This window comes from Acinonyx jubatus, chromosome B3 (assembly GCF_027475565.1).
Source record: "Acinonyx jubatus isolate Ajub_Pintada_27869175 chromosome B3, VMU_Ajub_asm_v1.0, whole genome shotgun sequence".
Classification (NCBI taxonomy): Eukaryota; Metazoa; Chordata; class Mammalia; order Carnivora; family Felidae; genus Acinonyx; species Acinonyx jubatus.
The window spans coordinates 50,803,101-51,005,342 of record NC_069386.1 but is presented as its reverse complement, the minus strand read 5'-3'; the positions used below and the strand labels follow the sequence as shown (position 1 = coordinate 51,005,342).

General features: G+C 38.3%; 1 protein-coding gene across 4 annotated transcripts; it reads right to left on the bottom strand.

Annotated features, from left to right (window-relative positions):
- Positions 1-4,864: 4,864 nt before the first annotated feature.
- Positions 4,865-197,348, bottom strand: MYO5A (myosin VA). Of its 4 annotated transcripts, XM_027067263.2 has the most exons (41): positions 197,136-197,348; positions 135,733-135,843; positions 132,310-132,481; positions 130,269-130,413; positions 110,937-111,093; positions 106,184-106,327; positions 98,012-98,093; positions 97,553-97,660; positions 95,710-95,816; positions 88,283-88,548; positions 87,573-87,654; positions 82,854-82,994; positions 80,852-80,977; positions 79,521-79,604; positions 76,106-76,267; positions 74,525-74,622; positions 72,499-72,585; positions 72,303-72,411; positions 69,792-70,003; positions 68,749-68,905; positions 64,989-65,228; positions 63,479-63,727; positions 60,387-60,480; positions 57,921-58,069; positions 53,417-53,530; positions 46,563-46,706; positions 46,253-46,306; positions 41,846-42,073; positions 37,246-37,346; positions 34,305-34,385; positions 32,280-32,478; positions 29,774-29,848; positions 28,435-28,528; positions 23,195-23,341; positions 20,991-21,145; positions 18,935-19,024; positions 17,219-17,369; positions 15,024-15,306; positions 13,390-13,564; positions 11,947-12,027; positions 4,865-11,667 (listed from the first exon to the last, which is right to left on the bottom strand). In XM_027067263.2, the coding sequence occupies exons 1-41, from the start codon at positions 197,160-197,162 to the stop codon at positions 11,515-11,517; spliced, it is 5,634 nt and encodes a 1,877-aa protein (XP_026923064.1). In that variant the 5' UTR covers positions 197,163-197,348; the 3' UTR covers positions 4,865-11,514. The 4 variants fall into 4 exon arrangements, with proteins under 4 accessions (XP_026923064.1, XP_053079979.1, XP_026923067.1 ...); XM_053224004.1 differs by lacking the exon at positions 34,305-34,385 and having other exon boundaries at positions 197,136-197,303; XM_027067266.2 differs by lacking the exon at positions 29,774-29,848 and having other exon boundaries at positions 197,136-197,294.
- Between the last annotated feature and the right edge of the window lie 4,894 nt (positions 197,349-202,242).

The following is a 202,242-nucleotide window of genomic DNA, read 5'->3' as shown; positions in this document are numbered from 1 at the left end:
GGACATAAAAGAAGGCCTGAATAAATTAAGGGTGGGGGCCGGGGACAGGGTAAGATGCCATTTTCATGGATGGCACTATTTAATACTGTACTGGTGTCAATTCTACCCAAATTAATAATATAATGTGTAAGTCTAATGTAGTTGGAATAAAAATCCTAGCAGAACTTTTGAAAAATTGTACAATTATTCTATATTTTATATGAAGTAAAATTCATGTATAACAAGACACTCTTCAAAACAAGGACCAAAGAAGTGAGATTTGCCCCACACATATTAAGGGATATCACAAAGCCATCATCATTAAAACAGTGTGATACTGGCATGGGAATGGATAAATGAATAATGGAACAGAATGGAGTCCCCCAAGAGGGCCCCACATTATATGGTGGCTTTAAGGATCAGAGTGGGAAAGAAAAGAATATTTAATAGATGGGCCCATTGTGTGTGTGTGTGTAGGAGGGGAGAAGAAGCAAATCCTTGGCAAATGCTGTATCCAAAAATAAACTCCAGATGGATTCATGATGAAAACTTAAAAGTAAAACCATAATATTCTTAAGAAAAAACTGAAGGGTAACACCTTTTAAATGTTGGGTTAGGAAAGAATGTCTTAACATACAATCATAGAAAGAAAAAATGATGAATTTGCGGTCATCAAAAGGAAAGATTTCTTTTCAGTGGAAAACCACCATTCATAAAGAAAGGCAACAGACTGGGAAATACACTTGCAACTTAACAACCAACAAATGATTATTATGTATAATATTCATCTAAAATAGACAAGAAACTACTGTAAATTGGTTTTAAAAAGATAGTCCAATTTTTAAAAATTTACAAAAGAAATTAATAGGTAGTTTGTCCATGGGAACACTCAAATGGCTGGTTAGCACATAAAGAGATTTCAACTTTATTAGTAACCAGAGAAATACAAGGAGATATAACTTTATACTCATTGGATTGGCAAAAATATTCGGCTTGAAAAACATCAACTAGGATGTGAGAAAATAACTTTTTGCTCCCACAACTGGTGGGAGCTATACTAATACACTATTCAAGAGAGCAATTTGAGAATGTTAATTAAAAATGGGTTTAGGCATGGGGCGCCTGGGTGGCTCAGTCAGTTGGGCATCTGACTTCAGCTCAGGTCATGATCTCACAGTTGTGGGTTTGAGCCCCGTGTCAGGCTCTGTGCTGACAGCTCTGAGCCTGGAACCTGCTTCGAATTCTGTGTCTCCCCCTCTCTCTGCCCCTCTCCCACTCTCTCTCTCTCTCTCAAAAATAAATAAACATTAAAAAACTATAAAAATAAAAAAATAGGTTTAGGCAGATAAATTATCACATAGACCTGAAAAAAGTTAAGTAGATCTTCATCACAACACAGTTACATATCAAAGGAGATATTCATCAATATCCATCAACAGGAGAATGAATAAATAGTGTGTGTGTATGTGTGTGTGTATATATATATATATATATATATATATATATATATATATATATAGTATAATACTCTATAGCTGCCAGCAAGAATGGATGTGATCTACTTATATTGACTCAGAGAGATGTAAAAAGCCATGTTGAATGGACGTATAGCACAAGTCTTTATATATATTTCAAAACTAGCAAAGACTGCAATAATATGTTGTTCATGGAAAAAAGTATATGTAAATGAAAGTGTGGATGATAAATTACAAGGTCATCCAATTAAATATGTGAGAGTGAATATCTCTGAGGTTGAGGGAAACGAGGTTGGTGAATAAAGAAAAAAGAGGAACTTGGGGCTCCTGGGTGGCTCAGTCAGTTAAGCAACCAATTTTGGCCTAGTTTGTGATCTCATGGTTCATGAATTTGAGCCCCGAATTGGGTTCCACATTGGCAGCAGAGCCTGCTTGGGATTCTCTCTCTGCCCCTCCCCCACTTGCATGTGCACAGACTCTCTCTCTCTCAAAATAAATAAACTTAAAAAGAAAAAAAGAGGAACCAAAAATATTTCAAAGAACCTGGCACAGACCAACAGTGATAGGTGCCACAAAAAGAGGATTATGATGAACTTAATGTTGTGTACCTCTGGTCCAAAATAACAACATAAAGAAAAAAGGCATAAAATGGGTAGGAAGAGTTACCTGGTTGCTCAGAGTTAAGAAGGGTCTAGAGGTCTAGCCACTTTTATCATTTAAATAAAAAATTATAGGGGCGCCTGGGTGGCTCAGTCGGTTGGGCGGCCGACTTCGGCTCAGGTCATGATCTCGCGGTCCGTGAGTTCGAGCCCCGCGTCGGGCTCTGTGCTGACAGCTCGGAGCCTGGAGCCTGTTTCCCATTCTGTGTCTCCCTCTCTCTGACCCTCCCCTGTTCATGCTCTGTCTCTCTCTGTCTCAAAAATAAATGAGCGTTAAAAAAAAAATTAAATAAAAATTATATTTAAGATTTTTATTTATTTTTTATTAAGTAATCTCTATTTCCAACATGGGGCCTGAACCCTTAACCCAAGACCAAGAGTCACATGCTCTACCAACTGAGCCAGCCAGGAGCCCCTTTAAATACAATTTTTATTGAAGAATAACATACAGAAAAGTAGACAAATAATAAGTGTACAGCTTAATGTATTCTTACACATGGACATATCAACACATCCAAGTAACCACTGCCCAGATCCAAATATAGAACATTTCTAACATCCCCAAACCTTTGATGTCCCTTTAAGTCATTACCCCTCAAAGGTAACCACTGTTATAACTTCTTTCACCGTAAGTTAGTCTTACCTATTTTGGATGTTTTTATAAATGAAATTATTTGTGTATCATCTTTGCATCCGGCTTGTTACGTGACATGTAACAATGCTGTTGTTCATAGCTAAAGTGTGCTATTTTTTGTTCCTAGATAGTATTCTATTATATAAATATTCTATTGTTTATTCATTCTCCTATTGATAAATATTTGGGTTATTTCAGTTTGTGGCTATTATGGATAACACTGCTATAAACATTTTTACATAGGTCTTTCAATGCACAAACACATGCATTCCTGTTTGATATATAAAAGGAGTAGAACTGCTGAATCATTAGGTATGCAATGCTCAATATTGTTAGTAGATATTGTTGTGTATACACACACACACACACACACACACACACACACATACACACATATGTAAGGATTTTTTAAAGTTCTTTTTAAAGTAATCTCTACACTCAATGTGGAGCTTGAACTTACAACCCCAAGATCAAGGGTCACATGCTTTACTGAGCTGACTAGATACCCCTAGATATTGTTGCCTTTAAAATATTGCATCAACTTACTTTTTTTTTTTTTTTTAATGTTTATTTTTAAGGAGAGAGAGTGAGCATGGGCACACACAAGGGAGGGGCAGAGAGAGAGAGAGAGGGAGAGAGAGGATCTTAGCAGGCTCTGGGCTAAGAGCAGACAGCCCGATGTGGGGCTTGAACTCAGGAACCACTAGATTATGACCTGAGCCAAACTTGGATGCTTAACCAACTGAGCCATCCAGGTGCCCTGCATCAATTTACTTCTATAAACAGTGTATGAGTTTCAGTTGTTTTATATCCTCATCAACGATTGATACTGTCAGTTTTTTAACTTTCAGCCTCTCAGAGGAGTATGTTATAATATCCCTCACAATCTCTGCCTTGTGATAGAAGTGTTTAATCCATTCACATTTAATGTAATTGTTGATATGGTCATTTTGTTTTCTATATGGCTCATGTCTTTTTTGTTACTGTTTCTCCTTATGTTTTTGGTGATGGTGGGTTTTTTGTTGTTTTTGTTTTGCTTTTTTGTGTGTGCACGATTTTAATTCCCATTAAAAAAAAAACTTAAAAAAACAAAAACAGTATTTCTTGAGTTAATTTTTTTAATGGTTTCTCTAGGGATGAAGATATACATCTAAATTCATCACAGATACTCTAGGTTAATACTGTGTTACTTTCCTATGGTTGCTGTAACAAAATACCACAGACTGGGTGGCTTAAAACAACAGAAATGTATTCCCTCACAGTTGTGAAATCACTAGCATTATTGCTATTGCTGGGTAAGGGGTTTAACTGCACTTCATTCCAAATCAAGTGAGCCCCTCCAAAGGCAAAGCTGCTGGCTTTTATAGCTTGCCTGACTCTGTTAGAATTACCAGGCTATCTGACCTGGGTGAGGGGAGAAGATAGGAGCAGCCCCAGGCAAGACTGTTAAACAAATGCTGTTCTTACTCAGAGGTCAGGAGCTTGTCATAAATAAACACTACTAATTTGTTGTATGCTGTTGGAGAATTTACAGAGCCCTAAAATTGTTGTTTTTGACACTTTTGTCCAGTGTTGTCCTTACTTTTTTGAGAAGAGAATTTGCTGAGCCTCTCAGTCTGCCATACCAGAAGTGAAAAGTCTACTTAAAAAAAATTTTTTTTATTAAGAGATAAGTTTTATACCATACACTTCATGCATTTAAAGTATACAACTCAGTGGTTTTTAGTAGAGTCACAGATTAAACTGTCACCACAGTTTATTTTAAGTTTCATCATTGGGGTACCTGGGTGGCTCAGTTGGTTCAGCATCCGACTTTGGTTTGGGTCATGATCTCAGTTTGTGGGGTTGAGCCCCATGTCAGGCTTTGGTTGACAGCATGGAGCCTGCTTTGGATTCTCTTTCCCTCTCTTCCCCCTGCCCTGCTTGCTCTCTCTCTCTGTCTCTCTCTCTCTCTCTCAAAAATAAACATTAAAATAAATTAATTAAAAAAATTTCATCATCTCAAAATGAAATTCCATGTCCCTCAGTTACTGCTCCGTCCCCTTGATTCCCCCTGACCCAACTCCTCCCAGCTCTAAGTAACCACTAATCTGCTGTATGTCGTCTCTCTTTTTTAATTAGTTAGCCTGGCTAGAGGCTTATCAATTTTATTGATCTTTTTTAAAGAACCAGCTTTTGGTTTCATTGATTTTCTGTCCTCAATGTCTTTGATTTTTGCTGATTTATATTATTTCTTTTCTTCTGCTTACTTTGCATTTAATGCTTTCTTCCTTTTTTAAGCTTCCTAAACTAGAAGCTTTAATGATTGATTATGTATGGGTCTTTCTTCCTTTCTAATGCATGTATTCAATGCTATAAATTTCCCACTGAGCACTGCTTTCACTGCACTGGACAAATTTTGATGTTATATTTTCATTTTCATTTAGTTCAAATATTTTAAAAATTCTCTGGAGATTTCTCCTTTGTTCCATGTGTTAGAAGCATGTTGTTTAATCTTCAAGTATTTAGGGATTTTCCAGCTATTTTTCCATCATTGATACCTAGTTTAATCCTAATATCATCTGAGTGCAGACATTATATGATTTCTATCCTCTTAAATATTAAAGGTGTGTTTAACAGCCCAGAATGTGCTCTCCATTGGTGTGTATCTCATGTTCCATGTGCTGTGAGTTTATTTATAAGACACTAACAAAAATCCTTTATTTCCATATCTTTATTTGAACAATTTTCTATAATAGCTAGGAGAATACAGCGTTAGTGACGCACATTTACTAAGGACAACATTAGACAACTACAAATTTAGAGCGTAAATGTCAATCTGATATTGTTTTGGTTTTCATCTTATCACTAGGTGATATCTAGTGAAAACCCAGGTTTCAAAGGCTTTTGCTGATATGAGGTGAATTGTTAACTTATTTTTAAAAATTCCATGTGGGATATGCTTGGATGGTTTCAGTTTAAAACCAGAGGTGGTTGATAGTGCCTTTCACTTCTCAGTATTTCTGCTTCCTTTCTAATGGATGAGTATTTTACCTAAGAACTTTTCAAAGATTAACCATATCATGTTTTTCTATGTAGATCAAAATAGAATTCCTTTTACAGACCCAACAAGGAAAAATACTTGAAAAACTTCAATGTTCGTTTTCATTGTAGTTAAAAGGCATATCCATTTCACAGCAAATTAATAATTAAAGTTAATAATTAAAATACAATATGTTAAATGTCATGAGCTCATTCTGGTGTAACACTGTTAGAGCAATTTAAATTTTCCAAGGACACAAAAAAGTGAACATTACTCCAAGAGTCCACAAAAATACATAACTAGGAATCATAAATTACAACATACATATCCACATTTAAAGGAAAATTCACCATTTGTTGAAAAATATTAAATGGCTCAAGTGATTTAGAGAGCCTGAAATATAGGCGACAGTTTTATAACATGTGGTACCAATAAGATATCTGAAACTATTGACTGAAAAATGCATGAAAATGTACTGACCTACCAAGCATTAAATTATACGTACCAGTTTCCACGCAAGAAACATTTTTCTTTCAAATATTTCAAGCTATATCACAATACTAAGGAAATGTTAATCGTTTTCAGTCATTTTAGGAAGCTAATGACACTCATTAAGTTAAGCTAATGAACATTTTCACTAGACCAAATTATAAAATTAAAAAATGTATAAAATGCATTTTGGCAGGTATTTTACAGATTACTTTTCAGTTCCTGATCTGTTGAGAAGTCTACTGTAACTCCAGGTTGATTTAATTTAGGGTAATACAATGGAATAGAACTTACAGCACTCTTCCCTATTTTCATTCAAACTTTTACATATAGTACAGGGTTCTTTAAAAAAATTTTTAAAGCATGTCCATGGAAGGTGTTACAACTGTACCCTTTACCTGTATCAAGAAAAGATCTGGGGAAAACAAGCCATTTAAGCATTACCAAGAAGCGAACTGATCTATTTCTTCCATATGTTCATTTGCTTACTTGTGACACCAAGCCCCCCAAACTCAGGAACACTATCTCAGCCCACATTCACTGGCTCTGAGACTGGTGCTGCCTGAGTTCCAACACCTGTTTGGAAATAACAGAAAAGAAAAGGAAGGAGAAGTAACAGGAGGGGAGAGTCATGCAGGAAGAAAAGGAATTAGCGGTTGGAGGCCACACCCAACCAAAACCCTCACAAAACCTTGAGAAACACGGCAAGATATCCTCTCCAGGTAAGTCGGTCCCTTACAGAGGAAAAGTTCCAGAGAACTTAAGGCAGCTCTCGGAGGGAAGGGAGCAGGGGTTAAGGCGGTCCTCACAGCACGCCCTGAGAAGAAATTACAACGCACTTAACCATGAACGGAGGCCACAGCAATACACACAGCCTCTCTGACACGCATGCACATAGCGTACCTCCTAGCTCCAAAGTAAACACCGGCAGCATGCACACACCAAAATGTCCAAACACACGGACGTGGATACGGCTTGCCCACAGACAGGCCTCAGAAGGTACCCAGGGGCTTGACGGCCGGCTGCATAGCTCGTCTGGTGGCTCTTGTGCTGGCTCTGAGGAGTGTGTGTGTGGAGACTGACTTTCCTCTGAACTTTTGGGAGGCTTTCACTGCTTCCAGTCAGTTTGAGACAGCCTGCCACTAATTAAAGACCTAAGCACAGAGTGTTGCACCTTTCAAGGGAGCTCTGACTCATTACAAAAATCACACCTAGTTATAGAAGGTAACTGACAAAAAGAAAGCCACCAGGCTCTGGGCACTTCATCTCATTAGCACAGACAACCTGGTCCTTGGCGCTTGCTCAGTTCCCGTATGCCCGTTGCCAATTTTGATAAGAAAAAAAAAAAAAGCACCTCTTGTTGACCCAGGGTACCCCATGGGTACCAGGAGAAACCAAATGTCACCTCAAGATCTTTTACTTTCCTGCTCCCACCTGCCACACTGACACTGCTACATTCAGGAAAGCGGCATGGCAGGAGGGCTGTGTGACCTCAGGAAGTCACTGACCTCTTTCTGTGTAGCATCAGCAAGTGACTATAGTAGCTACCCTTTCTGCCTTTCAGTGCTGTTGTGAGGACACAATGAGGTAACAGAGGAAGTGCGCTGAAGAAAAGCATAGCCAGATACAATGTCCTGTTCTGCACTACTTTCAGCAGGAGAATCTAAGGGTCACAGGCTAAGTTTTGCTTTCTATTTTATTCTAAACAATTGCAGTTACCCAGAGGATCCTTGATTATGCCTCCTGGGGAACTCTACATTCTGGTAACTGTGTGTGGGGGGGGGGGGGAGGGGAGAGAGAGAAAGAGAGAGAGAGAGAGAGAGAGAGAGAGGGACAGACAGACAAGGTGGGGTGGGGTGGGGAGGGCAGGTTGGTGCATGAATATTATGTGAGGATTTCTCAGGATAGGACAGGTACCCCTTGACCTAGGGTTACCAGGATAGTAATTTCTTAAAACAATCACTACACTGAAATTCCCAATATTTTCATAGCCTCCCTCACATGGTATTAAAAGATCTGATCTGTGTTATGCATAATTACTCACCCAGAAAGAGCCAAAGGGGATAAAGCAAATCATACAAACTGACCAGGATCCTCAAATTTCCTTTTGGTGGGCTTTGGAATGTATCTTTTTGTACTTTTGCACTTGACAAAAGAAGTGTCAGGTACATGGATATTTTTCAAAACTTCCAAAGGAATCACTTTATGGATCTTATTTTCCCTCTTCTTTATAGTAACGCTCAGGTCAGGCAGACCAAAGCCTTAAGCCAAGGAAAGCTACAAGGAAAACTGCTCCTAATTTTTCAGCCTTGCATTCCAAGGTATGAGCTAGGTCTATAGGTAAGGTGAGTGAGGAGACTATTGAGAAGGGGCTACGAAGATAGGACTGTGTTCTTTCAAGATTTTTCTGTGAATCCCTACTGTGTGTCACAAGGGAATTATGAAAAAGCAAATTAGTGACAATGTTAAAGAATGTACTGCTGAGAAGCGAGAACAAGAAGTTGTGCAAAGATCGGCCTGAAGTCAGGCCAGGGGGGCAATTGAGGACTGACTCTACTGCCTTCAGCACAGTCAGAGCAGGTGAGCAGACAGGCAAGTGGTGTATGGTCCAGCTGAGGGAGGGGAAAGAGTGAACAATGGAATGCGCGGCTGGAAGGCTGGGGAAGGGATGTTTGAAGTTGGGGGAGGAAATGTGGTTGGAGAGAGGGTGGGCTGTCCTAAGAGGGGCTCAAGGAAACCCCTAGTAAACAAATAACTGTTGCATCCTCAAGAAGGTAGCACACGGAGTCATTTATCAGGTCTTGGGGTTCCCTGGTTGTAAGGTTGTAGTCTTGTAATGACTAAAGATCTTTATGTCGCTAAGAGAAGTTGATTCAGATCCCCATCTCGGGTTCTGGGTAGGCCTTGGAGGAAGCTGGAGCCTGGAATAGTAGAGTCTTTGCGTGGCCATCACTGAACAGGAGAGATTCTGGCCCAGGTGTGGACCGGAGGCTTCAGCACTTTCCAGCACAAAGGCAGGAGACAAGAGAGAGATGTTTGAGGATATGAGCCGTCTGGGCTCAGATAAAGGGCTGCAACGGCAGTAGGAGCTACAGCATGCTCTTGAAGACCTGACAAGATTCAGGGCATGCACATTACACAGGGACTAAGCTGGGAAAGGGCCCAGGAGGATTTCCAGGTCTGAGGTGGACAGCCTGCATCATCATGACATTTTTTTGGCGTTTCCCCTGTGCAATGAGTCAGTACTCTGGCACATTCAGTACTAACCAAGAGGTAAGAGTTCATTGTTCACTGAAAACCACATTGACAGTTGGGGAAAACTAAGAGAACCTGATTGGATCAGTAGTGTTTTTGGCTGGTTTTGCAAATAAATAAATGTATCCAAACTGAATATGGCAGTACATGATTCAATAAAAATTACTAAAACTAATTCACTTTCTAAAAGCATGTATGTAAATCATGTACATTTAGGAAAGGTTATAGCTACACCAACTTGTGGCTTTACATTTTATTAATCCCCTAGAATTAACAGGCACCAAACAGTGATATTTCAATTAGAGGGTGAACTCACTGAGTAACTGTATCTAGTTTTTCTAGGACCTAAGAGCCAAAAGGAGAGAATTTTAGATGTGGAAGGGTCCAACTCTCTTACTGTATAAATGAGGAATGTGAGGCCCAAATAAGTTAACAGACAGTATTTATCTTTTAATAACAATCTTTATCATTGATTTGAAACTGTTTGACTTCCATTAATATTGCACATGTATTAATAAGATGTCATTTTTCATAGACCATCTAACAGTTAAGTTATATAAATCTATGATTGTAATTCAGAACCAGAGTTTCTAATGAAAACTAAGAATTTGCTTTTGCACAACCTGAAAGATTTACTGTATAGGATGTCCAGGAAAAACTGAGAATATGTTTAATTAGAATTTCAGAATGAAACTTATAGGATCTGGCTCTTACTGAAACAAATCCTCTAAAATTCAGCAGTCTTCTTATATAAGTCTTAAAGTATTTCTAGTATGATGCTCTTTAAAGTATCTAGTGGTACTGAGAACATTTATAGAAGTTGCAAAGCCTAAAAAAATGGAATCATAGTATTTATTATATACTTTGTTTTGCATAATTTATAGGATAATCAAGGTTTCAAGACCCGAACCATGACTATGCTGACACTCTTCTCTAGATAGTGACTGAGATTAATTCTTAATAAATTAAGAAGAAAGAAAACCTGGCTGGGTTGAAAATATGCAGTGCAGGAATCTGATCTGGGAACTAAAAATAAGTCACTTCACAGAACACTGTACCCTGATGTGATATCCACCCAGGGAAAATTAATGAGCACATCAATGTAATACATTCTGAATAAATAACGGCATCAACAATAGCCACTTTGTCTAATCCTATCCCTAAATGTCAAACATTTTGTCATATTACTACATGACTTCCCAGTGTCTGCTACTCGTGCAGGGGAATCTGTATATATTTGCACATAATCCAGTTAAAATGGTCTGACTGAATTGTAAACAGAGTTGATAAAAGAGAAGCTTACTGTTGTAGTGCCTAATAAGAATATCGCTTACATGTTAAAGTATACAGTATGTAGCAGCAATTTAAAATGCTCAGTAAACTACAGTACAAATGGACTTCTATGCTATATGGCAAACCAACATTCTCTTAATATCTCTATATCAGAGTGACACATATAAGGAAGTTACTTGACCAATTACTTTACATATTGCCAGTTTATTTCTTTGATCCAGTTTGACAATATCAACATAATTGATTCCTGAACTGATATGATATGTACTCAATGGCAATTTTTCTTTCAATTCTTCTGGTTCACACAGAGGAGGTTCTTTGTTGGTGCCTTCCTAACAACAGCTCATAGCTGGAATTTACATTTTTACCATACCATTAGGATGCAGTGTTAAGGATTGAAAATAAATGCTGGCAGCTGAAGACACTTTTCCCCCTTCTGTCTGCCATTTACCTGCATGTAACTCAGGATACCTAACTGATCAAGGGTGAGTGTTGCTATGAATTAAAGGTAACACAGTACAAAGAAGCCTATCTGTCTTTCCAAGGTGATGAAAGTATTTAGGGAGATTTCCAGTTAATAACCTCTTGTTTGAAAGATACTCAGTACTTTCTCTTTAGAGCATATTTTCAGTAGCTCACTGGAAATAATGGGTTCTTATTTCAGGCAAGAAATTTACTGTCACTGTTTGCCTTGACATCACATCACTTTCAGACCCGTGATATGAATCCCAGGCCCAGGCTGGCTGGAATTTGGATGGTTTCTAGTGCGAGGGAGGATGGGTTAAAAGGAAAGGTGACAGGAAAGATGTGTTTAGCATCCATGAGCAGCTGAGGAGAGTCTTTCCTGTCTCGTAAACGCATCTGAGATTTAAAAACAAAAAACAGAACATCAGTTCTTTGAATCTACAAATATTTCTTTTCCCACCAAAAATCTACCAAAAAGTCTTCAACTGCTAAAGAATGTTTATATTTGTTTTAAAATCACTGCATTTTTTCTAATAATCTGTTACCAAAAGTTAATGCACTGTCAGAATGAGAAAATACAATAACAAAACCACACTTTCCTTCAATAAACTGTAAATTTCCATTCAAAAGACTGTATTGGTGAATCAAAGGAAAAGAAAGCCTGGGAGATCTTACCTGTATAGTACGAATAAATGATACAGAGACTCTTTCTTCAAACTCATTAACTGGAGTATACAAATTCAACACTTTGACAATCTGCGAGAAATGAAATGATCAAAGTTTTCAGCATATAACCAAATATACACTGGGTGCTGATAATCTGGGAAACTAAAAGGATCTGTGCATACAGTTTATAATTCTACTCAGGGCTGGGTTGGGATGAGGGAAGAGGGAGCTAGTCTAAAGGGCACATTTACCTTTACTATGTGAATTTTTAAAATAAGAATGTATTAATGTATTATCTGTACTTTTAAGAAGAAATATAAATCTGGAAAAACAATCAAACTATACAAAAGAACACAACATGAAAAGGAAAAGTGTCTCACTCAATCTTCCCAGTCTACCCAAATGGCAACTTTTAACAGTGTCCCTAGTTTCCATCTAGCTGCTTTCTATACATATTCTATGTATAGTTTGTGAAGATGTCTACGTTATGAGATGCGTAAAGAACATTAAGAAAGCCCAAGAGTCTGCATAGAAATAATTGGCAAAAGAAAAATGGGTAAGGTTTATGCCTATTTCTTGCCTCGTGCTGTTGCCACTGTCCTCAAATGTCCTTCTCACTTCCTTAAATTCAATACCCAGCTTAATGGAGCCTTCCTCGAACACAGTGACTGCCCCTCGGCACTTCCTTTAGACATCTTACTGTAGAACTTGCTAGAACCTCTTATAGTAGAATCAGTTAGGTACATCTGCCTTGTCTACTAAACTGGAAATTCTTTTTAGCCAAGGATTGTTTCTTATTTTTTGAAGCATCTCCCCCAGCAACAGGTATGGTACCTCAAGATAGGAGCTCAATTAGTCATTTATTGAAATAAAGGAATAAGAATAATCTGTCTTAAAATAGAGAAGTCTAAAATATCATTCAATTATCAAATAGTATGGAAAATTACTTTTTGGAATACAGGTTCCATAGAATGCAGACAATGTACATCCCATGAGAGCAGGGACATTGTTTTGTTCTTGGTTGTATCTCAGTGCCTGGGACATTATGCAGAACACTATACACACTGAATAAATATTTACTGAGAGGCGTCTGCGTGGCTCAGTCAGTTAAGCATCAACTCTTGATTTTTGACTTAGGTCATGATCTCACGGTTCATGAGCCCTGTCTCGGGCTCTGTGCTGACAGTGTGAAGCCTGCTTGGGATTCTCTCTCTCTCTCCCTCAGAATAAATAAATAAACATTAAAAAATAAATAAATATTTATTAAATGTTGACTGTGGATGACTGAGTTGCTAGTAAAGTCTCCTTTAAGACCTGTATAGGTATATGTCTTCTCTGACACATATGAAGTCAGCTCAGAGACCAGAGCAATGACTAGGAGACCTCCTCACTTCCCTGAGCAGCACCCGTGAGGAGTGCTACCTTACCGCACAGCAGGGCAAAGTGTTTTACCTGGGCAGTAGTTAAAGCACTGCACATGGAACAGATAGCTTCTGCGTCATCATCTGTCTTCTTTTTCACTTGCAAAAGCTGCGCAGCCTGAATGAGAGGTTCCAGGGTTTCTTTAGCCCCACTGTTCATCAGATTCTTGTCACGCAGCCACTCTTCCAGTTGACTGACATTGTACCTGTGCCAAAAAAACAGAGAGGGAGAGAATGCAAATTCACCGAATGTTATCATAAATGTCTTAATTTTTTATGTATGGCTTTGTCAGGAATTTCAGTTAAAATGACAGCCAGTATTTTTGTTCAATTTTCTTAAATCTTACCAGTGCTTAAAATTTTATTATAGCCATAAGGTTTATAATCATAATTATATAAGAGTAAGTGACTAGAGGATATAATTAACTTCAATGGAAGGTAGAAATATAGCCATTACAGCAAAAGTTATGAAATATGACTTGCTGAAAGACAAAATAGAACACACAATATGGCTGTGTCCTTATTAAACAGCTGACCGGAAAACACTTTCTAGCTTCTCTTACAATTTCAGAGGGTAGAATCAATAACCTCTGAGTATCCATTCCTCTTTATTACAGGTTAAATTCCAAGTTAGTCAAGAAAAACAAGATCCTTCCACACAGACCTTGTGCTCCAGCTCTGTTTAGGGAAGAGCCTGGGTGATAGGGTAGTGGCCTGAGGAAGCTCAGGGATGGAAGGACAGCAGGGTAAGTGGGGGCCGCTGGAAGAGACGAAGACTCCAAATATGGAGAGAGACATGGAAACTGCACAGACGCCAAGGTTACAAGAGGTGGTCAACCAAGTGACAGTGGTTTTCATACTAAAATGCTAAAGGGACGCATGAGCAGCACTGCACAATCAGGCAAATAGGAGACCGCATGTTATTACGATGGTGCTTCACGTGTATAAACAAAGCTTACAGAGAAATAAATCCTACTACTTGAGTGGGAGGCATTATCTTTCTAACATTAACTACAATGGCTGTGCGTCAGAATAGAAAATTTGAAAAGAATGCCAAGGTTTCCTGAGATTAACTTTTGTAAGAGAAATCCTTTTTTCCTCTCTTGGCAAATATTCTATTTTAAAATAAATGATTTGCAAAAAAAAAATCAATTCTATTATGAGTATGAGGTTATGTGGTGGAGTAGTTGGGCATAAAACTGAGTGCACATTTTCTTAAGAGATGAGGGGCATATTTGAAGTTAGTAACAGATCTATTAGACACGTTCTTGTTACCATGGTACAAAAAGGTGTTTTGTCAAAATAACTTTCTAAGAGAAGTCAAGCATCAGAAATCTTCATTATAAAGAATTAGCTATTTTGTTATGTACAATTAAAACACATGCAAATGGCGAGGAAGCAGCTATCTCAACTGTAAGAATTTTGCATCATCTTCTCTCCATTCCCTCAAACAAATTAGCATCACAGTGGAGCAGGGTTCCCAACTAGTGGTGGGTAGAGCCTGCTGAAAGGCACAGTCAGGAGCGGTAATGAATGAAAGTGGAGAAGCCCAGCCAGCCAAGAGAAAGCAGCTCCATGTCCGGTCCTCCCGTGCTGCCCGGCTGGTGGTAGCAGACATTGGGTGCACTGACCTCAAACAAGCCATCAGCTTTGGTGTTCGCTCACCTGATCTGCATGCCTTTACTCCAGGAGCACATGTCCTTCCGCAGAAGGAGGTTGTTCAGGGTGATGGCCCCAACAATGTAGAACATCTGTTTGACCACCTGCTTGATCAGTTCAGGGTCCATGCCGTGCTGACACATGACTGAATGGAAGGAGTTGAGCTGCCGGAGGATGGAGTCCAGTGTATAGGTGCCCTCGTCAGCGATGCTGGACGTTCGCTTTCTTAGCCCTGTGGGCTTCACCCCAGACACGCCCTGAATGGTTTCATGCTCCAGCATGCCAGAGACTGCGGGAGTAGTTCAAGTGTTAGAAGAGAAGATGCGTGTTCCACGTGCATACACGCATGCTCACACATGCTCTCACACATTCAATTGAGGAAGATCATCTGAGTATCAAAACAGACGGAGAAGGAACTTCCCAAAAAGAGGGCTTCCAGATTTTAAACTTTAATGAAGGAATAATTCTTAAATGCGAAAATTTACCATGACACTAAGAAATCGTAATGGTGTATTTTCAAAAATAGGAAGTAGCAACCTTATAACAACACAAGTGTGTGATATCTTGGGAGGGTTTTTGAGAAAGATGTAGCAGTTAGGGAGAAGATAAGATATTCTCCAGGGATATCTGAACCCCACAGGCAAACAAATTAAGTAGCAAGTACAAGAGGAGATTGGGCAGTGGTTGTGGAGAAGCCTTGAGAGGGGATGGTCGTGTGGGGCTGGAGAACTGGGCCATTCCTTGCCCTGAACTTTCCACAGTGGCAGAGAGGCCCCGGGGTTAGCCTCAGCCTCCCAGAACTCAGTTTTCTCGAATCTGGGGCACTGCTGCTCCCTCCACTGTGCCCTCACAGTGTTTGGCTTATGCCCCCTCGAGGATGGTTGTGGGATGACCACCGCTTGGACTGACAGCGCCTTGACAGCAGGGGCCATTCCCAATTCAGTTTTTACATCTCCTATTCATTTACATCTCACAGTGCTAAACGTGGCTTCCATAGCACCTGACAATGACACAAAACACTGGTGGTTATTATCACATCACTGGGAGATGGGGAAAGCAGTTTAAAGGGGGGCATCTTGGAGGTAAACTTCTTATTTAGCCAATAAAAATAAGCAAAAATAGAAGAAATATTGGCTGAAGTTGACCTCTGTGTCTGTGTCACCTCTTACATTGTAGTTGACCTAGGTCGCTTTGAACACAACCTTTAGGGGACAACTGAAGAACTGATGACTGAAGTTGTCCCGTGAAGAAATCACTGCTATCTCCCATGGCCTCCTCAGCCTTTTTGGTTTCTAGTTGGTTAATTGTGGGCCTATGATGGAAGACAGAATACTAAAGGCAATGAAGAAGTTGTGGAAATGTGGGAAACACACAGGTAGGAAAAGAAAGTGTAGCTGGGAGTAGCCTTAAGAAGGTGTTGCTGATTTGCCTGAAGATAACAGAGTTTGATAACTTAATACAAATTTAATTCAATGCATTCAAAACTAGCATCCTGCAATTTATATATGCCTCCTAATTCCTATTTCATGAATGCTACCCATTCCGAAGGAATAGAGGTAGTATAGTACATAAATACACACTCAGAGTGAGCATACGCATATAAAAGAGAGGTATGTGGACTCACACACCTAGCTGAATACACATATATAGAAACACACACACGTGCACATCCCACTCATCCACTGAGAAAATGCTACTTTAAACCAAATTGCCTTTAACAATTCCGTAGGGGCCACAAGATGAACAACCCACCGTGGAGTGTCTGACACCTATTCTTGTTGCTGTGGTACCCCGCAGCCCTTTTACTGTAGCCTAATAGGCAAAGTGCAAACTCTCCCCAGCCTCCTTAGTCTTAGATGGGCCCTGAGGAGGCTCAGTGTAGCAGTGTCCTGGACCAGAGTTTAAAGTTTTAATTTTTGAAAACTGGACAAGGTATGAGGTATATTGATGGGTATATAGCATAACCCGGTCTTAAGGGAGAGGACTCACACAGTGGGGAGATTAACTAGATACTGCCATTTCGATCATATGGAAGCAGTGATTCTGATGTATCCCAGTTAGTCACGGCTGGGGTTCTGGGATTCCTCAGCTAATTTCAGGACTGGGTCTTACTACTTTATGTTCTTTGTATGAAGAAACAAATGCCACTGGTGGGCACATGAGGTAGACAGACCTCGATGTCAGCAATGCTCTCGCCTTACCGATCATTGGCTGAAGAATGTTCTCTAACACCCGCACGAGCTGCTGGTAGATCTGAATGGCTAAGTCACTTAGCACCTGCCGGTACTCAGCCAGGTCAAAGTTGGTGAGGCAGTGTTCATTCTGGCGAGACGTGTTGTGTTTCATAAAGCCCTAGAGCCATAAAGCAGAGTTACTGACACCCGTGAAATAAAAGCTCTCTTCTAACTCCCTCGTTTGATCAGACATCTCCTGCTGTCTTTCCTCTGAAGAGTTTCCTGTCTGCTCTGCTCTTGAATGCCAGACAGTCATTCTCAAATGCTGGTGTTTGTTTCCATCATATTCCCCTTCCACTTCTCACTAGCTTTTGAATTGTATCTAAAGTTGGCAAGCTAGCATTCAGTGAAACAAGATGGGGGAACTTAGTTTAAAAAAAAAAATTAATGAGTGTTTTCACTTATGAAGCAGCAGGTTTACTGCCAAACAGTAAATTATCTAAAGCACTAATCTCTTAACTTCCTATTTATAAATATTGTACCTGAAGGGCATACATCATCTTAAACTAGACTGGCTTCTACAGAGATTGGTGAATAAAAAAAAAATTTCCCTTCATTATATTTCATTGTAACCATACATGATTTTCAATCCAAGCTTAGAATGGAATCTTTTGGTGGTATGAGCTAAAATGGGAAGCCAACTGTACAGGCAGGTACTTTTGTCAGACGTTGCCTGACAAAAGGCAATTGCCTGTTTGATGGATTCTGCACATAATCAAGCATGTGCCTCCCTAAAACTACCTAACAACATGGTCAGAAGTGGAGACTGACAGGACAGTTAATGGCCCCTCGGGGGGATTCTAGTCTATCTGTCCTACCTACTCAGGGAGCACGTCTTACTCATATTGATATTTTCCGTCATTTGCCGGGATAGTCCCCTGCTGCTAGCCTCTTGGTGCCCAGAAAATGCTACCGCTCAGCTTCTTTGGCTGCTCTCCCAGCACAAGGTGGAGGTATGGAGGGCAGTGGTTAGGGGCACAGGCTCTTGGAGGTGAGCAGACCTAGAATTCTAGCATTGCTCCTTATGGCTAAGAGAACCTGGGCAAAATGATGAACTTCATCGAACTTCAGTTTCCTCATCTGTAAAACTGGGTTATAATCCCTACCTCACAGAGATGTTGCAAGAATTAAATAACATAGAGTAAGTACTATCTGATATATACTGAGCAGACCTTAATAAAGAGTAATTATTAATAGATTACAGTATTGAAATATTAGTTTTGAAGTCTAGTAAACCCCTGATGAACATATCACTACAAATAAAAGCAAAACAGGTTTTGGGACCAGTCTAGAGAGACATGCCTTAGCTTGATCACCTTTCATGCATTTGGAAAGCCCAAATCGATGAATTTCTTTAAATAGTTCTATATTTCTCATATCAGTCCTTGAAAAGCCCACTTCCACATGCTGACAAGAGGTTTCACTGCTGGTAACAATTCATCGACAAATGCTCATTTTATTTCTGCTATGCTTCATCAAAATACAAACTCTCAGAGGGAAGAAACTATGTCACTGTCTAAATCACTGTTTCATAAACAATGAACATCAAACAAAGCTACAGCATCCAAGCCACCTCTGAACTCAGGCTTCTAAATTAATGGCTAAACGTTTTGTGCTTTTCAATTTTTCCCTAAAAAGTTCACAAAGTATATCACACTGGTGTTTTAATGAAGGTTTTCTCACCTCTTCTCCACTGTACTGCTTCAAACAGTGCAAAAATCGGCATGTGTTAGAGAGCCAGAAGGAGACGGTTTCAAAATCATCACCTCTTTTCTGAAAGAGAGAAAAAGGCTAAATTCACTTTTCCTTAGGGAAATAACAACCTGAAGGAAACTGAACAGATACCAGAAGGCCTCAGTTAAATTATAAAGAATTACAAAAATAAATCACATTGCAAAGTCTTACATCATTGCTAGAAAATTTCAACCGAGTTTGTTGGTTGTTACTTTGCTTGGCATCTAGTTTCTTGCCATTAGAAAAGGATGCCCAGTCACTCAGTTGATGTCAGTTTAATGGTCCCTTTCAGCAGAAAAAAATTCATCAAGCCACAGCTTACCCCAACTCACTTCCTTCAGGATTACTAAGGGGATCAGAGAGGACTAAAAGCATAAAAGGGAATCACAGACTATGAAACGCTGAAAGCCGGATTAGGTTACAAATCAGGTCAACAGTAAGATACAATTCCTGAGCAGAGAATCAGAAACGGGATGAAGGAAGTCCTGTGCAGAAAAGGAGACAGGGGAAGCTGAATAGCTCTTCATCAGGACTGGGGCACATGTCAAACAACCAGTTGCTAAATCAAAACAGGGACTCAAGGCAAATACACTTCAATTCAAAACTGGGATGTGAGACAAGCTCACATCAATTTTAAACGGTATTGAAAGGGTGTTATATTCTAGTACCCATCCCTTTTTAATTTTCAAACAATTTGATATAATAATTAGTTAAATTAGAAAAATGTCTTCTTGCAATTAAGATGAGAGGGAGAAAACGCTTTGGTTTTGTGGTCTTTGCAGGAGCTGACTTACAAATTAGTAAAACTTGCAGGCTAAGTGCAATATAGCATCAATACACCAAAAATGAAATGAGTTATATCAGAAGACATTCATCAATTTTTAAACGTTAAATCTTCAGAAACCCCATGTTTTAGTAACCACCATAAAACTAACTGCATAGCATATCTGCACAGCAGGGATGGAGAATCAGCATTTGTCAAAGGTTCACTAGCAGGGACTGCAGGGAGGGTGTGTTCAATGGGGACAGAACTTCAGTTGTAGGGGTATGAAAAAGTTCTGGAGGTGGACAGTGATAGGGTTGGCACAACAATGTGAATATGCTAACGGCACAGAACTAAGCACTGAAAAATGGTTATGCGGTAAATTTTATGTTATATATATTTTACCATAATTTAAAAAATAGTGCATTAAAGACATCTTAGATTTGAAAGCATCCACTAGGCATGTTAACTACCTACTTATCTCCATCCTAAAAGTTCTCATCTAACTTCAGTTAGATAATCAGAAAGCAAAGTGCTTGGAGAACATTTTCTTAGCTCCTCATAGAAACACGTGAGGTAAAGCTAAGTATAATGTTCATTGTTTTTCTAGAGAGGCAAGAGGAGTATTATGCAAGGTGACTCAGTGACTACTGAGTTATGTAGGGCTTTCTACTCTATTACATAATTCTGCTGCCGTTTCCAAATCTTTCCTCTCTGTTAGTATCTATGTGTTGCTTCTCACATGGAACCAGGCATTTCAGGTAACAAAGAAAATTATGGGGTGAGTTGGAGAATAAGAGGAAGAAAAGTTGGAAGAAAAATTATAATGTTTTATCAGACATCTTTTTATATGAATGAAACATATGGTATTGAACTTATTTAATACCTTTCTAACTAGAGCAACATACTTCCTAGATATATGGATCACACTAAGTATTTTTAATTTACTTTTAAGACCTCAAAGCAGACTATTTCCATTTATGGAGAAACTTAATTTACTCTGCACTTAGGTACATTTATATCAAATTAATTTTGATTACTGTTCAACCTGAGCCCCAGTGTAAAAGAAGGCATACAGACGTGTTGCAAGAAAGAATGCTTCCTATAGTGGAAGTTATCAGTGAAGACTGCAAAGTGTCATATCTGGCAACTTAGCTCCAGCTTAAGGAAGGAAAAGTAACTTGGGGCAGATTCTGTCATCATTAAGATTAATTATGAGAATTTTGTTGAACATGAACTGACCTTTAATACTTTTTTGATGCTGTTAATTGTTGATGTTAGCAATGACCTTACTTTCTGATCATCATTCAGGTAGTCAGCATGTCGAACACACATAAACAGGATATACGCTGGTAACCCTGGAATCAAATTGACTGCCACACCACGTGGCTTCAGTTCTGAAAGGAAATGAGGAAAAATAATCTTATATAACACTGAAAGTCTTCATGAGGAATGTTTTGTAAGATACAAAAGCACAGTTCTTGTGAAAGAATTCAATCATTCAGGGCTAAGAGGTCACACTAAAAAAAGAAGCATTTTAATAGCTCATTAAGTAGAGAAATTTGGAGTCTTAGTTGGGACGTATGAATCTTAGTTGTCTATATAATGACAACTCCCAAGTTTATATCTCTTGCCCTGACTTTTCCCTTGAATTCCAATTTAATGTATCAACTGCCTTCTTAACACCTCTGCTCAGGCACATCGAACTGAGTCCATTCCAAACCAAGCCCTTTGGAACCTGCTCTCCCAGGAGCTGTCCCCTTCTCAGTTAAATGGCAGTTCCAGACTTCTGGTTTCTCAAATCATGAGCTTAGTCAGCATCTTTGACTCATTGTTTTCTCACACCACACATCTAATCCAGTAATAAGTCCTATTGGCTCTACCTAGAAAACCCATTCAGAATCCAATTACTTACTCTACTGGCCATCCTAGAATGGACTATGCTCTTCTCCTGGACTGTAGTGATGGCTTCCAGACTAGTTTCCCTGATTCATCCGCTGCTCCGTAATAGTACATTTTTCACACAACAACCAGAGTGACTCTATACAAAGATGTAGGTCAGATCCTGTCACTCTTGTCCTGAAAATCTTCCAAGTTACTTCTCATCCATTTATAAAATAAAAAATCTTCACTATGGTCAGTGTGATCTGGCCCTGTTCCCTTCCCCAGCTCACAATGAATCTCCTTGTTGTTGGTTGAATATGCCAGGCATGCTACCACTCCAGGGACTATGTACTTACTATTATCTGCCTGGAATGTTCTTTCCTCAGATATCAGGATGATTTGCCTCCTTATCTCCTTTGATCTCTGTTCAAAGATCACCTTATTGAAGACAACTTTCTGGACAGTCTTATATAAACTAATACATTTGCCTTTACTCTTTATCCTTTTCCCCATTATATGTCTATTTTTTCTCTGTTCCCCACCATCCCCCAATGTAAGATCTATGAGAATAGGGACTTTATTTTCGTTCAGTATCCAGTACCTAGAAAATACTTAGCATGTGGTAGGAGCTCACTAAATGTTATTGAACTGATGAATCTTTGTTAACTCTATGCTTAAAAACCAGTGGCTTCTAAACATTTTTGCTAAATAAAGATCATGCTGAAACTTAAGTGCCTCTGCACCTATATATAGCACTCATGCCATGAACCCTGGGAACATTAAATCAAGTATAATTGCCAATCACATTACTGTCACCCCACACCTGCGGGGAGGAATGCTATGCAAAAGCTGAGAAGAGAGGTTTTTTCCCTTTTTCAGTTCACAACTTTCAGGCTGTGTGCACTCCCTACTCACTTCCCACTGTCCCCTAAAGAGTCTTCTTGCAGAGCCAGGGGGCTTACACACAATCTTAACCCTATGCTGCTCTGAAATGCTTCCTTCATGTCCATTTCATTTGTTCAGTCCTCTCCTTCCATTGCTGGGATCTTTTCCCTAATTCTTTTGTTTCTTCTCTTTTACCAAACTGTTGTTCTTGACATATTTAGTTGTCAAAGGAAGCAAGGAAAAAATGAGATTCAGGAAGTTCAGTGGCTGAGACCAGTGGGTGTTCAACTGTGGCTTACACTTCAGAATCCTTTGAAAGATTGAAAAACATATACCAGACATGGTCAGGCTCTTCCCTCTAGAGATTTTGATGTAATTAGTCTGTGGTGGGGACTGTACGTTAATACTTCTCAAAAGCTTCCCCAGATAATCTAATCTTCAGCCAGAGCTGAGGAGCCCGGGCCTCAAAGGATCCTGATAGGTCGATTCCAGACCAGTCTCCCTGCAGGTTGACTGCAGCATGACGTGGTCAGGATGCTGCTGCAGCAGGATCACGCACAGTATGCAGTGATGACTAAAGAAACCAGCGTTGAATATTTCAAACATTAGTGACTAGTCTTTCCCACTGCCGACGCATGTACCAGAAAGACCTTTTATCCCATGCAGAAAATACTTGCCCAGAATCAGGTTCTTAACAAGCTTTTGCTCATCCTCTTTCTTGTATTCCAGCATTCCTTGGAAATCCTTTTCTTTCCTAGGAATATTGACCGGACGGATGGGTTCATCAATGATCTGTCCTGGGGATATGTTCTCCATTTGGCCCACTTCATGAGAAACAAAAAGGAGAAGAAAATATTTTCCAGGTAGAAAAGATAAGAGGGTTCCATAGCCCAATAATTTTAAACGAACTCTATAACAACAGAAGCTTGTCATATTTGCCACTTACTTGTTCCCTCTTTAAATACCTTTTTCTGCTAAAATTGAGTGGACACTTGGCAAAATTATATGGTGATGTCACTCTAACATCCACTAATGCTTGGCTACTATCAATATCAAAGAACCTTACTTGATTTAAAAACATTTTTTTTTTTTTTTGGTAATAAAATTTACTTTGTAGTAAGATTAAATGTCCCTGAAGTAAGTGGTTTAACTTCTTGGTTAATTAATCAGTACCATCATAATGGTTAAATATACTTAAGCTTTAATCACAGAAGAAAAAATATAATATTCTAGGAAGAAGCAGCAAGAGTATTAAAGATTCCCTGTCACATTTAGCTCTATGAATCCAGTCATCAAAGAAAAAGAACACTTACTTTCACTATATAATTGCAATCAGTTCAAACCACATCAAGATAAATGGCAGAATAGTGTTTGTTCACACTAGTTGATGTGAAATGTATCATTTTTCACAAAGGCCTTATAAGGCAAAGCACTAACTTTTTCCTACTACCCCTCATCCCCAAAGAAATCATGAGCAGATAAAACACTTCTATTTAATATGATTTCCTAAATATTATTCTGGTTTTTGCTTGTTTGTAATCAAGTGCTAAACGTCTTAAGTTGTAACCATTTAAAGTATAACCACTGGTTAACAACCCTTTTAGATGTTAAAAATGGTCACTATTGTTAATGTCAGGTGCTAGAGAAGGATTATGCTAAGGATTAAAAAAAAAAGTCTTCAATTTCATCTCAAAATTGAGAATTAAATGAGAAATGCAAGGGAAGAAAAGGAAACACAGAGTCATGGTGGTGTTTGTGGAAGTATGTGCTAATAAGCAGGTTTTTCTTCTTTTATCTATAGGGAGGGGGCAGTTAAGAAATCTCTTTAGGCATAGATTGAGTTGAACCTGGTGTCAAAAATGCAGCTCAGAAGCATTAGAAAATTTAATGTTGCTGATTCTACAAGGTATCAGTAGAGCTTCCCCTGTCACCCTGGGCAACTTCCTATGTTAGTTCTGGCAAGCCAGCTCCACAGGACAAGGTTATCACAGAGAACACCAGTACCTGCCAGTGTTCTGGCTTAAGTGGCAGGGAGCCAGCCTAGTGACACTCCGTCCACCTCATGCTGCAGCATCACACACCGGGATTACCAGCGCTGACAATCACCACCGTCCATCACCACTATGATATCTAAAGAGTGATCATATCGTGATTGGACAAGTCAGGACTGGGATATCTAGTGTTTCATATGCATGGTAAACTGTATGTCTCTATGCAGGAGACAGGAGATTCAAGCTATTTAGTTTTACACAAATTACTTCTGGAGTCAGTTTAAACACAACACCATGAAGAACTCAGGATCAGCATACAGCGGGCTTCACAGCTTATACATATGCTGCATGTAAGGTACAAAAGAGTAAAACCCCTGCCATCTGTGTTACTAGATGCTTTGAGGCATAGAAACAATTCTGAGAGAGGAAACAGAGGAAACAGATTCAATATATTATATGTTTATCAGTAAAGGTACATATTTGGACCCTATGTAATCCAAAAAGAATGTTTTAAACCTACTGATTTCATCCATTGATGATGAGATATACCATTATTTTATATAACACTGAAGAAGGAAAAACACTGCCAATTAAACTACAACCCATCAACAATTTTTGAAAGATGCAACCAAATTTGAGATATTAAAATGTAAAAATTTGTATATCTCAGAATTTATGAAATACAGTAAATATTTTTATTAGATTTCATGTTTTAAAAGAAAGCTTCACTTTCCTTTTGCAAAACCTCTAACCAAGATATTTTTGGTTCTGTACAAAAATGTCAGAGACAAAATTTGCCATATTTTCATTAAAAGTTTCTCTCTGCCTTTGAATTCTCCTCAGAGATTTGAGTCTTTATAAAAATGCATAGATAAAATATAGATGTAAGCTCAACACAAACTTGATTTATTTAGCAAGCTATCTTCTAATTAAAATAAAATGTCAAGCTTTATCTAGCATCAGGAAAATATAAGGCCACAAAGAATAAAGCCAGGACGACATCCCAGTTTTCAAAGACTCAAAAGATCTTGGGGTTGTTTGGTCCAATGTTTCATCTAATACAGACTTTCTTCTAGAAAGACCTGAAGCGATCTCTATTTTCTATTTTCTAAATTCGTTATACTTGAGGGATAAAATATTCTGAACCTTTTTGTCCTGGAAAAGGAAAGGAAATTGCATAATTTTTTAAAAGTTAAATTTTCCCCACTTTGGTACCAGAAATATCTTGATTTCAGGCTTAATAGAGACAGTCAAATAAATTCCTACAAGAAGAGAGGTTGTGTTGGAAAATATGACACAAAGGGAGAGTTAAGTGTTCCTGGAAAGCTTGGGTTCTAGTTTCAGTTTGGCTACTAACTGCCGAGACCTTGGCAGTCACTTACAGTTTCTGGACCTCCGTTTTTTACTCCCATGAAATAATTAACTGATTTCCAGAATTCTTTTAGGTATAAATTCCCTGACTCCATGAAAATTGAGATGGAACACCCACTACTGGATTAAAATACAGCACAAAGCACATCAAATTTTGAAACACTCTCAATTTAGCTATATCAAATTATATACGTTGGCGTTTTAAAAAAAAGCCACACTGGGTTCTAAAAAAGTCTCCTTAATTAAGGGTAGCCCATAGGAGGAGACAAGAGTCTTGCTATTTTAAACCAGAAGAATTTAAGTATATTATATTTAGAGAAAAATATAAGAAAACTTTTAGTTTTTAAAAGATGCTTTGTTGTAGAAAGTTGCCTGTATTTTCTGTATAATGGGAGATTAGGAGATATGAAAAGTATTAGAAGAGCTTGCTACCTTTATTCTCTAATTTCGGGGGGGGGGAGGGACACTGCACTCAGCACGTGTCCAAGTCACACACATCTATTTTGTTTTATTCTTTAGATACATATCATTTAACTCGAAATATAACTTTTCTGAAGAAATGATGTCTTTGTTTAATCTATGAAGTGTTTCTCAAATGCTACTTATAGGTTTGAGAACATAGCTGGCAAGATAGTTTCATTGATGAGATTGATTTCTGATTGATAATGGCTTAAAATTTCTGACTTCTTGAGGTATTCTAACCTATCTCAATTTAAAGTATACATAACAAAAAAAGCTGAGTAAAAACTTAAAATAATAAGTGGCTTTGTTATTTATGAAATTTTACTAATGTATTGCAAAGAAATCATTAGAAGTTGAAAAAACTAATCAGCTAGTTAATATCCTTAAGATCAGTTCTTTCAGGCACTCTGCTAATTATCATCTCATGATATAATTAAAGCAGAATTAAGTGCAGAAAGGTTTTCCAAATAAAGATTTTTTAAAGTTCTGTCGACAGACATTACAGTCCACATGTGTGTGTGATTTGGAGGCTCAAAGTTTTAATGTAACATATGAATCATGTAATGCTACATGATTATAAATAAATTTTGACTCCAAAGTAATCTATATGGTTTCTAAATAAATATTTCAACATTCGTATACCCAAAGAGTATTATCCTCTTCAAAGTGAACACCTATGTTGCCATTCTAAATATTTCTGGAACTTATTTATTTGTTCAACAAACACTGAAGGAATGATTATTGTGGGTCAGACACTATGCTCAATGCTGTGAAAACAAGGAGAAATAAGAAGTGGTCCCTATGCTCAGGAAGCTCATGGCCATTGAGGAAGCCAGTGATTCAAACAGAAAAACTGCTAGAAGTATGACTGTGAAAACCACAAAAAATGTGAGCCATCGTGGTACACAGAGGGCAGAGCCATAAAGCCTGCCTGCATGATCAGGAGAGGCTGCGCTTGGGGATGTGACTCTGGTCTCAAAGGATGAGCAGGACTTGAGCAAGAGAAGATGGAAGACCAAACAGAAAGGACAGTCAGGACAGACCTGGAATGCTGAAAGAAGGAAAACCACACAGAGTTAACATGGTAGACTCTTCTGAGCATTCCCAGTGTTGGGGACTCTTCATCCTTTGAGCCAAGCAAACACTATGCAGAGTGACACCGAGAGAACAGATGGGTAGTCAGACTGCACAGTATCATTTCTGGTCAAAATCACATAGGTTTGAAGGCAATTCCAAAGAGGGTCTCTAAATCTCTTGAACAACGAGAACATTGTTAGAATATGCTTAGAACCTGGCTTTACCTCCATTTACTGCTATATCCCTGGCACCTAGATACATACCTAGGGAAGGAACAAGCATACTGATCCAAAAGACAAGATTCATTTATATATAATAACAACTGATATTTGATCATTTTTTCAAGGTGTTTTCCCATCGTCATATACAAACCATGAAACGCTTAAAGAAATTTTCTTTATAATCATAATTCATTTTTCCTTATTTACTTCTCTTATTTTCTCTATTAGATTCTTTGAAGATGCAGACTTAATTTTACTCATCTTAGTTTCCCTAATACTAGAAGTTAACAGTAAAAATAATAATGAAGTTGTATATAGCATTTACTATGTGTCAGGAAATACACTAAATACATTATACACATTAATTATTTCATCTTCACAAACTGTCAGATAGATGCCATGATAATTCCCATGTAACAAGTGGGGAAACTGAGGCATAGAGAGGTTCAATAACTTGCCCGACATCAGAGGACTAATAAAAGAGCTGGGAGTTGAAGCCAAGAAGCTTGGCTATAGAATCCATGCGCTTAACCTCTGTTATACTGCCAAGCACAGTGTCTGGCACAAAGAATACAGTCATTAGATGCTTGTTGAATGAATTCTCTCTCTTCACAAATTACTACTACCATGAAAAGAACATTTTTCCCTACCTAGCAATGGAAATTTCCACTCTACAGAGGCCAAGTTTGCTGGTCTAATACCATCCTTAATAACTGCATGCAAACCTGTTAGACCACTAGTATAACAAACATAAAATCAAGATTTGGCAACTGTTATAAAATCATGTTTAAATACCTTCTAGTTCACCAATTTTTTTGGCAAATACTTTCAGTTGTTTTTTCAGTTTTCGAACAGTCTTGTCTTGTTTTTCAAGTTGTTCCATCAAATCCTAAAGATTAAAATGAGAAATATAACAGAAAAATCAAAATGGGCCTTCGAAAAGGCAGAGAAGGAAAGCAGACACAAAATCACAGGAATAGCACTGTTAGTTTTACATAAAAGCTCCAGAAAAGCTCGCTGGTGGAGCCACCACCTGGCTAAAACTGGCAGGCATGGGAAATACAGCTACCAGAAAAGCCAAATGTTAAAATACACACTGCCATAAGATCCTTTACAGCATGATGGAGAGCAGGCTCCCTGGGGAATCTTTTCCAGTAGACTCCATGTAGGTAAAACAATTAAATGCTCAAAAAATGTACTGCTTTTCCAGTGGAATGCTTTCCTTCAAGGGGGAAGAGGCAAAATAAATTTTGATGAATGCTCAAAAAGTTCTGTGGGAAGTTTTAAGGATGGTTGAACTTAGGCTGGGGCTTTTGACACCTGTGTGTGAGAAGCACTGTCTCTATGAGACCCACCCTTTGGAGATGCTAAAATTAGTCCTATAACTTAGAAGTCTGGGGAATTAAAAGGTAAGATGAAAAAATAACCACAGAGAAAGAATAAAGAGTGGCATGTGGCATAACATACATGTAAAATTTCACAGGTGATATAATTTTTCTTATAGAGAAAAACAGGAGCAATTCCTAATGCTTCATGCCCCCCAAAAAAAAGAAAAGAAAAGAAACACAGTGCATTCAAGGGGAAGGGGTAAAAAAGTCTGTGATGACTGGCTAATTAATCCAGAATTCTCAGATCACAGGCATAGTTAAGAGATCAATAAGTAAGAAGAAAATGGGTAACAGCAGACTTGAAGTTTAGGGGAGAAGTCAATCAGTGATATCCGTGGTTATTATTCAGGTTATGGTGAAAAAAAGTATTTACAAACACAAATACTCATTCCCTTTGCAGTTTAAGACAGCACAGATTTAGATAGTAGACCACTGAGTCAAAGGGAACAGGTGCTAACATTTCAAAGTGTTCATTTGTGTTTCCTGGATTGTACTTTATCTTTCAAATCACATTTTGCTTCCATCACACTGTAAGCCTAGTGTTAATAACAAATCCAACGTGACAATGGACGCAAGACACTGATAGAGGTGACACCACTGGCTACGAGACAGCTGTGGGAAGAAACAGGTTTCGTGAAGGTTTTTGAAGAGATTCCTGAGGAGGGGGGGGGCAGCAGTGTGCTGTTCAATAATAGAGGCTACAAGTAGCAAAGGAGACAACAGAAATGCACTCCGAATTTACATACAATCATCCGCTTGTAAAGTGAAATCCGATATGATTGATACTTCTTAGGGTCATCTGCATATAATTCCTCAAAATACTGAAAAAACAGGTACAATGGATATTTGTTTTTCTGTGTGTCTTTGAGGGGAATTCAACTTCTCAGCAAAATCAATTTAAAAATATTTTTAAAACCCAAATAATTAAAGTATATATTCTTGAAAGGCTCTGCCATTGCCTTCTGATCTTTCCAGTATAGACGATTCTAATTATATATATATATGCATATATATATATATATATATATATATATATATATATATATATACACATACACATATATTTTCACATGCTCAGAGGACACAGGCAACATCATTTCACGTGCTCAGAGGACACAGCTCAGGCATCATCATTTAGCAGGTAAATAGAGCAGTGGCGATTATTCCTCAGATAAAGCTGTTATTTCACTCCTCAGACCTGCTCACGAGTTGCTCTATTTTTTTTTTCCGCTGTCAGCAGTAGTGACAAGGGCAAGAAGGCAAATGAAGTGAAAGCGAGAATCACGGCAAGGTGGCACTCTTGTCTGAAGTTGTAAAGGCTGGTGAGAAGCTGCGTGCCCTCCTTCCCTGAAAGGCAGCATGGGGAAGGCCTGTGGAGTATGCTTCCAAGAGGAGGGAGAAAGGCCATCTTTGTGTTCGTGTTGGGAGGCAGGTGGGTAAGAGAGTTACACAGGGTAGGGTTTCTAAGAACACTAAGCCTAGATCTCACTGCTGCTTTACTATTCTGCTCAAGTGTTTCCTAAAGAAATGCACAATTACAAATGAGAAACTGTATAATGGTTTTGAATAGTGCATTATTCCCTACACTTAAGTTTGAAACCATTCTCCAGAGTGAGGTATGAGAAGCAGCTGACTTGAGGAGGTTTTTCTAAAACTCAGAGAAACTCATTAACTAGTCTCTTCCCCTTAGAATTTGAAAGCTTGATTTACTTTTCTATTAGCTATGAAAAACTGCCAAGAAAATTCATCCTGCAGACAAGCTTGCAAAAAAAATGGTGAATCAACTTAGTAAAAAAAAAAAAAAGAAAAAGACTCTGGGAACGTGCCATCCAGAAGCATCTTGATTTCACTGTTTCACCTTGTATTTTAAGATAATCATTCACAAACACAGCATTTATACACTGATGAATCATTATAATTTAGCATATTTATCAATACTTAAGCATTCAAGCAGTTAGTTCAATTTAAGCAACAATACACTTGAGAGTAATAAAATGACATTTTAAAAATATTCCATGATTCAGAATACTTTCTCCCACGAATTAGTAATATTTCAGTCACTCTGGAAAGAGTCCAACACCTGCTGTCACTTGCCTCTCCCATTCCCACAACAGAGCCTCATGCAGCAAGCTATCCTCAGAGGGACAGACAGTGAGAAGAATACTTTTAGGTTTTGTGTCTAATTTAATAAAAGGTAGGTGAATAGATGACACTAGAAAACTATTTGTAACATTAATGATCACTAATGGAGTTTCGGAGTGGTAATTCAGACTGTTAAATCTGCAGAGAAAATCCAAACTATTTTTATTAAAGGTCATTAAACCCTGAACAACAACAAAAAAGACTGGTCACTACCAAGTCTTAATAGCTTTTCTCAAAACTAGGCTGACACGACAATATAGATTTTATGTAGAAATGTGGAGCTATAACTTTTCAATGACTTTTAATTTAATAAATATATTTATTAAACTTAAGTAGGTTTAAAAAATCTGTAATAAGTTATTTTGTGACAGAAATATTTTAGAAAATATTTCCTGTAAAAGAAAGAAAGAGGAAAGAAAAGGAATAAGAAATAACTTGGACTCTGTGCCAGCACTCAGAATCTGGCAAGAGAAAAAAAAAATATTCATTGCACTTCTGTTAGAATAAAAAATGTACAAACTTGAATCCTGATGTCCCTGCACCCTGACCTGGGGTCAGGTATGCTGACGCTATCCAATGTCCACCAAAAGCCCCTGCTTCGTTCTGCCAACCACCTTTCCTGACCGTCACTCCAACCCCACCTGTCTGCTAGAGATGGAGGCAGGAATGGCCTTCGTGGCTGCCTAGGGACCAAAGGTCAAAAGAGCTTGTTCCTGGTCTCTACTGTGACAACCACATAACAACCTCCTTATAATGGCAGGGTCTGAAGCTGAAGTGGAGAAAGGAGGTCACCTGAGTTCTCAAGGATAGCAAAAGCCCAGCACACAGTCAGGGGATATCTCCCAGACCCTCCAAGCTAGGTCTAAGAATGCTCAGACACGCCAGAGCCTTCTGTCAGAAACACAACCTGTGCACGTGCCTTTTTCATTTCTACCAACACAATCACATTTTCCTTACTCCATCTCTGCTAGAGAAAGAGGGTATCATGTGTGAGGCAGTGAGTCTCTCCCAGTCAAAAAGGATGTGTTTGATCAAAAAGAAACTAGGACCGTGCTGGAGGGCCAGGCACTGCCTACTAAGGAATGCACGGACCTGGGCGCCTCTCCTTACCAAATTTTCGTTGGTCAACCTGGTGATCTCGTGTTGCAGGCTGGCCTCGATGCGGGCCTCCGGGGGCAGCTGCAGGTTCTGGGCCAGCAGCTGCTGCTGCCGGTTGTTCTCCTCCTTCAGGCTCTGGATCTCTCCACGCAGGGCTTCAGCCTCATTCTCGTGGCTCCTCTTCTGTGACTGGAGCTGGGATTCCAGGAGCCTGAGGAGAAGCCACACAGGTTGAAAAGGGAGAGGACACCTGAGTCTCTGCTCGGTGGGTGTGACACTTTGTGCTCACTTGCAAGGGCCGGAAGAGTTTGTGTAACTTCTGATTTCATTAAAGTCAAGAAGCTCAAACAAGGGCCAGCAACGGAAACAAGGGCCAGCAACGGAAACAAGGGCCAGCAACGGAAACAAGCGCTCTCATATTTGTGTCTTTCTGAATTGTGGACCCTGCTACAAATATATCATCTTCAAAGGCTCTAACAAATAGAAAAGTTTAAGCTCTTTTGAAAAGTTTATAAGAAATGATGACTAAAATAATCAATTTAAAAGACACAGCTTTAATCTGGTTTACAACATTTACAAACTAGCATTTGAGTTGGCAAAGACAATATCTTTGTCACAGAGTAACTCTACACTGCAGAGGGCAAGATTACAAACTTCCAATGTAATTAAATATGCCTTTAAGAATTTCAGTGTTACTAATTTCAGGCAGAGAGTGTGCCCAGGGTCCCATTTCTACTTTCTACTCTTATCTCTGAAGGACAGAAAGGCTTGAGTGTGACTCTGAAATATATACAGATTTTCCCAAATGCAGATCGTTCTAAAACTTCATATACATGCATTTTAAATTTGTCATCTTCTCTCTTCCCCATAAACTTCCATATCAATAACAGAATCCTAACAAGACATGGTTTTAGAACAGATGTTAATAGGATGAACAAAGTGGTTACTGCTTCTCTGAGCAAGCATGCAAGTCAGCTGTGCCTGTAAGTAGACCGGGGTGTTGGTGGTGAGAATATCAGCACCCCCCATTTACCATGCACCCCCACTCCTACATCCACCCCTTTTCCAAACACAGAACCAAGTTATGGTTACAAATTAACTAACACAAAGAAAGAAATGACGTCCTTTTATCCTAATCCCCTTTGTTATCAACTGCTGGGCAAAAGTTAGTGATGCCATTGCAAGCAAATTGTTAACAACAGACTGAAAATATCTAGCAATTATAAAATTTCAAAGGAATCTGAATAACACCACAAAGTTAATAATGATGGCTTGTGGTTAGAACAAACAAAGCAGAATAAGCAGGAACTCCTTGAAAAAGAAGTTAAGTATTTTAAAAATGTAATTACTAACGTAGTATTTTTATGAGATTTTAAAAATACAAATATCCCTAGAGCAGATGAATGTCTATGTTAGAAAGCTGCTGTTGTTTCAATTTTATTTTGCTTTCCCCTAAACACATGTAATGTGTTGAGTTTAGGTAATTATTTTGAACTGCAACAATGCAGGAGACCCCCCCTGATTTGTGGTCTCACATATCAGAATTTCACAAGAATCACATAGAAGGCCAAATTATGCACTCAACACTGCTGTTAGGCAGCATGGTACTAATATAGAAGACCGCACAGTCTCAATGCCACAGGTGCTTATGTCCTTTCGATTAGTCATTATTCCAAACAAGAAACCACTAAGTAATAGGTATTAATCTCTCCCACGGTAATTTGGGCTCTAGTTGAAAGGTTTTGTCTTTTTTCCCAACTCCTACTGGGAGATTCACAAATTTTAGCGTGTGAAAGAAAGATCCTTCACTTATGGCCCGCAACTCCTATATTCACTATCAATCCATTTCAGCTTTAATTGCATCCTTTAGTGGAGAAGATTTTTAAGAAGGTGTTGGCTGAATGTTCTAAGTTTTGCTGAAATTTACGCAGGAAGAAAATTAATGTATAAGAAACATAGAAGTTAAAGTCAGGAAGACACTGTTAGTAAGAGAAACAACAAATTAATAACATTCCATTTTGAAGAGACAAATATAACCTGTTGGCTTGTTTTAACCCTTCATAAACCAGCCACAGCTCTCCATCCTCATTCAACTCATGGCAGTCCATAGCAGGTGATCTTCCATGCAAAAGGAACAACAATGCAAAACACAAAGGGATACAGGACGGTCATGAGATGATGATGGACAAGAGCAGCACATGGTATTCCAATACTTAATTAAGTCAATGAGACTTTTTTTATTAATTACAAATGACTTTAAGACATTATCACAAAAATTATTTTTGGTTAATTTTTTTAAAAATGGGTAACATATAACATCACATGTCAATGGGTAGAAAGTAAAACAAAATACAATCAAGGAGTGAGAAGCACTTTTTCTGCAAAATCTGAAATGAATGAAAAGGTGAGAAAGAGGTTCTGTTTTTAACATTTTATTCAGCTAGCAAAGTGATCTTATATGTCACATATTATATTAGAGACCAAGCATGACAATCACACACACATAGAACAAAAACTTCAGCTACTGTCTTCATGGGGCAATCTTCACAATCCATTTCAAAATGAATGAAGCTTTAAGTCTTCTAAGTAGAAACTGGTTTTCACTTAATAAAATCTGCTTTCCTATTTTTAAAACTGTCTTAAGAAATTCTTATAAGGGTAACTTATAAATAAGTATATGTCCAAAGTTCTCAGCTTTTATGACATAATTTTTAAAAAGATTTTTTGTGTCAAAAATTAACGTTAAGATCTGGAGAAACTGCTTTTCTTTTAGAGATGTGACACATTTTAATAAAAGTATGTATAAATAATAAATAATAATGACAAAGTCAAGTACAGGTTTTTTTCTACCTGGAGTATAAAAATAATATTTTGGGGTATTTGCCATCAGACACTGTCCTACATCCTTCCATGTGTATGATTTCATTTAGTTCTCCTAGTAACCCATCATGTATCATTTGCGACACTGCAAAGGGAGACAATGAGTCTTAGAAATAAGATACCTGTGGAGGTTACACAGCTGGCAAGTAGCAGAGCCCAGGGCTATCTGACTCCAGAGTCCAGGTTTTTACTCTTCCTACTAGACTTCTCTTTATATGATGTGTACATAAAGCACAGGCCAGAGAATGCTCTTCTGTTTACCATCTCCCCTTGGAGAGTTTATCCACTTTCATGGTCGCAATTATATTATTATATGTTGATGACTTCAAAATTTGTATCTCAGTCTATATACCTCTCCTATTCCAGATCTATATTTTCAACTGCCTATGGATTTCTCTCCTTAGATGTCTTCCTAGCTCCTTAAATTCATTACTTATAAATCTGCTGGTCATCTCCACCCTGAACTTCCCCACACTACAGACCCAGGATCATGAAATGGCATCACCACATCCAACCAAGTATCCAAGCAGACACTTGACAGCCACCCTCCATAATTCCCTATCCCTCACCCGCACATCCAAGCCACAAGATTTACTGACTTCATCTTATGTATCTTATGTATCTTTCAAAGTGTCCCCTTTCAATCTCAACTGCCACCAATCACATCAAAGTCACTGTAATCAGTCATTTAATTACAGTAATAGCTTCCTAACTAGTCTTTATGCCTTCAATCTCTTTCTACTATAATCTGTTCTCTAACATAAAAGCCAGGGCTAGCTTTCTAAAATTCCAATATCATATCATTCTCCTACTTAAAACATTTCAACAACTTTGACTGTCATTGGAATGATGTCCATATTGTCTTGGCTGTCTCCCCAACAGCCTACAAACTCTGTGAAAGCAAGAACTACATTTATCTTCCTTACTCTTCCCAGTGTGTGACACAAGGCCTAACATGAAAGTGGCACGCAATACATATCTGGTGATTGAATAGCAGAGTGGATGGGTGGACAGTGTAATATAGCTCTTTCTATACTAACACATTCTTACATAGAAGTTATGCTTATACTTTATTCATAAATTAAAATTTAAGTTTAATCCAATACTTCTTAAGCATTCTTCATTCTTACCCATAAAACAAGAATAGTACCTTAAATTTTGTATGGCAATATTCTTTAGTCTGTAAAGTATTTCTGTATACTAGCCCTGATATGACACAGCAGAAGACTTAGACTGCACACTTGTAACACAAATCCCCAGAATCATCTTTCTCCGTGATCATCGCATGTTCTCTTAAGCACGTAGCCTGTAAGTTCAGAGTTCAAAAGCAAAGAGGCTCTGTTGGGAAGTGGGGGTGGTAGGAAGGCTGAAGGAATTGCAGAGATGAGACTTCACTCTGTGATAATCTCAGCTACAGGGGAAGTCTTTAGTAAAGTTTCATCATTTAGGGCTGTGCAAATCCTGTACCTTCAGTCAGACTACCCAAAGCTCTTGGGTGCTAAGTGCTATCTATAACTTCACTTGTGTTTGTGGTAAATAAGATAAAATCAGAGTTAGGATTTTCTCAAAACACCTTAGGAAATGTGACAAATACTTGGTCTTAAATATCAGGGTCCCATCCAAGTACTCTTGTAGAATGATATGGCCAACACTGATATGATTCCAGATACTTCCTCACTTCTCTCCACTCTGAATTTCAATTACTGAAAGCTAAAGTTGCCCCTATAAGCCTTTACAAATAACCAACCATCCTGAACAAAATATGAAAGTGAATACCCAAGACAGTCCAACAGTGAGCAATTGGTTTTCCTCTCCAGGCTAAGACCCTAAATATTACAGAAATATCATCCCTTGATGTAAAGAACATTCATTCCCCTTGACCCCTCTCATCAATAATGCTACCTCAATATTATAACTGAGATTTTAATGAGGAATTTATTAGAAACCTTGAATTCCCTCTGAAGGTCAGATGGTGTCTAGTAAAGGTCAGATGATGTCTATATAAACACTTTGACTTACTGTCCAAAAGACTGGCTTAAAGACAAAGATACACATGACTATGATTAAACCAAAATGAATAAAAAGAAAATGGGCTTACCTGTTTGTTTCTTTCAAACCAATGTATGCTTGTGCTATTTCACCTTTATCTTTCATTTTTTGCACATCTTCCAAAAGTATTGTGGAATCTGTCATTGTATTCTGAAGGGGGAAATGACACATTTCCACATTAACAGTCAACTCGAAAGCTTTAGACCACACACAACATTGCTCTTTCCTCCAGAAGAGAGGATTTATGTGTTCCCCCAGAGCTCCTGGTCCCACCAGAGTGCCAGGCCTGGCCCCGTGCAACTACAGAGGAGGGTCTGGCACAGGCAGCTAAGAGCAAGAGACACCTTCAGTCCCTCTCTTGAAAATCCCTATTGCTCTACTACAAAGGTGGTGAGATTCTAGAGCACCAGTGTCCTGTAAATAAAATCACTGATGGGCTGTGTGTATTTTACATGATGTGTAAATATATATATATGTGTGTGTGTGTGTGTGTGTGTATATATATATATACATATATATGTATACAAATATATATATATATATTTCATTAAATAGCTCTTTAGTGTCCTTGCCTGATAATTGTTCTAATGCTATATAATTACACAAATATATATATTTCAAAGTATGTATATATATATTAAGTATAAGTATACTTAATATATAAAGATATAGATATATTTCCAAGTATACATAAAGTATTACAACAATAACTAGGTAAAAACACCAAGCAACACTGAATGAACAAAGACCAAAACTATTCTTTCTATTACTTGCCATCTAGTTATAATAAAATAAATGCCCCAGTAAAACACCGTAAAGTTTGACATAAACCTCATCTTTCCATTTTAAAAGCTCAGTACAAAAAAGTGGATGATATGCTTTAGTAAAATTAGAAGTTTTTTCTCACATATTTAAATATATATAAATGGGAATGATTTAGCTCCCTGTAAATATCTACCATCTGCTGTTATTCAACTAACTCTTTTTCCATCTGTTACATTATAGTATGGTACATAAGTTTTTGAAATACATATCTAGTAGGTCAGCATTACTAATGATTTTGTATAAAAAGCACTTTTCTGCCAACATTTTTAATTCCTTTTTTATTTTTCCTTTTTAGTCTAATCTGTCTGACAACCAATGTAATTTCCACATCTTGCTTCTACTTGGCTACTCTCTCTCTCTCCTAAATCAGGGCAAGAATAGACTAAGAACTATTGTTCTTTGGCTTCTAGAGAATAATACACTTTAGAACACAGGGGACCATCCTATTTGTCTAAATAGTATATGTCCGATCTGTTAGTCAATGTTTGCTCTAAAGCAAGGTCTCACAATGAAGTGGACTTAATAGAATACATTTCGAATACCATGATCTTAGAGACCAGTTCTAAGTTCAAGACCAGATCTTGCTAAGAAACATACTTCAAAAAATCCTACTTTTCTCCTAATGCTGTCTTTTTTGTAAGTTTATAAATGCATCCTCAGAGAAGACCAAACATAATCTGATAAGAGCTTTAACAAGAGCTTATGTTTTACTGAATTTTAAAAATCTTTCCCATAAATACCACATAGAGCATTTCTTTAGCTATTATTTCTAAATATTTTAGTACATATTTCATAGAAAACTTTTTTTCTCTTTCCCTGAAAGAAAATTTTTCTATTCTACAAAGGGCTGTACTCAGATTTTTGACATTTAAGTAGCAACTCTGAAAGACCCAATCCCTATATTAAATGATGTCACATGTATTCTCTGATATCTGAACACCTATATGATGTAGTTTTGAACTTTCAGTAAATTAGGTAACTTGATCCTATTAACTAATGTAAAGGAAAGATAAACTTCTTGATAGGCTGCTTTCCTGGTAGTAAGCAGCCAGTCCTTCCCTCAGCTGGTCCATCTTAGCTAAGAAGTGGTGGTTGGGGCATGGGATCAGACTTGGACCACAAGTGTTAGGAAATCCCTGACTCACTACTCAAAGTTTGTCTCCCCTCAAGCCAGTGACCAGAAGTTCAGAAATGGTTGCACCATGTAGGAAAATCCTACCCTTCCCAGGAAGGCTGTACTCCATTCCTGAGGCTCTTTCTCACCCTTGGCCAACAAACCCAGAGCTTCGAGACAAGAGTGCAGGACACACTGAGCTTTTAGGTGTGCTCCAAGTTACGGGACTCCCATCCCAAGCCCCCATGCTTGTGGATGGCCTACCATAACTACTATAGTGAGTCAGAGAGCCAACTCTGAATTAGAAGCCACGGAGACCTCTCTGTTGTCCAGACTGGAGCCTACTACATCATGTTTCCACTGACTTCTCACACACGTAAGGGTCAAATAGAAAATTAATTTGTAAATATCAAAACAGACTTGGTGGCCAGAAGCATCAATTGCATATATTGGGGAAATAAAACTTAGGGTTAAATAAGGTATTTATTAATTTTTTTTTTAATTTTGTAATTACCTTGTCATCCTGAAAATCACAAGCCAGCAAGCACAAAGAACAAATGGAGAAAACAATAAGCCCTTAGTTCCATAAATAAACCCCATCAATGAGCACCATCATAACAGAGCAAAGCTAACTGTAAAATAAACCCATGAGTTGTCTCTCCTAAAACCAACTCTGTAAATAAATTAGTATTCATGGAACTGGCATGACGTGGACATTAGCATATACATATGTGATAGTTCTCACTTCTCAGGAAAAACTGCTTGAAATCCTATTTGAGTTGTTTTGGTTTTTCTAATTGTAGGGCATTTGTGAGTATGTGAGAAAATGACCCTCCTGTTAATGTGTAGGGGTGAAATTCTTATCCTAGGTCTGTGAGAGTTATGGTAATGCTCTAATAGGAGGTCATTTGTCCAAGTGAAGCCTCCCAGAATACTTGGGGGTGAAGCAGATAAACTAGACATGGCTGGTGAGTCACTCACTACTGCCCTGCAAAGGAGTTGTGAAATGAGTCTCTGCAACTGGAAACTGAGTGCGACAGCCAGGGGTTTGAAAAGTCTTTATCTGTGTCACAGGCATTTTTCTAAACAAAGAAGAAGCTGCTGCCATGTGTAGGCTGGGAATTGGAGAGCAGGGGCCTGAGCGTTGGAGACAGGGCCATCCCATTAGGGGCTAGAGAGTAGTTTTGAGCTGGGTAAGTGAGGATGTGTGATACCAGAACTATGTGCTCTGTTAGCTAGGTTGTTTTCATGTCCCTTGGTTCATTTTTCTTTTCCTTTCCCTTAACTTTAGCTAAAGTTTCTTGTTAGAATACCACTTTGTCACCAAAGAACTAGAGAGAGGAGTTGTGATTTTGGACTCTGCTCCAGCTAATGTGCAGAGACAGGCTTGTATCTCAAGGCCCAACCACAGTGGTAGTCATGGGAACCAAACTGACACAGAGAAGGTGAGACGTATAGGGCCAGGTCAAAGGAAAGATTCCCCTGCCAGGATCGTCTCATTTCAGACTGAATGGTTTGTGATTTGTTGTAAAATAAGAAAGCCCATTTCTTTATATAACTCTATTTATGGCTGGGATGTTTTTTCCCTCCCAAATTATTTAGTCACAAATATCTTGTTTTCAGAATTTGATATTTTCTGGATCAGTGTTGATCTCTCAGGTACAATCTGCCTTTCTTAAACCCAACTGTTATGTGCCAGAGTCAGTATTTTAACCACCATGCAGAACTACCATTACTCTGAGATCTCCCGATTAATTTATCATATGGTATGTCATGCAGCTGGATTACTTGATTGTCTAATTCTTGGTAACATTTTGTTTGCTGCATGAACATGGGCAGAGACACAGGCTAGGTTTTAAGATGATTACCCAGAGTCCCTCTGATGGCAAATGACAAAAAGGCCCATCTTTCACCAACACATGACAGCACTGGGTCTCAAATTACCTGAGGCTTCACAGCAATGACTTTGAAGGGCCATGTATACCCTCTGGCATGGGTCCTTTCTGTGGAATCACTACACGCAGCCCCTCTCACCCGCCACCCATCCCCCCCCCGCCCAGCCCCCGGTTTGGGACAGCTCACCCTATTAGACAGAATTCCCTGAAGTGAGCAGAAATCATCTCCATGGAACTTCTACTCAATGATCTCATTTCTAAGCCTTTTATATGTTATCTTTCCAGTTAAAAGGGCTATTTTCAACAAGTAATTTTAAAGTCATATTTAATACCTTCCCACAGCAAGACAATTTATGGATTTATGTACTTAAAAAAAAGAGTAAAATCTTATTTCTTATTTATTCATTTAAGTAATCTGTACACCTAGCATGGGGCTTAAACTCACGAACCTGAAACCAAGAGTCACATGCTCTTCTGACTGAGCCAGCCAGGCACTCCAAATTTTACTTCTGATCAACATTTATCATGGCCAGATTACTACTTCAAGATTAATTTTAAAAGCCCTTTGCTTATGAGAAATGAAACTTGGAAGATCATTTGGGATTTCATTTATTTTTTGCTCACTTTAATTGGCATTTTCAACAGTTTTAAAGCAACATTTAGATTTTTAAAAAAAATGACAATATCCTTTAGACTAAATGCTAATTAGACTAAAAATGCTCCTAAGTGTTTGCTTCATTATAAACTGGAGGAAAAGGATAGAAAGAAAGAGGCTTGTTCCCAGACATCCACTTTGGTCACTTGCTCATGCTTACCTTGGGTTGGATAGCCTCCTTCTGGCTCACCAGCTGAGATCTCAAGATGAGGACTTCCTCCTTGCGGACATCGAGCTCCTCACTCACAGAGGTCAGCTGCTCCATGAGGACACGGTAGGCTGGTGCACCTGGAGCGGTCACCTCTGGGGCACTTTTCTCACTAAGTGCCTTGCGTAACTCATTTAGCTCATTTTTCAGTTTTTTGTTTTCTGATTCAAGCTCTTGGCGCTGTATGAAGAGACAAAGAATAGTTCATTGCTGTTATCTTCAACTTTACACTGGAATTCTCTCTTCGCCCAAGATGGTAGAATTGTGCTGGAAAAGACTGTAAGAGTTACCCTAGTGAATGGCTTCCCAGGCTCTACTGGGAACTCTGTTCTTCAAATTAAGAAAGCTGACATCAAAAGGGATTTAGCAAGGTGAATGGTAGTTTGCTTCATCAAACCAAATTCCAGAGTCACATTTATTCCAGGCCTGCCTAGGGAGTGTTCACAGGCCTGGAGGGATTGCTGAGCCCCAAGGGGTGAGTTTAGTCCAGTCCTCTTAGAGCCCAGGTTTTGTTCGCAGGTAAATATAAAGGCAGGTATGAGGGTGCAGCTGGTCAGGTTATTTCCAATGAATTGGGGCCTGGTGGGGTTAGCTAAGGACTGGGGACACGGGACACGGGCTGGTGGGAGCCCAGGGCTGCAGTTGGAGTGTGCCTGCAGGAAGTGGGTAGGCTCTGTTCCAGAGACAGGGCTGGGCTCCTGCCGCTGGGCTTTGACCTGGGAGTGCCACAGAGCCTTCAGAGGCCTGGGCTGGTCCTGTTCCCAGCAGTGCTCCTGCTCACAGAAGGTTCAGATGAATAGAACCCTGAAATCCTAAGTAGCATCCTCTTATTTCCTTTGTAAAGCAGAATGGAAAGAGCGTTGAAATCTTAGACTTTCAACTTCTAATAAAAGAAATTACCATATCATTTAAACTAACAAAATTCCATTCAGTGTTTTGATGACAACAAATAGTATATTTTTCAAACTTCACTGACATGTGTGTGACAGGCTTGTGAAGTTGCTGGCAGAAGTCCTGGGAGGTTGGGAGGAAGGGATGGGTCACCTCTTCCTTCCGCCATCCAGATGGCCACACTCATCCTTTACCCCCTCCATACTTTCACATACTACCAGCCATCCCCATGCTACCAGTTAGCATTGCCCTCTGCACACGCCACTCAAACAATGGCAATGGCAGCCCAGAGTAGCGTTCTGACACTGAAATACAAATGTCTCAGGATACTGGCTGGGAAAGAGTAAAGCAGACAGGTATTTGAAAGCACCATGCTGCCTTGTTTAGCACATCACATAAGGCCTTACGACAGTGGAAATGAGACAGTTCTGGGTGTCAAAGACAAAATATTTTATTGTTTCTTCCAGAGCAACTACCTTGGGTTTGTAGCACCATACCAAACCTGTCAACATGTTACAGTAAAACAATTTATAGTCTTTTTTTTCTACTATAGAATATATAATGCTTTCTTTCATGATGTAATCTATTCTTAAGTGAAAATGAATGAGCCTTCCTATCCCCAGTCTCCCATCACCTGGTAATCAGATTCATATTGCTCCTTTCTACAAGAGAAAATATGAATGTCTTTACTTGGACACTAAGGTCTGATGCTGTGCTTCCCAAACCTTAAAGTGCATCAGAATCACCTAAAGAACAGATTGTGTGGCCTCACCCTTGGGGTTTCTGATTCACACCCCTGGGGTGTGAGATCCACAAATATGCACCTCCAACAAGTCACCAGGTGATGTTGATGCTGCTGGCCCAGGGAGCACATTTTGAGAAATACCAAGCTAATCCCTGGGAACTTTATGATCTGGGCCCCATTTTTAACATACCACAGAGAATGTCTTTATTTGTCCATTTTTGTGTGATCTGGAAATGACAATCCTACGTTCCATGGGCCTGTGCCATCCCATCCCATATGATCCTTGTCTTATATGACCCATATTGTGAGTTAGTCCTTTAGACAAAGTGTACAAAAGGCAAAAGAGTCAGGATAATAGAGATGACTCTTTGCTGCCACCCTTTTTTCTCTTCAAAAACATAAGTACTGTCACAAGTAGTGCTATTACTGAAGGAACAGTAGATTTATTCATTTTATAATTTAGAAAGGGCAAAAGGGTTCTTCAGGGTATTTTATTTTATTTTATTTTTTTAACGTTTGCTTATTTATTATTTATTTTTTATATATGAAATTTATTGTCAAATTGGTTTCCATACAATACCCAGTGCTCATCCCAAAAGATGCTCTCTTCAATGCCCATCACCTACTCTTCAGGGTATTTTAAAATACTACATTTTTTTGGTAAGAATTAATTTTCAAACAAATGATGCTACGAACCTAGGGTATTTAGAAAGTTTCCTACTGTCTGGTATTTAAGATCAGGTTCTACCCACCTGATAGCAAATCTCTTAAATGTTCTAAGCATCCTTTCAAAAGGAAATACCTTATCTGAGAAGTTGTGACAATGACTAAGATAAAGTGTAGGAAAAACTTTTCAAACTGTAAAGCAAATACGAGGTATTATCAGTAAAGTGTTTATTAAAGGTCAGTGGAAGAATTCTAACTGCCTTCAAGGGGAGGGCTGCTAAAGAAACTGTGGGCTGGGCAGGGATTCTCTACACCTAGATGTGCAGCCTCAAAAGGAAGCAGTAGCCACCAGTTCTGGGCTGTAGGAAGTTGCAAATCCACAGAGGACAGGTCCTACTAATGTAAATTATGTTCCACATCACAGTATTAGGAAATAACGTATCAGGACCAGATTGAAGTAATATTACTGAAAAAACAATAATGCAAAAACCCTCATGACAGTTTAGGGAGACCCTAGGAATTCTCAAATACACATAAAGGCTTTAAAATAATGTGTTTCCTTATGCTATTTTGTGGCTTTTCTAATTCTTAGCTTTGGTTATAATCATAAACCTTGCTATAGTTTTCTAGCTATTCTAGAATATAGTTCACAAGAGGAGAAAACAGTAAAAAATAAACATAGGCAGAAAATGTCTGAGAAAAAGAAATTTAAGACTAATAACCTGATTAATAACCTAGAAAAAATCTTAAAGCTGGGGATGTTTTGATAGCTGATACCCTGATAGCCCAAACTTCACAGGGCTGACAAGGTTCTGATTCTGGAAAGCAAAGGAAGGAGCTGAGTGAAGCACAACCTACCCTGATTTTAATTTAATTTAATTTAACTAATTTTAATTAATTAAAGTAAACTCTATGCCCACCGTGGGGCTCAAACTTATGACCCTAACTAAGATCAAGAGTCGCAGGCTTCACCGACGAAGTCAGCCAGGCTCTCCAAGTACATCTATCCTTTATCAAGAAATACGCTCTTGTTTGTTTTAAGTCTCAACTCTTGGGTTACCCAAGATGCTTTGTATTTTAAGAACTCCTGTTCCTTCTTAATCAGAGCCTTTTCTTGTGTTTAACTGCTCTGGGACACACAGTGCCTGCTAGATAGACATTGCCTTTAACCATTAAGAAGACAATTCTTTACCTTCATTTTCCTCCTCGCAACAGTTTCTAAAAAATAAAACAGAATATGTTTCTACTGTAATACCTAGCAAACTAATACCTAGTTATCTTCCTCTACAAATACATAGTTTCAGTGGGGTTTGGTGGTTAGAGTACGGAATTTGGAGCCAAAGATAACTATGTTCAAATCCTGTTCCTGTTGGTTTCTAGTGGGGTGATCTCAGGGAAGTTATTTATATCTCTTAGGCTCAATTTTCTCATCTGTAAAATGGGAACTAAAATACTCACTTGCAGTATTATTCTAAGAATTAGAGCTAATATGTACTTTACATAATATATACTTTGCATACTAAAGTACATATTAGCTCTAAGATTACTGTAAGAATTAGAGCTAATACATAAAGTACAGGCATTTAAAAATGATGACAATAATGATAGCAACCAACATTCGCTGGGTACTTACTATGTGCTGGGCATTATCCTAAGCAGTTTACTGGATTACTTCACATAATCTTCAGACAGTCTTATAATATAAACATTACCATTATCTCCATTTTATAGATGAGAAAAGTGAGGCACAGAAAAGATACATCACTTATACACAGCCATATAGTGGCAGATCTGGCATTTGAACCCACGCAGTCTGACGCTAGAATCCATAGCCTCAAATGGCAGCTACTGCTCTTGATCTGTTTGGACTCAATTCTAGCTTATGTGAAATAGAATCTACAAAAAGGAACAACACAAGGCTAGAAGTAAGGCCTGAATAAGGTTGAAGCTAGGACTTCTGGTGCCCTTAAGGACATTCTGTAAGAAAAACAGAAGCTCTGAGCAGATTACTTGCCAAAACAAGATATTCAAAGCCTTGAGCAGTAACTTCCCATTACCTTGAGTGACTCATATTCCAGTTCTGCGCCTCTAATTTGTGGTCTTTCTTCTTCCTAGGGAAAATGTAAAGTTAAAAACTTTATAAATAAGTAGTTGTATTTTAATTGTCACATTTTTACCCAGAATATTTCCTTGCTCCACAGAAAATAGTGAGGACAGTTGAGCCCTCACTAAATGAACCAAATTCTGCTTAGATAAAGTACTTCTGGGCAGGGTTTCCATTAAAGAAGAGATTGCAGACTTGCCCATAAAGTCCCAGACTCAGAGCTCAATTTGCCCTTAGCCCTGGGCTGGAGGAGCACTGCACACCTTTGCCTTGCTGCGGAGCACCTGCTCCTCCTTGCGGTCCAGCTCATCCTGCATCACCTGCTTCTCCTGCTCCAGCTCTGTGACCCGCTTCTGGAGCTTGAGGAACAATGACATGTCCAGAGGTACCTTCTTCTCACTTGGCTCCTAAACCCCAGAAATCATAAGATGGTCAAGATGATCCAGAAGATGTACAAGCCAATGGGAAAATAATGAACAGTCCAATAAAAAAAAAAGAGCAAACTTACAGAAGAAAAATAAATGGCCAAAAAGTATATAAATAACACATCCAACCTAGCTAATGAATAGAGAAATGCAAACTAAGCAACAATTAGCACTACTTTCCCCTGTCAGATTGGCAAAGACTGGAAAGATTGAGAATGCCATGTGTTAGTAACAGCGTCTTATATAATACTGATGGAAGTATAAGTAGGCCTTGTAAAAGGGCAAGGTAACTGCACTTATTAAAATTTAAATGTGTATACCCTTTAACCTAGCAATATGTGTTTAAGAATTAATCCTGCAGAGATTCTTATACAGGTACACAAAAATATATAGAAAAAAATGTTCATTGCAGCATGTTTTGCAATTGTAAAAAATGGGCAAAAAACCCCTGAATGTCAATACAAGAGTTGCTTAAATCATAGTATAACCACACTATAAAATATTTTATAGCTGTTAAAAAAAAAAAAGAAATAGATATACATGAGTGGATAAATATGTCCTAGATAAAAGCATTAAGTGAAATATACAAGTTGTAGGGGTATTTATATTATTATCTTATTTTCATTACAAAAACAAACAAACAAATAAATGCATGTGACTCTTAAATATATCTAGCACATGGCATACAAAATTCGAAAAGGTCATCAATGGTTATCTCGGAGAATGGGAGGTGCTACGGGAGAGTTTCATTTTCTACTTTACACATTTCTTTTCTTTTTTTAATATTTATTCATTTTTGAGACAGAGAGAGAGAGTGAGCAGGGGAGGAGTAGAGAGAGAAGGAGACACAAAATCCAAAGCAGGCTCTAGGCCCTGAGCTGTCAGCAGAGAGCCCAACACGGGGCTCGAACTCACAAACCATGAGATCATGACCTGAGCTGAAGTCGGGGGCTTAACTGACTGAGCCACCCAGGCATCCTGACTACTTTACACATTTCTATATTAGAATTGTTTATAATGAGCACGACATGTTTTTCTATTTAGGAAAAATGATTTGTGAAAAGGTGATACCATAAATATATTGAGATCAGACAGAGAAAAGCGAAAAACTAAAACATGTCTAGCTCTTAGTAAAGTGAAATATAACCGAGTAGCATTTGAAAAGTACATCAATTGGTTCTAAAACAGACTCATAGTGAGAACTACTATGTGTAAATAAAGATACACTAACTAAAGGTGAGCAAAGGGAAAGAATTACCAACCACTACCACGGAAGTTCTGATCATGACATAGGTGCTTTACCTGGTTTACTTCAGGTTTGAATTTTTAGTGAGGTAAGAAGAGAAAGAATTGTGTCATTGGATTTAATGGAGAGGATAAAGAGTCTCTTTGTGTTAGAAAGAGAGAACACAATAACAATAACTTAATTAAATGGTCGAAGTGTAATTCTTAACTGATTAGTAAATCTTATATTTCAAATTGTCAATTAAAACAATTTTTTTCTGATGTAAAAGCAAAATAAGCTTATGAAGAAAGCTTAGGAAATAAGTACAAAGAAGAAAAACAAAGCCATAATCACATACCCAGAAAAAACCTACAATTTCTGTCCAGTCTTTTTTCTGTAGATTTAAGTAAATGGAATATTTTCATTCTAATTTTGTATTGTCTTTTAAATTTAGCATTGTATCACAAATGTTTTCCAAATATAGAATATGATACTTGAAACCATAATTTTTAAAAGCTATATTGACATGTGTACCATCATTTGATTATCTATTACCTTACTGATGGGCATTGAAGTTGTTTCTAATCGTTTGCTATTGAAATATACTAAAATAAATATCCTAGTACATAAATATCCAAATATTAATGTTTTAAAGTCTGCTAACTTGGTTGGACCAGCTTACACTTCCATCAAGCAACCAACACCTTGCCTGATACAATGATGGTTAGGATTTAAAAAAAAAAAAAAAAAGGCTCAATTGATAGACCAAAAGTGGTATTTAAGTATAGTTTTAATTTATATTTCTTCATCTTTTGATGAGGTTGAATCATTTTTATATTCATTAGTTATCTTCGGTCTTTTGTGAATTGTCAGTAGTGTCGAATTCAGTGTTATTCCAGTTGTAAAAAAACATCTAAGAAGAATTAATTAAACTAAGAAGTGGGGCATTTATATGTAGACTATCAAGGTCATTTACCCACAAACTAGTTAGACCTGGATTTTTGCTTACTGTCCACTCTTGCAATGTTAATGTTCAACAGTAAGAAAAAGTTTAGGTATATGGTATTCATCATAAAGTTTGTCCTGACTTAGCAGAACAGACATAACATCCTGCCTGAACACGAAATTATTACACACTTTCATATAAAAACTCATTTCTATACATCCCATAAACACTTGTATATTAGCTTATTTACAATGTAAACATTCCATTCATGTGTTTTTAATGTTTGTTCATCTATTAATGATGTATGTGTACCTGAAAATTTTAATTATTTAATCTTTTTTTACACTGTAATAAAAGACTTTACCTCACAATGAGTATAATATTTCACTCATTGTACTCAAAATGTCATCATTTGGGAATCATTCCTTTCAGCCTTGAATGGGCACTTTCATTTAAAAGGAATCTTCTTGGGGCGCCTGGGTGGCTCAGTTGGTTGGGCATTCGACTTCAGCTCAGGTCATGATCTCATAGTTCATGGGTTCAAGCTCCACATCAGGCTCTGTGCTGATGGCTCAGAGCCTGGAGCCTGTTTCAGATTCTGTGTCTTCCTCTCTCTCTGCCCCTCCCCTACTCATGTGTGCTCTCTCTCTCTCTTTTTCTCTCTCCAAAATAAACATTAAAAAAATAAATAAGAAAGTAAAAGGATCTTTTTATTAAAATGGGACGGGGTAACTCTTCAGATATTACCAAATACTACATAAAGGATTAGTTGATTGCTAGATAAAAGCAAAATTCTATAGATAGGAATATTAAAATAGGAAATGAAAGAACACAAAACTGCTTGAGGCATAATGACTGGTAATTATTTAGGAGTGCTCTGCATGGTGTCCATTCTTAGCCCTCATGACATATCTAGTCAAAGAGATACCATTTGTCTTCTCTACCCACATGAGCAAAAAGGAAGAATGGGCCATCTGGCTCAGAGGTTTCTGGGGGTTTGCTTTGCTTTCCTTCCTCAGAAAGGACTTTGTCATCCAGAGCTTTTCTGAGAGAGTGAAGCTTTGAAACTGACCTAAAAAATAACAGTCTCTCATCTGAGGAAAATGAGGAAGACAAGAGAACTTATTCATTAAATTACCACCGTAGGTCTGCAGTCATTCTGGAATTATTGCTAACAACAGCTGAGAAAGTTATGGTGACCTTTTCCCTGGGTTTGACATGTGTGAGGAAGCTCAAGGGCAGAAGCAGAACTGGGGTTATTTGTCAATGGCTACCAAGAAAGGGGAAGCCAAGTTTCCAAGAGAATGCAACACCTGACAATGAAGATGCACATGTGGGAGGGCTGCACAGAAGTGGAGCTGAGGTGGGCTCTCCAGAGGGAAACAGCAGTGGAGGTGACAGCCTGACTCGTGAACAACAAATCACAGGTTTGGCAAAGATAGAAAGACATTAATTCTTTTTTTTTTTAATTAAAAAAAATTTTTTTAATGTTTATTTATTTTTGACAGAGAGAGAGAGAGACAGAGCATGAGTGGGGGAGGAGCAGAGAGAGAGGGAGACACAGAATCTGAAACAGGTTCCAGGCTCTGAGTTGTCAGCACAGAGTCCGACGCAGGGCTCAAACTCACGGACAGTGAGATCATGACCTGAGCTGAAGTCGGACGCTCAACCAACTGAGCCACCCAGGCACCCCTAGATTTCTATCCTTCTGATCCTGACCATACCTCATCAAAATTGTAGGATATTCACTGGAAGCCTGTTTATAAGAACAAAAACATGGACTTATCGAACACTTACTAGGTACCAAACACCATTGCAAGTGCTTTCTAAGAATTACCTCAATTATCAACTTACTATAAAGTAACATAATAATAATAGCATATCAATTCACAGATGAGGAAACTGAGGCACAGAGAGACTGAGGCTAAAGTTATGGACTCAGTTCCAGGAAGGAAAGTTATAGTAGTCGGTCCAATGTTCAAGATAGCCTTTCTAACCAGAGCAGGCTACATTTCAAATGCACGTAGTTAGTCACAAGGAACAAGATGACTAGTTCAGTGAAAAGTCTTTCCTATTAGTGAGAAAGATTTCCAGGTGCACGACCTACTGCTAATGGTCAGTGCATGTGAAGGACAATATACAATGCTCCAGATCTGTCTGTGATTTCTGGAGCACAATTCATACTTCATTATTCAAAAGAGATGAGCAAAGTACTAAATCCCACTCTAAAATAACTGTTTTTTACATTTATTTTTACTTTTTGAGAGAGACAGAGAGAGAAAGAGAGACAGAGAGAGAGAGAGACAGCGCACATGCACTCAAGTAGGGAAAGAGAAGAAGGAAAGGGTGGGTTCTGTGCTCAGCTCACTATCGTGAGGTCATGACATGAGCAGTAATCAAGAATCAGATGCTTAACTGAGACATCCAGGTGCCCCTAAAATAACTCTTATTTGGGAAAAGATTCAGCAGAATATAGATGAGAATTAGAAACAAAAAGGTTACCCCTCCCCTCAAATCTGGAAGAATTTGGACAAAACTTGAAAAGAGTAGAAAAATTAGGTAAAGCACAGAGGAGTTTTTGAGATTAAAAACATAATGTCCTCAAGAAAAACTATCAATAAGGTGCCTCTTGGCCCTGAGTTTAATACAAAATAATCTGCAGCAAAAACACCCTTTTCTGTCATGGCTTTCCCCTCCCCTGCAGGAGCTGCTCAAGTGGTATTGCACTGAAGCCAACAGTTTGTAAACATACTTCCCTCAGACTGCTGGGAATGAGTACTCCCATTAAGACCAACTGCATGCAATCCTAAAACCTTCATATCCACTAGAGGCTCAGAGGCTGTAATTTTGAAATCTTCGAAGTCTAACTTTGTGGTAGTCTCCAAAGATAGCTACCAATGATTCCTCCCAACACAAATGTCTTTTCTCCTACCAAGAGATGAAGTCTAGGGCATCTGGGTGGCTCAATCGGTTAAGCGTCCAACTCTTGATTTCAGCTCAGGTCATGATCCCAGGGTCACAGGGATCCGTACTGAGCATGGAGGCTGCTTAAGATTCTCTCTCCCCCTGTGCCACACCCCCACCTCCCACCGTCAAGCTCTATTAAAAAAAAAAAAAGTTTAAAAAAATAAAAAGAGATGAAGTCTATTCTCCTTCTCCTGAGTCTGGGCTGGTCTTGCAATTTGCTATGACCATACAGTGTGGCAGAATTGACGCAATGTTGGTTCTGGGCCTGGCCCTAAGAGCCCAGGCATCTTTTGCTCTTACATCCTTAGAACCTATTTGCCATGCTGCTGAATAGAGAAACCACATGGAAAAGCCCAAGGAAGAAAACCTCGGCATCCGAGCTAAGGCTGGGAGGTGCTCTAACCGACACCATGTGGAGCAGAAGAACCACCCAATCAATATTCAAAGAGTTTTGAACAATAATAAATTGCTGTTGTTTGAAGCCACCAAAGTTTGGGATGGCTTGTTACATGGCAACGAATAACTGGAACCACCTCTATTCTGCTACACAGTGGCCAGACTGCTGTTATCAATGGTCCCCAGACTAATGTTGGCTATAGACAGAAATGGCACTGGGGAACTGCAGTGTAAAGTCCCCGGATGGGAGGAAGTAAAGAATGGAGCTCCTAACAGACCAGCCTCAGTTTGAATGCCGGGTCTGCCACTTATAAGCTGTGACCTTTGATCAGTTAACTTAGGCTTCTTGTATGTATAGATTCCAACTATATGACATATTTCCTTAAAATGAACACAATTAGATGGCAGAAAATTTCATTCCTGAGTAAAACCAAGACAAAAAAGGAAAGAATCATTCAATTTTCTTTGGCTGTTCTGCCAGAAGCAGTCTATTTCTGACTTGGCCATTTTCTCAGAATATGACATAAAAATAGAAGAGCTGTGCCTGAATTATCCATTAGCGAAACTAACATCACATTTGAAAAGAAGATCTGAGAATTAGTTTGGCAAAAATCTAACTTAAAGTCACCATACTCTTGGAGTTACGGTAATGTGCCATTTTGGTTTCATACCCCATAACACAAAACAGTAAGGCAGATTTATAAGCTATTTTTCTTGCATTTTTGTGGAAAAAAATTATTTTGGTAAAAACTGTCATCAAACAGAGGCAGCAGATTTGCTAAACTCTTGGACATTGGTTATTTATAATATTCAAGGACAAAACAATTGACCTCAGTCTGAAATAAATTCATGACAGGCTATGTTTTTTTGTAATAGGGTATGTTAAGATGTAGAAGGGAACTGTAAAAGAAAAAAATCTGGTCATCAAAATTACATGAAAAGTTAAGATGTCTATTGACAAAAAAATATATGTAGTAAGTAAGCAAGTACATATAGGAAAATATAAGTAATAATTTATAAGCTAATTAAGGACCCATTAGTCACTTATGAGTATAGTTTGAAACGATTGTTACATTTAAGGGCAAATGGGGTCTGCCCCACAATGGAAATGTTCTCTGTTAATAACAGCATGGTCACATCCTGGTGTCTAAAATGTACCTCTGTCCTCAATGGCATATCTTCAGTTTCTGCAATTTCAGAGCTGAAGGTGTATTCAGACTCATTGCTACTATGAGTGGAGTCTGTTCTCTTGTGTCCAGGCTTAGGCACATTCTGCAAGGCAAATAAACCAAGAATAATTAACACAACATAATGAAAATGTTAAGTCATACTTAAGACAGCATCCACCTTAACTTGGTTCTAATACCTACTCACTGACTTGCTGTTCTCATGCCCAAATACGATGTTCCATGTTGTCCTTACCAAACCTTTACAAAAAGGTCATTTTCTGGACTCTCCAAAGAAAGAGAAAGATGCACCATCAGGGCATGACAAGAACACAAAACCAAATACTCAAATGAAAATCATCTGTGATTATTAGCAGAGTCCCCTTTGGGTTTTTAAAGTTGTGAGTAGCCAGTCACACTGCGTGAAGTGTAGGTATAACACTTCAGTACCCAAACACTGACTTCAGTGTTGCAATTACATAAAACTTGGTAAAAAGCTCATGAAATATGTTTAATGAAAGCATAATCATTTTCCTGCACTGTATTTGAGCATAAGTGGAAAAAAAGAGAGGGGTTCTACATAGGTGACTATAAATTCTGCCATTTTTGTGCATGGAGTTGATTTTCTGGAGTCAGCAGTGGGAAGTGTGAGCAGTACAGGAGAGGTAAGAAATCTGTTCCAAGAATCCTCTGAAGTCCTGAAGTTACTGATTCAGGGAGTCCAAGTGACATTTCTATGACATGTGGTACCTATGAGATTAGCATTCAGAAAGCTGATGGAAAACAAAAGTTAAGCAATTACAGTCTGTTCCTTCGTGTAGGAGAAAGGGTTAGAGAATGACTTGAAGAAAGAAGGAATAAAAAGGCTGGGTTTTGTACCCCTCACTCCTGGGGTGTTCCCCACCCCCCCAACCTCAGAAGAGGTGAAAATGTCCAGAAAGACCTCTGGAAACTTTTCATCTGTCCAATTTCCTTTACTCCTTCCCCCAGCTGCAGGAAGAGCCAGAAGCCACAAAGAGCTTCTTTGCCTCTCTCTCTCTCCCATAACCAAGCTTATAGAGAACAGACCCAACTGCGTGACTAAAGGGAAGCCAGCATCCAGGGGCAGTTGAAAGTCTCCAGGCCACCGCAACCGGTACTCTGGTGCATAAGGAAGATCCAAGAACACCAGAACTTCTGAAACTAGCTAGCAGCTAGGGTCCACCCTAAATGGGACAATCACTCCACATAAAGTCAAAGGCACTCAGATTTACTTTCTGTTTACATACACCGGCAACCTTAAAGTTCCTAGCCCCAGCCAACAGGTGTATGGGACGCTGTTTATTAATTGGTTGTGTCATTAAGAAAAACAGGTCCAGGGGCGCCTGGGTGGCTCAGTCGGTTGAGCGTCCGACTTCGGCTCAGGTCATGATCTCATGGTCCGTGAGTTCGAGCCCCGCGTCGGGCTCTGTGCTGACAGCTCAGAGCCTGGAGCCTGCTTCAGATTCTGTGTCTCCCTCTCTCTCTGCCCCTCCCCCACTCATACTCTGTCTCTCTGTCAAAAATAAATAAACATTTTAAAAAAAAAAACCAACAAAAACCCAGGTCCATATAAATACGGAGACAAAGGGTTTTAATAAGCTTATTTAAAGATGAGTTAGACCCCTATTTTTCCTCATGTATGTATTACCAAACAACAAATAGCTTAAGGTATGAATAGAAGCAATGCTATGTCTGTGATTTAACGTAACTTTTGTATACAGGACAGTGGTTAAATGCTCTGAGTCTATAGGAGAGAGCTGGGTAGGAATTCCAGGTCTGCCGTTTTCTTGTCCCTTACTTCTCCAGGCCTCACCTTCATTATCAGAAAAAGGTAGATAATAATATTATCTACCTAAGAGGGTTTATGTGAGGATTAAATAAGATAGCGCAAGTAAAGAGCATGGTTTTTGGCACGTAACAAGGATTCAATTAATGTTAACTGATGTTGCCATAATTGTTAGGACTCTGAAGTAATGCAACAACTCTCTCATGCATTGCCTTTTGTTCCCCAAGTTTTTAGTCCATATGCTATTCAATTACAAGGACAAACATACTACTTGATCATCAAGTGCTCCTTCAAGATCTGCATCTCATGCCTCCTCTTATCTGTCATTTCTCCAATAATTCCTTCTTTTCTTGGACCTGTCTTACTCCCTTCGTCAAGATTAACGACCCCACTGTTGACATGCAGGACTCCCTCCTTACTTGGAATGAATTTATCTTTAAACACTTCACAAGCCTGTATTCCATTGCCTCATTATCCTTTCACTGTCTGCTTGAATTTCCTTGGCCCTGGATTTAGTATTTTCTTCCTTCTGCTCTACAACTGAATGTTCCTGGAGAAAAATCCGACAACGCTTCTTGGTACTAGGGCCAACAAATCTAGTAATCACTGGTAATCAGTGCCATTAACTTTGGCCCATGTATCACAGGTTACCAGAAGCGCTGAAGCAGTCTTTCAATTCCCCCTCCCTAAAGTTTCCTGCCATCCATTTGAGGAGTCTATTTACCATAAATGCTTCCTAAGCATTATGGCAGTGAGAGCTGCATCTGCAGAACAGTGTCAATGATAGATTAGCCGAGTACCCATCTGTTAGTTGCGAAGTCCCTACCTAAACATTAAAATAAGATATTGCTATTATTTATTTATTCCTAAATTATAAAGTCCATTTTTTAATTCTCTGCAATTCTTGGCAAATATTTTCTACCAAGACTGCAATCTTCACTATGTCTGGAACTAGGAAAGGGGACCTAATGAAGAGCTGAGTAGGAAGCAAGTAGATTCTCATCTTCCTTCCTCTGCTATTTTTCTTTTCCCTCCTTCTGACCATTTTGTTACCCAAAAGGAAGGACAATGAGTCATCGGCATACAAAAGAGAGGGTTATAAGCTGAGAAATAAGAAATTAAGCAGCTAAACTGTCCCTGGAACTTGATTACATCTTCCTTTTTCCATAGCACTTCTGGGAACAGAATGGGTAGCAGGCAGAGACTTGCTCAGCAGGAAGGAATAGCCCTGCTAAGTTGCTGGAGGATGGCCATTACTGGAGGGTCTTTTTTTAGACATTTCCAGAAATGTGCTCAGAAAGTGATGTACACATGGCACATGCTTGTCTCATTTTATTTTCTGAGGTTCACAAGACATGCAGTATTAAAGAATCCCAGAAATTCTGAGGGAGAAAAAAATTTGTTTATCTCTCTTTCAACAGAGATAAATGTGGCTCTCACACTTATTTGACCTCAATCATTTCTTTTCCCAATGCCACTTCTTAACATCTCAAGTAACTAGTGTCTTCAGAAGCACCTCATGGGACACAAAGCTTAGTGCTAACCAAAGCATAAATTAACCATAAACGCTGGCACAGTTATCTAGAAAATAGGATAAAAATACACCCAAGAATGGAATTCTGGGGAACATGATATTCAAAGACAGAGGAAAAGGACTCTAGGGAAAGCTAAAGATGGGAGAATGTAAAGGAGGAAGATTGCAGCAGGGAGAGCACGGAAGACAAGATTTAATGAGGCTCCTTTTGATTTGTCAATGATAAGGATAATGGTGACCTACTCTTATAGTTTCTCTTTGCCACGTTCAAATCAGGATAGAGTAGCAAGGTTTGAAATAACTGTCCAACTGGCATTCAAATTAGCTTTTTTAACCTCTTTGAGACTAGATTTTCTCATCTTCTAGGTGATACATTTATTTCATTTTTTTTTGTATGTTACATAATCTCCTTTATTTTCCCTTGTTAAATGTCATATTTAAAAAACATTGTCAAAGGGTACAGATAAAGGCAAAATTTGAAGCAAACATTCTCTGCCACAGATATCTGATTACCTTGTTTTTTATAAGACATATTTCAGAGCATTTCTAGCCACGGGTACCATCAGGTTACCTTCAAGGCTGGCACCTACAGGGAACAAGAGAGCTAGGGAACTCTTTGTTTCCTGACAGCAAGATAAGGAGAAGTAAGACGCTGTAAGAAACTATTAAAAGTATAAAAGATACATTGGTAGATGCAGAAGAGTTCTTGAAATAGATGAAATAATTTGTTACAAATAGAGGCTGAACTTTCCTTTTGTAGGAATATATCTTTGAAACTGTAACAAAAACTAGTGAAGGAAATACTCAGTTATATAAATATTTGCTTTACATGCAAATTTTACATGAAGTCATCCAATACATAAAATGAAGTCCAGCTATATGACTTTATACTAACCTACAGTCCAGTCTTTAAAATGTTTGACTTTGCAAAGTATTTATGAATAAAGTTATATGATTTGTGGGATCTTCTCTACAACAACTCAATCCACTGGATAGGGTGGGAAGGAGGGATAGAGTCGGGGTAGAAGTGTGTCGGCCATTTTGGAATTGGGTAATAAGTACATGAAGTACACGGGGATTCATTCCACTATTCTATCTGCCTTTATAAGTGCTTAAATTTTTTCATTAAAAAAAAAAATCAAGTGTTTGACTCACTACCATCAGAGTCATCTCTTCCTTGAGGTCATCATATCGTTCTTCTAAGCGACTGAACTCATTCAGAAGGTTCTGATATCTCAGCCTTTCATCATTAAGATCGAGTTCCAGTTGTTTTGTTTCTTCTACTAACTTCTTCTCCATAGTCTCTGAAAGAAAGAAGAGAGAAAAGCATAATAAAGATGGCTCTACAAAAGTCAAGAGTACAAACATTTACACTGACTCCCAGCTTCTCTGCAAAGAATTTTTTTTTACCACCATGATGTATGAAGAGTATCTTACTGAATGTAGGGAAAGAGAAAATACCATGACAAAAAAATGAAATTGTTTGTTAATAACAACAATCATCTACTGAGTTCTTCCATATACTATGGATTCAATGCCACTACTTCATTCACTGGTTATGGCACATCCTTGATAAACTTCTACTAGTCATTGTCTAGAAACTAAAGTACTGTATTTATTTTTTATTCCAATGTTCTGTTTCAGGCTATCACAAAATTCTTTTGTCCAAATTAGTGTACTCTGTCAAAAAGTCAGAGATAGTTCTCAGATCTCTGAGGGAGTGGCAAACTCTCAAGGAACACAGCTATCCTTTGCTACAGTCAACTCTCTGCTCACCTCAGTCCCCAGGCTGAGATCTTATGTTTTCCAGCATGCTGAACCGCCCCCAGTCCTATTACTCTCCCAATTCTAACCAGATAAGATCCCCATGTCTGGTCATGTGTGTGGTTACTTCTCCTGTGTGCTGCGGGGGGCACCCTGAACTTTCCGTTTACCACCCCATTCTGCTCACTTTGTTGCCAGCAGCTTGCATTTGCCTGGGATGTCATCTGGAGACTGGAGACGAGCCCCTGACTATAAATAAAGCAAAGTAAAAAAGCCACAGATCTCAGCTGTATGTTTTAACTCACTGAGTCAACCAGTCACATTTATAAATGTATTAAGCTTCCTAATATTTATATGGCCCACTTTATCCTCATGCTTTGTGACTAGACCTTAATCTGCCCTGCTTGCTTTGATGGCTTCACCATTTCTTTCCCCATCAGCTCTATCATAAGGGCAAGGGCCGCAAGTGCCTTGTTTCTACTGCTTCCCTGGTGCCCACTACAGTGCTTCCCTAAGGTAGGGCTCTACTAATGTGTAAATGAATGAGTGAAAGAATCTCTTCTCCCTATGACATCCTATAAATTGTCTTGTTCTTACCAGTTTGCAGAAGCTGCCTGAGGCTACCAAGAAATTTTCCCTAGGCAAATCCAATGTTATTTCTTTGTTCTTCTCATCCAATTGCAAGTAACATTTTACAATTTCCCAGAAGTATTCTCATCATTCTGGATCTTTCCATTACATTCTGCATCCTAGTAGCCTTCTTTCCATGTCTTCAGTGACTGTTTCAATCTCTCCTATCAATTTTCCTTTCTGGTTTCTTTTCTTCACCTTATCCTTTACCTGGGAACATCCTATAAAGCTTAATTTCAGATTTCTTCTCTTTTCTTTACATCAGTCCCTTTTAGGGAGGAGGTGGTAGGGGAAAAGGCACAGAGGGCTCTCTTACCATCATAGCTTTAATGGTACCTTAAGGCCTATTTCTTTCTGTCTCTAATCTTTAATCTCAATTTGTTTTTAGGACATCTCTATATAGAGGCCCCAGCTGACATCCAAAATTTAACATTCTAACAACTGATCTCATTAATTTTATTCATAAACAAGTATTTTCCCCCTTATTTTACTCATTAGTAATAACACATCATTATTGTTGAAATAGCTCATGTCAAACTTTAGAAAATTTTTATCCCTTTTTTGAATACCACATCAAAAAGGATAATGTTCTGGTGATTCTTTCATATACTGTATCTTTGCTCCAATCCATTTATTTCTCCCTGTCTCCACCACCAATTACTATAGCTTAGATCTACATCTTCTTAGCCCATGTTTACTTACATGTGGACTACTTGTAAATTATCATAATTCTTATCTATCTTACAAATGGAAAATGGAGTAAATGTCCACATCTAGTTAGTTTTCTATTCAAAAAATTAGAGTTGCTTTTTTTTTTTTCTTTTTTGGTGGAAAAAAGGTAATTTATCTTGGGAGAATAATATCTATTGGTTTAGCAAAAAATAAGTAAATAGACATGCATATGTATTAGCTCACAATTTCTTCCTAATTCAATAGAATCCTATGAGTCATAAGTAACATCATAAATGGAGAACAATTCATTTTTTTTAATTGCAGATGATAGTGACTGTACATGAATTCACATTCGTACATAGAAAGATGAGATTTACGACTTCACCAACTAAATCAAACAAAATACTTACTGTGCTTGCCTCTTGGAACTTCCTGAGTTGAAGGATGACAATCTCAACTTTTTAAAACATTTAAGCTCTAAGCAAAGTTGTAACTTAGAAAACGTTGGTCTGAGGTTGGCTGAAGCACTGTAGGTTATGGCCACGCGAGCCTTACCTGTCATCTCCTTAGCCTGCTCCACGATAAGATGATTGAGGGCCTCTTTTTCCTGCTTCAGCAAAGTATTTTCTTCCTTCAGATTTGATACCAGCTATAAAATGAAACAATAAACTCAGGTGGCTGCAGTAGACAGAGGACACCCAGTACCAAATATAAAGACCACACAGCAGTCCCTCCTTACTTCCACATCTCTGTGCCCCATTTCTGTGCCTAGTTCTATCTAGTCTTCTTTCAAACTTGGCTCAAGAATTACTCCAGACAGCCTTCCTGGAAACTCCCTCCAATTGGGTGTCTCTCCTACAGGACCCTGTATGTCCCTCGTTACAGCCCTTATAAATGATTTACTTTTCCTTCCCCAATAGACTAGAAATTCCTGGAGGATGGAGATAACTGCTGTTATTTTACTTTGTACCTTGAGCATTTAGCAACTGCCTGACACCTAGTAAGTATTTGCTCTTGAAGGAATGATAATGCCTTCTCACCTCAACAGCCTAACACAAAACTTATGTGTACTCGTGATTCAGGTATTAAGAGAGATTAAGAAGGTTCAGAAAGATATGAAGGGCATTTTGGTTCTGGAATTCACTGAATTCCTTCTGAAGCTCCCTGCTGTCTGTCTTGAGAAAGAGAATTTCCCTTTCATCTCCTTTTAAGAGTTTTACAAGGTTGCAAACTGGTCCTTTTATTCCATGTTTAAGCATTGGCCTTACAACAGTGTGAAAGTATTTAATGCCACAAAACTGCACACTTAAAAATGGTTAAAGTGGTAAATTTTATGTTACGTATATGTATATTTTGAAACACACACACACACACACACACACACAGACACACACATAATAAACAAAACACATTGACCTTTCACTTTCTAGTTCCCAGTTGGATAAGGATTCCCAGGAAGCAAAAATCAAAGCCAAAGGTTAACTGTGCAAAGTCTATAATTTACTCAGTTCATCGTTGAAATAAATATGTGTTTGTGATGAGTGAAATTTGAATTTTTCTCTAAGCATAAATTTAAGGAACTCTTAAAGTGATAGCTTCATTCATTCATTCATTCTTAAAGTAAGCTCTATGCCCAATGTGGGGCTCAAACCCATGACCCTGAAATCAAGAGTCACATGTTAAAGCAATAGCTTTAATAATAAAGAGAAAACTATCAGGAGTTCAGAGACAGAGAAAGAGGGCTCTGTGACTGATAATCCCTAAAGACCAGGGAGGTTAGACAGGAATACTGTGCCAGAGCAGAAGTCAGTCCAGAAGGTATTCCTTCTGATGGCTCAGTCTCTTCCCTCCATACTGATATGGCCTTAATAGCTGCTCTCAGTAGAAAGGCCAGAGTTCCCTATGTGCTTGTGAAAGAAGTTGCTCTGTCAGCGGTGTGCAACCAGTAAACTGTGCTGCTTCTTTGAAATACACGTGCCTAGCCCACACCCCTAGAGCTTGGCCAGGCATCTTTCTAAAAACTCTCCAGGACATTCTGATACACACTCCTGGGTACAAACCACAGGTCTAGTGTACCTTCTAAGCTCCTTGATCAGCCTGGCTGGGAATGTAGCTTTTCTGACCACAAAGCTGGCTGTCACAGTGGAATTTTTTCATTCTTCTCAATCGCTACACTCTACTCAAAAGAATTAATGGTAGTGCCTACTGGGACACGTGGGTGGCCCAGTCGGTTAAGCATTGGACTTCGGCTCAGGTCATGATCTCAAAGCTTGTGAGTTCAAGCCCTGTGTCAGGCTCTGTGCTGACACCTCAGAGCCTGGAGCCTGCTTCGGATGTGTGTATCTCTCTGCCCCTTCCTTGCTCACATTCTGTCTGTCTGTCTCTCTCTCTCTCAAAAAAAATAAAATAAATAAAATGAACATTAAAAAAAATTTTTTAAGAATTTATGTTAGTGCCTATAGCTCTCTCTGGGGAAAGCAGAAGATAATGAAATAAAAAGAAAGGAAAAATCTCAATCTGTTCATGTGTGCTATTCTTTCAGACTAGAAAGGTATGAACTTAACTTTGAAGAGGAAAAGAGAATACTCCTACCAAGCCTAAATACCCTATGGACTCAGAGGAATCTGAAAAGCTTCTGTGGGCTCAGGAAATGAAAAGGAGCTCTTAAGCTTCAAGAATATCCCTTTCAATGCATATTTGAATTCTGATAGAGTAAGTTTATCATGTCAAAATAACGTGTTTTAAAGGCATTGTTGTTTCTGTACACAGAACTCAGATCTGCTAGAGACAGAGGAGGAAGTATTTTATTAAGACCCTGAACACCATGGAAAGATTGTACACTATCCTATCTGAATTGCATCGTAGCTCTTTCCAAGGTTTTTACTGCATAGGCTGTATTAATATTCAGAAGTCAATACAGAAAAAGCATAGGAAACTGGGAGTTTTGCCAGTAGTTACAGCCAACAGTCAAATCTGTTTTCACTTAAAAATGGTAATACTAGTGGAACTTATGAAAATCTATCACTTTTTTCAAGTAAGCTTTATGTTGAGGTACTTTTGTTTAAACAATACATTGTATCGCTGTTTGAGAACCTTAATGTTTTCCATATTTAATAAAATTCTGATAGAAGTTAATATAAATGTGTGTAATGTAGAAGCACCAATATGCAGGCATTCTTGTTATTGTTCTATCTGCACAGCAGCTCCTGGCTACCCTCAGGGTGCAGACATTTGGATTTCTCTCTTTCGGACTTCTAACACAGCCTTGATGTGGGTTTCCATAAAGATCTCTACTATCAGCTAGTGACATTTCACGGTTTGATTGGTTTCTTAATCATGTTAACTCTTTTGAAGAAAAAGGAGTCTACACTTCATCCAGACCTATGTATTTAAAGTAAGAGTGAGAGTAGGTACGTGGCCTTTAATTCTCTTCTTTGCCTCTGATCTTACTAGAGTCAAAAGATTCTACTAAAAGACGCATCATGTGGGAGAAATGCTTGGAAAATACTAATAAGGAACAGGAAGCAAACTGACATTTGTATTTCACCTTCAGGTGAAACCAACACTGAGCCACATGGGCCAGGTCATGATGACAGCACATTTCCTTGGTGAAAGGAGTAGATGGGGATACGATAACTAGATCCTACCTGCTCAGTTTCCTGTTTGTACCTATCTGCACGCTCCTCAATGGATTTTTTCTCCGACTGAGTTTGTTCCAGGTCTTTCCGGAGCTTGGCAATTTCTTCCTGCAGACTGAGGACCCGTCCAGTAGCAATCTTAGCTTCCTCCTCACTTAGGTGAAGACGCTCCAAGTCACTTCGTAGTTTCTCAGTCTCAGAGGTGTATATTCCTTCCAGATTGGTCAGTTTCTCCATGAGGCATTTGTAGTCTTTGTTCTTTTAAACATATACATAAGTAACAATAAGTAAACATATGTATCATCAAATGTATTTTGAGATAACCTTATTTATTGATCATATTCATGCTGTATCATCACAGCAACAATAGAGTATCTAACCACAACCTTTACAATTAAGGCCTATTCTTAGGGATACAAAAAGAAGATTAGGCACAGTTAATTCTGTAGCATGGATGTGATTTTCTCACAGTCACAAGGTAAGTACCACAGTAAATTCTTAATTTCCTATTCTTAAGCCAGAAATAGAAACATCTATACTTGCTTTGGAAAACAAATCCATATTCTATAAAAGCCATATGCTCCCAAGTGATTCTTAAAAATGATAAAATGGCCACAAAATTGCAAGTTACTTACAAATCGTTTTGTTACCTTAAAACTCCTCCCACTCAGAAAACCTTCCTGATGGATCCTGCTTTATTCTGTTTTTTGGGTTTTTGTGTGTTTTTTTGTTTGGTTTTTTTTTTTTTTTTGCTGTCCTCAGTATTTATATATTACCAATTACCATTGTATCATTTGCATGTGCTAAAATATTACTTAGTAACTATCTCTAGGAAATCAAATTTTATCTCTGCAAATAGACTGTAAGCTCCCCCAAAGCACAGACGCCTTCCTGCTTCTTTTGCTATCTCAATGCTAAATGACTCATCTGTAAAAGGAACATTATACTTTATGCAAATGAATGATAATGACAAAAGAGATTTAGAAAGTATAAAGTATAATATGACTCTTGGGCACTAAGGTCTGGCTGTAAATTTCCTCCCTTAGTCCTTGCAATCATAATCTTACCTATAAGCTTGTTACTATTTCCGTACTCCTTACTGTCATTATTATTTTACCTTTTTGCTGCAACTGAAAAGTAAAATAAGGGGAGATACTGCTGAAAATAATCCCAGTGGAGTTCTTCAAGCATGCCCCACTCTCAGGGCTCCTGTTTAAAACACACCTGGTTGGGTACCTGGGTGGCTTAATCAGTTGAGCATCCAACTTCGGCTCGGGTCATGATCTCATGGTTCGTGAGTTCAAGCCCTGCAGTGGGATCTGTGCTCGGGTCATGATCTCATGGTTCGTGAGTTCAAGCCCTGCAGTGGGATCTGTGCTGACAGCTCAGAGACTGGATCCTGGTTTGGATTCTGTGTCTCCCTCTCTCTCTGCCCCTCCCCGCTCAGGGTCTGTCTTTCTCGCTCAGAAAAAAAATAAACATTAAGAAAAATAATTTTTTTTTAAATAATAAAACACACCTGCTCATCAACTTTGCGCTGTAGCTGCATGATCTTGTTTTCCATGCCGATGTGGAGCTTCTTATAGCGCTCCACAGAGCGGGCCTCGATCTTGAGCTTCTTTAGCTCACGCTTGGCCATCATCCGCCGGAAGCAGCACTGAAGATAGATGATGGCATGCATACTCCTCCTGTAGTAGGTACGAGCCAGCCAGCCCCGGACCCACTTCTGAATGATAACTGCTTTGTGCTCACGGAGCATCTGCACAGAAGAGGTAAGAACAGGTAATGTCAGACCCTGGACTGGACTCAAGGTTCAACATTATATGGAATCCATAAACTATCTAAAGGGAAAGATACAAAATTTGAACCAACAATGTGCTATATGGATTGTACATAGCACAAATATACGGAGGCACAAAATTATTTTAAAAGGAGATTTAAAAAGTAGACTCAGGGGCGCCAGGTGCTAAAGTGTCAGATTTTTTCAGCTCAGGTAATCATCTCACAGTTGATGGGATCAAGGCCTGCATTGGGCTTCACCCTGACAGTGCACAGGCTGCCTGGGATTCTTTCTTTCCCTCTCTCTTTGCCCCTTCCTTGCTCGTGTGCACATGTGCTCTCCCGCTCTCTCTTTCCCTCAAAATAAATAAAATGAAAGGTGATTTGAGAATCATATAAAAGTCTGTGTTATGTTCATATGTTATATGTATACATATGATGATAATGATGATAAGCAGAGGATACACATAGATGCTGTGTATGTGTATACTAAAAGGAAAACAATTCTAAAAACAAAGAAAAAACCGTATTAGGTTTCTTATTGGTATATGACTTCTGTTAGCAATAGGTGATCCCTATAAAAAGAATAGAACCCTGCAGTATTAAAATAAAACACTGGACCCCCCCCCCCCAACACACACACACACACACCCTTACTGCTGATACCATATGACCATTCATTAGGTCGATGCTTAAAAACATGAGGCATGACCTGCAAGCTGACTATATAGAAGCCAACGCTAGGGGCACTGCAAAGTTTGTTACTGATTTATTGACTTTATCCACAGAAACAAAAAAATAACACTCTTGTTTGCCATATTTGAGGAATACCATTTTAATGAGGATCTCCCATTGCTATTTCAAATGCAGCTGGAATCCACTTAGGAAATGCAAAGGTAGTAGGGAGAAGCTTCAAAAGAAAAGTAAAAGTTGAAGTGAAGTAAACTAATCTTAATTTTGATTTTATACCATATTGTCTAAAAAAAATTATATTACCCTAAATTTACAAACAACTTATAACAAAAAGTTGCCTTATGAAATGAATTTGTCAATAACAACCATCAAGTAGGGAGTTTATAAACAATTTCCAGAAATGATAGGGAAAAAATTCTTGAATTTTAAGACAGGTTAAACTAGCAAAACCTTGAGGTCCTTCCAAGGACCTTGAGGTTTAATGAGATAACTCTTATGTGATATATAGATGATGTTTAAATGTACACACCTAATTAAGTATTTATTAGCAATTATTACAAATGGACATAATGTATCTCTTGTGAAACTTTTTATATGTAAAAATCTCTGAAACTATTCAAAAAGAGAGAGTACCTTAATAAAATCATTAAAAGAATAGCTTCTCTTTTTAGGTTATTTAACAATGAAAAAAAGGTAACATTCTAAAGAATACATTTAAGAAATAAGTTGTTAAGTTTTAAATGACCAAATACAAAAAAAATCATAGGTGTTTAGGAGATCTTACTAGTCCCTCTGGCAATTGAAGGCCGCCCTTTCTGGCTGCTATCCTAATGCTAAGGCAGCCTGCAGGTTCCACTAAGTACAGTCGCCGTGATTCACATTGCAGTGAAGCCAGCATACTGAGCTCTCACAGAACATCAAAATCCTGAGGGAGCCCCTAATCTCATCCGGATGACTAGTGACCAACTGGGTTAGACTCAGTGATGGAAACTGAAGGCTTTCAGATTTAAAACTCAGAAGCACACAGTGGCAAAGCTATTAATGCCATTTTCCTATTCAATTTCCTTCTTTCCACGTTACTTCAGACATTGGTCCATTTCTGAAATTTAGTCAAATGGAAACAGTAAATAGAGAGCTTCCACTCTCAATCTCATGTCCATCAGTGAGTCAGAAAAATTAAATAACACCTGCTCTCCCTTTAAGATCCCCAAATCCCATCAAGGGGAAGCTTGGACTTGAACACAGCTAGAGGAAGCACTAATGGGGTGCTACTGGCCTAAATGTGAGTTAGCCTCTAACTTGCAACCCCTGCCACATCTAGTCACAGTGGGAGCTGAATTGGCCAGAGCCTGCCTCTGCTAAACCAATGGCCCCACAACCCAGTTCAGATGTTCCTGAGGCAAATGGTGGGGGAGTGCGAGGCAGGGAGTAGGGTAACCAGTTTGTTGTATCAAAAAGGTCAAGATTAACAAGGCTATTCCCTCCCTGAAAGCTCATGCTTGTAGAGAAAGAGCACCAGAAGGTGTGGGTAGAGAGAGAGACCTAGAGTAGCTGTCTTCAAATTTTCTTTAAAACAGAGCTATAGAATATGCTCATTCAAGTCTCATCAACTTTCATTTTTCCTTATTCTTTAAAATTATTTCAAAATAAGAAATATAAGCACATAAATAGGACCTAGGTCATGCTCACGCATTGTCTGTGACCAGAGACATGTCTCTCAAATTACCCTACTGATGCTCCTTCTAACGATGATGACCACAGAGCTCTAAAATCCAGACTGTATTTGTCTTATGTAGAGTATATCCTAAAGGACAGACTAAAGCCTTGCCAAAATAAGAGATAAAAATCATATACTGTCAGATGTGATGATTAAGATTAATCTGGTGATCCATTATGTATAGTCATGTTGATTATTGCCAGCTATAAAGATTATTTGTCAAAAATGTCTCAAGCATCATATTCTAATCAATACAACTGTAACCACATTAATGTAATTTATTTTCTTTTCACCATGTTAAATTCTTCTAAGGTTGTTTCATTCTTGGAACTATCTTATGCCCATCTATCATATATTCTACCTATTCACAGCTCATCATAATTGGCTGAAAAAAGGCCCCTAAGGACCTCAGATCCTCATCCCTGGAATCTGAAAATGTTATCTTATTTGGGAAAAGGGTCTTTGCAGAGGTGGTTAAATTAAGGATCTTGAGGTAGGGGGATTATTGTAGATTATCTGGGTGGGCCTCAAATCCATCATAAGCATTCTCATAAGAGACAGACAAAAGAAGCAAAGTTAGACACACAGAGGAGAAGATGATGTGCGGATGGAGGCAGAGGCTTTAGTGACATAGTCACAAACACAAGGGACACCAGCAGCCACTTGGCAAAAGCTGGAAAAGGCAAGAGACAGATTCTCTCCTAGAGCTTCTGGAGAGAGTACAGCCCTGCTGACATCTTGGTTTTTGGTCCATTGATACCAATTTTAGACTTTTGGCCTCAGAACTCTGAGAGAATAAATTCCTGTTTTTGTAAGACACCAAGTTGTTGGTGATTTATTACAGCAGCCATAGGAAACTAATACACTTTTTTTTTAAAATTACAAAGATAAAAGGGGGAAAAGGAGGTAATTTATCCACTATCCTGTTAATAAATATATGTACTTATTTAATATTTAAAAATATATTTCAATTGTTGGTTGTCTCCCTTCAGTTTCTATGCCCACAGGAACCCCCGTGGTATTCTATACAGACGTAGAATTTGATTAATGTTCATGGAATGAATAAACAAAGTTGGAAATAATGCCTCACCTTGCGGTACCTATTTCTGGCCAAGTAGCCTCGCAAATAAGACTGAAGAACAATAGTGGCCATTCGTTTTATCTTGTATCTCCTGTGGACTATGTACATGCGCCAGTATTTCTGAATGATGGTTGCTGCCTTGGTTCTGCGCAGGAACTTAGCATAACTGGCCAAAGAAAAGAGCAGTATGTTGTCAGTAATCAGACAAAGCCAGGAATAAGTTTTGTAGAGACTTAAAGCACCAGTATCTTCAGCATAATAAGTAGTACCTCCACTGTCATTATTCTAATAATGTACATGTTAAATCACTTATATTTGTATAGCAACTTATAGCTCCCCCAAATATTTTTGCACTCATTATCTGATTTGAGCCTTCCCTAACCCAGAAAAGTAGGATGTCCCACATTACCTGATATTACAATAAAGAAAGTGAAGCTGAGAAAGGTTTGCTCTTTCTAGAACAGTGCATATTGTCCCTTTTACATAGCCAACTGGCTGTCCACAGTCATCCCATGCTTACTTACCACCAGCTTTCTTAGAAGTGCCATTGCTAATGTGTCTATTTATCCCTAATCTATCTGTTTGGGCATAAATTCTTCATCATTAATTCATTCTTACTGACAGTCCTAAATTAAAATTATCCTCATATATAATCACACTGAAGTGTCACTCTCTTCCAGATCTCCTCAGTTAACTGCTCCTAAAAACTCCTCAATGGAATCATTATTAACAAGCACATATTCATGATTATTTTAATTTAAAGATGATTTCTTCAAGCTCACATAAAAGTACAAAGTATAAAAAATACTGGGGACATGAGTAGGCAGTAATTTGTAATTTTTTTGAAGATGAATCTACACCATTCATAAGGGTGAGTGAAATTTTACTCTATTTACTGTCTTGTGAGTAAACCTGTTACTCTTTGAAACTAAGAAGAGGTGAGGCACTGCCTTCTCAAATGGGAAGACCACTCAAAACTGTCCTCAGTTGGACAATGAGCTCTCCAATGCCAGGGGCCCTGAGTCAGGGTAGACAGGCGCCGAGAGACCTACCATCGGGCCTGGTAGCCCCGCACGTATCTCTGCACAATGATGGCCGCCTTCCGCATGCGCAGGTACTTCTTCCGCAGCAGCCACCCTCGGATGGTCTTCTGGATCCGGATGCAGGCAGCCCTCAGCTTGTCCGCCCTCAATTTTTCTAGATAGGCTACTTGACCAGCACGGAAAAAGATCTTTGTCTTACCAAACTGGTATTTGTCCTTGTCCTATTTTTTGGAAGAAATTGTATACTGAGAAGTAGAAATGATGACCATGTAAGTGAACTTTTAAAAGAGAAAAAATATATCTAAAAGCAGAATCAGTAAAGGGATGAAGCTAGTAGCTAAAACTTGGGCTACATCATAATTAACTAATGGAGCCAGATTTTTTATCCTATGTAAGTTGAGCAAATAGAAGGGACTGTAAGGAAAACTGCAGTTTAAGAGTTATTTTCCAGAATAATTCTACCTGGAATTATTATCAGAGGCCAAAAACTTGGTTGTGAGTTATAGGCAGCTATTATTTGCATGTTTGCATTTTAAATATCTCAAGGAAATGGAGATGCTGACACTCCCTCTGACTGACTCAGGCTGTAAGTATTACATCAGGCTGTATGTTCCATGAGAAAGCTGAAGGGACAAAAACACCAGCATGAAGAAAAAGGCCGGAAGCCGTGCACACAAAATTAGAATCGAACAACAAAAAATTTTGCATATTCATATCAAGAGTTAAGTTTTCAATAGTTATCTGTTGCTTTTATCAACAGAATCGAAAAATAAACAAACACAATCCTATACATGTATCTAAAATCCTTCTACAAATTTCAAAACTCCTTTTACAAAACCATAATCACTTATATTGCTCATTGACTTTGGATTACAAGATATGCATGCTATTTTTGGCCTATTGCATTCTGATCCACTTTATCTAGAAGGAAGCAGGTTATTAACCATGCTCATGTCAAAGGAAGAGTGGGATTTATTTATAATAATCACTACCATGATCTGCAATTCTAAGTGAAAACAAAGAAAACTACTTTTCAGGGTAAATAAGTATCTCCTATCCATCTTGCACATGAACCCGCAAAATCAGAAATCTCCACATATACGTAAAACATGTAAAATTATTTCAATTTAAATCACAAAGGTTTACATAGGAAGCCCAGCTGGAGACCTAAACAGCTTAAACAGAGCTAGAAGGTGGTTCCTCTCCCCACCCCCCACCCTGCCCCGTCTCATCTCAGCTTCCCCCACCACACCCCTGCTCTCTTCTACCATATAGCCTCCTCTGTCAAACCACCCTGTAGAGCCCTGAACCAGGCCTGGCATGGTCTGGGTGATGAGGTGGAGAACTATCCCTACTTTCTGCTCTCTGTTCCCTTCTGAACCCAGGATAGAAAGGAGTTGGTCCAAACTCAAAAAACATGATTATTATACATTACAAAGATAGTGGCCTTAGCTCCTCAAAAAAAAAAAAAAAAAAAAAGGTTTTATTACCAAAGAAGAGATATTACATTTAGCTAATAGTTAATAATTAGGACTAATTACCTCAAAGTTAGGTAATCCATTCAAATTAGTGTCAAACAAGTGAAAATATTTTCTAAGAAAACCTCTCATGAATCTTAAATTCTTCATGAATTAGATCACTGGTTCTCAAAATGGAGTCCTCAGACCAGCATCAGCATCACCTGGGAACTTGTTAGAAATGCGTATTATTGCGCTCATTCCACACCCACTGAATAAAAAATTCTGTGAGATGGGGCCCAGAAATCTGTATTTTGACAAGCTTTCCAGATGACTCTGATGTATTCTGAAATTTGAGAACTCCCTAGCTTGGCATACAAGACTTTTCAAACACCAACCTACATTTCTTAACCATTTCCCTACTGTGCCATACACCAATCTTATATAGCAAAATGAACACATTTTGCCATTTTCTGAGCAATTTCTATGCTTTCCTACTTCTTCACACTTGCCCCTAGTAGAATATCCTTCTACTTTTATACAATCTTACCAATTCTTCTGGGCCTGACCAAAACACGCATCTTCCATGAAATTGTTCCTCCTTCCCATAGCACACGTGGGATGTGCTTTGCCTTCCTCTGATTTCTTTAGTATTTGATAGACACCAGGCATATTATACTTACCTTAAAATGAATGAATTTCCAAGACAGACTATGTTGCCTTAGGACAAGACTTAGTTTTTTTTTTAATCACACAGTACCTGGTCTTTTATCTTCCATAAGTAAGTATGAGGTAAACTTTTACTGATAATGATCAAACTCTAAAACGAATGTGTCTCAAGTCTGGGTCCAGGCCTCATTCTGTTTCCTGATAGTAGACCATCACCCTCACTAGGGCTAGCATCCTAAACACAGTGAGCCTCGACCTCTAAGACAGTGTGCCCCCACCTTCTCACCCCCAAATAATCTGGATTAGTGGTATTTCCCAGGGCATTCAAATGTTACAATCACAAGGCCTTTGGCCAATACCTATTCAGATAAAGTTAAGTGAAAACCTTTCTTACCGCTATCAGTTTCTCTAATACATTCTTGCATGTTTGCTTTCTGTCACTCAGCACATCCTTTTGCTTCATTAGGACACGGTAGCGACTGAAAAATTCTTGGTAAGTCCACCTACGTAAAGAAACTCACATCAGCTTATTTAAAGAGGTAAGAATGTCTCCCACAGGATTCCTTATATTTGAAAACTGCCACACTCACCGTGAGGGGAAGCCTGCTGCACTGATGCGGATGGTTTCCAGGACACCACACGCTCTCAGTTGCTGCACCGCCCTCTTCTCATCAAACCTATGTGTAAAAGTGAGCATCAGTAATACACAAAGAAGCCTGGTTATAGCCACAAAGTACTCCCCTCAGTCCAGAGAATATATTCTTTTGTAAAGAATTAAATGGATAAATTAGAAAAGAAAACATTCCAAAGTTGGAGCAGTGATCAACAGGGAAAACTCTGTGTGACAGTGGGGAGGAGACAATCAGCAGGAAAGATTAAGAGCTGTAAACATTATCTGTAGCTCATACAACAGACCCATAAGAATACCACTGAGCATATTTTTAAAAACCCAAGCCCCTCTCTATTTTGCCTATACTTATTAAATGGCTTGGCCTGATGAGCTGTTTTCTTAATTCTTTAGCTCACTCTATACACCTACCTGGAATAAAGACTGGCCAGCTCTGGAGATTTCTCTAAGAGGAACAAATTAAATATGCCCCATTCAATTATTTAAAAAAATATATTGGTGTTCTAAAAGCTATTCAACTTTGTGTGTGCATTTATAGTGTCCGCATCAAGGAGAAATATTTTTATTTTGTATTGTATCTTATATATGTTATGTTTATTTTACTCATATTTACTCATGCCATTAACTGGCGTGTAACATTAAACTGACACTAGAAGAGGAAGTAGCGAGGCCTGCTTCCTGCTGGATGATCACTCTTTGTAGACCCCCAGTTAAACCTGGAGTGCCCTATCCGAGCCTCCTGCTGTGCTGTCTTGTCAAGCATTCTGTTGGTGGTGGGAGATGGGGTTGGCTGATAGAAAGTAACACCCCTAGTTTGTCCAGGAGAGTGGCCCTGGATGTGGCAACTTTTCCTGCCTCCCATTTCCTCCAGAAAGGGCTTCTCGGCACCATTCAGAACTGCCCTGCATCTAAGGCAGAATCTCAGAGGATAGGATCGGCAGGATGTAGGAAAATGAGCACTCATACATTATAGGGTGGGAGTGGGAATTATTACAACCTTTGGTAAGTGTGCCTAATCTATGACCCAGAAACTCCACTTCTGGAAATATATTATCCTAAGAAGATAATCAGGCAAATATACAAGAATGTTTGGCAAAATATATTTATTGTAGCATCGCTGGAATAACTTAAATGGTCATCAACAGGGAATAATTTAAATAAATGATGGTATGTTTATACAATGAGATATTATGTAGTCATTAAAATGATAATACGGATTTTTACTTTCTAACATGTAAAATATCCATATTAAGTTAAAAGCAGATATAAAACAGCAATTACAGCACAAGTTGCTTCCTTTTATTACTGTCTCTCTTTCTCATTCTCCCTCAGTCTCTGTCTCTGTCTGTCACACACACACTCAGAGCAGAGAAGGAAGGGATGTTGGTTGGTCAAGAAGGATCTATGTGAGTTAATACCAGTTATCTCTCAGGGTATAATGAATGTTTTTTCGATTGTTTTTATCCTATTTTATATTTCTTAAAAACTGTTTTTGCAATGCACATGCATTACTTTCAAAATTAGAGAAATAAATATTTACATTTTTGGAAAAAGAAAAAAAAACTTCTCCCTTATACATGGTATTTGTGTAGGATGAAACATTTGGTAATAGTAGACATTCTCTGATGGCGTCAACAGTTGAAAAGTAGCAGAGAGAACTGTGAACATTCACCAACGCAGCCTTATCCAATCCAGCTCTGGAGTTAACTAATGCCCAAATTAACAAAAGCCCAGAAAGATCTTGAACTAAAATAAATTCAAAACAGAAGGTAGAACTAGGAATGCTTGGTTGACCTCAACTTCTAAAATCTTTAAAAGACCACCGGCTGATTTACCGCTAATTTGTTATCGTATTCTCAAAGGGAAACAAAAACTAAAAAACAAAAACAAACAAACAAAATTTACCCAAATATTTTTTTCCTTCTGTTGGAATGGAAATCCTTATGGGAGGTGAACCCTTTTTAATTTAGTAGTTGGGAAATACTTACGTGAATGGGAACTTGAAGTCATTGGGCTTAATACAGCGCACATAGTGAGGGGTAGTGGCATTGAGGGTCTCCATAAGCAGGTGAAGGGAGTTTCGGAACTGCATGGAAAACAGAACAGAAAGGGACATCAAGGTTTTTTCAAAATCAATGATGATACAAAACAATTAAAAAAATTTTAATGACACTATGGGAGATGATTTTGCCACCTATGAATTTGATCCAGCCTCAAAGGGGGGGCTGCTACTATTTAAGAATACAGGGCTTTAGGTTAAGATTTGCTTAAACTCTGCCATTTATACAGGCTTATTCTACTAACATACATTTGTTCTTCTCCCACCACTTTTCCCTGCCACTCCTTTTTTACAGACTTATTTTCTTAGAGCAGTTTTAGGTTCATAGCAAAATTAAATAGAAGATACAAGGATGTGGGTGCCTGGGTGGCTCAGCTGGATAAGCATCTGACTTTGGCTCAGGTCATAATATTACAGTTTGTGAGTTCGAGTCCTGTAACGGGTGAGCTCATGCACCACTTCAGGTGAGCCCCGCTTTGAGTAAAAACACGAGCCCCACTTCAGGTAAGCCCCAAATCTCTCTCTCTCTCTGCCCCTCGTGGGATTTTCTCTCTCTCCCTCTCTGCCCTTCACTCACTTGCACATACACACACTCTCTCTCTCTCTTAAAAAAAAAAAAAGTTATATGCATTTTCCATATATCTCCTGCCCCCACACAGGTACAGCCTCCCCCATTATCAGTGTTCTCATCAGAGTGGTATATTTGTTACAACTGATGAACCTGCTTTGACAAATCAGTCACCCAAAGTCCATCATTTCCATTAGAGTTCACCCCCACCCCCACCCTTTGAACACACGCTTCTGTAGCTTTTTGTTGTGAACTTGGAGTTTTGACTAAAAATATAACTTTTCTTTAAGAATATTAAATCCATTTAATTATGTATAGTGGAAATTCTGCTGCAAGATACTAATAAAGAAGCAGGGGACTTACAAGAGCACAGGAAGTGAGCAGGAGGATGGGGGTGTACAGCCAGTTTGGAGTTACCATAAGGGACACAGGGTCAAGCCTGGAGGCTGTGGTCCTGTCTCAGTCCCTGTTTCTTATTTTACCTGGGCATAGGGTCCCCCACACAGGAAAGCAAGCTGACTGGCTTCCCATCCAGAGCACCCAGCTTTGTCCAGACACTACATATGTGAGTAATATCTCCTATTCCCCCACAGAGCCGAGGACATCAAAAAAAAGGAGAGGCCTCTGCTCCTGCGCTGAGGGAGCCGGTGCTCTGTACAAATCCAGACAGGAAAGAACCAGAGGACAAACAAAAGGCAGCAGTGGTCTGTGAGGGAGGATATGCACTACCAGAATGAAGACCTAGACAAAATTATTTGGGGAAAGGCTTAAACAGTCATGGGTCTAAGCCTGGGTGGAGAGGAGCAGGAGGGGTTTTACATGGTCTCACAGTAAAAGCTCTAGTCTCTCTTCACCTCCTCTGGGGTGCTAACAGAAGAAGATCTGAGACTTCAGCTGAGCTTGAGGGGAAGGAGCCCTGCAGTGGCAGCTCCCTGAACTCACCTGGTGCCCCACTGTTTTCTTGTGCTCTTTGGCTGTCTGGCCTGGTCTACCTTTGGTCAGCTTTGCAGGAGTGCGGGTGAGGGGTGTGCGCCCTGACGAGGTGGCTGAGGTTGGACTGATGGCCTTCTCATCATCTTGAAATAGTTCTGGTAGCATCTTAAACTGAGTCAGAAACAATAAAAGAAAATTACACTCTAAATAAACACAAATGTAAACCTTCACAGAAACAATGTTGAAGACTTGGAATCCACAGTGATTCCCTTCCTTAAGTAACTCCTTTGAGAGTCCCATTTCAAATATAATCAATATCTGTGTTAGGAGCTAAAGACAGAAGAAGGTGACACAAATGCTACAAAAATATAGGGGAAAAAAGCAACGATTCTATGACCATGTTTGGGGGAAACAAAATCAAAACTACTCCAGTAACACTTGAAATCCTAATCTACAGGAAATGACCACTATAAACATATTACTCGTCTTTAATTATTTTATGAGCAAAATACTAATTGAAAGTCCTATCTTACTACCTTAGCTCCACAAATGTTTTATCATCATGTTTCAACTGTCTATTAATTCAAATGGTAAGCACCAGCTTAAAAAAAAAATCATGGAGATCTCAGCAAGAAGGGTGTCATGAACTAGTTTTTTAATATCATAAAATTCAAAAATAATCATGAATTAATAATAAATTTTAGAAAATAGCATAGATTATAAGGAAAAAAGTTAAAAGCCCTGAACTTGTCCTGTAACCTTTTATATTTGTTTTCAAGGGATTGATAACTTGATTGCATAATTCCTGCAATCAATCTTGTGTTGTACCAGGTTAGCACTATGAAAGACTATTAAAAGATCGAGCATGGGGCATCTGGATGGCTCAGTTGGTTGAGCATCCAACTTCAGCTCAGGTCATGATCTCAGGTCATGAGTTCAAGCCCCACATCAGGCTCGCTGATGTTAGCCTATCAGATCTTCTGTTCCCCCTCATCCCCCATCCCTTCTCCACTTGTACTCTCCCAAAAATAAACAAATATTTAAAAAAAAAAGATCTGGCACTTAACAAGTGGATGGATGGTATTAGTCAATATGGTTGGGAGAAATTTTATGGAATAAAAGAGACTTCAAACTAATCCACAAGAAAATCTTGATCTATGTAGGTATCTTTTAAAGAGTGCCATATTCCACATAAAGTAAATCCTTCAAATTATAATTGCAACTACCAATTATTTGTCTAAAATTTTGGCATATCTGCCGAAAAAATAATTTTCTTAGGAGAGCCGTTTCATTAAAAAACAAAATCATGGGGCGCCTGGGTGGCTCAGTCGGTTGAGCGTCCGACTTCGGCTCAGGTCATGATCTCACGGTTCTGTACTGACAGCTCAGAGCCTGGAGCCTGCTTCAGATTCTGTGTCTCCCTCTCTCTCTGTTCCTCCCCCACTCATGCTCTGTCTCACTCTCTCCTTCAAAAATAAATACAAACATTAAAAAAAAATCATAAAATTTCATTTGCTCCTGATGTGCATATTAATCATAAGGGTAATTTAGGAAATAACTCATGATGTATAAAACAAATTGTTTATAAAACATATCAATAATGACTGTTTGCTACACAAATGAATGTATTCTTTGCTTTACAAAATAAATAATATATTCTAGTTTGGTTGTCTATAAACAGGAAAACATGTTGTACCACTATCTTGTATTAGAGTGCCAAAGTTGTGTTCCAAAGGGGTAAAATAAGAGTTCCTAACAGTTTTGATTTGCAAACCCAAGCTATGTGTATCATACACCATCTCCCAACTCCAAGTGCAACAATGCTACATAGACTGGAGTCCCTCCAAACAACCCCTCAGAATGCATGGCTACCTTCTGATAATTAAGGATCCACTAGCCAATCAGAAAAGTTAGTCAGAATAAAGCTACAACTGATTACAGGTGCCTGTGAATGTTCCATTTAAGCTAAATTACCTAGGCAGAGTAGTTAATACAAGAATTTCATGGTTTTTATCACTATTCATAAATAGAAATGATTTATAATCTAACTGAATAATATTCAGGGAAAGGCACTGTGAAAGATTTTTCTCTTATACATCAGTCCTATAAGTTATAAAGCATTAATGCCCAGTGCTTATAAGTGAAAAACTGACTTTTACTTAAAGTCATTACTTTTCTGGGGATTAAAACTGGAATTTAGTCTTTATATGATCTTTCTATTATCAAAATAATTGAAAGTAGAAGTTTTAATTCTAAAAACAAGAGTAAAAATGTTTACAGAATATTCCACTGAACTTAAAAAGACTCTCTTAGAATAAACTAGGAAAACAAAAGTGCCAGTCAATAGTCTAGAATGATTCACATGAATAATATTAGTTTTTGTTTGTTTGTTTACTGAACAATTGAATATTCATTTTGCTGAACTAAGTAACTGGCTTCCTGGTTTGCTCCCCAGGATGAAAGTGAGCAGTGTTCTCCTCCCCAACTTTTCCTGAAGAGAGTCAAAGAGTGGAGGTTGAGACCAACCTAATAACCAATCAACTGCAGTCATCACATTCTCTGCAATCAGGAATATTCATTTCTAACCAGAAAGCACTCTTTCTAGTATATATGCCTATGGAAAATAATTTGAAAGTACTCTGGGCCACACTTGCAACTGGATTCCGAGATCTAAAGATCAATCTCCATCTGGATGGAGTGCTTAAGGCCATGTTTCCAGAGCAGCCTTTTAAAATGATACAGCAAAAAAAACCCTGTTTTCTCTCATAGTCTCTCACAATGGCATAAGAGAATCTAGAACCAGTGTGGAGAAAGCAATTTCACATACAACTGAAAGACAACATTGCATAATGGTCAAGAGCACAGACTCAGCCAGACAGCTTGTGTTTTAATTTGACTTGAAAACTTACTAGCTATGAAATCTCTGTGCCTCCGTTCCCTCATCTGTAAAATGGGAGTGATGATAATATCACCTCATTATAAAAATTACATGAGTTAACATTTCTAAGGCATTTAAAACAAGACCTGACACATACTAAGTGTTATGTATTTGATAAATTAAAAACTCACAGTAAAGCTGAATCTGTTAGAAAAATCATCATTATTGTTAAAAGGCTAATGTTTCAGGGCGCCTAGGTGGCTCAGTCAGTTAAATATCCGACTCTCAATTTTGGCTCAGGTCATGATCTCATGGTTTGTGAGTCTGAGGCCCACATCGAGCTCTGCACTGCAAGCGGGAAGCCTGCTTGAGATTCTGTCTCCCTTGCTCTCTGCCCCTCCCCTGTTTGCTCTCTACCTCTCTCCCAAAATAAATTAAAAAAATAAACTTAAAAAAATAAAAACCTAATGTTTTATTACTTAACACTTTAAGATTATTAGCGATTAGAGACAGTATATACATAGTTACATGTATATACATAATTACCTTGCTTGATTTCAGAACTTTAATTTGTTCTTCAAAAACAGTGTCTTTATTCTTTTCCAGAAAGCCTTCACACTGATATTCCACCTGAAAACACATGCAAAATCTCCTTAACAGAACTTTTGAACAGATATTATTGTCATCGACAACAAAAATGTTTTTTAGCTCAGGCTATATGACTGGCTTTCAGCAAACTGGAATCGGTTTTATTCTAAGAAATCAGTACCATTCTTGGGAAGAAGTACGTGAACTCTAGAGTAAAACTCCTCAAATACTGTTTTTCCTAGGGAACAGTGGTAGTACTGATTAATTGTGGTCTAATAGATCTTCCCAATTCATGGGTAATGAGACTCATAAGAAGTTGACTCTCATCTCCCATGCTGGCTGAAAAGAGCTCTTCCAAGGCTAACCCAATGTATTTTCTTATGACTGAGATCACCATCCAGGAAGGGTAGTCCTCTTGGGAGAGAAGAGATTAAATTGGGAGAGAGATCAGAAGGAACAAATGGCTGCCTGACTGAGAGCTGAGGGGGAGACTGGGTAAATACGATGTGACTGGTAAGTGGAACTACTCGAGAAGGGACTGTTCCTGCTTCCAAAACGCCAACGACTTCAGGCATCTACCACTCAGGGTGCTCCCCAGCCAATACCGCAAAGCCCTTAGGTGACCTAAAGTCACATGCTTAGGCTTCCAGAGAGGATTAAGGAGATTCAGAAGGTCTTCAATTCCTGAAGGAGACCCCAGAGAGCTTACCCCCAATGCCTATTTACACTTCCTTGAAATATAAATTAGTCTCATGGCTCTTGACTTTCTAGGTACACTACTGAACTTGTGAAGCAGTGAGTCTGCGTGCACTGTCAGCAAGGACCAACTGACTCAAACACAGAGGGGGACACAAGTCCACAGGCTCTATTCTGACCCCTCCAAATTTTTCAGCAATCTGAGGCAGCAATCTGTAATCAAACACATTAACATTTCTACATTGAAGTACATAAATATCCAGCCTTACTGGGATAAACAAATACTATATATAACCTCATGTTAGTTCAGGTCACAGATCAGGTTTAGCCAAGAAATAAATGATGAAAAGATTTTTTAACTTTCAGAGTTCCTTGGTTTGCAGAAATATACAGGATTGTAGACTCATATTTATTTCATGATATAATTCCATCTAGGTTGAAGGAAGGGAAAACTGACAAAGCAACACATTTCCTATAAGGTCCTAAAGAACGCAAACTTCAGCAAAGAAAAAATTGGTATCGCTTGACTATTGATTTTTTTCCTCTTTGAACTTAAGTATTCAGAAAGAAAAAAGATAATAAAGCTTCCTTACTTTGTCAGCAAAATGTTGGATGATGAAAGCTTTGTTTGACAGACGGGGCTTTTCAAAGAGTGCACATTTGTTCAAATGTGTGTTGTACAATTTTTGGGCCCAAGTGTCATCTGTACCTTTAGGCATCTACATTTAGAGGAGTTAAGAAGAAAGAAAACCAACAACAGCCAAGGTGAATATTGTTATGAGATTCTTCTCATGCATTAACCAAGAGACCATTTTTTTGCTTTTCCAACAACTTTTATATTCAATTAGGAACTCATTCCTTCCACATTTTTCATTTAGATGCCAAAATCAATTACTAATGAAAAGCATTGATTGAGACCTTCCCACGGGTGAGTCAGCCCAATCTTTGGACAACTCCATCTGCCTATACCAGGAATAATCAAATAAATATTCTATCTGTTTTTAACACAACAAAAGCCTGACAAATAAAAGATGAACTACTATGATTTCACGTATTTTTTTAAGTAAGCTATACGCCCAACGTGGGGCTTGAACTCATGACCCTAAGATCAAGAGTCACATGCTCTACTGACTGAGCCTGCCAGGTGCCCCATATCATGTATTTTTTTTAAGTTCTTAACAGCTGCACAGCTGTTTTTCACACAGCTGTGAAATATTTATATAATTCAGAAAGGTATAAAATGAAGAGTGATCTCTCATCATTTGCACCAACTTTTTTCTTTCTGACCAAAGGCATGCACACAAATAGGATCATTCTATAAGCTCCTTGCATTTTTTTCTTAATGATAGCATTCTTGTATTTATGGCCACCAGGTTGTTATTCTTTTTTTTTTTATTATTATAAAATGGTCACCATTACTTCTTTCACACGTATACCTTCGATACTTTTGCAAGCATACTCATAGTGTGAACTCCCAACAGTTCCACTGTTGAGTCAAAAGGTACATGTGCTTATAGTTTTGATAAATATTGTCAACTTTCCTCAAAACTATGTTGTATTAACTCGTGCCCTTCCTCAAGAGTATAGATGCAATAAACATTCATTTGGTATTATCAAGTGAAAGGTATTATCAAATTTAAACTCGCCTATCTTGGGGCGCCTGGGTGGCTCAGTTGGTTAAGTGTCTGACTTCGGCTCAGGTCATGAGCTCGCAGTCCGTGAGTTCGAGCCCAGCGTCGGGCTCTATGCTGACTGCTCAGAGCCTGGAGCCTGTTTCAGATTCTGTGTCTCCCTCTCTCTCTGACCCTCCCTCATTCATGCTCTGTCTCTCTCTGTCTCAAAAATAAATAAACGTTAAAAAAAGAAGTAAATAAAAAATAAACTCGCCTATCTTATAGGTAAAAAGCAGTATCCCATTTTTGTTTTCATTTGCATTTTTTAAATTTCAAGTGAAACTGAGCATCATATTCATTCTTAATGTTGTAGGAAATCTGGATGCTTAGGAGAACCAATCTATGGTAAGTTGTAACTTATGCATACAAACTACAGAGGAGTTAAGAGAAAGAATAGGTTATTTGTCTAAGATCACTCAGTTAGTAGTAAAGCTGGAGATCCATTATTTTCCCAGTATATTGTGTCTATAAATATTAAAGCTAAAACTCCCTTTCTACCATATCTATCAGTAATAAAGAATAAGCAGTCAATTTTTAAATCACAGATATTTAGGACTATTATTCAGAATATCTCTTGTACAATTTCTTGCATTTCTTTAAATGTCATACCGCTGAACAAAAATACCAAATATAAGCATACTGAAAACAGAAGTGGATAACACTGGGTAGTAGTTATGTCTAATGTTAATTTTTCACACAACTTAGAAGCAGCTGAAAAGAGAAAGGAAATTCTCCAAGTTTCAATTGTAGTTAGAACCATTTGGGCCTAGTGACTCTTCAAATGCAAACTAGGGTGACACCCCCCTCCCCCACTTGCCACGGTGGCACCTCATGGTATACTAATGAATCTCTGCTTAAACTCATTTAACTTCAAAGACATACCTCTTCTGATAGACTGGGTACATCAGAAAACCATATTTACCTTGCATTCCTCATCCAGCAAATCTAGAATACCTAGTTTAGATTCTATAAGATTAATGCAAGGTTGATTATCATAAAAATCTATGAGTGTCCATGGAATTTGTTCCTTCATATATTCTTCTTGTTCTAATTTGAAGACATGCTGAAATGAAAAAGAAAAACTGGTATTACCGAATCATTATAAATGTTAGTCAAGAATAAACATTTATAGAAAACACTCTAAGAGGAAATCTGACAATTTGAGATAGTCCATGGCTTCCAACAATAATAATTTCATGGGAGAAACATGATTTACATACAGAGAACAATAATAAGAAGCAAATAAAAATGAGAGACGGTAAAATTTCAGCTGTAAACGATTCTTGGTGAACAAGTAAATCTAGATATGTGGATGTATTAAATAGCTGACAGATGTAGCAGTCTTTTTAATTTATTTTTTATATGTATACATCCAACACTGCACAATACACTTTTTGGCCTCAAATTATTGCACAGTGCTTCTAACAATGCCGTAGCTGGCTTGAACAACCATGCAGAGCAGATGCCCCTTAGACTACTAAACCACACTGGGCGATGCTTACAGCATGGGGAAGTAATGCTCTTAAGGGACGGTGATATTGACGTTCATGTGCCTCAGAATTAGCTAACAGTCTTTTGTGTCTGCCTCCATTATTTTCCACATCAGGGAATCTACAGCTCACTTTTCCAGATTCTACATCCACTGCTGCAAGCAGCTGCAACAAGTAGCAAGGTACCACTGTTTCTGCTAAAGGCATTGGCCACCAACCTCACCACTGCTTATCTTCATTCACTCGTTTAGACAAAAATAAGTATCCACCTTCTCTATGTGCAATTACCACATACCATTAACAAAGTAGACACGGGTTCTGCCCTCACAGAGTTTGCAGACTAGTGGAAAATCAGACAGAAATCAAATAATCACATGGGATCAGAAACTGTAGTGTTACAAAGGAAAATAATTCAAAATAAGGGAGCAAGAGTCCTCATCTAGTTTGGACACGGGGTGGGGGTGGGGGGAACACAGGAGAGGGGAGGGAATGCTTTCCTGAGGAAAAGCTGCTGTGTGACATGAGCTCTGCAGATGAATGGTAGTTAAGTTAGTCTAGGCAGAAGGGCAAGCCAACCACTGGTACAGTTCTTGCTTCAGGCTGCCCAATGCAGCAACCCACAATTTCTAGTCTTTCTAAGATGTTAATGGCCTTGACTCATTCGTTGTTGGGGGTTTCTGCTTTCCTTTGTCTCTTTTGTGTCCCTTGTTCTCTCGTACATCTTGATGTTTTTTTTCTGGAAAGAATAGCCCTCTGTGGCTATGTCCATACAACATATTTTCTAGGACTTCAAACCCCATGAAACTTAGGTGTCACTCTGATTTCTCAAACATATTCTCCTTATGCACCTGGAATTTTTTCACTTTATTCTGTACTTGTTATAATGCCCTTCCTGGCTCACTTGCAGCATTTACCAGCTGCAATAAGCTTTAGTAATTAAAAAAACAAACACCCATAGGAATATTTATGTCATGTTAATCAGAAAGTAAATTTCTTCTGTTCTTTTGATGAATGAGAAGGCAAATGGGGCACCAGGTGTCAGCAGGATACCCTGACTGATGGTACCAATATTTCCCAAAACAATGAGCCATGTCTTTTTTTAATTCAATAATGTATATGCAGTCTCCACAATGACAACAGAAACAGTGCTCCAGATTTTAAATGGAGCTTGTTTCTCTTCCATATCTCTCTGCCTAATTTGGAAAAGTCCATGAGGCCTCAAAAATTTTAGATACTTAGTTGTCAAAAAGATAATGTTGGAATGAGGTTCAACATGGCGAGAGATCCTTGGTCAAAAAGTAATGCCTCCATGCACTAAACATGCCAAACACCGTCTTTCTCACACCCAGTGCCCCACCCATAATCCCTGCCAAGGGAGTGGCCCGAAGCAGACAAGTTCTTCACTGTGAGACCCCAAGTTCCTAGTCACAGCTGGTTAATTGCTAGAGATCTCTGAAGAAGAAATGAACAAAGTTAATCAGAATCTCTTCCTCAGCTGTTAAGAACTGGGAAGCAGGCAATTAACAGTGTAAGCTGAGGCTGAAAGAAGTCAAGATGAACGGGAACTAAGCGAGTTAAGAGGATGAGAGGAACAATACAACCACTGGTAGATTCACAGGAAGCTTGAAGTAAGTGGGGAGGAAATATATACAGAACAGAAGGGAAGAATATGCCATCTGATAGTAAGAGGGAGTGGAGCAGCTGTGCAGAGAGAAGCTAAGATGCAGTATGGGGTGTGTGTGTGTGTATGAGAGAGAGAGACAGAGAGAGAGGGAGAGAGGGAGGGAGGGAGAGAGAGAGAGAAGAAGGAGAAAGAGATCAATAGAGACAGAGGGAAAGAGAAAGAGAAACAAGAGAATCAGAAACACACATGCAGAGAGAGACAGGGCATCCTTGAGAAATAGACAAACTAGCCAGTCCCTAATGAAGGCCGGTGTTGGTTCTTTGTATTTCTAGTCACGTTGTGCCAAAACATACTAGGAAAGAGCAGAGGCTGTGGCTCTGATTAAAGTATTAAGAAACTAACAAAACAAAACAAAACAAAGTATGAAGAAACTCAGAATAATTAGTCTCTGGTAGGTTTTTATTAATGATCCTTATGCAGAGATGAAAAACACACCAATTATATTCTTATGGAAATAGTCATAGCCTGAGGTTTGAAGATCACTTCTGCATTATTTCCTTGTGCCAAGTAGCTTAATTTGCTAAATAAAGATGGTCCAAATTTTTATCAGAGCATATGCACTATTTTTTTAAAAAATCAAACATTCTAAAGGTTTGGTGATAACAAGCAACAATCCCTTGTCCCATCCCTCCCCAACTCAGTCTCACTCTCTGGAGAAAACCATTTTTAACTCCTTTCGTTAAGCAGTTAGGCAGGCATGAGTGAGAAGAAATATAGCAGATGCTAGCCACAGGCTCAGAGCCACGTCAGAGGGTTAAGAGCTACCTTCAGAGCCACCTCTAAGGGGTAACAGAACAGGAAAGTCCTAGCCACAGAGCGGGCTCAAAAGCCACAAGGGGACTTTCAAGAACGGAGCATGCACACAAAAGATGCAACTTGCCCTTAGGTTACACAAAGTCACAACAAAGCCCATTGGAAACTAATAAATATATAATACAGAAAAAATTAGAAGGTATCATGGGTAGACACATGCGCAGATGCCAGAATGTTATATAAACCACTGGTTGTCCATCAAAAACGTCAAAGTCAAATTTACATGTACACAAGGCAGACTTAAAAGGATGCAGCTGGAGCTTGTCAGGGCCATTGCTACTGTTGCTCTGGCAGTGGCCCACTTTCTCTCTTCAAAGTGTACTGTAGTTATCTACTCAATAAACTCTACCTCCCCATTCTGGTCTCAGGTCTCTAATTCTTTGGTGCATCTGGCACAAGAATCGAGTGACTCGACAACACCTTAGCTGTTTCTTCTGGTACTTAACCTCTAAAGAATATGTTTATCTGCTATTTTTTTATTTATTCATTGGAAAAATCATCTACTGATCTCTTGATGAGACAGATGAGGCTAAATTCATATATATCACCTCTCCACTGCTCCTCTCCTGTCCTCCAAATATTACTACCTTTAGATCTTCTTTTGATTTTTATTAATTTTGTAATTTAAAATAATACTTTAAACTTCTATTTTTTGTCCTCATCAACTATAGACCATACCACTTGACCTCTCTCTTTATAAGATAAGGATACTAAAGGCTCTTTTCCTGTCATTCAGCTCTCTTCTTTCCCATCTTCAATGTCTATAGGTGGCTCATTTTTAATATCCTCTTTCATCAGTACTAATAACCATCCCTAACCTTGCTCTTAGAACTGTGCCTTGCATCTGCTTAGCACTTTACATATTCTAACTCATTTAATCTATACAACCATGATAGTAAGTATGATCATCATCCCCATTATATATATGAGAAGACTAAGGCCCAGGAAGGTCAATTAACCTGCCCAAGGTCCCTTGAGTAATCAACAGAGAAGGGGATTCCAATGCAAGCAGTTTACTTTTGGGGGTCTACTTTTTGCTCTTCACTATTATAATCTACCGTCCCTCATTTTTAAATACCTTGAAATCCCCCAATACCATGATAATGCTTGAAGATATTTGACATTACTACTCCACAAGAGCCTCTCTCAAAATATTCCCATTGCCATTGTCCTGGTGAATGTCTCAGACTGCTGAAGAGAATATGTAAAACAGCATATGTAAAAAAATATGTACAAAAGAGAATGTATTCTGATTTTTTATTCTGGCATTTTGCTGATACAGCAGGTTAAGAGTTAAGATAGTCCTAACTCCATAGGAACAACACACTGAAGGATATCCTGGGCTCAGAACTTCATACTGCCTATATTACTACCTAACATACTTCCTGCATACCTCACTCAATTTATTTTGACCAAATTTTCACTATACTCAGACTATAATATAAAGATCACCTTGAATCCTATCTGGGCCATAAACATATTTCTGGTGTTGCACTTACTTATTAATCATAAGTTCCTCATCACCTCAGCTGTTCTAAACCCCAGATAATAATTGTAATTTACAACTTCACTTCAGAAACCAGACTTTAAAGACAGAGTAAAATTCAAAAGAATAATTTATAGTAGAATATTAGTTAAAAAAGAAAATTCTTACCATATTGAATTGTTGCTGTAGTTTTTCATTTGCATAATTTATGCAAAACTGTTCAAAACTATTTATTTCAAATGTTTCAAATCTGTAAAACCAAAAATATTATGTGAAGAGAGAAAAAGAAACAAATAGTTTTTTAAACTATTTAAAATATACACATTAGCAAGAAAGAAATGGGAAATTTTCTAACATTTAAAACTTTCTTTCCACATCAGTGAAGATAAAGATCTATAAGTCAGTAATATGGACTCTGTACCCAGCAGACAAGCATCAGCCATGTAGCAGAGAGATTTTTTTAAAGGGTCCAGCATGCAGAGGTGTTCAACAGTTTGAGTTTTTGAGGGCTAATTCATCCCCAAGTGGGGGAACAATCAGAATTACGACAAAACAATTGCTCCTGTCACTTTACAGATTCACACTCACATAAGAAAGGGGAAATGGGAATAGAGATCTCATAGGTTCTTTTGCAAAACTACACAAGATAATAAAAATATTAGGCATCAAAAAGCACAAGTATACAGGAAAAGTTTTAACAGTTAAAAGATGGTACCCAGAGAAGGCAAATTACCAAATGAAATAAGATTTTTAGAAATGCTCTTCTAATGTTCTTTTCTCCTTACCAGTAGGAGACAGAATCTAATAGCCACTTAGAGTTACTAGGTAATCTCTAGAAAGAAATGTCTGTGGCAGACCGCTAAGCCAAATATACTTACCCATATATGTCCAGCACTCCAATAAAAGAGTGCTGTTTGACAGCAGAATGGAGGGCTTGATTGACATGATCTACGATCCAGTTAAAGAGCTTGGCATAAATGTGCTTGGCCAAAGCATCACGGGCATTTGTGGCCTGCAGCTTGGATATGGGTTTGATGTATGTCTCCGTGGTGGTAGCCAGTTTCCGATGGCAGAGCCAGTGACACATCTCTTCATAGTCCACACCCATAAGGTCACAGAAGATGCTGAGAGGTTCATGCTTGGGCTGACAAAAGAGAGTGGGTTATTTCCAATAGAATTTACTAGAAAACACTAAAATGAGGTAAAACAAAACAAAACAAAAAACAAACAAAAAAGAACCACAAAAACAAAAAAAAAACCCCAGCAACTTCTTTGTTATAATGAATGTCCAGATCACTTGAAGCTGATCAGTGATAATCACAATCATCAATCAAACCAGCATCTAGGCAGCATTTTAGTCTATTTCAGGACTCATTTCACAAACTATCTCTTCCTTTGTCTCTTCACAGCATTTGTTTGTAACTGTCTTCAGGCACCTTCATTCAGTCAGTTGATCAGAAGATCTGTCAGCCTGTCAACAAATATTTACTGAGTGCCGACGATATGCCAGTAAATAAAACCAGACATGGCCCCTATTGTCAGTCACTAAGGGATATGGATATTAATCAAATGATTGCTCCCTAAAACATAAAATCACTGCAAAGAACAAGGGCACTATACTATGATTCCATGTAAAAAAAAGCATGCCCTATTCAAGAGGCAGGGGCCTGTTGCCTTGAGAAACAGAGTTGAGATCTGAAGGATGGGAAGGAAGGCAGTGACTCAGTGAAAGGGTGAAGAAAGGGTCCTCAAGCTGAGGGAACAGCTGGTATACAAATCCTGTGGTTGGAGAGAAACTAGCAGTATGAGAGAATGAAGCTGAATGAGGGAGAAAATGTCTGAGTTGAAACCAGAGAGATAAGCAAAGGCTACACCATGGCTGGTCTTTATCCTGAGAGCAAAGGGAAACTATTGAAGGGTTTGAAACAGGTAACTTGCATGACTTCTCAGACTGGAATCTCTTTAATGACTTACATGTCCCTATCCCCTACAATGTCTTCTGTAGGCCTTGCATTGAGTAGACATTCAATAAATACTTGTTTAATTTAATCCTTATGAGTGCATTATATTTTTTAACATCTTCACTAGAATGTTTCAACTGAATCCGATGACATTCTCGGAGAATAGGCAGGATGAACTTTGCTATCTTTTAACTGAAATCCAAGAGGACAGCTTGTCAAACATCGCATGGCCAATTTATAACAGGGTTGTTATTAGAACCTGGGTGTCCTGAACCCTCTTGCACTGTTGGTGGGAATGCAAATTGGTGCAGCCTCTCTGGAAAACAGTGTGGAGATTCCTCAAAAAATTAAAAATAGACCTACCCTATGACCCAGCAATAGCACTGCTAGGAATTTACCCAAGGGATACAGGAGTACTGATGCATAGGGCCACTTGTACCCCAATGTTTATAGCAGCACTCTCAACAATAGCCAAATTATGGAAAGAGCCTAAATGTCCATCAACTGATGAATGGATAAAGAAATTGTGGTTTACATACATAATGGAGTACTACGTGGCAATGAGAAAGAAGGAAATATGGCCCTTTGTAGCAACATGGATGGAACTGGAGAGTGTGATGCTAAGTGAAATAAGCCAAACAGAGAACGACAGATACCATATGGTTTCACTCTTATGTGGATCCTGAGAAACTTAACAGAAACCCATGGGGGAGTGGAAGGAAAAAAAAAAAAAAAAAAAAAGAGGTTAGAGTGGAAGAGAGACAAAGCATAAGAGACTCTTAAAAACTGAGAACAAACTGAGGGTTGATGGGGGGTGGGAGGGAGGGGTGCGTGGGTGATGGGTACTGAGGAGGGCACCTTTTGGGATGAGCACTGGGTGCCGTATGGAAACCAATTTGACAATAAACTTCATATATTGAAAAAAAAAAAAAAAAAAAAGAACCTGGGTATCCTGACACCCTCACCTCCTGACCCTTCCCACTGAAGCAGTCCTTTCCATCTTTCATCTCCCTCCTCCCAAGCCATCAATTCATATACAAATTAGCACCATTACCAACAGCATGCTACAACTCCCTTAACTAAGCAGCTAATTTCATTCATATAAATATGAATGATTTGACAACATTTAGAATTGGATCAGTACTATCTGAACATATTCTATACCATAATATTAGATCAAGGCTATAAACTGCTTTGTTCAAATTTTCTGTTTTACTAATTTTTGGCCTTCTACATCTGTCTCTTCTCTTTGTCTTCTCTAATAATTGAGAGAAGTCAAAAATCTATCACTATGATAGATATGTCTATTTCTTCTTGTGGTTTCTGTTGATTTTTGCTTTACATATTTTAAGGCTGTGCCTTTAAGTACATGTAAGTTTGGAACCATTACATCTTCCTGTTGAATAAAATCTCTATCATTACATAGTACTCTATCTCTAGTGCTTTTGGACAAAGTCTATTTTGTCCAATATTGATACAGGCTCTGCCATTTTTCCCTAGTTATTATGGCGTGTCTTTTCTAAACTTTTAATTTTCAAACTTTCTGTACCTTTATGTTTTAGGAATGCTTATTTCAAAAGTATATAGCTGAATTCTTAAACCAGTTATTGTTATCTAGCACTCTAGTTGTAGGTTTTTGAGGGGAGCAGGGGCTGGTGATTCATTTTATTTTTTTAACTTTTTGTTCTGAACTGGTTTTATTTATTTTAATTTATTTATTTTATTCCTGGATTCCTGGTTTTATTTTTTATTTTTCTAATATAATTTATTGTCAAATTGGTTTCCATACAACACCCAGTGCTCATCCCAACAAGTGCCCTCCTCAGTGCCCATCCCCCTGTTCTGAACTAATTTTAGACTAACAGAAAAGTTACCAGTGGTAGGAAGAATTACCTTCACCCAGATTCCCTAAACAGTAACATTTTACCACATTTGTATCATCCTCTCTTATATACATGTACATACACATTAATTTTTCAGAACCTTTGAGAGCAAGTTGCAACCATGATGCTATTTTAGTACTAAATATTTCAGTATGCATTTCCTAAAAACCAAAGATATTATCTTATATAACTATGGTATCATGAAAAAAATTTGAAAATTAGCAATGATGGAGCCCTATTATCTAACCTATAGATCTAATTCATTTCTCCCTGATTGATCTAATCAATCTCTATGCAGGGGTAGGGGAGATATTTTTACAGTCTAAGATCCAGTCTAAGTTCATACACTGAATTTGGTTGCCACGTTTCATTAGCCTCCTTTAATCTGAACAGGACTTTGTTCTTTTTTTTGTCTTTCATTTGTGACCTTGACATTTTTGAATAGTATATCCCTCAATGTGGGTCTGTATGACGCTGCCTCATGATTAGATTTGGGTCATGCCTTCTTGGCAGGAATACCAGAGAAGTGATGCTACCCTCTCAGTGCACCATATCAGAAGTTATATGATACTGAACAGACATTTTTCCAAAGAAGACATCCAGATGGCCAATAGGCACATGAAAAGATGCTCATTATCACTCATCACTAGGGAAATGCAAATCAAAACTATAATGAGATATCACCTCATACCTGTCAGAATGGCTATAAATCAAAAATAGAAGAAACAACAAGTGTTGGCAAGGATGTGGAGAAAAATGAACCCTTATGCATTGCTGGTAGGAATGAAAACTGGTGCAGCCACTGTGGAAGACAGTATTGAGGTTCCTCAATAGTTAAAAATAGAACTACCCTATGATCAAGCAATTGCACTACTATTTACCAAAAAAATACAAAAACACGAATTTGAAGGGATACATGCACCTCTATGTTTACTGCAGGATTATTTACAATACCAAAACTATGCAAACAGCCCAAGTGTCCATCAACTAATGAACGGATAAGGAACATGTGCCCCCCGCCACACACAATATTATTCAGCCATGAAAAAGAATGAAATCTTGCAATTTGCAACAACATGGATGGAGCTACAGAGTATAACACTAAGCAAAATAAGTCAGTCAGAAAAAGACAAATACCACATGATTTTACTCCTATGTGGAATTTAAGAAACAACAAATAAAGGAAAAAAAGAGAGACAGAAACAAGCCAGAACAAACTGATTATCAGAGGGGAGGTGGATGGGGGGATGGGTGAAATACGTGATGGGAGTTAAGGAGTGCACTTGTGATGAGCACTAGGTGTCATATGGAGGTGTTGAATCACTATATTGTATACCTGAAACTAATATAAAACTGTATGTTAACTATACTGGAATTAAGATAAAAAACTTAAAAACATGTTCACTATAAACTACAAACCAGAGAAATAAAGAAATACCTTTAGAGGATTTTTAAAAGCAAATGACAACAACAACAAAAAGAATAAAAAAAAATAAGTTAAATGATGTTGTTTGGTCTCATTACTGGTCTTGTCAACTGTGGTCAGGAGATTAAGGAAATGTCTGCCAAGTTTCTCCACTGTAAAGAGAGCTATCATTCCCTTTGTAACTATAAAGTATTTTGTGGGGAGTTCTGTCTTTTCCAGCCCAATACACTATTCATTATTATTACTGTTTAATTAATGAAATTTTACCTACATTTGCACATGCTTTTCTAGTTTATTGATCCATTATTTATTCTCTGACTTTAGATCTTCTACTTGGGATCACTTTCCTTCTGCTTAAACCACATCCTTCAATATTTCCTTTAGTGAATACGCTGTTGGTGACAAAATCTCCCAATTTCTATTTGTCTGAAAATACTTCTTTTTTTCCATCATCCTGGAAACATATTTTTACTGGATACACAAATTAAGTTAATAGCTACTCTAGAACACTGAAGACAGTAACACTGTTTTGGCTCTTATTGCTCTAGTTAAGAAGTGAGCTATGGGTTTAACTGCTATTTCTTCAAAAGTAGTATGTCTTATCTCTTCCTATTTTAAGATTTTTCTTGGGGCACCTGGGTGGGTCAGTCAGTTAAGGATCCGACTTTGGCTCAGGTCATGATCTCACAGTTCATGGGTTCGAGCCCCACATGGGGCTCTGTGCTGACAGCTCTGACCCTGGAGTCTGCTTCGGATTCTTACTCCCTCTCTCTCTCTGCCCCTCCTCCACTTGTGTGTGCGCGCTCTCTCTCTCTCTCTCTCTCTCTCTCTCTCTCTCAAAAAGAAATAAACACTGAAAAATTTAAAAAGAAAAAATTTTTCTCTCTACCTTTGGTGTCATTATGGAGAGCCTAGGGGTGACTTTTTTTTTATTTCTTCTAATTGGGATTTTTTTAGACTTTCCAAATCTGAGGTTTAGTGTCATTTTCACAATTTCTGAAACTTATTAGTAATTATCTCTTCAAGTATTATATCTGCCTCATTCTTTTTTTTTCCTCTAGGAACTCTCATTAGATTAAAATTAGATTTTAATACTCTATCCTTCATCTCTCCTGTTGTAAGTGCTCCATCTCTGAGTCCTGTCATGCATTCTGGAAAATTTCTTTACATGTCTCTTCTAGCTCATCAGTTCTCTCCTCGGTTGTGTCAAATTTGCTATTAATTACTTTCAGCATTCCAAATAGGTCTGACTCTTATCTCTTGTTTCACCTAGCTCCTTCTATTTTGTTTCCTTGTGGAATTTGTGATTTTTGACTGTGAGCCAATATTTCTTGTAACTTTTCTCAGGGGACTCCACTGAGGCCTGGTTTGAAGGTATGGATCATCCAAAGTAGACTTGCATGTGCTTCTGTCAGCCATCTAAGGCACCATCAGTCCAGGACCAATTTAAGCTAAGTTTTCTGTGTTTAGCTTTCTGGAACCATCTAGGAATTACAAAATCAGTCTGGAAGGAAGTGTGAAGGTCAGTTCATTGTTGCAAATCTTTAGGGAACTATTTCTCCTCCTTCACTTAGCACCAAGGCTTGCTCAAACCAGTTACCTTTTCTTTGTACTCTTGGAATAGGTGGTGGGCAAGCTTATCACTAGTTTCTCATTTAGGATCTCAGCTTTAGTCAGGAGTTCCCCTGTTTATATGAGTCCTAGTCTTTGTGTTTTGTCTTCTGAACTCAACTTGGCTACGAAAACAAAAGCTCAAGGTCCCTGGGTTCAGCAAATACCTTATGGCGAGTCCTAACTTCAGGGTTCTCCTTTCTCATAGTTCCTATTTTCACTTAATTTCTGACATCTGAGTAGTTTTTATATATTTACTAAATTTTTAAAAAATATATAATTTATCCTGGCTGGGTTAGTCAATGGAGCATGAAATCCCTGATCTGGCTAGGGGTTGTGAGTTCAAGCCCCACACTGGGTGTAGAGACCACTTAAAAATGAAATCTTTAAAAAATATGCACATAATTTATCCAGTATGAAGATCAATCAGAGTACCTAGTCAAAAATCGCTGGAAAAGAATGTCTCATTTTACAGATGAGGCAATGACGGCTCAGAGAAGCTAAGTAACTCACCAAAAAACCTAGTGTGAGTAAACAGTAAAGCTGGGATCGGATCCAGGCAGAGACACTGAAACATATATTTCAAAACTAAAGTCTAAATCACATGAATTAATTTACACATAGTTTTGCTAATATCAACTTGGGTATCTAAACAGTGAAACATAAATCTTAACATTGTTTCCTATCACAATCTTGAGAAAGCAGGATGAAATAACAATTAATTATATCAAAACTCCCTCCATTTTAATAAAATTAAAAAACACCTACAAATATAGTGTGTGTTTGTGTGAGAGAGAGAGAGAGAGAAAGATTTGATGGTGGTGATCAACAAATCATAAATGCCCAATGAGGATAATCAGACTGTCAGATTTTGTTACAATTTAAACAATTGTTTTCACATATGGAATTGGGTTTTAATTCTCAGATGCAGTTATCACTATGTGGGGAAGAATATGCAAATCCTCGTGAAGACATCCTATCCCCCAGCCATCTAGTTCATTTTCCCAGGAGTAACTACTACTAATAGTTTCCTCAATAACTTTTAAACCATATTACAATTCCACAGCTGAAGACACAAAATTTTCAATTATTGGTACTTGTGCCATAGGCCAAATAAACCCTTCTCTCTAGATGGCCCCAATCCAACTTTCACATCTAATACTTCCCACCTCTGTTCATATGGACCAGAAATGTATCCAAGTTCTCTCTTCTATCCCTAACACACACAATCACTGTGCACCAGGGATTAGCAACCATATTTCTTTATTTTCAGTTCCAGATTCTACTTGGAGTAATTTATCCTTCTAACAATTATCTCTCTGATAATATTAATAGAGATACTTCAAATATACTGCTTCCATAAAGAATCAACAAAACTGAAACACAAATAAACCGCTACCACACTAAGCATATTCTGAACTTACAGGTATTGTGCAGCTGTCTGAATCCCGAGATGTAAATGCAACATTGCCTAAGTGAAGGATGCCAGCAAGTATTCGGAAAATTCCCATCTGATAAGACTCACTAATTCCTGAAACAGCAGAGTAAATGAACAAGTGATTACAAACCATTACAACAGACAATTTTAAGCCTATTTTTAACTCTTGAATATTGCCAGATGTGCAGATAGTAACATGTCATCATTAACAACACTTTCACCTTTACTGACATTAACACGTATCACAGTTCAGCAGCATGGTTGAGAGCACAGGCTGTGGAGCAACGAGTGGGCTCAAGGCCTGGCTTTGCTCCTGACCTGCCATCTCACATGGGCAGGTACTATCACCCTTCTATGTTTCTGTTTTCTCATTTGAGATATGGGAATAGTAGTGAGTATCTCAAAGGGTGTCTATGAACATTAAATGAGAAAATTCAAGTAGTCATGTAGTATACTTAACACACTAGGGGACATGTGGTAAATGCTAAACAAATTATCACCATCATACACTGGAATTAAGTATTTTATTAACATTATTATCTTTTCTACTCCAAATGCAATTTGCAGCCCAATAAGGCTGTTTTGATTCATATTATTTAATTACTTCTAACTACAGACCAAGTATAAGTCAAAGAAATCCCAAGATTAGAAGTGTTCAGGTTGGTGCTGTCTCCCAGCCTGATGAGAGAATATCTAAATGCAGCATTAGAGCAGGAACTGAAGGAGGAGGCAGGATGAGACAGCTGTTACAGCCCTTGGCTTTTTATCTGATCTGGCTTCATTCTTCAATAAGGTAAGAATTTCCTGAACATTAGATATAATTATATGGAATTAAAAGTAGTAAAATTATTTCCAAGTATATAATCATATACGAGGTAATTGAGAGTTGATCTCATAATGAATGCTTTCATTAACACCTACATTATGGCTTTTATTAATTTGCCATTTTCTATTTACAAATATATTCAGCCCTAGAAGTAAAGCGGTATTTTTCAAACTTAAATATGCATATGAATCACCAATGGATTTTGTTAACATACAGATTCTGATTCAGTAGGTCTGAGATAAGGTTTGAGTTTCTGAATTTTTGAAAGCTTCACTATGGTTCTGTACCATACTCTGATTAACAATGCTTTTAAATCAATTAGTTCACCTCATGGTATTCCTCAAAATACCAATACATGATTTAGTTATTAATATTCTGAGGTCTTTAAAATAAATAATCCACCACTTAAAGCTGTATATTAGAGTTCTAAAGATTAATTTACTCACATGTAGACCTCATTTTTTAAATCTCAGAAACAAGACAGTAATCTCATTTTTAAAATGTTAGAATAATCTACATATAATACAAAGTTTTGCCACTACACCAGCTCACCACATTTCCCAGCCACAAAAGACCCCAGAAAATCAAAAACAAAAACCCTACAAAATGTGAGCTTGTTCGGGAAACCATAACATTTACCTTAGGTTTCAGATTCTGTGAAAATTTAAAGAATTACAGTTCGTCCTACTTACTTTAATGCCCCCAAATTGTTCTTTAAACAGCTTTATTGAGGGATAATTTACATACCATAAAATTCACGGTTTGAAGTATGCAGTTCAGTGATTACTTGTGCAACCACTACTACAATCTGATTTTAGAATAATTCCCACCACCCCAAAAAGAAACTCTGTGTCCATTTGATGTCCAAAGGTGTTTTATAAGGAATGTTAAATCTCCCAACAACACTCACAGCCTAATACAAAGCAAAGCCAATATTCCAAGCAAAGGTTGTTTAAATCAGAGAGATACTGCTCACAAGAGCTCAAAAATAAAATTACATTACCTAGCAAAGTGCAGGCCTGCCTGGTATGTGCCATCTCCTTGGTATCATCAACTCCTTCAATCACAGGACTGCCACCTTGCTTTGTGTAATGAAAGTTATTTGCATTTCCTGTAATTAAGGAAAAAACAGATTTGCAGTCTATGAAAAAGCTTTGACTTCTACCTTTATGTCCACTCTAAAGTAGAGGCACTGATAGCACAGATAAGTGTACAGAGTCTGGAGTTCAATTCCAACTCAATACTCAAACAGGTATCAACACATGGCCAATCTTGCTTCATTTACACAGTCATTCACCCCTTCTCCATCCCTACGTTATCGTGAAGCCAATTACAGACTTGTTATCATTTTATTCATAAATATTTCAGTATGAGATAATCTCCCTTTTACCAAATAAGTTTATGAACTTGGGAATTAATAGAAAACAATACCAGGACAATAAATTTAACCCCATATTCATACCTAATCGCAGCATTTTAAATTCAGGTAAATTTGCTGAAGCACAAAGCTGATAGAAGATATGATAGTTTCTCTCCTCTTCTGCCTTTGAAATAAGAAGAGTTTTCAATTATAGCATTTTAACCTAAAACTCATAAAATTCAATCACAAAAAAATTTTAATATTTAATTCAGTGCAATAAGTTGTCCCTTCCCAAATTTCCTAATATAGGATTATGATTATTAAATTTTATGATTAGCTATGTGCATATATGAGTATGTATCTATTAGTTACATTCAACAAAAATTATCTGATAATGATGTTTTTGGAAGTAAAGAACAGCTTGATATATGCCACTGTCTTAAGAGATCATTATCTTTGGGGAAAACTAAAACCATGTTTTTGGGAAACAGGTATCCTCTGCTGTTCTTTTTTTCTTTTTTGTTTGTTTTTGTTTTTGTTTTTCATTATGTTCCTTAAGTCTTTATTTATTTTTTTTAATATTAAATTTATTGTCAAATTGGTTTCCATACAACACCCGGTGCTCATCCCAACAGGTGCCCTCCTCAGTACCCATCCCCACCCACCCCTCCCTCCCACCAACCATGAACCCTCAGATTGTTCTCAGTTTTTAAGAATCCCTTATGGTTTGGCTCCCTCCTTCTTGAACCCCCTTTTTTTCCCCCTCCCCCATGGTCTTCTGTTAAGTTTTTCAGCATCCACATAAGAGTGAAAACATATGGTATCTGTCTTTCTCTGTATGACTTATTTCACTTAGCATCACACTCTCCAGTTCCATCCACGTTGCTACAAAAGGCCATATTTCATTCTTTCTCATTGCCACGTAGTACTCCATTGTGTATATAAACCACAATTTCTTTATCCATTCATCAGTTGATGGACATTTAGGCTCTTTCCATAATTTGGCTATTGTTGAGAGCGCTGCTATAAACACTGGGGTACAAGTGCCCCTATGCATCAGTACTCCTGTATCCCCTTGGGTAAATTCCTAGCAGTGCTATTGCTGGGTCATAGGGTAGGTCTATTTTTAATTTTCTGAGGAACCTCCACACTGCTTTCCAGAGCGGTTGCACCAGTTTGCATTCCCACCAACAGTGCAAGAGGGTTCCCGTTTCTCCACATCCTCTCCAGCATCTATAGTCTCCTGATTTGTTCATTTTAGCCACTCTGACTGGCGTAAGGTAGTATCTGAGTGTGGTTTTGATGTGTATTTCCCTGATGAGGAGCGACGTTGAGCATCTTTTCATGTGCCTCTTGGCCATCCGGATGTCTTCTTTAGAGAAGTTCTATTCGTGTTTTCTGCCCATTTCTTCACTGGATTATTTGTTTTTCGGGTGTGGAGTTTGGTGAGCTCTTTATAGATTTTGGATACTAGCCCTTTGTCCAATATGTCATTTGCAAATATCTTTTCCCATTCCGTTGGTTGCCTTTTAGTTTTGTTGTTTCCTTTGCAGTGCAGATGCTTTTTATCTTGAGGAAGTCCCAATAGTTCATTTTTGCTTTTAATTCCCTTGACTTTGGAGATGTGTCAAGTAAGAAATTGCTGCGGCTGAGGTCAGAGAGGTCTTTTCCTGCTTTCTCCTCTAGGGTTTGGATGGTTTCCTGTCTCACATTAGGTCCTTCATCCATTTTGAGTTTATTTTTGTGAATGGTGTGAGAAAGTGGTCTAGTTTCAACCTTCTGCATGTTGCTGTCCAGTTCTCCCAGCACCATTTGTTAAAGAGACTCTTTTTTCCATTGGATATTCTTTCCTGTTTTGTCAAAGATTAGTTGGCCATACGTTTGTGGGTCCAATTCTGGAGTCTCTATTCTATCCCATTGGTCTATGTGTCTGTTTTTGTGCCAATACCATGCTGTCTTGATGATTACAGATTTGTACTAGAGGCTAACGTCTGGGATTGTGATGCCTCCTGCTTTGGTCTTCTTCTTCAATATTACTTTGGCTATTTGGGGTCTTTTGTGGTTCCATACAAATTTTAGGATTGCTTGTTCTAGCTTCGAGAAGAATGCTGGTGCAATTTTGATTGGGATTGCATTGAATGCGTAGATAGCTTTGGGTAGTATTGACATTTTGACAATATTTATTCTTCTAATCCATGAGCACGGAATGTTTTTCCATTTCTTTATATCTTCTTTAATTTCCTTCATAAGCTTTCTATAGTTTTCAGAATACAGATCTTTTACATCTTTGGTTAGAGTTATTCCTAGGTATTTTATGCTTCTTGGTGCAATTGTGAATTGGATCAGTTTCTTTATTTGTCTTTGGGTTGCTTCATTTTTAGCGTATAAGAATGCAACTGATTTCTGTACATTGATTTTGTATCCTGCGACTTTGCTGAATTCATGTGTTCTAGTAGACTTTTTGTGGAGTCTATTGGGTTTTCCATGTATAATATCATGTCATCTGCAAAAAAATGAAAGCTTGACTTCATCTTTGCCAACTTTGATGCCTTTGATTTCCTCTTGTTGTCTGATTGCTGATGCTAGAACTTCCAACACTATGTTAAACAACAGCGGTGTGAGTGGACACCCCTATCATGTTCCTGATCTCAGGGGGAAGGCTCTCAGTTTCTCCCCATTGAGGAGGATAGTAGCTGTGGGCTTTTCATAAATGGCTTTTATGATGATTAAGTATGTTCCTTCTATCCCAACTTTCTCCAGGGTTTTTATTAAGAAAGGACGGTGAATTTTGTCAAATGCCTTTTCTGCATCGATTGACAGGATCATATGGTTCTTATCTTTTCTTTCATTAATGTGATATATCACACTGATTGATTTGCGAATGTTGAACCAGCCCTGCAGCCCAGGAATGAATCCCACTTGATCATGGTGAATAATTCTTTTTATATGCTGTTGAATTCGATTTGCTAGTATCTTATTGAGAATTTTTGCATCCATATTCATCAGCGATATTGGCCTGTAGTTCTCTTTTTTTTGCTGGGACTCTGGTTTAGGAATCAAAGTAATGCTGGCTTCATAGAATGAGTCTGGAAGTTTTCCTTCCCTTTCTATTTTTTGGAACAGCTTGAGAAGGATAGGTATTATCTCTGCTTTAAATGTCTGGTAGAATTCCCCAGGGAAGCCATCTGGTCCTGGACTCTTATTTGTTGGGAGATTTTTGATGACTGATTCAATTTCTTCACTGGTTATGGGTCTGTTCAAGCTTTCTATTTCTTCCTGTTTGAGTTTTGGAAGTATGTGGGTGTTTAGGAATTTGTCCATTTCTTCCAGGTTGAACAGTTTGTTGGCATATAATTTTTCCCTGATAATTGCTTGTATTTCTGAGGGATTGGTTGTAATTATTCCATTTTCATTCATGATTTTATCTATTTGGGTCATCTCCCTTTTCTTTTTGAGAAGCCTGGCTAGAGGTTTATCAATTTTGTTTATTTCTTCAAAAAACCAACTCTTGGTTTCATTGATCTGCTCTACAATTTTTTTAGATTCTGTATTATTTCCGCTCTGATCTTTATTATTTCTCTTCTTCTGCTGGGTTTGGGGTATCTTTGTTGTTCTGCTTCTATTTCCTTCAGGTGTGCTGTTAGATTTTGTATTTGGGATTTTTCTTGTTTCTTGAGATAGGCCTGGATTGTAATGTATTTTCCTCTCAGGACTGCCTTCACTGCATCCCAAAGCATTTGGACTGTTGTATTTTCATTTTCATTTGTTCCCATATATTTTTAAATTTCTTCTCTAATTGCCTGGTTGACCCACTCACTCTTTAGTAGGGTGTTCTTTAACCTCCATGCTTTTGGAGGTTTTCCAGACTTTTTCCTGTGGTTGTTTACAAGCTTCACAGCATTGTGGTCTGAAAGTGTGCATGGTATGATCTCAATTCTTGTATACTTATGAAGGGCTGTTTTGTGACCCAGTATGTGATCTATCTTGGAGAATGTTCTATGTGCACTTGAGAAGAAAGTATATTCTGTTGCTTTGGGATGTGGAGTTCTAAATATATCTGTCAAGTCCATCTGATCCAATGTATCATTCAGGGCCCTTGTTTCTTTACTGATCCTGTGTCTAGATGATCTGTCCATTGTTGTAAGTGGAGTATTAAAGTCACCTGCAATTACCACATTCTTATCAATACGGTTGCTTACATTTGATTGTTTTATATATTTGGGGGTGCGTGTATTCGGTACATAGACATTTATAATTGTTAGCTCTTCGTGATGGATAGACCCTGTAATTATTATATAATGCCCTTCTTCATCGCTTCTTACAGCCTTTAATTTAAAGTCTAGTTTGTCTGATGTAAGTATGGCTACTCCAGCTTTCTTTTGACTTCCAGTAGCATGATAGATAGTTCTCCATCTCCTCACTTTCAATCTGAAGGTGTCCTCAGGTCTAAAATGAGTCTCTTGTAGACAGCAAATAGATAGGTCTTGGTTTTTTATCCATTCTGATACCCTATGTCTTTTGGTTGGAGCATTTAGTCCATTTACATTCAGTGTTCTTATTGAAAGATGTGGGTTTAGAGTCATTGTGATGTCTGTAGGTTTCATGCTTGTAGTGATGTCTCTGGTACTTTGTCTCACAGGGTCCCCCTTAGGATCTCTTGTAGGGCTGGTTTAGTGGTGATGAATTCCTTCAGTTTTAGTTTGTTTGGGAAGACCTTTATCTCTCCTTCCATTCTGAATGACAGACTTGCTGGATAAAGGATTCTCAGCTGCATATTTTTTCTGTTCATCACATTGAAGATTTCCTACCATTCTTTTCTGGCCTGCCAAGTTTCAGTAGATAGGTCTGCTACTACTCTTATGTGTCTACCTTTGTAAGTTAAGGCTTTTTATTCCTAGCTGCTTTCAGAATTTTCTCTTAATCCTTGTATTTTGCCAGCTTCACTATGATATGTCATGCAGGAGAGCAATTCAAGTTACGTCTAAAGGGAGTTCTCTGTGCTTCTTGGATTTCAATGCCATTTCCCTTCCCCAGATCAGTGAAGTTCTCAGCTATGATTTGTTCAAGTACACCTTCAGCCCCTTTCTCTCTCTCTTCCTCTTCTGGAATTCGTATTATTTGGATATTGTTCTGTTTGATTGCATCACTTAGTTCTCTAATTCTCCCCTCATACTCATGGATTTTTTTATCTCTCTTTTTCTCAGCTTTCTCTTTTTCCATAATTTTATCTTCTAATTCACCTATTCTTTCCTCTGCCTCTTCAATCCATGCTGTGGTTGCTTCCATTTTATTCTGCACCTCATTTATAGCAGTTTTTAGCTCCTCATGACTATTTCCTAGTCCCTTGATCTCTGTAGCAATAGATTCTCTACTGTCCTCTATACTTTTTTCAAGCCCAGCGATTAATTTTATGACTATTATTCTAAATTCTTGTTCTATTATATTGCTTAAATTGTTTTTGATCAATTCGTTAGCTGTCGCTACTTCCTGGAGTTTCTTTTGAGGAGAATTCTTTGTTTTGTCATTTTGGGTAGTCCCTGGGGTGTCTCCAAACTGCAGGGCACTTCCCCTGTACTGTCCAGAGTAACTTGTGTTGGTGGGCGGGGCCGCAGTCAGACCCAATGTCTGCCCCGAGCCCACCGCTGGGGCCACAATCAGACTGGTGTGTACCTTATCTTCCCCTCTCCCAGGGGCAGGACTCACTGTGGAGTGGTGTGGCCCCTGTCTGGGCTACTTGCACACTGCCAGGCTTGTGGTGCTGCTTCGATGGGATCTGGCGTATTAGCTGGGGTGAATCCGCAAGGTGCACAGGGGCGGGAGGGGCAGGCTTAGCTCGCTTTGCTGTTGGTGGTCTCCTGTGGGAGCGGTCCCTCTTCCGTGGGACTCCTGTCTACACTTGGCTCCAGAGAGTCTGTTCTCCTAGTCTTCTGGCAGTTTTCTGGGTTATTTAGGCAGATGTGGGTGGAATCTAAGCGATCAGCAGGACGTGGTGAGCCCAGCATCCTCCTACACCACCATCTTCCCTAGGTCTCCCTTAAGTCTTTTCTCCTCTGCTTTTCTAACATTCACATTATACCACTTCACTTTTGCAAAAGGCCTACATTAGTACCTGTTTCGCTAACCAAAAGAAATCCACAGAGGATTTTTTACAGAAAAGCTAAACAGTGTTTAGTGTTTGTTTTCAGTGAGCCATTAGAGGCAGCACACACCCAGAGCAGTGAGGGTGGCCCCGCCCAGCTCCTTGGCAGGGAACTACGCTGAGCATCTCAGCATCACCCTGCCATACCTCTGAACTGTGTTTGTGAACATCTGTGCTTCATCTTGACTTATTTTGTGCATCCATTAGCAAGATGTGTCCCAAGGCATCAGAAAAGCCTAAGAGCGGTTACTTTTGGGGTCTAGCAATGCTCAAAAACTTTTCCATGTAAGTTAATGGTATTTTTTCTTTGCTTTATACCATTTCAGCTTACAAAAGTTTTCATATGAACAATCTGCTTTTGGATAGCGGGGGAAACCTGTACTCAGTATTTTCTCACAGTACCTTTCAAAGTCATAGTCTTCCTAACATTTTTTTTTAATGTGTATTTATTTTGAAAGACAGTGAGCACAGGGAAGGGCAGAGAGAGGGGGAGAGAGAGAATCCCAAGCAGGCTTCATGCTGTCAGTGTAGAGCTTGACATGGGCTCAACTGTGAGATCATGACCTGAGTGCAAGTCAAGAGTAGGGGCTCTACCAACTGAGTCACCCAGGCGCCCCTTCCTGACACTTTATTTATTTATTTAAAAAAAATTTTTTTTTCCCTTAATGTTTATTTTTGAGAGAAAGAGAGACAGAGTGTGAGTAGGAGAGGGGAAGAGAGAGAGGGAGACACAGAATCCAAAGCAGGCTCCAGGCTCCAGGCCGTCAGCACAGAGCCCAATACGGGTTTCAAACTCACAAACCATGAGATCATGACCTGAGCTGAAGTAGGAGGCTTAATCACCTGAGCCACCCAGGTGCTCCCACTACTTAACACTTTAAATGAAAAAGAATATTCCATCTTTGCCATATGTCAGAATAGATCACCTACTGTGGTTGTTTGTAAGAAATCCACAAATGTACTACACCATCCATATCATTTTAGTTTATATATTTTAACATCAGTATTTTACAAAATAGAAAATAAATCATGTACAATTCTAATATCATTTCTTAGTATTTCCTGACAGTCCTTTTTCTACATACATACTTTAAAAAAAATACAACTGTAGTAAAACTGAATCCTTATACTCTACCACCACCAAATCCTTGAATTCTGTAGTGTATTCAGTTGACTAAAGAATAGTGTGTCCTCAAGGTCAGGTTTGATGCCCAAAGGGGGCTTATGTCTGGTAAAGAAGATTTTTTAAATTAATTTATTTATTTTGAGAGAGAGAGAAAGGCAGAGAGAGAGAGAGAGAGAGGAAAAGAGAGAGAGAATTCCAAGCAGGCTCTGCGCTGTTGGCATGGTCTGACGTGGGGCTCGAACTCACAAACTATGAGATCATGACCTGAGCCGAAACCAAGAACTAGATGCTCAACCAACTGAGCCACTCAGGCACCCCTGGTAAAGAAGATTTTTTAACTTTCATTATTCTATCTAAACAATATATTCTAAGAGAGGAGAAGGAAGGTAAGAGGACAAGGAACTGAGTTCAAACTGTAAGTCACTGAAAGCATATCCCAATGTCTTCCCTATCAACTGGGAAATATGAGAGTTAAGACTAAACTAAAAGCACCTTTTTTTAAATAAGCTTACCCTACCAGCATCTGTAGGAAAAGTCAAAACCATTAAACCTAGACCAGTGCCGAGTCCCAAAGATTATTAGTCTAATAGGTACTGTCCTGCCTCTGACAGGTACCATTTTACATACTGTGGTCCAAATGTGGTCTGTAGTAATATTGTCATAAGTTATCAAGACTTATAAGTTCAAGAGTTATCTGCAAATTAAATGCACACCAGCAGGGCACCTGGGTGGCTCAGTTGGTTAAGCGACCGACTTCGGCTCAGGTCATGATCTCACAGTTTGTGAGTTCAAGCCCCGCGTCGGGCTCTGTGCTGACAGCTCAGGGCCCGGAGCCTACTTCAGATTCTGTGTCTCCCCCTCTCTCTACCCCTCCCCTGCTCATGCTCTGTATCTCTCCTTCAATAATAAATAAACGCTAAAAAAATAGTTAAAAAAATGCACACCAGCAAGCGTGAGCTCTGAAATTGGCAATCTAATACAAGTACTTATGGGTATCTGCCCAGCTTACCTGGAATACCACTCTGGATTTCTCTAAAAGGTAAGTTCTCATATTGGCACCAATGATTCGATATCTCTTATCAAAACCAATTTCAATATACTTCCCAAAACGGCTGCTGTTATCATTCCTGGTTGTCTTAGCATTTCCAATGGACTAAGAAGCAAAGGGAAAAATAATATTTTAGAAGTATAGTTCATGACATGACATTTACAGAGTTTGTTCAGGGAGAGAAAGGACAGAATAGAACACAACCCTTTATAACTGATTCTTTTAAGAACAGAACCAATTTTGCCCCTGCAGGCACCAGGGTATGCTTTGCCCACTGTGCAACCACACAGATACCCACTAATAGTTCATATCTGTCTTGTTATTCTCACACAAATTATTTTCAGAAACAGCAAACCTGAGCACAGTGGCTAGGGGATTTTCACACCATTTGTGGTATCAGAACACGCTCATTGAAGTCAACAAGGAAAGAAACGGATGGGAATGGGGGCTGCCAAGGCAAGACCTCTTAGTTATACACTTGGGTTTGGATTTCCTGAAAAACTTGGGCTGTGTAATATAAATAAGCTGGTTAAGACAAATTAATATTTTCATGGAGATGCTATTCCGGTGTTCAGAGCCTCATTAGCTAGAAGTTTCTATCATTTTACCCTGTGACAACAAAGGCCTAGTTGGACTGTTTATTAACAGAGTATTAATAATTACCCACTCAATTCAAAGCCATTTTCTGAAACCAGACATACTAAAATCTGCCCTTGGAATTTGATAGTTTTCTCTATCTTGCAAAACATCTGCTATAGAATTCATAGAATGTAACTTTCTGCTAATTTTTTATATGACTTTAAAAATTAAGGTAACATACATACTACTGTTTTCAATGTTTATTTATTTTGAGAACGGGGAAGAGGGGCAGAGGAAAAGACAGAGAATCTCAGGTAGGCTCCATGCTCAGCATGGAGCCTGACATGGAGCTCAGTCTCACAGCTATGAGGTAATGACCTGAGCCAAGATCATGACCTAAGCCAAAATCAAGAGTCAGATGCCTAACTGACTGAGACACCCAGATGCCCCTCATACGTACTACTTTCTGACTTAGGTAACATGCTTCCATAAAGTTTTGTTTCAAGGCAAAGCAAAAAACAAGTGTAGTAAGAAAAGCAAGTGTTCACATAATGCATATATTAAATGTTTAATAAACAATTTCACATACGATTAATACCATTTACTGTACAAAGCCTAAGACTATCAGAATTAATATATTAAAGTCGTAGCAGAGAGAAAGGCGTGAAAATGCTCTGGTGTATTAAAAAAGCAATACAAATATAAGTGATGAAAACAGTAATAACAGCCACAAAAAATCAACACATTAGATTCTCTGATCAAAGAAAGCACATTTTCACTCTGTGAAATACAAGGCAGATATTGTTCTATTTTGCTTTGGCAGTGAGAACACTGCTATATTTCAGATTAACATTTTAAATGGAAAGAGTGATGGAAAGCTATCTTTCAAGCAAAATAAGAGTGAACTAATATAGCCTAAGATAATTTAACAATACATTTACTTAGATATTCCCTTTCTTGATGGCATGAAAAGTACAACAAAAAAATCTCCATATATTCCAGTTATTTTTATTTTATTTAGAAAAGGAAATTAATGATAAATGCAGGATTTTCTCTCACCACTCTGTCACAGAGCAGAGGAAGACGATGTAGTAATTATGGCAATGGCAGTAATAGCCACCGAGTGTTTACCAGGCACTGTCCCAAGCACCTTTCTGCCAGCAACTAAGGAAGCTGGGGAAGGGGGCGCCACAGCCACTCCTTCCTCCCTGACTCTATTCCACCTTCCAGATGCCAGCTCTCTCCTATCTACTCACAGTGGGAGTCAGAGCGGCCAAGCTGTCAAAACAGCACTACACTCTATTAGAATCTGCAGTGAGTAGGCCAGGGTTGAAACAAATTCCTCCCCTCTGTCTTTGAGTGAAATGTATTTAAACATTGGGCAAAGAATGGTAGAAGAAGCAAATGAAATAGAAGTCTGAAGATCTGGGTATTAGACCAGGCCCTATTACCAACTTGCCAACATTTAATCCTCTGAGAAATGCTAGTGACTCCAAATGTAAACTGCCTAGGTGACATGAGCTCCAGGGTCCTTTTCAAAACTAAAACTATATGATGCTAAGCCTTGAACCTGGTAAGGAAAGGTTCTATATACAAACAATACCTTTTGTTCATTCCCTCTAATTGCTCCCTCTGCCTTTTAAGTACTATATTTACAACAGACCCCGTTAATGCTATTTTCATTTCAGTTAGCAAGAAACTTCTAAGGAAAAGTTTTGTGGTCTTGATTGTACTACTGATTTCAGTGAAGTGTTGAGTGAGTTCCTCCTCTTTACTAAAAGCACATAAAAGTCTTCAACTATGGTTATTAAAGATGTAAAAGAACTATTAAGATCCAGTATGCCCCAAGAATATTTCCCTGTCCCCATCTTAGGATGAAAATTTCCTAGAGAAAAGGAGGAAAAGAAAACGTGAAAAAATGAGCAAAAAAGATTCATTTCTCTGCGCCTCATTTGTATTTTGCCAAAGGAGCCTATGCTGAGGATGAGCTTGCTTTCTAGAGGATAATGTGGAAATCCCCTTAGCCACTGGGCTGTGATGTTAATGTAGGACGCTCATTATCCCAGAAGTTTCAGATCACTGGAGACCCAGACATGCCATCCTTGACATCACAGTAAAGGACTCTGATATAGAGATGCAGTCTTGAGAAGCAGGTTTAAAGTTACAAACTTTCTAGGTCACATACTCAATATTTCATCTGTCTTCCTCCTATGACTGCAAACCCTTTGATACCATTCTTAAGCCCCAGATTCCACTTTAATCTTTTAAATTGGTATGCCCTCATTTGTAGTTATTGAAAATTAGTTCTCTCTGTGCCAAACTTTCTTAATCCAAATTCCTTTTGAAAAACTACACAATGTAGAAGGGAATAGCTAAGCATAATTTTTTTGTTCAGTCTAGCAAACAAAGTAAATTCTTTCTAAGTACATATTAAAAAGTAGTATTTGTGGCCATTCTACTATCTCTCCTGCTAACACAAGTGAACTATGTATTGTGGAAAAACCGATGTACTACTTTTTGAATGAGAATATAGCAAAGTCATAAAATATGTCAATCAACTTGACATATTCTAGAAGGTTCATTTTGGACTTACATTATTATACGGTCCAGGCCTAGAAAAGGTGGGGTTCCTGGATGCCATCACAACTTAGACTGGGATATTCTGACATTAGGGACTAAGAATGAGCTAAATTATTGCCAAATACAGAGAATTTGTTGTTGTGACCAAAAATAGTCAAACTGATGGTAAGAAGCAAAGCAAAGGCCTGTTGTTTTCTGCCCCAAACCCAAAACATGGCTCTACAGATTATATTTCCCCAATATTAACTGTGGCATCCAGCACTACAGTTGGCATCTGTAGCTTAAATTCTTTCGAAATCTTAATATTTGCTTAAATTCTCTACTACTCTTTTTGGCATAAACCTCTGTTTCCCCCAGTCTGTGCCACTTCAGAAAGCTTCTCCAGTTCTCTTTCCACAGTGCACTTAGCCCAGGCAGCCCCATAACTTCCCCAGCATATCCTGTCCTCTCAATCCCAAGAACAGAAGTTCCGCTGCTCTGGAGGACAGCCCTGTGGGCAATGGGTCACAGCACTCTGTTCTGAAGTGTCACACATGGCACTGCAAACCAGGCACAATTACCTCTGGACTGATTATTGCAAAAACCACTTGTACCACAGGTGCACCAGGCCAGTTCTAAACTCCGTCTGTGTTTGGGTGACAAATAAGGCTTGACAAAGGAAAAAAACAGGAATAAACAATGCTGACTTGAATTCTCAATGAGAAAGGTTTGTTCCTCCCTGTCTAAAATAATTTCTCTCCATTATTAATGAGAAATACTTTTCTCCATTTAATGGGACTACTTGCAAAAATGTTTGACTTTCTTAAAATCGTATTAATAGACACATAATTATCTAACTACAAATCCTGGAATATTCAAATTCTCACACAAACAGGTCCACTTTCTTTGGAATGAGCATTTCCACTCTGTATACATATTTCACCTTTGAAAGCACATCCTTTTGTAGTTGTCTTTTCTCAGGAATTTATTAAATTGTACTGAATTTCTTTTTCTAGCCTACAGCTTTGTGATATGCTAGACAAAAACAAGAAGAAAAATGTTCATAAGATCATAACTTAAGCTTATAGTTAAAATCTGGGGGAAAAATATAGAAAAGGCTAACAGGTTGTACTAAGTATAGAAAATGAAATGTGGGCAAAGGGATGATAAAATTCTTCATGCTTGAGCGTGGAGAATCCTATGAACTCAGAATTAGAGGGAAATGAGGAACACACTTCTACTACAAGGAACAATAGATAGGAGTCAAATAACTAGGAGAATAGAAATTTAGAAAATGAAATACCACTACCAGCTATTTAGAGGCAACAATTCAAAGGTAGGTTAAAAGTGCAGGATTATGGAATAAAGTAAATGCCTCCATAGCTGGGCTTTACTCAAATGTCTACCTTACTGACTTTTTACTTTTCTGAGGTTTCTTCTTACTAATATGTGGAAAAGTATTTTCCTACTTTTAGTGGCCAGGACATCCTCAACTTTCTTACATGTGCTGTTTCAATTTTTTGGGCATGTTTCTCAAGAAAATATAGTAACAAGGTCAAGGCTGCTGCTGTCTTACCTCCATAATGGGGTTGGAGGCCAAGACCTTTTCCTCAACATTGGCTTCACTGGCAGAACCACTTACAGTTGCAAAGTATCGCATGGCATACTTAGCTGAAACTGTTTTCCCTGCCCCAGACTCTCCACTTACGATGATGGACTGATTTCGTTCATCTCTGTAAAACAAAGAAGAGTAACTGTCAGTGCTGCCCACTTCTGAATGTTATTAACATTATTTCCTCTGTGCTCTCATCAAAGAGCCATGGTGAATTTCTCCTGGTTCATATGTCCAGCAATGTGGGAAGGAACATAAGAATGATATTTCCTAATAAAAGTAACTACTTACAGGGGCATCTGGGTGGCTCAGTCAGTTAAGCATGTGACTCTTGATTTTGGCTCAAGTCACTATCTCACAGGTTTGTGAGTTTGAGCCCCACAGTGGGCTCTGTGCTAACAGTGCAGAGCCTGCTTGGGATTCTCTCTCTCTCTCTCTCTCTCTCTCTCTCTCTCTCTCTCTCTCTTTCTCTGACCTTCCCCTACACACATGTGCATTCTATCTCTAAATAAATAAATAAATAAATAAATAAATAAACTTAAAAAAAATAACTACTCATAAACTAGTAATGAACAGAGAGGGCGAAGAAGATATAAAGCATCGAATCAGAGAACATCACATCTGAGGTGAACCTGTAATAGAGGGTCTCTGAATTTTTTGTGTGTACATGTCTCAAACACATTATTTAATTTCTGGATAATAATTCTAGTATACTACAGTACAGTCCTTAAAGTAACATCTCCCACGAACTCCAGCTTCTGCTGAAAGTGTCCTCATTAGTAGAGAAGAAACGCTTCATTTATTTGTTGGTGATTTGTTCAAATATGTCACAACTCAAAAACTACTATTACCTCTTTAATTCACCCACACAATGACTCAAAAACTCTGATATACTTGCTCATAAGACTATCATTTCTTTGAGGATAAAGACCTAGATCATCTTTACCTTTAATATCCAGCACCTAATCCAGAGCCCGACACATCACAGAAACTCAATAAATGTGTATTGATTATAAGTAAATAAAACTTCAATGAGCAACCTAGCCTAAGAATAAATCTTTCTGTTTAGACTACAATTTCTACTAGGACAGAAGTAGGAAATTGTACTTCCTAAGATGGAACCTGCAATCAGCTTTTTATCAAAATAACAGAACAAGTACATAAAGGTGATATCATTTGTGCCCTTAATTTGCAAAGGGACAGGATCAGGATGATATCAAAGATTTTTAGTGGGACTATCCTACAAGGCCACAAGATGGGGAGGTTATTCTACTATAGAAGATGATCTTTTTATCTTTAAAAGGAGACTTATTTATCCAACAAATATACCTACTACACCTATCAAACACCTACTACATGCCAAACATTGTGCTAAATACTAGGGATACAAATTAAATAAGCTGGGATCCGTGTCCTCAGTGGTGAATGGTCTAACAGGAATGAGAGACCTAGTAATTCAAGATTATAATACTTGTGATGGGGCACTGAAAGGAGGAAGAGGTGATCAGGGAAGGCTCCCTAGAGAAGATACCAGAACAAGGTCTAGAATGATAACTAGGAAAAAGCAAGGGACGAGGAAGTCAGAAAGGAAACATACCAGGGAAAAGAGACAACAAAATAAAAGCTCAGAAGCATGAGAAGTTATATTATAATTATAATGAGAAGTTATAATTCAATTTGGCTGGAACATGGAGTTATGACAGATAAGGTTGCAGAAATGACCAAGAACATGATCACAAAGTTCTTACATGAGAGGTTAAGGAATCTGAAGTTTACCTAAAAATGATGGAGTGCCATTATAGGGTTTTACACAGAAAATAACACAATCTAATTAGTAAAAATCACTCTGGCAGCAATATGGACTATGGGCCGCAGGGTGTCCAGATGTAAAATTATCAAAGTGTGAGTAAAGGTTGTGGTGGGACTGACTGAGAGAGGTAGATGGGTTTCAGAGACACCAAAGTGATAGAATCCACAGTACTTGGCAGTAAATTTTCAAAGCAGAAATTTAGGACTTTTCTGAGGAAAAGTTTCTTTTTCTTTTGAGAAATGAGGCTAACTGTCTTATTTATAGACCTTGAAAAATACAGTAGGAGTACGCAGTTCAGGCCTGAGTATGCACACTTACATCACATTACCAGGACAGATAGCAGCCTATTCCTAACACCCAGACTCCCATATTGTGGGGAAAATCAGGAGGATCAAGGTGACACACTAAGGAATGTTTAATTTGTATAGTACAAGCTTGCATGTAATCCCCATTTTTATGACACATCATGGAACCTCAAAGTCATCATCTCATCATCTTTCTTTTTATTTGAATTTACAGATGGAACTGAATACTCCCATTGCCTCTGTTGATTCATGGCTGATTTCAAAATAAATCATCTAATAAAACAGTTCTCATTTTGGTGCCAGTGCACTTTCTTTTAGTCATTTAAAATGTCCCCAGAATTCACCTTTTTTCAATACATTAATCAAGGCATAGTATCAATAGTTTTTGGATTCCCTTCTACAGTATGAGTGGAAAAATTATCTCTTTGTAATTTCTGCATGATCAGTTCTGTCACTGTGCCTGTGTGACAGCACTCCTTCCAAGAGCAAACAAGGTGAGGAGGCTTCCACAAGTCTGACGAAATTATTAATGGGAACTGCTATTCTAAACTGTACTGCGTTTAAAAGGCTACTTCCAAGTCTTAATATCAAAATGTTATATCAAAAATCTAAAAGTTCATGTGAAATAGCCCTTTCCTATAGTCTGGGGAAGAAGAAAAATATTAAAGATGATAAGATCAAAAACTATTCAAATGAACAGAGATTTGGACAAATACATACATATATGCACTGATATAAAGCACATGCCATATACATTTTCTTTTCCAGGATATAGGATCCTGGATCCATATGATCAATAGTTTTTAAAATTTTTAAGGGATTTTATTATTTCTTTTATATTTCCCTGACTTTTTGGCAGGCTTCCCTTTTTTACCAAGGTTAGTAGAGCATTCCAATATATAAATAAGCACCACTCTTTCATTATATAAGCTCCTTTGCATCCAGGTTCTAATTTTAGATCATAGCTTAGAACAATTGCATGACCTCTATGGGTCACAGTTTTCTCATCTTTAAGATTAAATAGTACCCAAAGTCCTTCTCAAATTCTAAAGTACTATAATCTAAAAGTCTAACTCTGGAGTGGATTTTTCAAACCTTGGGTGGTCTACAGCCTGCACTCTAGCCAAGGTAAACTCTTAGGACCCAGAATCGTTGGGAAAGGACAGGCCTATAGACACTCAGATGGTCTTGAGTGGCCATATTTGAAATGAGCAACATTTCTTCTCTGGAGGATCCCTGGATTTAAGATGGCCAAAATCAAAAAAGGGCTACAATGAGGAAAAATGTAAAATAATCAATTCACCTGCTTTTATTATTTACAAATGTTTATTTATTTATTTTGAGAGAGAAAGAGTGCAAGTGCAGGAGAGGCAGAGAGAAAGGGAGAGAGAGAATCCCAAGCAGTTTCCATGCTGCCATTGCAGAGCCCAACGTGGAGCTCAATCTCACAAAACCATGAGATCATGACCTGAGCCGAAATCAAGAGTTAGACATTCGACCAACTGACCTACCCGGGCAATGCACTTAAATGCTTTTAAATTAAACACAGGAAGTAGAAATTTGTAGGTACAATAAAGTTTTTAAAATGTTTTTCAGTTCTACGTGGCCATACAAAGAAATGCCCAAAAGATAGAACAAGAGCGAGATAGGTAGAAGTGGGGAGCCAAGCAGAGACACAGATGAGAGAAGGTTAACACATAATAAAGACACACAAAAGGATAAACAGGAAAAGTATGACAGAGATGAGGAGAAAACAGACAAAACCATCAGGGACAAATATTTTATGGTTCACGCTTGCTTAGACCATGCACAAAAATAAATGCAAAATGGATTAAAGACCTAAAACCTTAATCCCTAGAAGAAAACATAGGCAGTAAGGTCTTTGACAGCAGCTGTAGAAAACATTTTTCTAGATATGTCTGTCTCCTTTGGTAAGGGAAACAAAAGCAAAATGAAACTACTTTTTTAATGTGTATTTATTTATTTTGAGAAAAAGAGAGAGTGTGTGTGCAAGTGGGACAGGGGCAGAGAGAAAAACCCAAGCAGGCTCTGCACTAACAGCGTATAGCCCAATGTGGGGCTCATGAACTGTGAGATCATGATCTGAGCTGAAATCAAGAGTCAGAGGCTTAACCGACTGTGCCATCAATGTGCCCTAAACTATTTTTATTTATCAAAATAAAAAGCTTTTGCACAATAAAACAAAAAAGGCAACCTACTGAATAAGAGAAGAGATTTGCAAATGACATATCCAATAAGGGGGTTAACATCCAAACTATTTAAAGAACTTATACAACTCAATACCAAAAACCCCCAAATAATCCAATTTAAAAATAGGCAGAAGCCATGAATAGACATTTTTCTAAAAAAGACATAGAGATGGCAAACAGACACATGAAAAGATGCTCGTCATCAATCATCATCAGGGAAATGCAAATCAAAACTAAAACGAGATATCACTTCACACCTGTCAGATGGCTAAAAGCAAAAAGAGAAGAAACAACAAATGTTGGCAAAGATGTGGAGAAAAAGGAACCCTCATGCACTGTTGGTGGGAATGCAAGCTGGTGAAGTCACTGTGAAAGACACTATGAGGTTCCTCAAAAATTTTTAAATAGAATCACCCTATCTATGATCCAGTAATTTCACTACTAGATATTTAGCCAAAAAAAAAAAAACAAAAAACCTATGAAAACACTAATTTGAAAATATAGATAGATAGAGATAGAGATACTCCTATGTTTACTACAGCATTATTTACAATAGCCAATATATGGAAGCAACCCAAGTACCCATCCATAGATAAATGGATAAAGATGTGGTATATTTACACAATGGAATGTTATTCAGCCATAAAAAAGACAGAGGTCTTACCCTGTGCAACAATATGGATGGACCTAGAAGATATTATGCTAAGTGAAATAAGTCAGTCAGAGAAAGACAAATACCATAATGTCATTCACATGTGGAATTTAAGAAACAAAATAAATGAACAAAGGAAAAAAGCCAAAAGAAAACAGATTTTTAAATACAGAGAACAAATTGGTGGTTGCCAAAAGGGAGGTGGGTGGGAGGATGAGTGAAATAGGTGAAGGGGATTAAGAGTCCACTTATCATGATGAAAAGTGAATAACGTATAGAATTACTGAATCATTATATTGTAAATGTGAAACTAGTATAACACTGTGTTATTTATACTTGAATAAAATAAATAAAAAATTTAAAAAAATTTATGGTTCAAGGTGAATATCATAGGTTACCCTTTTCTATTCATTTGAGCTGTGAGCTTTAAATGGTTATATATGTGTAAATAATAATTTATAGTTCTTTGAAATTTTGACTATCTGATCTGTCAGTATTTATAATGCTTCAAGTACTCTTGTCCTTATATTACAAGAACCTTCTTTCTACTTGTAGGATATAGATATCACTTCAAAAGCCAGACAAAACCAAGTTAAAGAACAGAGATTCTCCACTCTTCATCAAGGACAGATCAATCTGGACCATCTTAAGGCTGCATGAACCAAAGATTTATGATTTCCGGCTTGGCCAGTTCTCTCAAGGGCCTCTACAGTAATACCAAATACCTGGGTACTGGGTGTCTTGGAGGTAAGCTCTTCTGACCTGTTTTATCAATGGTGGTTGCAGGGGCTCTAATGTGAACTAAAAGCCCCCACCTAAAAATACTGTTTCATTCATTTATCCAAAAAACATGTAATGAACAGCCACAATGTGCCAATCATTTTATGACGATAAAAGACTCTGGGGCCATTGTTTATTGAGAGAGAATTGTACTTATTGAAAGTATAGTTAAAATATAGAGAAGTAATTGCTAGAAAAGAGGTCTATCCAGGAGAATATGAAACAAGGGAGGAAGGATATGAAATTGGTGGCAGATGTAAGAAGATGATGTCAGGAAATACTTTCTTGAAAAGGTGATGCCTTAATTGACTTTTACATGATTAGGAAAAACTAGGTTGTATAGGAAGAAGGCAATGGGAATTAAATTACATAGAAACACCTGAAATCTCAGGGGAAAAATTATTCAAGAATAGAATAGCCACTCTGGGTTAATGAAAGAGAAGAGTTACATCGTAGTCCATTTTCCTCCTTTGGTTTTCAGTATCTATATCTATCTAGTCTTTATACCTGTATCTATTTGGTCACCCCAACCTTTTCTTGTATCTATTAAGTTTTAATTTTATATCAGGTGTATTCTTTTATAGATTTTCCTTCTGAACTTTACCCTTTAAAAAATGTAATCTCTCTAGTTCATCATGGTCATATCGAATACTATTCATATCTTCTAAGACCATCAACCTCTTCTCTGCAAATTTAATGAGCATACTTCTCATTCACATCCTGGTCATTCATGACTCAGCTAAGTAATGCCAACCTCAGACCTGACTCATGCGGAACACAACTTAATATATCCACCCATGTTGATGTTGACTCTCTGATAGCCATCCACTGGGTGTTGCCATTTACTTTAGTTAAGTGTACAAGCACTGCATCTAATTTTTAGCTTATAAGTGAACATGTTTGCATTAAACAAAATCTAGAGGTTTACTTTTTTGCAGGCAATCAATCTAATTGTTTCTTATTTAATCACTTGTTAAAAAGAGAAAATAATATGTTCACGTGATATAAGGCTTTCTTCCAAAGCCATGTTTTTTACTGTAATGACTTAAAGATGTGGCTTCAGCCAGCATTATATTGACTCTAAAACCAGACAAAGACCCCAGTAAAAAGGAGAACTACAGACCAATTTCCCTGATGAACATGGATGTAAAAATTTTCAACAAGATACTAGCAAACCAAATCCAACAATACATTAAAAGAATTATTCACCACAATCAAGTGGGGTTTATTCCTGGGATGCAGGCTTGGTTCAATATCCACAAATCAATCAATGTGACAGATCACATTAATAAAAGAAAGGATAAGAACCACAAGATCCTCTCAATAGATGCAGAGAAAGCATTTGACAAAATACAGCACCCTTTCTTGATAAAAACCTCCAAGTAAGTAGGGATAGAGGGAACATACCTCAAGATCATAAAGGACATATACAAAAGACTCACAGCTAATATCATCCTCAATGGGGAAAAACTGAGAGCTTTCCCCCTAAGCTCAAAAACACAACAGGGAAAGGGTGCCTGGGTGGCGCAGTCAGTTAAGTATCCGACTTTGGCTCAGGTCATGATCTCACGGCTCATGAGTTCGAGCCCCACATTGGGCTCTGTGCTGACAGCTCAGAGCCTGGAGCCTGGTTTGAATCCTGTGCCTCCCTCTCTTTCTGCCCCTCCTCTGCTGGTGCGTGCTCTCTCTCTCTCTGTCTCTCTCTCTCTCTCGCTCTCTCTCTCTCTCTCTCTCAAAGATAAATAAGCAATAAAAAATTAAACAAACAAACAAAAAGAATGCAACCAAAATGTCCATTCTCACCACTGGTGTTCAACATAGTGTTGGAAGTCCTAGCCTCAGCAATCAGACAACACAAAGAAATAAAAGACATCCAAACTGGCAAGGAAGAAGTCAAATTTTCACTCTTCACAGATGATATGATACTCTATGTGGAAAACCCAAGACTCCACCAAAAAACTCCTAGAACTGATAATATGAATTCAGCAAAATCACAGGATATAAAATCAACATACAGCTATCAGTTGCATTTCTATACACCAATAATGAAGCACTAGAAAGAGAAATCAAGGAATCGATCCCATTTACAACTGCACCAAAACCCATAAAATACCTAGGAATAAAACTAACCAAAGAGGTCAAAGATCTGTATGCTAAAAACTATAGAAAGCTTATGAAAGAAACTGAAGAAGACACAAAGAAATGAAAAAAACATTCCATGTTCATTGATTGGGAGAATAAGTATTGTTAAAATGTTGATACTATTCAAGCAATCTACACATTCAATGTAATCCCTGTCAAAATAACACCAGCATTCTTCACAGAGCTAGAACAAACAATTCTAAAATTTGTATGGACCAGAAAAGACTCTAAGTAGCCAAAATAATGTTGAAAAAGAAAACTGGAGGCAGAAAACTGCCTCCAAAGCTGGAGGCATCACAATTCTGGACTTCAAGCTGTATTACAAAGTCGTAATCATCAAGACAGTATAGTAGTGGCACAAAAACAGATCAGTGGAACTGAACAGATAACCCAGAAATGGACCCACAAATGTATGGCCAACTAATCTTCGACAAAGCAGGAAAGAATATCCAATGGAAAAAAGACAGTCTCTTTAGCAAATGGTGCTGGGAAAACTGGACAGTGACATGCAGAAGAATGAACCAGGACCCCTTTCTTACATCATACACAAAAATAAACTCAAAATGGATGAAAGACCTAAGTGTAAGACAGGAAACCATCAAAATCCTATAGAAGAAAATAGGCAGCAACCAGTTTGACCTTGGCCACAGCAACTTCTTACTAGACAAGTGCCCCAAGGCAAAGGAAACAAAAGCAAAAATAAACTATTGGGCACCTTGGGTGGCTTGGTTGAGCATCTGACTCTTGGTTTTGGCTCAGGTCATGATCTCACGGTTTGTGAGTTTCAGCCCTGAATCAGGCTCCAAGCTGGCAGCACGGGGCCTGCTTGGGATTCTCTCTCTCTCTCTCTCTCTCTCTCTCTCTCTCTCTCTGCCCTTCCCCTGCTTGCACAATCAATCAATCTATCAATAGAATGTGCCGGCACACTGGTGAAAGCTGTGCTTTAGAGAGTCAGAGAAACAATTAAGGTCATTCAATTCCTGAGAAACCGGTCACACTGCTATCAGATCCTCTCATGTCAAATTGAATTCTCTGTTCCATCACTACAGAGCCTTAATATAAAGGTGCCTTAACAGAAATAGCCAGTTACATATATTTATAACTTTTATAGACTCATACTTACTGTATTTTAATGCTTCTACAACTTTACGGGGCAGCTAGTACCCACTAAGTGACAAATTTTTCAAGAATCCTGAAGAACAGTCATATACAAGGAGCTGAGGTAGTCTCAAAGTAAAACTTGAGTGGGATCATGAAGAATACATAAAAATCGGGCAGAAACAGGAGCTTGGAGAAGGAAATTCTAAGCTAAATAAAACATGCAAAATTTATGTATGCAATGTTAATTTGAGGGAGTAAATGTATTAGAATAGGGGAGTGTAATTGAAAATAAGAAAATGACCAAGAAGAAAGGTTTTGGAGTCTCAAAGCTAGAACCAAATACCAGCTCCTAGATTCTATTTATTAGGCTGACAGCCTGAACAAGTTATTTTCCTCAGTTTCCTCACCTGTAAGGCAGGGGTGATGATGTCTGCTCCCATGCTTGCACAGCAGACATCTAAACCTGGTAGCTCTTAATACAAGTTAATCTACCTTTATATATCATACCTAAAGTTTCTTATCAGGTAGCATATATTACTTCAAGTCTATTTGCATAAATAGGATACTTGGTACCACAGGGCAGCAGAGTCACAGTTGGTAACAGGAGAGATTTTATAATCTATAATAGCAGGCCAATGAAACTCAGGACAGAGAAGCCTTCAGAAAAACTGCCTAGGGGCCCCTGGGTGGCTTAATCAGTTAAGTGTCCAACTTCAGCTCAGGTCATGATCTCACAGTTCGTGGGTTTGAGCCCCATGTCGGGCTCTGTACTGACAGCTCACAGTCTGGAGCCTACTTCAGATTCTGTGTCTCCCTCTCTCTCTGCCCCTTCCCAATCTTACTCTGTCTCTCTCCATCTCTCAAAAATAAATAAACGTTGAAAAAAAATATTAAAAAGAAAAAGTGCCTAGCCAAATGAAAGAAGGAGCCACCCTAAGAAAAGGCCTAGCAATAAATAATCAAGAGTAATAGGGGTGCCTGGGTTGGTTGAGCTCAGTTGGTTGAGTGTCTGACTCCTGATTTCAGTTCAGGTCATGATCCCAGGGTCATGGGATCAAGTCCCATGACAGGCTATGAGCTGAACATAAAGCCTGCTTAAGATTTTCTCTTTCTCCCTCTACCATTCTCCCCTGCTTGCACACACTTTCTCTAAAAAATAAAAATAAAAATAAATAATTAAAAAAAACAATTAACAAAAAAAGGGGGGCGGTGCCTGGGTGGCTCAGTTGGTTAAGCATCTGACTCTTGATTTCGGCTCAGGTTGCATTTCATGGTCATGAGATCAAGCCCCAAGTTGGGGTCCACAATGGGCATGGAGCCTGCTTGGGATTCCCTCCCCCCAACCCCTCTCTCTTCCCCTTCCTTGCTTGTACACACATGCACACACATGCTCTCTCTTGCTCTCTCTCTCTCTCTCAAAAACTAAAAATACATTAAAAAAAAATTTTTTTTAAAGAATATAACCAGATGAGAGGCTAAAGTAAATGAAAAGAGAATATAGACCTAAGACTTCATAATGATGAGGACTGATGATAGTAACAGCCTATACTTAAATACTTATTAAAATTTTTAACTGAAGTATAGTTGACATAGAATGTTACATTCGTTTCAGGTGTACAACATAGTGATTCATTAAGTCTTTATGTTATGCTATTCAAAGTGCTTTTATGTTTATCATCTAATATACTTTTTATCTTTGAAGTAAGCACAACAGGTATTTTTTTTCCTTATTGGGGAAAATAACACAGAGAGGTTAGATGGCTTATCCAAGTTTAGAACAGAGCTCTATGAATGTCACATACCACACCTCCTGGTTTCCAAGAAGAAAGTCTATACCATGCTCCTTCTGCTTTACTACACAACTCCTTACCATAGTCTGCTCTCTACTAGGAAGAGCAAAATGCTTATGTATTAGTCTCCATGAAACAACAAGGTAACAAACGCATACCACAGAATACTATATAAGTGTCAAAGTAAACCATCCAGTGAAATTGCTCCATTTTATAGGTAATAAAACTGAGACTAAGGCAGATGAGGAGATTGAACCTTACATGGTTATTTATTGATGAATGTGTGATTAGTACAGAGCTCTTTTTCATTATACCAAGGTTATGCATATAAACTAATTTATGTCAAGAAAACCCAGGGTTGCCTGGGTGGCTCAGTCAGTTAAATTTCTGACCTCAGTCCAGGACTTTATGAACTCGGTTTGTGAGCCTGAGCCCTGAATTTGGCTTTGTGCTCACAAGTGCAAAACCTGCTTTGGATCCTCTGTTTCTTGCTTTTTCTGCCTCTGACCAGGTCCCCCCTCCCCACCCCTGCCTTGCATGCACACTCTTTCTCTCTCAAAATATTTTTTAAAAAAAGAAAACCTATAAATGAAACTTAGTCAAAAAAGTTTATTTACCTTTTACAATGGAAAGAAAAAAAACCAAATTGATCAATATTGCCTGGTTTTAAAGAAATAAAAGAAAAAAAATTATGTGTTAAGGAAAATTTACTGTCATTTAGTTACCAAAGAGCAATCAGTGCCAGCATGAGAAAAGACTGGCAAGAATGGGAAACAAGAACATGAGAAGAAAAACAGACACGGCAGCCCACTGACACTTGCACATCTCCTCTGTAAGTCAAAGGGACTATTAAAAGTAAGAGGCTAGACTATGAAGGTATTCTGTGAGGGCACTGCTCTCTATAAAAGCTTAGAAAGGAGTCCTGAGGCAAGGATCCTGGTTATTGCTATTGTCATTGGACATATGCCTACTGGGGAAGAATCATTTGTATCAGTTTTGTTTTGAGAATAGATACCTAAAATGAAACTCCAACCCTTCCTCCTCCCTCCCTTCCACCCCACATACAAAACCTGCTCTTCCTTCAATCTCTTCCATCTCAGTAAATGGCAACTTCCACTTTCTGGTGCTCAGACCAAATACCTTGCCTCCATCCCTGACTCCTCTTTTTCTTTCATACCCTCACATAAGCAAGCCTTTGTCCATTCTATCTTAAAAAATATCCAGAATCCATCCATCCACTCTTACCATCTTCATTAATATACTCTTCAACTGGATTATTATTTCTTAATTGGATCAATATAAAAACCTCCTAACTAGTCTCTTGGATTCTACCCTTGTCCTACTACCAACTGTTTTTTTAATTTTTGCTTTTGTTTTCTAACTAGTCTTGATATGATTTCAAACTGTTTTTTTTCCCACTGATTTCAAACTCACAGAAAATTACAAAACTAGTAAAATGAACTCCCATATATGCTTTAGTCAGATTCACCAACTGTTTAGGTTTTGCCTGTTTGTTTTATTAACCTCTCTATTTCTCTTATATTTTCTGAAATATTCAAGAGTAGGTTACAGACATGATGGCTCCTACATAATTTAGAGTACTATATCTCTTAAGAACAGTGACATGCTTTTATACATCTATAGTAATCAAAATCAGGAAATGTAACAGTGACATAGTAATATTATTTATTCCACAGATATCTATATTCCAATTTTATCAACCATCCAGCAATGTTCTCTACAGTTTACCTTACCTCTCCCATCATCACAGATTCAATTCAGAATATTCACTGCATTTAACTGTGTGTATTGTTCATCACTTTTAATCTAAATGCTTCCTCAGCCTTTCCTGGACTTCTCTGACCTTCATAATTTTGAAGGGTATCTATAGTTATTTTGTACAATGCTCCTCATTTTTAGTTTTTCTGGTGTTTCTTCCTGATTAGATTTAGGATATATATTTTTGGCAGCAATTTATGGTCAATTTTTATCATAGCTGCAAGATGAGGCCATTCCTCTGTTCAAAACCCACACTCAGATAAGTCAAATTTGCTATGACAGCCCACACCTCTTGGTAGGATCCTTGCAGTTGATGATTTTTCTGCTTGGAATATTCTTCCCCAGATATGTGAATGACTTGCTTTATCCTTTCCTTCATGTTATTTTTTTTTAAGTTTTATTTATTTGTTTTGAGAGAGACAGAGAACATGAATGGGGGAGGGGCAGAGAGAGAAGGCGAGAAAGAACCCAAGCAGGCTCCAGGCTCTGAGCTGTCAGCACAGAGCCCGACACAGGGCTCGAACTCACAAATCATGAGATCATGATCTGAGCCAAAATCAACAGTCAGATGCTTAACCACCTGAGCCATCCAGGCACCCCCTTTCTTTCATTTTATTACTCAAAAGACAGCTTAAGTTTTTATGGAGTTAGGTAAGTTGATATCAAAGTCTCTATGGAAAAACAAACACCTAAAGATAGCTAGGAAAATAATGAAAAAGACAAACTATGAGAGGGTTTAATGGTACCAAACATTAAAAAAATACTACAAAGCCACTATAATTAAAACAATGTGAGGGGAAAGTGGGTGATAGGCACTGAGGAGGGCACCTGTTGGGATGAGCACTGGGTGTTGCATGGAAACCAATCTAACAATAAATTTCATATTTTAAATAAATAAATAAATAAATAAATAAATAAATAAATGAATGAATGAATAACAGAGTGAGGGGGCGCCTGGGTGGCTCACTCAGTTAAAGTGTCATGATCTTAAGGTTCATGAGTTTGAGCTCCACTTCAGGGTCTCTGCTGTCAGCACAGAGCCTGCTTCACATCCTCTATCTCTCTCTCTCTCTCTCTCTGCCCCTCCCCCACTGGCTCGCTTGCTCTCTCTCTCTCTCTCTATCGCTCTCTCAAAAATAAATATTAAAAAAAACAAAAAAACCAGTGTGGTACTAGGACATGAAGACATAAAAGGAGGTGAAAAGAACCGAGCCAAGATATTGACCCCAAAACATGAGAAAACCTAGGATATGACAAGTGACATCTGAAATAACTGGGGCAAAATAGGTTTCTTAATAAGTGCTGCTGGGGTAACTAGGTAAGCATTTGGAAAAAAGATAAATTTAGATCCATATCTCATATAATACAAAAGAATAAACTTCAATGGGATCAGGGACCTAAAGGTACATTATAAAACAATACAAAGAAGAAAACATGGATAAATTCCTCTTTTACCCTGGTATAGGAAAAGGCATTGGGTGTTGTTGTTTTTTTTTTTTTAAGTTTATTTATTTATTTTGAGAGAGAGAGAGCAGAGAGAGGAGGAGAGAGAATCCCAAGCAGGTTCCTCCATGTCAGCACAGAACCTGATCAGGGCTCAAACCCATGAGCCATGAGATCATGACCTAAGCTGAAATCAAGAGTTAGACACTTAACTGATTGAGCCACCCAGGCACCCCTAGAGAAAGGTTTTTAATACTGACTCAAAATCTCTAGTAATAAAATAAAAGATTGATAATTTTGCATGGAAAAAAAAACAGCACAAATAAAATCAAAAGAAAACTTATAAATGGAGGGGGGATATTTACAATATATACCACAAAGAGCTAATATCCCTAATGTATTTTTTAACTCTTAAAATTGAGGACCAAAGGACTAAACGCACAACCAAAAAACTGAAAAGACATAAATGGACAGTTCACTGCATAAACAAAGACACAAACACATTGATAAAATGGCTTTTAAACATACAAAAAGATGTTCAAATTCACTCATATTTAAAGAAATACAAATATAAACAACCTTGAGATACCATTGGATAGTGAAGAACTGCAAAGAAAAACTACATATTTTTTGTTGATGAGGCTATGGGGAAGCAGGCATTCTTGAACATTTTTGGCAGAAATAAAAACCCGTATAACCCTTCTAGAGGGAATCTGGAAATACCTACTAAACTACATTTAAACCTACCTTTTGACCTAGCAATGTCACTTTTAGCAACCTACCTTAAGCTACATTTCCAAAAATACATAAATACATATGCACCAGGTTATTACAGCATTGTTTAAATGTTGAATTTAAAATGTTGAAAACAATCTAAATGACCACATATGGGAAAGTGGTTGAATAAACTAATAAAGTGAGTAAGATAAAGAACTAACCTAAGTAACTTTGGAAATCAGTACTTTATATACCATAAGGCTAAAGACAAAATGAATTGGACACAAATATTGTACTTGAATGGTAAATTTGCTTCTGACGGGAGTATGGGATAATATTTTTAGAACTACTTTACTACTTTATGAACATTCTAGGATTGAGCAAAGAAATATACATATATGTGTGTGTGTGTGTGTGTGTGTGTGTGTGTGTATACACATACATACAGGATAAGGAGACCAGGTTTCTAAAGACCAAAGAAAGGAGATAAATGAAGGAAAAAGAGAAAGCAAAAATAAAAACTGTGGTGTTGAACTGGAATTGGATGTATCAATATGAACTCAAGTTTTTTTAATATATATACAAATAGACATAATAATATATACAGGCATGTATCGGGGTGTGTGTGTGTGTGTGTGTGTGTGTGTGTGTGTGTGTGTAAAAATGTGTAACTTTTATATTTAGAGAAAGGCAAATTAATACAACACTGGGATACCATTTATCACCTGTCAGTGTGGCAAAATTTTAAAAGTATGACAACACATCCTGTTGTTAAGGCTATGGGAAAACCTTTATTTCCTAGCTCTGTGAACTGGGCTTAAAGATGATGCCCCAATAGTAATGAGCATTCCTAGCAGAAAGATCTTTGTTTCTAAGTACCATTCCTCCAAAAAAGAAACCAGAGCTCCCTGAAGAAATTAAATAGCTGATTCTAGGGTTGGGGTAAGGAAATCAGAAAATGAGCCACATGTTGCTAAAATGTAAGAAAATGATCAAAACATAATAAAGGGCTGTTGAAAGTACACTTGAAAAGAGCTCCAAGGTTTCAACAAAATAAATCTGATAGAGTTTGAACAAAATCTGATAGAGTTTGAACAAAATAAATAGTGATAATCCATAGACTAAAATAAATATCCATGAGTCCATACTGATAGAAATAAAAAATAAATACTAAATAAATGTGGGAAAGTAACAGCTCTTCCTTATAGTAGAAAATAGCATATGACCACTTGACCAACACCACAGTAAAAATTGTTGCAGTCAAGAATCATCAATGGATGTTAAAATTAGTAAGTGAAAGTATGATGAAAAACAGGATATTTACATGGTCTCAAAGTATTTTCCCATAACACACTTATTAATTTCAAAGTTTAAAATAGTAATTAAAATAGAGAAATCTGGTAGATACTGCCTTAACTAAGTGATCAATGTTAGTATCCCCAGGAATCAGTATCTTATATCTCCTCTATATGATGAAGGGCACATCACTTCTGTGATATGACTGTCCAAAATGTGTGGCTAGCCTCAATTACTCAATCAGGAAAAAAATTCAAACTTTCAGGAGGGTAAGAATTTTTGGAGTCTATTTTGCCTAATTTTTCTACTGCTGTGTCCTCAGAGCCTACAAGATAGTTGGCCAGTATGTATTCTTCAAAAGTGTCAAAATCATGAAAGAAAAGAGGATTAATGGATAGTTCTAGATTGGAGGAACCTAAGGAGAAACACAAGGTACTATGTATGATTCTAGATTGAATCCTAGACCAGAAAAAGGGCATTGGAGGGGAAATGATAAACAGTGAACAAGGTTTTTAGATTACCTAACAGTATTATACAATGTACATTTCCTGGTTTCAATTATTTACAATGGTTACATAACATGTTAACATGGGAGGAAATGTGAGGGTAAGGAAATCAGTACGTCTGTGTACTATTTTTCCAACCTCTTTGTAAGTTTAAGGTTTTTTTAAGTTTGCAAAAAAACAGAGAGGGCAGCTTTACAATGAGGCTTTCCCTGAAACTACTACATATGCCCTCTTGCCTACCTGGCATTCCTTACCTACTTTCCTAACTTTATTTTCCAGGATAGTACTTATTAATATGTGAAAAACTGTGTATCTTCTGCCTCACGTCATGAGGGTAAAAACTTTTGTCTATTTTGTCTCATTTGTTTGCTGTTGTGTCCCCTATGCCCAGGACAGTGTCTGGATGGTGTTCAGTAAAGGTCTACTGAACAAGTGTCTCTAACTTCCCTGAAGATATAAGGGGCCTCTAAGAGTACTGGAAATGTGAAACTCCAGGATTCACATCTGGTAAACATGGCACCTCATCACTTGGTAAGGAAAAAATGCCAAGAAACGATCCTGCAATATCTATCTCCAACTGTAAGCATAAGAGATGTGGTCTATTTAGCTGCTGTAGCACATTTTCTGTGTACAGACTTATAAATATATTTATAAATGGTGAACATAAAATCATAACTGAAGCGTATTTTAAAACTGCCTAAAAAACAAAACTAAGCAAAAGGAAAAGAAACCAGCAAACCTATAGTAAAGAAATCACATTGACTGAGTCACAGGGGAATCATCAGGGAAGAAATGTTAGGAAACCAAAGTAAATCTAGGGTTGAAAAGCCAGAAATATTCAGACAAATCTAACACTATTTTTGAATTTCCTGTGACAAAGATGCGGAGAACCAGACTTTCATATCAGTATTTTTCAGATTAGTATTTTCAAAGAAGTCATATAATTTTCTATGAGCAGCATAACATTTTTCAGAGATAATTTTTAGGGCCTAGCACTCCATGCAACTCCCTCTCTGCCTGATAGTTCTCTGGCTGTACCTGTGCTGTGCTCACTTGTATTGCAATGCTCCAGGATTATACACATCGAATATTGGTGGGTTTTTCTAATTTTAGGGGGAAATTACGCTGATAGATGGAATTTAAAAGCCTCAAAAAGTAACATTTCTTACACTTTTGATACTAGTTCCTATTTTATAACAGAATCTGGTATAATACACCATGTTATATAGTACAAAACTATATTTAGTCATTTTGTATTTAATATGATAATATTTCACAGTGTTAGACTAATCGGATTTGAAAGCTAGTGTTCCTAGTTATGTGGCCTTAAGAAAGTTAAGTAACTTCTTATTGCTTATATTTTCTCATTTGTAAAATGAAGATTAATAATAATACTAACTTCAGAAGGTTGCTGTGAGGATAAAATTACTTAAAAAATTGAAGGCAATTAAACAGTATGTTGCAAAGACAGAGTACTTAATAGCTATTATTAGAAATAATAATAATTTATTAATAAAAGGGCATAATGACTTCTATGGACTCTGTCAATGAAATAATTCTAAAATTCTGTCACGTGCTAGTCCAATTATGTACAAACACTCTCCCCGTTTGGAAAGGAGAAAATAAAACCTCTGCAGTATTTGTTTTTTCTCCACTTCATAAATTGCTTGAGGATATATGCTGGTTCTTACCTGAAGACAGGAGATATGAATTGAATATATACTCTTCTATACCTCCATAGTTTTGTATTACATCACATTATTAAGAGTCTAATCTAGTCCTGAAAGTAGCTTTTTCCTCTGGTTTTCTACTGTCATAGTGTTAGGGTTCCATGATTAACATCAAAGACATTTTACTGAATGTGTTCAGGATCACTGGACACTAGAACATAATACTAACGTTAAATTCAGTTTCCTTGAGATTTAATTCTCTAAGATACAGACAGATTTCTTCTTGTCCTTAGCCCTTTTATTTCTTTTTTTTTTTTTTTTAATGTTTATTTATTTTTGAGACAGAGAGAGACAGAGCATGAACAGGGGAGGGTCAGAGAGAGAGGGAGACACAGAATCTGAAACAGGCTCCGGGCTCCGAGCTGTCAGCACAGAGCCCGATGCGGAGCTCGAACCCACAGACCGCGAGATCATGACCTGGGCTGAAGTCGGACGCTCAACCGACTGAGCCACCCAGGAGCCCCAGCCCTTTTATTTCTGTTCTGCCACTCATTAGTTGAATGATAGTGAACCCATCACTTATTACCACCAACCCTTGATCCGCTCTTCTGTAAATATAATATCTGTCTTTGCACATAGTCACAGGATCATGAGGAAATTCCAAAGGCAGGGTTTTTTTAAGTTTATTTATTTATTTTGAGAGAGAGAGAAAGAGAGAGCACATGCACAGGAACAGGGGAAGGGCAGAGAGAGAGAGAGAGGGAGAGAAAGAATCCCAAACAGACTCTGCACTGTCAGTGTGGAGCCTGATGCAGGGCTCGAATTCATGACCTGAGTCGAAACCAAGAGTTGGACCCTTCACTGACTGAGCCACCCAGGCACTCCCCAAAGTCAGTTTTTAAAAATTGGATGTTCTTTTATAAATAAGAAGTTATTTTAATAATAATGCAGGCCATCTGAAATAGTCAAGTCTGTTTATTTAATAATAATTTACCAGTTGCTCTTAACTGTGTTTTAAAATATCTGTGACTCAGCAAAGAAGAAATTATCACATCTAGTAAGAGTCATGAAAAAAGAAATAGAGCTCCCACCAACCTGGCCATTTGCTTGTAAGCTTCTTCAGCTACTGCAAAGATATGTGGATCCATATCACCCATATTCTGACCACTATATGCATTAATAATATCTTCTCCATAAATAGGCAGCTGTTCATAAGGATTTATAGCTACAAGGACTATACCTAGGGGAGGGGTAAAAAAAGCAAAAGAAGAAGTCAGTGATACACTAATGGACATATCAAACTTGGTAAAGCGAGAATCACAGTTAACACAAATTTCAACTTGAGTTAATCTTGAACTAACAAATTGTTAAAGATAGAAATATATCACAGCCTTTGCCTCTGAACACAATATACCCAGACCTAACTAAAACACCATTTAAAAACTGGCCTAGGTTATTAAAGATAAAAACCATGGCAATGTTAAAAGAAACAAATATTTTCATAGTATTTAAATTGAAAATTACACTTTTAGAAATTTATCCAAATGAAATAACCAGAGATTTAAGCAAAGAGGTTTTTTTTTCATAAAGATGTTTATCATATTATTCACAGTAGTGAAAAGCAGAAACAAACTATATAATAAAGGAAGAGTAGCTAAATATTTTCTTACATCCCTATAACAGAATAGTAGACATTTATGCTACCACTACAAATCATGTTTATAAAGAATATTAAAAGTAATAGGAAAACATGACACAAAACTATCAACAGACTAATTCTAATTTCATATCTATTTATACTTTCTCACATATACACACATATAGGATATGTAAACATAATACTGGTTTTTTTCAGTAGTGAATTACATGTATATATTTTTCGTTTTTAAACACCTTTTTTTGTTTTCTTAAATTTTATAGTAAGTATATTTTAAATTAATGAAGCCCTTCATTCTACAAATATTTATTCAGTTCCAAGTATGTCTCAAGTCTTTTCTGAGTGCTAGGTTTATAACAGTAAACAAAAAAAGACAAATCTTTACCCTCACAGACCTTATATTCTAGTAGGAAACTCAAACAATTAACAAGTTAAGAAAAAATAAATATCACAGGTTAGATAGTAAAAAGGAAAAAAGAGAAAAATTAAACAGAGAAAGAACACGGAAACTTAGAAGGGGAAAAGGGTTTATGATTTAGATAAGGTGGGCTGCGAAGGCTTTATTGAGAAGGTAACATATATGCAAGAAAAAAGTAAACGGAGAAATGAAAATTGACAATCAGAAATAGTTAATAGAGAAGAAAAAGAGTTAGCATCAAGGATACAAGAGATATACATTCCTTTAAGAAGAAAAGATAGTTGTCCCTGTCCAAAGCAGGAGAGTAAGGAAGAAATGATAGGTGCTGAGTTGGTTACACCAAGCAAATAGACTTAGAAGAAAATGAATGAAATCCCAGACCTGAGGCTGGGGGAGAATAATTACTGAAAGAAAGATAAGAAGTCAGTAGAGAAAAGAGCCAGGGACAAGGGAGAAAATAAAAGTTAAGAAAAAAATAGAAACACAAAAGAAGGAAAGGGGGTAAGAACCCAAATGTACATGTGCTTAGTTTCCAAGAGAAAGAAAGAGACTACTGAGCTGGGTCACTGGCAGCTAACAATGCAGCGAGCATGGGTCCAGACAAACACATCAAGCAAGAATAGTTACTATGAGTTGTCAGTCCTGCACTGAGAACAAGAGAACACTAAACTTGAACTTGCTCCAAAGATAAGTCTGGACATCTACTCTTCATATAGCAGTTCTTGTAAGAGATGAAAATAACTACCAAACTGTCACTGAATTTGGCAAATAATTTCTTTGGAAGGAAGAAAATCTGGAAGATGGGCCTAGCCCAGCTCAGGGTTTTTTGTTTGTTTGTTTTGTTTTTTTTTTGAGCAAAATTATGTAATTTACAAAAGAGCTTATTCAGCACAAAATGCAATGAGCTAATGAACACTGGTAAATCTTTTTTGATAACTCAAGTGATCCTCTCTCTAGGAGGAAATCCAACGACAGCCTTTTTTCCCCATGCACAATATTTCCACGGTATGTCCATTAGAGGGAAGAGTTCATGGTCCACTCAGACAGCAAGGCACACTTACCACAATATGTATAGATAAGTTTGGAGTCAATAAAGCGGACTCTGAGATTGTGGAGCACAGCAGGCTCATGAAGATAGCTGAGGGCTGTGAGGTCATTTTCACCCACAAGTATGTCAGGGTTTCTTAAGTGAGGCAGTTCCTTAGTCTTTGGATCTAGACGATATTCCAAATCCTGAAAATGCATAAGGTACAGTCTGGATAAATCATGGCAATAAAAGTGAAACAAGTCCATGCATTTTGCTTATTTCCTATTCCTCATTTGCTTCTCAACTATTAAATGCATTCTTTTGCTGGCACATTTCCCAAAGCCACAGAAAATGGTGGAAATGAAGAGTCTTCTTTTTCACTAGATGTATTAACTTGTATTAATAATTTTTGCTAATATAGTTTGAGAAGCCTAGATGTTTTTTTACCCGTTATGGAACCAGAAGTCTTTAATCTTTAAATAACCTTTCTTTTTCTCTCTTTCTCTTCACCTGTGATAAGTGAATAGACAATAAAGAGTGGTCAAGAGCTTATCTTTAGAGTTAGATCAACCCAGGTTCAAACCCTGAAACTGGTACTTTCTTCTTTTGTGGCCTTGGGTATGTTATTTAATCTTAATCCTTCATTGTAGAAAGGGCATAAGAGAAATAGCTCACAGGGGTGTGATAAAAATTAAATGAGGCAATGCATGGCATGTTGTAAGTACCTGGGAACCCCTGAACCCTGAGAGGTCCAAGAATCTCCTGAAATTAACTGTAACTGTGCATATGTGCACATGTGTAAATATATATACATATGTGTATTGCTTTTGGAATTACAGTTCATAGTTTTCATTTGATTTTTAATGAGGTGATTGGCTCCAAAAGTTCAGAAGAACTACTCACTTTAAAGCCAAGGAAAATATGGCTTTATGACAAAGCCAAGCATGGAAATTATCACTCAACTATGTATTAAGGGCAAATAACATATGACAAATAAAAAAGGAAAAAAAATGTAATTTAATTATAGAGAAGGACTAGTTGGTTTTGTAAAAAGCCACTTTTCTTAACATTGCAGAGATATAGAGGTCAAATATTCAAAATAGGTTGGAATGAATCATGCTAAATGGAAAGGAATTTATAATCTGCTCCTCAATCTCTCCCTGCCTGTTTATTAGGATATAATGTCCTTCCCCAAATTGAATGGTCCTTGCACTGGTCTCTGCAATACACAAAAGCCACTCTGGCTATGTAATCTCAGGCAGAACTACTTAATATCTCTGAGCCATGGCTTCCCTTATTTGCAAAATAGTTATAATACTACCTGCCAACCTACAGGGTTGTTGTGAGAATTAACATAAGAAAATATATCTCACAGTGCTTAATTTGTGCCTAACACAGAGCAGTTGAATAAATTATTTTCTTAATTTGACATTCAAGGTCCTCCTAATCGGGCCTAATTCTTCCCTGCCTTTTTCCCAACTAACCTTGCCTCTGTTTTGCTCTCCTGAAATTCATCCTCTGTGCTTCCACCAATGAGTCCTTTCTAAAACACAAATCAGACATCCTTCCTCTGTTTAAAAATACTACAATCATTCCGCATCGCATATCTCTTGAAGTCCAAGAGTTTTAACATGATCACCAGGCCCTCTGTGATCTGGTTCCCACCCCCCGTTCTCTTGCCAGTTCTGTACTCTTACTTCACATTCTAACAACATAGAACTTATGTACCTCCCCACATGCACATTACTGTGCATGCTTCCCTGCCTTTGCACGTGCTTTTCTGGATCCCTTAATTGCACTTCTGCTGGTCTACTCATTCTTCAGACAATGCCTCTCTGAACCCTGACCTTCACCAGCCGGTCTGATCACTCCCTACTCTGTTCTACTTTTGTTCCTTATTTTCATTATATCACATGCCATACTATTCACAAATATATCTATTTCTCTTACCTGACATTGATGTCAGAGAGCACCTTTTGCCAACATGGTATCTAGCAGATACTTTAATATGCAAGCCCGGAACTTGAACACAAACCTAAATGTCTGCTCCAGGCAACTTGCTATATTCACTATCTCCAAAATACATTCCAATCCTCATAAGATCTATCCCCTTCTCCTTGTAAGTCCACATTCTATCTACCTTTTAAGATTCAGTCAAAATCATTCTTCCTCCTTGAAGCCTTCCCTGACAAAGCAGCCTGTAATGAAATTTTCCTCTTAAAGATCCTAAAGTCATTACTGTCTTTCTTTACAACATAGCAGAGTGGGTGTGAGCACAAATCATGAAGACAAATTTTCTGGCTTAAAATCCCAGCTTCATTCCTTAATAGCCATATAATCTTGAGCATCTCTCTGAGTACTGGTTTCTTCATCCATAAAGTGTAATAACAACCGCCCCACTTCATAGGATCGTTGTGAGGATTATATGAGTTAGAGCAAATAAAGCACTTACAACTATGTGTGACAGATAGTAAGTGCTCAGTACAGCTAACTGTTGGGATAGTAATACTCATCTGGTAATACCTCATCATAATCTTTTGACATCTTTGGTATTGTGGTGTTGAACTACTCTTTAGATCCTACATTTTACGTAACTTTTCATGTATTTGTATCTAGTTTCCTTGGCTAGACTATACGTTGTTTAAAGAAAATTAATGTCATAAAGGTTTTTAAGAAAAAAGTGGGACATGCCTTGTCAAATGCAGTGGAGAGATTAAAAAGGTACAACTGGGGCATGTGGGTGGCTCAGTCGGTTAAGCACTGGACTCTTGGTTTTGGCTCCAGTCATGATTTCATGATTCGTGAGTTCAAGACCCATGTGGGCTTCACACTGGTAGTGCAAGAGCCTCCTTGGGATTCTCTCTCTGCCCCTCCCCCACTCATGCTCACACACACCCTCTCTTTCAAATAAACTTAAAAAAATAATTTAAAAATAAAAAATAAATAAAAAGGTGCAACTCAGATGAGTCTACCCATGCAGTGAATGCAGACAGGAAAGCATAGAGATACAATTGGTTTTAAGTTTTTTTGGTTGCTGGTGAACAGCTTTGTACATAATAGCTTCTCAATAAATATTTTTCAAATGATTAGGTGCAACAAATATCAAATATCAGACTGGCTCCTTAAGCAATGTTTTCTTAGTTACTATGAAATAATTGATGCTAGCCTAAACAAAATAAACAGGCATATCTTTGGGAGGATTAGACGTGAATTTAAACCTAATCATAATAAATTTATAGACCAAATAACAGATTTTTACAGTTCTGCCATTTTGACTAACCAAATGTGATAGAAAATTGTTTGCTATTTTGCTTTTTTCTTCAATTTAATAAGTAAAAAATATTAGATTAATTCAAAATTAAACTTCCATCTGAAGTCAGGTATGTCACAGCAAACTCCCACTTTTGAATTCCCTTCACTTTATGCCAATGACAACAGATAAAAGCGAAATTCTTACCTTTCCTTCTTCAAGGTGAAGCAGGAGGACTTTATCTCCTGGTTTATAATCTTTCAGCAGCTCTGCTGACTTCCAAACTTCCTCAGGATCAGGTATCCAAACTCTAGCAAACTAGAAGGCAAGAAAAAAAAAATTAAACTAGCAAAAAAAGTATTTTAGCCCCATTTTAGTACCATCCTGCCCACAGTATATAAAAGGTATGCTCTATATTGTGCTAATAATTTCATAATACATCTAAGTCAATTCACTATGTTGTACACCTTAAAGTAATATAGTGTGTATATAATTATATCAGTAAAATTGGAGGAAAAAGTATGCTCTGAATAAAGAGCTACAATTAAAGTTTGAACTCTCTTTACATAGGAAATGCTACCTGAAAATAAAATTTTAGGTAAAAATGTACATATAAATCCATTTTTCCATTGAATGTGGACTTTTAAAAATCCCAGAACGTGACTATGAAGCTCTGGTATGGTGGCTCTGCCAGTGGATTTACAATTTGAATTTTTGATTACGGTTTTCATCCTGTGTTCTGCAAACACTTGGTGACTTCTCAAGTATTCCTCAGGGGCCAGTAAGGTGTGGCAAAGAGAGTAAGCTTGTGGCCTGGAGTCACAGCTGTTTTATAGACTGGGCATCTAGAACTTTCTTGGAAGAAAGTTCTGTTGCTAATCTAAAAAAAAAATAAGAAAGCGTTGTCGTCTAGTATTTTGCCTTTATTATTTTATAAAGATGAGTGAAATGGTAGATTTGGCTAGCAATAAGTTTGGCTCTCATAGCCTCAATAGCATGAAAAAGGTATGGTAATCAATCATCAGGGGTTCCTGAGCAGCAAATCTTTAGCCTCCACTAGTTACTCTCTGGGCTTAAGCCTATTTTGGACTTGAGATCCATTTTGAAGAAAAAGAAAAAAAATATATTAAAATGAATGAATCCTCCAGACACCACACTGAAGAAATGTTTTATGACCGCTTGGATTCCTCAGGGAGGAATCTTCCTTAAAAACATTATGTACATTAAACGTTGATGGACATTTTCAGGAATATATCACATATAAAAAATATCACCACCAGCAGCCTGTCTCTATTTTCTTCAGAGTTCCAAAACTACCTGAACTTACTTATTGTTATATTATTGTTTACTTATTTATTATTTCTCCTTCATTAGAACATAAGCTCTATGTCTGCCTTGTTCAACACTATAACCACTGCCTGTGTATATAGCTGGGTTCATAGCTGGGTACATAGTATTTAGTGAGAGAATCTCAGAATAAAGGGCATCTTCTTAAAGTGAATAAAAGCAGTATGGTAAAAAACTTACCCATTGCTTTACTTTTTTCTTATTATCACAGACTCATGCAAACTTTTTGTCTGAACAGTTTGCAAAGGAAAGGGTACTGAACTAGGTTATGAGTTCTAATCCCAGGACTACCATACTGGCATCTTAGCCTTTATTTCAGGCATTTGTAAAATGGGGATGACAGCAGTACTCATTTAGATCATCTCAAGGGCTTTCATACATAGAAACCTTGTGAAAAGCATAACCCAATATATAAGTACAGGTTGAGATTGTTACCAAGTGTGTATTCTATAAGAAATGATTGTTAATGTTCTATGTCAAATATGTTACTGAAAGTTGTTTTATGGCTTTCTTCCCAGTTATACAGTCCATAAACTGAGTAACAGCTGTCCAATTTACTAAAATTTTACTCATTCAATAAACATTTCTGTGTACCAACTACTCCGACTCTGAAACTCACTTTAGAAAGCCAGTATTTCTATAACTTTCTCTGGAGGGATTTACTGGTTCCAGAAGAGATATACCATATAGGAGATTCAGAGTCATGAAATGATGTACTATCCTAATGAAAGCAGAAAAAAGCAAAATGAGTCCAAGTGAGTTTGCAGAAGTTTGACCAACCTGCTCCAAACATGAGATTTTCAACTAAATCTAGAAAGAAGCACCTTCCTATTATTTGTCAATAGCAAGTTCCAGCTCAGATTTCCGCAAGTGTTTTGGAAACACTGGGTGCATGCTTTGCCAAAGGCTAGATTTCCAAGAGCTAGGTGTTAACAACACTCGCAGATAGGTGAGGGAGGCTAAGGCCCTTACACTCACCATAGGTGAGATATTTAAATAACAAACAACACCCTGATAACCAAATTTCCCATTATCCTATCTCTATCTCTTGGTAAAGTAACCAAGGAGAAATAGGTCAGAACTCAGTCTGTTATTACCATTGTCTTCTTATGGTTCTTTTCAGTCTTAACCGAGGAGATTGGTGACTCTGCAAAAACAACTATACCAGAACTGGGTCAGTCTGGGAGGTATGTATATATATACCTTAGCTGCTGAAACCGAGAGAAATTCCAACCTGACAATGCCCCTTCCTATTTCCTGTGTCACCTCCAACCCTATTTTCTATTTTTGTCTTAGGCCCCCAAGGAGAGTACACAGAGCAACCCTGAGAAACTGGACGAAACTTGTCCAGCCACATCCAGTGGGAAGACTGCAGGAAAACTGCAGTGGGAAGATGGGGCCCCGAAGCCATACGAGAAACCTGGAAGTGAAACACAGCAAGAGCCGGGCAGGAATCACATATAGGGGTGGACACACATACCTAGTAAGTCTGCTCAGGATTTCTTGGTGAAACAGAGGCAGTTAGCAAAAGATAACCCTAGCCAAAGTGAATCAGACTGGACACAGCTCCCAGCAAGACAAGGGAGTGTCCAATGTCATGTAACTCTGCTCTGTCATAATTAGCTAGTAGAGGGTGAGGCTTTCCTGCCATGCTCCTCATTCCCTTTTCCTACTCATGCTTTTCTAATTTTATCCCTCATTATCTTGTGAGTCCCTCAAAAATCTCACTTATGATACTTCAGACCTTATCTTAGTTATTTACGGATCTATCTACCTCCCACACCATACCATATACTCCTTAAAGCCATCCTGGAATCCTCTCTAATTTTGGCCAAGTTGCTGGCTCATGTTTGGTAAGCACCACATTTATGCTGGTTTTATTTAAGGCAGAGGTAGGACAAGATAAGGAAAAGAGATGGGAGAACTGGGATGAGAGGTGGCAAAGGCAAACTTCACAGGCATACCTCGGGATTTTTCCTGAAGCCACTAAGCACAATTGAGATGGGTAGGAGTCAGAGACTAAGAGAAGAGAGATCCATGAATTAGTAAGCAAAGGAAACACTGCTGTAGGAACAGGTAGGAGAAGGGAAAGCAAGGATTTAGGATCTGAGGTACTGTGACTAAAGCCAAAAAAAACCCCAAAAAACAAAAAAACCCACTGTAGGACAGGAAGAAAAGATACAGAGGCTTAAAATAGATCATGTTAAAATGTAAACACACATCAAAGAAGATTAATGACAATCCAAAGGAACTCCTGATTAGAAAGGAGAGTAAGGACAAAATGGAGATGGGCTAAATGTTATGGTAACAGGCAAAATTTGAGTAAATAATGCTAGCACAGATTTAACTTGCATAATAGCTCACAAGGAAAATAAAAACCATCTGTCTTCTACAGTACAGTTTAATCAGGCCTGCCTGACAATGATGAGGTAATCCTGACAGAGACTAATGGAAGAACACTGGAAAGATGGGTTCCGGGGACATGCTTGCACTGGTACTCGCCAGAGCGGGGCACAAACAGTGCTGGCTCAGCCTAGCACAGCCCTCCTACCTTCTCGGAGATCACACCCATCCATGCACACGTAAAGAGGCACCAGTCATCTTTCTTTTCTTTTCGTATCCTCCCACAATGACAACACTCAAGAGATTCTTGAATAATGCAGATGACTCAGGGGAAATTTTGCTAACTTGCACTCTGTCAGTCAAGGAACTCCGAGGTGTGGGCACCGAGAGCAGTTTTTCTGATGGGAACTTTGGGAACAAGACCGAAAGCACTAACCAAGTAAAGGACCAGTCCCCGAATCCCCCAAAATCTGACCCATGTGATTCTCTCTCCTCCCCACACACATTATTCATTTTTCATACAGCACATTTACACATCTTTCCTAGCTCCCCTATTAAATCATATGCAGCTTGGCAACATAGAACAACCTCTAGAACACAGTCCCTCCCCCTTTTCAGCCAGCATGCTCCTATTTATCATTCATATCTGTGGTAAAGTACCACCACCTCAAAGAAAGCTTTCCTCGTCATTTGATGGCATTCTATTCTCACTGTCCCCATTACCTCACACCATACTCCACTAGAATTCTTATCCTAAATAAATGATAACTTTGTATGCCTAATCTCCCTTCAGTAAGTGTGAGCTCCTTCAGGGTAAGAGTGTCTCTCATTCATCTTTGTCTCTTCAGCACTTAACACAGGGCCTGCCTATAATAATTTCTGAATGACCCTTTGTTATGTGAATGTTCTTGCCTTCAGTCATTATACTCTAAAAGGGCAGACTAAAAGAAGTATTGGCAAAAGGCTCTCAGAATCTTCTAGAAGGGTCTATAATTTCCAGAAATAGAGAAAGATGCAAGCAACATTAGATAGGTGAGTTACATAGGAAATCATGGTATTATAAGAAGGAAAAAGAACCAGACATGTAGGGAGATTAGTAATAAAATATTCTTTCCATCCCCACTCCCCAAAAACCCATGTCTCTATCCCTTCATAATTCATATGTTTAAAAGTGGAAGCTACTACTCACTTCTAGAACATACAGCCCCACTCCCAACCCGACCACAAATTCCTCACTCCCTGCTTAGAAGAGCAGGATAAGGGGTCACACCAAAATGAGAGGAAAGAGAAGATGGGCTGGGGGTGAACACACGGTGCACGGTGGATAGGGTTGGAAGTTAAGAGCGGTAGTGTTTTGTGCTCCTACGGCAGCTCTAGAATAATGCTGCTGATGAGCGAAAAGACAAACACCAAGTCCACTTTGTGGAACTTGACGAAGACTGTGAGGAATGACAGCTAACATTTATTGAGCATTTTCTCTATGTCAGTAAAGGCCTAGATATTTTACATATATAATTTCATCTAATCTTCACCATAACCCCATTATTAACCCATTTTAATAGATATTGAGGCTCAGACCTGAAAAGTGGTAGAGTCTTTGTCTATTCTAAAAGCAAATATTCTTTCCACTTTACCATGCTTCTCCCTTGTTCTAACAGCACATCTTATAAAGAAGAAACCCACTCCCCCAATCCAAAATTGTTCCTCTTGGTATCATAACTGAAACATTTATTAAACTGGTCCATGTCATCAGGTGAGACTTAAGAATGTTTCTTAACATTAAGATTCTTAACATCCAAGACTTAAGATAATGTGTCAAATCCACAGTAATCAGCCTGGCATCCATTCTGCAGTATTCCAATTGGCTCTGACAGGAGAATGAGGCTCTGCCAAAAATGAGTTGAGGAAATAATAGCAAAAAATCATCTGATGATGAGAAAGACTAAAACTTTTAACAAATGAATGATTCCAGCTTAACTTACTTCCATAAATGAACAAAATGATAGAGTTGATTTAAGATTTTTAATTTTTTTCCAACCCTTGATGTCACCACGTGTGTACTGTGAAATGTGCATGACTTAAAAGTAAATTGAATTTGTCAGTTTCCAGCAGGCATTGAAATGATTTTAAACTCATGAAGAAAACAACTCTTCAAATTAATGGATATGTTTTGTTACCAACAAGAAGCAAAAGTTAAATAATCTTATTTCTCTAGAAATTTACATGAGATGGCAGAGCTTTGGAATGAATATTTTTAGACACTGCAGTTCTTTAACATTTCTGTAAAGATTATTTTTGGACCTAGATCTCACTTTACAAGCACAGTCTTCATATGCACATCAAGAAAAATCACTATTTCTATCCACAATTAGCTAGTGGTATTTGAGGATAAATTACAAAATTTTAAATAAGAAAAACAAAGTTAAAACAATCACCAACAAAGAAAAGAATCATACTGATCATCTTCATTAGAAGGACTTTCATTAGGATGAAGAAAACACCTAACTTTCCTGTCTTTTACTTAATTCTTGCAATATTCTTTTTTTTTTTCAATGTTTATTTATTTTTGGGACAGAGAGAGACAGAGCATGAACGGGGGAGGGGCAGAGAGAGAGGGAGACACAGAATCGGAAACAGGCTCCAGGCTCTGAGCCATCAGCCCAGAGCCTGACGCGGGGCTCGAACTCACGGACCGCGAGATCGTGACCTGGCTGAAGTCGGACGCTTAACCGACTGCGCCACCCAGGCGCCCCAACAATATTCTTTATAATTGTTATTAATAAAGAGGTTCCTCAATCAACAGCCTGAGCAAAGTTAAACAACTGGCCTGAAAGTCACTCAGCTAATAAATGACAGCGACAGGATTCAAACCCAGAGTGAACTCGAACTTCAAGATGTTTATATTGTATAAGGAAGAATACAACCAACATAATTCAAATAAACCACTTTCTCCTGATTGTGACCAAAGTTGCCCAATTAAGCAAAACTCACACCTTCCTACTATTTTCAACACTTGCTCCCAATGTGGAGAACAGTATAAAAAGGGTCATATTAAATATCTACAGGCCTGTGTGTATAGATAGATGTCTTCCTCCCCCACAGAATATCTATCATTCTGATAAATGATCTGGTGCTGAAAGAAGTCATGGGTAATTTTTAGATCTCAAATAAAATGTCTCAACATGGTAAGTTTTGAAAGAACTGGACAACATATACGTTATATGAGACAACATAGGTAAGCAGGCACCAGTAAGTAGTTCCATCCCATTTATAACAGGTGGCTACCTTTGCTTTGCTCCCAGCTTTAGGGACAGACACTTCTGGCTACAATCACGGTCTGGTGCTAACAACACATTACAGGTCTTTCATGATCTGGCCTCTGCAAAAAGGCAGAACTTTAATAATACAACAACCCAACAAACCCAACTCAGTTTAAGTGTTATGACCTCCAGGAAGCCTTCCTTGACCAGCACATTGAGGCAGGGCTCATGCTTGGACTGTCTATAATATCTGGTTTCTATCTCTATCTATGCACTTGCCACATTCTTTTTTTTTTTCCACATGCCCACCTCTTTAACTCTTTAACTAGATTGTGACCTCCTTGAGGAAAAGATCTATGACTTATCCACTGGCATCATCTCCATACCTGGCCCAGTGCTTAGCAGATAGATGCTCAAGAGATGTCTGTTGAGCGAATAATAAATAAATAGACGAGTCTTTAGGAGCCACAGAGCTTTCACAGATTTGAAATGTGAAGGAATGTTACGCAGTGAGCCAGTCAAGGCAGAAGTCATAGAAGAGATTTGAAAATAATTTAATTAGAGGTATGTGGGTGGCTCAGTTGGTGAAGAGTCTGACTTCGGCTCAGGTCATGATCTCACGTTTCGTGAGTTCAATCCCTGCATCAGGCTCAGTGCTGACAGCATGGAGCCTGGAGCCCGCTTTGTTCGGTGTCTCCTTCCCTTTGTGCCCCTCCCCCACTCATGCTCATCTCTCTCTCTCTCTCTCTCTCGAAAATGAATACACATTAAAATAATAACAATAATAACCATGAGTGTAATAATACAAGCATGAGTGGAAAAGAATAACCCAGTCATCCACACTTAAAAATACAAGCTGGCTTGCCCAAATGAAAGAGCATTTCTTAATAGGAGCTTACTTTAAAAATGAAGAATAGAACATGAATAAACATGAAGAGCATTTAGGGTAGTAAAATGTATTCACATTTCTCTTATCTGCTACCTATTACTCTGCTTGTAGCTTGAGTAGACTTTTTTGATCAACAAAATCCCCATAAAAACTGCTTAAAAGAAACCTACATGGGAATGCAAGTTGGTACAGCCACTTTGGAAAACAGTATGGAGGTTCCTCAAAAAACTAAAAGTAGAACTACCCTATGACCCACCAATTGCACTACTAGGTATTTATCAAAGGGACACAGGTGTGCTGTTTCGAAGGGACACATGCACCCCAATGTTTATAGCAACACTATCAACAATAGCCAAAGTATGGAAAGAGCCCAAATGCCCATCAATGGATGAATGAATAAAGAGGATGTGGCATATATATACAATGGAGTATTACTTGGCAATCAAAAAGAATGAAATCTTGCCATTTGCAACTACGTGGATGGAACTGGAGGGTGTTATGCTAAATTAGTCAGTCAGAGAAAGACAAAAATCCTATGACTTCACTCATATGAGGGCTTTAAGAGACAAAACAGATGAACATAAGGGAAGGGAAACAAAAATAATATAAAAACAGGGAGGGGGACAAAACAGAAGAGACTCATAAATATGGAGAACAAACTGAGGGTTACTGGAAGGGTTGTGGGAGGAGGGGTGGGCTAAATGGGTAAGGGGCACTAAGGAACGTACTCCTGAAATCATTGTTGCACCATATGCTAATTTGGATGAAATTATTTTTTAAAAATTATAAAATTTTAAAAAATTATAAAAAAAAAAGAGAACTGCAGAAGTGACTGGATCCAAGGAGCTGCTGGCCATGTTTGCACTGCCAGCATGGTGAGACTATTACTAGCGAAACAAGAAGCAGAAATCATTAGATACTGAGATTATAAAATACTGACTCAATAATTCCCAAACTTCTAGAGAGACCAAGAGACACTCTTTTCCCTCTACTGTGACAGCCCTACACTGCAAAATGATATTACTGAATTGATAAAGAAGTTATCAATTTGATAATTGACTGGTTGTGGGTTCTCAATAGGACGGAGAGGAAATGACAGGACAAAGGGGATGATAGAAAAATCAAAAATTGGTACTTGATTTTAGGTGTAAATCTCTTTATAGGTCATGAAATAAAGGACATGTGTTTTTGAGCAAAAGTTACTCCAACTGTGTATCCTGAGAGAATATTGTGAAAGACAAATGCAGCATAAGCAAGCCAAGGTTCTGAAAGAACTTGTGGTGGCGCCTGAGTGGCTCAGTTGGTTGACAGTCCAACTTCAGTTCAGGTCATGCTCTCATGGCTCATGAGTTGGAGCCCTGCATTGGGCTCTGTGCTGACAGCTCAGAGCCTGGAGCCTGCTTCAGATTCTGTGTCTCCCTCTCATTCTGCCCCTCCCCTGCTCATGCTCTGTCTCTCTCTCTCTCTCTCTCCAAAGTAAATAAACATTTAAAAAAATTTTTTACATGGAAGAACTTGTGCCTCAAACTTTTCCTCAAAGGTTAAGCTGGTGTCCTAGCACTGACTTGACCACACCCTTCTAGAAGATCAGAATGAATCTCCCTAGAAATAAGAATTTCATTTGGTCTGTGATGACTGAGGAAGTACATTATTTCCTTGTACCCCTCTACAACCATTGCTTCTCACTTAAAAAAAAAAAAAATCCATGAGTTTTTTTTCTTCTTAACACAGAAAAAAACTAAAAATTTTAAATATTGCCAAATTACCACACACCTAAAACTGCTTTCATTTTTTATTATTGTATAATAATAAATAATAAATTTCTCCTAATTTTTACCTAATCTTCTTAGATATTTACACTTCTGTTACAGAAAATTTCGCTGGTATTTTAGTATTCTTCATACAAAAGAGGTTCTGTTTTGCTAACTCACTGACCTTCATAAAAGCTACCCTAAATTTACTTTATTTTCAGTCTGTATCTGGGATAATCAGCTTCTTCTATTTACTACCCAGTGTGTAAAAAGTACTTCCCTTTATTTGGCCTATAACTACTTCTTTGAGCTTCAAAAGATGCCTCTGAGTTCTTACTTATATAATGAATAAGTCCATGTTGCCCTCTTCATGTGCTTCATGGCTTTCTGAGCTCCACCAGATAAAAAGTTCATTCTTTATCCTTCCAGACTGAGGGGTCCACTTTCTTTTTGAACAGTGCCTCATATCCTCCTACTCATTCTAACTTATTTTTAATCTCTTTGAATTTCATTTTTCTCACTTACAAAATAAAGCAATTAGTGTAGAATCCAGAGTCAAAGTTAAGAGCTTGGGCTTTGGAGTCAGAGACCTAGAGACGCCAACACTTTCCAACTGTGTGACCTTGAGAAAAATATCCAACTTCCTTTCTCAAGATCATTATTCATAAAACTTATTAATAATACATGTGTCAGCAATCAATGGTACTACAATTGCGCTGTAGGGCGGTATGCATGGCATAACATATATACTTGTGGAATCACTATGCTGTACACCTGAAACCAATAATGTAACATTGTGTTTCAACTACACTTCAGTAAAAATAATGTTATGCAGATAAATGAGATAAAGTTTAAAAATCATTATGTTGTATTGTCACTACCTCTACCCTACCTCCAGATTTAAACACCTCATTGTGCTCAATCTGAATTCTTTTGCTCTATCAATAATGCACTGTGTGCTTTAGCCCAGGTTTAGTATCACCTCATGAAGGTCGTCTTCTAAGCTCCCGCTATGCCAGCCTAGAACACCCCAAACTTTCTGACTTCAAGGCTGTTACTGAGCTTGCTGCCCAGAGCATCCTCCCCTCATCCCCCAACTCTCCTTACGGCTGGTTCCTTCTCACTATTCAGGTCTCAGTTTAGATGCCTCCTTCTCAGAAAAGTCCTCCCTGGCCATCCTATAAACTGCTTTGCTTACCCGGGGTTATCTGTCTTCCCACCTAGCCTGAAACCCCTGTAAGAGCAGGGACCACCACTAATTCCAGAACCTAGAACAATAACTGTGAAGTACTAGATACTGAATAAATATGTGAGGAATGAACGTGCTCAGGATAGTGTCTGGCTGGCTAAAAAAATAGGTTATGACCAGGATGTGAAAGACCTCACATGCCATGTTAGGCAGTTTGACCTTTATACTGCAGAAGATAGGGATTCATTAAAGGTTTTTAGGCAGGGTAATGAGTGACTGATATTTCTAATAGCCTATTTCTAATTGGCAGTTTTTGAAACGTCATGAAAAGCACATCTTGTACAACTTCTGTTCATGATTAGTTGTTCTCCCCTCCCCCAATTATCCATATACTACTATTATTCACATTTTGTCTGTAGACAAGATTTATCTAATAAACACATAACTGCTTCCAAAACGCCATTCATATTAGGCAAATAGGGCTTGCATCAGAGGGACTGGGAGTCAGCTTTCCCTAAAGGCAGGGGCTGGGAGGGCAGTTCAGCTGGTATTGTCTCATGAATTCTGGGAGCTAGTGGGGAGATTCTTGCCTGGAAATAAGAGCCTTGGGAGTAAGGAGGAGGGGGATAGGAGCAAGGGGATAGGGGAGACCCTGTAGTGAGCCAGCTTTGGGAGGGCAAATGAGCAGGACACCCTGCAGGCTGGTTGAGTCACCTAAGGAAAAGAACCCTATTGGCCTGCTTCTGAATGGAAATGTTCACTCCTGGGCACCTGGGAGGCTTAGTGGGTTAAGCTTTCAACTTTGGTTCAGGTCATGATCTCACAGTTCAGGAATTCGAGCCCCATGTTGGGCTCTGCATTGATAGAAGGGAGCCTGCTTAGGATTCTCTATCTCCCTTTCTCTCTGCCTCCCTGGCTTGCACTCTCTCTCTTTCTCAAAATAAGTAAGTAAACATTAAAAAAAAAAAAAAAAAAAAAGGAAGTATGCACTCCTAGGCTCCAGGTGCCTCTTTATCCCATCACTCCCCCCCCCCCACTTTTTTTTTAAAGTATCCTTTTAGCTGAATTTTAGCTGGAAAAAAATTGGCCTAGGGCCTATATTTGGAAGAAAAGCTGACTCAAAACAAGTTTACAGAAAATTTAGAAACCTCTGGGTGGCAAAATACATCATAAACAAAGTCAACATACAAACTGGCCAAAAAAAATTTGTAACAAACTAATTCCCTTAATGTATAAAGAATTCTTACAAATTAAATAACAAAAAGATAAACAACCCAGTAGCAAAATAGGCAAAAGAAAATAGGTAACTCAGAGAGGCACCACTTAAAAGAATTAAACATAAGAAAAGGTGTTTAATCTCATTAATACTTTAAAAAATACAAATTTAAAACACAACTTAAAATTTTGTATATGGAGTTTGAAAAGACTGAAAGGGTTGATAATAACGTGTTGGGAAGAAAGGAGACAATCAGGCATTTTCATATATTGGGGATAAGATAAATAGGCGCAATGTTTTTAGACAGAAATTTGGTAATTTCTTTTACAGTGTAAAATTTATATTTCAGGGATGGATATCAGACTGGGAAGAACACATACTTTTGATTTTGTACTTCTATATTTTACATTTTTTATGTGTTACTTTTTAAATAAAACACAAAGTTTAAAAAATATGCATATCTACGACTCAGAAAATCTGTATCTAGAAATTTTTCCCATGAGATGCTGAAAAATACAAATAATTATTTCCAAAGTTGTTCTTCAGCATTGTTTGTAAAAGTGAAAATTTAGAAATGACACAAAGGTTAATATACATTTACATTAATAAAAAGCTTAATACAACTATAGTAACATATAGTTAACAGATTAAGGTACATCTGTACAATGGAATACTAAAAAAGAATAAAGTAGGTCTATATGTACTGACATGGAAAGATCCTATTAATTGAAAAAGGACAGGCTGCAAAACAGCATCATTTTATGATTCTATACAAATGTTCAATATATATCCATATATCTATGTAACAGAGTGGCTTGGGAGTCACGGATTTACATTTATGGTTTATACTCTTTGTAAACAATGCCGAAAGTCTATGGCATCTGAACACTGACCTTTACGCCTAGTCATGAATGAATGACACCCTTTGTAAGACCTCTCTTTGGAAGGCAGATCAGAGCTGGACAGTGGGCCTGGCTCTGCCCTGGACTCTCCCTCAGTATGGCTTTGCTCTTTCCGATTAGCCTGTGTGTGCACTCCTGAAGAGATATAAAACTATTTCTTCGTAGGAGAGAGCTGTGAGAGAAAGCCACCTGTTTGCACCTGTGATGGAAGTGAAGCTTATGCACAGGTCCCTGAAAGTGACTGTTCTAACCATACTCTGTCTCCTCTACCCCAGTCTCTATATCCCTTGCCTAGCCTTGGTCTACAGAGGAACAGCCCCCTGCCCTCCTTTCCAGCTTTACCTCTTCCTACACACCCCTTTGCTTTTTTTGTGGTCTAACCTCACTGGCCTTTTTCAGTTCTCTCTCCACCACAAGATTACTCACAATCTATGCCCTCTGCTTATAACTCTCCTCCCCTGCTCTCATTAACAACTAGGCTTCTCTCAAACCTCAACTTGGCCTTTTTCTGAGAAGTGTCCCTGACCGATCAACTCTAGCTGTTCTGTGTACCTTTATAGCACTGAGAACCTCCCCTTTTGGGTGCTCAGCACAGTTATGACATGACATTTGCCTCTCTCTTCCCAGTTAGTTCCAGCCTGTCTATTTTTGTCTATTGTTTCATCTCTATCATCTAGAACAATCAGGCATATGAGTGGATGATATGTACGTGTAGGTATGTATAATTATGGATAATACATTAGTACTATGTAAGAAGTTACCACCAGCAACAAACAAGTAGAATTTGAAATTATAAACACAATACCATTTACTTTAACCACCCCCCCCCAAATTAAATACTGAGGTATAAATCTAACAAGATATGCACAAGATGTATATGAAGAAAACTACAAGATTCTGGTGAATAAAATCAAAGAACTAAATAGGTAGAGAGATATTCCATGTTCATGACTAGGAAGACTCAATATTGTCAAGATGCCAGTTCTTCCCAACTTGATCTACAAATTTAATGCAATCCCAAACATCCAGCAAGTAATTTTATGGATATCAATAAAGTGATTCTAAAGTTTACCTGGAGAGGCAAAAGACCCATGCTAGCCAACACAATCTTAAGAACAAAGTTGGAGGACTGACAACTATCTGACTTCAAAACTTACTATAAAGCTATAGTAATCAAGACAGTGTGGTATTGATAAAAGAATAAATAAACAGATCAGTGACACAGAAGAGAGAAACCAGAAATAGATCCACATAAATACAGTCAATTGATCTTTGACAAAGAACAGACAGTAGCAATACAATAGAGCAAAGACAGTCTTTTCAATAAATGGTGCTAGAACAACTGGACATCTACATGCAAAAAAAAAAAAAAAAAAAAAAAAGAAGAAGAATCCAGACACAGACCTTACAACGTCACAAAAATAAACTCAAATGGATCACAGACCTAAAATGTAAAACTCAAAACTATAAAACTCCTAGGAGATAACAACACAGGAGAAAATTTAGATGACTTTGAGTATGGTGATATCTTTTTAGATATAACATCAAAGTCATGACCCACGAAATAAATAATTGATAAGTTAGACTTTATTAAAATTAAAAACCTCTGCTCTGTTAAAGACAATGTCAAGAAAATAAGAGGACAAGTCAGAATGGGAGAAAATATTTGCAAAAGATACAATTGATAAAGGATTATTATCCAAAGTATACAAAGAATTCTTAAAACTCAACAATAAGAAAACAAACAACCTGATTAAAAAAAATAGACCACAGCGCCTGCATGGCTCAGTCGGTTAAGCGGTTAAGCGTCTGACTTCGGCTCAGGTCATGATCTTGCGGTTTGTGGATTTGAGCCCCAGGTCGGGCTCTGTACTGACAGCACAGAGCCTGGAGCCTGCTTCGGATTCTGTGTCTCCCTCACTCTCTCTACCCCCCGCCCCCGCTCATGCTCTGTTTCTCTCTGTCTCAAAAATAAATAAACATTTAAAAAAAATAGGCCAAAGATCTTAAAAGACACCTCACCAAAGATATACAAATAGCAAATAAGTATATGAAAAGATGCCCCACATCACATATCATCAGGAAAATGCAAATTAAGACATTCAAGAGATACCACTATATACTTATTAAAATGGCCAAAATTCAGAACACAGTCAAGGATGAAGAGCAACAGAAACTCTCATTCATTGCTTGTGGAAATGCAAAACGGTATAGCCATTTTAGAAGTCAATCTGGTGGTTTCTTACAAAATCAAACATATTCTTATATGATCCAACAATCACAAACCTTGGTATTTATATAAACGAGTTGAAAACTTATGCCTACACAAAAACTTGTACACAGATGTTTATAGTAACTTTATTCATAATTGCTAAAACTTGCAAGTAACCAAGATGCATCTTAGTATGTGCATGGTAAATAAACTGTGGTACACCTAGACAATGGAATACTATTCAGTGGTAAAAAGAAATGAGCTATCAAGGCATGAAAACACATGGAGGAATCTGAAAGAGCGACATACTATACGATCCCAACCGTATGATATTCTCAGAAAGGCAAAACCGTAGACAGAGACAATAAAAATATCACTGATTGCCAGGGTGGGAGTGGGGAAGAGACGAACAAGAAGAGCACAGATGATCTTTAGGGCAGTGAAAAAACCCTGTGTGATATAATGACGGCTACATGTCATAACACATTTTCTACACTCACAGAATGTACAACACCAAAGGTGAACTGCAATGTAAACTATGGACTCTGGGAAATTATGATGTGTCAGTGAAGGTTCTTCAATTGTGCTCTGGTAGAAGATGTTGATAATGGGGGAAAGCTATACATGTGTGGGGACGGGTTATATGAGTAATCTCTGTACCTTTCCCTCGGTTTTGCTGTGAACCGTAAGCTGCTCTTAAAAAAAAATAATACTCTTTTCAAAAAGTTAGGCACTTGGTTGAAATTTGTTATTTATTTGTTTATCTATTTATTTAAATTTAAGTAATCTCTAAGCTTCTGACTCCTGATTCCAGCTCAGGTCATGACTTATGGTTGTGGGATCAAGCACACGCACCCTCTCTCAAAGTAAATAAATAAACAAAAAAAGAGCTGCATGCTCTTCGGACCAAGCCAGCCAGATGCCCCAAAATTTGTCATTTTATACAAATGAGCCTGTCTCCACATCATAGTTCATTCTAGGAATTAATAGTGATTATGACAGGGAAAAAAAAAACAGTTCTTTTAATCTTCTATAGCATGTCTATTTTGTTTTTCATGTGTGAAGGAAAAAATAAGACTAAATACTAGTCACCTGGAAACTTGTCAAACAACTGCACAGTCTTTAGCTAAAACCCAAAGAACCTCAACTATGTTAGCTATAATTTGATCTATTTATACTCAGCTTTTAACTCACCCAGGAAACACTGCAGAATTTAGGAAAACCCCTAACTATTCAAACCACAAAGAAAGTGTGAAATTTTAGAACTAGAATAGAGGTTAAAGATTATTTGGTCCAAACATTTCATTCACAGCAAACTTAAAGCTCCAAGGGTAATATATCTAGACTGCAAAGCTGGCTCAGACCAGACACAGCACCAGACCCAGGATGCCCTGAGCCCCAAGATCTGAGACTTTTTGGTTCCCTCTGGCTCCAGCTCTCTGCCTCTCCCTGTCTCTCAGTCTCTGTCTCCCACCTCCTTCCATTCTCTCTCCCTCCCCACCTCCCCCTGGTTTGCCATCTCACTGAATTTCTCTCCCTCTTTCACATGCCCCCCCCTCCCCCCCCCTCTCTGTCTCTGTCTCTGTCTCTGAGTCAGGCTTAATAGTTCTGTAAGAAATTATACAGCTACACAAATGGCATGAGGAAAGCAAAATCAAGGCTTAACAAAAACTGCACTTCATTACAGCTCAGTTATCCACACTCTTCCCCCAGTAGAAAGAGTTAAGTTGGAGACTGGTATAAGGAGGCCCAAAGGAAAACTTTTTCTTTGGCATCATCTCCCCTTAGCTTCAACCCTTAGCTGTGCCTCTAGCACAATCAAAATCTATAGAGCTACAAAGCACCAAACCATATGTAGTCATTCATTCAGCAAGTGTTTAATGAGTACCAGTTCTATACTAGGTGTAGGTCTAGGTCCTGAGACACAGCACCTGTACTGGCAGATAGGCTTATGCTTGGGTTCTCTTGTACCTATCCACTTGGGAGAGTTCATGAGAGCCACGGCATTTGATTGTAGGCTGGACCACACTATAGATGCTCATTATAGTAAGATTTTATGATCATGTCCATTGATTGACTTCAGAGGTGTGAAAACCCTAGATTCAAGTACATTTCTCCACAATGCCAAAATCCTGGTCAACCCTTGTATAGGAAAAACAAGGTGGTGTGCCTGTAACTCATGATCAAAACATTGTTGCAACAGATGCTAGGGTCATCTTTCTTGCATATTTGGGTAAATGGTCTGTAGCAGTAAAAAACAATGTTTAATGCAACTACGGATTGCCCAGAGATTCTACAATAGTTTCTATTTGACATTATGCCATGACTGATTTGATGCGGTCCCACAAGTGTTGGTTATGTATACATTCTATACCATGTACTGTTCTAAGAACTGCAGAAACAAACATGAGAAGATGTTTTTGTCTCTTCTTTCAAGGGCACCAGCTGATATAATTACTATGATATGAGAAGTGGAGGTATGCACAAGGTGGCATGGGAGACCAGTGGAAGCACACATCACCCAGCTTAGGCAAATAAATAGGGCACAGAGTGGCTTCCCAAAGGAGTGGAAACTTAAACAGGTAACAGAGGGATGCATAGGAGTTAGGCAAATGGGGGAAGCATGTTGTAGACAGAGACAACATGAGTGAGTGAATATATGAAAGATGATGAAATATTTGTGAGGAATACAAGCAGTTTAGAATCATGGTAACAAGAAATGAGAGGAAACCAGAGAGATACCCAGAGCTCAGATCATGAAAGGCCTGGCACATAGTAGGTATTCAAGAAATACTTGGTAAAAGAAATGTCTAGAACTTTCATCAAGAAAAAGGTATGAGTATGTGGGTATGCATGTTGGTCATATTTTGTATATTTATTTTGTTAGGAGAAACAGAATATAACACATCAGTAGAATTATAAGGACATGACACAGTCAGCAAGAACATGGCTCACTCAGCATGATACTTGAAGATGCAGGCATCATAAAGAGGAAGTGGCTGGACAGTTTTGATATTCTTGTGACCACAAGAGAGGGAAGAATCAGGGTGGTGTCTGCACAGAAGACAGAGAGATCATATGGAGAAAGATAAAGGGGGGGATGCTCAGAATGTGTAAGCTTAAGAGCTTCTTGGATATAGCAACCATCTCTTTGTTTCTCCTACTGGCTTACACACAACCAACATAAATAAGTCAAGCATCTGTGACTCTACCTTCCTTTCTTCGTGGCATCACACAGGGGAAACTGAACTGGGAAAGAGTAGAACTCATATTCCTAATAGCTGTTTTTTTGTGAGCAGACTTGAGTCCTTTGTGATTGTTGAAAAGGGAAGAGGATACCCAGGGCTGGGAGAAAAGGAAGTCAACACAATCCATACCCTAACAATTCCATACTGAAACACACAAGAACTCTGAGTCAGGGTAAATTTTCAAGAAGTATAAGAATATAGAAGCAGTGAGGTTAATAAGGGAGGCAGACACCATCACTACTAGCCATAAATTCTAAAAACTTCAGTACACTGACACTCAAAAACAACTCATCATGGTGAAATTTCTCTCTTGATTTTTTGTTAATAGTTCATCTATTTTTTTAAATAGAAAGGCTATATATGTATAGCGTCAAGGGCATATGTACCTATCTCCTGTACTTCCTATGCAATTCTACTAGGTACTACTAGAGTACCTAAAAGTGCTCTAAAATATAAAATGTAGGTTTTTGTTTTGTTTTTTAATGAAACTTGTCCATTAATATAGAAGTTGAGGCAACTCAAGACTGGGAGCCTGAGGCCAGGCTCCTAATCCCCTGCCCCTGAGTTGTGACTCTGACCCCTGATGCCCCTGGACCACACACCTGTTTTTTGCTCCTCCAGGCATCTAAAGGCCTATGGTTGGGCTCCTATGATTATAAGGGGTTGACTTGAGACTCACTTAAGCTCATTTAAGTGAAGGACAAGAAGAGCATATATTAAGTACACAGGGGTAAAATAAGAATAAGGAACCAGAGAAGAGCTAAATTTCACAGACACCAATACTGAAGCATAGGTGATTTCAAGACAGGCCCGGGAAGCTCAACATTAGAGATTTATGGCATTTCTGATGTACCACTACAATGGGTTCATTATCAAACAGGTGTCTATACCATTCTTCTCTGGTTTATCTTTTCTATCCTCTTCAGTTGCAATTCCCAAAACGGGACATATGAATGGCTCAGTTAAATACTGCTGCCTCTGTTTAGACTGAACTTTTGAGACCAGGCAACATCATAAGACCCTTGCCAGCCTGTGAGTGAACTATCCTTGGTCATGGCCTCCCCTGATCCAGTCAGGTTGGCCAGAAGGGCTGGGTCACGTGGTTCTCAGCAGAAATCCAGAGTGTTGGGTGGGGGAGTGACAGCTACCCTTTGAAGGGACTGTGGGTAATGGCAAGCACTGTGAATTCATTTATGATATACTGATGATAGCAATCCCTTGGCAGAAGTCTCAGGAGTGGAAGATGGGAAAAGTGACCTCTGGGTGGTATTTGAGATGTAGCAGTATAAAAAGTATGTGTGTGAGGCCTTTAGCAGTCAAGAAACACCTAGACATTCCTGAAAAGTCCATCCTTAGGGCCCAGCATTCTTTCCCACTTACTCTAATCCCATGATTTAGAAAAACACCTGACTCCCAATCCCCAATATCCTAGGTTCTGAAGCCATTTTCATTGATCAAATGACCTTAAAAGACACAGTGGCAAGGATTTGATGAACCAGACTGGATGAACCTTTTCCTTAGCTTATGGCTGTGTCCACCTCCTTGTCATAACCCTAACTGTGGTTCTTCAACTTGTATCATTACAACACAGTAATGTGGAAAAACAGTTTCAACTATATGACTAATGTCCATTATAGAAATGAATACCTCTGACCAAAAGCCTTGCTTCTAGTGATGCTAATCCCTTCTGAAAGCAATTGTAGGAGCCCTCTCTCAATCAGGAAGCATGGGGGCAGCTAGAGCACTGGAAGCCTCCCTAGGAAGTCAGTCCAAACTAGAGGGACTCCTTTTTTAAATCTCTCTGCAAAGATTTGTTAGTATACACTGGGACTGTTGAGCTCTGACACACAGACAAGCAAGCTAGGGAAAAAGGTAGCTAACCTCTGACGTTACATTTTAATAAAAATTAAATTGATTAGATTCACTCACTAAATGACTACGTATAAGGGCAGAATGAAAAATATTCTACAATTCTAAGAAGTTGAACATTTTATATGTGTGTCTCGTTTTTACACATTACATTTTCCTCAAAAGTACAGTTGAATTAGAATTCAAAAGACTAAAATACAAGAGGTAGTTGGGTAGCTACAGTAGAATGAACACACACACACACCTTCAAAAAAGAAAAAAAAGAATATGGACCTGTTCCAATAGCTGGGAAGGGAGGAGGTGAATATTCAGAGGAAAAGCATCATACCCTCCTTGTTCTTTTTATTATCAGAAAAAGATAGGCAGGAGGTAAGCTTTAACCCTGACCACTGTTTCAATTTTCACAGGCTTTTGCATTTTGAAATACTCCAAAGTGATCATTATAAGAGATGCCATAGAATACAGAATGCATTTTTATGTCCCCAAATTAATAAAATAACTTTGCAGACAGAACCAAGACTGCAGGTATATCCTTATTCCCTCAAATAGTTTCTGATTTAATACTCCTTTTTGAAAATTGAATAAAGTGATCATAATAAAGACACTAATTACAGAACTTTTCTCTGCTAAGAAATACCTAAGTCAGTAAAAAATGATCTTCATTTCTAATCAGTCTTCAACTGACATAGAAGTTCCTAACACTTTAAATTAGTCCTCCTCTACTAATGACCTTTAATGACAGAACACTGATCTTAAAAGAAAAGAAAATAAGATAGAGTTGACTATGTGAAGACTACAACGACTGTCAGGTGATGAATCATTTCAATGTCAAAAACTGTTTTGGATATTGAATTTGAATACAGTAGAGCACATTTACAAATACTATTTGAATTAAGGGGACCCCTAGAGAGTTCAAGTTTTGTCACAGGAGTTAATTAACCTGTTTAAAAGAAATCAGTTGACCTCTATATGAAACCTCTGATTCGATCATGAAATGCTGAATTTTCAAGTAACAAGTTGTCTTTTTAGAAATTCTTACCCTAGGTAGCACTGACCAATGTACTGAAATGAAATAAAAAGAAAAACATAAATCAGCATAATATTTACACTTTCTTTTTTTAGCTTTATTAAGTAACCACTTCCATGGATATTAACTATACACATTTGTATCTATATACAAACATATGTATGAATGTGATTTTACATACCACAGCCAGGAAGTGGAATGGTGAAATACTAAACAAACAAACAAATAATAAAAGCTTTGGTAGAAAAGCCCCAAAACCTTAACATAGAAGAATAAAGATTGTTGTCCTGGGGCGCCTGTCCTGGTGGCTCAGTTGGTTAAGCATCCAACTCTTGATTTCAGCTCAGGTCATGCATGATCTTGGGGTTCATGGGATCAAGCCCCATGTCCGGGTGAGCATGGGCCCTGCTTGGAATTCTCTCTCTCCCTCTCTCTCTGCCCCTCCTCTGCTTGCATGTACACGCTCTCTCTCTTCTCTCTCTCTTCAAAAAAATACATAAACTTAAAAAAAACTGTTGTCCTGTTTTTGACATTATGATAAACTTAAACTTCTTAAATCTTTTCCATAACAACAAGCAAACCTATTTGTCAGCTCTGAATGTTGTTCTTTTGAAAACACTATGGAAAATCCTTTAGGTTGAACCTTAGAAATGATTCAAGAGCCTGGCATTAAGTAGCTATATAAAATTATTTTAAGTTGGTAAGTGTCACCATAAACAGTCAAGAGAATACAGTCCTACCAACATTTCTATGGTAAATTGTTTTTCATTTTTATAAATTGCTTAAATCATTCTTATTCTGTATTTTTCCTATTCATATTCAAATGAAATTTTATTTATTTTGGGGGTAATATTGGGTATTTATTTATTTTTTATTTTGAGAGAAAGAGAACATGCGTGCATAGTAGAGGAGGAACAGAGAGAGAGAATCCCAAGTAGACTCCATGCTGGCAGCAGGGAGTCTAACGAGGGGGCTCAAGCTCATGGTTCATGAGCTCATGACTAGAGACAAAACCAAGAGTTGGACACTTAACCAACTGAACCACCCAGGGGCTCCTCAAATGAAATTTTAATTCTACATGTACTGATTGAGTCCCTCTGTGAACAAGGTTCTAGGTTAAACTGGTGGTGGGAGTGGAGGAGGAAGTGGAAAAAAGGAGGACCATGGCATGGTCTATTCTCTGCTTGCCAGGGCCAGGCTTCACTTCCTGATCAAGGTCAAAGGAGGTCAAAGAACCAAGGTCCATTTTAACCTGACAGCACTATCACTGGGCATTATTATCCCTGTCTTACAGATGGAGAAAACTGAGTCTGGGTGAGGTAAAGTAGCTTGGCCCACATGACATGGCTAGTTAAGTGGTGGAGACAGCATCTGACCCAAGAATGTCTGGCCCCAACTTTTGTTCTCTCTCCATTACATTGTGCTGTTAGTGGCTTTCTTATCCAAACCTCAGCTCAAATGTCACCTTCTGAGAGGCCATCCTCTCTATAGACTAGAAGTTTCACTTTCTTCATTTTTTTAAAGACATTGGACCCATGAATAAATTGTGAAAATATCTTCCAGTTGGAAAGAAACAAACAAACAAAAGCTTTTTGCAGATTTTTTTCAAATACTAACTTAGGTAAATTTCTCCAAAAAGAAGAGAAAAAAAAGGAAGTGATACACAGCACAGACAAAAATAAGGATGATGTTGAAAAGAAAAACAGACTTACACTTTCTCCCTTGTTGCTTTACTAAAAGGCTAAGAGGAGTGAGGGCTGATTCTAAAGGCCAAGTGTGCACACTTGACTGCCATCACACCCATGGAGTCATCAGATGCCCACAATTGAAGCTCTGTGGAAGATTCCCCACAAAGATACACCCCTTTAGGCATGTGGGTGAATTGTCAGAGATTGAAATGTCAGCATGGGTAATGTGAGCTTTTTTAAGAAAGTAATGAGTTAGTATTTGTGTTACATATGAATGTTTCTTAAATACGTAACAGAAGACTGAAAGGAGTTTTTCCTCAATACTAAAATTTTAGGGGCTCTCAGAGAAGAAAAATAGGTTGAAAGACACAAAACTACTTATCTGAGGTATGTACGGAACAGTGTGCCAAAATGGGTTTTGCACCATAGTTTTTCCTGGTTTTTATTTTGCATTATCTTTAACCATCACTCTGGAGTTTCTTGACCCTATATATAGACTTACTCAATATTCTCCTGATTGAAAGAACTAATTATACAGCAAGAGCTCTCAGAACCTCTGGCCCCACTCAACCTTACCCCCCAAATTACCAAATCAGCCCTACTTCAAATAGCCTGCTGAGATGATCTATCTGGAGCCCACCTTTGGGTTCTAGTAGCACTGGACAATCAGGCAATACAAAGACTAAGAAGAAAACTCTAACCTTGGATGAGGCCCCTGATTATCTCTCAATTCGATGGTCATGTGTATCTGAATTCTTAATTTCGACACAGTACTTCCTCTATATCAAAAAATCCCCTACTTTATTGAAATTCATTAAATTCCCTAATTTAAAAAAAAGTAAAGAGCTGAAAGAATAATGGGTCAGGTGGTTGGCCTTGTTATATAATATCCAGTTGGTCTCAAAACACTGAGGGAGAAAGTAAGAAAAGAGAAGCATATTTTTGTAATCTTTCCTGTGAGTTCTCATTATAGTAGTTTATAAATTTAAGTAGCTGATATCTGTAAATAATGAGTTCTTGGAAATCACACTGTAACATGGAGAACTATAAAACAGTTCACATGTTCCAAAAGAGTAATGCTATAGCTGAAGTTTGAGTTCCTGAGGCTTAGGCAGCACATTAATTGCAAATATGATGAAAACAATGCCATAGAGTCAATACACAAAATTATGAAACTCTACAGCAAATATCAAGTATCAAAATTATGCTTTTGATCCTCGTCCAAGGGCTTAAAACGATATGAATTGATTACACAGTTGACCCCTGAACAACATGAGTTTGAACTGCACAGGTTCACTTATACATGGAATTTTTTTTCTTTTTTAAAAGTTTATTTATTTATTTTTAAGAGAGAGAGAGAAGTGGGGAGAGAAAGAGAGAGAGAAAGAATATCAAACAGTCTCTGTGCTATCAGCGTGAAGCCCGATGCAAAGCTTGAACTCACTAATGATGAGGTCATGATCTGAGCCAAAATCTGGAGTTGGACACTTAACCAACTGAGCCATCTACCCCTGTGGGTTTTTTCAACAAATACAGTACTATAAATGTATTTTCTCTTCCTTATGATTTTCTTAAGAACATTTTTATCTCTAGCTTATTTTAAGAATACATTATATATTATGTGTAACATACAAAATATGTGTTAATCGACTGTTTACATTATTGGTAAGGCTTCTGGTCAACAGTAAGCTATTAGCAGCCAAGTTTTGGGAAGGCAAAAGTTATACATGGATTTTTTTACTGTGTGGAGAACCAGTGACACTAACACCCATATTGTTCAAGGGTCAACTATGCAAGTATTGTATTATAAAGTACAGGAAAATCACACTTTTAACATAACACATATTTGATCAGAGATCTGTATATTTACATTAAGCATATAAATATGAATGGAATGAAAAAATAATTGGGATTCACCTTAAAATACTCCAGAAAGAAAAATAGTTGGGAAATGCAGTAAATGAAGCAAGATGTGCAAAATGCTGACATTTGTTGAAACTCTGTGCTTGGGAATTAGTTTTACTATTCTCTTTTCTGTGTTTATTTTTGAAAACTTCTCACAATAAAATGTTTAAGACTCTAAAAATTATAAATAATTACTACTTAATAAATAATAAGTATTATTTAACAATATATCTTACTTTCTTAAAACTGAGAAAGAGTCTTAGGGAAAAATGAGACAGGTCAGTAACAACTGCCCAAAGAAGGAGGCATTATGGCAAGTTTCCCATGAAAAGCAGTTGTCAATAGTGTAACTAACTTGAGAGCCCTTCCCCCACCTTCCAGATGGTGCATTCATGCATCATTAAGCCAAAGTGTAAAAGTGTAACTTCAGGTAGTGAGGTCAGTCTCTAACCTTACACCACAAATAAAAATTAACTCAAAATGGATGGAAGATTTAAATGTAATAGCTAAACCATAAAAACTTTGGAAGAAAACCAAGGGGAAAACTTCCTTACATTGGATTTGGCAACGATGTCATAGATATGACACCAAAAGCATAAGCAACAAAAGAAAAAAATTAATAAATTAGACTACATCAAAATTAGAAACTTATGTGCATAAAAGTTCACAATCAAAGGAGTGAAAAGGCAACCCAGAGAATGGGAGAAAATAATTTATAAATCATGTACCTGGTAAGGGGTTAATACCCAAAATATTTAAAGAACTCCTACAATTCAACAACAAAAATAAACAACATGACTAAAAATGGGCAAAGGACTTGAATAGGCATTTCTCCAAAACAGATATACAACTGGCCAACAAGTACATGAGAAGATGCACAACATCATTAATCATTAGGGAAATGCAAATCAAAACCACAATGAGATACTACTTCACATTCATTAGGATGCCTACTATCAAAAAACCTGAAAATAACAAATATTGGAGAAGAGGCAGAGAAATTAGAACTCCTGGGCACTATTAGTAGGAATATAAAATTTCCAACTGTGATGGAAAACAGTATGAAGTCCTTTAAAAAAATTAAACATAGGGGGCACATGTGTAGCTCAGTTGGTTTAAGCATCTGACTCTTGATTTCAGCTCAGGTCATGACCTCACGGTTTGTGGGTTCAAGCCCTATGTCAGGCTCTTCACTGTCAGCACAGAGATTCTCTCTCTCCCTCCCTTTCTGCCCCTCCCCTACTCTCTCGCTCTCAAAATGAATAAACATTAAAAAAAAAATAAACATAGAATTACTATCCAACCCAGCAATAATTTATACCCAAAAGAATTAAAAGCAAGGTCTCCAAGAAGTATTTGTACACTCATGTTCATAGTAATATTTTTCACAATACCTCAAAGGTGGAAGCAATCCAAATATCCATCAACAGATGAATGAATAGACAAAATGTAGTATATACACACAGTGGAATATTATTCAGCCTTGAAAAGGAAGAAAATTCTGAAACATGCTACAACATGGATGAACCTTAAGGATATTATGCTAAATGAAATAAGACAGTCATAAAAGTGACAAATACTGTTATGATTCCACTTACATAAGGTACTTAGTATAGTCAAATTCATAGAAGAAAGTAGAAAAGTGGTTGTCAGGGGCTGGAGGGAGGGGAAAACAAGGAGTTATTGTTTAATGGGTAGAGAGTTTTGCAAGATGAAAACAGTTCCAGAGATTGGCTGCACAATATGAATGTGCTTAACATTACTGAACTATACACTTAAGATGGGACATTTTATGTTATTTTATTAAAAATAGAAATTTTTAAAGTGTACATCTGTATTCTAAATGTTTATTAAATGCCCAAACACATAGTCATTTCAAAAAGGCACGTCTCCAAAGATGACCTATGATAAATAACTACATTGGACCCTTGATCTCAGATTATTCCTATAGAGTAAAGTAAGAGGAACTTAGTAACTCAGTAATTAAAACTAAGTTACTGAGATACTAAAGGATTCTGTTGCATAGGAAATTACTACATGTTGGGGTTTAGACTTTAGTAGGGTTCTGATGTTTCCCATTTTATGTTTTAGGGTCCTAAAAAAAATAGTAAGATATGCTTTTTAAAACTACAATTCCACCTACATATGATATCTGCTCACCATAGAATTGTAGCAGCCCTGGATAATTAAAGCCAGCTTTAGTTCAGGGAACTCTGCCAGGGTTAATACCTGAAAGACAGGTAATGAACACCAACCCATATAGTTTTGATGGGATTCTCTAAAGACAGTGAGTCAGGCTCCAAGTGTCAAAAGATTTAGTCTCATGTGAACAAAAACAAAGATATTTACTGTTAGAACTCCTTTTATCCAAGTACCTCAAAGTGCTTGGCAAACATTAAACAAATGGAAATTAAGACATAGCCTCAGGACACATGAAGGCATTGGCTTTCAAAAACTCACACAAAAAGTCTCTAGATCCAACCACCAGCGTATAGACCACTTTAAACTACACCATGACAAGATCATCAGCAAAAACCAGACTGTGGGAAATTCTACAGGACAAATTACCCAATTTCTTCAACAAATAAATTTCAAGGGAAAAAAGAGAAAAGGAAAAGAGGGAGCCTATAGATTGAGATTTAGAGAAATACCAAACAATTGCAATATCTTAACCTTGATTTAAACAAACTGAAAAAAGTTATGACATTTAAGATACATTTGGAAATGCAAACTGACTTGAATGTGCTGCTATTAATGAGTTATTGAGAATATGTTTATGTATAAAATGCTATTGTGGGTATTTATTTAAGTGCTTGTGTTAGAGATACTGTTTCAAAGTTCTCCAAGACCACTCTCAGGTTCAGTGATTTCCTAGGAAGTTTCTCAGGACTCAATATATACTGTCACGTCTAGGATTTATTACAGCAAAAGGATACAGAGCAAAATTATAAAGGGAAAAGGCACATGGGGTGAAGTGCAGAGGAAACCAGGTGCAAGCTTCAAAAAGTCTTCTCCTGCTGGAGTCACACAGGATGTGCTTAATACCCTCCACAATGAGTTCTGAAATGTCATCTGTCAGAGACACTCATTAGAGTCTCAGTGCCCAACATTTTACTGGGGGCTGGTTACCCTGAGGGCTAGGCCCTCTCTGCCTAGCATGTACCAAGATTACAGACTTCCAGAAGGAAACCAGGCGTTCAGCATGAACCATATTGTTTGCACACAAAGTGGAGGCACAGTGAGCCACTAACAATTAAGGTGGTGAGAGAACGCTCCTGAAACCCAAGTTCCTAGATGCCAGCCAAGGGCCAAACTTGTAAGCAAGCCTTTCAAAGGACAGCAGTCAGGCCTGATAATAATAACTCTTCTCTGCACAGATACATACTGAAATACTTGTGGTGAAATGACAATATGACTGGGATTTCCTTCAAAACAATATAGGAAGGCAGAGCTGGGTGTGGACAGAAGATTCGCCATGAGTTGAATTGCTGAAGTTGGAGGATGGACATGTGGGAACTTACTGTACTGTTTTTAGATTCTTCCATAATAAAAAGCTGCATTTGTTTTTTTTTTTTAAGTTTATTTATTTATTTTGAGAGAGACAGAGAGAGTGCAAGCAGGGAAGTGGCAGAGAGAGAGAGGGAGAGAGAGAGAGAGAGAGAGAGAGAGAGAGAGAATCCCAAGCAGGCTCCATGCAGTCAGTGCACAGAGCCCGATGCGGGGCTCAAACTCATGAAACTGTAAGATCATGACCTGAGCTGAACTTAAGAGTTGGACACTTAACCGACTGAGCCACCCATGCACCCCTAAAAGGTTGCATTTGTTTTTAATCATAGGAGAAAACTCAGAACCAATGCTTAGGCTATGAATCAGGAAAATGAGATGGGATGAGAACTGGAGCTTGTAGAAGGCTTGGGCTGCTACAAAGGTCTTAAGGAAGAGAGGTTGCCCTAGGTCATGTGTGAATAGGCTTTGAACCCTGACACTCACTCAAGAGTTAGTTAACATGTTCTGGGAGAAAGGGACAAAAAGGGTTGCCTCTTGTCCAAGGTAAACTATATATCAGAACCAAAATTTTGAGAGTGAGTTAATTGAGCCACAGATAGGGTGGCTGGCAAATGATCTTAAATAGTCTATAGAATTTGCAAATCAGATTTACTATACTTTTAGTCATTAATTGCTGAGCCATAAAATAAATATGTAGCCACTCTTTCCCACATTATCAAAGAATGAAGAATATTTCTTCCATTTCAAAAATGTCTTCTTTAGCACTTAAACATGCTACTTACTCACATATTATGCTCTGGAAAACATTAGCCTCAGAGTGACTAAAACCTTGGCAACAAGTTCTGAACATCACAGATATTGAGCATTCTGACTCATTGCTACACAACCTCCACAGACACTATTAAATTTTGGTTTACTTAGGTGGGGTATGCAAGAGGTAGGAGGAAGTAAGGGTAAAAATATATCTTTTCCTCAACAACTACAAATAAATCTGTATTTAAGAAATTATTTGTAACACAAATACAATGAAACTATATTTTAGCTTGCATTATATAAGGCTGGAAAAAAAAAAAAACTAAAAGCCCAATGATGAACTACCAGCCTAACAAGTTTCACTGACTGGCCCCTTGCTCCAACACCCACAATATGACAGCTCAACCTGTAACAGACAGAAAAGAAGGAGGCAGGGAGGACCGGTCTAAATCATTAATACAGACTCACACATCTTCCCTCTCTTATATGAAGAAAACATATGTTCATCACTAAGTGGTGCCATCCCTGGTTTCCAAACAAAAGACACTTTGACTCATCATCAATGACTCATCATCAATAAAACATTCCCTATTAGTGGGGATGGCTTTTCACTAATCCATCCACACTATAATCCAAATGCCAGTATTACCAAAAATGTAAAATGAAATCTCTGGGCTGGGGATCCAAACAAAGCCTACAAATGAACAAGGAAGGGGCCAAGGGTCTCTCTGATTCTGCACTGAAACCTTCAAAGCTTTCCCACCAATAGAAAAGCATATCAACTCTATAAAGCACTTCGTCATCACCTAGCAGTGAGTTACAAATATACTGCACTATTAAAAAAACAAAAAACAAAAAACAAAAAAACAAAAAAAACCCCAAATATACTGCACTATTTTGTCAGAGTTCCTTCCAGATAAATGTTATCAAGACAAAAGTCACTTTGCTTAAATAAAAGGTAAGATGTTACTTCTTGTAATGTTATCCAGGTGCCAAGCTCTGGGCAAGTATTAACGATTCTAATGAATTTGCCTACCTGAGCACTTCAATACCCAGAAAACCAACTACTGCTGAGACTTTTAGATAAATGTTAAAAGTTGACAATTACATAGCTCTCAATAATGTCCAATTGGCAAAGTAGTATTCCTTATGCTATTTACAAAAGCCAATGTTAGCCAATAATCTTATTCTTGAGATCCATGTATAAAAAATATATTTCTGCCTGAAGTACTAAAGAAATTAAACTGACTTAAAAAGGGGCCAAAATGCAACTATCCAGAACACTATTCAGAATAAAAGGTAAAAACGGCCTCTGGGTGTTCAAAAGAGAAGACCCAAATGAACCCCTTGCATGCACTAAAGCTTTACTTGGAGAAGAAGCCCTCAAGTTTTCCTTCAGACTCTACCTATAGTCTTATTTCACAGTTTTATCTGTTCCAAGTTCACATCAGTTTAAAGACAGAAAAGTAATGTTGTCCTAAGTAACAAACTAACTTGAATTAACTTAGGTGAGGAGGATTTTAAGGATATGGAGCTCTTCATGAAGCCTAAGGACAGGAATATGGCTTCAGTCAGAACTAGAAGCAGGGCTGAGAAAGCTAATCAATCCCTCTCACTTTCTCATCTCTGTGCCTCTGTTCACATCTGCAACCTCTGCTTTCTGGGCCCCATGACTGGTGAAAGATGCCCACCACACAGCTCCCAAGTTTCAATTCTACAGGTCTAACTAACCATAGAAAGTGAGCTGCCCTCCTTTGGGAAAGTCCCAGGAAATGAACATGGAATGGCCAGCGTAGGGAAGGTTGCCACCCCTGGTCTAGCTGCATATGGCTGAGGTGAGGGAGGATGCTGAGTTATACAAAATGGCTAGGGATTAAAGAAATTCTCCACAAATAAAATGAAAATGAAGATTCTCCAAAGAGTATCCATTGAAGAAGAAGAGAAGCTACAAAAATTATGGGTACTAGAGAATAGCAAAAAGTAAGATTTTATACTCCCATAATGGACAATGCAGACCATCTCAAACTTTTGACTTGAAGTAATATGTATTAGTACATGGGCAAACTTTCTACACACCTTAGTAGACTATGAGAGTTTCACAGTATTATTTGCACTATTAGTCACATTTATTATGATGATCCATTACTCATAAAAGTTTAAGTTAAATTCAACATCATCTCTTTGGAAAGGAGAGATAATACTTATATACTATTGGGACACTTGGTGAAGGATACTGATATACTGCTGATGGGATTTTAACTGGTACAGCTTTTCTGGAAAGCAATTTAGCATTATCTACAAAGTGCCTTGAAAGTATTCAGCAACTTTATCTTTAGGACTTGATTCTATGAAAATGGTCTAAAACACATATAAAAATGTATTTTAACAAATATTCAAAACATTGTAATACCCAAACTGTGAAAATAACTTAAATGTCCAGTGATAAAGCAAAGATTAAATAAACCATGTCTAATCCATATTATAGCCTGAAAAATAAACAATTTTAAATAACAAGAAAAAATATGCATGCCATAAACAGTGAAAAGAGATGCACAGATACATATATGAGAGATCTATATATATGAAATAACCCTGAGTATATAAAAAAAATATGAATGAATGGAAAAAGCTAGAAAGAGACTGTCACAGTTTGAGCTCCCCAGAAAGCACACTCTGAAATGGAGATTAGTACACAGTTTATTACGGAGTACTCTTGCGATCTACAGCTATAGGAGGAAGGGAAGAAAACATGACTGGGGAGAAGGAGAAGCTAAACTACAATGCAGACCTAACAAAGACCTCCGTCAACTGCACACAGAGCTATGAAATTGAAATGGCACCATGAGGCTGGGCCTTCATACCCTGCATCAAGTAGTCATTGGACATAAGTTGCCCTAAAAAAGAGTATGTCCTTGGGCAAATGGCTCTTCTAATCTGAGGAAATTCAGATCTGGGCAGTATAGCACAGTATCTGCAGCAGAGACTACATCCAAAAATTACCATTTGTTGTCTTTGGAGAATAGTTATTCATTTATTTACTTTTCAATTATTCACCAGGGTTTTCCATATTTTCCAAATAAAAAATAGGTTATACTCTATTTTTTTCAAGTTTTTATTTATTTAAGTAATCTCTACACCCAATGTGGGGCTCAAACTCATGAACCTGAGGTCATGTTTACATGTTCTTCCAACTAAGCCACAAGGCACCCCAGTTTACCTTATTTTTAATAATAGATCTTAGAAAGATTTATATACAATATACTTATAATATAAAAATAAATTTGTTTAATGGAAGTAACTTATATACAGAAAATTTAGTTATAGAAAAAATAAATATTTTAGCTAAGGTTTGGTTAGCTCAATTTTAAAGTTTATTTTTTTAATGTTTTTTTTTAAATGTTTATTTTTGAGAGAGCGAGAAAGTGTATGCGTGTCCACGCAAGTGCGGGAGAAGAGCAATGAGAGAGGGCAACAGTGGATATGAAGTGGGCTCTGCGCTGACAGCAGAGAGTCCAAGGCAGAGCTGGAACTCACGAATTGTGAGATCAATTACCTGAGCCAAAATCAGACACTTACCCAGCTGAGCCACCCAGGCACCCCAGTTAGTTTTTAAATTCAAACAAACTGAAATTTATAGGAAAAATTATATTTTTTAAATGTTTATTTATTTATTTTGAGAGAGACAGAGAGAGCAAGCAGGGGAGGGGCACAGAGAGAAGAAGAGAGAGAATCCCAAGCACGCTCCTCCCGGTTAGCACAGAGCCCGATGCATAGCTCAGTCTCACAAACCATGAGATTATAACCTGAGCCAAAATCGAGAGTTGGACACTCAACCAACTGAACCATCCAGGGGCCCCTTTAAGAAACATTATTTTTTAAAAAAAGCAAAACAACTTTTTTATAAACACATCATAAAGTGATGACTAGCCAAAATTAAGTTTTCATTTTGCATACCAACCAACAAAAATATGAAAATTCCAAAAATATTAGAAAAAAAGAGTCCATCTTAAAAAATGGAAAAGGTATTTTAGGGTTTACTTCACACCCACACACACATCTGCTGGGTTAAGCATCTTCGGAATGGCTGATAAGATATCTGAAGTAAAGTTTTTATAGATTGTTATTTTACCTAACAGAATAGTTCCTTAAAATGATATAAAAGAAAGTTAAATTAAGCCATTTGAAAAATGCCTGCATCTGCATAAGTACTTACACACTTATAAAATAGCTTACGAAATGACTTCTGGTTCTAGATAAGAGGCATCAGACTAACATTCTCACCTCAAACTAAGAAAGCTGGAATTTTCAAAATGCAAAAAATCCAGCAGATTAAAGTGTTGGAGAGCAACCAAATAATCATGATTTGAGGGGCCAAAATCCCAGAGAAAAGGGATACGCACCTAGGTGAGCCCTACATTTGCTAGTTTTTTTTTTTCCTTCAGATCATTTGCAAATTCAACTTATGGTGCATGGAGGTTGAGTACTGTGTGTTGACCCAGAACTTATGGCAGTCTCACAGGTCTATGAAGACAAAACTTATCTGTACCAGTCACTTTGAACTCTAAGACTGGAAGGGGACAGGATCTTGGAGAAAAGAAATAGTTGCTCACAATTTCTCCTTGGAGCATTTTGTCAGTTTCTAAAATGCAGATGTTCAGGAAAAGTGGCTGAGAAACCAAGCAGAAAGCAACCATTAAGAAGCTAAACAGCTAAACAGAAATTATGGCAACCCAACTGGTGAGGAAACAAAAATTGGAGTTCAGAGCTAGGAAGAAAAAAAAGGTCTGGGGAATATATCCCAGGTTTCATTTGACACCCTTAAAACATTATATTCTAAGACTACTAAGGCCAAACTGGAAATTGACTACCCTTATAAATCCTGAAACAGTGACACATCTCTATCCCTAACTGGACAAGGCCATCAGTCTGGCTGCCAGGAGAAAATTACAGCATTTATGCAAGAAGATATCCCCCAGAAACTCTATATTTTTCATACAGAACGTGTTTCATTTAACAAAAAAAAAATTGGCAGGCATGCCAGGAAAAAAAGGTGAAATGATCAAAAACCAAGAGAATAAAAGACAATAGAAAAGGATCCAACAGTGTCCCAGATATAGCAGCAATTAAACACAGACTTTGGAAGAAGAGAAAGCCAAGCTCAAAAATATAGAGAATAGATTGGTGGTGGCTTGGGGGGGAGGGAAGGAGGAATAAAATGGGTGAAGGAGATCAAAAGGTACAAACTTCCAGTAACAAAACAAATAATGTAATGTAATGTACAGCATGGTGGCTATGGTTAATAATATTATATTGCATATTTGAAAACTGCTGAAAATAGATCTTAAAAGTCTTCATTGGGCTGCCTGGGTGGCTCAGTTGGTTAAGTGACTGACTCTTGATTTCTGCTCTGGTCATGATCTCATGATTTGTAAGTTCGAACCCCACATCGGGCTCTGTACTGACAGCACAGAGCCGGCTTGGGATTCTCTTTCTTCTGCTCTCTGCCCCTCTTCCCCCTCTCAAAATAAATAAATAGATATTTTTTTTAAAGTCCTCATCAAGAAACAAACTGTATTTATGCATGGTGATGGATGTTAACTAGACTTATTGTGGTGATCATTTCTCAATATATACAAATATTCAATCACTATGTTGTATACCTGAAACTAATGTTATATGTCAATTATACTTCAATAAAAAAATAATAACTGGGGCACCTGGGTGGCTCAGTCGGTTAAGCGTCTGACTTCACCTCAGGTCATGATCTCACTGTTAGTGGGTTTGAGCCCCGCATCGGGCTCTGTGCTGACCGCTCAGGGCCTGGAGCCTGCTTCCGGTTCTGTATCTTTCTCTCTCTCTGCCCCTCCCCAACTCGCACTCTGTCTCTGTCTCTTGAAAATAAATAAATGTTAGGGGTGCCTGGGTGGCTCGGTCAGTTAAGCGTCCAACTTCAGCTCAGGTCACGATCTTGCAGTCCGTGAGTTCGAGCCCCGTGTCGGGCTCTGGGCTGATGGCTCAGAGCCTGGAGCCTGCTTTCAATTCTGTGTCTCCCTCTCTCTCTGCCCCTCCCCCGTTCATGCTCTGTCTCTGTCTCAAAAATAAATAAACATTAAAAAAAAATTAATAAAAAAAAGAAAATAAATGTTAAAAAAATTTTAATAAAAAAAATAACTGTTTAATATATTAAAAGATATGCAAATAGTTGATAATTTATTCAAAGAACTTGAATATTTTTTAAGAAGGCAAGTAGAACTTTTAGAACTGAGCAATACACTGTGCTGACAGCTCAGAACCTGGAGGCTGCTTCCAATTCTGCGTCTCCCTCTCGCTCTGCCCCTCCCCCACTCATGTTCTGTCTCTTTCTGTCTCAGAAATAAAAAGACATTTTAAAAAAAGGATTTAAAAAATAAATAAATAAATACATACATACATAGAACTGAGCAATACAATAACTAACAAGTAAGTAGATGGACTAGACACAGCAGAAGAGAGGATTCGTGAAGTAAAAAATAGGTCAGCAGAAAATAACCATATTGAGCAAAAAATAGAAAAAACAAGTAAGAAAGAAAAGAGAATCAGAGACATAAGGAATAAAGTGAAATAGTCTAATTTATACATAATTGAGGCCCAGAAGTACAGAGAGAATAGAACTAACATCTGAGAAAATACTAGCCAAATATTTTCCGAAACAGATGAAAAACATTAAGCCAGAGCAAGAAGCTGTAAGGACCCATGATAGATGAAATGAAAAGAAAACTACCCATGGAAACATCAGAGTAAATATGAACAAAGAGAAAACTAAAAACAAAGAGAAAAGCCTTAAAAGTAACCAGTAACAGGTGTAATGGGGGTTAGGATGGCAAGTTTCAACAAAATTCAAAGAATGTACACAGATAACAGAGTATTTTCATTGTCCACAGTGGAATTATGCTATAAATCAACAGCAAAAAGATAACTAGAAAACTGCCAAATTTTTGGAAAAGAAGAAGTGTATTTCTAAATACCCATGATTCAAAGAGATCTCCAGTTAAATAAGAATATATTTTGAATTAAATGATAATAAAAATTCAACACAATACCATAGGAATATAGCCAAAATGGTGCTTTAAAGGAAATTTATGTCTTTATACATAAGAGATGGAAGGCTAAAAATCAGTTTCTAAGGGTCCATTTCAAGAAGCTAGAAAAAAATAGCAAATTAAACTCAAAGAAAGTAGAAAAAAATAACAAATACAAAAATAATCAATAAACTAGATAATAATTGTGTAATAAAGAAAAATCAATAGAGCCAATTTAATTATCTGAAAATCAATAGAGCCAAGTTAGTTATTTGAAAATACTAATACAATTATCAGAAACTAGCCTTATATAGATACATAATCTTCATAAATAATTCCCTATTATTGAACAGCTACATTGTCTCCAATTCCATACCACTGTAATTATCATCTTTGGCATACTCATTTTCTTAAAACAAATTCTTATAAATATATAACAACATATATATATATTATTTGTGAAAAATTTTAAGGCTTTTGACACATATACTGCTAAACTGCCCTAGAGAAACACTGAACCTATTTTACTTCCACTAGCATTTTATGATAATGTTCATATCCCTAAACAATAATTTTTAAAACTATCAATTTGGTAAAAACTAATAATATCTCATCATCTTAATTTGCATTTCTTAGGTTACTAATGAAGTGAAACACCTTCTCAATGTTGATGGGCTACTTAAGTTTCACATTTGGTGAACTATTAGTGTTGTCTATTTCTCTACCAGGATGTTAGTGTTTCTTCTAGATTTCACTACTTTTTTATATATTAGAATATTAAGCCCTTAATCAAAGAATTGAAAATATTTTCTTGTTCTGTAAGTTTGCCTATTAGTGTCATTTACAGCATTTAGTTTTATTGTTGTTGCAGAGTTGTTGTCTTTTTCCTTTATGGTTTGTCTTTCATTTGATGTTTAAGAAATACTAGCCATATACTGAGATTACTATGTAAATAATCACCTGTATTAATCCCTAATGAAAAAGCATGGATAAAGATTTGATGAATCTCTACAAATGTCTTGCCCAGGAATGTAGTCTGAAATTATATAAAGCTTATCAAAGGTAAAATATCATCTAAGATTCTTAAAAACACTAGAGATGCTATTGGATTTGAGACTCTGTGGGGCTGAGTCAGAAAAAGGCAAAATTGTGATGTAACTGAAATTGTTTTTAGTGGCCCAAAGTACTTCTTCCTTTCTTTGTACTTTTTACTACTGAAGCAGTTTTTCCTCATCCCTAGTTCCAGATGTCTCCTCTAGCTATCTGCCTCACTCTCACTAAAGGAAGGACTGACACTTGTTCATCAGAAGACATTAAATATATTTATGCTATCAAAATAACAGCTTGTAAAAAGAAGGCATAGGAATAGTTTTAGAAGGGAAGATCCTGAGGCACTAATGGGCTTTCTTTTTGTATCATTTTTAATTGTGGTAAAGTATACAGAACATAAAATTTACCACCTTTACCATTTTTAAAGGTATAGCTCCGTGGTATTAAAGTATATTCACATTGTTATGCTATCATGACCTTCATCCACCCACAGAACTTTTTCATCTTCTGAAATTGAAACTCTGTGCCCTTTAAACAATAACTCCCTTTTTCTCCCTCCCCTAAGGTGCTGACAACCACCATTTTGCTTTCTGTCTCTATGAATTTGACTACTCCAGGTACCTTATGTAAGTGGAATCATAGTATCATAGTATTTATCATTTTGTGACTGGTTTATTTCATTTAGCATAATGCCCTCAAGGCTCAGCCATGTTGTACGTTATGTTGGAATTTACTTCCTTAAAGCTGAATAATATCCCATTGTGTGTGCGGGGTGTGTATGTGTGTGTGTGTGTGTATATATATATATGTATACATGTGTACATGTATACATATGTACATATATACATGTAGACATATATACATATATATGTACATATACATATGTATATATGTATATATACATGTATACATATATACATATGTATGTACATGTGTATATATAATATATATGTACACACACACACACACACATACGCACCCCATACACCTGTTGAAGGACACTTGTGTTGCTTACATCTTTTGGCTTTTATGAATAATGCTGCTATGAACATGAGTGTACACAATAACTCTTTGAGCTCCTATTTTCAATTCCCCTATTTCAATTCTCTTCATTATATATCAAGTGGAAATACTGGATTGTATGCTAATTCTATGTTTAATTTTTTTAGGAGCTATCATACAGTTTTTCATAGTAGCCACACTATTTTACATTCTCACCAAGAGTGCATAGGGTTCCAATTTCTCTACATCCTCTCCAACACTTATTTTCTGTTGTTTTTTCTTTTTAATAATAGGGATCCTAATGAGTGGGAGGTATTATCATAGCGTGGTTTTGATTTTTCCCTAATGATTAATAATGTTGAACATCTTTTCATGCGCTTATTGGTCATTTGTAAATCTTTTTTTGGAGAAATGTGTATTCATTCAAATCCTTTGCCCATTTTTTAATCAAGTTGTTTGTTAGTTTGTTAAATTGTGAGAGCTCTTTATGGATTTTTCTTCTATTTGCAGTTCCTCTCAGTACCCTCCAAATCACACTATACAGGTAGCCTCCCTCCTTCTCTCCCCACATCTGGATAATGTTCTTAATTAGAATCTAATCCAAGATGTTAATTCCAACACTAAACAAGGGCCAGGAATGAGACACTTTGGTTCTAAAGGCACAGAACAATGTTTAGATATATTATAAACTATTTTAATATATTAAATATATTATATACACACATACACCATCATATACCTTTTCTTAAACTTGAGAAATGTTTCTTCGAAACATCTTTGTTTACGCTACTTAAGAAAGAAGGGGCACCTGGGTGGCTCAGTCAATTGAGCAGCTGACTCTTGATTTAGGCTCAGACCATGATCTTGCAGTTCATGGGTTCAAACCCTGCACTGTGCTCCATGCTGACAGTGCAGAGCCTACTTGGGATTCTCTCTCTGTCCCTCCTCCTCCTCCTTTCTCTCTCTCTCAAATTAAATAAATGAACTTAAAAAAGAAAGAAAGAAAATATTTGTTTTTTCTAATTACAAAAGAAACATACACTGATTATAAAATCTAAATATTATAGATATGGATAAATTAGAAAATAAAAGTCTCCCATAATTCCCATAATTACACCTCTAGAAATAACTGTTTTCAATAATCTAAGCAGTCATATAGAAACTCTTCTAGAACATAGCATATACACACACATATTTTGCTTTTTTTACTTAACACTATATCCTGTACATCTATTCATATCAATATGAAATGTTATCTTTTATAATAGCAGTCAAAAAAGTATTTATATATGTAAACTAAAACTGAATTTTTAAAAATTCACAAAACACCAGACAAAATGAGTTCTAGTAAGATTAAAAACACTCAGAGTCTAATGCTGCATGAGAGAATGAGGAGGGCTGAGTGGGAAGCAGAGCCTATGGTTACTCTATACCTCTTATACATAAGGTCTAAATCTAGTAACACAGCCTTTACAGCCCTCTCATACCTGCCCACAGTGCCTGTACAAACTCTTTTTCACTCTGTACCAGAAATAATACATCCTCTGGTCATGCTGTATCTACAGAAATGTGTGATAAGGCCAGCCATTTCCATAACACCTAGTGAAAGAACAATGACGCTATCAGCCTCATTGGTCAAGGTAAAAGACTGACGGACATGTATAGGAGTTTGCATGTGTCAGCGTCCATTTAAAGCATAATTCTCTGTACCATTGGTAGACAATATTTTGGTTTAGTTATTTCCTCAATTACACAAAGAGTTAGTGTTTTCTTTTATGATTAACTTTAAAAAGATGCAAAAAAGTTATTGACTTGGCAGTCTTAACAAATGATCAAATTTAAGTGAGAGCAATTCCTCAGTGGAAAATATCACTATCATGTTCATCTCATTACATGGTCAAATTTTCTTAATCTTCTAACTAATTTTTTCCACAGGACTTCTCTGTATTTTCTCATATGTATTCCCTTCCTTGCCTACCTCTATTTTTCTTTAAATTTTACTTTGATACTTTTATGAAGCACTCTTTTTTTTTTAAGTTTATTTATTTATTTGGGAAGAGATAGAGGCAATGAGTGGGACAGAGTGGCAGAGAGATAGAGAGAGAGAGAGAGAGAGAGAGAGAGAGGATCCCAAGCAGGCACCGCACTATCAGCACAGAGCTCAACACAGGGTTCAAACCCGTGAACCGTGAGACCATGACCGGAGCCAAGATCAAGAGTTGGTCGCTCAGCCGACTGAGTCGCCCAGGCGCCCATCTACCTCCACTTTAAATATTCACATCAAAAGGACAAACTTACCAAAAATCTTAACACCATTCAATAATCTAAAATTTAATAGGATTGGGTTAAGCATCTGGTTGGTGTGGCTTCACCATAAATTTCACATAAGAGTTGAGAGATGAAGCACAAATAAACCCCAAAGTTGCAGAGGCTTTTAATTTTTCTAGGCCTTCAAAGGCAGTGGCTGCTGCTGCTTCTCCTTCTCCTTTGTCTTTTTAGTGTCTTGTTCTCTTCTTCCCCCACTGAAATTCATGAACGCTTAATTTCAAGATATCCTAGGAACAAGCAAGGCTGGAAGACTGGCTTGGTCTCCACACACTCATCTTATAATTGAAATCTTCCACACCCTCACCTTCACTCATACCCAGCTTTTCCTTTATTCTTCAAACTCCAGTCCCAGCCTCTGTCATGTTCAGGATTCTAAGCCTGAAGAAAGCAAGACTTTAAAAAGTCATAGATAATGTGGGAAAGGACTCACGAGGTCACCAGACAACCCAGAAATTATGACTAGGACTAGGTTATTTGATATTACTGCCCATGTTTTGCAATGTCTAAAGATGTTTCACCTCTTGGATTCTGTTTTATTCCCATGTTACCTGCATTTATTTTGTGCATACATAACCCTGTATAGATTGGACAAACATCTCCCAAATTTATGGTAACTTTATTCACATTAAAGCTGCTTTGACTTAAGTTGGGAATGCTTTCAGCTATAAGGAACAGACAAGTCTAACCAAGTAGCTTAAACTGATAGGACTTTAAAACCATAGGAAACCAGAAGTCCAAAGAAGGCTATCTGAGGGTTGTTCTGACAGTTTGATAATATCACTAAGAACCCAGACTCTGTCTTTTTGCTCTACCACCTCAGCTTGTTAACTCTTCATTCACAGGCATGTTGACTCATGATCGCAATTTTGCTGCCACAATGCCATACGTCATATTCCACATTTTAGAGTGGAATAAAGAAAAGGATATGCATCCAAACTGTCCTCTTGCTTCTGTTCCTTCTATCAGAAAAGCATTTTTTTTCTGGTTGTATCACTTTAGCCAAAACTGAATTATGCGGCTAGCTCTAACTTCAACAAAAGTGAGAAAAGGGAGTATTTGTCTTTTAAACCTCCACAGTGGCAAAAGAAAAAGGCCTGGGACTGCCTTTTCAGATTCAACCAATAGTTCATGATACATGTCTATATTACGCATGAAGTGCTAGTTCCTCAGTTAATTACAATTGGGTGCAGGACTGTTAACAGCCCTCGTTTAGAATAAGTTCCTCTTACTGGCAGAAAAAAGGTTGAGAATGCTGATGGAGAAATTTCAAAGGGGCTGGGAGGAAAGCTGCAGCCATGTCAGATGATGCTGACAATGTGGAGTTACAGACAGATGATACGTGAAAGAGAATCACTAGCCAAACCCTATCTGGAATGAAGGGAAAATTGTATTAGTGTACATAACTCATGTCTTGAAATCCTCCAAAAGCATTAAGGGTATGATAAGGAGAGATCTATCAGGACTATGATTTTTTTTTAAGCAAATCAATTTTTACAAATCATTTAAAATAGACAACCCAGACAAGCTCCCTCTCTCTCTGCCTCTCCCCAGCTTGCTTGTGCACACACACACTCTCTCTAAAATAAATAAACATTTAAAAATAAAATAAAATAGACAAGCCAATAATACCAGCTGAGAGTTAAGAATCAGACTCCATTATGATGTGCCAAGACCTAAGCTAAGTGCTTTACACACATTCATGTGTGCTTTACATTCATACAATATACATAATCTCTCAGCTGTCCTTTGAGGTGAGCACATGCATTAATTTGCCAAATCACCCAGGAAGAAGCTCAGCCTAACACAGGAGATCATGCTTTTAACTATATCATATTACTATTTGCTAATTCATCTGTTCTGACGTATTTTCCATTCCTTTTATGTACTTGTTATTTAACATTTCAAATTCAGATGGTTTAACTCTTTTTTGTGTGTGTTACAAAAAACAAATCCAAGCAGGTAATGAAATAAACATATTTTTAAGTGTCCATCCTGGGGTCTCTGTCCTAGAATTTAGTAACCAGTTCAAGTGTAGGTTGCTTGAACTGGTAGGTCACCAACACCATTGCCGCCTCTGAGCATCAGGTTTAACTCTTGTTTACATGTTGTAAATAGTCTTTTCTCTACTTTCTTTTCATAGTATACCTGGCTCACACAAATCCCTACGTGGCAAAACTGTTTCAATCACATCTTTCAAAAACCTAAAGTCGGGTAATTAAAGCAGATTTTGTAGTTAATTTTAGAAATCTTAGGTAAAAATTACAACTAACCTCACAGAACAAACAACCAAAACAGACATCACAACACAAAGACAATGAACAAAGGACTCAAGTAGAAACATAACTAGACATCTATTATTAGACCTGATGCCTCTTCTGTTTTATCTACTGTGAGTTTGCTATTACAGCACAGTGGCCAATATTATTTGTAGACAAGTCTTGGTTCCCTGAATTATCAGGCTATCTCCTAGGACAAAACTGTTTGCCCTACACATACATGGTGACACACATTTGGGTAATCCAACCCATATCTCCCAATCTCAAACTGCCCTTTTTTTAGCCTTTTTTTTTATACTTTTATTTCCTTACTTTATTTTTCTTTACATCTTTATTATTATGCTCCCAAAAATTTAGCTACTGAACATATATAAGATCCTGAGCATATTTTCAACACGTAATAAAATCCAGACCTTTATATTTGTCAAAAAACTCCATATATCATATGTTAAATGTTAACTTCCTCTTATTCTCTTTTTACCTACTAAAATTAGAAGTAGATTAAACTTTCTAGCTTGCTTGAAAGCAGTGTCCTTAAAGGTTAGGCCATAAAATGAAAGTTTCTACTGATTATAATGTTAGATTGGAAAAATAAGATAATCACGTATGGGAAAGGATATTCCTACTTATCTCTTGACCTGGTTTTCCCTAACTCTGGCTATCTTTGTCCAATAATCCCTTTTTCCTTAACTATTTGGAAGACAAACAACCAAACAAAACAAAACCTCATAATAGCAAAATCATCTGACAGTATGATTAGCTAAAGAAAATAATGATGGGGGGGGGGGGGGGTGCGCCTGGGTGCCTCAGTTGCCTGCGTAAGTGTCTGGACTTAGGCTTAGGTCCTGATCTCGAGGGTGTGGGTTCAAGACCCATGTCAGGCTCTGTGCTGACAGCTCAGAGCCTGGAGCCTACTTCAGATTCTGTGTGTGTGTCTCTTTCTGCCTTCTCCCAATTCGTTCTCTCTCTCTCTCTCTCAAAAATAAATAAACATTAGGGGTGCCTGGGTGGCGCAGTCGGTTAAGCGTCCGACTTCAGCCAGGTCACGATCTCGCGGTCCGTGAGTTCGAGCCCCGCGTCAGGCTCTGGGCTGATGGCTCAGAGCCTGGAGCCTGTTTCCGATTCGGTGTCTCCCTCTCTCTCTCTGCCCCTCCCCCGTTCATGCTCTGTCTCTCTCTGTCCCAAAAATAAATAAACGTTGAAAAAAAAAATTTTTTTTAATAAATAAATAAACAATAAAAAAAAAAAAAGCCAATAGTGATGGGATGGGGTGCCTGGGTGGTTCAGTCAGTTTAAGTGTCTGACTCTTGATCTTGGCTCAGGTCATGATGTCACAGTTCATGGGATTGAGCCCCCACCTTGGGCTCTGTGCTTACAGGGCAGAGCCTGCTTGGGATTCTCTCTCCCCCTCTCTCTCTGCCACTCCCCTGCTTGTGCATGCTGCTCTCTCTCAAATAAATAAATAAACTTAAAAAAAGAAAAAACAGTAATGGGCACATACATAGCCTCTTCTTCTCTCCAATAACCCAGCAGGCAACGTGACCTGTACCTACTTGCTATCCTACTTGTACACACAATTTTTTTGCTTGCTAGGTCAACTGTATTTAAACTAAAATATGACAACTATAAATAAAATAATAAAAGAGACCATTTTTAGATTCTGACAAAGCCAAAGTTCATAGATTGCTCTCTTGAAAACTGTCACTGAAGTTAGAGAGCCTCAAGAGAAAATAAGAGAAAAATCACTCCAGGGCCTGAATGATTCATGTGGAAATCAGAACCATCAGATGAAGACTGTACGACAGATCAATAGCTGAAAATGTGAACAATCTGTGCCATTCTCCTTCTCTAGTCCTTGAAAAAAAAAAAGTACTAAAGTCTTCTAAAGAGACTGTTACTCCACTAATTACTTGAGGCAGTTTTTGTTTCACGGGAATTAATTCACACGGCCCTTCTTTAAGCTCCAGCTGCATCTGATGTCACTGTGCCATGGCAGCGACAAACGAGAACCAAAGGAATTAAGCTGACTATAGTGAAAAGCGTGCACAGAAGCAGTTCCAGTGCTCTCGCTGAGACTGTTTGTTTATACGCTGACCATATTCTGAAGAGACTCAATCTATGTGACTTCATAGTTACAAAATTGCTGCCCAACAGAAGAAATTTTCAAGCTGGAATCATATATAGTGGTGCTCCATCTATCTCACCCACATATATTTTAAAATAATCTGGCCTCTACTTACTCAGATTTATTAAATTTCACCATAGTCTATGACAGTTATCTTAGAAAATCCTAAAAAACAACAATAGATGAGCAAGAAGATTATAGGAGATGTTTAATCTTATGAACATAATTATTTTAAGAATGTAGGTTTAATGTACAGAATGGTACCAATTACAACCGAGTCTTACAGATTTGTGAACTGATGCTGACTTAAATGTCCGCATCACTTATATTTTCATCAACTCCAACGAGACATCCTAATCCTTACTCTAGTCATTTAGGCTGCACACTACAGGTTTTGTCCAGATCCTTGTTAAACACACCATAATGGAGGCCCCAGTTCCCAAAGACAAATTAGACCTCAATGACTCTAACAGGCAGTGATGGAAGAGGAAATTTTGCATGGGCCACAGATTTTTCAAAGACTAAGGCACTGCTCCTGACACAGACTTAGAAAATCCTTGGACCCAACAATGTGCCACCTCTGCCCCAAGGGGACAGAATACCTCAAGAATGGGCCCTTAAGAATCCCTGGCCAGTGTCCCAGACATTTCAGGTAGAAACTCATTATAAGAAACATTTATAGTATTTGTAAACCAAGGGGGCTTAACTGAAATGCATTAACCAAAATACTCCTTTTAAGAGCTTTTAAGAGCTCAATCTTATGTCTCAAAGATTATCTCCCACATTACTTCTCTTGATTGGAAAATGTGTTTTTTCTTGAATAACAACAACTGCTCTATTTCTTCTCCCTTTAGCCTAAGTCAACACTTTCATTTCTAAAGCCAACAGTTTCTGAGTAACCAGGCCATCCTGTCATTAAACATGGATGCATACGCTTGACAAATTCTGAGTGCTTTTATTAGTCAGGGACAGCCTCTTTGATTAACAAGAAAAAGCGAGTATATCAATATATAGATTACAATACAATTCATCCTACCTACCATATGGCTTCCAAAATACTGGTGGAGGAAGGAAATCATTGTCCTCTCAGTTGGAGCTAACCTACAGCTTAATGCACCTGGCCCACTGATTAATATCCTTGATCTATCTACATCTATAATCTGGAGAATTTCCTTCTAGTGGGCAGTTGTGATTGATACTCAGAGATCTCAAATATTTAAGGATTTATTTCTGAGTGCTTTGATAGTCCTGTGTTTTTTTCAGTCCTTCTAAACTCTAATAAGTTAATCCTCTTAACACTGATATGATAATCACCAAGTTTTTATACCGATATTCTTATGTAGAAAACAGCATGTTCTGTATAGTCAAATTCATGAACAACTACAAATGATTTCTTTTTAAAGGAACACACAAAGGCTTTTGGCTCTTCAGTTTAAATGTAAATTGTCAAAAAATTGGAATTTACCATAGGGGACTGGTTGAGCAACATTATGACCAATTGATGCAATATAACATTCTGAATCCATTAAAAAGATATTGTAAAAGAATATGTATTGGCAGAATACACCATTTAGACAAAAAAATCTTGCTGCAAAATAGTACGAAATAAACCATTTTGTTGGAGAAAAGATACATAAAAAAATAGAAGGGCATACATCAAAATATTAAGAATATGTAAGGACAGAGATTACATGCAATCCTTTATTTTGTATTTCTGAATTTTCCAAGGCTCTGCACTGAATATTATTTATATAGTTTTTTAAAAGGTTTTTTTAAAAGGAAAATAGTTTCTAATGTAATTTTGCAAGTCATTTATTATACTATTTCACATCTATTATTAGTAAAGGTAACGGAACATCTTTCACCATAGAAGATTCCCAATTTAGTTTTAATATAAGAGAGGCAGTTTTTCCAGTTGCCTTTAAAAATAGCAAAAAGATTTACTGGGTCACTTCCATGTGCCTGGTTTTCTCACATATTCTATTAAAAGTGAAACACCAAGGATAGTCAGGGGGAAAAAAAAGTGACCCACAATGTATCCACAGTAATATCATCTTTTAATTTTAAAAAGACTCACCACCACCACTGAACAAATAGTTCAATTCAACTAACTTTTATTGAGCATTTACTAAGGAGGGGGGGATTCTGATAAGAGGAAGTACGGTACACAAAGTCCAAAGTCAAGCCAAGATGGCACACAGGCTCAAGCAGCAAGGTCGTTTCTATGTCAAAGAGTGGAGTTCTATAGACTACCTGCATCAGAATCCTTTATGGCATTGGTTAGAAATGCAGATTTCTGGGGCTACCAAACCTACTGACTCAGAGTCTCTGGAAGCAAGACTCGGGAATTAACAATTTAAAAGCACTCCAGATGATTGCTACATATGAAGTCCCGAGAAACCCCAGTGTTGTGAAAGATCAAGCCAGGAGAACAGGGTTAGAAAAAGATCAAGAGTCTTAAATATCAGGATAAGGAAAGAGTTAATTCTATAGTAGATAAATAGGGCAGTGGAGGAGAGGCTGGGGACCAGCCAGATGTTTTTTGTTTTTGTTTTTGTGTTTTAAACCTGGCCCTGCCTCTAGGGTAGGGTTAATGTTTTCTTTTTCTTTTTTTTAATGTTTTTTATTTTATTCATTCATTCATTCATTCATTCATTTATTTAGAGAGAGAATGTGTGCACAAGCCGGGGAGGGGCAGAGAGAGAGGGACAGAGGATCCGAGGATCCGACATGAACCATGAGGTCATGACCTGAGCCGAAGTCGGCCACTTAACTGACTGAGCCACCCAGGCACCCCAACCAGCCAGAGGTTTTAAGCTGGAGAGCAGGATGGTAAGATCTATGTTTTAGGTCAATACTGGTCATTAAAGTCTGACTTGAAAAAGAGAACTGGAAGCACTGGAGAATTCAGGTAAGCAATCTATAATGATGCATTAAAACTGACCAAGGGAAGAATAAAATCATTCCTATCCTGGTGCCAAAAAGGGGGGGTGAAAGAAGGAAGCTCATGAAGAATTACTGATGAATAAATAAGATGACTCGAATGCTGAAACATTAAAGCCAAAAATTACAGATACACAGAGGAATATCTGGAGAAAATTTTCCAATGGTATTTTGACATCATCTAATTCATTCATTCATTCAATCATGGAGGTGTTACTTAATATGTATTAAACCCAAGTCCAGATGGTAGGTCAAAAAACATCGGAACCACTGAATCACACCTTTAAATGAATGAATTGTAATGTATATAAATGATATCTCAATAAAGTTGTTATTAAAACACAACAAGGGGCTCCTGGGTGGCTCAGCTGGTTAAGCATCCAACTCTGGATTTCCACTCAGGTCATTATTCTTACGGTTCATGGACCTTGAGAGCTTGTTTGGAGGTTCTAGCAGGGGAGCACAGCTACTCGTATACCCATGACCAAAGAACGGTCCTCCTCTATCGGGGAAGGTCATCCTCTTCAACCGAGCGCACAGCTTCAGGAGGGATGCACATGGAGTGGTGAGGGAGAAAGGGGACACCCGCCTAGCCAGCCAGATCAGCCAAATCAACACTGGCGATCAATGGGGTGACAGATGTCGCAGCCAGATTGCCCCCACATCCTCTTATGGTTCATGGGATCAAGCCCATGGGGCTCTGTGCTGACAGCATGGAGCCTGCTTGGGATTGTCTCTCTCCCTCTCTCTCTCTCTGCCCCTCCCTTGCTTATGCTCTCTCTCTCTCTCTCTCAAAGGTAAATAAACTTAAAAAAAATAAATAAAACAAAACAAAACAAATGTGATATTTCCCTTCCTTAAGGGGCTCAGAGAAGCACTGGGGAGATAAACATCTGCAATGCAGTGTTGTGTCAGGACAGATGTATAAGAACACAAAGGAACATCTTGCACAAACTAGGATCTGAAAGACCTAATTCATGAATAAACAGTGGAGAAAGCCAGGCAAGGGGAATGCTGCAAAGCAGGAAGAGCTCCTGACTTCAAGTGAACACCTGAATGTCATGAGGGAAAATGAGCTAGGAGGCAGGCCCACGGTGAAGGCAGATCAGGAAAAGCCCAGTATATTACAGCCTCACTACTCAAGTGCAGTCCTCAATCCAGCAGCAGTGGCGTCAGCTGGGAGTTGTTAGAAATAGAGTCTTGGGGCCCCATCACAGACCTACATCATAATCTCCATTTTAACAAGATTACTAGGTGATTTCAGATGTACACCAATGTTTGGAAAGCACTGCACTAACATACTTATTCTCAAGACAATATCCCATAGGGAATCATGAAAGAATTTCAAGTCAGAGAGTACCATGATGATATCTTCATTATACAAAAACTTTGGGGGCGCCTGGGTGGCTCAGTAGGTTAAGCATCCGACTTCGGCTCAGGTCATGAGCTCACGGTTTGTGAGTTCAAGCCCTGCGTCGGGCTCTGTGCTGACAACTCAGAGCCTGGAGCCTGCTTGGAATTCCGTGTCACCTTCTCTCTCTACCCTTCCCCTGCTCATGCTCTGTCTCTCTCTGTCTCAAAAATAAACAAAACATCAAAAAATGAAATAAAATAAAAATCACTCTGGTAGCAGAACAAAAACCAGATTATAGGAGTTAGAGCAAGAATTGCTTAGGATACTTTTACAAGATACAAGAAAAAAATAATAAAGGGTCCAAACAAAGCATGGATAGCACCAGGAAATGGTAAGTGATTGGGGTGTGGGGTTAAAGGGGAATAAATCAAGACAATTTCTAAATTTTTGGTTTGAGTACATGGATAGATAGATGTTGACGCCATTCACAAGACAAGAAATATAAATAGTAACAATTATAGTGGCTAACATTTGTCAAATAGGTACCAGGCATTATTCTAAGTGCTATGCATAAACTATGTCATTTAATCTTCTTAATAACCCTACGAAGTAGATATTACTATTACCCCATCCTACAGATGAGGAAGGAAGACACAAAGAAGTAGGGTAGAGTGGGATGAACAGGAAGGGAGGAGATGATGAGTTCAATTTTGAATATGCTAGGCTCCAAGTGCTTGTAAAGATGCCCGTAGGCAATCATCACAGAGACCTAGGTTTGTAGGGAAAGCAAATAGGCTGGAAACAGATTTGCAAGTCGTCAACACAGGTTCATACCTAACTTTTCAGGAGCAGATCAGGCCACAGTGGGAGGGAGTTTAGGTTACAGACAGAGCCTGGGAGCACCAATATCTAGGGGGTAATAGGAGGTTGCTGAGGTTATGAAGAAGACAAAGCAGCCAGAAAAGAGAATAACAGCCACAACCAAAAGAGCAATAAAGCAGCCAACAGTTAAGTATGTTATTATGTATCAGTTACTATTCTAAACATTTTTTATATATTAAAAAATTTAGGGGGCACCTGGTGGCTCAGTCAGTTGAGCATCTGCCTCTTGATTTTGGCTCAGAACATGATCTCATGGCCATGAGATCAAGCCCGGCATCAGGCTGTATGCTAAGCATGGAACCTGACAAAGATTCTTTCTCTCAACACTCTCTCTCACTCTCTCAAAGAAAAAAGAAAAAATTTAGTCATCATTAAAACCATATGAGGTAGGTGTTATTATCCTTATAATAAAAATGAGGAAATTGAGGCGCATGGAGGCTAAGTAGCTCATCAAGGTCACACAAAAAGTGAACAGAGAATCCAGGATTCCAACCACAATTCAAACTCTAAGTATAGGTCCATACCTTGACTGCTATGATATAGTGCCTCTCTTTCAGGCACTGGAAGAGGTAAAAGCCAAGGAAGGACACAGTTGTATCAAAGTCCTCAGAATAGTGTCTGGTCCATAGTAAGACCTCAGTAAATATTAACCACGATTATTTGATAATTATACTGCCATGGAGTCATGCATTTATGCAAGCCACAGTTTTTAGAAGAAAACAAGTAACAACTAAAGAAGGTAAAAATCAAGGTTTTCATGGAGGAATAAAAGCGAAGAAATTTCCAAGGACACTAAGGCTTCTGCTCAGTTTCCTATGGCTTCAATATCCACATTTCCAAACAATCAACTTTCAACCACACTTGTGGCTACCAGTCCTTAAGCAGTGCTACTGTACACAGCAATGACCCACTGGCCTCACAAACCCCAAAACACCTTCTGAGTGCTATAAAGATTCTGTTCTAGGATGCTATCTTTAATGCTGGGTGTATTTTGCTCCATTCTACTTGTGTTTTTGTTTTATTTTTTTGAGAGAGCAAGTGAGCTCAAGCAGGGGAGGGGCTGGGGTGGGGGGGGTGGAGAGAGAGAGAGAGAGAGAGAGAGAGAGAGAGAGAGAGAGAGAGAGAGAGAATCTTAAGTAGGCTCCACTCTCGGGCTCAATCCCACGACTCTGGGATCATGACCTGGGCCACAATCAAGAGTTGGATGCTCAACTGACTGAGCCATCCAGGCACTTCCATTCTATTTGTTTTAAAGCAGGTGCTGAAGATCTCTCAGGTTCTTGAGTATCCACTGAAAACAAATAATTGTTCCAGACCACTCCAGACAAATAATTGTTCTAATCAGGAGGACATGTTGTCTATAATAAAATGGTAACATATTTTCAGGTAATTTTCAAGTTAATATTATATTGTTTGTACTCTTAGGACAAAAGCTTCATGGTTGTTTTAATTCTTTCTAATTCAATAATTCTGTCTGGCCCAGATTCCCCCAAGATCAAAGAGAAACAATGAATAAGGGCAACAATGAGGAAAATGGTCAGAAAAAGCAAATAGTTTAGATTTCCAAAAGGTTAAGTTTTTGAAATAAATTTATGTATTTCAATCTAAGAGGATTTCTCAAAACACAATAAAGGCACTGGATGGCAAAAAGCATCTCACATAAGTGGGACATCTGGTCATCCTAGCCCTGAAGCAATGTACATAGAAAGTGCTATTTTTAAAATGAAATAAATGTGAATACACTACCCTGCATAAATGTAAATGATAACACTTATCAGGGAGACGTGGAATATAAAATTGACTAAAACTGACTAATTCAAAGATTTATGTACATAGATGCTCACCATAGTCCCTGTCTTATAATAGTGAAAAGGCCAAGCAGTAAATAAATTATGGTACATGCAGATGATGGAAAATTATGCAGTCACTAAAAACATTCTTAATGAATAGTTAATCATAAAAAATTTTTCACAATACATATTACATTTAAAACATCATAAAAACTACATTATGAATACAGATGAGGGGTGCCTGGGTGGCTTGGTCAGTTAAGCATCTGACTTCGGCTCAGGTCATGATCTCGTGGTTCGTGGGTTCAAGCCCCCAGTCAGGCTCTGTGCTGACAGCTCAGATCCTGGAGCCTACTTCAGATTTTGTCTCTCCTTCTCTCTGCCCCTCACTTGCTCATGCTCTCTCTCTCTCTCTCTCAAGAATAAACATTTAAAAATACATACATACATACATACATACATACATACATACATACATACATACAGATGAAAGACTTAAGGAAGCAAATTACTAATTGGCAATGATTATTTCTGGATGGTATTAGTTTATTTTTAATTTTCTTCCTTCATATGTTTTTGTATTTTCCAAATTGTTCATGATGTATCATTTCTATAAGCAAAAAAGAAACTACTGAAAAGTTATTTTTTAACAGTTTTTCCAATAAATCTCTGCTTCTGTATTTAACTCTTTCCCACTTTTTCTTACCCTAGTTTAAGCCTTAAGGTCTAGGGCAGAGGTTCTCAAATGAGGGTAGTAGGGAGAGGGATTTGGCCCCCCCATGGGATATTTGGCAATGTCTGTAGATAATAAAGTTTGGCTGTCACAACTGGGGGTGGGGGATGTTACTGGCTCTAGCAGATAAAGGTTAGGGATCTGGCTAAACATATAATACACAGGACAAGCCTGCAGAAAGGAAGGATTATCTAGCCTTCTATGACAATAGGGCAGAGGTTGAGAAATTTTGGTCTAAGATGAAAAAAAATGAGTATAAACAGGAAGGGTGGGTGAAAATGCAATATTAGCTCTAGTGGCTAGCGGCTTTTCACTTCTATAAAAAGATATAAATATATACCTAAAGAGATAGATAATACCCATCTATTTATTCTGAATTGATAAATACTGGATCCACATTTTGACCCAAATTCCTTATTAAAATACACATCTCCTGATTTTATGAAACATCTCCAGGACTTCTGCTCCCAGCATGACCATGACACTTGTCAAATAAGAAGTAAGATTTTTCTCAGCTTGAACACGTAGAGACCAATTCTGAATAAAGTTTTTAAAATACTGTTACAACAATGTTTTAAAGTAAGATGGTATCCTTAAAGAAATAGCTGGTCATCTTATTGTATATACTTCAGTAGGGCAAAATGAAAACCTAAGTTCTCACTAGTGCAGTCTAGACTAAAAATTAGTCTAACACAGAAGTGTTTAATTGTTTAAAGCACATAGACACCCCCATACACAGAAAAAAACTTATGTAAACTCATGAGAAATTACTTTCTATTGTGATGTCAGGTTCAGAGAATGGTAACAAAGCAGAAGTACAAGGATTTGAGGAAATGAAGCACCCTCCACAATCTAATTAGTTACTGAATAACAATTTACTTCATAAGAATTTGTTTTATTCCTTTTTTGGGGAGTGTGTGTGTGTGTGTGTGTGTGTGTGTGTGTGTGTGTATTTGATTATAACAAAGCACAAGAGAGCACTAGGATGAATAGATAAAATAAAGGAGTAGGGGGATCAAGATGACAGAGGACATCTGTCGACGTAGACAGATAACACTTGTAGATGACAGAATGGAAGGCAAGAGAGCATAAAAAGAACATTGAAGATGCATACAGGATGATTTAGACAATCAAAGGGGAATAATAAATTTTACAATGTATTCATTGCTGAAAATGAGGGAAGAGATCATGTATTCAAGCAAAAAAATGAAGAAAATGAGGGGAAATAAAATGCTGAGTAAATAGGGCAGAAAGAGATCAGAAGGAAAGGTGACATAGGGTTCATAACCCCCTAATTAAGACTGAATGAAAAATACTTTTCAAATCTTCAATCTCTGATAGGATTTCAGTAACATTTGCTTATATGGATTCTCCATGGCTCTTTTTTCTTTTTTTTTTAATTCAAATGATTCTCTAGGGAAAGATATACAATGTCTTCTGTCCATGCAAAATCCTCCCATTCTTCTGCTTAAAGACCAGAAGGGTAGGGGCAGAATTCAATCACCTTGTCATTTTTGGTGACTTATTCATAGCAGACACTGACTATTCTTTATGATGGGCAACAGTTTTCAGCCACCAGATGTGAGCAGAGCTATTCATCATGAGATCTTATCCTCTGCCTGGCCTGAGATGAGCAGGACTTGACTACACATAGTATTTTTCCTCCACTGCCTACACAGCAGAGTGGAATGAGAGGGCACATGACCCCTAGCAAGGGCAACCAGGATTCTTCTACCAGACTCTCTTCCTCCAGGCCCAGAGCTGGAAGATCATGTGGTCGGCAGGTGCCACTGACCATCTTTTTCATCATGAAAAGAGCTGTCATGTGGATGAAACCAATGGTAGACAGCATAATCTGACATGAAAGTCAGTGACAGAGAGCCCAAGAGACCACATTCTAGCTTTGAATCCATGGACCGGGGTGTTCAGGTCATAGAAGCAAATAAAATCCTTTTGGGCTTTGAGTCATGTTTCTGTTACTTCCAACTAAAACAGCTCTGGCTGGTAAACTGTTTAACACTGTCAAAGAGATGTTTGTTAAGTCAGTATCTCAGAACTATGATGTATGAATTATCCAGACCCTTTTTATTTATCTACTACATACTAGCTGCCATCATAACTTGAGGTAATAAGTTTCATAAATGTAAACATAATGTTTAAAGCAGAAATTCATTTTACAATGTTTATTTTTGAGAAAGAGAGAGACAGAATGAGAGCAGGGGAGAGGCAGAGAGAGAGGGAGACACAGAATCCAAAGCAGGCTCCAGGCTACGAGGTGTCAGCACAGAGCTCAACATGGGACCCAAACCCACAAACCATGAGACCATGACCTGAGCCGAAGTCGGATGCTTAACTGACTGTTACCCAGGCACCCCCAAGTAGAAATTCATTTTAAATAACATATTTATTTATTTCAAGATCTAACAAGAATCCCTGAGATTTGATGTTATAAAACTTCTATTATTCTTGATGTTAAATACTTCATCATTTTCCACCTTCACCTTTCTGAGTTAAGGAGTTCTGCCTTTCTAATCTAACTTCTTTATTGCCATAATCATTTTACTTCTCCCATTCTGAAACTCCTCTAGTTTCCGTGTGTTTTTACAAAGAAGTAGAAACCCCAAACATACACACAGGATTCCTGGCCAGGAAAATGTAAGTTTCTGTATGAGTGACTAAGGAGAAACAAAACTTGTCTTTTTAGTGCCCGGCCTCCCTCCAGTTCAGCACTGTGAACACAATTCACAGCACAACAGTACATCAGGTCAAAGGAGGTAGACAGATGGTCCTCATGAACACTTAGAAGTGGACAATGTACTTCTCCCTTGATTTCAACCAAGTTTGGAGTCTTTATTTTGAAGTCAAAACATAATCACACCATCCCCAAGTTCCACAACTGGCAAAAAGCCTCTGTGGTACAAGGAGCTGTTTAATACTAATGGCTGCTGGTTTAGGAGACTTCCAGCTGAGGAGGGCTTAGAAAAGAAATGGAGAAGGTCCGAGGCATGAAGAAGCCAGGGATAAGTTTCTGCAGTTTAAAAATCTGTATCACCACAAACCCAGACTGACATTACAACCAAGGTAGATGGAACAGGACAACTGTTAAAAGGCAAAAGTGACCAACGGGCATTTTAGCACACTAAGGACCTAAGGACCCAAGGCATCAAAGGCAGACCCTATCAATAAAGGTAAAGGGGTAAGTGTGTGAAGGAAAAATTAAATAAATCACCTAAAATCCTTTTCGATCCACTCCCACCTCCCACTGTGAATGAAACTCCACAGAAGCGACACCTCAGTTCAGGCCTCTAGACTAAGTATCTCTCTATTGGTTGGGCTAACGTGAAACCATAACATACATTTTGAAAACAAATAACTCTTCCTGCTGCCCCACTGGGCAAGCACAACTCCAGTAAATAGGAGTTCATTTAAAAAATTATCCTTTTAGCCACAAAGAATTAACTGGGGAAGAAAAGAAGCTTACCACAAGGAACTTTTGAGGATGATGAAAATGTTCTATATCTTGTTTGTGGTAGTGGTTACATGACAAAACATATCTGTCAAACTCACTAAACTGTACATTTAAAATGAGTGAATTTTATTACATATAAATTATACCTCACTAAAGTTGTTGGAAAGAGAGACAGAGAGGCAGGTGCTGGAAGGAAAGGAGAGGACAAACTCCCCAGGGAGACAAATGGACAAAGTCTGGGACGATTCTGTGGGAAGGAGACCTGTCAGTCGGGTGGAATGGGAGGAGTGGAGTTGCCCACATGATACTTTACCGAGGGCCAAGCCTTATTACATAGAAACTCCTGGCTAGGAGTCTCAACTTTTCACAAGACCTTATACTTCATTAGGAATTGCCTAAGTAGAGACGAATACATCAAACTCTATCCTCCAGTGGGCCATGTGCCCCTACATTCTCCCTATGGAGGCAAAATCCATTATAAAGTAAAAAACTAAGAGGCTATATTACCTTCGGAGACAGGATGTAAGGAAACAGGGTTTGCCTGTCCTCTCCCACACTTTCTTATAGTGCACCTCCACCCTGCCCCAACCCTTTGGAGGTAATGGTTAAATCCCAGGAACCCCATTCATAGACCTTCCTCCAGTATTCCCCTACTTTGAACTGCTAAAAGCACCAGATTTGAAATGTTCATCTGGCAGTAGCAACTCTCATTAAAACGAGAACTCCTTTGTACTCTTTTAGCCACTGGGCAATACACCAAACTTTCACACTTCAAGAGACAGTAACAAATTTCAAGAGGAAATCATGAGCTTTCTGCTGTGCTCAAGCAGTCTGAAGAAGTATTTCTTAGTAGCTTACAGGTTACACGGAGTCTGCAAAACTCCATGACATAATAGGAATTAATTTCCAGTTTCCAAATCTAGAGCTACTGGTGTTAACTTATGCTGTTCCCTCTCCTTCCCTTCCTGTACCTAATCCATCACAGAGACCTGCCTCTCAGCTTTGTCCTTTTCTCACATAACTTCTGCCTGTGCCTCAGTCTACCAGAGCTTCATCACTTCCTATTTTGTTTCCTACAATGGTTTTTTTTGGTGGGTTTTTTATTTTTTTTATTTTTTGGTTTCCCTGGCTCCCAGCTCTCCACTCTATTACTCATCCTGTTTAACATGCCTGGAAATGTGCTTACTTGTTTAACCACTTCTTTGTACCCTGCTCCATTCCTACAAGTGAACTAATCATCTCAAACTATCATTTAGAGTCTGTTTCCCTGCCATTAGAGACATCGGGAGGAAATATAGATGGAAGGGGCAGGACAGGATACTTGAGGAAATCGAATGTATTTGCTAAATCCTCTATCAGGAACATGATGAGACATGAGGTTTCTGTCCTGCTTTAAGATGCTGAAAGTAGTCTGAGAAATGTAATTTCAACACCCAAATATTAGAATTTCCAGGATTGATGGTAGGGGGAAAATGGCATAGAATATAAAACAGGAACTATCCCAGAAAAAAATCTAGGCCATGTGGCTTCAGTAGGTATGAAGAAATATAGTGGGAAAGGAAGATTACAGATATACAATCTATTGGCCTAAATTGTAGTTTCATCTAGGAAAGTTTATGTTGCTTCTCTAGTAGGGGCTTTAGTTTTTGTACCGTTACAAAACTCAGCATCCTGATACACAGTGGGACTCCTAATTAAACGACTTCAGGTAACCTTGGGCATTCTAGGGCATTTATGGTGTTATCCATGATGTTTGGGAAGCTCATGTAAGGAGGACTACCATGACATTTCACTGCTGCTGGTGATCTACCCAGGCCTAATTAATAAACTCTGCTCCAGAAATGCTGAATCCTTCGAAGTTACTGAAAGCATCTATGGGTGACATTATGATTCAAATATCCACTGGCAAGTCAAGACTAGCAAATATTTTCAAAATCAGAAAGCAATGAGATATCATAGCCACCTTTAATTCTTTTGGGAACAAGCCAGGTGGATCTAAACACAAACTGACCCACGACTGTGATTATACTAAATATCTCTGAATTATATTATTTTTTTGAGAGAGAGTACACACACACAAACACACAAGAGGGGCAGAGGGAGAAGGAGAGAGAGAATTTTAATCAGGCTCCACAGAGCGTGATGCAGGGCTCCATCCCATGACCCTGCAATTACGACCTGAGCAGAAATCAAGAGTCGGATGCTCAACCGACTGAGCCACCCAGGCGGCCCCTGAATTGTAAACTTTATTTAATGTTTATTTATTTATTTTGAGAGAGAGAACGTGAAAGCTTTTTGTTTTTTAGGTTTTTTTTAATGTTTACTTATTTAAGAAATGTACACTTTAGGGGCACCTGGGTGGCTCAGTCAGTTAAGCGTCCGGCTTCAGCTCAGGTCATGATCTCACCATTTGTGAGTTCGAACCCCACGTGGGTTCTGTGCTGACAGCTCAGAACCTGGCACCTGCTTTGGATTCTGTGTCTGCCTCTCTCTTGGCCCCTCCCCTACTCGCTTACTCTCTCAAAAAATAAATAAACATTAAAAAAAGAATCGTACACTTTAAATTGGGAGTTGCACGGTATGTAAATTATATCTCAATAAAGCCTTTATTTTAAAAACCAACAAACGGGGTGCCTGGGTGGCTCAGTCAGTTAAGCATCTGACTCTTGATATTGGCTCAGGTCATGATCTCATGGGTTGTGGGCTGGAGCCCTGAGTCGGGCTCTGTGCTGCCAGCGAAGCCTACTTGGGATTCTCTCTCCTTCTCTCTCTCTCTCTGCCCCTGCCCCTGTGCTTTCTCTCTCTCTCTCTCTCTCTCTCTCAGAATAAACTTAAAAATAAAATAAAATAAAATAAAAACATTTTAACCAAAATGTTAGTTTCCAGAAATGTTATATCCTGGGAATCTAGCTATTGTCCTTAAAATGTTTATGCTGCTGGAAAAATTTACAAAATGGAAGCCCTGATAACTTACTATGAGAAAACCATTATCATTTTAGCTACAAAGAATAAACTGAATGATCTCTTGCCTTTCACTGTTATGCGAGCTGATATGTATCACATATCAAAATCTGCCTTTAAACTCTGAACGACATTTTTTAAAAGGGCACTTTTCAGATTTAACCACTACGTTGAATACCATAATTACGGCATGTCACTAATACATCTTTCCTTATAATCTACTCCAGAACTTCCTTCCCTATAATCCTCTGTGAGGGAAAAATCCTTGTGTTTATCCATTGATTTAACCTCTAATGATTTCCCTCTTCCTCTAATAATCACTACCCAAGCTTCTATCTCTAGAATCATCCAACCTTCCCCACGTCCCAACCCATTCCCTAATTTCTACTAATAAATACCACACCAGCTGTCTCCCTGCTATGGAGGTAACAACAAGTTATTTATGCTCCTGGATATTCAAAGTAGGTCAAGAATATAGGAAACAGACTGTGAGCCCTGTGCGGGAAAGGGCTGTGTCTTGTTCATTGTTAGAACCTCTCAATATTAAATAAAGTACCTGGCACCCAAGAGGTGCTCAATAAATATGCTGGCCCACCATTAAGCTAAGGCCCATTCACAAAAACAATTAGCCAACAAATAGCCAAGTGAGGAGATTATACTTAGGCATAAATGTATTTAGAAGGCAATTTAAGCTCAACTCACTTTTGATGTCTAAACCAGTCTGTCTTTACAATGCCTAAAAGCCAAATTTTAACAGTGTGTGATGAAGCTATGACCAAAACTCAAATCCTTGCAATTTAAAAATCACAGTATTTAAAAACTTTTTTTTTTCTTCAAAATTATCTTGGGAGAAAAAAAGCTGATTTAACACCAAGAGCAATTTATTATCCAGTCTCTAGTTAAGCAGCCCACAATTAGGCAGCTCACTGATGGACTCCTCACCACAGTGAAGAGTAGAGGACTATACAAAGGAACTAAGGAATGTTTACAGACCTGTATCTCTTCATGGCACTTCTCAGTACCTACCCTCATATGTTCATTATGAGGAATAAACGAATTATTATTTGTAAAGCACTTAGAGCAGTACCTGGCACATAGTTAGCACTGGATCAATGTTTATTAATAAAGTAACCGAATCAGTTCCTAATTGCATTCATTCATACATTAGAGGCCTACAATGCCTAAGAAAATTACCAGGTTTAGAGAGAAGTTCCTACTGTGAAGTCTTTAAATGTATGGCTGGGAAAAAAAAGGGGGACCTAAAGAGTGTTTCAAGCAAACTCCTCATTTCATGGTTGAAGAAATTAATCATATACCTCATATTTGTTGAGAAATTCACAGGCTGCAAAAGCTTTCCCATCTATTACTAGGTCTGATCTCACAACAGCCTTGTAAGAGATGTCGGGCAGGTGTAATTAACTCCATTTACAGATATGAGACAACCAAACAAAAGAAGTTAAGTGACTTGCCCAAGGTCACACCGTAAGTGAAATGGCCTGGGCCAGAATCCAGGTCTCTTGATGGTGGGTTCAGACTTCTTCTATAACATGCTGCAACTTGGGTCCTGGGTTTACTTTGCATCACATTTGGAAGCAATGATTCTAAGATCCTAAATGGAGATTCTGCCACAAACGTGAACTTGAAAAGTTAAGGCAATTCTGTTAACTGGAATTAAGGGTAATTAACAGTTAGCAAAACACCTACATACACTGGAGTTATAGTATAAAATGCCATGACTACATACATTCACAAAGCACCACACCGCCCAAGACAAATTTTCATAAGCGTTCAAAGGGGCAGTTTTCCAAAATATGCCATTCATAGATTACCAGACCCGGAGAATACTGATGTCAGTGTAAGAAAGAAAAGGCTGCCACTTTCCTTAAGGCTCGCCCCAGAGGATGGTGAAGCCATGGAGCATAACAAGGCTCTAAGGGATTCACGTAGGTAGCAAACTCCCAGGGACAAATGTGAGCCGAGCATCCGAGCCCATGAATCATCTCGCATTTATCCGGCTGCATCTTCAAGGGCCCACCACCCCCAGGGAAGCAATGCGAAACCCGGCTTCAGGGGTGAAAAATCGACTGGCGACCGTGTTTGCAGGACTCCAAATAATCTCACAGAAAGGCTGGCTGGCGGTAGAAGTGGCACCGCATACCAACACAAGACGTTATTTTAAGCGCCTGTCCCCAAGGGAGGGACCATCTGATCCACCCGATCAAGCATCTCCCGCAACCAGGCGTTTTCCGAAACCAAACCGGCGGGCAGGGCAATCCTGGCGGCGGCCCCCCCTTTCCAATCAGAAACACGCTGAGCACCCAGCCCAGGAAGCGTGGCAGGGGCCAGAGAGACCCCCAAGGCAGGCCTGCGCCCCGAGCGCCCGAAAGAGGAAGGCGCCTCTGCGGCAGGCGGGCCGGGCCGGGGGTTTTGAAATGGTCGGGAAGGGGTGGTGCAGCCGCGCCGGCCCCCGCCCCTCCCTAGCCCCACAGCGGGGGGTGCCGGGCCGCGCGGCCCCCTCCCCGCGGCGCCTCACCTTTGTGTAGAGCTCGGACGCTGCCATGGCGGGGCCCCGCGGCGCCGACGCCCCCCGCCTGAGCGGAGGCCGCACCTCGCCTGGGCGGCCGCCCGCGCCAACTAGGAAGCGCCCAGGCAGCCGCCGGCTGCGCGCGGGGCAGGGCCGGGCGGGGCGGGCAGCGGCGGGCGGGGCGGGGCGGGGCGCCTCAGGCGCGGGCGGCCCGCGGAGACCTCGCCATCACTCCCGGGCTCGCCACGAGCAGGCGCGAGCGCTCCGCTTGCCCGGGGTCCTCGGGGTCGCAGCCGCAGCCCCCTGGGCGGCCGGTGATGCTGCCGCCGCCGCCGCCGCCCTGTGCATTGTGGGAGCGGGAGGAGGCTGCGCTCCGGCGCTGCCACAGCGGCTGCTCAGGGCTCTCTCCGGCTCACGCTGCCTCCCCTCGGCTGCCGGCTCCGAGCATCCTTGCCCTGCTAGCCAGCGCCGCCGAGGCCCGGAAGCCCGCCCCGGCCACTCTTTCGCGGCACACCTGCCCCGGGGGCGCGTGGCACCCCGGACGTCCCTTCTCCCCTACAGCGAGCCCTGGGAGGTGCAGAATGGCCCAGCCACCGAGAGGGGCGGCGATAGCTGGTGTCACTGCGTGTGTCCAGGTAAACGACTAGGAGTCTCCAGATGCTTTTCCTATCCTTCCAGGCAATTTTAGAGAAACGATTTGGGAGGAGGCTTCTTCGAAGTCCACAGAACAACCTAGAACTCACAGAAGATCCTGTTAGGAGCAGCGAACTGGGAGCTGGACAGTGAGGACCAGTAATCTGGGATAGATGATCACCAAAATCACCCTAACACTTGGGCATCAGCCCGGGCATCGTTTCTTGAAACAAGATGCCCCCAGGGGGGCAGCCCAGGTGCCTACCTCTGCTAAGTCTATGTGTTTGCCAAGGTGCCACTGCCTTTCCGACCCAGTCCTGTTGCCCCTGGTGATTATCCGTTCCATGGTGCCACCAGAAGCTATCCGGATGCCACCTGAAGATTGCAGGGGCTTTTGTACAAAGTCCATACTGCAAATTAACTCTGTATCAAAAGGTCAAAGGAGTCTCAGGAGTGCCATTCAATCTGCTCACTGTTATTCTTGCACATCAAGCCCAAGAATGTGGTCTTTCCCCACCCCCAACCCCCTGTGCCCATACTGTCTTCACCTTCTACCTGCTCTGCACCCCCACTTTCACTCCTGGCTGACTAATCTCCATATTTTTTTAATCCCAGCCTCTTATTATTCTCATCTTATTTCTTTGAATTCTGAAATGCCTGTCCTGGCAATCTGAGATGGGTTCTATCAAGACCATGTCTCAAGGCTGGCCCCGGTGTGTATCCAGCATGTGTATGTGAAGGAAGACCATTGATAGGTGGGGGAGGGCTTAGGGCCAGTCCTCCCTCCCTGGAATTCAAGCTTGTCTTTCCCTTACTGTTCACAATCCCCTCAGAGATGCCATAGGTAATGGCTACAGAATCCAAAGACCCACAGAATTCTCTGTTCCTTCCAATTTTAAAATCACATCTCTTTCATGTTTTGGGGTCCCACCCTTTGTTTGTCCAGACACAAAAAGGGAAAATGTGTAGCTATGACCAGTACAACAGGAAGGGCACTGGATTGAGATTTAGGAGGCTTGAATTCTACCTCTTATAAATTCTTCATGCCTTGTGTAAGGTGGTAACCACTCTGTTTCCTCATCCTCGGATAATACTTACCTCTCAGGACTGTTGAGAAATGTTGATGAAGGAGTTTACGGCATACACCCCAGGGTATGCTGCTTTGGCATACCAACTATTTTGAGTTCAGAGCGCTTGAAAAACAGCAAATACAAGAAAAACATTCTTTTTCTTAAAAGAAGGACATGAAATTCCTATAGGAAAGATGTCCTCCCTATACCAGAAGGAAAGTAACATTCTTATCATCAAGGAGAAGCTGAGACCAAGAGAATTCTGCACCAACAAACCTTTGTTAAAGTAATTCTTACCTACCATTCGCCTCCCCACAGAGGTTAGTCACTTTTCCACAATTGCTTCTCTTTGTTCAACCTACATAAAAGCAAATAGGTTTTGCCATTTCTTTGGGTCAATACTCCTGTGTCACAGAAAACAACGTAAATACATATGTCACTTCTCCTCTTAATCGGTCTTTGTCAGTTTAATTTTTATACACAGCTAGGGACCCCAAAAGGGTTGAGGAAAACTTTTCCTTCCCCTATATTGAGAAAAAGCTTTAAAAAGGGTCTCATAGATGAGGCTTTTTTTTTTTTTTGACAGAGAGACAAAAAACTAGAATTATTGTCTTCTAATTCCTAAACACGTGCATTCAACCACCCAAATTTTGGGAGCCACAGTAAGAGAAAGGTAGTGGAGATGAGGAAGAGGAGAAGGATTCTCTACCCTTGACTTGACTTTACCTCATTCAGAAAAAGAGTAGGCTTAAAAGCCAAAAGAAGCAACAAGGAAACCCAGATGGCTGACCTCCCTTACTTTAATCACATATATTCACAGTTCCAAGCACTTTGTCATTAAGTGAAGTATGGAAACTAGCAATAGTTACAACTTTCCAGGATTTAGGATTCCTCCCTCCTAAAGAGTTGCCAGATGTCATTGTATATTTGAAGTTAATGAAGTTCTCAATTATCACTTTATAATTGGGAACATTTTCATGTAGTTTGTCTCAAATAAAAACAATGCCCAAGTTAATGTGAAAAATCCCTCTCTTCCAAAACATTTGTATCACTTTTTGCAACAAATATTGAGAGTTATTATGTGCCAGACACTGTTTTACATGTTCACTTGTGAGTGAACAACACAGATAAAATCTCTGACCTCAAGGAGCTTATATTCTAATCAGGGAGACAATGATAAAGGTAGAAGGGAAAGACAACAAGTATTCATTTGCTGAGATTGCACTAATAAAGCACCACAAAGAGCATGGCTTAAACTGTAATGTGCTGTATGATCTGGAGGCTAGAAGTCTTCGATCTAAGTGTTGGCAGAGTTGGTTCCTTCCAGAAGCTGGGAGAGAGACTGTTCCAGGCCTCTCTCCTATATCCCAGTGGTTTGCTTACAGTCTTTGACATTCATTGGATTCTGCTGCCCACCCCAATCTCAGTCTTCATTTTTACATGGCATTCTCCCCGTGTGCATGTGTGTCTGTGTCTAAGTTTCACATTTTTATAAGGCCACAGTCATGTTGGATTAGGGCCCAGCCTAATGACCTCATCTTAACATGATCATTTACAAAGACCCTATTTCCAATAAGGTCTCATTCACAAGGACTAGGAGTAGAAAGGACTTAAGCATCTTTTAGAGGTGGGGAGGGGACACACAATTCAACGCATAGCTGTGTACAATGAAGAAAAACTAAACAGAAAACAGAATGTGGGGGGCTAGCAATTTAGTAGGGTGGTCATTGCTTTATTCAAATTGAAAAAAATAATTTGATGGAGGGCCTATTATGTGCCAGCACTTAAAATAATAAAGACAGAAATTAATGAAATATGGCATTTGACCTGGGGGAGCTCACTATAATGAGTAGCTGGGGAAGGGGCAGTCCATGCTGCATGATCATAGAAAATAGTAATTCTAGGGGTGCCTGGGTGGTTCAGTCGGTTAAGCATCTGATTCCTAGTTTTGGTTCAGGTCATGATCTCATAGTTCGTGAGTTTGAGCTCCACATCGGGCTCTACGCTGGTGGTGCAAAGCCTCCTTGGGATTCTGTCTCTTTCTGCCACTCCCCTGTTCAAGCACTCTCTCTCTCAAACTAAATAAATACATTTTTTAAAAAAGTAGTAATTCTGATTCTGTAAGACTAGCCTATTCTAGAAGCAGAGGCAAAACACTGTGTTACTGGTTAATTAGTTGGCATTTATATATCCTAATATTTAGTGTTTCAGAGGACTAAACCCTAGGGCACGGGTGACATTTCAATGGGTGGGAAAGAACCCCAAATAGTTCACTGGAAGATCCAAATAATGATATGTATGAGAGGTCTTTTATTATCAAAGGATATATAAAAGAATAGTATAAGGGAACTAGGCTATGAAGCAAAGCCAAAATTAAGAATAGAGTAAGACCTAGAAGACTTTTGAAAGATGGAAGGCAGGCATCAGGAACTACTAGCTCCCCATCCCTTCGCTTCTCCAACCCCAGCCAGTTTTTCTAGCTCCCTCCCACCTGAATTTAGGCCTAGGCACACTTTAAGACTCCCAAGGCAAGGAGGATTAAAAATATAGTACTTAACTCAAAAGGTGAAATTATTTTTAGTCTCAGTACCTATTATTCTAATTCTAGATTCTAATCTTATGTGTCCTAAAATATCTGTGTGATCTCTGGCCCTTTGTTCCCAGTGTTCTCCCTGTGCCCTGACCACCAGCTATTTGACTAGCCTCTGCATCTCTATGCCTGGTTCTTTGGTACCAGATTCCCCCATCAGCTGATGTTCTGGATCTTGAAATGCTTTCTACTCATATCCATAGCATTCACCTGCTTTATACTACCCTGATCTTCGTGAATTACTTGATTTTAAGTACACCTACTTTCTTCCATGTGGTAGTGATGGAAGCTCCTCAGTAGTCAAAATGACTTAGATTAAAATGACCTTGATTCTAGTCCTAGTTCTAATGTGGGACTAAGCCACCTAGCCCATGTGAGCCTTCTTTTGTTTTGTTCTTTAAATACACTTCTTAAAAGTTTATTTATTTTTGAAGGGGGGTGGAGAGACAGAGAGAGAACACTAGGCAGGGGAGGGACAGAAACAAGGAGAGAATCCCAAGCAGGCTCTGAGAGGTTAGCCCAAAGCCCGATGCAGGGCTCCAACTCACAAAACACGAGGTCATGACCTGAGTCAAAGTCAGATGCTTAACCAACTGAGCCACCCAGGTGCCCTAAATAAACTTTTAATTTGTTTTATATTTATAGAAAAAATTGCAAAGATAATACAAAGTTGTCATACACCTGGGCAATGAATTGAATGTTTATACCTCTGCCACCCTCCCATCCCTACCCCTGCCTAATTCATATATTGAAATCCTACCCCCCAAGGTGATGGTAGTAGGAGGTGTGGGCTTTGGAAGGTGATTAGGTAATAAGGGTGGAG

What these genes read in the sequence shown, in the direction of transcription:
- MYO5A (XM_027067263.2), bottom strand. Translation starts at nt 197,162, where the DNA reads ATGGCAGCGTCCGAGCTCTACACAAAG. An exon ending in CGGGGCTACCAGGCCCGATG is followed by an intron (nt 68,906 to 69,791) that starts GTAGGTCTCTCG and finishes TTCTTTGGCCAG; the next exon opens with TTATGCTAAGTTCCTGCGCA. An exon ending in AAAAATTGGTGAACTAGAAG is followed by an intron (nt 23,342 to 28,434) that starts GTATTTAAACAT and finishes TTTCTCATGAAG; the next exon opens with TGGGCCAAATGGAGAACATA.